Genomic DNA, 271173 nt, shown 5'->3' with positions numbered 1-271173 from the left:
CTGACTCCAGTCACTTGCGTGCCGCTGGGTGCCGCTGGGAGCTGGAAGCGCGACGCATCGAGATGAAGCGTGTCGCCGCCGCGGCTGAAATCATCGCAACGCCGGAGAAGCGAGAGTTCGTCGCATCTCCCTGGAAGCGTGTGTTCATCGAACCTGTCTGCTGTCGCACCGCCGGAGAAGCACGACGCATCGAGAGAGCTGTCATCGCATCGCCGGAGAAGCGCATCGCAGGGCCTGTCGAGGCTCCAAAGTACAGAGTCGTCGCAAGGCTGCCAGGGCGTCATCATATCGTCATCGCATCGCCGCATCAAGGGCACCATCTTCTTGCATCGCAACTGGATCATCCCATCGGCATCGCATCGCATCAAGGCGCCATCTTGCGCACCGCACAGGTCGAGAATCTACGCATCACCTCCGCACCGATAAGGCTCACGACGAGTCCCCTACTCTGCGCAAGCATTGAGGAAGAACGCAACCGTTCCTCGGGTCACGGAACCGACGCATCTCCCCTTCTGCGAGCCTTTTGTTTACTTTGCGTGCCGCATCCCAGAACTTTGTTGAGAACTTTGTCGCATTTACCAACAACTTGAACTAAGAGACTTTTATCATCCTTTAAGTAACCTTTAGTATAGTATTGTGGATTTTTGTCGTTTGTGGTCTTGTGTTTAAGTCTATATAAAGAATACCTATTTTTATAAAAACCTGTGTTGTGTCCATCTGTAGTGCTATCACTGTATTACTGTGTATATTCACAAATGCTTAACACACTGCCTCTGAGATAAGCCTGTCTGCTCATGCCAAGCTACCAAGGGGGTGAGCAGGGATTATTAAGGAGAGTAATCCCCTTGTCCTGACTTAGAAGTAAGGGTCCCTATTTGGACAAAGGTGATTACCATTGCCAACTAGAGACCCCAAGATCTAACAGTAACTCACACCTTCTTTTACTGTAACTTTTACAGGGTCAACATCTATCATTAAACCAATATCTTTTCCAGTGCAATCCCACACTCTTTCTTTCACTGTCTCTTTCAATTCAACAGGAATCTTTTCTTTGTGAAAAACAGGAAATAGCTTATCCTGCTCTCCTTCAATCATGGTAACTGCAAACACAACAATGATGGACAGAATGTGGATCAATGTCACACATTCACCCCAGTCAAAAGATCTGGGCCCAAATCCATCGTTTTTCCACTCCACACCACCCTGGGTTAGACAATGGCGATATGCAAATCAGCGCTGACCCTATTGCCCCATGGGAACAGTCCAGTCCGAACTACAAAAGCCATGTCCTTCCCAGAACGGAAACAAGGATCCGAGGACCGGCCCGGTTTCGAGGTAACACCTCTCATCAGCCCGGCTAGCTTGATTCCAGTGGTGTGGAGTGTCTGGGACTCACGTCTGAGCATCCCCAGTACACTTAGAGCGGTAACTGCAAACACAACAATGATGGACAGAATGTGGATCAATGTCACACATTCACCCCAGTCAAAAGATCTGGGCCCAAATCCATCGTTTTTCCACTCCACACCACCCTGGGTTAGACAATGGCGATATGCAAATCAGCGCTGACCCTATTGCCCCATGGGAACAGTCCAGTCCGAACTACAAAAGCCATGTCCTTCCCAGAACGGAAACAAGCATCCGAGGACCGGCCCGGTTTCGAGGTAACACCTCTCATCAGCCCGGCTAGCTTGATTCCAGTGGTGTGGAGTGTCTGGGACTCACGTCTGAGCATCCCCAGTACACTTAGAGCGGTAACTGCAAACACAACAATGATGGACAGAATGTGGATCAATGTCACACATTCACCCCAGTCAAAAGATCTGGGCCCAAATTGTTGTGTTTGCAGTTACCGCTCTAAGTGTACTGGGGATGCTCAGACGTGAGTCCCAGGCACTCCACACCACTGGAATCAAGCTAGCCGGGCTGAAGAGAGGTGTTACCTCGAAACCGGGCCGGTCCTCGGATGCTTGTTTCCGTTCTGGGAAGGACATGGCTTTTGTAGTTCGGACTGGACTGTTCCCATGGGGCACAGGGTCAGCGCTGATTTGCATATCGCCATTGTCTAACCCAGGGTGGTGTGGAGTGGAAAAACGATGGATTTGGGCCCAGATCTTTGGACTGGGGTGAATGTGTGACATTGATCCACATTCTGTCCATCATTGTTGTGTTTGCAGTTACCGCTCTAAGTGTACTGGGGATGCTCAGACGTGAGTCCCAGGCACTCCACACCACTGGAATCAAGCTAGCCGGGCTGAAGAGAGGTGTTACCTCGAAACCGGGCCGGTCCTCGGATGCTTGTTTCCGTTCTGGGAAGGACATGGCTTTTGTAGTTCGGACTGGACTGTTCCCATGGGGCACAGGGTCAGCGCTGATTTGCATATCGCCATTGTCTAACCCAGGGTGGTGTGGAGTGGAAAAACGATGGATATGGGCCCAGATCTTTGGACTGGGGTGAATGTGTGACATTGATCCACATTCTGTCCATCATTGTTGTGTTTGCAGTTACCGCTCTAAGTGTACTGGGGATGCTCAGACGTGAGTCCCAGGCACTCCACACCACTGGAATCAAGCTAGCCGGGCTGAAGAGAGGTGTTACCTCGAAACCGGGCCGGTCCTCGGATGCTTGTTTCCGTTCTGGGAAGGACATGGCTTTTGTAGTTCGGACTGGACTGTTCCCATGGGGCACAGGGTCAGCGCTGATTTGCATATCGCCATTGTCTAACCCAGGGTGGTGTGGAGTGGAAAAACGATGGATTTGGGCCCAGATCTTTGGACTGGGGTGAATGTGTGACATTGATCCACATTCTGTCCATCATTGTTGTGTTTGCAGTTACCGCTCTAAGTGTACTGGGGATGCTCAGACGTGAGTCCCAGGCACTCCACACCACTGGAATCAAGCTAGCCGGGCTGAAGAGAGGTGTTACCTCGAAACCGGGCCGGTCCTCGGATGCTTGTTTCCGTTCTGGGAAGGACATGGCTTTTGTAGTTCGGACTGGACTGTTCCCATGGGGCACAGGGTCAGCGCTGATTTGCATATCGCCATTGTCTAACCCAGGGTGGTGTGGAGTGGAAAAACGATGGATTTGGGCCCAGATCTTTGGACTGGGGTGAATGTGTGACATTGATCCACATTCTGTCCATCATTGTTGTGTTTGCAGTTACCGCTCTAAGTGTGCTGGGGATGCTCAGACGTGAGTCCCAGGCACTCCACACCACTGGAATCAAGCTAGCCGGGCTGAAGAGAGGTGTTACCTCGAAACCGGGCCGGTCCTCGGATGCTTGTTTCCGTTCTGGGAAGGACATGGCTTTTGTAGTTCGGACTGGACTGTTCCCATGGGGCACAGGGTCAGCGCTGATTTGCATATCGCCATTGTCTAACCCAGGGTGGTGTGGAGTGGAAAAACGATGGATTTGGGCCCAGATCTTTGGACTGGGGTGAATGTGTGACATTGATCCACATTCTGTCCATCATTGTTGTGTTTGCAGTTACCGCTCTAAGTGTACTGGGGATGCTCAGACGTGAGTCCCAGGCACTCCACACCACTGGAATCAAGCTAGCCGGGCTGAAGAGAGGTGTTACCTCGAAACCGGGCCGGTCCTCGGATGCTTGTTTCCGTTCTGGGAAGGACATGGCTTTTGTAGTTCGGACTGGACTGTTCCCATGGGGCACAGGGTCAGCGCTGATTTGCATATCGCCATTGTCTAACCCAGGGTGGTGTGGAGTGGAAAAACGATGGATTTGGGCCCAGATCTTTGGACTGGGGTGAATGTGTGACATTGATCCACATTCTGTCCATCATTGTTGTGTTTGCAGTTACCGCTCTAAGTGTACTGGGGATGCTCAGACGTGAGTCCCAGGCACTCCACACCACTGGAATCAAGCTAGCCGGGCTGAAGAGAGGTGTTACCTCGAAACCGGGCCGGTCCTCGGATGCTTGTTTCCGTTCTGGGAAGGACATGGCTTTTGTAGTTCGGACTGGACTGTTCCCATGGGGCACAGGGTCAGCGCTGATTTGCATATCGCCATTGTCTAACCCAGGGTGGTGTGGAGTGGAAAAACGATGGATTTGGGCCCAGATCTTTGGACTGGGGTGAATGTGTGACATTGATCCACATTCTGTCCATCATTGTTGTGTTTGCAGTTACCGCTCTAAGTGTACTGGGGATGCTCAGACGTGAGTCCCAGGCACTCCACACCACTGGAATCAAGCTAGCCGGGCTGAAGAGAGGTGTTACCTCGAAACCGGGCCGGTCCTCGGATGCTTGTTTCCGTTCTGGGAAGGACATGGCTTTTGTAGTTCGGACTGGACTGTTCCCATGGGGCATAGGGTCAGCGCTGATTTGCATATCGCCATTGTCTAACCCAGGGTGGTGTGGAGTGGAAAAACGATGGATTTGGGCCCAGATCTTTGGACTGGGGTGAATGTGTGACATTGATCCACATTCTGTCCATCATTGTTGTGTTTGCAGTTACCGCTCTAAGTGTACTGGGGATGCTCAGACCTGAGTCCCAGGCACTCCACACCACTGGAATCAAGCTAGCCGGGCTGAAGAGAGGTGTTACCTCGAAACCGGGCCGGTCCTCGGATGCTTGTTTCCGTTCTGGGAAGGACATGGCTTTTGTAGTTCGGACTGGACTGTTCCCATGGGGCACAGGGTCAGCGCTGATTTGCATATCGCCATTGTCTAACCCAGGGTGGTGTGGAGTGGAAAAACGATGGATTTGGGCCCAGATCTTTGGACTGGGGTGAATGTGTGACATTGATCCACATTCTGTCCATCATTGTTGTGTTTGCAGTTACCGCTCTAAGTGTACTGGGGATGCTCAGACGTGAGTCCCAGGCACTCCACACCACTGGAATCAAGCTAGCCGGGCTGAAGAGAGGTGTTACCTCGAAACCGGGCCGGTCCTCGGATGCTTGTTTCCGTTCTGGGAAGGACATGGCTTTTGTAGTTCGGACTGGACTGTTCCCATGGGGCACAGGGTCAGCGCTGATTTGCATATCGCCATTGTCTAACCCAGGGTGGTGTGGAGTGGAAAAACGATGGATTTGGGCCCAGATCTTTGGACTGGGGTGAATGTGTGACATTGATCCACATTCTGTCCATCATTGTTGTGTTTGCAGTTACCGCTCTAAGTGTACTGGGGATGCTCAGACGTGAGTCCCAGGCACTCCACACCACTGGAATCAAGCTAGCCGGGCTGAAGAGAGGTGTTACCTCGAAACCGGGCCGGTCCTCGGATGCTTGTTTCCGTTCTGGGAAGGACATGGCTTTTGTAGTTCGGACTGGACTGTTCCCATGGGGCACAGGGTCAGCGCTGATTTGCATATCGCCATTGTCTAACCCAGGGTGGTGTGGAGTGGAAAAACGATGGATTTGGGCCCAGATCTTTGGACTGGGGTGAATGTGTGACATTGATCCACATTCTGTCCATCATTGTTGTGTTTGCAGTTACCGCTCTAAGTGTACTGGGGATGCTCAGACGTGAGTCCCAGGCACTCCACACCACTGGAATCAAGCTAGCCGGGCTGAAGAGAGGTGTTACCTCGAAACCGGGCCGGTCCTCGGATGCTTGTTTCCGTTCTGGGAAGGACATGGCTTTTGTAGTTCGGACTGGACTGTTCCCATGGGGCACAGGGTCAGCGCTGATTTGCATATCGCCATTGTCTAACCCAGGGTGGTGTGGAGTGGAAAAACGATGGATTTGGGCCCAGATCTTTGGACTGGGGTGAATGTGTGACATTGATCCACATTCTGTCCATCATTGTTGTGTTTGCAGTTACCGCTCTAAGTGTACTGGGGATGCTCAGACGTGAGTCCCAGGCACTCCACACCACTGGAATCAAGCTAGCCGGGCTGAAGAGAGGTGTTACCTCGAAACCGGGCCGGTCCTCGGATGCTTGTTTCCGTTCTGGGAAGGACATGGCTTTTGTAGTTCGGACTGGACTGTTCCCATGGGGCACAGGGTCAGCGCTGATTTGCATATCGCCATTGTCTAACCCAGGGTGGTGTGGAGTGGAAAAACGATGGATTTGGGCCCAGATCTTTGGACTGGGGTGAATGTGTTACATTGATCCACATTCTGTCCATCATTGTTGTGTTTGCAGTTACCGCTCCTTCAATCATGAGCATTGTCATTTTATACAAACTATCTTCATCTGGAGTTTGCAATTCTATGCCATTCGGTGAACAGTATATGGCACAGTATATCCCTGCCTAACAGATTAACAGGACTGCTATCGCACACCACAAATCGATGCATATCTTTGAAAGTTCCAATTTCTATTTCAACTGGTTTTGTTAAGGGAGTTTATATCTGTCTATTAGCTACACCTACAACTTGAATGGTCTCTCCCGAGAGAGGAAGATTTTAAACTTCAACTGTTCTAACAGTAGAACGGGTAGCACCAGTGTCCACTAGGAAGGTTATTTCCACATCATTCACCTTTCTGCTCACAAATGGATCTGACTGATCTACCTCAAGAGTTGCTCCAAGTACACAATCTTCTTCCTCTCTCAGGCACAGTCATAAACTTTCATCCGGCTCACTGCCATCCTCCTCTTGTAACCAATACTGAGGACACGCATTCACTCTTTGCGGTCTTTTTACCTGTTCACCTCCGCTGAATCCTGTCTCTGCACTGTATCTCTGCTGGTTTACACTCTATGGCAGGGGTGGTTGTGGCAGCTGACTTTGCTGATTTGCTATATGCTGTTGTTGTGGTTGCTGTTGATTTACCTCACACTGCACCTGCGGATTCAATGACGTATTTTCTTCGTTAAGTCTAGGCGGACGTTTACACTCTCGCTTCCAATGCCCTAACTTGCTGCAATTGAAACATGGCAATTTCTTTTTCAATTCATCAATATTCCCTACCAATTTGGGTTTACCTTTAAAGCTACCTTGATTCCCGGTAATCTTATTCTCCATTTGCGCTACTTGTTGCCCCGCTACCTTCACTTGTGCCCACATGGCTTTCTCCTTCAGCTTTTTCTGTTTCGCATCAATTTCCTCACTGCAATATTTTGCTTGTCTCAATACTTTATCCACTGAACTTGACTGCCATCCTATCATACTGTGTCTAATCATGTCTGAAATTTCTGGTCTCAAACCATATACGAATCTGTATATAAAGTGGCTCATGTCCTTTTCATTCAGCTCCTCATAACCACTATACTGTTTAAAAACTAACAACAATCTTTCATAGAATGAATGTACAGTTTCTTTCGGCTCTTGTGTGGTCCTGTCTATTTTCACCCAATCAGTTTCCTTTGGTGGTATTTTATTTTTCAGCCACACTATCACTTGTTTGTACTTTCTCATTACATCTGGTGATGGAGCTCCTGTTACTTTGTCTCTGGGAATCTCTTCTCTTGGCCAATCTACAGATATTTTGCATTCCGTCCATAAGTATGCTGGCACCACTATGTCAAATAATCCGTCCAGATCAATCCATAAAACTTTTGACACTTTTACAAATCTGTCTACCTGTCTGTACCATTCCACTGGTTTCTCTCTCAACCTAGAAAAATCATTTGTGAATGACAGTATGTCTTGTCTGCTCCAAGGAACATGTACATATCCTCCTCCAGGTATCTCTCTCATGGGGAATTCAGTTGCCACTGTCTCTTTTTCCCTAATTGGAAAAGCTAATGTTGATTTATCACTGATCTCTTCTTTCTTCCTTGCCCACTTAACCCTCCATTTACTTACATCTCCCCATTCTCGCAGCAACACAATCAAATCTTTTATTTGTGCTAATCTCCCAGCAGTATTCATGTTCTCAATATCTCTTTCTGCAAAATCTACTCGATAGGTTTTCTGCAATGATTTTATTTTTGAAAATTCTATGCCATTTTCACTTGCTGCTTCTTCCAACTGATCATACATTGTTTTTGCTTTCCATGTTATGCTTTTACATAAAAACATGAGCTCATCATCCTGATACGTTTTAGTATGTCTGTCCCAATAGTTCCAATGATTAATTCTTCCATGTCTACTTTTAATTTTGCCACACCCAGCACTTTTGATTCCTGCTCTTTTATTTTTAAGGTTTTAATCCAATCACTCAATTCTTTATTTGAGGGTCCTACAGGTGTTTGTGTTAAATCTATTACACTTCTCTCTGGAGTTGCAGAGTCAGATTCTGCTCCTGTCGGGTATCTGCATGACAAACTTTGATTAAAAGTCAATTCTGGTGGATTTACATTTACATTCTGCCTTATTTCTGACAAATCAGGATAAAGATTCTCTTTTACTTTCTACAGACTCTGTTGTAATGGAATTGTTAAACTCGGCTCTTTTATTCTCTGATTTTCAAATACTGGTATCACAGGTCCTATTGTTACTGGGACAGTTACTGCTTCCATATTTTTAGTAAGGTTTTGAATCAATTCATGTGCAGAACGTTCATAATCAGAAATATCTGGCTGCACATCATTTCGCCGTTCAGCACTTAACACAGTTTTGTGCGAGTTATTACTTTGTACAGGAGTACCTGTAATTCTAACTTCTCCTATCGGTGTACTTGGGACATACCTTGTTTCAATTCTCTCAGGGAAATCTCTGAAATTTGATGGTTGTTTCGGAGTTTCACTAACTCTCTCATCTGCAATTGGAGCATTCGGGGTAGTTCATAAAGAACCTGGTTGATATGGTGGCGGTCTCCTATTTAATATTTCTTCTAACACAGCATCTTCTGATTCACTTTCACCATAACTTTGGTTCTCTATCTCCACATTCTTTTTCTTCTCTGTGCATTTCCGTCCCTCATATTCTTCCACCAATCTGACTGGATACATGCCATCACACATATTACCATTCCTCCATCTCCGTATTCTAGTCGCATGAGTTTCTCCCCATAAATCTTGACCTTTACCTCTTGGTCTAAGATACCTACTTAACCTCTCACTCTCCATTTGATGCATCTCATCTTCCCACTCAACCAGTGCTTTAAATTGAGTCGGTCTAGGTCTCGGGTTCAAATTTCACCATTTTGTCTCTCAAATTTCTCAAAATTGCCAAATCAAAAGATCCTCCTTCCGGAAAAGCTAATACACCATCATCCTTGGTAAACCATTCCCAATTCTCTAACCAAACACATGTATGGGTAACCATATTTTGACATCATATAGGAAGCAGGAGTTTTTGGAGAAGGAAGTAGTTTTCCCTCCCTCGTAACTACCTCTTTATCTTTTACAAACATGTTTTTCAATTTTTTACACCATGAAGGTTTCTTCTTGTCTTAGTCATAATAGTAGTATGACATTTTAAGTAAATTCTCCTGCTTTCAAAAGATCGCGTACTATTCTATTGCTGTTTCCGTAACACCAACCTATCACAGCGCGGTTCGCACTAATGTACCAATTAGAACACGATACGTCACTATAGTGCTTAACCAATAACTTTTGCTGCTTTTCGTGATGCACCAATCAGCATCTACTCCGTCTTGGTCACAAGAACCAATCCCAGTGCAACACTTTTGAAGTCACCAGCGCTCCGGCTTCTGCAGCGCTAACTGACCCCACCTTTACAGGGTTTTTTCAAGAAGCTGTATTTACAAGATATTTTACAAAACCAGTTAGTAACTTACACAAAACAATACCATTTGCCTGTTTCGCTAATAAAGTGATAGATTTCTCAATCTTACAAGTATTCTGTAACCGGAGTAGACGACGCTTACCTCCTCAGAATTTTTAAACTCGTTGATAAAGTAGCACTACCCTACCTTACCCTTCTATCGGGCAATAACAAACTCGTTTCTGTGGGAAAGCACATACAGAGATTTTTTTCACGTCCTTAGAGACAATCCCAGAGTTTCACCAGAACGCGTATTGCAATTTCATTTACACACGTTCATACAGCAATCCCTATTCATATATACACGAATTCTGTATCACCAGTAGGCAGCGCTTACCTCTAGCCCACCACAGAATTCCTCTATCGTTAGTAAAGTAGACGCCACTCCTTTACCCTTCTATCAAGCTTGGGTTAAGTTCTATTACTCTCTCAGCAGTAAGTTTTAATCTGGATACGCAATGATCCCTGTGCTTGAAGGCTGAGATTTTATAGACTGTCCTCAATATACATTTATCCTTTCACACCTAATGTCCCTAAACAGTGATATGCGACAATACCAACGCAGTATAAGACAATACTCCTTTTTGAAAACAGACCAATGCACTGTGCGACTTTACTTGCCACACTTCCTCTGCCTGCAGACAGAGGCACTAGCTTCACGCAACACTTGGAAGCCTTTTTCAGAACTACATATAACGTAATACAAACTCAACAGATGTTAGTCATAATTCTATACGTCAAATTCTGTATAGTACTTTATACATAACCCTAGCTAATTTCCTTAGCAACCACTACTCTGCTACCAAGATATAACTGCTACAGCGGAACTCCAAAAATCATTTTATTTACACTTACCATTTCCCTGAAACCTCTGAAACACACTCATTTGTCAGTGGGGCCCATAACACTGTACATTTACTCTGTTCACTAAACTCGGCTTCAAGGAATTTGGTGAAACACAAAGGAGTAATGCTGTAACATTTGGTGGAGTGTCTAAATCTATTTAATCAGTTATTTATTTACACCTACAGTTTTTATACACTTTACCATGATTTAATCAAACATTTATTTTATTCAGACGCACCACCATAGTGGCAATGGATCTGCTAGAAAGAAAATTAGGCGTAGGAAAATCACAAGATCAGCTTTAATATTCCATTTTCCCAATTTTATTAAAAGCAAAACTTTAATATGTCTGACATTTAGGCATTTGATTAATTCTTTATTAAGTAAAATCTTAAACTTTACTTAAAAATGATCATTTTATTTAGAGCTCAGAAAACAGTTGTTTATTTAGAAGTCAGTTAAACGTTTAGCAAGGAATAGATAGTTCCAAATTCATTCTCTCCTAACATCCCTAACTAACACCCTCATCTTATCCTTTTATCCTGAAAGGCAAACAAGGAAAAAGTTAAAGTCTCTTACCTCCAGGAATCGATCTGCAATCCGACAGCACTTCGAGAGGAAATCGAAAGAGCGACACCCTCTAAGCAAAATCAGGGGTTTTATACACTAATTTCCTAACTTAATCTATCTAAAAAGTATCTAACATCACCAATTCGGGTTCTGATTGGACAATTTTGGGTGGGTGAGCATCTCCTCACCATTACAACATCAAATTCACGGTGAATCAGCAGAATCATAATGGTTCTTTGTTTAAAACAGTCTCTGGCCTGGTCACTTCCTTGACTCGCAACGTGGGCCTGTTTTCTCACATTTAGAACACTCGAATGTCCATATTTTGGCAATCATCCTAGCTTCAGGGCAAAGCAGCCTTGAACTTCCCATCCGAGTACAAGCATCTCACTCTCGCTGGCAGGCTTTAGGCACGCATGCGCAGTCCAGCACTTGCTCACAGTTAGCCAGAGTAACCGGATTTTGTAGGCCTCAGAGGCCTCTTTTTGGAACTATCATAGAAACAAACACAAATTCATGTTAATTATGGTAATGAAACCCTTCTGTTTCCCTCCCACCATACTAATGTTTCCCTATTAGTTATTACCTAGCAGGTAAGCCACATAAATGCGTTTCATACTTACATATCCGACGACTTTTAGCACAATAACGTGTACCATAAGCACATTCACATTGCGTTTACTTATCTTTAAGCTGTGCATTAGTTCACAACACAATAACAATACAAATTAGTTAATTATTTTGCTTCATGCATGCAAAATTAGTATTCCCCAAACGTTCATGTATTGTGCATCTTATACTATGGTTGGTTATTTTACCACACCACACCATTAGTAAATATTAACGTTATGGAACATTGATTTCACAAGGGGTACACAAAATTTTGTTTTGCCTCTTTGCTCCATCAAATTAACGTCACTAAGTTCTAGCATCATATTGGTGAAAAATTGCGGGTTCGGATTGTTTGAAGCATAAACGCATACCAACTTTGTTGGTCAGCAATTTCTCCCTTATCCGCCTACCATTGTGGTCTGCTCTAGAACGTTTAAATCTCAGTGATTTATTAAAAATCCTAATACAAACCCCCTGTTGGCCTGAGAAGAATACAGAACTTACTAAATCATATATTTTAGGTGCAATATAGCCCCAACAGCATTTAGGTATAGAATGACTATCAGCCTCTTTTTTTAGAAAGATGAGTCTCTTGAAGAGCCAAAATATCAGGTTTCGTAGAGCAGGCCTCCGAAAATATCTTGGCTCTCTTCCTCCTACCTTTTAAACCAATGATATTCTAAGATATAATATTAACCATTCGGTTTTATTGACATTTTTATACTCCCAGTCTAATAGCCAACCAAAAAGTTGACATGTACTCTTTTTTGGCGTTAATTATAATCCATATGTTACCAACTATTAACTACACACCATTACAGCACGTCTGCACACTCTTTTCAAGGTTCAAAAGTACTTTATTCGGTTAGAAATCAGAGAATAACCATGAAAGTAGCATGTAAAATACTATTTACAATGGGTAGGATAACCATTATTTAAAATCACAGCAAAAAGACAGCAAAAAGACATATTAAAAGACATAAATACATCATAAGAATTAATTAATACAAAGGGTTTTACGACAGTTAAAAACCAATTTAAGAAATTCGGAGAGTGACGCTACCATAAAAACAGTTTCCATTTTTTGGAACTCTAAAAACGCAAGGCGGTATCTATATACATTTAAATCTTTAAGAATTGGGGTGATAAGTTTTCTACGATAATAAATATAAAATTTACAAAAAAATAAAATGTGAATGTCGGATTGCGGGGACACATCATCACATGGGCAGGGACACAGATCTTTCAGCCAACAATTCATCTCAGGGAAAGATAGTAACCTAAAAACAATGTTGAGTCTAAACCGGGTTAAAAGGAAATGTTCATGGTTGGACATGTATAGAGATAAATATGGCTGTAGTTTTTCTCCAATTATAATCGCCTGGTGGGCAAAGACAGTCTTTTTTTTCACCTCCTCTAACCGTCTTTTTTCCATGAGGTGGTGGATACACAAGTTTTTTAGTCCACTTCTTGAAATGTGTACCATAGATAATGGGTCCTCAAAATATTGAACACAGCCCAGTTCTTCAAGAAAATTTCTAACATAACATATCCATTTAAAAATATTAATGTTATCAAGTACTAGAACGTCCTTTAAGATAGCCCGGTTGACCACACATTCATCACTTGTCCAAACCCTGTGCCAAAGGAGAATCGGCTGGATCTTAATTATGTCAGTTATGTACACCAAACCCAATTCAGCATGGCATATAAAAGTTGCAATGCTTTCTGGAATGGACAAGATGTGCCGTAAAAACTTATTTTCCACGGTTTGAATTGTGCTGACATTAGAATAGCCCCATAATCCAGAACCGTATATAGCTACCGCTATACAAGTGGCATTGTAGATGGTTAAAATTTCCCTTATAGGTTTTTTCCCCAACTTTTTTATAAAACACTTTAGGGCCATAACAGTTTTAGAAAACAACAGGGTTCTTGCATTAATTGCACTGGTCCATGAGCCACTTTCATGAAACAAGATGCCCAGATACGGGAAAGTAGAGGTCTTCTCTAAGGGATTGGAATTTATAAAAATAGGCTTCAAATGCCTGCTTGTTCTTGTCCCACAGTACATAGAAAATGTCTTGGAGCAATTAATTTTCAGGTCCAAGCTAAGCATGAAACTATTAAAAGATGTAACCAAAGTTTGGAGTGCCATTGGGGTGCGTGCCATCAAGACTGCGTCGTCCGCATACAGTAGTGCAGGGACAGGTCTCCTTCCCACCATAGGCATATCCCTGCCCTCCTGCACGAGGCGAAGCTCCAGACCATTTATATATACTAAAAACAAAAAGGGCGCTAAAACGCACCCTTGGCGTACACCACGACCAATCCCAAAGTGTCTACTACATTCACCCTCCTTCCCGTACCGGACCGTTGCAGTGGCCCCAGAATATAAATCTCTCAGAAAGCATATAATAGCATTATCTACCCCCAGTTCAGCCATTATTTCCCACAACTTATTATGGGACACACAATCAAAGGCCGACAATAAGTCGACAAAGGTGAGGTATAGACGTTGTTTTTTAACCCTTATATACTTCTGTTGTAAAATAAATAAGTTTAACCCCTGCTCTACAGTCCCTAAACCCCTTTGAAATCTGTATTGGAAATCGCTTATCACCCCATTTTCTTCTGCCCAGCTTTGCAGCTTAACTAAAACCACTCTACCAAGAATTTTTATGGAGGAATCTAATAAAGATATTGGCCTGTAACATGTGCAATTCTGCCTATCTCCTTTCTGAAAAATCGGGACAATGATTGACGTAAACCAGGTAGGGATTAGGCCTTTTGCCAAAGCAACATTAAAAAGCTGGACCAGCATTGGCCCCCATAAATCAGTATTAGCCTTATAAAGGTCAGTTGGTATGCCATCGGGTCCAGCCGCCTTACCCCCCTTAGTTGCCTTCAGACTCGCAAGGACTTCGGAAAGGGTTACAACCAAATCTTTTGGTAGATCCATATTTACCAGCATGGAATCAGAACCTGTATCGGGCACTAGTTCAGCAGTCATATAGAGGGAGGAAAAATGCGCCACCCACTCATCTTCTGTAATGGCAATTTCCATGCGCGCTTTATTATCATAAAGAAGCGGAGTATTTATAACCCTCCAGAAAGCAGCCTGATCCCTCGATTGTGACGCCGAACAAAGTTCATCCCATGCCTCCTTTTTATCAGATCCTTCCTGTCTTTAAGTACTGTGTTGTAGTTCTTCCTTAATTCTCTGATTAGAGTTACATCCCGAGGTCTCTGATGAATTGCATGTTTAAGATTGGTTAAGGCTTTAGTACACTTCTTATCAAACCATTTCTTATTAGTCTTTAGGCAATGTTTACGTGTAACCCACAAAACCTCTTGAATTGTAGTAGCAATAATTTTAAAATGAGCTAAAATATCATTACTCTCTGCGTGTTCATCCAGGCAGATCAAAAAGCTATTCATACACTTATTCACCACTTTAGACAAAAAATCATCCGGGACCACTTTACTCCATTTAAGAGTATAACCATTTTGGGTACCTAACTTCACATCCTGCGCCATATACTTAGAGCTTGGTACATTTTGGGATGAGACAAATAGGTTCTCCATTTCTACTGCCTGTGGAAAGTGATCACTTAATGCTAAGTCCATTAAGCTAGAGCTAGTCAATCTTCCAGCAGAGCTATTTGTACAGAGACTAAAATCAATGATAGTCGAGGCCCCCCTACCCACAAAAGTTGGAGCAAATGACGTTGGGTGGTGGGCTATCTCATTCGTAAACCCCATCATCATAGTTAAAAATCATCTCGTTGACTAAATCTCCAAATAGGGTATGTTCGAAATGCGTTAAATTAATATCCTGTTCCAACATCAGGCCGCATATACCCTTTTGACCCTTTTTGCACAATGAGCAGTTAAAGTCACCCCCCCATAATATCATTACTTCACCCCTTTTTTTATCAATTTCAGATTGTATATCTTCAGTTAACATAGCTAGTACTTCCTTAATCATGCTACTTGGGAGGTTATTATAGAAATTTAAAAAGACAATCCTAAGACCCTTCTTTGTGTCTATCACTATCTTTTGATAATAACTGGATCCAGGGGAGAAAGAAATACTATCATATACTAACAAGTTAGATATATACGTTATCAATCCTCCCTTAGGTCTTCCATATGGACCCCCCACCGCAGGAGTAAAATAGGTTTTGTAGCCATTTAAATGTATCGGTGCAATGACCCAAGTTTCTTGTAGGGCTAAAATGGCTACACCAGTAATTACATCATCCCAGGATGGATTAAGGACTTTTTGTTTAATGCCTGCCACATTCCAAAAGACCACCTTACAAAAATCTTCTTTAGACAACACCTCTACTACATCCCCTGCTTGGCCACCCAGCCTCCCTTGTGTTATCATGGGCTCCACTCGAATTTCTCGTAACACATCATGCCCTGATGAGTTAATCTCCCCCCGGCTTACAGGAATAGGTGGCTTAGATACCTCTTCCGCCTCTGGGAGTCAATCCACCATTTCAAGACAATCAAAACGATTATGGCATGGGGTAAGTGGGGGAGGAAATTGCTGATGTCCAAACCATCCTGGGTCCTGCCTTTGCGGGAGGAAATGAGGAATCCTCTCCCTACGTTTCACCACGGTCCACCCATCTTCATTCACCCCTCCCCATTGTGGATTATAATGATTCCTATCTACACCATTTCCACCCCTTGGATAATGGCTGTCCCTAGTCCAGCTCCATCTGCTATCCGGATGTTCCCCTTGAGAGTAAAAATAGGGTAATGCCCTAGCCACGATGGACAAGTCATAGTTTCTAGGGGCCCTCGTTGTGATGTACTCCACAGTGCGGGGATTTTCAAAAGTTATCACCACACAGTCACCCTGTGCCCTTTTTCTGTTATACCCAATCCACGGTACCCTTTCTACCATCAAAATGTTGCTGCTAGTAGCTGGCGGGAGAGGGTAATTTTTGTTAAGCCAATGGAAAACCTTATTTAAGAGTGCCCCATTGGTTTCAGTGGTTTGTGCTCCCAGTTCCGGGACCCCAGTTAGAACCACAACATATGGTGATGCTCTTGGAGGTAGATTTATACTTCTACGCACATCAGTTTTAGCTGGTTGGCCTTTATCAGGTAATTGGACAGGTGTTTGTGGAGCTGGTACTTTCTTAGCAGGTGGGGCTGAGCTTTTAAGTAATGATTGAGTTTTTAATAGCTGGTTACTAGGGAGTTTACCTTTTTCAGGATTGGTTATACTTGATGAGATGCTAATTGGGGTGCCCTTTGCCAATGTAGGGCCAGAATTATTAGATGTTGTTGCTATGGCTTTGGCCTTGGGCGCACTCAAATCGGCTATCCGTTTGGCCAGGGTATCATACTGCATATGTGTGTCTCTCTTCAGTTCTTGGATTTGTTTCTCAATCTCCTGGAGAATTTCTGTCAGTGGGGTTAATAGAGTTTTCATTACAGTCTCTAGCATATATAACATTGTACTCTCTTGTCCCCTGCTAGTATTAACACTTCCCTCTGGGGAACTATTTCTAAGGCTATTGGAGATTAAATCAGCCATTGAGTCGTCCAATATGGTGTCATCTAAAATAGCTAAGGGCAGTATGTTGGGGGGCAGGCCATCTTCTCCGTGTATATCAGTATCAGTAGCAATAAGTGCATTACTTGTATCTTTGGATAAATCTTTACCACGGGGTTGAATAGGCATATTTTGGTTCACTTTCTTTTTAGGAATTGCCCCTTCCTTTACCCCCTGTAGCACGACATTTTTATCTTTAGGTGAGGCTGCCATATGTATCAAGACGCTAGTAGATGGCTGGGGGGATGGTAAGGTATGAACAAGGGGAGTCTGAGTAGAATTAGGGGTTTGAGAAACAGCTGTACTAATCACATCCATAAGTAATGTATCACTCTCTGGTCTGTTAGGGCTCCGTACATTAGCAAAATGGCCCATAGAGGACCGTTTTGCAGAAGCCAGGTCCTGTGATACTCTTCTTTCCATCAAAGAGATCCCCTCGTCTATCAGTGTATTTGTTCTTACAATGAAATTGTCTAGAGTGCCTGTTAATTTCTTCCTCCCCGCTACTGCCCTGCTTCTTGTCTCACGCATCTCCATGCTAATTATAAAGTATCACTTGAGGTAACCGTCTCAAATAGATGTAGCCACCTTTATAGGACAAAAAACCCTTGTCAATGAATACAATAAAGTAAGCAAGATCTATTCAAGCTGCCCACCCTTTTGCTGGCGTACAGATAGTTAAGTGGCAGATATATACAGCTCGAAAAATTTGATCAGGATTACTGGCCCAGTCCGGTCTCTTCTGGCCGATGAGGGCCGTAGAGGGCCCGCCCTTTGCCCGGGCGTCCCGCGACGCTGGGGGCTCTGCTTCTTATTCGCCCCTCCTGGCGCTCTGATCGCGTCAGGGGAACGCGCCGCCGCAAAGGCTGCCGGGATATGTTGTCCCGGGGCGGCGGCACGGTTGGTGGCGGTGTGGGCTGCTGCGCTCCTGCGCTCGTCTGTGTCTGGTGCCCAGGGTCGGGTAAGGCTGCTCAGGTCCCGCTCGGCTCACGCAAGCAGTAAGTAGTATTGTGATTTAGTCTCCCCCCGCTCCATCGAGGGCTCTGCTTCTTATTCGCCCCTCCTGGCGCTCTGATCGCGTCAGGGGAACGCGCCGCTGCAAAGGCTGCCGGGATATGTAGTCCCGGGGCGGCGGCGCGGTTGGTGGCGGTGTGGGCTGCTGCGCTCCTGCGCTCGTCTGTGTCTGGTGCCCAGGGTCGGGTAAGGCTGCTCAGGTCCCGCTCGGCTCATGCAAGCAGTAAGTAGTATTGTGATTTAGTCTCCCCCCGCTCCACCGAGGGCTCTGCTTCTTATTCGCCCCTCCTGGCGCTCTGATCGCATCAGGGGAACGCGCCGCCGCAAAGGCTGCCGGGATATGTAGTCCCGGGGCGGCGGCGCGGTTGGTGGCGGTGTGGGCTGCTGCGCTCCTGCGCTCGTCTGTGTCTGGTGCCCAGGGTCGGGTAAGGCTGCTCAGGTCCCGCTCGGCTCACGCAAGCAGTAAGTAGTATTGTGATTTAGTCTCATTACAGCACGTGTGCACACTCTTTTCACTTTGTCTCCCTTCCCCATTACTGCCCGCCCAGCCTTCTGCCCCCACCCACTTGGGCTTCCAACAAATCTCTAGCTCGGCACAGCTAGGGAGTGGAGCCTCCCCTCCCCCCCCCCCCCCCCCCGAAACCTTGTGATGTCACAAAAGACATCCAGGCAATATTAGAGTGTTAGCTCCCACCAACCACAAATTAACTCAATCCAGTGTTCCAATTTATTCCCCCTGCTAGCTATCTTTAAAATAATTCAGAACTATTAGCAAGGGCATCATACTGCCCCTCGATGTCCCAAAGTCATTCAACGTGGAATGCCATCAGAATACAAGAAATGTTTATTCTGCTCTGGTTCTGAAAATTTTAAGAATTAACTCTTCCAATTTATTTTAAGAGACGAACCCCCTACAAATTAAACTGGAATGGATGCAGATTTGAACTTAGGTATGAGGGACAGCATTTCCTGCATCCTTGTTGCTGTCTCCCAGGCCAAATCCTGAAAGATGTAAAAAGAATAGCCATCTGGAGGGGTGAATCTTCGAAGTTCTCCGGCAATTGACAAAATTCTCTTCTTAATCTTATAGACTTGAAAGAAAAGAATTATAGTGCGAGACCTGTTTACAGATGTAGGTGGCCCTGACCGAATCCTATGTGCACGTGCAATGGACAAAAGAGCAGCCTGGTATATTACCCACGCTGCCAGACAATGCGTAGGTAAGAAGAAAGTTGGTAGTCCATTTGACATCGGAGTGATCGGTATCCTTGGAAATCTCTAAGCCCTCTGGCACTTCCACTAAGCAAAGATTCATTATACGGGAGTGATTTTCTAGGTCCTCACATATGTGCTTAAGGAGTTTCCTTTGCTCTATCATCACTTCCTGCTTACCCTCCACCCAAGTTATCTGTATTGCCAGCCTCTGTAACTTTGTATCAATTGCTTTATGTGTGTCCCTAAGTCCGCTAAGTTGATGCTGAATAGATTATATTTTAAGTTCCAGATTATCAAATCTATCAGCTTGATTGTCTTTGACAGATCATATTTTTTAATAATCATTTTCAGTGTGGATATAGTAGCCATAGAGGCTGAAGAACAGGTGGAGGTTGCCTCCGATTCCTCTGTTTCGGAGATAACAGATGTTGGTGTGATATTCACTAGTTCAACCTTACTAAGCTCCACATTCCTGCCATCATTGTTAGCATAGATCTCTTTCATCCAGCTTCTCTTCTTATTTTGGGAAACCCTGTTTACATAGCATAAGAAGCATGACTTAGTGAGGCATTGATATTAGGTAGAGCCCATTGGGAAAGGCATAGCCGAATTGCTGTCTCTTGAGCCTTAGCTTTGGAAAGGATATAAAGTGCACTCTGTACAGATAGATTTTAGTTAGAGTTGACTGTTCTTTCTGGAGCCTCACTCAGATCGTTAGGAGGACTGTGCTTTGGTACGAGAGCTTGGCCAGTCCTTTATTGCCAGTATCCCGATGTGCATATAAAGCGTCAAATTCTGGTGAATTCAGATTAGCCACAAGAATTTGCTTCTCTGCTCTCCCAGCTAAGAACGCTAACGGCTGTTCAGCCCAGGAATTTACATGGAGGGATGTCGAGAGTGGCATTACATTCCCCTCCTCATTAAGAGTGCTTCCAGTATAGGGCTTAATTGCAACTATGTCCTCTCATGTCATTATAGCATTAGGTGTCATATTATCTTAATTAAGTTCATACTGGAGATGAGGCAGAGAGCATGCAGGCACTGCATTCTCAAATGTGATAGCCCTTCTGCTTTTAGATAGGATATCCGCGCCCCGCTACACCACAACAGCTAGACCATCTGCAGCATTTCGACTATTCATTACTTCTGAGAGGCCAGGCTGAGTATCATTTGTTAGGCTGTTATCCTACAGGTTGCCCCCAGGGGGGCCACTCATCATCATTCGTATCAGCCATAGTAATTGTGCTCTGTGTGCTATGTGCCTCCGTCACTCCGGGTGAGAGTAAGACAGCCCCCATGAGAGACTCTGAGCTTTTCGTGACGTCCCCCTGCCACCAGAGTTTGCTGGATTTACTAGATATATTATATTTACACAAGTCTGTTTTCGAAGTAACAGGATTTCTATATCTGCTAGTCCTAATTTTAATACTGCCCATTATCCAGCTTCAAAAGTGAGGACCTACAATAATACTACGCTGTGATCTCCAGCTCAGGGCACACAAAAAGGATGATGGTTTATAACAATTCTAACTCAAATTAGTCAAAATAATCAAGTTAGAATATAAGACAATCAGATTCCTACCATTCAGTCTCTATTTAATCTCATACAACCAGCAGGAAAGTTTATCAAAAGGTCTCTGCTATGGTGCCCTGGGAAGTCACCACAAAAAAGCTCTTAATGCTCACTATTCATGATGCCCCGAATCCTAGCTCCACTCAGTCCCCCCCCGTGCAAGGAATACACGAAAACGGAGTAGAATAGCAAATCTCCAAAGTATCTCTTGGCTTATTAAAATGTTTTCTTATCGTTTGGTGCCACCTAGTGGACTGCTGATCGGAATCGTACCAATTGGCATCCGGAATGTCTATGTGTGAGAATGCCAAGCAAAATGCAACCTGTGTAAGGGTGCCATGACAAATTGGACCTAACCACAACAAAACGAACACCCAGTGTCATTAATGGAGGAAATGTCACACAGAAATTGCTTTATATAGCGCATACTGCGCTATATAAAGCGCACGGGGTCTCGGGGGTCCGTTGTGCAGCCCCATGGCGGGCGATCTGCAGCAATCCTAGACGGCGAAATCGGCAACCAGTGGCACCCCCGGGCTGCGGAAGGGGAGAGGCATGTCCTGAGCCTCACTTGCTGTCCCGGGACCCTCTGGGCACAGAGTTTTCTTACGTGGACGGCCCCGGTGCGATTCAAAATGGCGGCCGATGCTCCCGACTCTCAGGAAGGTCTTCTGGGCTAACGCTGTGGAGAGCCAGGAGTGGACCATTGGTGATGTGGCGCCGTATCTGGCAGTAGGGGTGAGTCTGGCGATCTGCTCTGGGGGCCCCCCTGCAGCGCTGAATATCGTCGATTTCCCCTGCGTTCCTGCCTGACCCTAAGATGGCGGCTGCGCTGCTTTGATCGGAGCCTTCTCTAGACGCTCCTTGCAGAACCCTGGATGAACGCAGGGAGAGTGCGCGGAAATAGTGCAGCCCTCAAGCCATCCCCAGGCGCGCCTGCCCCCTGTGTGCTGCTTTGGCCCCCGTCGCCTCGACGTTGGAGGACTCCACAAGGCTGAGCGGCATCTCTGGGACCCACAACCTATTGGCACCTTAAATTGCGGAAGTGTGAGCGGAGAGCCCCTGTTGACTTCCGGATAAGCCCTACAAGTTTGGCAGCACTTGCACACGTGCTCCAAAATGGCGCCGCCCGACTCCGAGCACTGCACTGCTGTAACGGCCGGAAACTGCCTGCTTTAGCTCAAGCTTACTGTCCCAGCCTCAAACGGTCCCCATATTGGCTCAGTACGGCTGATTCACGACCAGCTCATGCCGCCTGACCTGAAAATGGCGGAATTGGAGACCTCGACGCCGCGCGCAGCGCGCACCTGCACGCCTAATTACCGAGCGGTATTAGGTGAGTCCACAGCCTGTCTTCCAGATGTTTCATCTTCACGGCAGTGCTTCCTGCAGAAAATCGGACAGCCCTGCGGGCGTCTGCGAGTAATGCATTTCTCCATCAAAATCGCCATCCGCTTAACTCTTTAATTGTGTGGTATTTATTTTAAACACTTTTACAGCTACGCAGCAAATAGTGCCAGCTGCACCGTTTAGGCCTTTTACAGCTGCACAGCAAGTAGTGCCAGCTGCACCGTTTAGGCCTTTTTACAGCTGCGCAGCAAGTAGTGCCAGCTGCATCGTTTAGGCCTTTTTACAGCCTGACGGCACATTAACCCGGATTATGCGCCCCCTTTTTGTCCTCTTATTTCTCCTCACTACTGCTCTCCCAGTAACACCCCTCTCATCTCTCCCCCACCCTCCTTCGCCCCATCTTCTCAACATGGCCACCTCTCGAGTTAAGACTGGAGCCAATTGCTACAAAATCATTTATCCTCCCAACCAGTCTAAAGCTACAATAAAACGACTGAAGCATAACACTATTGAACGTTTCCCGGACTCCCTTTTTGTGGATCAATTTTACAATGGTCGTCTTGGGAGGCTCAAAAACGATTTCATCTTCTTCACTCGCGACACCCCCTCTTGGTCCAACAGTTTTTACAAATCCCTTAATGTCACCTCCTCCTCCTCTATCCCTTATGGGAAACAACTAAAAATGTCCCCCTCTGGGTGCTTCAATGGCTACCTCACTATCTCACTCTATAACAACGGTACTGTCATGATCCAAGGCAAAGACTCCTGCCTCTCGCTCTTTGACCACCTCTTCCCCTCCTTACTCCCCTTCTCTGCAACCGGGTTTCCCCTTGACTCTCCTTCCAGCTCCACCCATTACTCCCTTTCTCCTCCGCCGACCCCACCTCACTCCAATTGGCTGCAATCTCGAGAAGCGCAGGTCGGCCCTCTTCCCTCCCCCCCCAACTTACCTCATCTCCTATTCCTCCCCCCCACAGTATGTACCCTCCCACATTACTTCAGCCTTACCACTAGCTAACACTCTCCTCGTCCCATCTGCACTATCACGATACTCCAATCTCCTCTCCTCCCCCATACTTCTTCCCATCACCCCCTTCTTCACCTCCCCCATACTTCTTCCCATCACCCCCCTCTTTAGTCCACCTCTCCTCCAACACTCTTCCCAAATTAACTTTCCCTATGCTCCCCTTAGCCCTCCTTCCATCCCTCCTCTCCAACCCTTAATCCCCTCGTCATTCACCCCGTTTTTGCCACATCCCCACTGCATCTCTCTCCTCCCTCCTACTCCTCCAGCACTGCCGCACTACCCCCTTTCCCCTCCTAGTAACCCCTTCCATCTCCCTCCCTCGGGCCCAGCAGAACCACTTCCCCTCCTCAACTTCCCTTTTTCTCAACCCCCCTCACTCTGCCAGATGACCGTTCCCTCACTGCTACCTCTCCTAACTGACAGGACCTCCGCAACCACTGCACCTCTTTTCCTCCCAAACCTCCTACATTCCCATGACGCCACACAGGCCTCCCCCCTCCTACTTCCCTACTGACGTGTTTCGCACCTTTCTCCCTCTAAATTTGTCCTTAATTCCTCTCCCTCTTGCAACACCAACAATGACAACTCTCCCTTAACCCCCAATTCACTTACTCCCGCTCCCAACCTCCACCTTTCCCCACCTGTGAACCCCACCCCCCGACTCACCTCCTGTCCCCCCACCTCTCCCTGCCTTTCACCACCAATTCCACCCCCCCTTATTTCAATCGAGCCACCCAACCTTCCGTGCTCTGCCTCTTTCTCAATGGAAAATACGCTAGGCTCTCTGATCACCTCCATCTCCCAGCTTACAGCTGCCATTTCACTTTTATGCTCTAAGATCTCCACCCCTCCATGCACCTCTACTCCCTCCCAACTTCCTCGGAGATGCACCTCGCCCCCTCACCCCAACACAGCCAAGCCCAACCTTTCATCTGCAAACGTCGTTAACTCACACAAGCCCTTGAACACCACCCTTCTTCAACAGGCATACCCTAGCAACCCCACTGTCTACTCTATTCCGACCATCACCTCTGTCAGAACAAAGCGTCCACCTAAACACTCCCGAGCACCCCCGCAAATGTACAATATCCCGATCACCCTTCAGAGCCCAAGTGCCCCCGTCACCAAAACAGTCTTGACAGAGCTGCGCTGTATGCTTCACAACTGCAGATCTGCAGTAAAACACAAACTTGAAATCTCCGACACCATCACCCTTCACAATCTTGACATGCTCTTCCTCACAGAGACCTGGTTCAAAGATACCTCTCACTCTATTTTTGATCTCCTATTACCCACAGGTTATTCCATATTTAGGAATGACAGAACTGAAAACACGGGGGGAGGTGTTGCAGTCATCTTCAGAAACGCCCTCCAACTTAAGGCGTCTCCTATCAGCTCCCCCCACACCTTTGAATGCCTTTCTCTTGAACTTCAATTGCAACACCGTTCACCGCTCAGATTCCATATCATTTACCGCCCGCCTCATAGTGGCTCTTCGTTTATAGAAGATCTCAAAGACTTCATCAGCGACCAATACTCTCAAAGTGACAATCAGACCATCGTGGGTGACTTCAATCTCCACTGGGGCGCACCGCAAGACTCCTCTGCGAACTCACTGGCCACCTTCCTCTCTGCAAATGATCTTATCCAACACTGCACTGAATCAACCCACTCCAAAGGCGCAATCCTGGACCTTGTTATTTCTAAAGCAGGCATGCTTTCTACTACTACCCCAATTCATGTAGACTGGTCTGACAACCACCTCATCCCATTCTCTCTTCAACTTTCACACTCTATAACTCTTGGCCAACCCAAGAGGGCCATCTCCTGGTTCCGTGATGCCAAAAACATTGATGTTGGTTCCCTCTGTGAATCAGCTCTGCTATCACTTCCAAGGCTAGACCCGAACATGGCTGTTGACGATCTCACCTCCCAATGCCTCACAGTTCTTGCAGCTGAAATTAATAACGTCACTCCACTTAAAAGCAAAAGGATAAGGCCCACTCCCTCAGCACCTTGGTTCAACAAATCCCTTTATGAGGAAAGGAAGCAGCTAAGATTCCTGGAGAAGCAATGGAGGCAATTGCCCTCCACCGACAATTTAGCCATGCTTCGCACAGCAAGATCCAAGTACCACAAGCACATCTTCCTTGAGAAAGCGACGCACTTCAAAACCCTCCTTGATTCCGCCAAAAATAGACCCAAAAAACTTTTCGATCTCATCAAGACTCCGAGCGGCTCTCCCCCAAACTCCAAGGTGGAGGATTCTTCAAAGAGAGCAGCGGATTTCGCTATTTTCTTCGATGGAAAAGTGAAATCACTTGTGGATCAGGTTGCTCATCCTACACCTCCAGAGGAGCGCAAATCCTTAGCCATTTGGCAGAGCTTTGACCCCATATCTGAAGATGCCCTTCTCAAGTGCTTACAGGAAACAAAGCCCTCCAACCATTCTCTTGACCCTATCCCCAGTGCCATTGCCTTTGACTTCTATACCCATTCCCTTTCCTATTGGACCACTCTGATCAACCTCTCCCTCTGGCAAGGCTCCCTTCCTGTCTCCTTCAAAACTGGGCAGGTCACCCCTCTGCTTAAAAAGCCCACTGCTGATGCGAATGACCGCAACAACTTCCGCCCCATCACTAACCTTCCCTTTCTTGCGAAGATCACAGAAAGATGTGTAGCAAAACAACTCTCTCGTCATATGAAGGACAATGATCTTCTTGACAATTGTCAGTCCGGCTTCATCCAAAACTGCAGCACTGAAACAGCCCTACTGCAAGTGGTTGATGATGCGCTGAGGATACTCGACTCAGGGGGGTCCTGTCTGCTAATTCTCCTTGACCTTTCCGCAGCCTTCGACACTGTCAATCACAACACCCTCCTCAATATTCTTCAACAGAGAATGGGCATGGAGGGCACTGTGCTTAAATGGTTTGCATCCTTCCTCTCTGACAAATCTCAAATGATCAAAATAGCGAACAGTCTTTCTTCTCTTGTGGCGGTGGGTCAAGGTGTTCCCCAAGGCTCTATACTTGCACCCACATTGTTCAATCTCTACTTAGAACCACTGGGAAACCTCCTAAGCAAATCTGGGATTCACTATCATCTCTATGCAGACGACACTCAACTCTACCTCAAGGTTGCCTCCACTCATGATCTCTCCATCCTAAGATCTACTCTTGACTCCATTCAAAACTGGATGTCAACTCATCAATTGATTCTGAATCCCTCCAAAACTGAATTCCTTCTCTTCTCCTCCTCACTCTCTCCTCCCCCGGTTCAAGCATGGATGGATCAGATGAATCTACTAAACAATAAACCCATCATTGTCGACAGTGCAAAATCCCTTGGTGTCATTCTAGACAAAAAACTCAATCTAATTTCCCACATCAATTCTATTGCAAAATCTGCTCGCTACCAACTGCGCCTTCTCTGGGGAATCCGTCACTTCTTCCCGGAGCAGGACCTTATAACCCTGGTGCAATCGCTGGTCCTCGCCAGACTAGACTACTGCAATTCTCTTCTTACTGGCCTCCCCAAATCTCACCTGTCCCCACTTAAGTCTGTCTTCCATTCAGCAGCTCGTTTCATTTATGGGGCCAAAAGAAGCGATCACATCACACCGATGTTATCTACCCTCCGCTGGCTTCCCTTCGAGGCTAGAGCTATCTACAAGACCGCTTGTATCACCCACAAAGCCTTGCACTCCTCCTCTACCCGCTACCTGGCGAATAAACTGAAACTCTCTGGAGGCTCTAGACCTTCACGCAATGCGGAGAATCTACTGCTTGAACCTCCCACTTTCAAGAAGGAAAGAACAATGGCCCAATCCTTTTCAGGCAACGCAGTGAGAATCTGGAACTCCTTTCCGCCCCAGCTCCGGACCACCGCCTCCTCCCAGGCCTTCAAAAGGGACCTCAAAGTTCTCCTCCTCCAGAGACACCTCCAAAAGTAATTCACGTCCTCTTGCTATTTGTGAGGAAGACTTCCCACTACTGATAATTTCTACTTTCCACGACCATGGAAGTGCCTTCCCAGTGTATTCCTGTGGTTGGAGTGTCTGCCTTTTTGCAGTATTTTCCATGTACTGGTGTTCGGTGCCCTTTTGTAACATGCACACACCACTCTGCCCTTGTAACACACGGTTGCTACCTCTCACATGTTTTTACCTTTGATACTTGCACAAGTGCCACCTTGCCTACGTAACGCTTGTTCTTGTGCCTGAGTGTCTAGCACTTATTGCAGTACTATACCTCTAATTATACTCTGTTTTCTCTTATAACTGTACACTTGTCACTTTTCCTCTTGTGCACTTTTGACTACCTCATGTATTTTTGGTTGCTCACAATTTTTACTACCTCAAGTATTTTGTTTGCTCACAATTGTCACTATTACCTTTACTACCTCATGTATTTTTGGTTGCTCACAATTTTTACTACCTCATGTATTTTGTTTGCTCACAATTGTCACTATTACCTTATGTAAGTAACGTATGTTTTTGCAATCTGTTCTTTTGTAATGTTTCTCATTATGTTTCATTTCTGTTCCTAATGTGAAGCGCTCTGACGCCTTCGGGTAAAGTCCGCTCTATATAAAAATGCATAAATAAATAAATAAATAAATAAATAAATAAATACTACCAACGAGGCGTTTACGCGACTTAGAGAATAGCCACCACATGTCCTTCGCCGAAGGGGCCCTGTATGGTTGTCACGTCTGATCTGCTTTCCTAGAAATGTGAGCAACAATCGAAAAGGTCTCCCATGCCCTCAGTCGTCGTTATTATATCCTGATAAGATGTAGCCATTGCTGAAGCCAATATACGGGAAATTGAACCGCGATGCCTCCGCAAACCTTTCCACCCGCCCACCTACCTACACCCACAGCCAATCAGCGCTTAGGAATTCTGTGTGTCGCACTACGATTGGCTACTTGACACCCAATGCTCTAATCCTATGTCATTTATACGTTAGCCGTGCCGTCCACTCCCAGACGACGCCCAGGATATGTTCAGGCAGCGGATTGGTTGGTGTTTGACCAGGAAATGCCTGAATTATGAACAGATGATATCTAGCAGCACAGGTCCAAGAACGTACGAAGGTATTAGGCTGAATTATTTACGGAGGGTGCGTGTAAGTTGTAGATAGTTGGTGCCTTCCCGGGCTGGAGTGCTTGCTAGTAAGGGCGTACATTCGTATATTATGAATACCCCCTTGTTCACGAAGAAAGGACATCCTCTGTTGGAAAGTGCGGACATTCAGTGCCTATGGGCGTTGCGCGTCTGCTGTATATGCATGCTTCACAAATGTGTGCGCCCCGGCGTCTCTAAAAGATAGAGTTTCCCTTAGTTTTCGGGCACAAGTTTCTCCAGTTGCTACTGTTGTGTACGTTTCTTTTCTTGTACCAGCCCGTCTCACGAGTTAAAATGGCCAGACGGAAGGAAGCACTTCACATTTTGTTATCTGTTGCATCTTCCTGGATTATGACTGCAGTTGCATGAATACTAGTGTCGCTAGTTTTGACTTCCCCGTCTACCTCCGGCATGCATAGCTGCCAAGTTTTCAGATTGCCATGTGTGACATTTTCATAATTTCATTGTAATCATGAGTGACATTTCAACAATTTTATGTGTGACATCAGATTGCCATGTGTGACATTTTCATAATTTCAGTGTAATTATGAGTAACATTTCAACAATTATGTGTGACATTTTCTCGCAAACAAATAAAGCAATGAAGATGAGGGAAACATTTAAATATAAGAAATTACATCCTTTTGAGGAACGAGAAACTCTAATATCTTAAAACTGTTGTAAAGCAACAGAAATGGAAGGGCACTAACCTAGTAAAAAGCAATAACTCACGGCTAATCCTCGTGAAAAAATACAGTTTTGGAAACATGCGTGGGTCATGTAAGGTGACAGCTACTGTAAAAGGTTGTAGTTTTACGGTCCTCTGACAAAGAAATGTGTCCCGGCGCTTTGAAAATCCAAGTTTTAGTTATAATACAACGCTTTTCCAGCTGAGAGCACTTGAATAAGGCCTGCAGACCTTTGCCCCAGACTCCTCTCAGGCGGGGTGAGGAGAGAGTGGGCCATTAGACTTAAGCTGGCACCCCGTCAGCAAGAAGGTGAGTGATGGCTTCTTCCACCTGGGTTTGTTTACAGTACAGGCTGCCCCAAAGTTGCCCTGAGAAGCCAACAGCCTTCCCTCTGTAAACTGAGCAATGCAGGCGAATATATCCCAGTTGGGCTGGCGAGCTGTCGTGAGACCCTGCTTGGCCTAAACTGCACTCCCTTCCTTTTTGGAGCCAGGCTGTATGTGCGGGGTTTCCGCTTTCGGAATACAGTGGGGCTCCCTTGCTTCACTGCCTTGTGGTACCGGGCCCTGTCCGTTGGGTCACGGCAGCACGGGCTGCCTCTTCCCTCTGCCGCCTCCAAATCATCACGTTCAAAAACACAAAACAGCAGCAAAACACATCAGTGCAGCATGGCCACAACAGCAATCTTCGCCTATAATTAACTGAATTGCAAGCAGATGCATGGTGTGCCTATAATGATCAGCTGTGAAACAGTCCGGTGCGTAATTATAGAGGAATGTATTGTGCCACACGGGCGCTGCGTGCTAGCACATTCGACCGTAAAACTTTAAAATCATGATACCTGGGCTATGCTGGGCACTTCCTGCGTCGAGGCCAGCGAGAGGCAGTGCTGGCCGGCCTCCAGCAACCCAACTCGGACCCCGCTCGCAGCATTGAGCAACGCCGGCCGCCGGGCATGAGGTCGCGGCTCAGCTACATAGCTGCTGCATAGTCAGGAACGTTTTCTGGGCACTGCAAACCACTGAGGTTCGTGTTTTAATCAGCAGCCTAAATGCTTGCCGCCAGCTGAGGATGAAAATTTCTAATTCAACTGCGGCGGGCAGGAAACTGCAGCAGGACCCACCGCCTATCACACTGGGCACTCGCCGACTCCTCCCACATGATCCGTGAAATGGTAATAATGGGGCCGCGCGGTGAACCCAATCCTAATGAGGTCTGGTTCATTGTAAATAGTGATGAAGAAAGGTGGGGGACCCAATCTACCCTTGCGGGCTTGGGCAGAAACTGGAAATTTAAGAAGGTGCCAGCAAGGGAATTTATTTGGGAAAATAAATTAACAGATGTCAGACTTAAAATGTATTTATATATGTTAGTCTGTTCCAACACAATTGGTATCTGATCTTGATTGAATTGTCTGTCTATCAATTGGACAAAGAAACCATTTGAATAAAATAGTCTAAAGAAATGAAGAAGCAGCACCGGGGATCTTTTTTATCAAAAAATATTTCTTTTGTATATATTTAGAGCATGAGTTCATGGGGTACATTTCAACAGATAAAACTGATTATAATGCTTTCAAATGAAAAAGAAAATTCCAAATTATTCCTATAGTTCATCTGAACAAAAAATCCAATCCAATAAATCAGAAAAGCAAATGACTCTTCTTTTCTTAAAGTAAAGGCCAATTGTCTAGTCAATAGTAGATGAAGAAATGAACTCGGTAGTCGACGTGTCGGTCTTTTGTTGTATGACTTATTAAGACCTTCCTTTTAATTTGAAAGCACTATAATCCGTTTTATCTGTGGAAATGTACCCCATGAACTCATGCTCTAAATATATATAAAAGAAATATTTTTTGATAAAAAAGATCCCCCGTGCTGCTTCTTCATTTCTTTAGACTATTTTATTCAAATGGTTACTTTGTCCAATTCAATCAAAATCAGATACCAATTGTGTTTGAACAGACTAACATATATAAATACATTTTAAGTCTGACATCTGTTAATTCACTGTAAATAGTAGCAGCTTTCCTCGAGCTCAGGCAGCCCCCAAACCTGTCAGGAACAGCATAGAGCGATGGCTGCCGCTCTGCACTTTGTTCAGAGTAAAAAGTAGTGGGTTAGCAGCCAGCGTTTTGGGCGCTTCACAGCCCAGGAGGCGCTACAAATGTGTGGCTTTGCACTTCAGTGCAGTGATGCGGATCACCACACTGAAATGTGGTAGTGTCACTCCTGATACGTGATACTTGGGAGGGCTGGGCATGGCCTCTAGAGTAATGTTTCACATCGTACAGCCTGGTCCACTTTCCCTCGCCTATGCCTCAGAGAATGACCAGCCCTGGGGCACACACATACCGCATCCTACTGTTGAGTGAGCCTGGCTCACATTAAGTATTGGATACTGCTTGGCCCCCTCTTCCCTTTCTAATACAGATTGGATTAGAGAAGACGTAATGTTCTGCTAATGAAATAACAGTTGCAGGGTATGCCCAGATGTGGGTCCCTTGCTCACTTTGCCACTGGATTCAAGCTAGCCTGGCTGATGATGGCTGATTAGCCAGATACCGGTCCCAGGATGCTTGTTTCCGGTCCACAGAAGACATGGCTTCTGAACTGGGGTGGCGGATTGAGCTAAAGTATGATGATGGATTAAACCCAGATCAGTTGACTGGGGATGAGTGCTTTCATTGTTCAACACTCCGTCCATCATCCCCTTTGGTTTTGCCTTGGCAGGTATGTTATGCCACGACTGACATCTAGTCCGAAATATGATTTTTCTTAAACCGCTTCCGTTTAAATTGGCTTTGATATGAAGAACAAGCTAGTGAAGGCACTTCCGCAGCATGGGGCTGCATTTTAAATGTGTCAGATTGAAGGCTTTTATATATCCTTAAAGGATGCTTTATGAGTTACCTGTACTTTTTTTGGTTAATTTATTTACCTGAATTTGGTTCACTTAAATAAAACGCTGGGCTTAAAATAAGGTTTTTTTTAAGTTGAGGCGGCCGTATAGAGTGCTCTGCCCTATTCTTAACTATGTATTGGGGACAACAACACTGATGCAGTTTTAGTATGTATAGTTAGCTGGATTGTTTTTTCAAGTTTCAATATTCATTCTGTTTTACCTTTCTGTATTTATAAATATTTCTTAGTTAGTGTCTGATTGATTTGTCATGCATTTTATATGTTGACTTTATTGAACAGTGTTCACTTGTTTTGTTCTTTTATGTGTGAAACTGGAGGAAGCAGGGAATATTGTACCGTGGCTTAAATGCAATCGGTGTGACTTGGAAATCTACGGTGCTCAAAACCATTTAGTTATGTTTTGACTAAATTATGTGATCCTAGACGAGTCACTTTGCTTCAGTGTGCCTCATTTTTAATGAATGCAAACTCTGAGAGAACCTGTTAGAAATTCCGTTCAGATTGTGAACTGTGCAAAAACATGATCCATGATCGTGTTTTCGAAAAATATCACAATTTCACACCTTTTATAACTATATGGGCCACAGAATTTCTATTTGGCTACTTATGTGGGTGTTATTTATTGAATTCTCCAGAGTTTATCTATAACCGTCCTTAATTGAATGTGTTGCTCACAGCAGAAATACAATGAACTGCAGTAATCTGAGAGACTTGCTGTTAAAGAAATTGACTATTTCATTATTTAAATGGCAACAATGGCTCACCTTATGTTTTTTTTCTCTTGGAGTCAAGCCAGTCACCAGTGTTGGCTTTTCCTACGAGTCCTCTGGATTTTCTACCTCTTGCTGTCAAGACTCTCCCTTAACCTAGTTCTAACCAGGCAACAGCCTGCAGGATTGCCCTTCACACCGGAGCACCATGCCACCTAGCACAGTGACTAAGTTGGGCCAGGAGGGAAATTATCTCTCACATCACATCTTGCTAGTGTCCCGCAACTCGGAGCCTCCATGCGGTTGCCAAACAATCTGCATCTAGCCGTAAATCCGCACAGCATATGGCTGTCCTGAGCATACCAGTAATGGAATAGGACCCAAGGAGTCTTGTATCCTGATTACCCAGAGGCCATGAGTTACAGGATCTACCATCACAGTGATCTGATTCTTTTAAGCAAGACCGCACATATCCCAAGCAAGTTGATCAGTCACCCGCACGGACACTGCACAGTACTCTTGACCAAGTGACCTGCATGTACCCTGATGAACACCCTTCAGTAAAATCCCACAGTTGGTGTTCCTCTCTTGCCTGATGCACAACACCCATACAGCACACTGTGGTTAGTGCAAGAAAACAGACCTGGGATGAAGCTTAGTCAACCTGCTCTATGCAACAGAATGTCAAGGAAAACCTGTTCCAACCGGCCTTCTTGCTTCATGCACCTCGTTATCCATTGACTCCAATTTCCAACCACTCTTGCAACATAGTAACATTTATACCATAAACAACTGCAGCTGGGTGGTCTTTTTGCAACGTAGGCAAAAGGAAACACAATTGTTTCAAATGTAACCAATGTGCATGTTTAAACATCACAGTAAAACTGGTATATGTGATGTTTTACCACATCACAATGGAAAAACCATCTGACATCTCCACCAAATAGCCTGTGGCAATTGTGTGGTAAAAATATCAAACAAATAAGCAATGTACTGCACTTTGTTTTTTGCCATAGAACTCAAAATCTGCTGGTAAAACCCAGTCATAAATGTAATATTGCTACGGGGCTTTATCCATAGATTGTACTATTTGCTGTAAACTTTGCCTTCTTGAAATAACTATTGAGCAAAGTATTGCTGATGATCAAAGATAAAGATCGAACACTTGCATTATGCATACCCTTAAACAGTGATCTAGAATGCTGTACATCCCTCTAAATTATTCTGTTTCAAATATCATCTGCATGTTTATAAAGACTGAAGAATTAAGGCGTGAAAAATGCAACGAAACAGCCTCCATGGAGACACAATAAAGAAACAATAAGAACATGACTGTGAGGCCTAAGAATGCATCCATTTTGAGGCCCGCAATGTTCGACACTCCTGACTAGCTGGCAAAGCCTAAGCGTGCCTGACGAGAAGAAAAGCCTACCTTTAAAACGGACAACTATGTTCCTTCTCTGATACTGGCCTCTTCTCAAAATTCACATGCACTCCATGGTAATCTACAGATAAATAGTGACGGATTCTGCACTGCAGAATACCCACATTACCAAATAACGTACGACAGCTATGCACACTTTAGAAAAAATGTTAACCATTGATTTAAAAAGTCCTGATTTGCACTGTTTTCATAGGTCATGGATTACATTCTGTTTAGTGCATCTGACGATTTAATTTTTGGGATATAAAAATGATAATTTGAAGCATAAGTTGATGATTGATTTCCATACGGTTGTTATGCTGCTTTTAATTTAGTGATTTTACTTTCTAGTTCCAACACAATCTTCTGTGGCCATGAAGGTTTCATTGTTAACCTGTTACTGGAGGCGCTTTGATGCCACACTGCACCTGCCTATTTGTATGACCTTGGGGATGACAGCCTGTGTTGCCCTGGAAGTGCTCTTCATTATCCTACAAGATCAAGGCCCTGTGCAAGAGTTTCGAGTTGTCCACCTATTCCTGTTCAGTGTCCTGATGCTGAACCTGTTGGCAAACATGGTGGCATTTATGAAGACAAATCCGAGCATTAGAGGGGTGTTCCTGACTGACAGCTCGTTGGGAAAAGGCTGGGAGTGAGTATGAACAAACACCAGGAATTGGAGGACAAAAAGCTTTGATGACTCTGTATGTGTTTTTGTTCATCATATTGGCACCACTGTTTGTGTGAAAATATATCTATATTGTCGAAGCACATCTCTGTATTGCCAAGGTCATGTGTAACTTGACTAACCCTGTTAGAAATGGGGTCTCTATTTGGCAGTCGGTAAGCACCCTGTCCAAGTAGGGACCCACACTCTAGGGTAAGTTACACAGCTTGTCCCCATTGGTAGCTTGTGTCTTGCTTCGCCCTCCCAAAATACCTTTTTTACACAATGGCTCAAACAGGACGAAGCAGGAGACATATAAAACAACAACACCTAGAAAGGGGTTTCACTTTATAAAATGAAGCACATCAAAGACTCTTTAGAATACAGCTTGTGGTTTTATTTATGCAATGCTCTCGAACAGAAAGGCTTTGCAAAATGTCAAATGATCCACATTCAAATGTATATAGAGATATATATGTATGTGCAAGCAATAACAGCACCCTTGGCAAATGCAACTGTTAAATGCATGAATAATAATAATGAATAAACAAGCAGCAAATAAAACTGGACGTACTGCAAGAAATCAGAAAGATATATACACTAAATACATCAAATGATTACTTTGGATGTGCACTCTGACTCACGCACGCTTCACAAAGAAAACACCTCAAATGACCATGGCCACTGGAAACTGAATATGCACGCACAAACACCCATGCATCACAATCGCTCTAGTCAGAAACAAATCTCCTCACCCCATCGTTCACTCAACGTCCTTGCCAATCCAAGCAGAAGGAGCCCGTTGACAGCCAGGCATGGACTCGCGATCCGGACTCCAATGCAGATTCTTCTTGTGACGGCACGTCTACCCCACAAGTGAGCTCCTAAGCTGCCTGCCAAGACCCTTCGCCTTTAATACCTTTTACTCAACCTAAGGCTAAGTTTCTAGAAACCTCACCGCCGTTCTTCTGTTACAAAAAACTGAGCTGACGTACTGGTCTGTGTCAAGATCAAGGCAGAAACTGGCCAGGCCTCTGTATTTTGACTCCCAAGACCGAGATGTATATTCTGCATATTTCTCTGGCAACAATAATCTCTGCTCTGAAAGGCACCAAGCACACTTCCCACACCTTATCCCAGTGAAGCTTACGAAAGCCTCCATCCAGCCGAAAACAAAACTACCTTGAGCGTGGATAATCAACTTGAGCAACCTGGGGACCTGTCTGTGCGCGCAGAGCAAGACAGAGTCAGGATTCAAGACAAGATGAGGCCATGTCAAAGCCAATAGTAAGAACTTTATAATACTTCCCAGTGTGCAGCACAGTGCACATTTGTGCACTACCGCCTATAGCATCACATACTTCATCTCTCAATGTACAACACCATGAATATTTGAGATCCACTGCTCATAACATTGCATTTTGAGACCAAAAAGTACATTTCGCACCTCTCTCTCTCTCTCTCTCTCTCTTTCTCTCTCTCTCTGTCCCTCTCTTGCTTTCAAATGCACATCCCACACGTTCTGTTCTTGCAAGCTGTTCTACTCTGTAACAGCTCCCACTTTAAGACTGCAAGATTAAACCTTCAAGTGAAAAAGGCATATGCAGGATGTCGTACATTCAGGCTAGGGTAAAGTAAAACACCGAAAGTCAATTAAAATGATGCTAGTCAAAGGTTATCACGTTGTGTCAAACCATAAGAGTGCCTCTAGTACTACAGCTTGGCACAGAGAAGCCAGGCTTATCCCAGAGGTGTGTATGTGTGGCACCTGAAACAGCGGTTCTAGATGCGGTACCCAGAGGTTGGTGAAGTCTTTGCAGTCCCTGAGACTTCAGACCATGAGGCAAGCTCTACTTTAAGCCCTTGGGGATACTAAGCAAAAGTAAAGAAAGTTCAGTCCAGCCCTTTCACTGCCCAAGGTAGAAGCAGCAGATGCAGGCCAACCCAACAAAGGAACAACACGGTAAAGGGGCAGTATTCCTCCTGGTAGCTCTTCCAGCTGTTCTTTTTGGCAGGTTCCTTGATTCTAGCGAGTTCTAAAGATCAGGGCCCCCATATTTATACTCAAAATTCCTTTGTTTTCTCAGGCAGAGAGTGTCTGTGCTTAGTCCAAACCAGTTCTGTCCTCTTTGGCCCAACTTCCTGGCAGGAGGGAGGTGGAGCCAGCATTGTTCAAGGCAGACCAGGCCCATTCAGGTGTAAGGAAATCTCCTCCCACTACTCTAAATGAAGCCTAGGTCTATTCAGCCCAGTCCTGATTCATCCAGGAAAGGAAGGAGACATCTCGACCTGCCCCCCTCCCCCCAGTGGCTGTCTGAAGAAAATGTTCACCCCCAGCCCCTGTCACTCCAAAGACAGACAGTCAATACAGAAACCTAGCAGAGGCACACAGGATGGCTAAGCAAGAATATACCTAATTTCTAAAAGTGGTATTTTCAAACGCAGAACAAAAAAATCATCTTTACCAAAAATGCATTTTTTACATTCTGAGTCCAGGCATACTAAACTCCATTTCCCTATCTTGTCCCAATGGGAAGTTATGCTTATAAGATGTTCTAAGTAAACTCCCTTTCTAACCTACGGGACCGATACCCTTTCAATAGCGAACAATGAAATACACTGTATTTCACTATCAGGACATGTCACTCACCTTAGTACATGTGCTACCGTTAATATAGTAAATAGGGGAGTGCAGGGACGTCCTGCACTGTATCCTTTGGCACTCCAGTGAGAGAAGATAACTTCTTCAGAAAAATGTTCTGTAGGTAATGACCAGGGTCAAAAATAGAATCTCGCTATCGCTTCAATGTTCATAAGTAATCTTTATTTTGAAAGTCACGTATTCCATCATAGTGACTGGGTTGAAGTAATTTTGTCATTGTGCATAATTCAAATTCAAAGAAATCCAATTGCATAATTGGTGTCCCTATGCATTTCGGGACTAAAACCCTTCGTCAGGGGACAAGTCGCAATCTAAAAGTAAATGGAAAGTACAGCGTATCAGGAAGAGGTGCGGCCTCCAAAAGATATGTCACTATGATGGAATACGTGACTTTCAAAATAAAGATTACTTATGAACATTGAAGCGATAGCGAGATTCTATTTTTGACCCTGTTCATTACCTACAGAACATTTTTCTGAAGAAGTTATCTTCTCTCACTGGAGTGCCAAAGGATACAGTGCAGGACGTCCCTGCACTCCCCTATTTACTCTACTGAACTTTTGAGTCTCTACTGGCCAGGAGGGACCCTTTCCTAGGCACCTGAAGATTCACACACCCTCGTGTTTAACTTGACCTAGTTGAATTTCTACAGAGGGAGTGCCGCCATTCCAATCCTATTTGTTTATTCTCATACTCTACCTTTAATATACACAGCACCCTGCCCACAAGGGTACCATGGGCCTACCTTAGGGGTGACTTATATGTAAGAAAAGGGAAGATTATTGCCTGGCAAATGGGTGCACTTGGCAGGTCGACATGGCAGTTACAAATTGTGCGCTGACCCTGCAATGGCAGATGTGAGGGCTACTGATGTGGGTGGCACAATCAGTGCTGCAGGCTCACTAGTAGCATTTGATTTACAGGCCCTCGCACACTCAGTGCACTTTACTAGAGGCTTACCAGTAGATCAAATATGCTCATCATGGACACACCAATCCATAATAACAATTTACAACAGGAGCACTTGCACTTTAACACTGAACAGCAGCGAGGAAATGTGCATAGACAGTAAACCAGCAAAAACAGAGTCTAAACCGGGAGGTCAGAAAGCAAAAAGACTGGGGAAACGCGCCAAAAGATGCCAGGTCTAACATATTAATATTCTATCTGTGTAAAACAAACCCAACATGACAACCATCAACATACACGAGTAAGGATATCACTCTTAAAATGTTTGATAAGTCTTAATAGCAATCCATGGATGCCGTGGTTTTAGCACTAAGTACCTGAGATGCATCAAAGATGATGCAGGCCACAGGGGAAGTGAGTCACCGGAAAACACAGTGATAAGTCGGTTCCTTACTACACAAAAGAGGTGATACGTCAATTCCTTACTGGCACAGGAGGTGATGGGTCGGTTACTTACTGCTAGGCAGGGGAGGTGATGCGTCGATTCCTTGCTGACAGGGGAGGTGATGGTTGATTTCTTGTTTGGTAGGGGAGATGATGCGACGGGGTCCGGACACACAGTCTTGGTTCCTTACTGCGGTGCTATGTCCATGAAGAATCGGTGCTCGGGGACGATGTGTGAAAATCCAGACATGTAGTGTCGATGCGGAAGCAGCAAAACAGGCGCTGCTGGGTTGGTGCCATAGACGGAAACAGGGGATGTGTCAGAGTCGGAGCGGGTGCCATGGACGTCAGATGCAAAAAGAACAATTGATGAACAGGATGCAGAACAATGTCATACATCCACCCCAGTACAGAGATCTGGGCCTAAATCCATCCTTCTTTTGTTCACCATGCCATTCCAGTTTGGACCCAGCCATATGCAAATCAGTCTTGACCCTGCGCCAAATGGGAACAGTCCAGCCCACACTGCCAAGCCAGGTCCTCCCTGGAATGGAAACAAGCATCCTAGGACAGGTTTTGGGCTTTTAGCCCTCATCAGCCAGGATCACCTGACTCCAGTGGCATGGAGAGCATGGGACCCATGTCTGGGCATACCCATCCCACTCGGGTGACAAATGCAAAAAGAACAATTGATGGACAGAATGCAGAACAATGTCATACATGCACCCCAGTACAGAGATCTGGGCCTAAATCTATTGTATTTTGACGTCAGAAGCACAAGGCTTAGAAGTCACTTTGTAGCGATTTTTCTGATGCACTGTGATGGCAAGCTGGGGCTTGCTGTGAAGCCATGGGTGATGCGGCGATCATGAACCACGCTTCCGGGCAGGCATAATTTATGCGCAGATCTTGGGCTGCGGTGCATTGATAAAATAGGCGCTGGGAGCCGATGCCTGAATTTTCTTCTTAGATTACCAGGTTCTATTTTCAAGGGCCCAGGAACTGGATTTGGCACCACGTGGCAAGTCAGGACTCTCAGCAGAAGAGCCCAGATACATGCAGGTGAAGTCTTTGATGGCCTTTAGACTTCTTAATGGGAGGCAAGATCAACGCAAGCCCTCGGAGAGCCTTCGAAAGCAGGATACCGAAAGCAAAGTCCAGTCCTTTCACTCCCAGGACAGAAGCAACAGGCCAACACAGCAAAGTGTTAGTCCCTCCTGACAGCTTCTCTAGCTCTTCTTCCTGGCAGAATGTCTTCAGTCCAGACGTGTTCTGAAGTTATGTTGTCACAGCTCTAGTACTTATAACAGTTTCTGCCATTGAAGTAGGCAAACCTCAAAGGAAAGTCTTTGTAGTACACTGGACCCAGCCTTTCCTTGTCCTGGCTCCAGACAAACTACAGGGAAGTAGAGAAAGCTTTGTGTGAGGACAGGCACAGCCCTATTCAGGTGTCAGTGACAACTCCTCCCTCCACTGTAGCTCAGGAAATCCCATTGGCCTGTGATGGGCCATCAGAATATACGAGGCAGACCTCCACTCCGTTAGCGTGACTGTCAAGAGTGAGTGCACAAGAACCCAACTGTAAATCAACCCAGATGTGGATTTCATAGACAGGCAGAGGCACAAAATGGTTGAGCAAGAAAATGCCTACTTTCTAAAAGTGCTATTTTCAAACACTCAATTTAAAAACCAACTCCACAAAAAGATGTATTTTTAAATCATGAGTTCAAAGACCCCAAACTCCATATCTCTATCTGCTCCCGGAGGGAAAATACACTTAAAAGATACTTTAAGGCAATCCCATGTTACCCTTTGGGAGAGATAGTGAAATACGAGTTTAGAAGTAATTTCATTGTTGGGACATGTAAAACACACCTGTACATATCCTGCCTTTTAACTACTCTGCACCCTGCCCAGGGACTGCCTTGGGGTGACTTCTATGTAAGAAAAGGAATTGTTTGGGCCTGGCAAGTGGTTGCACTTACGAGTTCGAAATGGCAGTTTAAAAGTTCACACACAGATATTCCAGTGGCAGGCCTGAGACTTGTTTACAGGGCTACTGATGTGGTTGTCACAATCAGTTCTTGTTAGAAATGGATTTTCTGGTTGGCTAGGGTTTGTACCTAAACCAGGCAGAATCCACCACTCTAGTCAGGATATGGGGATTACATGTCTAAAAAAACCCTGCTCACCGACTTGGTAGCTTGGCACGAGCACTCCGGTTTATCTCAGAGGCAAAGTGTAAAGCATTTGCACATAACACACAGTAATACAGTGAAAACACTAAAAATGGATACCACACCAGTTTTAGAAAAATATCCAATATATATGTGTAAAACAAGACCAAAACGATAAAGATCCAAAATACAGTAATCCGCAATACCAATGAAGCAAAAGTAGACTTTATATACTGTTCCTTGAAGTCAATAGCTCCGTCCAGGGCTATCGCAGCATCGTGAGCAAACACATCCCAACAGTTCTGGCTGACCGCTGCGTCGCCGGCCAGCTATGGTGTCCGGAAGACCTGCAAAACAGTACCTTTAAAAATGCGGGGCGCCGGCGACCTCTCGTTGAGCTCCAAAGAGCCAGGATTGGGAAGCGTTGGTTCGGGAGGTCAGTGCAGGAGCCGTTGGGCCCTTGAAGTCACATGTGTTGCAGGTCGAACGCTGTAAGTTTGACGTCAGGAGTGCCGGCGTCGAGCTGCAGTGTGACGTGCAGCGGTGCTGCGTGCGGTGCTCTCCGGTCGCGGTGCAGGCAGCGGCTCTGTGACGGTTGTCCATTGGTGTCGGTGAGACCGGGGCTGCGGTGCGTAGTGATAAGGTGTTCAATGCGATGGTGGCAGCGGTGCGAGCATCAGCAATGTTGTCGGTAGACCCAAGGCTGCGGTGCGAGACTGGGTAATGCGTTGTGCGGGGCCCACAGTTCATGGAGCATGCACCTGCTTCGGTTGATGATTGGAGTTGATGGCGCTGGCGTCTGGTCCATGGCTGCAGTGTGGGACGGGCGGTGCATCGAGTAAACTACGAGCAGGTGCCCTCAAACCATGGTGCAAGCAGCGGCGTCAATGTCTGCTTGGAGCAGTGTTGTTGGTGAGACCAGTGCTGCAGTGCAAAGGAGGTCGGTGCTCTGTTCTCCACGAGCGGTGTCCACAGGTCACGGTGCAGGCAGCAGCATCGGTGACGGCATTACGGTGTCATTGGGGCTACCAAGGAAGCAGTGTGAAGCGAGGCAGTGTGAAGTGCTACCCACAAGTCATGGTGCAAGCAGCAGATCAGTGGCGACGGCAGCGGCAGTGAGACAAAGGTTGCGGTGCGGCAGTGCGACAAGGGTTGCGGTGCGGCAGTGCCTCTGCTGTGCCTTCAGGTCACGTAGCCGGCAGCCGTATTTTTGACGATGTTGGGTTACCTTTTACCTCTGTGGCAGCTAAAACATCCAGTTCCAGAAGCTGATACCCACAAGATGTTGAAGTCTTTGATTTCCCTGAGACTTCCAACAGGATGCAATCTGTACATCAAGCCATTGGAGATACTTGGAATGCTCGAAAGAACAGTCCAGTCCTTTCCCCGCCCAAGACCGAAGCAGTAACTGCAGGCCAACCAAGCAAAGCACACAGCAAAAGGGAAGTACTCCTCCTGGCAGCTCTTCCAGCTCTTCTTCCTGGCAGGTTCCTTAGTCCAGAAGTAATCTAAAGTTCTGAGGCCAGGGTCCCAATATTTATACCACATTTGCATTTGTACTCTTGTGACAAAAGTCTCTCAGCTCAGTCCAAACCAGTTCTGTCCTCCCTGGGCCCAGATTTGTGGCAGGAGGTGGAGACCGCATTGTGCAAGGGAGACTGGGCCTATTCAGGTACAAGGGAAATCTCCTCCCACCACTTTAAATGCAGACCAGGCCTATTCAGCCCAACTCTGAGTCACCCAGGAAAGGCAGGACACACCTCAACCCTCCCAGTGGCTGTCTGCAGTGAATGCACATCCCCTGCACATGTCACTCTAAAACCAGACAGTCAATACACAAACTAACAGAAGCACATTGGATGGCTAAGCAAGAAAGTACCCACTTTCTAAAAGTGGTATTTTCAAACACAATATAAAAATCATCTTTACTAAAAGATGCATTTTTAAATCCTGAGTTCGGGCATAATAAACTCCACTTCCTTATCGTGTCCAAATGGGAAGTTATACTTGTAAGATGTTACACAGTATCTCCCATTCTATCCTATGAGACAGATGTCCTTTCAATTGTGAAAAACAAAATACACTGTATTTCACTGTTGGGAGACGTCGCACACACCAGTACATGTTGTACCTTTCCCATACACTGCATCCTGCCCATATGGGTACCTTGGGCCTACCTAAGCGGTGACTCACATGGAACAAAAGGGAAAGTTAGGACCTGGCATGTGGATGCACTTGACAGGTTGACATGGCAGTATAAACTGTGTGCAGACACTTTAGCGGCAGGTCTGAGAACCCTTTGAATGGATGCTTTTGTGGGTGGCACAATCAGTGCTGAAGACTCGCAAGCAGCATTTGATTTACAGGCTCTTGACACACACACCGCACTGTACTAGGGACTTTGTGGTAAATCAAATAAGCCAATCTTGGAAACACCAATCCATAAACCCAATTTACATGGAGAGCATATGCATTTTAGCACTGAATAGCAGTGGGAAGGTGCCCAGAGTCCTGAAACCAACAAAAGCAGGGTCAAAAACTAGGGACCAAAAAGCAAAAAGTCTGGGGATGAACCCACTGAAAAAGCCAGATCTAACAGTGCTACAGGCCTGCTAGTAGCATTTCATTTACAAGCCCTGGGCACGCATAGTGCACTTTACTAGTGACTTACAAGCAAGTTAAATTTGCCAATCATGGAAAAAGCAATTACTATTACCCCTTTTACATAGGGGGCACTTGCACTTTATCACTGGATAGCAGTGGTAAATTGCCCAGAGTCCAAAACCCAGCAAACATGCAAAAACAGGCTTCAGAAGCAAAAATACAGGGGAAAAAACACCAAAAGATGTCGGGTCTAACAAGCACTGTTCCTGCTATCAGTTTGATTTGCCCATTTATTTGCTACATTGTTGCTGCTTGAATAACAGTACTAGGGTACTGAGTCTAAACTGCATTTGTGTAGATAGCCTTGATCTGGTGGGATCATGCCATGATACATAATGATTTGTTTTAACTGTATAATTATGCACTTCTACTGTACGCACAATCCAGGAGTAGCCGTTACCGTTCCCATCATTCATTCATCTTTTCCATCAAATAACATTTCTACACCTAAGGTGGCAACAAGGAAAGAACAAGTCATAAAACTGCCCATATGCAGCCACTTGTATGAATTATTAATAAAGCATTGACATCTCATATTACTAGTGAAATGTGTCTTTCCATTACCACTGTCATATAAACGCTGACTATAGTAACTTTTTTCTTTCATTCATTTGTGAGGGCAATGTTGTAGCTAACACTTCTGAGTGTCAAGTAATTTTCCATCTGCACACTTATGTCAATGACCAGGTACTTTAGTCCTCCTAAGCATGGTGAGTGGGACAATACCTTTAAAGTAAGATTACTTTCAAGTGATTTTCTCTAAAATAACAGAACAATCGTCAGGCAACTGCCTGCTTCTGCTCGAACTCTACTCCCATTCTTCTCTGAGGCCGCGACCAACCATTTTATTGAGTATACCAATCACGCATCTCCTTTTAGAAAGGTAGGCTGTGTCCCCGCCCACTCGTGCAGGTTGAATAGGATATTTTCTTCTCCATTCAGCCCTGGAGAAAAGGGGTTTGTTTATCCTGGTTCACCTTTCCTGACCCCTTCAGCTGCTTATTACATCGGGCCGTGACCGAGTTCCAATGGAGCAGGTAAGAGAATGTGTGGCTATTCCATTTGTTAAATCTGTAAAGGCCGAGCAGGATGCATACTTTGTGTATTCTTCGAGAAAGTGTGGCTATTTGTTCATATTTTTAAAATCTGTGAGGGCCCAGCAAGACACATACTTTGTGTATGCCAAGTATATTTCCTTTAAATCGTTTGTATCGTTTTCATGACTGGCTCTGCCACAAATGCAAGACGACAGTAAAAATGTACAGATAGCTCTGGTGATTAATGATCCTGCTGGAGAGCAATCCTTTGTCTGTTGGCAGTTTTGAAATGCAGATAAACTGTAGTGTATGTGGATAGCTCAGTGGGTTACTGCCTTTGTTACAGAGATTCTTTTGTTATTTGCAGTTCCGAAGTTATAATCCTAACAGGACAGTGACCTATGAACTGTCATCAAAGAGCTGCAAACAAACCTGAATGGTATAATTAGAACTTCTTCTTTTTTTGTGTAGCTATATAGTTAGAATTTTCCCAGTCTTTCATTATTCCAATGTTGCTATAAAGAGTTTGTTTGGGCAGATATTTATTTTAATCAGTAAAGCCGACCTCCCCCAGCCCCCTCCCCCCCACCACTGGGGTATATTTTAAATCCTGTGTTTGTGCTTCTCCAGACCAAACCCACTTCATACTACCTACCAGTATGGATGACATGTGATTCCTACACCTGGTAATCTTCATTGGCTTATGTGACATTCCCTATAGACTGATTTACGTACTTGAATGATTCATTGTCTCTGCATAATGTGTGCATGTAAAGTACTGTGACACCCTACTCTATGAGTAGCGCTACACAACAAATGAAATGCATATGAGAGAGGGGCTACGGAGAGATGAAGGACACTGTTGAAGAGTGGCAATTAGGGAATCCAAGGAGGAGGTTAATAGGGTGAGAGGCTACGGAGAGATGAAGGGCACTGGTGGAGGGGAGTAGTGAAGGAATCCGAGGATGAGGTCATGGGGAGAGGGGGCTATGGAGCACTGAGGTGCCCTGGTGGAGGGTGGCAATTACGAAATCCAAGGAGGTAGTAATGGGGTGGAGGGGGGGGGGCTACGGAGAGATGAGGGGCACTGGTGGAGGGTGGTAGTGAAGGGGCCTGAGTAGGAGGTCATGAGTGGGAGGGGCCATGGAGAGATTAGGGGAACTGGTGGAGCATGGCAGTAAGGGCAGCTGAGGATGAGGTCATGAGGGGGAGGGGCTTTGGAGAGATGAGGGGCACTGGTGGAGGGTGGTAGTGAGGGAGTCTGAGGAGGAAGTTGTGAGGGGGAAAGGCTGCAGAGAGACGAGGTGCACTGTTGGAAGGTGGTAGTGAGGGAATCCGAGGAGGGGTCACGGGTGAGGGGCTATGGAGAGATGAGGGGCACTGGTGGAGGGTGGCAATGATGGAATCCGAGGAGGCGGTCATGGGGTGTAGGGGTGGCTACAGAGAGATGAGGGGCACTGGTAGAGGGTGGCAGTGAGAGCATCCGAGAAGGTCATGAAGGGGAGGGGATTTGGAGAGATATGGGGCACTGGTGGAGGCTGGTGGTGAGAGAGTCTGAGGAGGAGGTCGTGAGGGGAGAGGCTATGGAGAGATAAGGGACACTGGTGGAGGGTGGTAGTAAGGGTATCTATGAAGAAAGAGGTTAGTGGTGGGGCACCAATAAAGACATTTGCACCAGCGCTAAAGCCGGCCCTCTCGTGGCCTTACTGTTTTTGTTTATTTAATTAGCAGTCGGGTCACTATGGCCACTATGGAACACATTTTAAAGTGTGTGCTAATTATATGTACTGTTATATTCAATGTTTCAAGTTTAAGGGTGATTTTACTAATGTTTTTACCGGGAATAATGAAAATGGAGCCGGAAGGTGGCTGATATGGGGCTGGGGCCCAAGGTCAGCTGTGAGATAAGATGCACGGTAGAGGAGTGGTAGAAAATGGATACTCAGGCCTGAAAGGGAGTGTGCTGCTGAGTCCAGGGTCAAGTGGAGGTTGTTATGAAGAGAGATTCTCTCTGAAGGCTGGCAACGAGGGAGGCTAAGTAGTGTACTTGCCTGATGCTACCACCTCAGAAACCACCTCCTTCCCATCAAAGGGACCTTACATGGGATGCATCTCAAAACGAAAAATGAAACGTTTCTCTTTCATTTTTTAAGGGCAGGCTTTGGTCCGTGGGATGGCTGCCTGCTCCTAAAATATATTTTCGCTTCCATTCACAAAAAGGAAGGGGTCCTCTGGTGACCCCTTCTTCTTTCTGACTGGCTTACCACCTACATGAAGTAGGGCCCCCATGCCTCTGTGGCCTCCGGTTGGGGGCCTCTGTTCATCCCTGCACTGTGTGACAGGCACCCTGAGGTGCAGGAATGAACACCGACTCCCATTCCTCTATAGGAGCTTGTTTTATGGCTCGTTTACGGCCATAACACAAGCTGCCATAGAGTAACAGGTGTATGCAACCGAACAGTGTTCAGTCACATCGTGATTAGGCGGGAGGGACCGCCGACCTGAGATCGGTCGGTCCCGTTTCTGCATTGGTGTCTGGCGTACGTAACTCCGCCCAGCTTCATAACCATCCCCTACATGATGTAAAGGCTCTGTCATGAACATTTTAAATATTCTATCATGTGAAAGTTCATTCTGTTCTTCAAGTGCATTAAATAGATATCCCAGTACTGCAAACGATAATAGGCAGTCCACTGATCCAGAAGAACCAATATAAGATTATTATTATTATAGGAAAGCTCAATTTGCTGCCCTACTGGGTTGATTAGTGTTGTCCAGGTTCATGGAGTGTTTACTGTGCCAGGGAACTGTTTAGGGTTGCTGCTAGTTTCCCCATTGCCATTTCTGTTATTTACACATTTCCTCTTCTGTTGTTTCCACGTAACACCTGTGTATGAATCATACACATATACAGTATTGCTAGTAAATTCACTTCTTTTTTGTCCAAATCTCTCCAATGCTGATAAACATATTACCTACAGTATAGTAGTTACTCATTAAAAAGAAAGATTCTACGATCTAGTCACACCTACATTAGTGGAATTAGATATGCCCAGTGGACATAGCAAGGTCTTGCCATTCAGTCTCACATCTTCACCAACAGCCTTTTCCAAATGCACAGTGATCGCATTAGTATTTGTTTGGTCAAAGGTTAATTAAAACCATTGCAAACATGAAAATAATTGCAAATATAAAAAATAAAATCGAAATAATTGGCATTACTGAAAAATATCAGCCTATGACACCAGCCTACATAGCACATATTTGAAAGGAAAGGTGAACAGAACTTTCAGGAAACGGATATTGATACTTTCTTCTAACATGGCAGATAGTATCCGAAGTAATATATAGAGAAAAATCTAATTTGAATGTCGGACTATGTACATTTGTACCTGAAATTAAATAAGTGAACGTTTTTTAAAAACTGTTTCTAAAAATGTTGCTGTTTGACACATTCATGCAGTGCGTCAAAACACCTCTTCATATTGTGATACCATTTTGTAAACAAGCATTTGCAATGCAATCGGTCTCGCCTTGGGACCTTATATGTATTTAGCTATACAGCACATTAGCCTGGTTGCTGAAACATCTACTGTTCTTTAACATGGAGGGAAAGTAAGCAAAATATTGTGTGACGCACCAGGTATGGGAACACATGGAGAGAAATATTTCCTTTCAGCAGGAAATGGTATAGTCCAAAGCTCTGTCTTTAATTTAAAATCAGGGCCTTTGGTGGTCATATCACGAGAAATACAATATTTGGAAAAAAATATTGTCTACGGGTGCTCGTGATAGACCATGGCTATGGACTATAATCTAGAGAATGCTAAAGTGATTCTGGTAATTTACTGACCTCTGCTGGTCGTTTTCTATCAAGAAAGTTAAATTGAGATAGTTGCCAGAAAATTAAAAAAAAATAAGAAAGTCCCTCAGCAGAAAGCAATTCTGGTATTTTACTGACCTCTACAAGTCGTTTTCTATCAAGACAGTTAAATGGAGGCAGTTGAACAGAAAAAAAGTCCCTAAGCGGAAGCACACAAGTCCTAGGACTGATCTCCAGAGCCCACGAAGTACATACACATATAAGTATATACTAAAGTATACACAAGAGGTCTCGAATGTTCAACCTAAAAAGATCCGTTAAATAAAAAAAAAGTCTAGTTTTCACATCTGGGAAACAATAAAAAATATGCTGAATTTACTCCCTTCTATAATTACATAATCTGCAGTTTGGTGTACAATCGATTTATGATGCTAAGCAATCTGAAGTGGTCGAATTGCAAGTATTCAGCATAGTCTGCAGCACAATAGAAAGTGTCAACTGTGATTTTATCATAGCTTTTTAAAACCGATTTTCATTAAAGTGGTTGGCTAGAAATTTCCATCTACAATTCCCTGGTATGGATACCCGGCCCATGGATTAGTTCTTTGGGTACTTTTCTGAATGACTGGTTTTAGAATAGGTTTCTGTGAATCCTGCTGTGTGTTACTGCTATTGTAGCTATATTTAATAAATGTCTCCTTACAAGCTATGTCCTGTTTTTGTAGCCCAAATGCAGGCAAATCTAAGACTTGTGAGTGCTCGGAGGTAGATAAAAGATTTTTCTAAGAGCTTGCAGTGGCAGCCGCTACCTAATGGGGGTGGCGGGGCAGAGTAGGGGAGAGGGTGTGGGGAGTAAATGAGTTAAAAATAAAAATTGACCTGCAGGCTGCGTGCCTCTCAGGCCTCTTCAGCTCCTCAGTTGACCTCAGGAACCAGGAAGCACATAGGCTCCCAGACTCCCCTAGCCAATCACGAAGCTGCCTTACAGCAGCGTTCTGATTGGTCTGAGTTCTGTTGTTCGGCCCTCAGAGAAGGACTGCAAGACTGTGCATATTCTCCACCCAGGCTGTGCATTACAGCCCGTGGAGAGCCTTACAGCAGCGTTATGATTGGTCTGAGTGCTGTGGTTCGGCCCTCAGAAGGACTGCGAGGCTGTACATGTTCTCCACCCAGGCTGTGCAAGATGGCCGGCCAAAACTGTCATGCGCACTTTAGAATGTGCTTACTGCTCCTGCCCCTTGCCCCTGCTCTGGCCTGCCCAGCCCTGCACCTAAGCAGGAATGGAAAACTAAAATGTTAATAAGATTGATAATTATCATTTTAGTTTTCCTTTTTAAACTGCTTGCAGAGCAGTGGGGAGACGATTCTCCGCCTTAGTGGTCGAGCCGTTGCTAAAAGCTTGCATGGTAAAGAATCTAGAACAGGCTCATGCAGGTGTTGAAAGTTCAGAGTATCTTTCTCAGTAATCCTAGGGCGCAGAATCGTAGTGGGTGAAGAACTTTGTGGTAGAGGAGTACGTTTTCCACAGTCACATTGGCATAAGGAAAATCTTATACAAATATTACTTAGCGAGGGTCTGATCAGAAATCACAACTCTGCCCCAGTCATCATAAAGGAATGCATAATGATATCCCTGAAAGGAATTTCTCACGTATCCAAGTATATATTTATTTTCAGTAAAGTGGCTGAGGAATGACTCCTTAATGGAAGTCTTGCCGCCACTTGGGTGAAATAGGCAAACAGACTATAAAGAAGACTCTGGCGAAGATGCACTGGTTTAAACTATGCCTGACTGATGAAGAGCCAAACTAGTCTCATCCACCAACCATTCTAGCTCTGACAAAGACTGCTGAAGGCAGGATAAATTCACAATACTTCAAAGAGGCTACATTTATTTGTATCAAACTCCACTCTTAGGAGTGGTGTCCAAGAATTGGTAGGTATTTTCAAGCCTTCGAGAAACTTTTAGCAGTGACACTGACATGTAGTGAACAGTGTGCAGAGGAGAACACAATGATATAACTGAAAAATGTGCAAAATCAACTTATCAGTAGATTCTGCCTACTCACTACTTACTCCTTAGTGCTTTGTTTAAGTTCATACAACCTATCGTCTCTTCCAGTGGAGAACAAAATATTGAGTAAGGTTTAAACTTGGCCCCCATCATTTGTTCTTTTTGCAGGCAGAAAGTGTGCCAGGCTTAAAGAGAGATATTGCGTGCCATGCAGAATGTGGAGTGACAGGCTTATAGTGCGCCCGCCAGACATGATGTATAGCAGGCACAATTTAGTGCACCAGGCTTAAAGTGCACCAGACATAACGTGTGCCAGGCAGAAAGTGTGCCAAATTTAAGGTGTGCCTCCTCGAAGAGGGTGAGACCCTGGAAGTGGGCAGAGGTGTGGCGCACAATTTGTAGCAGTGCAAGATCTGCCAGATGACAAAGGAAAGCTGGAAGAAATTAGGGCATATTATGAATGTGAGGTGTGAGCCTGCCATCCGCTCACCATCCTGTAATTCAAAAAATAATATGTCCTTGTTTAATGTAACCAGCGCTCATGTAAGCGACCCAACATCTTCAGCTGAGTTTGCGCTATATAAAACTAAAAGAAAACAATCCTCTTTAAAGCTACATCCAAAGCAGTGAAAGTTGGTACAATTGCAGAGTTAAAGTCATTTTAATGAAGTAGGTCTATTTGCAACTCACTGGAAAGCGCAAGATGTGTCTAAGACACATTTGTACATGGGTGTTTGTGATTTTCCTAATTGCGAATCACAACATTTTGCAATTAGGAAATCGCAAACTGACTCTTTTGTAAATCTGGCCCCTAGTGTTTAAAACGGGGCGCAATTGAGAGCTCTGGAGTTGAGGCTGAAGGCAGTGCTAGTTTCGTACAGTGCAGTCAAAAAGTTATTCAAAATATATGGTTATCCAATCCTTGGCCTCAATACAGTGAAATGATCACCCACTACTCCTACAATTGTGATTTTGTGTAAATATGTGTGAATGTGGTACACAGTTGTCAAAATATTGACAAGACAAAAGTAAAGGAAAATGCAGTGCTTACAGGTGAGTATGTGCATTGTATATTTGGTGGTGTTGAAGTGAAAAAGTTGCGAAGAAGTGCATTCAGGGTAGATTGGAAAGAGGGAGCTGAAGAGGAAAGAGATGAGCTGTAAAATATTTAAAAGGGCTTGGGGCCACATGTACAAATGTTTGAAATTGCGAGTCCTAATTGTGATTCCATGCAAATTGCAATTGTGAAATCACAATTTCAAATATAAAGAGTTTCATTTGAGATTCCTAGTGAGTCGCAAATAGACCTACCTCATTAATATTAATGAGGTAGGTCGCAATTTCCGATCCATTGGGAATTGCTTAAGACGCAGAGATGGTGGCCTACAGGAGACAGCAGACCGCCGTGTTTGTATTTGCGTTTAAATAAAGCAACGTGTTTTTAAAAAACAGTTTGGCCCATTTTCCTTACAGGAAAACAGAATGTGTTACTAAATAAAAAATGAAACGTTTCAGTTTCATTTTTAAGAGTAGGCAATGGACTGTGGGACCCCACTGCCTGCTCCTTAAAAATGTTTTTGCATGCATTCACAAAAGGGGACCCCTTCCTGTTTGAGAATGGGTTACCACCAAATTGAATTTGGTGGTAAAAAGCAAATGTTTTGCAACCCTTTTCAGGTCGCAAAACATTCATACATACCCTTGTGATTTAGTATTAGCGAGGGACGCCCTTAACACTCCCCTTCTTAAAACTGAATCGCAAAACCCAAATTGCGATTGTTGCTGAATCACAATTTGGGCTTTGTACATCCCAAAATGCATTTTTCCTGGCGCAAACGGCCTGATTCGCATTTGCGACTGGAAAATTGCTTAGCACATGTAGCTCTAGATGCGGAGTGAAAAAGAATGTACATGCCCAACAAAGAGTGAACATAACTGGAGTGATTGAGACACTCTGAACACAGCTATGTCCTCAATAGGCATCCGTGTTTTCAATATGAATTATGTACAACAAAATCATTGGTTGTTATTCATTTATCATAAGCAGCCAACAAGCACAGACAAAGCCGATCGTCCTGGCTGGTTTTCGGTATGTCAGTTGTGTTATATATCTGAATGCAATAACAGAAAGCTGAGAGAGGCACCAAAATAACGGCCAGCTGCCACACCATAGGAATCACAGAAATTTAGTATGTGTTTAAGCCAGGCCATTAATTACATAGGCCACGCCCTTTTTAGAGACACCTCCACACACACGCTTTCCTTCATACTTCAAGTCCTGTTTCTCGCACTCCGTCTTCATCCATCGAACACTGTTTTTGACTGTGCTCCTTATAACTGAGCTTTGTGGCTGCCCGAATTGCTCCTAACCGACTGGTGTTGCTGTTTTAGGTACTGCTACTCGTGCCAGGCTCATGTGCCGCCGCGCTGCCAGCACTGCTACAACTGCAATGTCTGTGTCCTGCGACGAGATCACCACTGCGTGCTGCTGGGGCAGTGCGTGGGACATGCAAATTACCCTTACCTGCTCGGCCTCCTGATCTACGGCTGGACTGGACTGCTTTATGCCACCATACTTAATGCTGAGAATTTCATGAGCATTCTTCACGAAGGCCTCAGTGCCCACAGCCTCTTCCTGCTGCTGATGCCATGGATGATGCTGGTGACAGGTAAGGTACTTTTTAGGTCAACCCTAGAGACAGATTTGCCTCCTGTAATGAAAAAAAAAGTAATAATGAAAAAATACCTACATATATTTAATGAAATGCTTTGGGACGATGCTTTTCATTCTTTGGTCTCTTAGAATATAGTCAGGGGCACTGGAATTATGCGGCGGGGAGGGCAAAATTATGCAGCCGGGTTGAGTAAAATATGCAGCAAGAAAAGGCAAATTATGCGGCACATTTTGTGATAGTAGTACTGTATTATTTTGGCATTTTTATGCTTGTTAACGCTGTCTGGGCATTGGTTGCACCTCAGTTTAACACCCACATATAACAATAATCCACCACTGTGCAGCACCATGTGTTGCTGCGTTTTCAGTAACTTTTGAACCGTTTGAGCTAGAAACTATTTTTTTGTTGTTAAAATCTGCAGATTATGCAGCAGATGGTGAATTATGTGGCAAATGCGTCAAATCCATAATTATGCAAAAATCGCCACAGCTGCACAATCACATAATTCCAGTGGCCCTGAATATATTTCACATTTTTCTTCCGCTCATCGCAGCTTGCATAACATTTTTTTTCACTTAAGGGGCAGGGGCTGATGGGTCAATTCTATAATTGGCCAATGCTTTTTTGTTTCCTTTTGTTTTTTCGGCGTCCTTGTGTGTATACACTGTCTATCCAAGTTCCAGGAAATCAAAGCCAGTAGTACTTTTTCTTTGCACCAATTAGAATAATATTTTCCTGTATTGTGTATAAAACAAAGTTGCTAATCCCAAGTACAGCTACATGCTACCAAGCGCCCATACATTAATTTAAATGTTTTATTGCACGAAAGTGGTGCCGCCATGGTTTGTGCATGTTTTCTTTTTGTTTCAAATGCTATCCATAAAAACAAAACATTGTACCAGATTGCCAAAATAGGACCTATTGACTTGGTGCCTTTTTTTAGCTTTAGCGTTTCAGCATCAAAGTGGTCCTTATCCATTCACTTTCTTCTTCACTCTTTTGTGCAAGGTCTATGAGGCAGTGGTTGGATGTAGGGCCTCGTAGAGAAGGAAAGAGCGCAGAAGTTTAGGTCAATCAGCGCTTCTTTCAACTATGATCATGTTGTCTCTGATGAAACAAGAAACTGTGGTGATCTGCTTTGCCTACTAATTGTTGTGATTCCATTACTGAACTCTGTGATGTCACCTGTGGGGTTTCTATGCTCTGTGCATTCCACTCCTTGATTCCCTGCGTGGCAGTTGCAGCTGCTCTTGTCCCCTTCAAGCTGGACGGCTCTCTTTTCTACAATAAACCTTTGACCTCCAACTCCTGTCTGCGCCTCGTCCTTACAATGGCGACAGAGGATGGTCAGCTGTTTTTCAGCTGATTATCTAAACTTCTTCGACGAATATCATCGAGTAAAGCGCTGTGGAAGTAAGGACACTTAGCGCTGTGAAACTGATGACATTTCCTTCCTTCACGATCGAGTACGTGAGTACTTTTTTCAAATTATTGCCTTGCCTGCCGTACTTTTTGAGAGCCGTCACAACTGCAGGATTTTCCCTGCTATTTTTCTGCTTTTTCTAATTGATCTACGCTTGGTCTACACTCAGCCAAACTGCGAACGATCTTTCCTGTGCCAACGCGCATTATTTTTGCCAGCTTGTACCGCCGGAGTTCTTACCTCGCAATTTTAGACTCTTTTTGGCATTTATTTGACTTTTCCCGCATTGCAAGCATCTCCTTTACCTGCTCCTTCCCCTCCGAGCTGCGTTTTTTTCTGATGACGTTCTAACGAACATCAACCCAACGTCATCACGCCTCACGCTTACTGGTTGCCATAGACGTCCACGCTGCTTGTCATTCGGCCACGTCACAACCACGCTCTTGCGGCACGACGTTTCTCAAATATTAAACGTCACAAAGCCATCAACAAAAGCCTCGTTTACAACTTCCAAGCCTTCATTGTTTCTGTCGTCACAAAGGCTCCATCTGCTACTCTCAAGTCTTTATTGTTCCTTTTGTGCACAGCCAACCAGAAATTCTACATCTTCGCTGATGCACACAGCAATTCTCCATTCACACGTTGATGTACACAGCTGTACATATTGATGCATACATGTACAATTATTTCCTACTGAAAAGAGCCTTATCACGCTGATGTGCACAGCTTGCGCACACAGCAAATAATTTTGTTATTCCTGTTCTGATACGCTGATGTGCACAGCTATATATATATATATATATATATATATATATATATATATATATATATATATATACATTCAAATAAAAAAAAAATATATACAACTACATATTCATACTAATATATACAAGCTTTTACTTTTTAAAGTGACATCTACTTACTGTAATGCACACAGCCTTCACCTTTCTTAAGTGATACCCTCACGCTGGTGTGCACAGCTTTTCTACGCATTAAAACTTTTACAAATTTTTTTCTTGTTTCATTTAATAAGAGAAAATAGAAGATTTTACAATGCAAAATGTTACTGCTCCAGCTCCATTTCTCCAGACTCCTGGCGATCCTCCTCTTGAATGGAAACTCTGGTTGAGATCCTTCATGGCTTATTTAGGTGCTATTGATGGCCTTAGATATCGTGCAGAAAGAAAAAAAAATCTTATGTATTATCATCTTGGCGTAGAAGGCCAAAATGTTTTTGACCATTTACCCCCTTATACTCCACCTCCTGGTGAAACTCCAGATGAATTCGATATAGCTATAGCCAAACTAGACAAATATTTTATCAAAACCAAAAACATGGTTGTACATCGTTACAAATTTTTCACCAGGGCTCAAAAACCTGAAGAAAGCATCGACACCTTTGTTACTGCCTTGAAAATCCTCGCTTCCAAATGTGAATTTGATAATTTCACCTCACAACTTATTAGGGATCAACTAATTGCCCGTTGCTCTTGCAAACAAATTCAAGGGAAATTATTATCTTGCAAGGATCCTTCTCTGGATAAAGCTATTGACATAACTAAAAGTATAAGAGACATCTTTGGAGGATTCTAAACAATTAGAAGTTTCTCTTTCTAACACTTCTATTTCAGGTGCAGTCTCCACCAAAATGCCTGTTTCTATCAAGACACCCAACTTCATTCCTCGTGACTCACGTGGTTATTTTAGAAGAGTGGGTACCAGAAGACCTTTTATGCCTAATAGACAATTTAGTCAAAGTACTTTTTGTTTCAGATGTGGTTCCTCTTACCATGTTTCTAATTTCAAAAATTGTCCTGCTGTTAACCAACAATGCAGCCAATGTGGCAAAAATGGTCATTTCTCAAAGGTTTGCATGAGAGGTAGAAGAGGCAATGTGCAATGTGTCATAAATGAGAATGATTCTTTTTCCGATTTAAATTCTCAAATGCTTTCCAGTGAATATCCGGATTGTGATGTAACTACTCAAGAGTATGTTGTTGTGGTAAAAGATAGTGATGACTCCAGCTATACTCTTCATGTTCCTGATCCCGAAGTTGACACCATCATTGATAATTATCATGTTCAATTACTTGTAGACACTGGGGCTCGCATTACTATTATTTCTCATGACAAATACTCTCATTTTTGGCGAGACAAGTGTTTACTTCCTCCTGATGTTCTGACTGTAGCTTTTGAAGGGAGCAGAATTAATCTCTTAGGATACTTCTGGGCTGAAATCTCAATTTTTAATAAACATATTAAAGGGAAGGTTTATGTTGCCAAGCGAGGCATTAATGTCCTTGGTCTCCTACATCAGGCTGAATTCGGTGTTACCATCAAGCCTGGTTTACCTAATCCTGTATTTATTGAAGGGTGTAATTCTCCTTGTTCCATACCTTCACCTCCTGTTCCTGTGTGCAACATTTTAAATGGCAAATGGTGGGAAAGTAAATATGAGAAGATTTTTGAAGATCGCCTTGGTAAAATCACCAATTTTCAGCATTTCATTAAGGTCAAAGACAACATTACTCCAATCAAACACAAACTTAGAAATGTCCCACTTAGCATCAGAAATGATTTATCTAAACATCTCAAGTCACTATGTGAACAAGGAATCATTGAGAAAGTAGAATCCACGTTATGGCTTTCTCCCATTGTTTTGGCCAGGAAGAGGTCTGGTGACCTTAGGATGTGTGTAGATTTACGCAGTCTTAATGAGGCCATTTGGGTCGATGGTTTTCCCCTTCCCCGTATTGAAGATTTGATAACTAAAGTGGGCTCTTCTACTTGGTTTTCCAAACTTGATCTTAAAGCAGCTTACCACCAAATTGAATTGCATCCCCTCTCACGACATCTCACTGCTTTTGTAACACCTGATGGTGTTTTCCAATTTCGTCGCCTTCCTTTTGGCCTGGCTTCTGCCGCTGCTGTTTTTCAGCGAATTATGTCTGAAATGTTTGAAAAACTCTCTAATGTAGTCGTTTTCCAAGATGACATTCTCATTTTTACTCAAACTGAGACTGAACATGAGAAAGTCATAGACCAAGTTTTCAATATTTTAGAACAAAGAGGTGTAACTTTACAGAAAAGTAAATGTGTATTCAAAACCAGAGAGGTAGAATATCTTGGTCATATCATTTCCGAAAATGGCATTAAACCCAGACCAGGTTTAGTCAAAAGCATTATTGAAGCTCCCCCTCCCTCTAACAAAGAACAACTTTTATCCTTTCTTGGTCTTTGTGAGTTTTACTCAAAATTCATGAAAGACTATGCCAAAACTATTGAATGTTTTAGACTTCTACTTAAAAAAGGCGCTACCTTCAGCTGGTCTGATGAATGTGAGAAAGGTTTTCTGCTTATTAAAGAGCATATTACTAAAGCCCCTGCTCTTCAACCTTTCAATGGTGATAGAGAAACTGTAGTCACTGTTGACGCCTGTGAATATGGCTTAGGAGCTGTCCTTTCACAATTGGCTTATGGAAAGGAATTTACAGTGGGGTTTGCCTCCAGGACCCTTCGTCCTGTTGAAAGAAAATATTCAGTTATAGAAAAAGAGCTCCTAGCGTGCGCTTGGAGCGTTGAGAAATTCAAGTCTTACTTATGGGGCAGACCGTTTGTTCTTCAGACCGACCATCGACCCCTTGTCGATATCTTGTCAGGCAGAAATATCAAACGTACTACTGCACGATTGGCTAGACTTTCTACTAAATTATTAGAGTTCAATTTTAAAGTTATCTACATCCCAGGTGGAAAAAACAAACGGGCAGACTGTTTGTCCAGATTACCCATACAAGATTCTGATGAAAACGATTGGGAAACTGAGATCGAAGAATGTTTTGTGGCTAACATTTCCGAAGATTCCATTTCCTTTGCTGAAAGTGATTGGATCAAAGCAGTTGAAAATGATGTTGTACTTAAAGATGTATCTTCTTTCATTCAAAAGGGTTGGCCCAAAGAAAAATCTCTTTCTCCCGAACTTCAGATTTATTGGAAAATTAATTCAGAACTTTCTTTAGAAAATGGTAAAGTTGTTAGGGGCAATACATTTATTCCTCCTTCTGTTTATCGGGAGAAAATAATTGCTGATGCACATTCTGGACACCTAGGAGCCACCATTACCAAGAGAAATGTCAGATCAAACTTTTGGTGGCCTAAAATGGACAATCAGATTGTTGAAGCCATTAAAATTTGTACACGATGCAACACCAGTGATAAGGTCCTTGTTTTAGAAGGTGTTAGTGATTCTGTTGTTCCTCCTCCTATCAGAGCCTGGCAGAAAATTGGTCTGGATTTTCTAGGTCCATTTCATGTTCTTCCCAATACTTCCAAATATTTCTTGGTTCTTGTTGATCATCTTTCCAGATGGGTTGAAGTTGAACCTATTAATGTTCCCAACTCTAAAAGTGTCATTGATTGTTTGAGTAAAATATTTTTGAGGGAGGGTTGTCCGGAAGAAATTCTCACCGACAACGGTGTACAATTTATTTCCAAAGAAATGGGTATTTTCTTAAAAAATTGCTGTATTAAACACACTAGAACTCCCTTGTATCATCCCCAGAGCAACGGCAAGACCGAAAGATTCAATAGAGTCATTGTTGAATGTGTGCAAGCTGCTTTCAGGTCAGGCAATTGTATTTTTCAAGCTGTAAGAGATCTCATTTGGTCTTATCGCATTTCCCCTCATGTTGCCACTGGCTTTTCTCCCTTCGAACTCATGAGAGGAAGGAAAGCTTGCTCTCAAGCTTTCCCTTTTTGGATGGCTAAAAGTTTCCACCGGGGCTGTGATTTGGAAGAGGTTTGGCAATGTGCTAACAAAAAATCTTCGAGTTCTCTGCCCAATAATGAACAATTATGCAAAAAGTCCTTTCCCAGTATTCGTGCAGGTGATTGGGTTAGAATTAAGAATCCTGTCACTGTAAAAAAAGGTCTCTCTAAATTTCTTGACTCTCAACAGGTTGTGGAAGTTCGCAAAAATGCTGTCAAATTGTCTAATGGTAATTGGTGGAGCACTTCTCGTGTTGCTAAAGATTCTTCCCGTGCAACTGTTCTTTCTCCTAAAATTGTCAATGTTGGGAATGGTTTAAGGAAAAGTTCTAGAGCAACTGTTAGACCTAACAAGTTTCGTGATTACATTTAATCTGTTTTACTTATTGTTATTTTGCTCTCAGGATTGTTTTTTTTTTGGTTTTTTTCTTCAAAAAGGGGGGAGGTGTGTGGTGATCTGCTTTGCCTACTAATTGTTGTGATTCCATTACTGAACTCTGTGATGTCACCTGTGGGGTTTCTATGCTCTGTGCATTCCACTCCTTGATTCCCTGCGTGGCAGTTGCAGCTGCTCTTGTCCCCTTCAAGCTGGACGGCTCTCTTTTCTACAATAAACCTTTGACCTCCAACTCCTGTCTGCGCCTCGTCCTTACAGAAACCAAATAAGAATATTATTTTTTCTTCACCAGTCTAATAAATAAACTAAAATAAATGAGGGGACAGTGCAAGCTGTCCCAAGAAAAGACCGAAAATATTGGGTTCAAGAAACACCATTAAAAAAAAAAAGAAATTGTCCCCTGAAATCTTCCAGAAGAATCTGGAGATTAATGTACAACAGAACCAGATTGAATTAGGCATCACCGTTCTCTCTTTGCTCTGAACACAAAGTCCATGTTGAACGGCACTCCAATCAGCTATTCCCAGAAATGGAAATTTGTATATGCTACAGACCTCCAGTATGAGGATGGGTCTGAGAAATCATTAACGGAGATAAAAAAAACGGTCACTTTTAGACGCATATAGAGGTTCACAAACCGTGCACAGTACTGAGTCTGTGTGTTGACCACACCAGGTGCTTAGTTTGTAAAATAATGAGTGCGGTCCCCAAAGCGCTACTAAGAAGCCCGGTTGGCGTGATTAAATGTCAGCGTGCCGAGTACCAAGGTTGTGTAGTCTTGGATCCACCTCAGGCCTCTTTAATTTGCTACCACTCCCTGCCCCTTTATCTCACTCTTGCCGGTCCGTGCTTTCTCGGTGGCGGTTTAGCTGTCTTTTTCTTCCTCTTTTTTTTTTCCTTTTGTCTGTTTTTCACTCTCTGGCAATCTCTGGTGAGGAAACACAAGTGACGGTCCCCAAAAATAAGTGCTGGTGGCTCCTGCTGGCTCAAATTAAGCTCTGAGCACACCACTTTTGTGTACTTTAGACACATTTTGTGTGCAAAAAATGCCTTGTCAAGCCTGGACCGACTCTTGTGAATGTTAATATTGCACCGGAGCTAATAGCAATCTCCTTTTTTGATTATTAAATCCTGTAATATTAAATGTATGTGAAGTAGGAATTCAGTATGTAATGTATATTAATAACATGATGCCCTTGTTAGCATATGCCAGTACTAGTTTTGCTCCTGAATAATGAGGGATGTAAATCGCAATATACCCCAAAAAATAATTCTATTTCCCTGTGGAGTTCCAGTGCGTGTTAAGTTGTATTAAATCTGTAGGTCACCAGTTGAGGTGTTTCTGCTTGTGAAGGGGATGTTCTTTTGTATCCATTGGAGTGGTTAGTGTGGACATCTCTGCAGCATGTTGCATCAGCGTGGGCAATATGCTTTTATTTCCATTAGAATTAATATTTCACCCTCATACCCCTTTTGACCATGCTATTGCAGTATCTAGACTTAATGAAAAGGTGTACCAAGTACACACTTATGACTAGTATATATAAGTCTTGGGCACTGTTAGACTTTACTTTTTCAGCAGGTTTACCCGCAGACTTTTTACTTTTTGGCTTCCTGTTTTTGACTCTGTTTTTGTTGGTTTTAGAGCTCTGGGCACTTTACCACTGCTATTCAGTGCTAAAATGCATATGCTCTCCATCTAAATTGTGTTATGGATTGGTCTTTCCATTATTGGCTATTTGATTTACTGCTAAGTCCCTAATACAGTGCACTTTGTGTGCACAGGCCCTGTAAATAAAATGCTACTAGTGGGCCTGCAGCACCGGTTCTGCCACCCATAGAAGTAACCATGTAAGTGTACCTCAGAGATGCCATTGTAGTGTCTGAACGCTGTTTTTAACTGCCATGTCCACCTGGCAAGGGCACCCATTTCCCAGACCCTAACCTTCCATTTTCTAACATGTAAGGTACCCCTCAGGTAGGCCCATGGTACCCCATGGGCAGGGTGCAGTTATGTGAATGGTAGGACATGTACTGATGTGTGATAGTGAAATACAGAGTATTTAGTTTTTCACTATGGAAAAGCTGTCTGTCCCATAGGATAGAATGGGAGATACTTTGTAACATCTTACACATATAACTTTCCATTGGGATAAGATTGGAGAATTGAGTTTAGTATGCCTGAACTCAGAATTTATAAATATATCTTTTAGTAAAGATGTTTTTTAAATTATGTGTTTAAAAATGGCACTTATAGAAAGTATGCAGTAACAAACTACAGGAGGTTACCCTTACACCCGGTAGAGACCAGGGTAAATAATTTATAGCATACAACAGTGTCTCAAAGGGTATTGTTTAGCAGACAATTTACAGAGGGGCACAACAAATTGCCGTGAACAGGAGAAGGAGATCAGGGAGACAAGAGACTTTGAGACATATGATTGTAATCTGGTCCTGATGATGACCTAATACTGTATAACGGCCGGCACACTGTCGACTTCTACAGCGTAATTTACGGCTCCTCCTTCGTGATTGCCCTGAAGAATGAATCTGTTCTTAATGTATCAAATGAATGAGCATTATTAAGAGTACGCTTTATATATATCACTTGTTTTTGGCGCCCTTCTTCCCACTGTATATATCCCTTCAGGTGTCACCAGCACCGTTCACCTTCTCACAAGCACGTGTACACTGTATAGTACAGGTTACATGACATTTAATGTAACACAGTGCTTTTATGATTGTTTAATTTGACCGTATTCCTAAATATATGTGAAAAACATTTTCTCAATCATATGCCTCCTGGTCTCTTGTTTCCCTGCTCTTCTCTCCTTCCCCTGTTCAGGGCAATTTGTTGTGTTCCTCTGTAAATTGTCTACTAAACAATACCCTTTGAGACACTGTTGTACGCTATACTTTTAGAAAGTAGTCAGTGTCTTGCTTAACCATCCTGTGTGCCTCTGCTGAGCTGTGGATTGACTATCTGGCTTTGGAGAGACCAGGGCTGGAGATGTGCATTCACTGTAGACAGCCACGGGGGGTTGAGGTGTGTCCTGCCATTTTGGGTAATTCAGAGTTGGACTGAATAGGCCTGGTCTGCATTTAGAGTGGTGGGAGGAGATTTCCTTGATTACGAATAGGCCCGGTCTTCCTTACACAATGCAGTCTCCACCTCTACCAGGAAGCTGGTCCAGAAAGGACAGAACTGGTTTGGATAAAGCACAGAGACTCTCTGCCATAAGAGAACAAAGTGAAATGTGGTATAAATATTGGAGCCCAGACCCCAGAATTTTAAAACTCTTTTGGACTCAGAAATCAGTCAAGAAGAAGAGCTGAAGATGCTGTAAAGAGGAACTACCACTTTGCTGTGTGCTGGCTGTGTTGACCTACAGTGGCTGCTTCTGTCTTGGCAAAGAAAGGACTGGACTAAACTTTCTGCAACTTCTTTGTTTGAGTTTCTCCAGGGGCTTGAGGTAGAGCTTGACACTTGTTCAAGAAGTCTCAGGAACAGCTAAGACTTCAAGTTCATCTGCTACCAGCACTGGGAACTGTGTGTTTCATGCTGCAACAGAAGAAAAAGCGGTAACGGACTCCGTGTCCTGAAGGAACCGCATTGGGCACCGCCGCACTTTGCACCGCAACCCTGGTCTCACCGACGCATTTCAAGGCCCCACCAAACCGCTGTTTGACCTTTGGGCACCATACTCTGCCTCGCTTCACGCGCCGCCTTGGTATCTCCAACAACAGCGCTTCACGCCGACATCAATGCCACTACTTGCACCATGGTTTGAGGGCACAGTTCGTGAGTTACGAGCCCCCTAACTCCCCAACCTCATCCCGCACCACAGCCTTGGCCTTCCGACGCTGGCGCCATCGACTCCGGTATCTCAGCCGACGACATAACTCCCGCAACAACAACGCCGCTGCTTGCACCGTGACCAGCCAGCAACGCACCGAGCCCCACATCACTTCGCACCGCAGTCCTGGTCTCACCAAAGCCGCTGGACCACCTTCACCGAGCCGCTGATTGCACTGCGACCTGAGAGCACTGTGCACTGTACCGCTGCACTTCGCACCATGGCCTGATGCCTGCCGGCGCTCCCTACTTTAGCTGCGAGGAGTTCGATCTGGAACCAATGTCTGCCGATACAAGCTCTTTGGAGATCAAGGAGAGGTCGCTGACGCCCTGCATATCAAAAAAGTACTGTTTTCTGGGTCTACCTGACACCGTAGAGTGCCTGCGATGCCGCGGTCAGCCAGAACTGGTGGATTTGTTGTTCACAATGCCATGATGATCCCAGACGGAGCTATCGACTTCAAGGAAATGTATCTTAAGTCTATTTTTGATTATTGAGATTTCTGAGAACTATATGTTGGATTTTTACCTTTTTTAGTCGTGTTTGCATAGATAATTTATTGAATACTTTTCTAAAACTGTTGTGATGTCCTTTTGTTGTGCTTTCTCTTTATTACTGTTGGTTATGTGCAAGTGCTATACACACTGCCTCTGAGATAAGCCTGACTGCTCGTGCCAAGCTAATAAGTGGGTGAGCAGGGGTTATTTCCGTAGTGTATCCCCCTTATCCTGACTTGGAAGAAGGGTCCCTAATGGGACAGGGTAACAACCGGCCGTCTACAGACTCTCATTTCTAACAGGCACAGTCCACAAATGTTAAGGGAAGTATTCCTCCAATGTTAGAGCAAAGTCTGGGCAAACATTGGAGAAAATATCTGGACCAGTGCGCCAAATGACTAGGAGCCCTCGATTTATCAAAAGTTTGATCTGTAACACAAAGGAAGTTTACCTACCTTTTATTTATTTGCTCCTCAGCGTAGTCCGTACAGAGATTAGATGGCAATATTTGACTAATAATTAATCCAAGATCCCTATACTCTTGGAGAAGATCTATCCACTTTGAAGCAGAAGAAATCTGTTGCCCAGCCACCCCCTTGATGACTTGCCCTGAGTGGGTGAAAACTCTATTTACTTTTTCCAGCGAAGGACAAACAATCATAGCAACTCAGCCAATTTTTCCTCTAAAGCATGCCCTCCCACAGATGCTGGTAATGAAGATCCACAAACCGGTTTATGGTCCCAGGTGCCACACTGTTCGCAGCAATATGCCCATGGCCCAACCCTGAGTTTTAACCCCAATGACACAGATGCAGAAACTCTGAAGAGTTGCCTCCGAATATGCTTTTGGTTTTTGATTTTTAGTGTTGATGTTGGTCTGATTGTCATCGTTCTTTAAATTCTAAAACGTGTAGTCGTTCCTTCCAATTTCCCTTGAGTCTCCGAGTCTCCACTCTGAAGATATCCACTTTCTTTGAATGGCACCTCGCAGATTGAAAGGAAACTACGTATACATACTTCTTCCAGATTACAGAAGTGCAGATACTAAGGAGTAGTGTTGGCTAAAGACAGCTTAGGGATTTTTGCATGAAATCCCAGATAAAGTTATCCTCCCAGCTTTCATCCTCTTTAAGTTAACTGCTCCTACGCAAGTATGGGCCTTGTCTAGTTCTTCTGGTTTGGGGTATGTTTTTGTGCAAAGGCATAGTATTTGGGCATAAGAACTCCACAGACGCCTGTATAGATGCCCTCACATGGCCAGGTCCTTTATTGACTGTATTGTTGTTCCCTGCCAACATTTCCTAAATGGAAAACAAAAGAGCCCCCGATAGGGATTCTTTGTGCAGTATGTAGGCTTGGGAGTCATTGAGTTTGGCCGGATGGGAGAACCACTGTAAATCTGTAGTTTCCTTTCCCTGTTAAACTTGTGATTCCCCTGTTTCAATTGTAGGTGGGGATCAGCTGATTGACTGCAGTGGTAGCCCCCCCCCCCCGTGCTGCCACCATCAATGCATCAGACCTTCTGTCCTATTTAGGGCAGTCCTTCTGGCGAATACTTTACCTGCCCAGGTCCACCATGGATGGTTGGGCAAGGAAAACCAACAATGCTCCCCGCAAGGAGGTTGAAAACTTTTTTCCTGGCGAAGTCACAGATTTGTTTGGGGGGAGCAACCGAAACATTTGCTTTATGGGGTTTCATTTGAAGGAATGAAAAAAAAGCCAATTGGGTAGTAAGATATGTCACCCCACTCAGCATTATCTTATACAAAAATGCATTGATGCCTCTGAGGGATGCACTTTCTGAAGGCACTACATACGAGTGTTTGCTGATCGCAGCCGCAGTATTGTGCTCATGGAGAAGTAGCCTGGCTAAAGACAAAGGAACAACTTGAATTTTATTTTTAGTCAAGATGCCTTGGAACAGAGGCCTGCAACACTTTCACTCTGGCAAACAGTACCCTCCACTCTCATCTCCAGTGTGAAACAATTGGAATAGCCATAGTCTTTAGGACGGCGATTCTCGGTCACCACAGCAAAACTGTGGAACGCCCTTCCTTTTAAACTCAGGAGCGAACCTTGTCACCTCCGATTTCGGAAACTCCTGAAAACCCACCTCTTTCCTTGACCCCTCTGCAGTCTCCCTGTCTCCCCCCCCCCCCCCCCCCCACCCCCTGGTACTGCTGTTTTGGTTTCTTAGCGCTGGGATGCTTCCGGGTTACTACGCGCTCTACAAACCCACATTCAATTCAATTCAATTCAATTCCATTCTTCGGTGGAGGTTAGCAAACTAACTGACCCGTGGTACATTTTTATTGGATATAAAGGTTAACGTGCTAAGCTTGACACTGAAGTCCTTTAAATCAGCAGTTGGGAAGTCCTGTGCTTTTAGAGGCTGCACAGGCTGCCATTTCCTACGAGCAGATATTCTGCTTGAATCCCAAGGCCACAGCCTATAATATGATCAAAGGATTAGCCAATGCAGACCCTCATGCAGGCAGTATCTTTCAAATTGGAGTGATGTGGCCTGATTTCCTCATGCCTTTAACAAAGAAAGCAGCTGCATGAAGTATATGTTTAAACAGCTCTACAGTTCATTGGGGCAGGCCAAATAATCTAGCATTACCAGCAGTTAAATGAGAAAGGGCCATTGCTTGTGTGCGGAAATCCACTCACTGCTTTACCTTGTCTGGATGCGGTTGCTTCCTTCCACTTCAATTTCGGTACCCAGTGCCGCCGCAAGACTGCGCCAAATTACCTCTCTGCCTGAAAGGCTACTAACATGTCAAACTGGTTGGAGATCAACAACACAGAGTACAATGAAGGAAATAACAGATTCTTAGCCCATTTTATATACTGGCATACCTCTGCATTCATTTATAACAATTCATTTCTCCTTCAGTAGTCTCTGCTACACAAATTCTGGGGCATATTACTAGCGTTCAAAAGAGAGAAAATAAAGCCACTGCAGTAAGGTAATAACAAGAAAAAAGAAGAATCGGGTAGATTATGTGATCTAGTCTAACAGTGGTCCAGTGTTAACCGTGAAGAGTTCTAATCCAAGATTCTCCGCTTTTAACTTTACTGCTTTCAGCTGCAAGGGAAATGGGGTGCTGACCTAAAACTGCAAGAAAACAAACAAGGTGCCTACACCACCCTTCTTTATACACAGTCTTACTTATGACGGCCAAAAAATAGTTTCTTTAGTTTGACCAGGTATTTTTATTCATACCGTTCATTTATATTTTCTTTTTTAAAACTTTTTGTTAGATCGTTATTGCAAAGATAAGACAACTGTACATTCATATATTTACATAACTATACAATGCAATTTACAGACATAAATACAACAATACATATAGACGCTAAATCAAACAGTTTTTTAACATCATACATCCCAACGAAAAAGACCTTTTTAGACAAAACAGAACATTATGTATTCATGTATATTTGATTCCAAAAAGTAAAGGACAAAGTCCAAGAAAAAGGAGTGTAATCAATCAATCAAACAATCTTTGAGCCAGCTATTGCTTAGTAGTTATGTGGTACACAAACAATGATGCGTAGTCCAATTGTAGTAGTAGATCCCTCTTTATTGACATGTAGATAGGTGGCAAGTTACAGGATAGTAAGATACAAGTAGGAAACCCCACCAGGAGAGAGCTTCCAGCTCCTCAGCCTGAGATGACCAACTGACTCTCTAGTTAGAGTCAGGCACTTAACATTCCATGATGTCACAGGACATTCTGATGCAGTGGTAGAGAGGGAAAATACATAGAACTATTTACCACACATCCTCTTCCGTTAACAAACAACAGCAAGAAAGAAGTCAAGACGGAGTAGAAGGATTCAGAGAAGACTGTAGACTTCTGATCTAGTAAAAGGGACAATTTGAAAAGCAGGAAAGTCAAGCATGAAAGCATAAACAAAGAACAATAAAAAGAGGCATGTAGAAAGATAAACATAAGATGCACAGATGAATTAAATGCAAATTACATAACATGCCCATCCACCCTCCTTAAAAAACAAGGTAGCGATCCTGGCAAATCAAGCAGGGTGTAACAACTGTATGACAAAATGAGTGCAGATGGAAATAAGCACAAAAAATTACACTGGTAACCTACACAAAAAAAGAAAAACCTTGCGAAAGGCAATCTTTTAAACTGTGGAACAAAACAACTCCCCAGGAAAGGGTACACCAGAGGAAACTAACGCCTCTGGAACAAAGCACACAGTAGCCGCACACTGGCAATAGTGGAGCAACTACACTAAGAGGTAGTGCTGACAACGCACCTCAACTACCCACACAGAGTGATGCAACTTAAACTAACACATATACCTCCCCTAACAAAAGGGTACACCATTGAACAATGTAGAAATTGTTCAAGAAAACATCACTAAATGGCGGTTTTGACAATGCACACTACTTTCCCCTAAAATGGGTACACAAAGATACTAATCTTTGAAACTTTCTAAGAAACTAGTTACATGCAGACTACCTCCCCTAATAAAAGGGTACACCACGTGAAAGTGCGCAACGTAACTTCTCCAATAAATTGACAATAAGACCCTAGGAAACAAAATTGTAGTCACTGACTGTCACTATAACCCCACAACTTCCCCTAAGTAAGGGTACTCCATAAGTACCAACCCTAAGTACATGGATGGGGTATTAATTAGACTCAAACACCCTAGCTGCACAAGCAGGGTGAAACACAGGATACACTTCCTGTGTGACTAAAACCACAACGTCCCCTATATGTACATATAGGGTACCCCATAAGGTACAACATCACCCTAGTCTCAAAATAAGGTATTGACTAGCCCTACCCCCTCCCCTAAACAAGGGTACACCGTAGGGTTAAGACGTTGCCTTAGGAAATTTAAAGCTCAAAACATTCACTCACCCACAACATACACAGAGATATTAAAATTTCTCCACAATGACATACTACAACCCCTCAAAAGTAAAGATAATAATCCATTATGTTCAACTCACACACCAAGCCACTACACACGCTGAAAATTAAATAAGTTGAAGTATAAGCATAATAATAAACAATAGAATACAGCTCCGGTGAGCGATATCTCACCCGAGGTCTTCTTGGCTGAAATTGTTCATTAACTTCGAAGCGTGACTTGACACTGGGTGACGTGCAGGCAAGTCTAGAAAAGTAGTCCACAAGATCCTCCACTCAAGGAACTGATTCATCCAACCTAGGGAAGACAGATTGTTGAAGAAGAACATCCAATGTTGAGATATCGACTGTCCATGTGCCAGTATTTGCGAAGAGTAGAAACTGAGTGATGTGTGAGGACTGCACAGTGACTCCGACAGTCCAGAAGAGGAGTTCGTCAAAAGTTTAAAATATCCACATACTCTGCACAGACTCTGTAAAGGACAGTTGAACCACATAGAAGGCAGAGCGGTAAACGTCCACATGGGAAAACGACCACGTAGCTTGAAGGTTGCAGCTTCATAGAACCAAAACTGCTGTCGCCTGTGTGAGAAGCTGCCGCAGGCTGACATGTAAATCCACGAAGGCGGTATGACAGCATGACGCTCCGCTTGACGCTCACCGAGTGGCTTAAGGCACGCTGCTGCACCAAAACTCGTCAAGGCAGCATAAGCAGTACACACGAAGACATACGTCATAGAGTCAAGACGGTTGCCGTTCTGGAGAGGTAAGAAGTGCGCAGCTCGTGCATATTTCGAAAATTTAAACATGTCAGCTCAAAAGTGATGCGAGCGCTCCGTGCGCATTTCTAAATTTAAAGATGCCGGCACAACAGTGACGGAGAGACGTCACACACAGTCTCAAAATTGTACGTGTGCCCTGTGCACTTTTCCCAAAGATGTCGGCAAAACAGAAATGGAGGGGTCACTGATATTTTTAACTGTGAGAACGGCCAAAGCCCCACGACATTCTGAATAGGTGAAGTAACACTCAGGTCAAAGTAAAACACTGTCCATATAGATGTAAAAAAAAAACGATACTTCACAGACTTCACAGGTTGCTGTGCTTGAGAGAGTGTACTGCCAGCGCCAGGGTAGCACCATAAGATCAAACACAAATAGTGCTGAAAATAAATGTTCACACTGTGTAAAAATACACAAAACACAGTGGTTGTAATAAAGGTGAATTGTCAATGTAAACAAGAACGCCGAAAGGTACAACAGGGTGATCAGGCCTGCTGAAACAGTGGCTCTTGTAGCTGGAAACAGTTAGTGTTCAGATGATAAAGAAATGGCAGTTAGTTCTCTCACAACACAGACGCCCAGGGTGCAGGCTGTCCTGAGTTGAAAGGACACTGGTGGGGTTTACTGGGCGTTACTCTGAGCTCCAGGAAATCGACTTACTTGAATGTAGAACAGTCCTTGGTTTCTTTATAGGTGAATTTCTATCTTCTTTCTTTGTAGCGCAGGTTAGTCCAAGAAACGTCGCCAAACTGTGGTACACAAACAATGATGCGTAGTCCAATTGTAGTAGTAGATCCCTCTTTATTGACATGTAGATAGGTGGCAAGTTACAGGATAGTAAGATACAAGTAGGAAACCCCACCAGGAGAGAGCTTCCAGCTCCTCAGCCTGAGATGACCAACTGACTCTCTAGTTAGAGTCAGGCACTTAACATTCCATGATGTCACAGGACATTCTGATGCAGTGGTAGAGAGGGAAAATACATATAACTATTTACCACAAGTTACTCCTTTAAATTTGCCGACGTGTTTCAATGCCAGGAAAACAGTTCCTGGTATCTCCTCAGGGCTTTGTCATTTATCAGGTTGCTGTTAGAAATGGGGGACTGTAGATAATCTTTTCTTTGTATCAAAATAGTGGTAGTTCATACATTTGAACCATCTAAAACTGCAGCACTGGCATACATGATGGTTGGCTTTAAGAGGAAAGGGAAGGAGGGAAAAAGAATCTGGATTAGACATTAAGGTTCAGGAACACACGTTTAAAATATTTTATGGAAGGATAGCAAGTAAGAGTTGAGTCTTAGATGATCCAGAAGACTGTTCACGAGTCTTGGTGCTTTTCAAGAGAAAGACTGCTTCGCTGTTTTAAGTTTTTTTCATTTTTTGCATTTTGGTGCCATTCACTCCTAGTGCCTCTTCGTCCTGCTACGGGGTGCAGTTTGCCCTAGTTTTGGGAATATGAAGGACTTTGTGAATGGCACATGCTATTTTAAAGTGGATTCTAACTTCCAATGGTTGTCAATGGAGGTGTTTCAAATGAATATGACATGGTATTTCGCATGCCATTACTTCGCATGCCATTACTACGCAGTTATTGCTTAGCAATAACCGTTACTACGCAAGTTTTTACTTAGCGTACCATTACTTTGAAAGTGTTAATGTATGCGAAGTAAAAACTTGCCTAGTAATAAAAATAGCATGCGGAATAACATGTCATAGAAAATACACTACCCTACACATCTAAAACACTACACTACCCTACACTACACTACTGAAACATCACTACACTACCCTTAACCCTAAATCTCTACCCCCTACATTAACATACAAATTCCCCTACTCCGCTCCCTACACTCATTCACTACCCATCACAACCCCCCGACACTACACTAAACAGTAGACTACACTACACTAACACTACAACACTACCCTAAACCCTAAAACACTACCCCCAGCACCACCCTGCACCTAGCACCAGTCCTGTCCCTAGCCATAAACATTACCCAGCACAAACCCCGACACTACCCTAAACCCTACACTAACCCCACAACACTACCCTAAACCCTAAAACCCTACACTACATTAACCCCACAACACTACCCTAAACCCTAAAACCCTACACTAACCCCACAACACTACCCTAAACCCTAAAAGACTACACTAACCCCACAACACTACCCTAAACCCTAAAACACTACCCCATCACGATCCTGCCCCTAGCCCCAGTCCTGTCCCTACTCCCAAACACTACCATGCACAACCCCCGACACTACTCACACTACACTAATACAAGTACACAACCCACAACTCTACACTACACTAACACAATACACAACCCTGCACGACCCTACACAGCCCCTGCACGACCCTACACAGCCCCACTTACCTCTTACCACGCGATGTTCAAATCTTCTCCCCTTCTGGCTTCCTCCGTTGTGGGCAGGCAGGAGGGCAGGCGCAGAGAGTGGCACCCAGAAAAGCAGCAGCAGACCCCTCACTGGATGAAATGGCCGCCGTGACGAGCTCAAAGTGCGGCGCCCGCCCCCTACGCATGCGGCGTTACTGCGCAGGCGATGTAACAGCAGCGTACTAAAAGCAATGCGTTGTTACATCGCATGTGTAGAAACGCTTGCCAAGTAACGGCATGCGTAGAAACAGCCGCGCACTAATGGCTGTTCACCGTTTCAAATGGGTGAGATGTAGTCTCATATATCAGCGCCATTAACAAGGCAGTCACTTGTATAAAATATGGTCTTGAGAGGAGCGACAGTTGATTTGGGCCGGCCAGATTATATAGGCCATGCATACTCACAAACATTTCTCCAGGGGCCACTAAGTACGGTCTATGAAGTGACTAAAGGCCGCACTTATGCCAGCAAGGAGTAGGTCGGGTGAGGAAGGTGTGTAAGGTGGGTGTAGGAAGCAAAGCATATACATCTAGTGGCTGAATTGCACAATGTAATTCAGAAAAACGGGGATCAATCCCGCCTTCCCCACTTGGCCAATTTGTGTGATTGTTGGCCATTATATTTTTCTGTTTACCTCCTTTTTCTTCATTATCACAAAAAAGAGAACCTCAAAATACATGATTCAAGACGTGTGCAGTACAAAACCTTGTCTTGACTTTGTTTTATTACATTAAAATGCTGTCCATGTTTAATAACACCCCAGGCCACCCCCAGGAGGCACATGACAACCGACTTGCCTCTTGGCTCACATTTGGCATTGCTGTCTGGGTAGGTGAAAGCCAAACTGGGTCTAAATACGTTTAAATGCGATCATTTAAAAAAAACAAAGAAAACTCCAAATGCAGCAATTTGATCTGATTTACTAAGGTGAAATGCTTTTAGATGGTAATGAAATACACCTTTTTAAATTTTGAAGAGATTTCATGTTTTTTTTACATGCTTTATCTAAGATGTCTTTAAAAATTAAGGAATTACTAAAGCTAAGCGGTTCCGGACACCTTATTTACTCTACCTTCTTTAATTTAACTTCAGGTACATGTAAATAAATGCTTGCCAGTTTATTTAACATCGTTCAGAATGTTAGTTTTAATTAAAGTACTCACCAGCCCAGCGCTGCTTTTGACCAGGGGGGGGGGGGCGTATGTAAAGGTGAGGATGGCCGCAAGTGGCCCCGGGACGAACTTTGAGTATCAATGATATAGGCCTTACAGCCCTACAAATGTACTATTTCTTTTGTACCGCTGTTCACGTCTGTGAGAGTAATTGATAATGTCAGCTTTCTCAGAAGAACAGCTTGTTGCAGATTAATTTTTTTATTTTGGACCTATTATGATCAATGATAAAGCCAAGTGATTTTAAGAATGGGACGAAGGAGGGTTAAATTCTTGTTTGTTTTCATTCTTAAACAATAGCTGAAGATTCTTTGGAGTGTGGGGTCTGTATTTCTTTTTTTGTTAGGTTTAGTTTCAAGGAGGGCATTTAATGTGTGATTCCACTGCCCGATTATCCATGGGTATAATGTGTGATTCTACTGCACGATTATCCATGTGTTGATCCTCGTATCGGGACCGGCTTGATGGATTCTGCTAATTTAAGTTCCGTTTATCATTTGTCCCCGAGTTCCCTACTGTCTCCCTCCACCCCCCTTGCTGGGGTAAGCGTACGCTTAGGCAATGACAAAGGTCATATTGAAAACGTCTTTCTGAAAATCCTAATTTGGAATATAGCGGGTATAGCCTCTAAGATCGGTCTGGAGGGATGCGGTCTTTTATTATGACCTATGATATAGTTTTTATGCAAGAAACGTGGGAGTGTAAGGATATTGTATTAGATGAATTTATGTGTTTTAGCCTGCCCGCTATTCCTTCTATATCAAGCAGAGCGAAGGGGGGGCTTGTCTGCCTGCTTTAAAGTGGAAATTGCTGGTATTATTGTTCAGTTATCGCAGGGGGAGGCGCAGGCTTTCTGTCTTTCCTGGAAAGAAACTTTTAAGCTGTACCTGGTAATTTTTTATTATAATAATTTTACATCTAAAGGTAATTTCCACGGGCTTTTTGGGCTGATTGATATGCTCGCAGAGATTGAGGCCCGAGCGGATCGTCCTTTTTAAGTTGTTGGTGACGGGGGACTTTAATGCCAAACTGGGGCTCTCATCACCTCTCTCCCCGACCACCTTTGAGCCAGTCACCTCCGAGCCGGACCATAATGTTATGGACGCGAGGAGACTGGTTCTATTTACCCTTTTATTAGAAAGAGGTATGGTAAATAAGGCACCCAAATTGACTGACCACTATATTCTTACTTTTACTGGACGTGGCACAGGAAGCACTATAGACTACGTATTTGTCTCCTGGAGTATGTTTTCTCTGATTAAGGGCTGCGAGGTACTTATTCTGCCATATAGTGATCACAATCCTATCTCTGCCAAGAAAGTGTTACTTTATAGGAAACAGAAACCTAAGCCTGTATCCACCCTGACACTATCCACTAAAGAGGCGGGCGTCGGGTAGTTTGGCGCACAGCAAACATGAATAGTATTATGTCATAGATAATCCTGATTAGTACGGCACTGGTGTTTAGTTGCAATTGTTTCCCATGCGAGCTTTCTCGCATTTTACAAGGGTTTGCAACCCTGCTACATAAAGTTAACCATCTACTTTCTAAACCTATTTCCCAGTCCTGTAATCGGGTTTACTCCTAGTTTGACAAGGCTTGTAGAGAGGCTAATAATACCTTACACAAGGGCTCTAAAACCAAACCCCAGAGACCAGACTATGATCAGGGAAAGCAGGAAGATGTATAAGCTTCCCACACAAGAAAGAAAGCTAGCATTGAAGGAGGAGAGGTGGCACTTAGTGGTTGGCTCTTGTCTCTCAAAAGATCCTCCGGCCTTTTGGAAGATCTATCTCCCACCCTACCAGCCAACAAAGTAACTGTCCACATACCTCCTGAGTCTTGGGTGACTCATTACGCCGGCCTTTACTCCGTTGACTTTGCTGTAAAGGATGCCCCATCATTGTTGAAATGAACGTCTCAAAATCTTGTTTTTTATGAAGGGGAAGTCTGGAAAGCAATTGTCAACAGTAAAGGAAAGAAGGCACCGGGCCCAGATGGAATTCCTCTGGATTTGTTTAAGGAAGACCCAGCATTCTGGTCCCCAGTACCTACCGCTGTATTTAATTCAGTTTGCAGCGAGGGTGTTCCAAAATCCTGGCGTACATCTGTGATAGTGCCTGTTTTCAAAAAAGGGGATGTGCACGACCCCATGCGTTATCAACCAATATCTCTTCTGGACTCCTCGGCCAAAGTAATTGGGAGAGTTGTGCTAGACCGCCTCCTGGACTGGATAAATGCTAACCATATCTTAGCTCCAACCCAGTACGGGTTTAGGAAGGGCCTAGGTATGATCGAACAGTGCCTTAATCTGCACCTCATCCTGGCTAAATGTAAATCTGCAAAGGACACCTCTACTCATCCAGCATTTATGGATTTGACCAGTGCTTTCGATTATGTCTCACGCTCTAAGCTGTGGGACATTTTAGTAAACATGGGAGTCGATGCGAATCTGGTCTCCTTTCTGAGGCTTCTCCATCACAATCTTTCTGCCTCAGTGAGGTATGGTAATGGTGGCGAATGCTCAGAACAGTTTAGCCTTAAGCGCGGGGTGCGCCAAGGAATTGTTCTCGCCCCAATCTTATTTTTCTTTTATACTAACGATTTGAAGAAAACTCTAGTTATGGTTGGGGCCGACGTGCCACAAGTTGAGAAAAAAGCGGTGCCAGCACTTCTTTATGCGGATGACGCAGTCCTTATGGCAAGGACTGCGATCGGCCTAAAAATACTCATTTCCTGCTATGCCAACTTTATGAAGGACTTGGGGCTGGAGCCAAACTATAAGAAAACTTTTGTCATGATTTGTGGCCCCAAAAATACTAAGTTCTGTAGCCTGAATATAGAGGGTAAAAAGCTAGAAAGGATTAGTTCCTTCCCGTACTTAGGCCTGGATGTTGATGAAGGCTGTACATGGCATACCTGCATAAATAAAGGAATAATAAGATTTACAAGCGCATTTGGCACTACTTATTCACTTGCTATGTCATAGGTAAAAACCCCATAGCCCCAATTTTAGAGATTTATAAGCGCAAAGGTGTTCCGATTTCAACATATGGTATCGTACGTTTTTGCTATGCAGCTGGAGGAAAATAGATTTTGCCGTCGAGTTTTAGGAGTGCCCCCTTCCTCGCCACATTTTCCCTTCCATTTGGAGCTAGGTCTCGAGTATGTTCAAGATACCATAAATGCTGCACCTCAGGCTACCTGGTGTTCTATCTGGACTAATGAAGAGGCTGATTTTAATCGGACAATTATCAGAGACTGTTTAAGCTGTACTCGTGGTCTTTGTATCCCCTGCTCCAATACATTAAAACTGACCTTACGGAACTTGGTTACTCCTCTTTGTTTGAGCACCCAAATCTAATTGGCAAAGGAGATCAACAGAGGGTTTTGGTGGGCTTTCGGAAACATATTGAATCGTCTAGGGAATTGTCTGAAGTAGCCAAACCCACTGTCAGGGATTATTGCCTTATACAAGTACCTCCCTATATTGCCCCGTATTTACTATATGTAAATAATGTGCGCAAAAGGAATTTGTTGACTAGATTCAGGATGGGGTCGTTTCAGTGGTTGGTATGCTTTCCCTTGGGTCAGTATTCTTCGGAATCTATTACTATCTACCTTTGTGATGACCATTCGAGTGAAACCATTTTACATTTTGTCTTTTTTGTCAGTTTTACCTTCCATTTACCAGGACATTGTTAATACCTCTTTTGCGCAGACACAAATTTTCCAAGTGCAAGCGGCTTTGTATTTTCTGCAGCAGCTCAATAACCATGATGTTTGCTTTGCTGTTGGGAGCTTTTTGAAGTGTATTTTAGCAAAGAGAAGAAACACGCTGTTTTAATTCCAATGCACATTACCATTTTGCTGTTTGGATTGTATCTGTATTGCTGCTAAAATGTCCACCCCTGCCGCTAACCCCTTTATAGGATTGATTTTTAATATTCATGTATTATTGGTTATTTATTTACTGCTATTTATGGCTGCTGTTGTATTTTGCACTATTCGAAAATATCTGCTGCTACTTATGAACCCAATCGCTTTGCATTGTCACTTTAGTTCCGAGAAAAAAACGACAGTACTTGCTTGCTGTTGTACTCTCTTTTTAAATGTAAAATGAATTTTGTATTGTTGAGACGTGTATGATTTTATAGGATGTTTTTAATACGGTGTATCTTCTATGACCTGTCTTCGGAAGGACAAAAAAAGAAAAAATTGAATTCTGTGATTTGTTCCAAGAAGACTTTTTTTTTTACCTTCATTTGTATTTTAGGTTTTTAGGCATGGTTGTGTATTATCTTCATATATATATGCATGATATTTGTCTTGTAGCCTGAATCCTAGAGGTCTACTTAAGAGGTTCCATATTGAATAATCTGTGAGATCCCAGCCATATCACTTCATCTCTTAGAATTACTTTATCTACCAAGTAAGGAGAGGAGTATTAGAGGGAGGCTAATTTTCATTATTAAAAGTGTGTGTGTAATGATTATATGAAAAGACAGTTTCTATGCTATATTAATATTTTCATCTATTGCTGAACTGCTTTCCTTGCAATGTTAGTTTCCACTGAAGCAATAAATCTACTCATGTTGTATCTTGCCCCAGGTCAAGTCAGCGCTTCAGCCTTCGTCTTTGCCTTTGTAGCAGACACCTGTGTGGTGGGTCTTCTCTTCTGCTCTGCATTCCTGATCCTCAACATGGCATTACTCTTCAAAGGGGCCACCTGCAAAGAGTGGTACAGTGGGAAATATCTGTATGACATGGGGTGGAAACGCAATGTAACAGAGTTTCTTGGAATGAGGTGGTTCTTGGTTTTGCTGTTTCCATGGATCCACTCCCCTCTGCCAGGTGATGGAATCCATTTTGAGACAAGGACACTTCCAGTCCAGCAGCCACTGAAGTCATCTGACCTCTGAAGGTGAGCAGGATTTATTAAGGGGTGGTACTATGGTAGGAATGTACATTTTACAATTTAAAAACATGTTGAATATTTCTACTAGAAACGCATTGGTAGATAATATGTATTTTGTTTGGCACATCGGTAACCATATCAAAACGTGTAGACAGTACTTCTACTGACTAGTGGGGGCTGACTTGGGCACCAGGAGCATCATGGGTTCTTCAGGATGCCCTCTGACCCTATTGTTTCTGGCATCGAGGAGCTCCGCACAGCCGGGACAACAGCACAGTGGGATCTCCAGGGACACTAGTACTATCACCCAGGTGAGAGCCAGAATGCACTTCACACAGGCGACTGCACCGGTTCACCATGGCAGCGGCAAGGGTACAGAAAGCTCGCTTGTTGAAAGCGAAGCTGGCGGCCCCTGGGAACTACCCTGGCGGGGGATACATAGCAACCTCAACAAGCCCAACATCTTTTGGATGAGGGAGTAGAAGTCCCACTAACAAGGTAATACAAGGAAACGCTACTCACCTCCCTTCACAACGATATTCACTCAGTGAAGCGTGAGCTCTCACTGGATCTTAAGGATGTCAAAAGTGACTTGGTGGAGGTGGTGGACAAGGTGTCTGCACTTGAGGATGGAGAAACTGTGTGCAGAGAGGATGTTGAGCATCTCAGGCAGGAGGTACTGCACCTGCAGGAGCAACAAGCTGTCCTTTCAGGCCTCCTCAGAGGACCTGGATAACCGCTCCCATGGAAATAACATTGGCATATGTGGGGTGCCACTAGTAGTAGAGGGGCTGGGTGTTGCTGGTTATGTACAGGCCCTCTTTTGCCATATTATGGACCCCAACGCGGAGGACCCTATATGGTTTGACAGAACCTACAGTGTGGGGCACCTGGGGCCTGGGATAGGTATCCCCCCTGGATATCCTAACATGTGTCCATGACTTCTGAATTAAGGAGGATATTCTCTTCAGAGTGCCAGTGCAGTTCCGTTGCCACAGACCCATGCTTTACCTGGATCTCTCAGCCCTGATCCTTTAAAAGCGCAGATCCTTCAGCCCCATCACAGACCTCTTCAGAATAAGGAAATCTCTTAGAATTAGGCCATCCATTCCATCTCCTCTTTAGTTGGGAGGACACTGTGTATCTACTAAAATTGATAGCAGAGGCCCGGCGGATCTTGACCATGCCAGACACTGCTGAATGGGGTGCGCCTCTGTGGGTGGATCTTGGGGGAGGCTGATCACATGGCGACTTTCATACCTTGAATTCTCTCACGGGCCATGGGCCGGATCCTATGACAATGGCCTTGGTGAGACGAGCCGTACTCGTCCGCTTGACAGGCGATGCTGCTCGCCAGGACAGTGTTTGTGGGTAAGCCTCTGGGAGACAGTGGCTCAAAGGGCTGCAAACTTTGAGGAAGCCCGGGCCGGCATTGCTTACAATGGTGGGCAGGGGCTCTACACCCGGATGTGGAATGCCACAACCCTCAAACTTCTTGCTGTGCAGTGCCGCAACTCTCACAATTTCGTCAGAAGGAAGGCCTCTGGATCGGTTGCAGAGCCACTGCAAGTGCTCGTTGTTGCAGTTAAGGTCATTGAGTAAGTTCCACAATTGCAAGAAGTCACAGAGGTCTTCGACTTTGCCACATCCGTCAAAGTCATCTAATGAGACAGGGAGCGTTGGCACTCGATGCCTAGCTCTGTTATGTGTTTTGGAGCCTGTGCCTTGACCGTCTCTGCCTCCCAGAGTTACTGGGATCCAGAGCGACCTCCATCAGTAATGTGTTTTTTAGGCCATGCACCTCCTATTTAGGCTGCCTGTTCCAACTGGAGCACCTACGGGCCCCACGGGCTAGGTAGGGATCCATACTGGCCTTTCACCGGTGAGATCACCCCCAACGTCTGTCGGGTCCTTTGGATCCATGAGTGGATCCGGGCCAGTGTTGGTCGAGCCACCTTGACTGTCTCCGGCTCCAGTGCCAACACCCTTGGCACCACCGAAATCCCATGGCGGCACCATCCCTATTGTCATCCCCAACTCGGATAAAGAGCCGGAAGGGCATTGTATGATGCCGGTGCCAACCAGGTGCAGACTCTCCATGACAGAACCAGTGCCTTATTCCTATCATGGGCTTGGATTGGGAGACATATGATAAGGGTCTGCTGACCCTTATGGATACTGGTTAGAGGACCCCGAGGACAGGATCTGGTGGATGCCAGTGGTCACCTCCTCAGACTCTAGCCTGGTCTCTCCCCTACCGTGGCTATGGAGGAAGATGCCTCATTTACTCTGGTGGTGAGGGTGGCTGAGGTCATAGATTTTACACTACCCTCGGTGGCAGTCAAGATGAACGTTTTGACAGAGGTGCTATAGCCAGGTCTTGCCCCTTCCGAACCATTACTTCCACTCAATGAAGCCCTTACTGATGTCCATCTCTGAGCCTGGTCCAAGCCCTGCACAGGGGCTCCTGTGCATAGGACAATTTCCCACTGCCATCGCCTGTCCCAGGAAACCACAGCTTCCTCACCCAGCACCCCACCCCGGAGAGCTTGGTGGTCTGGGCCGCCACTTTCAAAGTTCAACTGCATTCCCTTCCACTCCACCGGACCGGGAATACAAAAAGGCTGGATACCTTTGTGAAGAGGATGTTTTCTTCCACCAGCCTGACACTGTGGTCAGTGAATACCGTTCTCCTCCTGGTCCGATACTTCCACACCTTTTGGGACTTGGTTGGCGCAAGTGCTGCCCAAGGTCTTGGAGGAGTTTGCCATCCGATGGGAACTGGATATGACCGACTGGTTGGGCAGTGCGTTTCTTCGTCGGTGGCCCTTAGACGCCAGGCCTGGCTGAGAACCACTGTTTTTTCAAGGGATGCCCAAGCCTCAACCATGAATATGCCCTTTGATAGGTCCTGGGTGTTTGGAGGGAAGGCGGAGTCTGCATTCAAGTGCTTTAAGTAAAGCAGAGCTACGGCCTTTCCATGGCCCCACTCCAACCCCAGTCCATCTTCCGCCCCTTTCGTGGCCACTGTCGTAAATAAATTATTTACACTATCATAATTTCTATAAATAAATAAATATCAAAAGGGTCAAGCATAAATGAGGAGCAGAGTCTGTGGTATTAGAGTCAATGGGCTTTATTGCATTAACTCGAGTTAAGGGAGAGCTCCAGCGCCAAGCGGGCACAGGAGAGTTCTGAGCTTTATTCACAGAGTACAATATTTATACATTCTTTGCATACATAGGGAGGAGCCCTCCAAGCAGAAGGAAAGAAAAAGATATGAGCATGTAGGCGTTCACTGTAATGAGTCATAGGTGGGTGGGTGCATAGAGGGGGCAGCAAGGTCAGCTAAAACTCGCAATGCCTGTTTGCGTAACTTTATCAGACTTCTCCATGAGGGCTGTTTCCTTTCTGTTGGCCAGGGAGGGCCCTGGGTGTCAGAGTGACTAGCATGTCTGGTCTTATCTCTAGCTCGAGGCAGCATGCAGATTGCTCTCATCTGTAGAAGTGTTGCTGCTTCATACTAGCAGTTGGTTTGGCCCTTCCTGTCCACCCCTTGTGTAACTGTCTTGGAGGTTTCCCTTGACATGGGCCCCACTTATCTTTGAGAGCCGACAGCAAAACTGGGCCTTATCTCTGCAGAGGGGCTTCTGCTCGCCTCCTGCTCGGGCCGGAATGCAGCTTTATCAGGTCGACCCTTGTTTGACACTGTTAAGACACCCCGGGCTGGGCCTCTTCTCCGTGACTGCTCAAAAAAAAATCTAATGTGCTGCAGAGAAATGTAACGTGTGCCTTTTTCAGGGTCTGGCATGGAGGGGCCTGGTGACAGAGAAATAAGGCCTCTGAATGTGAAGTAATGCAGGGGTTTTTCTTCAACATGGCAGATGGTGAGAGGGTAGCGCGTGGGGGCACGAATACATATAAATATGTAATTTTCTTCATTCCCTCCTTGTCCCCAAGCGCACCCCTTTAATACACCTCTATTTTCATCAGGCCGTTAATGTGTTCTTGCAACATGATCTTTTCATTTTTTCTGCTCTGCACATGTGGACGGGGAATGCAGGCAGTGGCGCACAGACCGCAGATGGCCGGGCCGCATTGGATGCAGAGGCAACAACTGAAGATGATAAACAGTATTGATCCTACTACAGTCAACACTTTCCATCCCCATGTTGATACTAATCCCCACAACCAGCTGCTTAAGGACCATTCTCCTTTATCCATGTCTAGCTGACTTGACATCTTGTGTAGCTTGGCAATGGCTTGGTATACCGTAGGTGCGTTATTTGGAATAAACACACAACAACTCGTGGAGATCAATCTGCATACACCACCACGGTCAGCCAGAACGATGTCTAAAACAATGCGATTTTGCAGGGTCATGAGTCTATCCGCGACCACCTCGGCTGTGAGATTAGAGAGGGCACCTGCTGTTGCATCTATCGTGTTTTGCACCACTCGTGTGAGGTGGCGGATGTTCCTGCTGTTTACCATGGGACCCCAAAATGGAATGACTCCGGCAAAGAAGTCTCCCGCCTCCTGCCCTGCTGTAGCTTCTGTATCTATGACCCCCCTTCGCCGTCTGTTATAGACAGTCAGAGGCTCAATTTCATGATAGTCCGCAGGGGCAGTGTAGGTGGGGGGAAGGAGAAAAGCAATGTAACAAGTGCCGGACCAGCCCTGTGGGAGCCATGTATAACCTTTATCCCCACATATGAAGTAGGTGCCCTGTGCGGCTATAAGCCGTGTATTGTTTGTTCCATTCAAATTGACTGTGTGATTGCAGATGCTATCACCCATACATATCTTTCCTTTACTTTGGACACAAAAAGGGGCTTTCGTTGATGCCACAAAAACAGGTGAAACGGATATTTTTCTCCTGTCCATATACTGATAATATACCTTATTAGATCTGTTACCGTGGTCAGCATAGGCTTCCTGCTCTAGTGGGGTACCACATGCCCTGTTCTTTTCACCTTGCCAACATAAAATGTATAGGTGATATCTGAGCTGAGACTGCTCTTTTGTATCCGTATTGGCCATATAGGAAGCTTTGTTTGTTTCCCACCAACCGGTACAAGAGCCTTCATAAGAAAAAGGGAGAGTGATGAAAGGCATGCCTTTGGCAACTGTATGGGGAAGAAGACCGCACACCCCAGCAGTTGGATGTGTTTATGGCCAGTTGATGCTGTTGTAAAAGGGTGGCGAAAGTATTGTTCTTAAATTCATTTCTTCTGTTCTCTAAGTGTACTGGGAGCTCAACATGTGAGTGTACTATGGTGGCGTTCTGTGAGACAGCAGGTGGATAGAGAACATGTAAGAGCCAGCCAATACTTATTACCACAATGCTCATAAAAAGTACAATAATCAGAGACACTATACATCTGCTGTGTAATAGCTTGCAGTATTTCTTTCTCATATTAGTCCTTTTTTCTTTACTGTTCACTAGTTTATTCAAGTCAGACATCATGTTCAACCGCTTCACCACCGGGTGGACTTAGACAATCAAACGTCGACTGACCTTCTAGATCTCAGTTTGGAAGTGTACTCTTGCTGGGGAGTCTTTTCCAGAAAGGGGGGCTCAAAGTCTGTACTGTCTTTGTTTTTAGCAAATGTTCCGGTAGTCCCAAAGTATTTTTTACAGTGACTGGCATGCAGCCACCCCTTTCTTCCCTCGACTTTGATGGCCGTCCTCGTCGTCAGCAGGACTAATTTTGGTGCCTTCCACCTGGGGTCCAGAGGGCTCGTCCGGTCGAAATTCCTTATCAGCACCCAGTCCCCTGGGGCTATGGCATGGTCCTCGACCTGGGTGTTGTCAGGGAAGGCAGCGGCAACCTGCGAACGGCAAGAGAGTAGTGCAGACATCAAGGAAGCCAGGTAATCTGTCAGCATAGTACTGTCAACATCAGTTATTCTTTTAGGTATTGGTGTACCCCACATATTCGGTGGTCTTCCAAAGACCACCTCATATGGGGATAGGCCGGTTCTAGAATGAGCTACCATGCGCATGTAAAAGAGGGCAACCGGTAAGGCTACCATCCAATCCACGCCCTTTTCTGCACAGACTTTAGCTAATTTTGTTTTGAGGGTCTGGTTATGTCTCTCTACTAGACCTGCTGCTTGGGGATGCCTTACACAATGGAACTTCCAGGTATATCCCAACAGAAGGGACACCTGTTTCATGAGCTCAGAGGAGAAGGGCTGGCCATTGTCTGAGTAAATGACACGTGGCAACCCGTATCTAGGGAAGAACTCCCTCACTAACTGTTTGGCTGTTGTAACTGCAGTATAATCTGGGACTGGGTAAGCTTCTGTCCATCTGGTTAGGGCACACACCACTACCAGGACGTACTTGTGACCTCTACATCTGTCCATTTGAATATAATCCATTTGGAGAACCTCAAAAGGGTGATCAGGGGGATGAAATCCACCCTGTTCCACTGAGATGCCTTTTCCAGGGTTGAATTGGCAACAAATCATGCAAGTCTTCACTTTCAGCTTTGCTGCCGCTCGCAAGTGTTTGTTAAACCAGATATTCTGCAGGCCATCCAACATTCCCTTCTCTCCCAAGTGTGCCGGGCTATGTGCTGTCTCTATTATCACCTGTACCATAGAGTCTGGGAGGATCCATGTCTTTTTGTTTTTAGTCATCCAACCCTGGTCAGTCTGGACCCCTCCTTGTTCAATCCATTTCTTTATTTCATCTGGAGTGGCATGGGTCTGTATATCTTGTACATCTTTGGAGGGATCCCTGACTGTCATAGTCCTTGTCAGTGGTAATACCTGTGAGTTTGTTATGTCAATTGGAGTCTGAGCTGTCTGTTTAGCAGTTTGGTCTGCCAGGTCATTACCTTGGGAAATTACATCTGTGGCCTTGGTGTGTGCTTTGCATTTCAGGATCGCTATGGCTGTAGGTAGGTGTATTGCTTCTAACAAGGCCTGTATGAGAGGGCCATGCTGTATCTTGGCCCCGTGTGAGGTCAGAAAACCTCTCTCCCTCCATAGTACCCCAAAGTCATGAACTACCCCAAACGCATATTGTGAATCAGTGTAGATGTTAACCCTTAACTGTTTTGCTCGTTTACAGGCTTGCGTCAAAGCAATGAGCTCTGCTGCTTGTGCTGACAGGATATCTATTCTTTGTGTCTCTATGATCTCATGGTCCGTAGTTACGGCGTATGCTGCCACTAATTCTCCTGCCCCTGTTCTCATGCATGATCCATCTACATAAAACGTTATGTCAGGGTCTGGGAGTGCAACATCTGTCAAGTCTTGTCTTGGCTTCGTCACTACATTTATTACTTCCACACAGTCATGGGGTGTGGTGTCATCTGTGCTTGAGGGTAAACGAGTGGCAGGGTTGAGTATGTTACATCTTCTAATCTCTATGTGGGGTTGAAATAGTGTCAGCTCGTATCCTGTCAATCTTGCTACAGTCAGGTGTTGTGTCTGTGTCCTATTCAGGAGAACTTCCACTGCGTGTGGTACTTGTACTGTCAGGGAGTGTCCCAGCACTATCGAGTCACTTTGTCTTATGGCCAAAGCTGTGGCCGCAACAGATTTCAAGCATGCTGGCAGAGCCTGTGCTACAGGGTCCAGTGTACTAGAAAAATAAGCACATGGCTTGTGTTTCCCTGCTTGGTCTTGTGTGAGGACAGATAGTGCTGTTCCATCCCGCTCTGTCACGAACAGGGTGAAGTGTTTCTTGTAATCAGGAGTGGCTAAAACTGGCGCTTTACATAATGCCCGTTTTAGTTCCTCAAATGCTAAGGTGTGCTCTGATGTCCAAGGGAGGACGTTAGAGGTGGCTGCCTCCAATGTAGTCAATTGTATGAGTGGCTTGACTATGTGGGCATACTGGGGAATCCATTGTCTGCAATAGGAAGTAAGGCCAATGAATGCACGTACTTCTTTCTGTGTTTTGGGTTGTGAAATTTTGGAAATCAATTTAATTTGTTCTTGTGTCAGCTGCCTACCCTCCTTGGACAGCAAGTGCCCTAAGTAAGCCACTTGCTGTTCACAGAACTGTAACTTCGAAGGGGACACCTTGTGCCCCTTGTCTGCCAGAAAATGAAGGACCGTGAGGGAAGCCTCTTCACAGTCAGTTTCTGATCTTGCTGTGATGAGAATGTCATCCACGTACTGTATTAATGCTGTGTTAGTAGGCATACAAATACTGTCAAGTTGTCTCTTTAATGCCTGACTGTAAACACTTGGGCTTTCTGTAAAGCCTTGGGGAGCTCTTGTAAATTTAAAGCTGCGTCCTTTTAAACTGAATCCAAAAAGATATTGACTGTCAGGATGTATTGGAATGCTGAAGAATGCATTCTTCAGGTCAATGACCGTGAAAAATGTTGCCTCAGAATCAATGGCAGTAAATAATGAGGAAATGTCTGGGACCACTGGGTATTGTGGGACCACACATTTGTTCAGTTCTCGAAGGTCAACTACTAGTCTGTAAACTGGGGGTGCTTGAGGGTCTGTGCGTTTAAGAACAGGGAGGACGGGGGAGTTACACACATTCGAGTCTGTCTCCACCACCACCCCCTGTTCAATGAGTTCTTGAATTATTTTTAATAAGGCTGTTTCAGCCTCAGGTGGAATCCTGTACTGTCGTATTCGGGGTAGGACTACTCCTTCCTAAAGAGTGACCTCGTGTGGTGTTATATCCATGTAACCTACGTCAGTCGAACCTTGTGCCCATAGATACTGTGGGACATCCTGAAGTCTGGGATCAAAATCTCTAACCGTGAAATGCCCTTTGAAATCACGCAAAAACAGTCTTACTCCTTCTGGTGAGCAACAGATAACTGCTCCCAGTTCTTTTAGGGTCTTTATACCTAGTACATTTTCTGGACATGTCTTAGTGAGTAGTAGGTCTGTGGTGCGTGTCAGTGGACCCACCCCTAAAGAGACTTGTTCTGATACTTTGTTGACAATTGGCTTTCCAGAAAATCCCAGAGATATATTCTGTGAGCCCGAGAGAGGTGCCCCTGGGACCTCGTCATGACTGATGGTAGTCCTGCTTGCCCCTGTGTCAATCAGAAACTTTCTATCTTGCCCCAGCAAACGAGCATGTACATAAGGACCCTCTTGGTCCACAGGAACTGGGATAAGGGGCAAGCAATCTTCCCTCTCGAGGCTGTTTCATGAAAAAGATTGGTATTCTGGGTAGTCTGACTGCGTGTACTGATACATTTGAGGTGCAGCGGCAGCGGGCGTCTGGACCTGCGGCGGGGTGGGGACTTGTGTCTGTTGAGTGTTGTACTGTCTGGGTGTATAGGGCCGTTCCTTTGTTTTACCTGTGGCTATATTGTGCTTTAGGACGGGGCATTCCCTTACAAAGTGACCCTGTTGTTTACAATAATTGCAGGTCCCTTTAGTGGGTGCGGTACCATTCTTGTTCGTGTTTGCAGGTACTGTTTGGGCAACTAGCACCTTCATTTTTGTATCCTTCATGCGCTTCTTTTCTTGTTCTTGCTCTTCCCTTATTCTATTTTGGTGGTATTGCAACATCTGTAACATTTGTGAGGGGCTATTTGCTTGCCAAGTGCTCTCAACCTTCAGCACTCTTTTCCTAATCTGAGGAAGGGCGTTATCTACCAGTTTGGTGTCAAAAAGGTGGGGATAGGCCTCACTACTGTGTTTTAAACCACTGTTGACAGCGAAGCATTTTTCCAACCTAGTGTAGTAATCGCTCGTGTCTTCCTCTGGTTTCTGTTTACAGGCTGAAATTGCATCCCAGTCTTCCTTTTTAGTCGTCAATAGTCTTGGTAAAATTTGTATAAGGAGTTCGGGGAGCCCCTTAATTTTTTGACCAAGGCCATCCCCCGGGGCCCTACCTGCATCTTCAGCTTGCAACTCTGCCCACTTCAACATTTTATCTCTCACATCCCAGTCTTTCTCTTTAAGTTTCTCGTAAATGCCTGCTGGTAACAAGACCTTTAGTAACCTTAGGATATCAGGGTAAGTATAGTCTCCTATGCGGAGTATATCTTTTATTTCTCTGTGAAACCCCCCCCCCCCCCGGTCTTTATCATGGGAAGGTAACAACCTCTTCATTTCCAGTATTTCTAGCTTGGTGAGAGGGGTATAGACATATACCCGCTGGACAGTGCCATCTATTTTTCTTATGGGGTGGACCTCTCGCAGAGGGTACTCTCCTCTGGGGCGAGGGTCTGGTGTCATTGAGGCGGACAGGAATTGCTCATATTGGAGACGCAAGTCTAAAATGGTGTTAATCAGTTCTGGGCCCTGTTCCATCCATCTGTCTAGTATTACCTTTTCCAGTATTTTATATAATTTGCCAGGGTGGTGATATTGGCTCTCATACAACGTGATCAAGTGTTGGACCATATAGATGCTGGCCAGGCGTTGTTCGAGTGGTGGGAGGCTCAGGAACATCTGGGCCACTATGTCGGGATTATATACATGATGTTGGGACACCCACTGGGTGGCCGACCGAGCCAACTCCCTCTCATGTGGCGTGAGGGGTGGCTCGTCGTCCATCCAATGGTCTAGGGCTTTTTCAGTTGTTTGGAACAAATCCTCAGGAGAGATGTTTGTTTCCTTGTTAACCCTTGTTTTCTGAGGTCGATGGTGTTTGGCGCCATTACAGTGCCGTGCTATGCCCAGAAAATTTATTTTGTCTGGAGTCTCGTTATTATCCCCTTCCTCTGACACACTATCCCTGCCTTCCTTCTCGACGTTACGTATTGCTAGTATTTTCTTTTTAATCTTATTCGTCATTGCTTCTGTCTGCGCTACCTTATCATGTTTACCGTCATTGATGCTGTCGCTCCACTCTATTAAACTAACCTCCACGTCCCCATCACACTCATCACGTTCCCTGATCAGACAGTTGACAATAAAACGGAGGATGTTGTTCTTAGCTTTTACTTTTCTATTTTCCATAGCTTGAGCTACGCATTCATGGTTCCGTCCTGTTCTGATGAACTCATACAAGGCATCTAAATGTGTATTCATATCAGGCAGTCCATCTAGCTCTGCGATGGCTTGCCTTACTCGTATTGATATGGCGCGCATTGGACCAGTAATACCTGGCTGTAAATCATATATACATCTAGGGAGTTCAACGTCATCCTTTATTTCCTTATCCCCCCCCCCCTTCCGCACCCCCAGAAACCTGTTGTTGGTCCTGGACTGGCTGGGGCGCGGCCTCTGGTGGGGGCGGGGGAAATGGTGAGTCTATGTAGGCTGGGGGTGGCTCTGCTAGGTAGGCGGAAAGGAACGCCTCTGGTGCCGTCGGTTTAATTTTAAGGGGTACATTTTGGGGAACTTCCTCTGCAATCTCCTCTGAGAGTACAGGGTAGATACCAGCAACAAGAGCATTTCTTTCCCTATCCATTTGTTCCACTCGAACCTGTTCACCCTCTTCTAGTAACTCTTTTTCTTTTGCCTGTTCTGACATTTGCCTGCTTTTCTCGGCTTTGTTAAGTTCTTTCAGGGCCCTCCTATTAGCCTCTTTGCGCCATAATTCAATGGCCTCTTTCTGCGAGGGCCTCGACTTCCTTTTCCATAGTTGTTCCTCTACTCTCATAATACATTCTGAATCCCATGTGCCGGTCGCAGGCCATCTATGCACCGTCTCTAGATCCTTTGTGTAATCTACCCAGAGGTCTAAATAGAGAATAGCGCTGATGCCATGTTTGTTATACATAAAATGGCCGGGAGTATCTCTTGGCGGGACATTAACTGCCTCTTCTAATATTCCCTTTTTAGTGCCTATTTTATGCAATTTTGAAAACAACGGCATGCTGGAACCTAACTAAAACAATTTCAAACTCAAAACATATACAACATATACTTATGTACTGGAATACAGTACAACCATACCGGTCTCGTGAAGGAGACACGTCTTTACCGTGTTCATTAAATGAACCCGTCTTTATGCGTTCTCAGTGGTACTCACCGGGAAGCAGAACTTGAAGACCTGGTCATCGGACGCTTGACGCTTGCGCAGGAATGGCGGACCTCTGAAGACCTCGGACTCGGCTCTCTCACGGGTTGGGCTCTGGGTCAGAATGCTCCGCAATCTTCCTCACCGCCTCGTGTGGATGTCTGGTCGCAGTCCGCCTCCTCCGTGGGCCTGAGGGAGTTGGCGGGAAGTCCCGCTGGCGTGTACACTTGAAGTCCGTCTAGGCTGTAGAAGGGGGCAGGGGCCGGACCTACATCGCCGGCGCGTGGGGAAGGGGATGCGTCCCTATTCGGGCGCCAGATTATGTCGTAAATAAATTATTTACACTATCATAATTTCTATAAATAAATATCAAAAGGGTCAAGCATAAATGAGGAGCAGAGTCCGTGGTATTAGAGTCAATGGGCTTTATTGCATTAACTCGAGTTAAGGGAGAGCTCCAGCGCCAAGCGGGCACAGGAGAGTTCTGAGCTTTATTCACAGAGTACAATATTTATACATTCTTTGCATACATAGGGAGGAGCCCTCCAAGCAGAAGGAAAGAAAAAGATATGAGCATGTAGGCGTTCACTGTAATGAGTCATAGGTGGGTGGGTGCATAGAGGGGGCAGCAAGGTCAGCTAAAACTCGCAATGCCTGTTTGCGTAACTTTATCAGACTTCTCCATGAGGGCTGTTTCCTTTCTGTTGGCCAGGGAGGGCCCTGGGTGTCAGAGTGACTAGCATGTCTGGTCTTATCTCTAGCTCGGGGCAGCATGCAGATTGCTCTCATCTGTAGAAGTGTTGCTGCTTCATACTAGCAGTTGGTTTGGCCCTTCCTGTCCACCCCTTGTGTAACTGTCTTGGAGGTTTCCCTTGACATGGGCCCCACTTATCTCTGAGAGCCGACTGCAAAACTGGGCCTTATCTCTGCAGAGGGGCTTCTGCTCGCCTCCTGCTCGGGCGGGAATGCAGCTTTATCAGGTCGACCCTTGTTTGACACTGTTAAGACACCCCGGGCTGGGCCTCTTCTCCGTGACTGCTCAAAAAAATATCTAATGTGCTGCAGAGAAATGTAACGTGTGCCTTTTTCAGGGTCTGGCATGTAGGGGCCTGGTGACAGAGAAATAAGGCCTCTGAATGTGAAGTAATGCAGGGGTTTTTATTCAACATGGCAGATGGTGAGAGGGTAGCGCGTGGGGGCACGAATACATATAAATATGTAATTTTCTTCACCACTGAAGGGGCTTCTTTTTTTTTTTTTTTTTTGCAGAATTTTATATAGCGCGAACTAGAACCGAACCGAATCCGTTATCAAAGCGCTTTACATAGCACCAGTTACGTTACATGAGGACACACTTTCATTTTTAGGCACGGGGAGATTAAGTGATTTGCCCAGAATCACAGGGGGGTTTTGGCGTCGTTACCGAGACTCGAACCAAGTTTCCGAGGTCGAGCGCCTTAGCCATTAGGCCAACCCCTCTCCTTCTAACCTTTACATGCCCAGCCAGCAATCCTGTTTTTTTTGTGGCCGAGGACACAGGTCTCACAGACCACGTGGTAGAGGATGCGAGTCCAACAGACCACATAACCCAGTTCAATACCCCATCAGCAGTCTGCAAACCCCTTTAGTATGCCCTCCGATCATCATGGGCATCCAGTAGGTGGCAGGATACACCATCACCTGCACCACTTGAAGGCCATAATATCCGACTGTTGGGTTTTGCAGCTCATCCCTTCCCTTTGTGACCACCCTCCCACCCATGCTACCTACTTACGACAATATTTACAACAAGGGGTGGTGATGGACAGAGTCTCTGAATTAACCCCTTCAGTGCTAATGACAAGGGTAACTCGTCATGGAGTTTCCATTGATTTCAATGGAAAGTCAATGGGAATCAACAAATAGGCTTAGCATCCAAGTGGTTAAGCAGAGTACTCTCACCCAGTCAAGAGATCCGGGCTAGATCCAGCACCGTTTTTTAGCTCATTGCACCATCCCGGTTTCAGAACCTGGCTGTATGCAAATTAGTCTGTCCCTGGCCCAGTGCATCATGGGAACAGGGCAGACCAGACTACAAAAGCCAATTCTTACACTGGGAAGGAAACAAGCTTCCGGGGACCGGTTTCTGGCATTACAGCCGTCTTCGGCCCGGCTTGCTTGAATCCTGATGGTGCAATGAGCAAGGGACTCACATCTGAGTATACCCTTCCACGCTTAGGGTGGACAAAATTATTTACAACAAGGGGTGGTGATGGACAGAGTCTCTGAATTAAGCAGAGTACTCTCACTCAGTCAAGAGATCAGGGCTAGATCCAGCACCGTTTTTTAGCTCATTGCACCATCCCAGTTTCAGAACCTGGCTGTATGCAAATTAGTCTGTCCCTGGCCCAGTGCATCATGGGAACAGGGCAGACCAGACTAAAAAAGCCAATTCTTACACTGGGAAGGAAACAAGCTTCCGGGGACCGGTTTCTGGCATTACAGCCGTCTTCGGCCCGGCTTGCTTGAATCCTGATGGTGCAATGAGCAAGGGACTCACATCTGAGTACTTACGACAAGCTGACAGAGGACAACCTCTTCTTGCTTCATCAGGAAGTGTTAGCTCTCTTGGCGAAGGGAGCTATAGTGAAGGTGCTGGCATCAGAAGAAGGTAGTGATTGCCACTCCACTAGCTTCTGGTGCCGAAGAAGATCGTAGGACTTTGTCCTAATATAGACCTGTGCCTTCTCAATCTCTGTCTGCCATCGACTCAGGAGACTGGATGGTATCGCTGTACTTACAGGTTGCTTATTTTCACATCCCCATCATGCCTGCTGACAGGCCCTGCAGTTCATCGTAGCTCAAGAATACTTTGTTTGTCATGCTCCCCTTCTGCCTTACCATCACTCCTTTACAGATGTCAGGGACTCCATTTTTTTCCTACTTTGATGATTGGCTGTTGAAGACGGGCTCACCCCCAGGCAGTCCTCTCCCCCTTCAGACTACGGTGAACCGTCTGCACTCGCTAGGGTTTACTATCAACATGCCAAAGTCACACCTAACTCCCTCTCAGATGCTCCCTTTCATCTGAGCTGTTCTGGACACAGTGCAGTTTTGGGCCTATCCTCCTGAGCAGGGAGTTCGGGAAATTCAGGCTATCATGCCGATGTTTCAGCCTCTATCCTGGATTTTGGTGAGACTGATTCTGAGGCTTTTGGGCCTCATGGCCTCCTGCTTCCTTCTTGTGACACATGCCCGTTGGCATATGAGGTCCCTGAAGTTCTAGTGGGTACAGCATCTGGGGAATCTCGCTGACATGGTCCAGATCTTGGAGAGAATCGCAAATACCTGCCGTGTTGGCTATTAGGCAGCGATTGGGTCAGTGACAAATCCCTCTTCCTTTCCCACTCAGAGCTGGTGGTGACAGATGCATCACCTCTGGGCTGGGGCTACCATCTATGAGCGGTGAAGATCAGGGGAATCTGGACCCCACATGAATCTGTCGGAGGTCTGAGTGTTTCGACTGGCATTGAAGGCCTTTTTTTCCTTCAGTCATGGGAAAGTTGGTTCAGGTGTTTACAGACAACACCACCGCCACGTGGTATTGCAACAAACCGTGCAGGTGGGGTTGTGGACCCTTTGAAAGAGGCTCTGCGTCTCCGTTATGACTGGAACGTCTGGGCATATCCCTCATGGTTAAACACCTTGTGGGCTCTCTAAGCACCAGGGCAGACAAACTCATCCGTAGATGCCTAGCAGATCACAAATAGTGTCTCTTTCCTGAGGTGGAGCAAGGTCTCATCAAGAATGGGAAGAGCCTTGGTTGAATGCGCTTTCTCGAAGGTGAACAGAATGTCAGTAGTTTTGCACGCTGAAGATTACTAGGTGGCTCTCTCTCTGAGACACTTTAAGTCTTGTGTGGAGCTCAGGCCTCCTATATGCCTTTCCACTAATACCATTCCTGCCCAGGGTTCTCAAGAAGATCAGGAATGACCATGCCCAAGTCACCCTGGTGCTCTGGATTGGACACAGAGTCTGATATCCTGAACTGTTGAGCATGAGCATGGATCCTCCGACCAGGCTGCCTCTTCGGGATGATCTACCATCGCAGCAATAGGGCAGTGTTCTGTCCTGAACCTGACAACGATTCCCCATCATGCATGGAGATTGAGCGGCAACATTTGACCGCTTTCGGCCTTCCGATCGAAGTCTACAATGCTATATTGTCAACCAGGAGTCCCTTACCAAGATGGTATAAACCTGCCGTTGGAGCAAGTTTGTGCCATGATGTACAGATAAACAAGATGACCCCTAACCACACCCCTTTCTCAGATTCTTGTGTTTATTCTTACTCTAGCCCATCAGGGCTCTGGTTTGGGCATGTTAAAAGGTAATCTTTCAGCCATCTCTGCATTTCTGCGGTTGCTAAATCAGACACTCCTGTTCAAGCCCCCTATTATACATAGGTTTTTGAAAGGTCTCCTAACACATGTTCCCATCTTCATCCTTAATTATGCCTCTGTTGGACCTCAATTTAGTCCTTTACTGCTAATGTGCGCTTCTTATGAGCTGTTACACAACTGCTCTGTCAGGCTCCTTACTATCAAAATGTCCTTTCTAGTGGCAGTAACCTCTGCCCGGAGAGTCAGTGAGTTACAGGCTTAGTCATTTTAGCCTCCCTACCTTAACATCTACCCAAAGAAGCTGGTTCTTCCGACTGAAGCAGCCTACCTACGGAAGGTGGTCACTTCCTTTCATGTAGCCCAGTCTCAAAAAAAGCATTGTCGTTCTAACTTGACCTCACAAAAGAATTCCGGGTGGACGATCAACTCTTTGTGTGGTACGTCAGAGCTAAAAATGGAAAGGCGATGCAGAAACTGTTCATCTGACGACGGATAGTGGCCTGCATCAAAATCTCCTTCGCATTGACCAAAAAGCAACCTCCTGAAAGTTTGCAAGCTCATTCTACTAGAGCCAAGGCTGCGACCACTGCATTAGCTTGCCGAGTACCCGTCCTGGATATCTGTCGGGCAGCCACGTGGGCTTCCCTACACTTGTTTACAAAGCACTACTGCCTTTCTGTCAGGTCCATCGAGATGGGCATTTTGCCCGTTTGGTGCTGCAGGTCTTTCTTGAAAAATTCATGTCGCAGCCCCACCTCCTGGATTTATTGCTTGAGTATCCATTCTAAGGTTAGGAATCTGTGGCTAAAAGTCTCCATCACATTAACAAGTTACTTACCTTTGGTAACACCTTATCTGGTAAAGACTCTGTCTAGCTGCCGATTCCACGGACCCTTCTTTCCTGCTCTGTGAACAGATTCAGAGTGAAGGGCTGTTCCCCTTTCAAGGGCCTTAGTTTGATGCACCGCTAGTTGATATTCTACATGGCTCCATATTTCTGGCGTGGAAAGTCACAAAGAGAAACTGACGTCATCACAATGGGGTGGCGTTTGGATAGGTACCACACAATTCACTTTCGGCACGGATGATGGCACACGGAGCCAAACCATGCCTCCTACTGACATGCACTGCTCACGAAATGTTTTCAGATCCAGTCTGATGCCTCAGGAATATTCTAAAGTAAGGAATCTGCGGCTAGATAGGCTCTACCAGATAAGGCATTACCGAAGGGAATTAACTTGTTGTTCTAATCCAATGTGCACAAGACAACACACTGATCTACGTCTTCCTAGTTTCTGAGTCCCTTCAGTCACACATCTGATCAGCTACCATTGGTACCCAGACTTTGTCTGATGACGCCTGGTGTTCCTAATGCTCAACACAGGCACTCTTCTCCAACATTTGGTCCCTACATGATACATCAACGAAATCCCTTTTTAGGGATCTAGCCCTGAGGGACTTGATACAGGAAGCTCTTGGAATCATTTTAAAGATAATGACACTGGTGATGTATCTTGTGCAACTCTGTGGGACGTGGCCAAGGGGGTATTGCAGGGGAAACTAATACAGCACACGTCCACCTTCACTAAATTGGCCAAAGCCAAAAAGGTGGACTTGAAAGCTCACCTCTCCCAGCTTGATGCCCAGTATATGGGGCTCACCTAAAGTCTATTAAAAGTTGCGCGGTGTCCTTGGGGAATTGGAGCAGCTATAAATTATAGATGCAGCATCGGAAACTGATATACAGCGACCACAAATATTATGTTAAGGGAGACAAAGCCAATACTCTGCTGGATTACAAGTTGCAAAAGACATACAATTGATGGATTGCAACAGAAACAGATGAGAAATCACATTTCCTCCCCTAAAGATATCAGCGCTAACAACCATGCGGACATGTCGAAAATCCTTGAGCTTTTCATGTCTTAGTATTCTACACTGTACCAGCCCCAACCCACATCTACCTACACCCACAACTGCTATCTTTGGGACTTTACCTTCCCTCACATAGACCCCACACTCCTTCGGGAACTGGAATACTCAGTCACACCAGGTGAAGTGAGGGCAGTCATTATACAACTGAAAACAAATCAAGCTCCTGACCCCAAGGGGTTCTCTGTGTTATTTTATAAAGCCCATTGTGAATTATCAGTGGAACCACTATCCAGAGATTACAACTCCCTCCTACAATTCAAAATGGTGACACCATCTGTTAGAAACTGGGTCTCTATTTTGCAGAGGTTTGAACCCTGTCCAAGTAGGGGCCACATTCCTAGTCAGGGTTAATCAGATACAAAACCTAAATTACCCTGTGCTTGCCCTTTGGTAGCTTGGCACAGGCAATGTGTAAAGTTTTGTGCAACACTTTAATTACAGTAACACAGTGAAAAAAACACAAAAAGACTCCCCACACCAGTTTAGAAAACTAAAGAATATTTTATGAGTAAAACAAGACAAAAATCCAATTAGTAGAACTTGAGATACAATTTTTTTTTAACGATTCACTTGCAATATAGTGCTTAAAAGCATGACGCACCAAGTGGGGACATCTGGTCCTGCTTGACCGGGGTAAATCCAAATGTTAAGGCCGAACACGATGGAGCACATGTCGAATACAAAAGTCACTTAGGTCTGCTGAAAACAGTACCTCTCCGGAGGATGCATCAATGGTGATAACTCCATGCATCAGTTCCGCATGCAGTCGGGTAGATGAGGTGTTGTTGGGCCCTGCACATGGGTCCTGTGTCGTCGTCAAGCCTCTTATGATAAAGGTGACATGTCCTCGTCGAGTCTCACATTCAGGTACCGCGTCGTCGTCAAGCTGCGCAGGGATGTCCTTGAAGCAGCGCTATGTCGAAGGAGATGTGTAAGCTCCAATCAGCGCAAAGTCGACGATGCATGGATTTTGAAGAGAAACTTTGTACACTTTAAATTTGGTTATATTTTTCAGTTATAAATATGGCAGAGTGTCTAGCAGCCACTGGGAGCAAGATGCCTGTTGTGTGTAAATGTGACACTTTGAAATGAGAGAAAATTCAACTGAAGAGTTAGCTTTATGTTTATATGCATTACATAAAACTCATCATTGTAATTTTCTCCCATGTCAGTGTCTTATTAAACAGCAGGCTTATTATTCCCAGAGGCCTGTAGACATGGTGCCATGTTTATAACAGGAAAATAGTTATTTATTTAAATGTGAGGAATTTGAAGTGAAGAAACATGCTTCATGAAACATAAAAGGACGTAATTGGCTTAAATTAAAGTAGAGAAAAACGTTAGGACAATGTTACATGGGAACTTATTTCTTCACTTTAAATTTCTCCCATTTAAATAAAATGAATGTATTTTTCAGTTATAAATATGGCACTGTGTCTACCAGCCACTGGGAACAAGATGCCTCCTGTTTGAAAATGTGACCGCTTGAAAAAGGAGAAAAATAAAATAAAGAGTAACTTAATCATTAAGTTAACTCTTCATTTTAATGTTCTCTCATTTAAAAGCATTCAGAAATGTAATTTTGTTGTCATGCTCCAATACTGAATTTGTAACCGCTTTTATTTAAGAGGTAAATACCTCAGTGCTTCTTTTCTAAACCTCTGTGACCCACATGGGTTATAAATCTGAGTGGAGCACTGCTCATTCTCAGGCTCTGCTATCTGCTGTCTGATAGTAATGTAAAATAAGCATAGTCTTTCCCTAACTTTAAAGGGAAAATGCAACACTTATGTATTGCAGTTCGTAGTTAACTTCAGGCTGGGAGCTACTCTTTAGGTTTCTATGAGCTACTGATAGCTGGTGATGGACTGGTTGGAGACACCTGGTAAATGCCTGACAGGGCACATTCCAAATTAATACTGATAAGATGTAAATTCCACTTAAAGTCTTGGTTTCAGGATTAGCATGGATTAAACCCCTCTGGCACCCCACCATTTTCTCTCTAGGAAGTAATGGGATATTCCTTACTTTGGAGTGAGGATCAAAGAGTAACTCTTTTCTTTATATTTAATTACCATACATGCATGTGTTTTGTGAAATGCCTTTTGAGTTTGAGTGAAATCAGATCTCAAAGGGCAATCCTCAGTGGGCCCCCATCCCAAGTTATCTGCCTAGTCATAGTCTCAGCGTCTCTAAAAAATTTGTCCGGAACCTGAACGGTGTGTTCTGCAGTACGTACAAGAGCTTAGGGAGGAACATCATTTTATACACGACCGCTCGGCCTAGCTCTGAGATCCGAGACTTCTCCAATGTGACACTGCACCTTTATAATCATGCAAGATGCGCTTGATTTTCTCTGAAAATAACATCTGGCCATGTGATAACATCGTGAATTCCCTCAGCTCCCATCTCAAAAGATAACCTCACCCCTTAAGAGGGATTCCTTCCATCATGGGTAACTCTACTGATTTGTTCCAATTAATGCAGATCTCAGTGTGTATATACCAATTCCCTCCAGGATATTCAGAATACTGAGGATGGAGCATTCCATGTCGGCTACATACAATTTGATATTGTCTATGAAGAGCAATATCATGTCTTCCAAGTGTGGGTCCCATTTTTGGCCCCAGAGTTGAGCCGTGCACCCAGAGCCAAGTTGCTAGAGACTCTATTGCGAGTGCGAACAGGGGCGGTGAAAGGGGACACCCCTGTCTAGTGCCCCTGCCAAGCCTGAATTCACTAGACCATGCCCCATTAACGTGGTCCTGGGCCAGTGGATCTCGGTATACTAGCCCGACCCAGTTCAGAAACTTAGGTCCGAAGCCCATTATCTGCAAAACTGTCATCAGATATGGCCAGTCCACAGAATCAAATGCCTCTTCTGCATCTAGTGGCAACAGTATCGCAGGCTCACCAATCCGGTCCCTCCAGGCAAGAAAACCAAACAAGCCTTTAAGATTATGCCTGATTGCTATGTACCACACAAACAAATGGGGGATGGAATGCTGAATGAATCATACATTCGCCCCCCAGTCAAGAGATCTGGATTAAATCCATTGTTTTTTTTGTTTACCGTGCCACTCCAGTTTAGACCCAGCCATATGCAAATCAGTCTTGACCATGTGCCTCATGGGAACATTCCAGACCGAACTGCCAAGCCACGTCTTCCCTGGACTGGAACATAGCATCCTGGGACCGGTTTCTGGGTATTACCCTTCATCAGCCAGGCTAGCTTGAATCCAGTGGCACAGTGAGCAAGGGACCCATGCCTGGGCATACCCATCCCACTTAGGTTGAAAAGTGTTACACAAACAAATGATGGACGGAATGCTCAATAAATCATACATTCACCACCAGTCAAGAGATCTGGGTTAATTTCATTGTTCTTTTGCTCACCGTGCCACCCCAGTTTAGACCCAGCCATATGCAAATCAGTCTTGACCCTGTGCCTCATGGGAACAATCCAGACTGAACTGCCCAGCCAGGTCTTCCCGGAGGTATGATTCCACCGCTCTGAAGCGAGCTTCGTGGGGTCACTGGTCTTTCCATTGCCAGCCTTCTCGACCCAAGCAATACAAAATGGTTGCTGACGACCAGAGACACATTTCTGCCCTCCTGCTGCTCAGCCAAGCTCGAGCAGGGGAAGGCAGGACAATAGGCATCCTGTTACAGGGACAGGATTTAATGTATTGGGGCTGGGTGGGTGCACTTCCAAAGTGCCTGAAAGTCTGCATCTGGGGCACACTTGGTGTTCCTGTGCATAGTCCATCTCAAACCAGTTCTGGGAGCCGTTGGCTCCTGCTCTGGCGCGAAACTGGACAAAGGACATGGGAGTAAGCTCCCCTCTGTCCTGACCCTCCCCTAGGGAGGGTCCCCTGAATCTGTCCAACCCTCTCCTGTGGGTACATACGGGCTTACCTGGCTGTAAGACTTCTTTGGATTTGACGTGGACAAGATTCTGCAACAAGAAACCACTGACCTTCGACTGTCTAGGCACTCTGTACTTCGACTGCGCCCGACTTCGTCTCCCTCTCAGTCCAAAGCATGGTCTGTGCCCTTGCACCATACAGGCTCTGTGCAGGACCTGTGGAGCATTAAGGACATCTGAAGAATCTCCCTTGGGGTGAAGGAGTCACTCCCCTGCATTCGCAGGCACCGTAACACAACTGACCAGTCTGCTGATCCTAAGCTCCAAAGGCTCCAGCAACACAGGAGGTGGCTTCCGAAGTTCCTTGAGGTCGAGCTACCCTCTCACCGAGTTTGAGGCCAGTATCCCTCGTGGGGGACCGCATAACTCGAACCCCTGTGCACTGCATACTTTTGCAAGTGCATATGCTTGTTGGCGATTCCTGACCTCAGGCAGTATTTCCACCTAAGCACTCCGGCCTCCTCGCACCGAGTGCTCCATGGGCTGGTACTTTGTGATCTTGCTCGAGGTCCCCTCACGACTCCATGTCATTCGGCCTGTGGGTCCTCCTGAGGGTCATTTTTAATTCTGTTGGGCTTTCCTGGTTGGGCTTTCCTGGTTGCTCCAGACGTGCCCTGACTCCCCATCGCTTGGTGAGTTCAATGGACCTTGCTGGTCCACACGTTAACCTTGCTTGACCTTCCTGCGTGGGTTGCTGTTGCCAAGGCTTGTTGGTGCTCCAGCCGGACACCGAGCCCTCAGCACTTCACATCCTTTGTGGGACAGCTCACATCTGGCTCCTGGTCGTCGTCTACTTCTCCTGGTCCTCGTGGCTGCAGAGACCAGCATCCCTTCTTCGCACCTGAAGCACCCGCCATCCGTTGGCATTCGTTCACTGAGCCCCTGGTCACCCTGAAGTGACCCAGACTCTGTCCCCTCTGCTTTCAGGTTCCTTCCATCACTAATCCACCCTTGGATTCCAACGTACACTTTCTTCCTTCCCGGCAGCAGCTCTTCTTTTCAACCCTCCTTTGAAAACAACAATGGTTGCTGACACTACTCCAGACCTATGCGCCCAGCTCTCCTGGGATAGGTAACTCCGGTACTCCGGTATTCACGGGTGGGGTGGCTCTCCAACCTCCTAAGTTCCAAAGGGTTTCCTCGAAGTCCACCGAGAAGGGTCCCTAAACTTTAAAACTGTAACCGCAACTTCCCCATAGAATTGTACAGAGCCTGCGGTCGTGTTGGCACCCGTTCTCTGTGGGGTCCCTTGTTACTCACTTTGGGTGGTTCCTTGGCGTCCCAGCGATTCTACGTGTTCTAGACACTGCCTCAACTCCTGTCATGGTTCTTATACCACTATTTTAGTATATGGTCTGGTCTCCCCCTGGAGCCCACTGTGTATTGTGCTACATACAACTATATCTTTGCTAATGCATTGTGTGCTTTGTGTTATATCCTCGTGTAGAGGATACTAGAGCGTGTTATATAAATAAATACATATTTTTATAACTACTGTGTGGTTCTCCTTTCAATTAGGTAATAGTAAATGTGATATTCTGGTAAAACAAGCTGCTTTACATTTCTACAAGATTAAGCCTGAAGGCTGCTCCACAGCTACCACTAGGATAGCTTTCTAAAGGTTATCTTTGACCTCATACATCATAGGTCGCTTAAAGTGGCCACCTTGCACCAGTCCAATTAGTGGACAGCATATACCAGGCCAACCTCTCACAAGTTCCTCACTCTCCTGCTCCTAAAGGGGGGGGGGAACTAGAAGGTCTCTAAAGAAACGCCCCATGTCAGATAGGTTCTCTTCCAATTTTGAGCTGTAAACCCCACTCAAGTGCTCCACCAGTGCCCATGCTGTTGTGTCTGGAGTCCCCACTGGGGTGGACACCCAATGTGCCCATCTTTGGCCTTCCTCCTTCCTGGCCAGCCAAGAAAGCAGCTTCCCCGCTTTGTTCGGTATTTCATACTGCTGACCCTGTTTGTTTCCGAAGATTTGCCTCACCTCCTGTTGGGCTAAACTCTGATATTCCTCCTGCAGTACCTCCTGTCCCTGTACCTGCTCTGTCACATACCAGCTCCTCTTCTATCTCTCAGCATGCCCCTCCTGATTTCTATCCGTGACATGGGCTATAAGGTATCCCCACAGATCCATTTTATACTCTTCCCAAACTATCGCACTGAATCTCACCATCCCCCATATTATCCTTAAAGTAATATTCAGGGGCTTGCCTAATCATGTCCTGCATGCTCTTATCTGTCAGTTCCCAGGGGTCTAATCTCTATCCCCTCTCTGGTCCTGACAATCTGTTCTGGAGTAACGTCACTACAGTGGCGTGGTCTAATATTCCCCATGCCAGGTATTCCGTTTTCCCAAAGGCTCCTACCAGATGGTGCTGCACCAACCGGTAGTCCAGTCTGGACATCAACCACATAGAATTTAAGGCATAGGAGTACTGTTGTCTTTGGGGATTATGAGCCTGCCACAAGTCAGCCATTCTGGTCACATCTAAGAAGGCTCCCAGAGCTAGTCAATCGATTTAAGTCTCCTCTTGGGGTCAGATTAAAGTCTCCCACACCAGTAGCATGGCCTCAGGAGCATTTGTGATACGTTCTCCAAGCTTCACCGACCCTTCCTCTTGCACACCCAGCGGTAGATGCAATGAGGCCACTACCAATCCAATCCATTCTAACTGCTGAGGACATGCATGGGTTATCTGTAGGGGCATCGATTTTTACTCAAGTACACCCACTTCTTTTGAACCCCTAGAGAAACCAGCGTGGGCTAGGAGCCAATATTGCCCCCTGTTCAGGAAGCCACAATTATTACCCACTAAATGTGTCTCTTGCAGCAGGATCACTTCTGGATCGGGTCTAGCCAGGTACTTGGTCACTATGCCTCATTATTTCAACTTGCTCCCTAGCCATTACCATTACCATTACCATTCCAAGACAGTATTTTCAGGGAGATCCTTTCTCTGTTTATATGCATCTTAGGCTCACCCATTATCTCTCTTCGGGAATGTCCCTGGCCCTTTCTGCTGGTGTTTTGCTGTCCCCCAGTCCTCCTTCTACTTCCATAGAGATACTGAGGTGTCTGTCACCACAACCATATTAGCATTTAATGCAAATAACTCACTCAACTATGACAGGAGGCAATTTGTGGCTTGACCTCCGGTCCTGCATTGGAGCCACCATGTGCCCCCCCCCACTGGCCATCCTCGCCCCCACAAATTCAAGCTCATTGTCCCTTTTTCCAGCCTACACTTCAGTTTTCCCCTCAAATTATCTCATCTGCTGTCATCGGTGTCACACTGGGGAGCAATGGCCCACCCTCCGAGCCAGTCCGGGATGGTGATCCAGTCTCCGATTCTTCCGAGTCCACCCCCAGAGCCTTCCATCGGTTGACCTCCTACAGGGCCTGAATCTGCTGCAAAGTTGCCACCACCCTGGCCCTTTCATTTTCTGCCTGGACCTTTGAGGGGGCCAAAGAAGGGTGTCCACATGCTATACGATGCTACGGGGTTTTCCACTATAATGAAAAAGTGTGAGGCTCCCTGGTCGACAATTGTGAGCCTCACTGGAAAGAAGAGGGCATACTGAATGTTCAGAAGGCGGAGGTACTTTTTGACTCCCAGAAAGGATTACCACTGCCCCCCTATTCCAGCAACTATGGCCCATGTAACCTGTAGGATATTGTCCCGGTCTCAGAAATTTAGCAGCCGGGTTACAATCAGCCTCGGCCAGGGACCCTATGCGTCCTCTCCACTATAAACCACTTGAATTCTTTTCCCTCTAGCACCACCGAGGACAGCCAGTCCTCAAGGAACAGCTCCATGAAGGGGCCCTCTGCTTTCTCCAGGACTCCAACCATTCGCATTTTGTTGCGGCAAGATAGCCCCTCTACATCATCCAGTTTGTTTTCTAGGGCTGCCACTGACTTTTTCAGAGTCTCAATACGTACTTTCTCCGCTGACACTGTGGAATTCAAGTTGGTGACTGCGAACTCTGTCTCCGACACCCTGTCTGACAATTTGCAGTGATCTACCCTCAGCAGTCCCACATCCTGAGCCACTGCATTCATTTTGTAGCTCCAGGGCAGTCTTTTGTCTCTTGTAGTGCCACCAGTATTGTTGCTGTGTGCCCCCCCTCAAGGCCAGCTCCATATTATTGCCATTGGGGCCTTTGTCTTCCCCCTCACTCCGCTTTAGTTTCCCTGGGTGTTGCTGTGTTGTCGCCTTTGGCCTTACCATCTTGAGACCTCCCTACTCTGAAGCCACTGCCATGTATTTTTCTGCCTGTATTCTCACTGGCCCAGTTATGTCTGTCGAGGGATCTATGGGGGTGCTACCCCTGGGTGCAGCAGCCTTGCCATGCCCGCACTGTTCAGGCTCCTAGTGCCTGCACCCTGTGGCACGAGCAGCCCATTTCTCGCAGAACACACTGATCTGTTTCCAAGCTGCCCGCAGTGCAAACCCAGAGAAGGCTGGGGTCCACTGTCAACCCGAGTTCTTCGTCTTCAAATGTCCCCCGGTCCCAGCCACTCTCAAGGGGGCCCATGCCACGCACCAAGCTCCCAGTGTTGCTCCTAGGTCATCGGACCTGTAAAAGGCCTTTTTTGGATGTGGGGACCTTGGCCTTCACGTTCTCGCCTCACCTCCTCCGGGCATCGCTACCCCTTACATAGCCTTAATTCATGGCATTTAAAGCTTGAAGAGAGATAGTCGGTCCCCTTGCAAACTATTACAGAATTTTGTTGTGTATGTTGTACGTTGAGAGGATTGTAAGAGGAAGTTCAGATTAACAGTAAAAGAGTGGTTTAGGTGCAAAAGGATACATTTCAGAGTTTCTGAATTGGAGTTCAGGTTAGTGGGGATGAAACAGTTTACTCTCTTTGAAAAATTAATTAGGACTTTCAGATGAACCGATAATTTGATATCTTTCCCTACAGATTAATCAGTAGAACATAAAAAAAGGAAAAAAGGACACAGCGAAGCAGGAGTTAAAGTGGTGACGGACTTGTATCTTACCCAGGATAAAATCACAAGGGTTTCCTAAGGATGTCATATCTTTGCTTGAACAGGAGTGGAGACTGGGTTTTTTCGGTGAGGGGAAGAATTTTCTCGGTGAGGGGAAGATGGTGGATTGACTCTGTCAAGGAGAGCACCTGCGCATCTCCGTTCTTCTCGACTTTGCCCCCCCCCCCCCCCCCCCAGCCCTTGATTCTTCGGGCAGACTTTCTTATGACATAAACATGCATTAAGAGCTGGATAACAAACTGAAAAACTGCGCTAAAAAACAAAGCTGATCCTGTTTTGAAAATCTAAGGGCATCTCCTGCCTGTAACTGGTCTATGGATGCTTGCAGTATCCCGCTCCGGTTTGCAGCTGTCCTCAATTGATCAAAGAAGCGAAGTGGTTTGCCTCGGTGTTCCGCTCCGTGGCTGGTCCCGGCATTGGTGGAGCCTTGGCAGATCCCGGCATGGCTCCTCAGCGTCCTGCTGTTCAGAGGGGGCACGGTCGAGCTGTTGATGGTGGGGCTCCCAGTCAGGGGATATCGGCTGCCGTTGGTGCCTCTGGACTCATGAGTGAGTCAACATCTCTCCCTTGGCCTGGCCAGGTGTCTGAGGCTGCCCCAGCCTCGCTGCTTGGCAAACCTATTTTACGGATGCTACAGTCTGGGAGGGCCGGCGGCCTGCTTCAAGCCTGTGACTCCGAGAGCTCTACTCCTGCATCAGAAACGGCAGATACTCTGCTTGCTGTGGTGCCGGAAGGCTTGGAGTCTAGTTCTCCATCTAGGTCCCAGCACCTCACTGCAGTTGGAAGAAAGGACCTTTCTCCTGTTTTGCAGGCATGCAGCTAGGGTGTTGGTCTTAATATTGGGGATCCTGTCCATCACGACCTGGGCCACCTGGGCTGTCCTGAAGCCAAGGCATGCTCTGACCCGTTAATGGCCAGGTCTGGGGTTTTCTCTCCCTCAGATCATCAAGCGGGCAGCTTCCGTAGGGGCAAGGATGTACATGAGTAGTTGGAGGCTGAACCTCAAGCTAATTCTTCAGGTATCTCTGAGTTATCTAGTTTTGGAACAGCAGAAATATTACCTGCCATGGAGACTGTTTCAACATCAGCGTGCCCTACAGACACTCGCTTTTTGCCCTGAAACGAGTGTCTTGGATGGTGATAAATTGGGGCCAACAGAAAAGAGTACGAAATCAACCAAGTGTAATACCCCACGGGAGGCCAAGTCATTTAGGGCAAAAGGAGACAAAGGGACCAGAGGTGTTAAAGGAGGAAAAGGACAGGGAATTGAGACCCTCTTCAGCTGATGTAAAGGACCAATTTAATAACTCTATTGGTACTCGCCCAAAAGCAGTATTTGATGCTAGTCCACTCTGCAGATGGGTGACAGCTAAGAGGGATGTTAAAGCTATACTTTCTCGTCTCTCAAATCCTGGCAGACTAGCCCCCCTGGAGGATCACCTTGTGGGAGAGGCTTCTGATAATCTGAACCATGTTATCCAGGACATTCTAGTTCAAGTGAATAACCCGGATGGGAGCCTGGATCTACCTGGCCATTCATCAGCACCAATGGGCCAATCGGTCTCCCTTGAAGGGTCAGTTACTGGCAGTCCGAAAATACTAGACCTTAAGGAACCTTCTCTATCCATAATACTTCAGACTCTGCTTACTCAAAGAACAGAGGCCCAAGAATGCTACTTACAAGCTAAAGCTGATATTAGGGAGATTAAGCAGGTACTAAAAGGTGTTACTGCCAAGGTTGCCTTACTGTCTTCGGATGTCTTGAAATTGCAATAATGGGTTACAGTATCAGACGACGTTAACACCTCAGTTGTAAGATCTATCAAAACACAAGAGACTCAGATGGCGCTTTTACAGATGAAAGTTGAGGACCATGAGAACCGACAGTGCCCAAACAATTTGATGGTCTTTGGCATACCTGAGGGGAGGGAGGCTCGGACCCCATGGTGTACATGATCAGCGTGTTCCAACAGGCATTTCCAGAGCTGGCCAACTGGGATATATACTCACAGGTGCAGCGAGCACACCGCCTACAATCTCTCTCACCACAGGATGCTCAAGCCAAGTTATCACACCCTCGTCCAATGTTTCTGTTCATCTGTAACTTCTTGCTTTAACAGGCAATTTATGTTAAGGCTCGCCCTACCACCCCAGTTAAAATCGATTTGATTTCGTAATTTGTAAGACCAGATATGTGCAAGACCGCAATGGATAGAAGGTGGAAGCTTCATCAGCTGATTGACCCTCTCAAGGCAGTGTGCTCGCAAGTCTTTCTGCAGGAACCGGCCTGGCTGAAGATATTGAAAGATAGATGTTCGCTATTTTTCTATACAGAGACCGAGGCTAAACAAGCTCTCTCTAGGTGCCAATCTGACCCAGTTTAAGAGGGGGGTGTCGACGAGTTTTGATGGGGGCTCTTTGCTTTTCTGTCCCTCGCTTTCACTGATCACTGATTTATTTTTCTATACTGATAGGGCGGGGTGGTGTCCGGATGAGGTTGAGGGCGGTCTGACTGGAGGTTGCTCCCTGTTGGTTGTCAACCAGCAACAGCAGGGTAGGAATATGATTCCCTCTCTTAGGCACAAGGGTGGGTGGGGTTGGGTTGGGTTGCGGGTCAGTGTTTTTTTTAGATCAGTTCTCTGTTACTCTATTGGTTCTTCTGTGTGGGGTGTTAGGTTGGGATTTTATTTTATTTATAAAGTTTTATATAGCTCGAACATGATCCCGAAGGATATCTGAGCACTTCACAATTAAGGATGGTCAGGCAGGCATCAAATACAAATCAAAGGAAACAGTTACAAAGCAGTACAGTAGTTGAAGAAACAAAACAAAGCAAAAAAGATATATATTCACTGAAAAAAACATAGGTTTTAGGGGCGTTATAGTTAGTTGGACATTTCACTCATACAAAACCATAGAAATTCCCCCGTTCTAGTTAGTTCAGCTAACTATAACTCACGCGCCCGCCATGCACTGCTGATGATGTCACATCACTCATGACATTGTCCGAGATATCACTCATGACATCACTGATGACATCGCAAATGACATCACTGATGACTTCATCCAGTGAATGTGTGTTTTTCTGAAAATTAAATATGTTTTATATATGTATATCTCATCTCAAGGTCGATGGAAAAATAAATGGGTATATAAGTGTCTAAATGGATGATTTGTTTTGTAAAATTGATTGTATAACTGACTGATTAAGTGTATCTTAGTGTATACATGGGTTAGCAAGTAATGTTTAAATATGTACATATCTGTATCAGTCTCTCACTTTGTGTATACGTGGCTACATGGGTTGGTGAGTAGCTACATGAGTGTCTATATGGGTTATTAGTTGTTTTTTTAAGTATCCGTATGAGTGTCTGTATGGTTTGGTGGGGGGTATTACTTAGCGCATAGATGCATAAATGAGTGACTCACTGTGTTGAAGACAGCATGTGTGCAGGACTGTATGGGTGGATGTGTGTGTATGGGTGTGTTAGTGAGTGAATTACTGTCTCAATAGTGTCTTTATGAGTAACTACATATGTTTTAAACTAGTATATGGGAGTTTTGGTGTATATAAGTGAGTAAATGTGAGAGTGATAGATTGGAAGAGTTTCTGTATAAATAAATATGTGTTTCTATAAGTGATTGTTTAAGAGAGTATGTGTAAGTTTCTGTAGAAGTAAGTGTGGTGGTGTGTGTATAACTGTATATGCAAGTAAATGGATGTTTGATACTTTATTTGCATGTGTGACTATGTGTGTGAGTAACTATGAATGAGTGGCGGTGTGTAACAGGATGTATAGGTTTATGAGTACATATGATGAGTGAGTACATGTATGAGTGACTGTATAGGACTATTGCTGAATGAGTGGATGTGTGTGTAGATCTTGGAATTACTGAATAGGTGTGTTGTAACTGGTATTGGTGTGTCCATCGTTTTGAAAATGTTAGTTTCTATTTTTGAGTGTTTGTATCAAAGGTTATATTAGGGTGAGAGGAGACCTGCCACTCTATCACAAGGGTGATGTCATCAGTGATGTCATTTGAGATCTCATCAGTGATGTCACGAGTGATGTCACTGACCATGTCATGAGTGATGTAATATGTGACATCATCAGCAGTGCATTGCGGGCACGCGAGTTATAGTTAGCTGAACTAACTAAAACGGGGGAATTTCTATGGTTTTGTACGAGTGAAATGTCCAACTAACTATCTCGCCCCTGAAACCTATGGTTTTTTTTCAGTGAATTTCTAAGGTTTTTTAAATGCTAATTTCTAACTATAACGTGCCTGAAACCTATGTTTTTTTCACTGAATTTCAATGTTTTTTTTAAAGGCTAATCCCTAACTATAATGTGCATGAAACCAATGGTTTTTTAAGTGAATTGCTAAGGTTTTTTAAATGCTAGTTTCTAACTATGCCTACAGAGGTAGAACATGTGAAGAAAGAAGAAAAAACACACAGAAAGAAGCAAAAGAAATGCAGAAAAAAGCAACAGAAGTACTCAAAGACGAAGAGAAGTGCAGGAAGAAGCAAGACATGTGTAGAAAGAACCAACAGAGGAGCAGAAAGCGGCCTTGTTACAAAATCATCCTGTGCCCACAACTTTTTCAGACGGGTACTGGTGTTAACTGACTCTGACTAACCAGGCCTAGAGCCAGTGGCATGCTAAAAGACACTTAAAATACAGTGACAACTCCTACATACACTAGGGAACACTATGCTTTGGGGTACTCCTGTGATTAGCATGACCTCCTCTGTAAGCCCCTATTACATAAGAGGGCTGGGGGATCAAAACTACCTCTTAAAACGCGCCACGGGGGTGCGTTTGCACACTGGTGAAGGGAGGGGGGAGCCTGATGTGACGTGTGTGCAAACACGCCCTGTGAACGTTTTAAGTTGGAGGATAAAGTCCCCTTGAATCCTGAGGGTCCCTAAAAAGGGGCACGGCCTAAACCACCTCTCTGCAACGCAGCGCAGTGGCGCTTACTGGAAGCATCTGGTGGGCTTGTTGGATCCCAGGAGCCCTCAGTATTGAAGGGGAATTAATTCCCCAACTGACAACTCACCAGGGGGTGTGTGGCATTTAGCACATTTATGAAATAGAGAGGAATTGTAATGAAAAGAACTAAGATTAACGAAATGTAATGAAATGAACAGTGATTGAGGACAACAATAAAAGTAATTTATTTGGATACGTAGTGTAATGATTGAGAGAGATTATCTCACCATATGAAACGATGACTGCCCATTCAGGGCTCAATATTTTGAGTTACAATTGGTCCAATGTAAAATGCTGATTAAATTGTAAATATTGGAATCATGTGAAACAGAACGCGACAACACTATGATTGTATATATAAGAAATCACGGTCTTATGAATTAAGCACTGAAGTATTTACTTGAAATGGCAACAATGTATTGCAACGACACCATTTGCACATTCCAATATGGCGCTTAGGAATTCTATATACAGTCCTTCGTTTATTATCATGGCTTTTGTAAATATTAACTTCGCCTCGAAGACGCTAGCCAACACGGACAAAAGCTGTGGCTGAAACGGGTCTGTTTTGATTCGTGCACAATAAATCCTTATCGGGATTAAACTAAGGTGAGTGCTGGTCCTTTCTGTCTCACGGCAGCGGAGCTTTATATATATATATACGGCGTTTGTCGAGCACAACGATTTGGATATATATATATATATATATATATATATATATATATATATATATATATATAATGTCCACACACCTCCTTCTTGCAAAAGAGCAGAGGCCACACGAGGGGAAAACCTTTAGGAGCACTTTATTCGTTTTTCTGGCGAATGCATTTCGGCACATTCCATGACTTCACCAGCGCCCAAGTGTCCAGGAATAGTAACAGCAAGCTGATGAATACTGCCTCCTGCTTGTTAGAGTAGCTCAACCGCTCCGCCCCCTGTTAAATGCTGGCTCACCTGTGTAGATTCACGATAGTAGAGGTGAACTACACGGCCCAGAATGCACTATTATGGCTCCAGGTGGGTGGTGCAGGGGGGTGAAGTACATACCAAGTGGTGATGCGGGAGTACAGGAGACGACGCTGGCCGTTGAAACCAATGTTCCTGCTTGTGAATCCCAAACAAAGTAGCTCCTCAGGTCCCCTCACCGCTCCAGCCCCAGAGACCAGGAATCCTTTTAGCGGGGGCTAACGTGACAATGCACACTGCCCAATATGAGGTTAATAACCTCACAGCCGCCGTATCTCCTCCCGGTGTGCGGGGCGGGATACAGACTTTCCAACACCTTGGAAAAGAGAACTGCCAGAACAGCAGCAGAGCCAGTTTCAGTCCGTGCCCAAAACAAAGCGGGGGCCTCCAAAACGCGTCGCTATATATATATATATATATATATATATATATATATATATATATATATATATATATATATATATATATATATAGGGATGGGGGGCGGTGCACTTGGGCTTTACATGTTCTAAGATTTGTCAGCGTGGAGCAGCTCACTGCAGCAAACACAAGGCACTACAGGTTCCACTAGGCTCAGCGCGAGCCGACGCCCACTGGGGCGGGTGGTTTAAGAGATAATTGGACTGCCATTGCTTGCACGCTGATGTAAGACTTTGCCTCTGATGAAATTCCTTGCGGCATGAAACGCGTCAGGCGATGAATTTATGCGAGCATTCACTCTACTTTGCTGTAGCTCCTGTGGAATAAATACGTAAGATTCACCTACCTGCATGTGGCTATCCTTTATGGGAAACTGTAAGATGTGGATTTAAAACGGCTGGTCCCGGTCGTTGGAGAAGCCCTGCCGCGGTGTGTAGCGGACCGAGTTGGAGTCAAACGGCTGCTGACTTTATGGGCAGGAGGTCGTTTTTCACAGGCATCCTAATGTGCAGCATTGTCAGAGGAGGACGCTTTGCTGACCCACTTGGACTTTACATGTTTTAAGATTTGTCAGCGTGGAGCAGCTCACTGCGGCAAACACAAGGCACTACAGGTTCCACAAGGCTCAGCGCGAGCCGACGCTCACTGGGACGGGTGGTTTAAGAGATCATTGGACTGCCACATATATTTGGCCTAACTGAGACCCATCTGGCCTATAAGGACAGAACTACGTGGAATTACCTAGGATTCGATGTGTTAATATGTACCTGTTAGACAGTCTCAATTCGAGGGGTTGCCATATTGAAAGCTAAGAATGCAGCCATTACTGTCTCACACACGCTAGCTGACCCTAAAGGGAGATGGGCGATAGTTCAATTGCTGATCCTGGGACAAAAAAGTATGATTTATGTGGTGTATGGTCCTAACGATGATTGTTCTGATATGTTGTACTATCTAAATGCGGAATTATTGGGTTGGACTGGAGATCTGCTAGTCGTGGGGGACTTCAATTGTATTTTGGATCATAAGATTGGTACCACAAGTAGAAAAACACAGGCGAGAATGGGTAGGACCTGGGCAGCCATTCTTGGAGTTATGCAAATCCATCAGTTGGATGACGTCTAGATGATTCTATTCCCAAGGGTACAAGTTGTATTCTTCCACACATAAGCAGTACTCACTCATCGATATGATCTTTATTAAGTGTGCTCTCTTGGAAAATCCCTTCATAGATGTATGTCCTAAAATCATCTCTGATCACAACCCCGCATGCTAACCGTACAGCTGTCGGCAGGGGTCAGAGATTCCCACCGGGCCTTCTCATTTCCCTGCCACCTATTTGATAATCCGGAGTATTTTGGGCACCGCCTATTATTACTAAAGGTCTATTTTGCAAATAACAAGGGCACTGTCCCCATGCCTGTTGTATGGAACTGTATAAAGGCATTTGTCAGGGGGGCTACCCTTCAGTTCATTTTGGGCCAGAATAGGTGGTTACATCAAGATGCGGATCAGTATTGTGTGGGCTATCTGGAACGTCAACATGTGCAGGCCATCATAGCTAGGGATCCTGCTGAGCATTCAATCTACCTGAGGCTTTTAGAAATATGGTCTACATTGAATAGAAGGCTAACAGAGAAAGTAGCTGCTAGCTATCAGAAGCATAAAAAGTAGCATTATTAGTACAGCAAGAAAGTTGGATGGCTGCGCTCTATCAAGATCTCTGATAACAAGGCAAGATTCTATATTAAGGGTGAGGGTGGTTTGCTTCTTATACAGCCTCAAAATATTGTGGAGAAGTTTGAATTATTCTATTCAGGAATATACAGTGCGGTAGTACCCCCTACTAATTTTAGCTTCGAGCAATACTTGCAAGAGAGCCACCTACCGCGTCTCAATGCTTTTGAAATGGCATTGTTTCAAGGAGATGTTCGTGTAGCCGAGTTGGAGGAAGTAATTAAGGCCCTGCCCTCTGGCAAAGCAGCTGGCGAGAACAATATTCCTCTGGAGTTTTATAAGATTTTTGGGGATATTTTGGCATCAGAGTTTACTGAATTGATCGCATATATCACAGAAAGAGAGGAAGCCCCTTTTTCTTAGAGTACAACCAATATTGCTGTATTCTCCAAAAAAGGTAAACCAGTGAAAGAGAGAAGTTCATATCGTCCAATCTCATTGATCAACTCGGATGCTAAAATCTTCTCAAATTCTGTCAAATCGCCTGGCCCCTCTCATACACCGATTAATTTCAGATCAACAACACAGGTTTGTCCCCGGTAGGGACACATCGGCTTATGTTAAAACCGCTATCTCAGCCTTCGATATATCCGGCAAATTAAAAGAACATATTTACGTGATAATGGTGGATGCGGAGAAGGCTTTTCATAGAGTAGCCTGGGAAGGGCTGTGGTCTACTATGACAGCATTCAGACTTAGAAGCTGCTTCATTACACTGGTTCAGATATTAAACAGGAACCCAGTAGCTAAAACTAAGCTAAACTGCGTCTCTTCAGCCAACTTTCCAGTCCGGCAAGGTACACAGCAGGGGTGTCCACTTTCCCTGCTCCTATTCGCTCTGTATATAGATCCTTTTATCAGACCTCTTTTGCGGAATCAGGCGATCCTCTCAGTATGCTTAAATGGAATAAAACTTAAGCTTACTGCGTATGCGTACGATATTGCCATTTCAGTCTATTGGACGCTATAGCTTGTATTTCAGAAGAGGCTGAGCTTTTTGTCTTCTTCTCTGGGTACAAGCCAAACCTGGCTAAGACGTAAACAATCCTGAATTATCAACCAGATACCCTGCTAACATCTCTAGAGGTTACAGGTCCTGCTACATATTTAGGTACCTGTCTCAGTAGTCAAGTAGAGGATATAATCGCATTGAACTATGAGTCACTTCTTAAATTGATTAAAGGTAAATTACGATCTCTACATCGACTCCCGCTCAGTGTCCTCGGAAGGTGCAATGTTAGTAAAATGAATTTACTTCCTACGTTATTATACCTATTCCGCTCGATTCCTTTACGGGTTCTCCAGGCTCTTTCTTCAGGTGGCTAGAAAGCTTTATCACTAGTTTTATCTGGGGGTACAGGCGGGCCAGAAGCGCTTTAAGATTCAAGAAATTGCCTTATAAACAGGGGGCCTTTAAGCGCCTAGACTTTAATCTAGATTATTGGGCGGCCTTTACCTTTGGGAGGATCCAGAGCCTGTTTAATGGGCTGGACACTGGGCTGTCTTCATTTGCCTACCAGTGCGGATCATCGATCGGGTTTACTCTCTACAAGACCTCTGATCCAAATTATCATAAAAGGGTCAGATTCAAGGTAGACCCAGGCCGTTGTCAGGCCGGGAGGAGATGCTGCCCCCATTAAGATTCTACTTCTCAAGACTCTTCAGCCTGAACTATTTTGTTCTTCTTGTGGGGCCAGTACTTTGACTGTCCATTGGCTCCTGCCCCCAGAGCCACGTTTGCCTGACTATATCCCATTGAGGGTATAGTGTTAAACTTCTGGAGGGACCGAGCTATTTTTCCTCCCACCCTCATCTCCTCCGTTCTGTGAACCTGATATGAGAAGTGGGTGTGACATGAACCTTGCGTTTGTGGCATAGCGCTTTCCTATTTTATTTTACTGGATATCCATTTCACAACTAGTGTTTGTGAAGATTGTGAGCCCCTTTCCTAGTGCACAGGTCTCTATGATCCTAATTAGTATGGATGGCCCCCTGCCACAGAAGTTATTTGTAGAGACAGCAAGCACCCTGATGAAGGTTGATACCATCAACGGCTAACTTCCGAAATGCGCGTCAGTTTTTTTTCTGTCCGTTAGATCCAACACTCACAATAGTATTAATATTTACATATTGAGTAACAATTTTTATTTATTGTGACTTTTTTCATTGTTTGTAATATGATTATTGTTCTGTTTAGTGTTTTGTATCGTTTTTTGGGATAATTGTTGTCCCTGTTATTATTGTACTGTGATTGTGGTTTTTCTGTTGGCTGGTGCAGGATTATACTTTAAATATGGACTGATTGTTCATACGTGTGGGTGCTCACAACTACATTATTGTATGTACTATTTTCCTTTTTTTTATAAAAAATTATTTAAATAAAAAAAATTGTACTATAAATTACTTTTGTACTACATAAATAAATTACAAAAAATATTGGTCTGATTCATGGCTTTGTGTACATAGGAGACGTATTGCATGTGATATATAAAGTGCTTTAGAGAAGTTGTTCTTGTTTGCAATAGTCAGGGTTATAACCAGGATATGGCATGAAATCTCCGAGGCATACTCTTTTCCTCTGCTTCATTATTTTACTGTTCCCTGGGGCAACCCAATACTTCCAGGAATATTTCAGGACAATGTCGGGAAAGCTTGGCAAGGCATGGGGGTAACTAGTCTGGGTCAGTTGTATTGCGTTCAAGGGTTTAGCTCTTTTCTCTCATTGAAAGAGGAGTTTGGGCTCCCTCAGCACGTTTTTTTAAATACTTGCAAGTAAGGGACTACCTCCCACATGCTCAGAAATTGCATGATACGCCATTCACCTCTGAAATATTATCTGGTATCTATGGGAAGTCTGTTAAAACCTCAATTAGCTCGTTTTATCAAAGTCTTATTTTGGCAGTACAGGTCGACAGTATGCAGATCTCTGTCAAATTAAGTTGACTTCTGGTTTCTGAAATTACTGTACAAGATATACAGGTGGCCTTAGATATGTTAGATCAATCTGTAGCCTCTGTCAGCCTGAAGCTGCAGCCGCATAGGAGAGTCTCTATGATGTTCTACACTCCAGAGCTTATCTCTATCTGGACAACTTCCCGAGTATCTGATAAGGCATACTGACCGAAATGCGAGATCTAGCAAGCAGCTCTAAAGCATGTGTTTGTTGACTGTCCCATGCTGAAAGTATTCTGGGAAGATATATACTCTCTGCTTACTGGGCGCTTGGGTCGGACGTTTCAGCTGACGACAAGGAAATTATTCCTGGGTTTAAGCATGAGGCTACTCGTTATGAGGAGTCACTGGCTTCCATTATTATATACACCCGTCTCTGCATTGTCCTGTTTTCCGGATTTTGCTTTCCTTCTCATTTCTTCACGATTTATACCTAAGTTATGTTCTAATTATGTGTATCACCCAGCGTGTTTGTCCTAAGCGTTGTCTCCTCCACCTGTTGTATTAATTGTTTTTTTTCTTTGGCTAATCAAAAATAACCCCCCCCCCCAAAAAAAAGCGAGTGGCGGCTGGAAACATTAAACATATATGGTGGGGCTGTCTAAAATGTTTAACAGACAGGGGGTTAATCCGGTACATCACTCATCCTCCCACACGCATAATACTAAAACCAAATGTGTGACGTTCTGAGAAATCACCCTCCTACATTGAGGAATTCTGTAGCATTTTTTTGTATCTTGTTTCACTTGTGCTGGGGGTACTTATTTATCAGGGTGTAAGAGCCCTCACCCACCTAGGTGCATGCTTCATCATTGGGCTGTGCTCCACGCCTGCGGCCGGTGCAGTGCCCTGTGGGGCTCTGTTGGGAGGGTACTTTGGTGGAGGTATTTTATGTGCCCAGTGTGAGCGCAAAGAAGGAGATAGTGGGTGTCATGGAAATGTGTTAACATTTCCTGCAAAAACACAAAGCATATTATTTTATAGTGATCTACGACAATATTAAAAACAAAGAGACAAATTGAACATTAGTTGTTCTTTAAAATAATACAATAAATATTGACATGCAATATTTATTGTATTATTTTAACATCATTTTAACAAAATATTTTTATATTAAAATGTTTTTAAATAAATCTTTGTGATAATTTCTGTTTCGGATTATACATTTTGTGTGTCCATAATATGGGCATTGTAAATATTTCTATCCTAGTTTGCGTTTGAATGGTGAATCGTGAGTGGAGCTGTCTTCCAATTAAGTGTGTAGTAACCAAGGCATAACCCCCCTTTTAGGTCTCCCCTACGCAGCGCGCAAGCGCTGCTTAGAGGGACCTCTTGGAATCGCTGCAGGCTTTAGTTGAAACTCGTGCATGTTTTGCACTGTTTCCTATTAGTACTCGTGCATGTATGGCGTTTACCTTGCGGGAGGGAGCAGCTAGCGCGCCATCTCTTAGCAATTATCACGCCTGTTGCTGCTCGCTCCCGCAAGGTAAACGCCATTTATGGACTTCCGGCTGCGAACCACTGAAACCCTTTTGAGTGGTGCCCTCAGTGTCGCTTTAAGTTTCACAGCCACGGGCTGCGCTTGTCTCTCAAACATTCTCTTGTTCTTTTCTAACTTTGAACATGCCGGCTTCCTTGAACTTTGGCTCCGTCGCACTGTGATGTTTTTTCTGGAGACACTCTCCGGTCTTCATTTTAGAAGAGCAGAAAGACGAGGCTTGGCCCCTCATGAAATATGTGTTAAGAAAGGACATTTTGAGCAGCATGTACGAACTAGCTGTCTGTTTTTCACTTGCAGTTTAATGAGTCTGTGATCTGCTCAGCCAGAAAGGATTTTAATGCGCATGTGGATATCGGACATTCTTTCCAAAGTTTAAATACGCTTGATATTTACATCGTGCTTGGCATCGTAGTGTTTGTTTCTAAGCACCATAAAACGGTCATGTGCTTGGCACCAGGCAGATGAAAGGTTAGTTGCTCCTGTCAGGACGCGACTGATTGATCCGTAGGTCACAGCAGATGTCCGCAGCGAGCCATCAACTCGTTCGAGCCCGCGAAAGTGACTTTTATTTCAGAAGTTTTATGTCAAGCATGGGCATTATCGTTTCTAGTGACAACGAAACGAGACCGGCCATCTCCTCCAAGCAGCTGTCTTACACATCTATTTTCAGTGTTAACATTTCAATAACGCTTGTACCTTACCGTATGCAATGTACATTCTGGTTGGCAATACTTTTCGGCGCCTGTAAGTGGCATGTGAGCACTATAAAAACAACTTCTTCAATGCATGAATGAACCAGAGAATTTACCATTTAGGTATTGCTGGTGGACCAACATCCTTGACGAATGTGTGACTTCAGGAGTCCGCCCCTCCGGGATTGTTAAAAGCTACCCACTCATTGTAACTCTTGTACTTACCAAGATGGTGGAAACCGTAAGTACTGTCATTTCACTGCACATCAGCACACCTTCGAGTGTGTGCTTGTACTCGCACCAAGCACCTATTCTGGTCCTGAAGAAAGTCTCAGCACCCTTGTCGAGGCTGAAACATATTGACCGTTTGAGAGAGGATAAGGTAGACCAAATATATCTCCCTTTTATCCCTACTGTATCTTTAACCGTACCCTAGAAACTCGCGAATAAAGGCAGTTATTGAGTATTCTAGAGGCACTTTTAACTTCACTTCCAGCACTTTTTCCTTACACACACGAAAAAAACCTGCTCCGCTGTAATTCAGGCTTTGCAGCACAGATGGGTTGCACTCGGCAGCCCAGCTGGGAACCCAGTGATGAAGCATTCCACCAAATAGGTTGGTGGGTGATGGTTCTTTTAAAAACCTAACAGTTTTTCTTGATCATTCCTGTGTATGACAATCTGTAATTTTCACTTTTGGATCCCCGAACGAGAACGTCCACATTGTTGCTTATTAAGCATGTTGCACACAACACAAGTTTTTTGTTACTGCAGAAAAAGTTTCCAACAGGGCAAAGATTCTACATACTTGCCCATTTTGGAGTGAGGCACGGGGGTGGTTCCCCCCGTGCTAGGTGAACTGCTTAACAGCTCCTTAGCCTCGGGTCAGGTGCCTCACCAATAGAAGTGGATCACTGACCTAATATCGCCGAAAGGAATATCAAGGTAAACAAATATCGTGTACAGAATATCGATGTCAAGAATATCGACATCCTATCTCTACAAAGGTAAGTACAAAGATATCGATACCAAAATATCTGTGTTTAAAATATCGTTGTTAAAAATCTTTTTTTTAAAGGTCTTAAAATAATATAAAATAAATTAGATAGTAAATATAATTAATAAAAACAGTTAGAATTATAAAAAAAAATGTAATATAAAAAACAATTAAACATACATGTATATATAACAATTATTGCTATGCTTGTCTGCATATGGGGCTGTGGGAGAAGCAGGTACTCGGGGACCAATATTCTGAGGTTATGCGTAATCATGTGATTTGCATCTATAGATATATAGATGATTTATTTTTGATTTGGAGAGGAGAAAGAAGTGAAGCGCAGATATTTGTTGACAATCTCAACATTAATGCCCTTAATCTCCATTTCACATCAGACATTAGTGATACCACAGTCAATTTCCTAGATGTGGAAGTGTTTATTAGTCAACAAACCATTCAGACTAAACTACACCGAAAGGCCACTGCTGGCAATACACTTCTGCATGCATCAAGCCATCATCCTCGTCATCTCATAAATAGCATCCCCTATGGGGAAATGTTACGTATTAAATGAATTTGCAGCAGACAGGAAGATGTAACAAATGAACAAGCAGCATGCCGTCTTCGGTTTCTGGCAAGAGGTTATGATGATAAAGTCATTAGAGCTGCCATGAAACGTACAGAAACACTCCCCAGAGATGAAGCACTAATAACAAAAGCGATGAGACAAAATACTCAACCAGTACCCAGTGACAACCCAATCCGCCTAATAGCGACATATAATAAGCAACATCACGCTATTAGGAACATTTTGACCAAACACTGGCCACTAATTCAAAATGACCTAGTGTTGGAAATGGGAAATACAACCTCACCCACCATCACCTACCGATAGGCGGGTTCAATGGAAAATAGTTTGGTGACAAGCAGCCCAGAGGTCGTAATTAAATCAGACTGGTTGAACAGTAGAAAGGGTTTTTATAAGTGCCTCACTTGTAAAGCCTGTAAACATGGCACTAACAAAAAATCATATGTTCTCCTTTCTCTGACAAACCAATTCTCATCAATAAATATTTAACTTGCAAGACTGAATTTGCAATATATGCTTTGGAATGTCCCTGCGGGTTAAGGTACATAGGTAGTACTAAACTTCCAGTCCATCAAAGAGTACTACAACACATGAGGGCTATCACTAATTGTGATGAGGCGTACCCAGTCGCTAGGCATTTCAACGATTGCCATAAAAGAGACCTTAATCTTTTACAATACTACGTAATAGATGAAGTAATGCCTTTACGTAGGGGTGGAGACAGGGAAGGAATCCTGAGAAGATTAGAAACGCATTACATCTTAAACCTCGATAGCAAGCATCCTAGAGGTTTAAATGCTTGGGAAGATATGCATACGTGTTTGTAGTCATTGAGGTTAATGTAAATTCCCCTGTCACCAGATATACATAATTCATATCGGTCTTCGCAATATTCAACTGCTGTTAAAGTTTGATGAGATAGTCTTAATTCAGTTTTTTCAATTTTGTATAATGTTTTTTTTTATATGTAAAAATCATTTTAACTACAGTAATTAGTTTATATCACACATATTTTAAATATGCAATTTTTTACTATTGAAAGGTTTTTTTAATAGTGATACAGCATATTTTTGCACATGTATTTTTTGCACAGGTTTTCATGCACTTTGTTATTATGCACAATTTTGCACATTACCATAGACCTTATATATAATCTTTAATATCCAGGTTTTTATAAAAGCGTCATCTATCATTGTGATTTTAATTACAACAGTGCTGCTAGATAATCAATTGTTTAAGAAGCAAATTAATGAAAAATGTCGCTTTACTGTCTTCTAAAAGTAATTTTAATTGTTTTTTACATTTATTTCTTGCCATTTGAAAATCTACTAATCAAATTGTGATAGGCTATTTTAGCTGTATTGATTTTATGGTCTTAAATCACTGATTTTATGAATGATTTTATATATATCGTTTATAATTTGATTATCAAGTGTTTTTAGGTTATACAGTATTTTACTGATAAACTTGCGTTTATAACCTTGGACCAACACTGTTTTAACATAGTATTACTTCTATGTTTATGATGACGTTGTCATTGGTAATTTGCACTTGCACTTTAAATTTGTTTACTGCACACCGAAGCGCGTCATGTGATCAAGGGCCAGGGTGGCCCGAAACGCGTCATGGCTAGGTGCGGGGGTTTTCAGCACAAATAAACGAAATGCACCTCTACTTTGTGTCCGCAGTCGTCTTTTGAAAGAGTTTGCCAAGTTCGACTTTCTTCCCATATAACAATTATTATACATATATTTACTTAATATTGATAAATAATTATTTTAATAAATTATAAAATGTTGGAAACAATACAAATTATAAATACACATATATATATATTTCAATGTTAATCCAGCATTGAAAATAATTGCGTTCCTATTAGTATGTTTTCTGTTTCCATGCTAATGATACACAGCACTGTTGCTTTAAAAGGGTGGCACTCCTCATGCGCGTCATGTGAGCAAGGGCACTGAGTTGCCCGAAACGCGTCATGGCGGTGGTGCAGGGCGAAATGAAATAAATAATATTCTGCACCTTAATCTGGGTCTGCGTCCGTCCTTTGCATGGAAGAATTGCGAGCGGAACATTAAGCATATATATATATATATATATATATATATATATATATATATATATATATATATATATATTACCTACTGGCGGTCGCCAGTAGGTATATATAGTTAGGATTTTTTCTCTATGGGTTTTTTGAAAATTCTATGTCTAATAACTTTGGCGTTTGTGGACGGAATTGGCTGAAATTTTCAGGAAAATGGCACATTTTGTTTCTGAGCAGCCCTTGAAAATTTGGGGGGGGTTCGTCAAGGGGGGGCCGAGAAAAAAGGGGGGTCCCAAAACGTGTTTTTAACATTGAGTTTTCCATAGGGCGGTTGGCCTCACTTTTAGCCCGAACGGCTGAATGGATTTGCACGAAACTTGGCAAAATTGTAGGGACTGGTAGCCCGATGTGCCTTTTGTAGGTCTCAATATATGTGCTCCAGTGGATTTTGAGAAATTAACGTTTAAAAAAAGATATATATCTGTAACAGCGGACCGGTTAGCGCTCTGGTTCGCGGACTTTTCGCGCAACGGAGCTTTGTGAAGCGAAGCTGATTGGTTCTCCGGCGTCTGTCAACATTCCAAACAGTCCGTAGCGGCCGCCATCTTGTCTCTCGGTAGGATCGAGAGACAAGAGGAGGTCAAAACAAAGGGGGAAATAACTATAAGGGGGCATAGTAGATCCTCGCTGACCCCCTAGGTTTGATGTGGAGGTTTTAAAAGGGCCCCGCGGGGCAAAAAAAAATAATAAAAATAATAATTGAACGGCTGAATGGATTTGCACGAAACTTGGCAAAATATTAGGGACTGGTAGCCCGATGTGCCTTTGCTAGGTCTCAATATATGTGCTCCAGTGGATTTTGAGAAATTAACGTTCAAAAAAAGATATATATCTGTAACAGCGCTCCGCTTCGCGTAACGGAGGTTTGCGAAGCTGATTGGTCATTCTGTCACTGGGCTATAGTTGGGCTACATCTGGCTGATATTTGGGCTACATTTGTTTTTTTGTGTGTCTGGCGGCCATCTTTGGGCTACATTGGGCTACATTGGGCTTCATTGGGCTACATTCGGCTAATTAGCAAATAGCTCATCGCAAACTAGGAATGGTAAAGAATCGCTATTTATTCCTTAAAGTTCGCTATTTAGGAAATGCAAATAACTTTGATGATACATATGGCGGTTCATCTCTAACAAGATAAGAAGCATAGGGATAGATTTATGATGACTGGCGCATCACCAGGGATGTGTTAGTCATTCTATGCCGCTGTTCCGTCACCTATGGTGTGCTGCATTTACAATGCGGCGCATCACGGGGCAAAAACAGCACAGATGCGTGATGTATCTGTGCCGTAAAGGTGGCGCATTGCTGGAGTTGTATCGCAAGTGTGATGAAGCTCCAGCAAGGGTCGGGGGTGCCCCTGTCGCAGGGTTTCTGTTCTCACACAGAACTGTGGACAGAGGATTGGAACCTCGGCGAATTAGGGTGTCCCAAAACTCACGTTAGTAATCAAAAACTATTTAGCAAGCTAGGTACAGTGTCACATTGGATATAACAAACTCTCAATGTTTAGACAATCCAGAATATGAACTTATAGTACCTCAGGATACGTGGAACTCATGAACAGTCGGTCGTTATATATTTCTTAGAAACCAGAACATGGAGTTAAGAAGAACACATGTGTATTTGAAATGTTTATTTACTAATGCCGTCTTCTCAGGCGTAGTACCTTAGATAATAAAAGTACACATATTATCAGTAGCAAAATTACCAGCATAGTTACTAGTACATAAAAAGTGAATGGTGATAGTATGTTAACATGCTGTAAATGAATAAGAGTTAGCAACACTTATAAGCAGCCGCGGGCCGTGGAGGGAGTTACGGTGAGGCATGGAGGCGGGGAGGGGGAGAAGCAGGGTGGAGAATACAAGTACACATATTATCAGTAGCAAAATTACCAGCATAGTTACTAGTACATAAAAAGCGAATGGTGACAGTATGTTAACATGCTGTAAATGAATAAGAGTTAGCAACACTTATAAGCAGCCGCGGGCCGTGGAGGGAGTTACGGTGGGGCAGGGAGGCGGGGAGGGGGAGGGGCAAGGTAGAGAGGGCTCCACCCTGCTTCTCCCCCTCCCCGCCTCCCTGCCTCACCGTAACTCCCTCCACGGCCCGCGGCTGCTTATATCTCACCCTCCCTAATACACATATTATATTATTTGCTAAGAAGGTCTCTTTGTGTTGGTTTAGGGCGTGCCCATACTTTAGTGTCTTAGATTTGAAGGAATCACATCAGCATACACCAGCTCTCTCTTCATGTGAACCGCATCAACTGTTGTGTATGTGTGTTCGGCAAAGCAATATAAAACCCGCCTCATGCCCAGAATTGGCAGAAGTTGCACTTATGTTATGAGTATGAAGTCGTGGAGATCAGACCTCATAACAATTCTGTACCGTGTTGTTCTTGAAACTTTAGCACTCGCTGTACAGATATAGTTTAACAAGTAAAGCAGATAGTAGACCAATAACATATTATTCTCATGTAAACCACGATGAACTACTAGGTGGAAAGCTAAAGCAACAACTAAATGTCGTGTGCAGAAGTTGCAAAAAAGGAAAAATGGCGTTTAAACCGGTAATGAGCCCATGCTAACTTAACACGGTGTAAAGATATCCAGGACCTAGATGACACCTCCTCATGATCCGGAAACGAACTGAATAAGATAATAGAAGTGCCATCTCATGAGAGCAGATTGCAAGTTTATATGTGGACGGTCCGCAAGGTAAAGCATTAAAAACTAGGAAAATTCAATGCTAAAGAAAAATAAAACAGCCAAGTACTTTATCGAGTCTTAAGCCAATAGGCAAGGTAAATAATAAAAACTTGACAATTAAGTCAATGAATTGTCAATGAAATGCTAGTACTCAGCATATGAAACATGAAAAAGGTCTATGACATAACTGTGTATGCAAAATAAGCTGCAACAGCCTCCAACAGGAAGTCACCGTCTTCATCCGAAAACAGTTCAGCCATCCAATTTAAAAGCGGAAAAGAACATACGTGCTCTCCCAGCACCGGATCCTCTATCACCATCAGAGGACAGCTCGGTGGGTTTTCAAGAAAGCTGTGTTCCAAGAAAGACTGTGCTGCCGCCAGTAAATTCCAGGGACCAAGTAGTCCATGCATCAATGCCACAGCCATAATCCTTTCGCCAGGACAAATCAACTCGTGAGTAATGATAGGAGTCATCAGCTGATTAAAGTCGACGTCAGGAGAAACCGGTCCGCAGAGACACAAATCAATGGCCCAATCGAAATCACAGGTCAGGCAGTGAAATACAGGCTGGACACAGGTGAAGTAGGAGAACCGAAAAGATAATCCATATGCCGTGCTTAATATCGCCAACGGCATTGTGCCATAATATTCTAGCATGCGATTGCGGAACAGTGTCAGCAGCTGCAGGGTCGGAGGTTGCATAGGAGGGACATCCATATTTAAAAATGTAAAAAAGTACAAGAGCGTCCGCTGGTAATGCAAGTAAAAATGCAATCCACGAACCAGAGTGGAGAAAATGGAATGAAAGGGAGCAGGGATGACTCCAAAGATTTTCTCAAATGAAGTCACGAGACCACTGGTAACAACTTTAAAAAAGTGTGCCAGGGATTTTGTGGAGGATGCGTTAAAGATAGTCGGAAACATGTTGCTGAAATTGAAAGGCAAACCTGTGTACGGGTGTTCGCTATGTGAAGTACGAAAGTTTCACGGGCCGAACTCAAGGCCACCTCTCTCTGAGACAAAAGAGCTCTTATTCTTGTCATGCTGTTGAAACGTGTCCCAAGGTTGGTATTTGTGGCCAGATTGAAAACTCCCTATGTTCATGTGTGGGAGGAAATAGAACATTTCTGCAGCAAATAACCCGTTCACTTACTGTTACGATAAAAGGAATACTTTTAATTAACTCAGAACAATCTTCATTATTGAGCATCAAATAACTACCATTTTCCAACAACTTGAACGTGGGGATGATAGCAGGAACTGGCGTGCCTTGCATCACGCAAGCCATATTTGGTCGCTGTTTGTTGCATGAATCGTGTAACTGTATGTGCCTACACATTAGTGAATGATCTGGCGTCTCAGTGCATTCCTCTCCATTCAGATAAACTTCTTGATCATCTTTGAAACATCTGTATGTGTATGGAAGCGACCAGACCTCATGAACAAAAGCACTACCTAAAGGTTCATAAAGACCTATTGGTATATATTTCATACAATTTGAAAACTTATATAAAGCAAAAGGCAGCGTTATTAAACCGTCGATAAGGCATGTTGCCAAAAAACCCGCAATCCTCTGCTGATGATGTCACTGAGCATGTCATGAATGATGTAATATGTGACATCATCAGTAGTGGATTATGGGTAATAGTATCTCTAGTTTACTCCCCTATAGCTGTCTTTCTTTTAACATAAGTGTGTGTTTCCTTCCCTTATACTTACTGTTTTTGGTTCGCTTCCAGTTCGCGTACCAGCGAGCGAACTAGGAAGCGAACTAAGAGAAATAGAGGTTGGCACAGTTCCAAATATTGTACCAATTTTTTAATAACGGGGAGGTAGTTCTGAAAAGAACTTTTTTTTTTATTTTTCTGAACATTTTTTTACTGTAAGGTTCCCGATTCGCGAAGCGGGAACGAAGAAAAAAAAATATTTAAAAAAATAATTATTCATAAACATATAAAATATATTTTTGGATTTAAAGAAGAATAAATTTTACAGCTACAGATATTAGCTGTTAAAAAACCAATGAAATTCACTGAAAAAACCATAGGTTATAGACCATATATAGTTAGGAATTAGCATTTACAAAACCTTGAAAATTCACTGAAAAAACCATAGGTTATAGACCATATATAGTTAGGAATTAGCATTTACTAAACCTTATTTTACTCACACAAAACCATTGAAATTCCATATATAGTTAGTTGCACTAACTATATATCGCGCACCCGCAATCCACTGCTGATGATGTCACATATTACATCATTCATGACATGGTCAGTGACATCACTGATGACATCACTGATGACATCATCCAGTGACTGTGTGTTTCTGTAAAGTTTAAATATGTTAGATATATTGAAGAATGAGTGGATGTATAAGTGTCTCGATGAAGGATTTAGTAGGTGCGTGACTGACTGTATGAGTGAATGAATAAATGTGTCGTACTAAATGCATGGGTTAGTGACTAAACTGTCTGAATGTTTGCTTCAGTATGTCTGTTGTGATGTAAACTGCTGCATGTGTGGATCATTAGCTATACGAGAGGCTACATATGTTATTGATTGGTTGCCCAAGTATTTGTATGGGAGATTGAGTTTGTGTGGGGGTGGCTGGGAGGTGTGTGACTCTGTGCATAGATGTGTGAGCAGTTGATTCACTAGGTGTATGAGTTCAAGAGTGCATGTGGAAACAGCTACATGGGCGGTTGACTGTGTGCATGAGTGTATTGATGAGTGAATGGATATGTCAATGCTACATGTCATAGTAAGTACATATGTAAAACACAGTACATGTCAGAGTTGGCATATATAAATAACTGTGCATGAGAGCCACTGAATGTGTGAGTGACTGTATGGATCATTGTGAACTTGTATCAGGGATTGTATAAGAGAGTAAATATGTGTTAGTATATGTTTGAATAAGTAAGGTGTGTATAACTGTATAGTTGAGGAAATAGAGGTGTGATTGATTCTTTGCATGACTGACTAGGTGTGTGAGTAACTCCATGGATGAGTAACAGTGTGTGAGTGTCTGTATACACTGAGTGTATCTAAGGTTTTATTAGAGTCTGAAGAGGTTTATCGTATTAGCACAAGAATGATGTCAAATGAGATGTCATCAGTGATGTCATCAGTGATGTCATTTGAGATGTCATCAGTGATGTCATCAGTGATGTCACTGACCATGTCATGAATGATGTAATATGTGACATCATCAGCAGTGGATTGCGGGTGCGCGATATATAGTTAGTGCAACTAACTATATATGGAATTTCAATGGTTTTGTGTGAGTAAAATAAGGTTTAGTAAATGCTAATTCCTAACTATATATGGTCTATAACCTATGGTTTTTTCAGTGAATATATATATATATATGATTAAACCTCGGACTCAAGCAACTGGTGACCACCCCCACCCACTACGCCGGCCACACGCTTGACCCCGTCTTCTCCTCCAGCAAGGACATCTCCTTCAGCCACGCCACCGGACTCCACTGGACAGACCACAGCTGCGTCCACTTCAGCTTCAGAAGGACCACGCTCCACCACCACCCGCAACAGGTTCCCCGCAGAAGCTGGAACAAAATCACAGCCGACCAGCTCGCCACATCCCGGATCCAGAACCCTCCCACCAGCTCAGCGAACCCCAACCAAGCCGCCAACAACCTCACAAGATGGATCAGCAACTGCGCAGACGATCTCGCTCCACTGAAGACCCCCTCCGTCAGACCCGGCAACAAGAAAGCATCCTGGTTCACCGACGAACTTAAGAACTCTAAGAAGAACTGCCGAGCCCTAGAGAAAGCCTGGCGCAGAGACCCGACACCAGACAACATGACCACCCTCAAGCTCGCCACTCGAAAACTCCACCAGCTGATGCACACCACCAAGAAAACCACATTCAAGGAACGACTAGACAACAACGCCCACAACAGCAAGGAACTCTTCAACATCGTCAAAGAGCTCTCGAACCCGCGCCGGAAACAACGACATCACCCCATCGCAAGACCTCTGCAACTCGCTCGCCTCGTTCTTCCACAGCAAGATTGCAGATATACACAACAGTTTCAGCACACAGCCGACGCACCCTACGACCACACCAACGCCCCCCACCACCACCCTCCGCGCCTGGACCCCGATCAACACCGAAGACACCATCCGCACAATGAACTCCATCCACTCCGGATCACCAACCGACCCCTGCCCTCACGACGTCTTCAACAAGGCCGACTCCATCATCGCACCCCTTCTCCGGGACATCATCAACACCTCCTTCGACACCGCCACCTTCCCAGAGAGCTGGAAGCACGCCGAACTCAGTGCCCTACTGAAGAAACCATCAGCGGACCCCACCGACCTCAAAAACTACCGCCCCATCTCGCTCCTTCCTTTTCCGGTCAAAGTCATCGAGAAGACCGTCAACGGACAGCTGCCCGCCTTCCTCGAGACGAATGGATCCCTCGACCACTCGCAGTCCGGTTTCAGAGCCAACCACAGCACCGAGACCGCCCTCATCGCAGCCACAGACGACATCCGAGCCCTGCTCGACAACTGGTAAACAGCGGCACTCATCCTCCTGGACCTCTCCGCGGCATTCGACACGGTCTGCCACCGCACCCTAGTGCAGCGCCTCAGCAACATCGGAATCCAGGAGAAGGCACTGGAGTGGATCATCTCCTTACTCGCCGGAAGACCTCAGAGAGTCCGCCTCCCCCCGTTCAGATCAGAGGCCACCGAAGTCATCTGCGGCGTACCACAAGGATCATCGCTCAGCCCCACGCTGTTTAACATCTACATGAGCCCCCTCGCGGCCATCGCACGCCAACACAACCTCAACATCATCTTCTATGCCGACGACACCCAGCTGATCCTCTCCCTCACCAACGACCCAGCAACCACCAGAACCAACCTACACGAAGGGATGAAAGACGTAGCCAAGTGGATGATGAACAGCCGCCTGAAACTGAACTCAGATAAGACGGAAGTCCTCATCCTGGGATCATCACCCTCCGCCTGGGACGACTCCTGGTGGCCCCCTGCCCTGGGCAGCTCACCCAAACCAACGGACCACGCACGCAACCTGGGCTTCATCCTAGACTCCTCCCTCTCGATGACCAGACAAGTCAACGTTGTCTCCTCGTCATGCTTCAACATCCTACGCATGCTACGAAAGATCTTCCGGTGGATCCCCACCGAAACCAGGAAGACAGTCACCCAGGCGCTCGTCACCAGCCGACTGGACTACGGGAACTCCCTCTACGCCGGAACCACAGCCAAACTTCAGAAAAGACTCCAGCGCATTCAGAACGCCTCAGCACGACTCATCCTGGACATCCCCCGACACAGCCACATCTCCGGACACCTGAGAGACCTGCACTGGCTCCCCGTCAGCAAGAGAATCACGTTCCGACTCCTCACCCACGCACACAAATCTCTCCACAACCAAGGCCCCAGATACCTCAACGACCGCCTGACCTTCTACACTCCAACCCGCCAGCTACGATCGACCAGCCACGCCCTGGCCGCCGTTCCCCGCACCCGAAGAGCCACAATGGGAGGAAGATCCTTCTCCTACCTGGCGGCCAAGACGTGGAACTCCTTCCCCATCCACCTCCGCCTGACCCAAGACCACCTCTCCTTCAGGAAGCAACTCAAGACCTGGCTGTTCAAGCAGTAGCGGACCCCCCCCCCCCCACCAAGCGCCTTGAGACCCTCCGGGTGAGTAGCGCGCTATACAAATGCCTTGATTGATTGATTGATTGATTGATTGATTTAGTTTCAAAACAACATTTTACACTACATTAACTAAAACAGTAGGGAAAATGTTGGATAGCGTAGAGGATAAAATTACTATTCCCACTCCAGGGAATGTAAAAGTAGGGAAAGCGTTGGCTAGTGGAGGGGATAAAATTACTATTCCCACACCAGCGAGTGCCACAGTAGGGAAAGTGTTGGATAGCGGAGGGGATAAAACTGTTTCTCGCTTGACAGACCACTCAAACGAGGGGGAGGGCTTGCAGTGATACACCATAACTCCATTGCCTCATCTTTCCAACCAATAAAAAATGAAGAATGCGAAGCACTAGACTTCTGTATCTACCTCTCTCACCATGATTCTTTTAGAGGTGCCCTGGTCTACAGACCCCCCGGGCAAAGGGCGCGGTTCTTTGAACAGCTGGCACCATATTAGAGATGGGAATTAACTCCTCTGATTATACCATCTTAGGTGCTTTTAATTGCCACCTTGAATCAACCTTGGACACAGATACTGTCAGCTTAATAGACCTCATGGCATCTGGGAATTTAAAACAGCTAGTCACTGGACCCACGCACCAAGCAGGGCATACCCTTGATGGCATCTTCTCTAACCATCCCCGCATATCTTTCATTGGCCTTCACCCCCTCTCTTGGTCCGACCACTCAGTGGTACTTTTCGAACTCACCTCTTCTAGCCTGGCAAACCACAGACCCCACAAAAGGTACCTCGAAACAAGGACATGGAAAAACATTGAGGCCGAAGATCTAAACAAAGTCCTTGCTGATAACAACTTTCCACTTCCTCCTAACCTTGACCAGGCAACCAACTGCTACACGAATTGGTTAACTACTGCAGGAAACAAATTAGCCCCCATGAAAAAGGTTTGCATCCATAGACAGCGCCCCTCAGTGCCCTGGTACACCCGCGAACTCAAGGACCAAAAGCTGGCATGTAAGCATCAGGAAAGGAAGGACTATAGTGAAGAATTGAAAAAGGTCTATAAACAGGGGCTGGCCCAATATAAACAGCTACTTCACAGCACTAAATTAAATTATTTCACAACAAATATTCAAGGGGTGAAAAACCAGCTTAAAACCTTGTTCAAAATTGTTAAATCCTTAGCGCATCTTATTACTGCACCCACCCACACTAGTCAAGATCTCTTCAACAACATAGCCAAGTTCTTTTTTGATAAAGTTAAGGCCATTTTTCAGCTTTTTCAAATTCGCCACATTGTAACCCATCTCTCACAGGTTCTAATCTTACAAAAAAATCTATAAACAGCACCTTTTTTAACGCTTTCAACCCCCCTTACAAATGAAGACCCCTTTAAAATCCGTATCCTTATCCAGGCAAAGTCAGGCTCCCCTTTCGATCCATGCCCTATTGAAACTGTGAAACTCGCGGCTATGACAGTGGCAAGTAAACTCACATCTATTTTCAATATTATGTACAACAAAGGATGTTTCCCAAAAGAATGGAAACAGGCTTCCATCCTCCCCCTGTTGAAAAAACCCAACCTAGACGCCGGAGATGCAAACAATTTTAGACCCATATACAGACTGCCCCTTCCAGCGAAAATTGTTGAAAGTAACATGAATGCCCAGCTTAACCAATTCCTCATCCAATCTTAGACACTAGATCCCACCCAATACGGGTTTAGAGAAGGGCATAGTACGGAAACCGCACTCATTAAATCCACGGAAGAGATTAGGGCTATTCTCGATCAGGGAGGTAGTGCCGCCCTGATCTCTCGGCGGCTTTCGACAAGGTACACCACACTCTGTTGATGGACCGCCTGGAAGAAATAGGGTTCAAACATAAGGCTCAAGCGCTCCTCAAATCCTTTCTTGCTAACAGAACTCAGATGGTGAAATTAGATAAATTTGAGGCGGAAGCTTTCACCCTACCTTGCGGAGTTCCCCAGGGATCCTCCCTGAGTCCCACACTTTTTAATATTTACGTTTCTTCACTTGCCCCGCTCATTGAAACTTTTGGGTTTAATCTTACGTCATACGCGGACGATACCCAAATTGTGGTCAATATTTGACCCAACAAATACTGTGACACCGCTTCGAGGCTGCAGAACTGTATGCACACGGTGAGTGAATGGATGACACAGGACTGTTTAAAGCTCAACTCTAGTAAAACAGAGGTGGTACTATTCGGCAACAACCCCTCCTTCTGGTCCCCAAACTGCTGGCCTTCTGCTCTTGGCCCTTTACCACCCCCCACCAAAAAGGTGAAGAATTTGGGCATCTGGATTGATGACACTTTAAGCCTTAAAGACCAGATCAACGCAGTGACCTCAACCACCTCACTCATTCTCAGAACCTGTAGGAAAATAACTCCTCTACTTCCAAAAGCAGCACAACAAATAGTAGTTTCAGCCCTGGTCTTATCCAGGCTGGACTATTGCAATGGACTATACCTTAAGTTACAAGAAGGCTCCATGCACAAACTGCAAATGGTGCAGAATGCTGCTGCAAGACTCCTTACAGGGATCCCCAAGTACGCCTCTATTTCTCCAGCTATAAAGAAACTCCATTGGTTTCCAGTTAAAAAACGCACACAATTTAAGGCACTTTGCCTGGTGTTCAAGGCCCTGCAAGGATCTGGCTGTGACTTTTTAAAGCAACAATTCCGCTGGTACATTCCTAGAAGAACACTCCGTTCTTCCGAGGCTAAGCTGGTAACGACGCACATAAAAAAAGCAAAATGGGGGGGGGGCAGAAGCTTCATTACCAATGCAGCAAGGGCCTGGAACATGCTTCCCCTATATCTCAGAAACATGACCAACCTGCTGGCTTTTAGGAAGTCCCTAAAAACGTGTCTCTTTAACAACTGATATATCTCTCCCATGCTTATATTCCACAGGTAGGATTTCTCCATAGCGCCAGGACACCTCAGGGTATCAGCTGCGCTCTACAAATCTAGTTAACATTAACATAACCTTAACATAAAACCACTATTCCCACTCCAGCAAGTGCAACAGTAGGAAAGTGCTGAATAGCGGAATGGAATAATTTACTATTCCCACTCCAAAAAAATGCAACAATAGGGAAAGTGTTAGAAAGCGGAGGGGACACATTTACTATTCCCACTCCAGAAAATGTAACAGTAGGGAAAAACAATCAGTAATACATTAATTCGCACTAATAAAACTATAAAATAGCAATAACTAAATATTATATAAAAGATATTTTAAAATATATTAAATTGTAATTACTTCCCACACTACTCCCCTATAAATCCACAACACGCTCTTAAATAAATGACACAATTTACATATTTGCCAATTAATTATTGATAATAACCAATTCATAATTCATTAATAATAAATTATTTAACATAACACTATAAAATATTAAATAGACAAATATGAATTAAGGCAAATTTTAATTAGTTATAATTAAATTACTTCAATCAATCAGTACATTTGTAGAGTGCACTACTTACCCGTGAGCATCTCAAGGCGCTGGGGGCGGGGGGAGCGCTGTTACTTCTCCAACAGCCAGGTCTTGAGGAGTCTCATGTAGGCCAGCAGGTCCTGGGTCTGTCGTAGGTGGATGGGGAGGGTGTTCCTGGTTTTTGCAGCGAGGTGAGAGAACGATCTGCTGCCGGCGGTCGTTCGGATGCGAGGGATGGTGGCGAGGGCGAGGTCAGTTGAGCGAAACTGCTGGTTCGGGGGGTAGAAGGTGAGTCGTTCGTTGAGGTAAGCTGGTCCTGTGTTGTGGAGAGCCTATTAAACCCACAACCCGCTCGTAAAAAAATAAAGCAATTAACATATTTACTAATTAATAATTCATATCCAATTAATAAGAAATTGTTTTACACAACAAAATAAAATAGTAAATACATAAATATAAATTAATAAAATTAATTAACTATAATTAAATTGCTTCCCACCCTACTCCCAAGTAAACATACAACCCGCTCCTAAAAAAACCACAATGAACATATGTATCAATTAATAATTAATAACCAACTAATAACTAGTTAAGAAATTAACACAATTAACAATACACATTATTAAATACAAAAATATTAATTAATTAAAATGATTAATTATAATAAAATTACTTCCCACCCTATTCCCCTATAAACCCACAACCCGCTACGGAACTAAAATACGCAAAAATTAATTATCATAAAATAAAATATTTCAAACATACAATACAAAAATAAGCTATACTTATACAAAATATTTAAATCACATACTTTTAACACATATACTAAAATACATTTTGATTTTATTAACAACAATATTTTTACTAACGATATTACTAACTTCGATATTACATAAAACAATATTTCTTACCTGCATGTCGATATTCTGCTCGACGATATTCTTGCCTGTCGATATTGTGCCACATCGATATTTAAACATCGATATTCTTCTATATCGATATTTAAACATCAATATTATCTCTGCATGCCAATAGAAGCATGCTGCTGTGGTCCCACTCCTCAAAAAATGTCTGCAGGATCCCACCAAGTTTGAAAACTATTGTCTGGTCTCGCTGCTTGCACCCTTATCTAAGATCATAGAGAAGCAGATTAATAAGCCACTCTCAAGCTTTATTGTGTCCCACAATGTGCTTCAATTGACTCAGTTGCGTTTTTGCCCCTCATACAGTACTGGGTCAATTAGTCAAATTCTGGATGCTGGCGATTCTGCAGCATTGTTATTGTTGGATCTCAGTGCCTCATTCAACACTGTGTCCCATAAAATCCTGATTGAAAGACTCCGGAGCTGTGGCATGGGCAATAAAGCTCCAAATTGGGTCGCCTGTTTGCTGCAGATCTGCACCTTTCAGGTGTCTCAAAAACCCTTCCAGTCAAAAGTGTCTCCTTTGCAGCAAGGAGTACAGCATAGGTCGCTAAGTTGATAGACTTGAATTTGTCTCAAGCTAATACAATGTTGTATACAGATTGAACATCGTGCAGCAGAGGTTATCCTTTTATCTTTGGTTGTTGGTCAACCTCAACTCGGCTACCCATGAAGTGTATGGTATAGGGTCAATGTTGCACATCACAGAAGCTTGTTTCACCTATGAAGAGTGTAAGTATGTTAGCATTAATGAAGTGTTATATTATTCTGAGCTATTAATTTCATAGCTTTAATGCCATACCTGTTTATGGAGCAATGTGCAAAACAAGCTTGCCTGATGTCCTCAGTGAAACAAACAATTATGTCATTTAAGTTGTCATCAGTGATGTCATAAATGGTGTCATTGAACATGTCATGAGTAATGGAATATGTGAGCTCATAAGGAGTGATTGGCGGTAGCGCAAGTTACATAACTGGTGAATTTCTGTGTTTTTTTTAGTTTAACACAATAATATTGTCACTCACATTCCCCTAACTATAATCTCACAACAAGGTCTTAAATGGAGGAAGTATTACCATCCACGGTACCACCCCACACTATAATACTAACAAAAAGTAACCAAGTGGTGTGCCAATCCGTCGCAGACCGTTCGTCTACTTCCACCTTTAGAAGGTCCTGTATGCGTGAGTCACGAGAATCAACTTTCCCGGCTCCTTCAGCTAGCACATACAGGCCGAAAGGGTCTGAGACTGATTACAGACCAGACTGCAGCTGGTTCAATGACTCTCCATATGAAATAAGTATGGTAATTTTACTTTATTCTCATTGACAGCTGAGTGGCATGATGTTGGTCCTGAAGAATGCCACAAACCTCTGGTCATCAAGGCAGAAACATGTTGACCTAATCTTATAGGGAATATCCATATCCCTATTCCTCACACTGTCCTTTAGTTCTGTCTGCTGGGGACTACCATTAAAATTAATTTGTCCTCTGAGGAGATAGTTTTAACTCACTTTTTGATTTATCATTTTTGCACTCTGCCCCTCACTCATTTCAACATTGAATGATAAAAACACCTCGCGCTCCTCTCCTGTGGGAGAGTTGTAGCCCACACTGTGTACCTTGCAGTCGCATTGGGTAAGAGGGACCCAATGATGAAGCATGTCACCTCTGGGTGAGTGAGGGTTCTCGTCATTACAAAAGTAATTTGTTCTCATTTTTTCAACCATGTTTTCAACCTACACTTAGGTATAGTTGGCACACCATCCGGTTAATGTTTGTGAGTATTATTCCCCTAACTATAACATCACTTTGACCTTTGTTTTTTTCAGTAAATGTCCACTTTAAAAAAAAAAAAAGAATAATGGTTCTTTTTATCACAACTCTAATGTTACTTAAACCTTTGTTTTTTATATATATATATATATATATATATATATATATATATATATATATATATATATATATATATATATATATATATATTTTTTAACACTGACGAAGCCTGTAAAGGCGAAACGCGTCTGTTTGGGGTGAGGGGGGTCTGGTGTAAATAAATTTTGAAACCGGATACCAGTGTGCCAGCCGTATTCTTTCCAAACCAACGGATGAAAGGAGGAACGTGTAGTAATATATATATATATATATATATATATATATATATATATATATATATATATAATATCTTACTGGCGGTCGCCAGTAGGTAGTTATAGTTAGGACCTATTATGCATAGGAAATCCACAACATTCTATTGCCAATAACTTTGGCGCCGATTGATTAATCTTCTCGAAATTTTCCAAACTTTTGGCCAGCTCAGTTCTGCTCCTTCCCTGGGTGATTGGTAAAGTGGGGGCCGAGGAAAAAAAGGGGTCCCAAAACATGTTTTCCCCATGCAATTTCCCATAGGACCTTTAGCCACGGCTACAGCCCAAACTGCTGAACGGAATTACACCAAATTTGGCAAAGAGGTAGTCCTCAGTTAAGACTTGTGCCTTTTGCTTAAATGGTGTTAATCTGTTCAGTAGTTCCTGAGAAAATTATGGTTAAAGTCATTTATATATCTATAGGCGCGGTGGATCCACGGATTGTGCGAGGATTGTCATCGTACCATAAGCGCACCATCCCGATCACGCCATCAATGCTAATTGGCTGTCAAGCGGTTGTAAACATTCGAAACCAGGAACTGTTTGCAGCCATTTTGTGAGGAATTCAGTGGAATATGTGTGCAAAACGTAGAAAGGGGGCAGGGTAGAAATCTTTTTACCCTCTAGACCTGCTTAAAAACCGGCAGGTGCGTGTAGGGTGCGCGGACTCTGCCGTAAAATAAATAAAATAAAACAGAGCTTTTTTTTATAATTAGCCCCCTGGGGGAGGGGGGTAAGTATCAGGGGCAAAATTATTATATTTTATGGGGGGGCCCATATAATTAGACCTCGGGGGGGGGGGGGGGGGGGGGACTAAATACCGGGAGCAAAATTATTACATTTTATGGGAGGCCCAGAAGGGGACCCCAGCCCCGGGTATCGTCACCCCCTGGGGCTAAAAAGTAAAAAAACGGTGGGGGGAGGGGTCCAAGCTCTCCAAAGCCGCGGGGACCACCACACCCGGGGCTTTATGTATTGTGGGAGGGGGACTGCGTGGCCCCCTTCCGGGAGCACTCAAGGGCCCCGTTACCCCCGGGGCTACAAAAAAAATGGTTGGGGGGGACTGTAAGGTCTCCATAGCCCCGGGGACCACCACTCCCCGGGGTATATGTATTGTGGGAGGGGGATTGCGTCGCTCCGTTCCTGGAGCACTCAAGCGCCCCGTTACCCCCGGGGCTACAAAAAAAATGGTTGGGGGGGGACTGTAAGGTCTCCATAGCCCCGGGGACCACCACTCCCCGGGGTTTATGTATTGTGGGAGGGGGACCGCGTCGCTCCGTTCCTGGAGCACTCTAGGGCCCGTTACCCCTGGGGCTCCAAAAAAAATGATTGACGGGGGACTGTAAGGTGTCCAAAGCCCCGCGGACCACCACTCCCTGGGGCATTATGTATTGTGGGAGGGCCAGCTCCTGCAGTGTCCCGGGGTGTCCATCCCGCCCTCCCATAGCAAGGAAATCTGTTCTCTCTTTCAAAATCTACATGAAATTGATTTTCTACATGGAGAGCTGCATGTTAGTAGCTTCCCATGTGGAAAAAAAATGCTGGCTCCCAAACGCGTAGAAGTTGTGCAGCAAAGGCCCTGGATTTGTGCACCCTACAGATTATGAGTCGTGCATGCAGCGCGTGCACACCAGGGGACCGCACTGAGCAATGGCGGCTCCCAAATGCGAAGAAGTTGTGCACCAAAGGCACTGGATTCGTGCACCCTCCAGATTATGAGTCGTGCATGCAGAGCGTGCACACCAGGGGGCCACACTGAGCACTGCACTGGGTGCGCGACTTAATTTTACCGTTAAAAAATAGACCCTATCAGTAGTTTCTAATATCCTCGTGGACCCCATCCCACGGCTTGTAAAAAAATGTAGGGGACCGTGGGGGGAGCTACAATGCCCCCACGGTCCCGCCGGCTCTCCGTGTCCTTCGGGAGCCGGCATTGCTTTTCTACATGGGGAGATGCTAAGTTGTATATGGAAAAGCAATCTGGTTTGGATTTGGAAAGTGAGAATAGATTTCACTGCTCTGTCTTTAAAAATCCAAACTAAGGGCCCCAATAGGATGTCGGGCAGATCGCCACCGCCATGCTGGCGTTGGCAATCCGCCCGACATCCTTGCCCGCCCGCCCGCCACCCATTTCCCCCCGCCATATTACTATGGAAGACTGTCTGCCGCTTTTCCGCCCGGTCAAGGAGTCCATCCTCATGGGCCCCTAAGTTTGCTATGAGAGGGTGGAAGGCGCGAGACTCAAGCCCTCTCATAGTAAACAGCAGTGTCCCGGGGGTAGACACCCCGGGACACTCCAGGAGCCGGCCCTCGGGCGGGGCAGTCTCCAGGGCCTTCGAGGGCTGTAGGCGTAGGGCCACGCAGTCTGCCTCCCACAATACACTAAACCCCGGGGGTGGTGGTTCCCGGGGATTGAGGGAGGTCGTTGAGGTCCCAACACTTTTAATTTTGATGGGGGGGGCGTTGGAGCCCCCCACACTCATTTATTTTATTGCCCCGGGGGGTGGCTCCCAGTCTTGTATAGGAAACAGCAATGTTGAGAAAATGTTCCGTAAGATAACAAAGGATTTTGAAGTCCATTTTCAGTGGGTTTTTTGTACTTTGCAGGCGTTAAAGCAACGACAATTTAAACTGTTTTTGTAAATATGCCACTAAGTTTTGTAATGTCGACAATCTCATCTTCCATTTAAATAGGCACAAAGTATTTATTGAAGTTCATTGTGAATCATGAAACAACACTGTCTAATTGTGATCGATAAAGAAGTGAATGAGATGTGTACTTGTTTTGCTCGTAATGTGCATAGGGGTAGATTTATAAGTTCATTGCGTTACTATTGCATCACATTTAAGATGGGAAAAGTGATGCGAAAGTGGTGCAAGGGTGTTGTAAATCTGGTTTGGATTTTGAAAGAGAGAGTAGAGTGCATCTGTAGAGTAAGTGCAGGTTAGTGTAGGGGTAACAATTACTATTCTATGTCAAGTGGGGTGCATCTGTAGGGTAAGTTCATGTTAGTGTAGGGGTAACAATTAGTATTCTAACTCCAGGGGGGTGCATCTGTACGGAATGTGCTGGATAGTGTATCAGTAAAAAAAAATATTGCATATTGCATCACATTTAAGATGGGAAAAGTGATGCGAAAGTGGTGCAAGGGTGTTGTAAATCTGGTTTGGATTTTGAAAGAGAGAGTGGAGTGCATCTGTAGAGTAAGTGCAGGTTAGTGTAGGGGTAACAATTACTATTCTATGTCAAGTGGGGTGCATCTGTAGGGGAAGTTCATGTTAGTGTAGGGGTAACAATTAGTATTCTAACTCCAGGGGGGTGCATCTGTACGGAATGTGCTGGATAGTGTATCAGTAAAAAAAAAATATTCCAACCCCAAGGGGATGCATCTGTAGGGTATATGCTGGATAGTGTATGAGTAACAATTACTATGAAAAAGAAAGGAGTTAAAGGAGAAGGAGACACGCACTTGAACGTGGAAGAAGAGAAAGTGATGAGAGATCTTTTGTGACGTGTTTAGGCTTGAGAGCCTGGTTAATCATTAAATGGGCTTTGGCAGTGAAGTGCGTACTTATTCTGGAAGAAGCCTTTCGGGGTCTTGCGAAAGCAAGTCCTCTTCAATTACTGCGTCTACTTGCAAAGTCATCTGATTTGCTCGTATGTTAAAAACATAATCTTTCTACACCTCTTTTTGATTGGTTGTGAAGCATTGTAAGAAGACGTAATACCGACCAATCCCTTTCCTTGCGCAGATTTTGAAAAACATTTGATTGGCTGTTGTGTGGTTAACTCTACCTTCCTGATCCTAATGTTGATTGGCTTGTTTTTTTCTATGTGAGGTTACGATACCCTCACCATGTGCGTAGCCCATTTTGTGACGCACTTTATTTTATAATGTGTTTCAAGAACTAGTTTTGTAGGGTGTTTTTAACTTAAACTGTACTCTGCTGTTCAGTTTGTTGACTGTAACGGTATTTAAAAATATTATTCTATTTTTTATTCCATCATAATTGTGCTGACTTTTCTCCTTTAGCGTGGAGTACTTTGTCCTTTCATTAAATGTATAATTCTTCAAACCATCCTTAAAAGTAAAATGCACAATTTTTGAAAATATTTTTATTGAATCTTTTATATTCATCACACGGTTGAAATGCAAAATCTTTTTTTCATTCTTTGGTATCGCGCGTTGCACCACATTTTTTTTATTTTATCATAAGCACTCATTCCTTATGTTTACGTTATATAAGTGTTGCCCCATCATCTTTATTTAAATGGTCGGGCTTTTTTAACTTTCAGATAATGTAGAATAGAAGTGCTACGACAAACACTCCCTCACTACTTCATCTTTCTTTTTTTTATGTACACTTCATGTCATTATTACATTTAACAATCATTTTTAAAAATGGAAAGAATTATTAACATTTGAAGACACAATTATATTTTTTTTAAAACAAGTGCTTGCGAAGATAATCCTCTTGTTCTTCACGAGTGAAAATTGGGAAAAGCACTACTCAATATAAATACTTTTAGCCCATTTTCACTCTAGAAGATATAGTTTATTTTCCTTTATTTCAAAGTATTTCGTTGATAGTTTATTTATACTAAATTTTTCAATCATTAAGAAATACTTGCATACTAAAAAAAATATTATTTATTAATGTATGACATTCTAGGTTGAAAGTCATCCAACTCCAGTTGAAGGATCATAAAGTTATATATATATATTAAAATGTACATTAACAATATGATCCCTCTGTGGAAATTAAAGATACATTGAAGTTGATGGCATCGCTGCTAATCATTACTTTGCACGTAGTAATTCCTTAATTAACCTGTATTTCTTGTAATGGTTCTTTCGTCAACTCGTTATTATATTCTATTTAAACTTAATCATACCACATTCTATAATCATTTAAATATTTTTGCTTTGTTTTTTAAAAATATCAAACATATACCCATTCAGATAATTTATCTCTCTTCGATATTCTTTCCTTCTTTCATCGAAATTCATCCAACTCCTCTAGAAGGAAGATACTGTTTAATGTATTTTTAAATATACATTAACAATATGTTCCCTCTAAGGAAATGAAAGATATTCTGAAGATGCTTCCGCAGCCCTGAATCATTACCTTGCTCGTAGTTTTTTTGCCCGTATTGATTCTCTGAAACGAAACTAATTATCCCACGGGGCTTGGTTTATATACTTTTTGGTTACTTAACACTCTATGGGATCAATTTATTGCTCCTGCCACTTTTAAGTCACGTTTTTCAGTTGAGAGGTGTTCTCATTTCCACTGTTTTAGTGCGTCACGTGTTTATGTAAACGTGCCTCTTTTCATACTTTTTAACGTTCGTATAATTTCAAAAATGCTTTATTTAAACTCGTTTTTCTTTTTAAAGCATTTCTATAGGTTGTTTTTTTTTAATATGAGTATTAACATTCATTCCCCTTTTTTTTCAGACTTATTATTCTATTAACGTCCCTTTTTTTGTAAAACTATTTTTAATATTCTTCATTGCCCTAAACCCCTATTTTCCCTGCATCCTGTACAAGAGGTAATCTCTATTAAACTTTGAGTATTCTAATTTATATGCGAGTATTGATGTATTTAATTCCATTACTCCGAGTTTTAATACATTTATTTATCTAATATTTTTAATCTTTCTTTATACATTGCGAGGGATACTGTTATTTGTCTAGAATCACACTATGAATCAGTGTCCATTTGGTAAAATTGAGAGAGAATGAATTGGTTGGTTGATGTTTGCAGTTACATAAGTACGTACACTCCTGCAGTAAGCCAGGCTTTAGGGTATGCACTGCTTCAAACTACTATGCATTCTGCATGTAGTTGTGTAACCACCTTCACACGTGTGCTTTAGGCCTACAATTCCCCTGTCACTATCTATATACTCCAGCAAACAGTGTGACTGCCGTTGCAATTTCAAAATGAGTTTTTCAGTACCATGTAGTAATTCATTCACTAAAGTAAAAATCAACCAATTAAGAATTCACCCAGTGTCTCTACGTATATTAATGTAATCATTCATTCAGTAAGCATGTACTCATGCAGTGAGCCAGGCTTTAGGGAATGTAGTGATTCAAAGTGCTATATATTATGCATGTAGTGGTGTAATAACCTTCACATGTGTGCTTCAGGACTACAATTCCCCCCTCTCTATACATACCAGGGGTCTCCAACTAGTAGCTCGGGAGCTACTGGTAGCTCACCATTACCCTGAAAGTAGCTCTCAGAGGTGAAGCCAAACCAAACCAATCTCAGAGAATCTGTGTATATTAAAGAAGGTAGCACTGCTAATTCACTACCCTTAAGAGCTACAGACAGCCAAAGCAATGGCAGGTCCTGTTCATAACACTTAAACACAAACTGTGGTGGCATATCAATGAATCAATTGGGATGTATAGTGCTCACTACTCACCTGTGAAGGTTTCCAGGGACTGTGGGTGTATGCGGAGGGGATTTGTGCAGCTTTGGTCATTCGAAAAGGCTGGTGTAATGGTCTTCCTGAATCCTTTCAGTGTGGGGGTTCATCTGATGCTGAGGGGGAGTTCATTCCAGGTCTTGGCCATGATGTACGAGAAGGGTGTGCCTCCTGTCTGGTTATGTGAATACAGAGGATTTCGGGCAAGGCCTGGTCCGCGGAGTGGAGGTTTCTTTTGTGGGTGTAGATGGAGATTGAGGTATTGGAGTCCGGTGTTGTGGAGGGCTTTATAGGTATGTGTGACCAGCTTGAAAGTCACTGTTTTTTCGACCGGGACCAAGTGGAGTGCTAGTTTATGCTGGGTAATGTGATCTTGTTGTGGGATGCTGAGCATGAGTCTGGCTGCGGTGGTCTGGGCAGTCTGAAATCTGTGGAGTAGAGATTTGTTGATTCCGGCATAGAGGGCGTTCCCGTAGTCTAGCCTGCTGGTGATGAGTGTGGGTGAGGGTGATGGTCTTCCTTGATTCGTGGGATGGGTCTATTTGAAGGTCTTGCTGAGTATGTGGAGGGTGTTGAAGCATGTGGAAGCTGAAGCGTTGGCCTATGGGTCTGTCACATGAAATATGTTTATGCACTTTAAATCTAAGTTGGGGAGACTTACTGGTGTGGTAAAACCATTTGTGGCACACTGCATGTGATGATTTTAATTTTACTTGATTAGAAGCATTTAATATTGATAAAGTTGTTCTAGCATTCTGCTGATAACTTCATCTGCAATTTTTTGGGGGTTACTACTGACAATTGTGCTTAGGATGGTGATAGTATAATGTTAATACATACCCCCAGCACAACCACTACACTTCACAAACACCACTACACTACTGTAAACCCTAAACACTATCCCCAGCATGAACCTCTACAGTACATAGACACCACTGTACTACTCTAAACCCTATCCCCTACAGTAGACGAACACCACTGGACTATCCTAAACCCTAAAACACTACCTTCAGCACGACCCCCCACACTACACAAACACCAGTGTACTATGCTAAATGTACCATCAACACGACCCCCTACTCTAGACAAAGACCTATGCACTACCTTAAACCCTAAATCTATCCCCAGCACAACCCGTTCAGTACACAAACACCACTACACTACCCTAAACCCTAAAACACTACCCCTAACACTTATTCAAACAGCACTTAATTTATTTATATAGATAGTAACTCATAGTTAGTGTTATAAAATCACTAATACAAGTATACAATTATCCATACAGTTACTGATGCAATCGCTAAGTCGTATGTATACTTCTTTATATACAAGAAATGTCACATACGTTGCCTTTTATTTTTGTACTTCATTGCACATGTACTTTTGAGAGATATATTTGCTCATCTCCACACCCATAAAGATGGTAACTCACCCAAATAATTGTTATAACATGTAGTCATATACCTACTGAATCAACTATTCACACATCTTTGGGCAGCCACACATCCCCAACCGAACCACACACACATTCATTCTCCCAAACATATACTTAGTTAAGTAATCAATAAGTAATATAGACTTTCACTTAGCTAGTAACCAACTGGTTCAGCAGTTTACAGAATAACTGACAAAGTAATAGAAATATTCACACAGTTTAGTCACTATTCAATATATTTAATGAGACAGTATAAATTAGTCAAGTAAACAGTCACACTGCTACTAAACCCTTTATCCAGATTTTATCTCATTCTTTAATGCAGATTGTTCTATATATAATACATATTTAAATAACCAACCAAACCACATTCACTGGATGCTGTCATCAGTGATGTCATAAGGATGTCATATGAGATGTAATCAGTGATGTCACTAACCATGTTATGAATGATGTAATATATATACGTAAAGAGCTGCGTATGAAGGGGCTGTATTTAGAAAAAAAGGAAAAGTCACGCAGGGTAACTTTTTTTCTCCTTGTAAATTTGAAGGAGCCACCTGCGCAACCAGTACATCACAAAAAGTGATGTACTGGTGGTGCAGAGAGCTTGTTAATCTGCCGCAGAATTGTTTTCATTTCTCCTCATTTTTTTCATTCAAATATACGCTACAATGCGCAGCATACATTGTAGGAGAAAAATGCCTTTACTGATTTTTTTTGTGCAGGAAAGTGTGTCTTCCTGCACAAAAAGAAACTCCACACGAGAGCGATATTCTTGCACCATGGTGCAAGGATGCCTGTATCACCCACCACATGCGTGCAGTTTAAGCAGCAGTGGAGAGGGAACGACAGACTTCCAACATATTATGTACATATGTTGCATCTGTGTCCTTCGGAAGTAGCCGAGCACGCTGTAGCTAAAGAGCTTACAGTGTCATGGTGCAACACTTCCTTATAGTTCTGCAGTTATCCAGTATTATGGGTGTCTTTCATAGATTCACATGCCTGAATCATTCCCCGTCGTCGAGATGGGAGTCCCCGGTACATAGAAAAGTAATGTCCTATAGACATACATAGAGAGAAGTAGGCCTAAGGGCCTTGCCTTAGTAGCCTATCTATGTCCTATCTATGTCCTTTTGTAAAAAGGACCAAAATTCTGAAGGTAGCCAATCAGCTACCACCTCCCTCTAGAACCTTCCTGCCAGGAGCCTCAGTCTCTCAGATTTTCTACCGCACGTTGTGCTAGGGAGTCTCCACCTGAGTTCTCCTCAGGTGTCTTGGATTTATCTCTTTTCTTCAAAAAGCTTGGATATTTTCTTCAACAAACAACAATGGCTGATCAGCAGAAGAAGGGTCTGTTCAGAGCCTGTTCATCCTGTGGTAAGAAGAGACTGCACGTCGATGATAAGCATGGAACTTGCCTCTGTCTGTATCCCGACCATTCTCCTAAAGAATGTAGGATTTGTAGAACATTCTCTTCTAAGACTCTTAAAGACAGAGAAGGGAGACTGCTCCTCTGGTTGAACAGACTAAAAACCAGAGATGATGTCATGTCCTCAGATGGCAGTGAAATGGCTTCAGTTTCTTTGAAACTGTCCTTGAAGAGGCCAAGGGTTGCTTCCCCTAGCCCTACAGACGTTCCTCCTAAAAAGACTGCCACAAAGTCTTCTGAGGTAAAATCTGTTACGTCTGTGAAGGATGTTCCCACCTTCAGAAAGCCAACGCAGTCATCGTCGACGACTTCGTCGACGTTTTCCTCAGGACAAACCACCTATGTCTCCACATCGACGACGACGGTGTCGACTACAATGGCATCGTCAGCCTCTTCAACGACGACCACTCAATCGTCGACGGCGGGTAAGCCACTATCATCGATTGTACTGATAAAAAAGCAATCGACGTTGATCAAGGTTCTGTCGACGTCATCGACGTCGACACCAAAACCGTCGACACCTACATCGTCGACGAAGACGCCATCGACATCTGGCGCACCGTCGACGAAGACATCGACGACGAGTACGCCGTCGACGACGAAGGCACCGTCGACGAGCACGCCGTCGACGACGATGACACCGTCGACGAGCACGCCGTTGACGGCGAAAGCACCGTCGACGATAACCTCGCCGACGACCGCGATGTCGACGAAGGGACCGTCGACGGCCTCATCGTCGACGATTGCTACACAATCGACGACAGCACCGTCGACGACACCGCGTCGATGCCATGGAAAAAATCAGAATTAATACAGCCAAAAAAGATTACAAAAAGCCCTATTACACCAGATTTAACATCTCCAAGTAGGGTACAAAGATTACCCCCATCTTGTCTGCTACAAGATGATGAATCCGACGATGACCAGTTCAATCAAGCTACTAGCCCATCGGATCTCATTGTGAAATGCCAGAGCACTGATGACGATGGAGATGAGGTCATCTTTACGGAAGAGACTGTTCAGGCACAAGTCCAGACACAAGTCACTCCTATGATCTGCCTTCCAGCAGCTATAGTCACCGATCTACTATTCTTGATCCAAGACTATAAAGAACGGCCCCTTCTACGGAGAAATCTCCAGTATCATCCAGACCGCAACCATCTCCAAAAACAAGACCACCTCCTTTGGATATTCCTCCACAGAGGGACACAATACATCACGTTCAATCTTCTGATGAAGATGGGGATGAACCAGAAGAAGGTGAGGTTCAAGACGACCTGTCCAATAACAGAGACGATGAAGATTATATCGCTCATTCTCCAGCCACGCCTGAACCCAACACTTCGGAATCTCCGCCAGTGGATATTGGCGGATTCCATAATTTGGTAGAAAGAGCAGCCACTAGATTCCACATGACTATGGAATCGCATGAAACTGACTGTTTCCTATACGATTTTAAGGATCCAATCAAAAAGACGGCTAGATCAATTCCCATAATAGATCACATTTGGGAACAAGGTCAACAACTAATGCAAATACCTGCATCTGTTTCAATAGTGGTACCTAGACTAGATAAGAAGTATAAGGCACCAACAACAGCACCTACCTGCCTTAATGCACATCCCAAGCCGGATTCTGTAGTCACCCAAGCCGCACAAAAGAACTCTAGAAATCCGTCCTCTCCACTGTCAGCACCACCAGACAAGGAGGGTAGGAAATTGGACGGCATAGGCAAATGTTTTTCGACAACGTCAGCCATGACTGTCAAGATAGCCAACGCCATTGCGCTGCTAGGCAGATACAACAGACAATTGTGGTAAGACATTGTCCCGTACCTAGCAGATACACCTGAAGACTTAAAGGATGAGGTTCAATCGCTCCTTAAGGAGGGACAATTGTCAGCATCAGAGATCATCGATTCAGCTGTAGATGTCGCAATGACGAGCTTTAGACAGCTAGCAGGTGCAGCAGTTTTGCGCAGACAAGGATGGCTCAAGGCAACATCCTTCCGCCAGGAGGTTCAAACCAAAGTATTGGACATGCCCTATGACGGACAACACCTATTTGGAGAAAAAATAGATGAAGCCTTACAGACAATCAAAAAAGACACGGACACAGCACGAGCTCTCGGCACATTACAATTCAGAAATCAGTCCTTTCGAGGGCAAAGGGGCAGGGGTCAACCCTCTTACAGAGGATCATATCAAGGTAAATCCTCCTATTTATACAATCAAAGCCGTTCACAATATCAGCAGCGGCAACAGCAACAAGGTCGCCAGACCTCCTACGGGAGATCAAACTTCAGGGGGAAAAACCAGAGGAAACCAGCCGGCGGACGCCAATGACTATTTTCAACAGCCAGTCCCTCCACCATCTCGTTCTTTCAAAATTGGAGGAAAATTGACACACTTCCTCAACAATTGAAGATTAATAACGACGGATCGGTGGGTACTCCAATTAATCCAACACGGACACTCATTGGAATTCAGTTCAATCCCCCCGTTAACTCCTCCTCGCAAGATTCAACACAGGCACCTAAGATTACTCCTTCAAGAAATCTCTTCCATGTTAAAAAAAAAAGGAGCTTTAGAGCGAGTTCCATCAGCTCAAAAAGGGAAGGGATTTTTTTCCCGCTTCTTTCTCATACAACAGAAAAAGAAGAAATGGAGGCCCATATTAGATCTCAGGGCACTCTATACATTCTTGAAGAGCCAATCGTTTCGGATGGTAACCATCCAGGAAATCTTGGGATCTCTGGAGGAAGGAGACTTTATGACGTCTTTAGACCTGCAAGACGCATATTACCACATCCCAATACACAGGCGCCACAAAAAATTCCTAAGATTCGCAGTAGCAGGTCAACACTACCAATTCTGTGTCCTCCCATTCGGCCTCAAATCAGCGCCTCGCATTTTCACAAAATGCCTCGCTCCTGTGGCAGCTTTCCTACGTCAGCAGGGACACCAGGTCTTCCCCTACCTGGACGACTGGCTGGTGAAGGCACCATCTATGACAGACGCACTACTGTCTTCCAACGCCTGTCTCAATATTTTCAAACGTCTGGGTCTAACACTCAACTACGAGAAGTCAACTTTACAGCCCTCCAAGGTTATAACATTCCTGGGGGCAACTCTAAATACGACCTCTTCCAAGGCATTCCCATCTCAGGAAAGGAAACACAAACTAATCACTCTGGCCACCACAGTGTCTTCGAAGAACACCATCAAAGTCCGTACTTTCAAGTCCCTCCTAGGGATGATGTCCTCTTGCATACTACTCATTCCACACTGTCGGCTCAGAATGCGCCCCCTCCAAGAGACCTTGACCAAACAGTGGACACAATGTACAGGTTCTTTCGAGGATCACATCATCATTACTCGACAAATAACCAAGGCCTTACTCTGGTGGAGGACAGCCAAGAACCTATCGAAAGGTCTGACGTTCCTGATGCCTGCAACTCCACGTCATAACTACAGATGCTTCTCTAGAAGGATGGGGGGCAGTCCTTCAAGAATTACAAATCAGTGGCAAGTGGACAGAACAAGAAAGGACACTACATAGCAACCTCCTAGAACTGAGGGCAGTTCTTCTATCTCACCAAGCCTTCCTCCCTCGCATCAAAAACTCAGCAGTGCTTGTAAGAACGGACAACACGACAACAATGCACTACTTGAACAAGCAGGGAGGGACACGTTCGCTGACACTATCTCGCGAATCGCAAAAACTCTGGAACTGGCTAGTACACAACAACATCAAACTGACAGCAGAGTATGTCCCAGGCAAGGACAACGTCATAGCGGACGCTCTGAGCAGACAGAGGTCTCTGCCCCACGAATGGGAACTCAACCAAAAAGTGCTGGACGACATTTTCTCGGAATGGGGGAGACCGCAAATAGACCTCTTTGCCACCAAGGGGAACGCCAAATGCCACAACTTCGCAAGCTGGCATCCCCAACCACGGTCACTAGGAAATGCATTTTCCATCGCATGGCGCAACGTGTTTGCGTACGCATTTCCGCCATTTCCCCTGATAACAAGAGTCATTCGGAAAATGAAAACGGACCACTGCACCTTGATCCTCATTGCCCCATGCTGGCCGAGGCAGCATTGGTTCACGGACCTCAGTCGCCTCTCAGTCCAACCAACAATCCATCTGGGACAACATCCCTCTCTACTCTCGATGTCCAACGGCCAAGTACTCCACCCGAATCTGAAATCTCTCAGATTATCGGCATGGCTCCTGAGTCCCGAGAGTTCTACCACCTAAACATCCCGCAGGAATGCAAGGAAGTCCTAGCTAAGGCAAGAGTCGTCAGCACAAACAAAACTTATTCCTTGAAATGGAAACGCTTTTGTGTTTGGTGTAGGGCCAACGATCTCCATCCCTTACGGATCACTCCAGAGCAGTTACTACCATATTTATTACATTTGGCGCAATCGGGACTTGCCCATGCCTCTATCAGAGTTCATCTGGCAGCAATCTCCCGCTTTACAAGAACTTCAAAATGACCCTCTCTATGGTCCCGCAGATTAATAAAGCAATTCCTTAAAGGGCTTTATAGATCATTTCCACGGCCAAGAAGAGTTCCACCTACATGGCACCTTAATGTGGTACTCAACCAATTGATGAAACACCCGTTTGAGCCCATCCATAGGGCTGATCTCAAATACATTTCATGGAAAACAGCACTGCTTTTGGCTTTGACCTCAGCGAGACGGGTCAGTTAGTTACAGGCCCTTTCCATACAAGCTCCTTTCATGCAAATCAAAGAAGACAGAGTGATTTTAAGAACTAATCCTCGCTTCATTCCTAAAGTCCCCTCGGACTTCCATTAAAATGAACCACTCGTACTCAGATCATTCTTCCCAAATCCCAGTACTCCAGCTGAAAGATCCCTTCACTCTTTGGATCTAAAAAGATGTCTTAAATTTTACCTAGACAAAACAAAACATCTCAGAAAAACAAATCAGCTTTTCATCGCTTTCAGCAGACCAAGAAAAGGCATGCCACTCTCCAAACAAAGCATTTCACGATGGATATCATCTGCAATTGCCTTTTGCCATGACAAAGCCGGACGTCCATTACACTCCAAAGTCCGAGCTCATTCCACAAGAGCTGTGTCCACATCGGCGGCACTATTCGCTGGAGTGCCGATTCTGGACATTTGCAGGGCAGCGACCTGGAAATCGCCGTACACATTTACCAGGCACTACTGCCTGGATACGGAACTGATGCAGGATGCAGCTGTGGGCCAGGCTGTACTTTGCCATCTATTCCAGTAAGATGAGCCTTCCTTCTTCCCACCATCCTGTATTGGTATGCACATTTATTTACTTTATTCTTTGTACTTGTTGATGGTTACTAGTCCCATGATATGTATTATCTCCGACTGCTCATTATGTTCCATCACAAATGTGCATAATGTATTGCTTGCTACTCTGATTCAGGCATGTGAATCTATGAAAGACACCCATAATACTGGATAAGAAATGCGTTACTTACCTGTAACTGCAGTTGTCCAGTATTGGTGTCTTTCATAGATTCACATCCAACCCTCCCGCCTCCCCAGGAAGGTCTCATCTCTCCCTCTATACCATATATTACGTCTACCTAGCTTTGTGCGTACGAAAATCTGAGAGACTGAGGCTCCTGGCAGGAAGGTTCTAGAGGGAGGTGGTAGCTGATTGGCTACCTTCAGAATGTTGGTCCTTTTTACAAAAGGACATAGATAGGCTACTAAGGCAAGGCCCTTAGGCCTACTTCTCTCTATGTATGTCTATAGGACATTACTTTTCTATGTACCGGGGACTCCCATCTCGACGACGGGGAATGATTCAGGCATGTGAATCTATGAAAGACACCAATACTGGATAACTGCAGTTACAGGTAAGTAACGCATTTCGAATACATTCATCATATATGACAAATGCGTTCTTTAGTCAATTATGCAGTACGTATACATTTATGAAAACTTTCACACACTAGCATATACATTTAGTTCTTTCTTTAACCAAAGTAGTTAGTTCTGAATACAACTTATTTTTTTTGTTTTTTGTACTTTTATATTTTTTTTTTGATTTTTAGAAAGTTTTTTGTTTTATTTTAAATAGAAAAAAGTGAACAGGACAAACAAAACCATGAACTTTGAGGGAATTAAAAAAAACTAGCATTGATGGTTCTCAATTGCTCTGCAAACTAGGTCTACTGATTGCTCCCCGTAACAAATTAAACGAAAGCACTTCACACAGTGCATTCTAACTTTCACAAATTGGGGACTTATGTCTGGTGGCGATGTTGATGGTGATGCCGCAGAGGTACTTGGTATTGCCGGTGGTGGAGGTGCATTTTGGCGCAGTCTTCTACATTCTTCGTGAGCATAGTTCACAAGATGCTGGTATTGGAGGTGCTTGTGCATACTAGCAGTGCCACAGGAGTATTTCTTCTTTGGATCTCCTCTGGACAGCTCTCCCTTGCAAATCTTGCATGTTACTTTGGTGGCATTACATTTCTTTTGTCCCTCCGGAAAAGTAAAAAAATGTCCATTCGATGGATGTGTATCTTTTGGGAGGGTGAGGTTCTGGTAGAAATTGTTCAGTAACAAAATCATCAGAATCAGATGATTCTTGCAGTGGTGTAGCCATTTTTGAATCCAAAAAAGAAGTTCAGGTTTCCAATGACGAAAAAGTGAGGTTTTTCTCAGAACAGGTCTTCTCTTAAGGAAGGTCTAAGAATAGTGATTATAATGGGTGGGGTTCTTCAATAGTTAGAACAGTAAGAGTTATAAACCAATGAAATCTCTTTTTTTTGGTCACAAGGGATCCGCGTTGGGTGCGTACACTCAGCACGCATCTAGCGCGACTTATCTAAATTGCATTTAAAAGTAATATAAGTTTATTAAAACTAAAAGAATATTATTTTTTTCTCCTTAATATTTATATTAAATGCATATATACATCTATCTTTCTTTTTTATACCGAATAATTTCGCGGAAGTCATGCCCCCACCGCGTTGAACAGGTACATGACGTTATGCGGAAAGGTGCGCGCGGGCGGTGTGGCATGATACGTATATGTTGCGTATGCGCTTGAAGTCACGTACCGGTGGCATAGCAATCGCGCATGAAAATACGCACATATCGCTCACCCTATGCGCATCCTACAGAACAATTGTAAAATGATGGCTACGTTCTGCGCAGCAATCGAAAGTGGTGCGCTATGGGTGCGTGACTGCTCAAAAAATTGTAAATAAAAAAAAGAAAATATAAAAATATTTTAATAAATATAAAAAATATGTTACATTTAAAAAATATATATATATTAAAAATGTGTAATGTAATCTAAAAAAAATATCTCTAAATATATTTGAAAAAATTTGTAAATTAGTATCAAATATAACAATTAATAGATTTAAAAATTGTTATTGAATAAATCTTTCAAAATCACTGAAAAAAACCTTGGGTTTCAAGCAGGTTATACTTTGGAATTATCATTTAAAAAACCTTTGAAATTCACTGAAAAAGCCATAGGTTTCAAGCAGGTTATAGTTAGGAATTAGTGTTTAAAAAACCTTTGAAATTCACTGAAAAAACCATAGGTTTCAAGCAGGTAATAGTTAGGAATTAGCATTCAAAAAACCCTTGAAATTCACTGAAAAAACCATAGGTTTAATGGAGTGTTATAGTTAGCTGGACATTTCACTTGTACAAACCATTGAAATTCCTCTGTTATAGTTAGTTGTACTAACTGTAACTCTTGCGCCCGCAATCCACTGGTGATGATGTCACATATTACATCATTCATGACATGGTCAGTGACATCACTGATGACATCACTGATGACATCATCCAGTGAATGTGGTTTGGTTTGTTATTTAAATATGTATTAAATAGACGCCAATCTGCAATGCAGAATCAGTGGATATATAAATATCTGGATAGAGGAGTGTCTGTGTCAGGACAGAGAAAAAGACACACCCAGGAATAAAGACTAAGACAATTAGTTGAGTGAAAAATAAACCTGCAGACCGGCGACAGCTGGAAAACAGACAAACTCAAAAGACAGAGCCCTGAAGAGAACATGAGAACTGATATCATCGGGTTTGAAATGCGTCGGCACATAAAGGGAATAGACATCTATTGTTGAATAGACCAAGGAATTGATTTATGGTCTATTAAAAACTTTTCTTATATTTAGTTGTTGTTTATTTAAACCTTTAGTCCAAACGTGACTTTGTCTTGAAGGGAGTGTGGTTAGTAAACACACTGTACAAATACGAATTGTTTGTGTATATAACGTTAAACTTTTATACATTGTCAAAATGTCTAGTGTTCTCTTCATACATGAAATACTGAAAAAGATGTAAACAATAGAATAAAAGGGTACAAATTAAATATACCCAACAAACCTAGGAGTATCACTGGTTTGTTCTCCTTAAATTTGAGGATTTAGAGGTGTGTAGTTGGTAATTTTCATTTTGTAATAGTTACCCACGGTCCAACCGACTACATGTCCCAGGACCTGACTCCTTGTTTTTTCAAATTCAGTCCATGTTGGCACGCTTTACATTTAAAACATTTTTTTAAACCTGCCTTTGGTTGCAGCCAATCAGTAGCCCCCCTCTTCCTATCCTGAAACGTACTACTTACAATAAGATCTTTTAAAGATTTTGATTTTCTGTAAGTAATGTTTGACTGTCTATTCAATTTTGAGCCTATAGAGGGGTCTCCCCGAACCAGATACCAATGTTTTTTTAAAATGGCTCTGATTTCTTTACGATTGGTATAAAATGAAATGTCATAATAAATCTCAGATTCTCTACATTTATACTGGTCTTCTTTTTTCTGAGTTTGTGATGGTTCAAAGAGTGCCTTTTGTCTATCAAGATTCCTAGCTTTCTTGGCTGTGCCTTTTATTACTTGTGGGGAGTATCCTCTTTCCCTGAGACTATTTGTCATTTCTTGTTCAATTTTCAAATACTGATTCTGGCTAGTACATGCCCTTCTAGCCCTGTAGAACTCCCCAAAGTGAATACTCTGCATCGATGGCGCTGGTTGGGCACTATCTGCGTGGAGGATAGTATTCCCCGCAGTAGCTTTTCTGATATCCAGGAAATCTATGGTGGTCTTACTACACTGTCCCACAAATTTCAAATTCAATAAGTTCTGGTTCAGATCCATGAGAAATTTTTCTATATCCGTTTCGGTGCCCTTCCACAGCACGAAATCGTCGTTTATGAATCTTACCCAGAGTAAAATGTTATTCGACCACTGCTCCAGGGATGGACCCCGAGCAGCTGCTCCTCCCACCAGCCCAGATGTAAATTAGCATAACTGGGGGCGAAGCAGGTGCCCATCGCCGTTCCCTGCTCTTGTAAGAAGAGTTCCTCATCAAACAAAAAAATATTTCTCGTTAGGCACAGCTCCATTAATTCAAAAGCATTTGATTTATGTTTCATGAATCTTAACGGTCTCCTGTTCAAAAAGTACTCTGCTGCTCTTAGACATGACGTATGCTTGTATATAATGTAGAAATATCTAGGGTTATTGAAAACATAGTAGTAGCATCCCAACGAATATCATAAATACATTTAAGAAAATCCTTTGAGTCTTTGATATGTGAGGTAAATGTTCTTACAATAGGATTAAGAAAATAATATACCTAGATGCATTCTCAAACAAGCTGCCACATGAAGAAATCATAGGTCTTCCCGGAGGTGTGGTAATACTTTTATGCACCTTCGGAAGCATATAGAATACAGGTATTACTGGTTTCTCTTTTTTGATGAATTTGAATTAATCCCAGCTTAATAAATCCTCTTGTTTCCATACCTCAAGTTTTTCAAAGAAAAAGTCCTTTATATCTTCATATTCTTTCATACTAATCCTTCAATAACATTCCGGATTATTTAATTGACTTAGTGCTTCTTTTTTGTATAGTTCATGTTCCCACAAAACAACATTCCCCCCTTGTCAGAGGGTTTTATCAAAATCCCATCTTCTTTTTGTAGTTTGACCACAGTCTTATTTAATAAAGCTTTTCTAGAATTGACACATTTTTTCTTCTGATTTTAATTCATAATACAATAATTTCAGATCTTTAGTTACATTGTCACTAAAAATATCCAAATTGTGTCTTGGCATTTGGAGTACAAATCTCGACGGTATTCTAAAGGGGGTGTGATCCCCGCTTTGCATACTCAATGTCAGCAATTCAGCTTGTTCATTGCATCTTGGTATTACATCAATATTATTGATATTAAGATTTTCAGTATTTTCGACATTCTCCATATTTAAATTCTCATCTCCAGCTAACATCATAAGGTCTGTCAGAATGGGTATATCATCAACAGTCAAGTTGTCTAATTTATGTTGAGGTGTCAAAGTTAATTCTTGTTCTAGGGTGCCCTTGGGATTATGATTACAATGCAGTTTTGTCAATTTAAGTTTACGGATGAAGCGATACAGATCCATTCTGCAGCTTGGGTAATTAGACCGTTCTTCCACCTTTAGAAGATCCTATACGCGTGAGTCACGAAAATCAACTTTCCCGGCTTCTTCAGCTAGCGCGTACAGGCTGAAAGGATCTGAGACTGATTACAGACCAGACTGCAGCTGGTTCTATGACTCTCCATATGAAATAATTATGGTAATTTTACTTTATCACATTGACAGCAGTTACATGATATCGGTCCTGAAGAATGCCACAAACCTCTGGTCATCAAGACAAAAACATGTTGACCTAATCTTATAGGGAATATCCGTATCCCTATTCCGCACACTGTCCTTTAGTTCTATCTGCTGGGGACAACCATTAAAATTAATTTGTCCTCTGAGGAGATGGTTTTAACTTACTTTTTGATATATCATTTTTGCACTCTGCCCCTCACTCATTTCAACATTGGATGATAAAAACACCTCATGCTCCTCTCCTGTGGGAGAGTTGTAGCCCACACTGTGTACCTTGCGGTCGCAGTGGGTAAGAGGGAACCCAATGATGAAGCATGTCACCTCTGGGTGAGTGAGGGTTCTCGTCTTTACAAAAATGTTTTTTCCCATTTTTTTAACCATGTTTTCAACCTACACTTGGGTATAGTTGGCTCACCATCCGGTTACTTTTTGTGAGTATTATTCCCCTAACTATAACATCACTTTAACCTTTGTTTTTTTCAGTAAATTTCCACTTTTTAAAAAAAACAATAATAGTTCTTTTTATCACAACTCTAATGCATGTTATTTATTTATTTATTTTTATTTTAAAGGTTTTATATAGCGCTGGCTAGACCAGGAGGTATCAGAGCGCTTAACAGGAGTATTCAGACCATAATTTCAGGTTACATTGTTACAAAGGCTACATAGTTATAAGAGCCTGGCAACATAGTGACAAGTAAGGTCGAGACAAACAAAAAGGACATGTACGTAAGGGAAAAAGCAGGCAAGGGGAGAGATTCAGGGGAGGAGGGGGTAAGAGCAGGGGAAGAAGACAGAGGATGGAGGAGGGAAGAGGAAGGGAGGGTGACAGACACGGCATGAAAAAAGGAGGGGGGGTGACGGGGACACAAACCGGTAGACGAGTCAGAGCTGCGTCCAATGTCCAGTAAGCTGTGATTCCAGGTGAAGTGGTATCATGTTTCTTAAACCTTTGGTTTTTTCAGTGAATATATATATATTTCATTTTTCATAACTTGTCACGAGACCCCTATGGCCCACTATATTTTTCCCTTATGTTAGCCTAACTACATATATAAGAGGCCACTTTTGCTTTGCACTTTATGAAAAACACTACTATTTTTGTGCCACACTGTTATTTTTGAAATAAGATACACATATTTTGTTATTTAGCTTTTCTGCTGGGAATCTGTCTGCACAACACGTGCAAGGCCAAACAACATGGTGCCTTGGTTTTCTCTGTTGTCAATCAGTAACACCTAGATGTAATAGAGGGATCCAGCAGCTGTGTTTAAATAGAACAAGTCTTATCATATAAGCTGAGATTTGCCGTTCTAAAAACAGAGAGGAACGAGGCTTGCAGAGAAAAGGTCCCGAGACGAAACAGCTGCACGCCCGAGCTTAGACCAACTGAGTATGATTATTAAGTATAGGGCCCGGCACTAATCCCAGAGAACTTTAATATAACACTGGGCTTTTATATTAAGGGTAGACTTAGGCTCATTTGTCATTCGCTAGGACAGGGCTTTTCATTGTGTACTGTTTATAAATTGTGCCAATCACATAATGACGTGCATATGTCTCTTAATTGCAGCACAGTTATTCATGATAGAGCACTTAGTTTCAATAAATAGTGTAAGCTTTCTTCTTGTTTTTTCCCTTTTATTGTGGACACGTGTGACTGGGAGAACGAAAGGTGATGACCTGTTACTGCGATTCCTGAGAGAGTTACGAGAATTGTGTTCTGGGGTGCCAATTTACCTGTCTCTATGGAAGGTTAGGAGGGCAGGTAAAGCACTATGAGTTAGTCTGGATTTTGGCCCATAGTTACTGATGTAGTATTGTGACTGAGTTCCCTACATGCTTGCATCCCGTGATCCCAGGCATAGCTCTGTTTCTAAGCCGAATCCCTGCAACAATGTCATAAGCCAGTTAACTGTCAAGAATAAAGCATGCTTGTAACAAAAATGCCCTGATATTCCGCAACTTCTGAATACCTTTTACATACCTCTACTTTTGAACAATATTTCTGAAACCGAATACATTGCCAGGATAAGCTGTGAGGTTAAAGGAATGCTGTTCATATTGAAACACTACAAACTTATGAAGAGTAACAGACGACGACTTCCAAGTACAGCTTTTGCTTTCAACATATGGCTCCTCAAATATGCCCCATCCTAAAATAATCCGTTTTCAAACAGAAGCAAATATAACCGAAAAATAACCAGGAGGAGGACTTTAGTTTGAGTGAATTTGGTTGAGGAGGAATTCAGCAAACATCGGCAGAACCAAAGCTTCCCTTGACAAAAGACAGTACAAAGTAAAAGATCGCCCAAGGATTATCTCTTTGTCAAATATGTGTTGAAGGATACCAGTGATGAACTTCTTTCATCAAAGAGGCCTGCAGTAATTTATTGTCTCCAACCATCCACTGGCGGGCCTGCCATTGTTTTATGACACATTTTGAATGCCTTTCATTTCCATCATAGTGTAGGAAACCTTTGGCTTTTTAGGGGAAAGGATGGATGATGGGTGAAGAGGTTAGCTTCGACAATTTTTGGTCTAGGTTTTGGAATCAAATTAGCATTTTCAAGGATTTTCAAATGTTGTTATATTTCGAGTGCTTGAAGGGAAATCTCACAGGGCTTGAGTAAGGTTCTTGAAACCATTAAGGAGTAGGCCAATTATCGCCCCCAAAATGATAGATGTAGTGTAAATCTGTAATTCCAGGTAGCAATTACTTAAGATTATGAAACAATGGAAAATAACGTGGAAACTAGTATTCATTTCTCCTTCTTTAAGTTCAAAGCATTAATTTGGCACTGACATTCACCTAATTATAACATCACTTTAATCTTTGTTTTTTTCAGTGAATTTCTAAGGGATTTTTTTTTTTAAACAAAAACAGATTTTTTAAATCCTTACTATAATGTTATATTTGTTTTTTAAGTGAATTTCTAGTTTTTTTCAATGTAAAATAATTTTTTATCATTCATAAAGCCAACTCCCTGCCGCGCACGGCCTTTGGCCGTGCACAGCAGGGGTTTGGCTTCAGGGCCTGGCCTGTGGCTAGCCCACCTGGAGGCAGCCGGCCTTGGGTCGTACTTGCCATGTGGTTAGCCGCAAGGCCTGCCTTGCAGCCAGGCCCTGCTTCCAACTCCCCGCAGGCAGCCAACCCCATGCTGTGCAATGCCTTGGCCGTACCCAGCGGGGGATTGGCCACAACTTGGCCTGCCACCAGGGCCTGTGGTTAAACTCTCAGCAGGCTGCCAGCTCTACACCACGCCTTTCAGGTGTGCAGCATATGGTTGGCCTTCGGGCCCAGTGAACCTATCCCCTGGGCCAAAACATGTATATTAAGGGATGGGAGCAAGCAGCCCCCCTGCTCAACCCTTAATTGGCTTGAGGACCCCATCCCCCTTAGTCAAATACAATTAAACAGGGAAAGAGGACATACAGCCTCCCTCCCCAAGCCTTAATAGGACCCAGGGGACCACATCCCCTAGTGCCAAATATACTTTAAAAAGTTGTGACAAGCCATGCAGCCCCCTCTCCGAGGCTTCTTTAACCCTGGGGAGCCCCATCCCCTAGGGCTAAAATCTAAGAGGATGGGTACATGCAGCCCCACCCCCCCCAAGTCATAATAAGTCCCAGGGACCCTATCCACTGGGTCCAAATACGATAAAATAAGGAGGGGCCACCAGCTCTCTGCTTGAGCCTTCTCAGGCTCCAGGGACCCCATCTTCCGGGGCTGTGTTTTTTTTGTAAAAGGGAGGGGAACTCCTGAGCCAATTTTGGCCTAGGAGGCCCCATCCCCCTGGCCCGCATTATTTAAAGGTAGGTGCCCCGCTGCCCACTGGGGAACCCACCCAGCACAACGCTCAGGTACCCTGCGGCCTCAGCTGGCTCCTCGTATGATGAGGGAGCCGGCTTTGCTCCTGCCTGGGGAGAGCAGCTATTTATGCTGTTCCCTCCAGGCAGGAGCAATATGTTATTCTGTTTCCTTGCCTGCATCGGTGCGGGTAGGCCAACAGATCACAAGTCTGCTCCCAGCCGGCAGGAGCATTTTTAAAGCTCATGTCGGCTTCAAGCAGATTTTGTGTTTGCTCCAGTTTGGCTTTAGATTTGAATATGCTCCTGCCAGACGCGAGCAAACATGTTTCCTTGCCAGTACCAGTGTGGGCAGGAAAACTACTGTGTCTCAGGGGTGGGCTCCTGAGACACATTAAGTGAGCCTGCCCCGGGGAATGAGGTCTCCAGGGGCCATTAAAGGGTGAGGGGCCTTCGTTCCTTTAGAATAAAGTGATGACCCTTGGGATGTGATCTGGAGGCCTTTTTAAGGCTTAGAGAGAGGCCCCATCCCCTCATTAAATACTTTGTGCCACAGGTGATGGGGCCCCTAAAAACAGCTTGTGGAGGGGGCCGCAAACCCCCATCCCCTTAAATATACCAGGCTCCAAGGAATGGTGTTTCCAGGGCCCTAAAAGAGCTGGTGAGGGGGCCCCCCTTTGCCATTTTTGTTACATTTTTTGTTTTTGCCACAATCTTGCAGGATTGCGGCAAAAGCTCCTCGGTTTTGGGGGGTTTCAAATTTTTGGCTCCAGGACTGTCCTCCTGGGTCCCCCTTACAGGGTCTAGGGGGCAGTTAATTCCTACTCTGCCCCCTGATATTATTTTTTTCTATACTTCAGGACTTGGGACTAAGTCCCCTACTCCTGTAATGGCTGCAAGCAACTTTTTCTCATGTTTATGGCAGCCATTCCAGGATCCTAACTCCTACAGGAGTGAATTGGCCCAAGCGAAAAAAGGTCCTGAGCTAATCAGAATGCTCTATTTTTAAATTGGTGCTCCCGCAAGCCTCTCGCCAGTCCCTCACGGACCAGATATATAAATATTTTTAAACCTTTATTTTTCAAAACCTACTGAATGAATTTACACCACATCACAAAAAGCACAATCTGAGGACCAAGCTCTAGCTTCCTACAAAATGTGGTTTCATTTCGTTTAGCAGTTTGGCCCCCAATTGTCAGATCACCCAGAAACTTTCCAGGAAAGAGTTAAAGTGAAATTGTTTGGGGAAAGTTTCGTGAAGATTCATCGAACACTGCCAAAGGTACCAGCAAACCAAAAAAATGCCTTCCTATGGAAAAGCAAATCCTAACTATAACTACCTAGTAGTTATAGCCACAGGTGTGTGTGTGTATGTATATATATATATATATATATATATATATATATATATATATATATATATATATATATATATATATATATATATTTCACTGAAAAAACCATAGGTTATAGACCATATATAGTTAGGAATTAGCATTTAAAAAACCTTATTTTACTCACACAAAACCATTGAAATTCCATATATAGTTAGTTGCACTAACTATATATCGCGCACCCGCAATCCACTGCTGATGATGTCACATATTACATCATTCATGACATGGTCAGTGACATCACTGATATCACTGATGACATCTCAAATGACATCACTGATGACATCATCCAGTGACTGTGTGTTTCTGTAAAGTTTAAATATGATTTACATATTGAAGAATGAGTGGATGTATAAGTGTCTGAAGGAAGGTTTTAGTAGGTGCGTGATTGACTGTATGAGTGAGTGATTGAATGCGTCTTACTGAATGCACGGGTTAGTGACTAAACTGTCTGAAAGTGTGCATCAGTATGTCTGTTGTTGTGCAAGCTGCTGCATGTGTTGATCAGTAGCTATATAAGTAGCTATATGGGTTATTGATTGGTTGCACAAGTATTTGTATGGGAGACTGAGTGTGTGTATGGCTGGCTGGGAGGTGTGTGACTCTGTGCAGATCAATGTGTACTTGTATCAGTGATTCTATAAGAGAGTAACTATGTGTTAGTATATGTTTCAAAAATGTAAGGTGTTCTGTGTTTAACTGTATAGATGAGAAAATGGAAGTGTGATTGATTCTTTTCAGGACTGACTAGGTGTGTGAGTAACTCCATGGATGAGTGGCAGAGTGTGAGTGTCTGTATATGTGTATGAGTGCATATGATAGTGTTGTAAAGATGAGTGATTGTATGTATGAATGATTGTATGAGTGAATGTGTGTGTAGACATAGGAATCAGTGAGTGCGTATGTAGTAACTAGTATTGGTGTGTCAATGGTTTCAAAAATGATACTCTCTATTTAACACTGGGTGTAACGGAGGTTATATTAGAGTGTGAGGAGATGCATTGTATTATCACATGAATGATATCATCAGTGATGTGATCATTGATGTCAAGTGAGATGTCATCAGTGATGTCATTTGAGATGTCATCAGTGATGTCATCAGTGATGTCACTGACCATGTCATGAATGATGTAATATGTGACATCATCAGCAGTGGATTGCGGGTGCGCGATATATAGTTAGTGAAACTAACTATATATGGAATTTCAATGGTTTTGTGTGAGTAAAATAAGGTTTTTTAAATGCTAATTCCTAACTATATATGGTCTATAACCTATGGTTTTTTCAGTGAATTTTCAAGGTTTTGTAAATGCTAATTCCTAACTATATATGGTCTATAACCTATGGTTTTTTCAGTGAATTTTCAAGGTTTTGTAAATGCTAATTCCTAACTATATATGGTCTATAACCTATGGTTTTTTCAGTGAATTTCATTGGTTTTTTAACAGCTAATATCTGTAGCTGTAAAATGTATTCTTCTTTAAATCCAAAAATATATTTTATATGTTTATTAATAATTTTTTTTTTTTATATTTTTTTTTTCTTCGTTCCCGCTTCGCGAATCGGGAAGCTTCCCGTTAGCTGACCTTGATGCCGCGAAATAGACCGCGAGCCGGTAAACGTTCCTTTACCGCAACTGCCGCGTTAGAAAACAACATCGTGACGCCTCCCGTCCGCATGACGTTTCGCGTTGTCGCGTGATACGTCATATGACGTGCTACGTTAGCGAACTGGTACGCTTACCGAGGCGCAAAGCGCAGGTTTCTGGAAGCAAACCGGGAGGCGGTGCAAAGCGCGTAACGTAAACACAGCAGGTCATGTGACTTGGTAATAACACTTTTCATTGGTTCATTTCACTTTTGGTTTCCTAATGATGTAAGACTAGGTCATATAATCTAAAATGAACACTTTTCATTGGTTGAGAACTATTGTTTTTCCCAAATGGTGAAAAACCCTCCTTCTTTCCTCACTCTGACTTTCATCATTGTGAGAGAAAGACCCTTTGTTACCAGTGAGCAATGGCTTCTTTAGTAGCTTCAGCTGGTGCTTCCCCACCACCTCCACCACATCCAAGGAAGAGAGGACCACCTGCTGAAGTTATAATTCAGCAAGAAGAGGAAGAAGAGGAAGAGGAGGAAGAGCACGAAGAGAGGCACTTTTTGCCTGAGGAGCCCAGGACGTCTCACCGGAAAGAAAACTTCATTTGGCAATTTTTTTACATTCCCAAAGGTCAGAAAAAAGTAAATGCAAGATACGTAACTTGCCTTATATGTCAAGATAGACTGTCCAGAGGGACCGACAAAAAATACAGTTTCGGAAACTACACAATGCATCGCCATATGACTAGGTGGCATCCTAACAACTACAGTGCTGCACAGTTTCGTAACGACCTAGATAATCTCCCTATTATGGCCAGAAGATCTGTTGTACCGGAAGTAACGGGACCAGAGGGCAGGGAGATGGTGCCAAATATACAAATGAGATTTGGTGAAGTAAAACAAGTCTGCGTACATTGCGGTGGATTCATTTGCTACAGAGAAAGTAGCATCACTCTGATCAACAGAGCTATTGACTATCATATGCAAGTTTGTACGAAACGCCCCAAATAATAAATTCTTTTTTTTTTTTTGTTGCTCCTGTTGAGCCCTTTACAATGAATCGTTTTCGTTGCCCCCTCCGAAAAAAAACCAAAAAAAATATAAAACTGTTCAGAAAAATTCAAAAAAAGTAAAAAAATGTTCAGAAAAATAATAAAAAAAAATAAAACAACAAAAACAATAAAAAAAAAGTTCTTTTCAGAACTACCTCCCCGTTATTAAAAAATTGGTACAATATTTGGAACTGTGCCAACCTCTATTTCTCTTAGTTCGCTTCCCAGTTCGCTCGCCGGTACGCGAACCGGAAGCGAACCCAAAATTTTTTTTTTTTAAAAAGAACAGTAAGTATAAGGGAAGGAAACAGACAGTTATGTTAAAAGAAAGACAGCTATAGGGGAGTAAACTAGAGATACTATTACCCGTAATCCACTGCTGATAATGTCACATATTACATCATTCATGACATGCTCAGTGACATCATCAGCAGAGGATTGCGGGTAACAGTATCCCTAGTTTATTCCCTATAGCTGTCTTTCTTTTAACATAACTGTCTGTTTCCTTCCCTTATACTTACTGTTCTTTTTAAAAAAAAATTTTTAGATCAGTCAGAAACAGTGAAAGTAATGAAATATAAAAGACTACGTAGAATATGAGCACTGTATGCAACAACTTTGACACTTACAGAAGCCTCACCTTCTCCATGCCTCCTACACAGTTCTACATGTACATCATAAATGCAAACAGAACAGAATTAATTATACATGTTAAATGGTTTATTTTTGCTGTTCTCAGAATGTATCAAATTTCACTAAAACAGTGACTTGAAGGTATTCATCATATAACAGCGGGGGAAAAAAAACACAATCAAAATGATTGTGTTTAAAAAAAACCATACAACATAACAAATCAGAATTCAGAACTCCTTAAAGTTAACTTACTTTCCATGACGGCCAAGGATGTCCTATAAACAGCTTACACTCTGTTGTGCTGTTATTACTTTCAACCCGCCACTTTCTGAAAGAAAACCTCCATCGTTTTCAAAAACATGTTACATACAATAAATGACTTCTCGCTCTCTACCACACGTTTCCACAAGGCCAAATCGTGTCTGAGCCATTTATAACTTTTAGAATTCTTTTAAGCCAATCCCGTCATGTTCTATTTCCGCAACTTTCACAATTAAAATGTTGAAGATCATTTTCACAATCCTGGACTAGTAATATCTTCCCCTTCTTGCTCAATCATGTTCTACATTTCCTATCACACTGATACTGCTTACTATGAAGCAGACTTACACTACCTTTATGACTAGTACAATTATTTAATTCTCTACATCACTTTTAATCACAAAGCAATGTAAAACAGTAGACAGCATTGCAGACTTACATTCCCTCTACTCCATGTTTTGATTGGCTGCTTCAATTAGCTTATAAAAAGAAACAGTTTTTCTGAACTCATTCAAAGTGCACGTATTTCTCCATGACGTCCAGTGTTATGGTAAGAAGTTATGTCTCTGTACTACACTTATCCTCAAGGCCAAATCGTGTAGGAGCCATTAGAACTACTTGAAATTCCTCAGAGCACATCCCGAGATTCTTTCCCTAAAATTTTGGTTTTAAAAACACCAGGTAAGAGTTTTTAAGGTCATACGGCAATTTTTTTTTGAAAATTAAAACAGAATCATTGCAGAATGACCAGCCATTTCTACACTTTAAATAAGCTGTGTAATGTCCTGATGTTATTGAAGGACCATCATGATATATAATTGCTACAGTTACAAAAGTCCTTCCTGATATTGACAACTGTGAAGCCACAAAATTTTTAATTAAAGTTGTCAATTTTGTTCCATCAGGCCTACATCGTTGGAACATTAAAATGACATACTGGCCATATGTTCGTATAAATAATGTGGACATCATTTCAGATTTACATTGGCTACACTCCATGTTGTGATCAGCTGCTTTTACTAGCTTATTAAAAGAGACTGATTTACTGTCTGGCAAAGTTAAATATATAAATCTTTCTGAGTCTACACTAGTAGTACTTGATAACCTACAGTTCTCGCAGTCATGCTGCCATTGATAAGAAAGCCCAAACAGGTGATCTACATCTACACCTTCATCATGCAATACATCAAGCATATACATTAAAAACTCCTGACAATCTTGCTGACTATTTTGAGAGAATTGTGTTTGGCCTGAACATCTGTCTAACAGATTTCGAATTTCAGACACACTTTCTATGTTTGTTCTATCAGTGCTACATTTCTCTAACACAGAATTTAACAAACTGCAAAATCTTTGATCAGAATTGACCACAATCTCTTCTTTTACATTTTCTAGAGAAAACAAAACATTAACCACTACATTAGCATAGCAGTTGACACCAGAACTGTTTTCAAATTGAAAACCAACAACATCTTCAACAGAATCCTTTTTGTTTCTGCTTATAATTTCAGGTTCATCGACTTTTCGTCTTTTTGCTACAACCTCCCCAGTATTGGTCACATTTCTTCGTTTCCGGCCTACCACACGTTTCTCAAACAAAGGATACTGAGGCAAATGTGGCGCATACTCTCTTCTTAACCTATTGTATTCCTTAACACAATCTAGATCCGCACAAATGTTTGTGACATCACACTCAATCAAGTACAATCCCGATAAAGTTCTAACTCGTGACAATGCCACATATGCCATACCCTCCTTGAACACAGAAGTGCCAATATTCACCAATGCACAGTCTACACTTAAACCTTGCGATTTATGGATTGTCACCGCATATGCCAAGCAAACAGGAAACTGCTTACGACGAACATATAAGTCTTTTACAAGCAAAAATCTAGCAGAACAACGACCAATTAGCTGTACTTCCTCAATGCCATCAAATTTAATTTTTAAAAATTCAATTCCATCTCTATTTCTGTATTTCACAAAATCAACAACAATACCCATTGATCCATTTACCAGACCTCTTTCAACATGTAAATTCCTTCTTAAAATTATACGGCAGTTCAAGCACACATTCAGAGTCTTTTCAAAACCTGCAGTTTTAGATATACTCTTCTCTAATGAATCCAATTTTGTTTTCAGATTCTCAGACAAAATAATTGTTGATCCCATATGCTCTACTCTGTCAATAGCTTCCAGTTTCACAATCTCTTGCTTTTCTAAATGCAACATTTTGTTGTTGAATTTGGCACATTCTGCAAGAGTTGGCATCAAACATATTCCAGATTTTTTCTCAGTAATTTTCAGAAAAATATTCTCAGGCACAACATCTTCGTCTGGATATAAATTTGTCAGTAATCGTGCATGTAAAGCTTCTTTCCCATGCTCGGTCACTTTTCCAATTCTAACATCTTGTAGAATAGTCTTGTAAACTTCATCCTTTGCCTGACGCATATTTTCATGCAGTTCAGCATAATTGAAGTTTAACCATATATTGACGTTGCCAATGCTCCCTAAGCACTTCCTGGTATCTTCATGCGTGAGCATTTTGAACACAGGTTGCCCTTTCACTGGTGTCAGCTGCAGAAGATCTCCGAAAACAATGATGTGTTTGCCACCAAATAACACATCATACTCTGTTTTGAGAACTTCTTGCATTCTCAAATGCACAAAGGCAAGCATGACATTGGAAACCATGCTTACTTCGTCAATGATAAGAAGTTTCATTTTCCTCAAGACTCTTGAAACTTCAAAACAAGCATCTCCAGATAGCTTGTGATATTCTAATTTGTTGTCATGCTCCACTGGCAGCATCAGTAAACGATGTAAAGTAATCCCTTTAATGTTATGTGCTGCCAGTCCAGTTGGAGCGGTGACAACACAAGACAGCGATGACTCTGTCCTTTCCTGCAAATAACACGAAATTGCTTTAATAAGGAAACTTTTTCCAGTTCCCGCTTCTCCACTCACGTACAGTCGGACAGGCTTCAACGACGTACATGAGCACTCTTTCTTGTCATGACTTAATCCATGATCAATTTGCATGGTAAGTTCGTCATATATTTTCCTCTGCTCAACGTTGAGTTGTCTTTCCAACTCTTCTAAGTTAACCGCATCCTCCTGAGCATGTGCCATGGCTCTTTCCACTTCATTCATAGCAGTGGCAGCTTCATTTTCGATAAGAGGTCCTCCTAGTGGATCCTGACTCAATGAAGCAGAACTCTGACTGTCCTGAGAACTGTCTCTGGCAATCTCGGCTGCAATCGTTGCTTCCTGCTCAATTTCCACATTCAACATTTCTACATATTTGGGAAAAGCAGGACATTCTATGGTCTCCTTGGCAGTATTGAAAGAGTCTTCGTAACAAAGGAAATCTCCAAGCAGTTCCTCTTCTGCACGCCAAGGCTTAAAAAGTTGCAAAAGTGCTAAATAGAAAAACTCCTTTTTTTCAGGAGATTCGCCACTCAATTTTCGATGGTTTATCAAGTGGCATTTTCTTTGCTTGACCAGACATCCCTCACTTCCTATTACAGCATACACTCCTTTCTCAGTATCTTCTTTGATGGTCCTCTTGAATATGTAATTTTGCAGAACCTCATACAGACAAACATTCTCGAGGTGACTGCTTCGATTTGGATAATATGTATCCAACATGTTGGTCTTCAAAATGTCGGTACTGTTTGGCTCCTTTTCCGCCAAATACTCAATTTCCCGCACAGGTTTGAGAACTCGATTACGCGTTGCAGCAAGACCAACACTCGCCCAAACAATACTCCTGGACTTGGCATAGAGACTTGCTGAAGACAACCGGTCAGAACATTCGTAAGCTCCGATTTCTCGATGCGACAACATCTTCAGACTGAAACTGTACAACTTCTTGCTGAGGCTCTTTTCATGGGAAATGTCCTCCCACATATCCTTCAATTCTGTCTTCTCTTTTTTGGTGATGTAAGATGTCACATACCGAGCCACAGCCATACAGTTATCAGCCACAAACTGTATATCCATGTTAGCATTCCACATGGACAAAATCACCGGGTTGTAGTCGTTGATGTACTTAGACTCTTCGTTCCTCTTCAAATTGTATGTGTTTTTAGGTGATTTCTTCATCACATTATGTCGCAGCGAAGACATCAAACTGTTCACTCTTCCTTTAGAAATCACCGGTCGTGGAAAGCCGAAACGACATTTGGTGTAGAACTTGTCTTTGTTCCGGAATTTACGACGACAGTACTTTCCACATCGATGGCTTTGGAAACGTAGAACTTTTTCTCTTAGGCTTTTTTTCTCCTTTGCGTTTGGAACAGCACACGTAGAATACTGTTCTATGAAACTCATCACTGAGTCTTCTGCATCCGTTCCAAATTTAGGTGCATCCTTGATCCACAGCAACATATGTATATGAGGAGCACCTCTTGCTTGGTACTCCTTCCTCCAGAAGAAATTCAACACCTCTCCAAGAGGTGGATTCTTCTTATTCATGATGAAAGACATCATAGCTTCAAATCTATGATTGAAGTACCTACATACATTGACTGGATCCAAAGAGCACAGTTCTCCGGGTGTCTTGAATTCGATGTTTTCTACGTTAGCATTTGCCTCTCGTAGAAATTCAAGTAAGTCTTCCCAGCCATACTCAGCACAGCTCAAAGTGAGGAACCATGTGGGAGTTCCTAAGTTTCTCAGCATACATTTTAAATCACCATGACGACGGTACCAGTACTCATTAGTACCACGCTGACACGCCATGAGATTAATCAGGTGAGAATCCAAAATACTGTCTTGGACATTGACTTTATCCATAAAGTCACTTGCCGAGATGTTTTGCATGTGTATACCACTTTTCAAGATGTGGTTCACTGCATATGACAGTCCAGACAGATCGCTTTCAAACAGGACATGAAACAAATAAGGAATGCATTGTCGAAACCTAGGATCTCCTGCATACAATCGCAAAGTCCGGTATTCAGAAGCAGGAATTTGATGAGGTCGCTCATCATATCTTCCTCCCTGACCTGTTGGAAAAAGCTGTGGGAAACACCGAGCTTCCAAACTTTCCTCCCAAACACTAATGGGACTCCCTTTCGCTTGTTTCATTTGAAACAACTCAATAGCATTCCCCATGACTTCCTTGGAATGCAAAGGATGAACACTATAATGTTCATATATTTCTTCACTAGTACAGGGTTCTACTTTCTCAATTTGACCAGCACACAAATCGCTATCCTCTTCCTCACTTACTTCCTCTTCTGCAACATATACATTTTTATAGTATTTATTATATTTTTTCAAATACAATGTTGCCCTTTTGACTTTCCTAACATCTACTAAATCTTGCCATATTTTCTTATTCTTTGTCGGAACCCCATTAACTAAGATAACAAGAGGTTCCTCTTCCACTTTTTCTACTCCAATTGTGTTAATGTTTTTCTTCAAATCTAGAGGCAAATAAACAACTCTTCCCTTTAATCCTCTCTGTAAATCTGATGGAGGCAATTTCCCTGTCTTTGGCTCCATTCTTACAATAGCCTGAAAGGGATGGATACTTTGAATCAAAATAGATTCATAAGTATTTAAATCCTTCAATTCAGAAGGAATCTCAACCAATTCCAGATTATTATGAACTGCTCTAGCAGGCATCTGGTTTTGATTTAATTTGTTACAACAATAAGTACACACACGTTGATCCAATCCCAAATCAAAACAATTTTCTACCATCAAGTATGTTGTAAAATCCTTCCATTCACTATTATTTTCCCTTTCACTTTTTCCATATAAATCCACTAACTTAGTCTGATTCTTATAATAAGTGCGTCGACAACACACACAAGTGAAATTTGGCCTCTCACTTGATTTCACCTCAAACGTCGCAATTTCCCTCTGGAAATTATCTGTACTGGAAACCTGTACACTATCTTCCACATTACTCTCTTCTTCTTGGTCAATTTCAACATTCTCCTCTTTACTTCCAAAGTAACAAAACTCAATTTCTTCACATATATTCTTCACATCTATTTCAGAACCATGCAAAAGAGCAGCGCATAATTATTTAAGCATAATTGCTGGACTCTTAGCATAATACAACATTCTAACTAATTTCCTCACTTTATTATGATGCACTGCTAGCATCCTGAAATGATGAAAAACACTCTGGCATACTCTCCTGGAAAGACAAGCCAGTGAATGACCATGCAAACCTATCACTTCTCTCACTCTGCAAGGATCTAATTCTTGCAACAACTTCATTTTCTGCTTCAAACTTTTCTTATTAAATGACCGTATAAAATCACAAAGCAAATTGATGGAATCCTGTCGTACACTGCAAATACTACTACACTTCCAGGTGTACACAGGACCCTTAGGACGTCTCCCTAAAACCTCATTACCTAACACCTCTTCTATCTCTGTTGTCACAAGTTTTTCTTTTTCAACTGGACAACCATCTTTCACTTCATAAGCTCGACCACTGGTGTCAACTGCATGCACCAAATCATTATCCTGGAAATAACTCTCCTCATTAAAAAATGCCTCAGAGCTTGAACTATGCATCCAATCTCCAGAAAAAACTTCACAAAAATTACTACGATTAACTATTCTCTTCCATCTACTATTTCTTTTGAAATCATAAATTGCCTTGTTTAGCTTCCTAATTCTATTGATTGTCAAAATAAATAACTTACGTTTAATTTCAAATGCCTGATCAATAACTTTCTCAACTATTTTTTTTTCTCTTATAAAAAACCACTTTCTGTTGACCTTTCTTAATATTTTTTAACAAATTGCCAATTATCCTGTTGCGGAACATTCGTTTACGAATGTCCCTAAACTGTTGTTTCCTTCTACTTTCATGCATAGAGTTATCTCTTAATCTAGCAGTAACATTTTTCATTGGCCTTTCCTTACCGTTTGAATTGCTTCTCCTTTTCTGGACTGAAACATTTTCTGTAGTAATATTTTTTTTACTACAGATATTTCTTATGAATGTTTTTGTACTCTTACCCGGTGCTTTCTTGGTGACTTGACAAATCTTTTTGTTAGAGGACTGCTGCTTTTTTTCATTCACCTGCTGTCTTTGACGTTTTGCAGCCTTTCTCACTCTTTCTTTGGTTGGCATGCTGAAATCTTGAAATGATCTGCAGTTGAATCTGTGGTAAAATATAATAAAAAATGTTATTAACCACTATTACCCAACAGTAAATTAATAACAGTCATCAAAAACTTAACATTACTTAACATTTTTACATAGAACATTTTTTTGTACATGGCAAATTTAGAATACAGAAATAGCAGAAAAGAAATGGAATTTATATTCATTTTACCTGTGCTGTTTTATATATGAATCTGATCTAATTTTATGACCATATTTTAATATTTTATTGAAGACACTACACATAACCTGTTTTTGAAGGTGTCTTTATTTTTAAATTAAACGGTTTAAATATTTACTTTTTAATTATTATAAATTTATAAAATAAATGTTTATAGTTCCATAGGCTCAAGCACGTCAGCTTCCCATCCTATGTCATACAATTCTGACAAATCTGCATCCTCATCACGTTCTTCTTCATCCTCAGGATTGAAATCATCCAAGGGATCAACATCCACTGATGTTTCAATTACGAGTTCAATGATGAGGTCGAAATCAACTGATTGCTGATTGTCGCTCATGTTGATGTTGTCTTTATTTTTAAAGAAAGATAACAATGAGATGTTGCAGAGTAAGAAACAAATCTCAGAGATTATAATAGTAAAATTGTTTAACAAGAGTAACATTTTGCAGCTATTATTTAACCATGTCCAACGATGCTGAGGAGGCAGCCGCGGGCCGTGGAGGGAGTTACGGTGGAGCAGGGAGGCGGGTAGGGGGAGGGGCAGGGTGGAGGGACCTAAAAACTGGCATATGAATAATTGCAGGTAAGTACACAATTTAATTATTCAAACGAATTTCGTAGCGCGCACAGCATCGCAAAATGCGATGCTGTGCGCGCTACGAATTTCGTTTAAATAATTAAATTATGTACTTACCTGCAATTATCCATATGCCAGTTTTTAGGTCCCTCCACCCTGCCCCTCCCCCTCCCCGCCTCCCTGCCCCACCGTAACTCCCTCCACGGCCCGCGGCTGTGAGGAGGTGAAGCCTATCTCCAATTTTTCACTGAACAGGACTCATCTCTTCTTAACCTTGGATAAACCTCACCGACTCTGTGTCCCCTGCACATAATTAAATGTAAAGGGGCAGATTTATATTAACTAGCACATCCCCAGGGATGCACCAGTTAACGTGCACCGCTGCTCTGCCACCCACGGTGTGCCGCATTTACAATCAGATAGGACAAAGCTGCATCAAAACCCTGCGCCTGCTTGAAGCAGGCATAGATCTTGACGCAGGTAGGCTGAAAGCTAAAGCAACAACTAAGTGTCGTGTGCAGAAGTTGCAAAAAAGGAAAAATGGCGTTTAAACCAGTAATGAGCCCATGCTAACTTAACACAGTGTAAAGATATCCAGGATCTACATCAGTTTGGGGTTCACGAACCTGGCAGGTACAAGGCACTGAGTCTTTGCACCGTGCATGTCTCATCCCAAATCATATGTTGTTTGTGAATGAAACAATTTCCCAGACCAAATGCTTTGGATTGGCTACTTCTAAAAAATTAAACACCCCTACTATCCCGGAGTTAGAGGAATATGATGGTTGGAGTAATTTTACTCGGTTGTCCATTGAAGATTTACAGGCCCTACTCCATAATTCTTCCTTTAACATTTCCAGTATAAATCCAAAAGGTTGGCTGCTTTGGCAACGTGCCTTATCCACGGTTTAATAACGCTGCCTTTTGCTTTATATAAGTTTTCAAATTGTATGAAATATATACCAATAGGTCGTTATGAACCTTTAGGTAGTGGTTTTCTTCATGAGGTCTGGTCGCTTCCATACACATACAGATGTTTCAAAGATGATCAAGAAGTTTATCTGAATGGAGAGGAATGCACTGAGACGCCAGATCATTCACTAATGTGTAGGCACATACAGTTACACGGTTCATGCAACAAACACCGACCAAATATGGCTTGCGTGTTGCAAGGCACGCCAGTTCCTGCTATCATCCCCACGTTCAAGTTGTTGGAAAATGGTAGTTATTTGATGCTCAATAATGAAGATTGTTCTGGGTTAATTAAAAGTATTCCTTTTATCGTAACAGTAAGTGAACGGGTTATTTGCTGCAGAAATGTTCTATTTCCTCCCACACATGAACATAGGGAGTTTTCAATCTGGCCACAAATACCAACCTTGGGAGCAGATTTCAACGGCATGGCAAGAATAAGAGCTCTTTTGTCTCAGAGAGAGGTGGCCTTGAGTTCGGCCCGTGAAACTTTCGTGCTTCACATAGCGAACACCCGTACAGAGGTGCAGACCCTTTTAAATACTGATTCGCCTTTGCATTTCAGCGACATGGTTCGGACTATCTTTAACGCGTCCTCCACAAAGGGCCTGGCGCACTTTTTTAAAGTTGTTACCAGTGGTCTCGTGACTTCATTTGAGAAAATCTTTGGAGTCATCCCTGCTTTCTTTCATTCTATTTTTTCCACTGTGCTTGGTGGATTCCCATTTTTAGTTGCATTAGCAGCGGACGCTCTTGTGCTTTTTTACATTTTTAAATATGGATGTCCCTCCTGTGCAAGCTCCCGCCCTGCAGCTGCTGACGCTGTTCCGCAATCGCATGCTTGAATATTATGGCACAATGCCGTTGGCGATATTAAGCACGGCATATGGATTATCTTTTCGGTTCTCCTACTTCACCTGTGTCCAGCCTGTATTTCACTGCCTGACCTGTGATTTCGATTGGGCCATTGATTTGTGTCTCTGCGGACCGGTTTCTCCTGACGTCGACTTTAATCAGCTGATGAGTCCTATCATTACTCACGAGTTGGTTTGTCCTGGCGAAAGGATTATGGCTGTGGCATTGATGCATGGACTAATTGGTCCCTGGAATTTACTGGCGGCAACACAGTCTTTCTTGGAACAGAGCTTTCTTGAAAACCCACCGAGCTGTCCTCTGATGGTGATAGAGGATCCGGTGCTGGGAGAGCACGTATGTTCTTTTCCGCTTTTAAATTGGATGGCTGAACTCTTTTCGGATGAAGACGGTGACTTCCTATTGGAGGCTGTTGCAGCTTATTTTGCATACACAGTTATGTCATAGACCTTTTTCATGTTTGATATGCTGAGTACTAGCATTTCATTGACAATTCATTGACTTATTTGTCAAGTTTTTATTATTTAGCTTGCCTATTGGCTTAAGCCTCGATAAAGTAGTTGGCTGTTTTATTTTTCTTTAGCATTAAATTTTCCTAGTTTTTAATGTTTTACCTTGCGGACCGTCCACATATAAAGTTGCAATCTGCTCTCATGAGATGGCACTTCTATTATCTTATTCATTTTGTTTCCGGATCATGGGGAGGTGTCATCTAGATCCTGGATATCTTTACACCGTGTTAAGTTAGCATGGGCTCATTACCGGTTTAAACGCCATTTTTCCTTTTTTGCAACTTCTGCACACGACACTTAGTTGTTGCTTTAGCTTTCAACCTAGTAGTTCATCGTGGTTTACATGAGAATAATATGTTATTGCTCTACTATCTGCTTTGCTTGTTAAACTATATCTGTACAGCGAGTGCTGAAGTTTCAAGAACAACACGATACAGAATTGTTATGAGGTCTGATCTCCACGACTTCATACTCATAACATAAGTGCAGCTTCTGCCAATTCTGGGCATGAGGCGGGTTTTATATTGCTTTGCCGAACACACATACACAACACTTGATGCGGTTCACATGAAGAGAGAGCTGGTGTATGCTGATGTGATTCCTTCAAATCTAAGACACTAAAGTATGGGCACGCCCTAAAGCAACACAAAGAGACCTTCTTAGCAAATAATATAATATGTGTATTAGGGAGGGTGAGATATAAGCAGCCGCCGGCCGTGGAGGGAGTTACGGTGGGGCAGGGAGGCGGGGAGGGGGAGGGGCAGGGTGGAGCCCTCTCCACCCTGCCCCTCCCCCTCCCCGCCTCCCTGCCCCACCGTAACTCCCTCCACGGCCGGCGCCTGCTTATAAGTGTTGCTAACTCTTATTCATTTACAGCATGTTAACATACTGTCACCATTCGCTTTTTATGTACTAGTAACTATGCTGGTAATTTTGCTACTGATAATATGTGTACTTGTATTATCTAAGATACTACGCCTGAGAAGACGGCATTAGTAAATAAACATTTCAAATACACATGTGTTCTTCTTAACTCCATGTTCTGGTTTCTAAGAAATATATAACGACCGAGTGTTCATGAGTTCCACGTATCCTGAGGTACTATAAGTTCATATTCTGGATTGTCTAAACATTGAGAGTTTGTTATATCCAATGTGACACTGTACCTAGCTTGCTAAGGGGTTTTTGATTACTAAGGTGAGTTTTGGAACACCCTAATTCGCCGAGGTTCCAATCCTCTGTGCACAGTTCTGTGTGAGAACAGAAACCCTGCGACAGGGGCACCCCTGAGCCTTGCTGGAGCTTCATCACACTTGCGATACAACTCCAGCAATGCGCCACCTTTACGGCACAGATACGTCACGCATCTGTGCTGTTTTTGCCCCATGATGCGCCGCATTGTAAATGCAGCACACCATGGGTGTCGGAACAGCAGCGCAGGATGACTGGCACATCCCTGGTGATGCGCCAGTCATCATAAATCTATCCCTATGCTTCTTATCTTCTTAGAGATGAACCGCCATATGTATCATCAAAGTTTTTTGCATTTCCTAAATAGCGAACTTTAAGGAATAAATAGCGATTCTTTACCATTCCTAGTTTGCGATGAGCTATTTGCTAATTACAAATTACCCATTCATTTCCATGGACCAGGAGGCCCATACGAATGAAGGTGCAATTTGCGATTAGCAATTACCTCATCGCAAATTACGAATTTTTCCGAGGGTGCAGGGGTGTCTCAAGAACACCCTGCTGCACCCCTGAAAAAGAAATTTGGGGGCATATGGCGCACATACATTTTGAAAACATTCCTTTACCTCAAAAACGATTTTCAACTCATAATTTGAAAACACTCCACATGGGGAAATGACTTAAAATGTCCTTAAGACACATGAAAGCGTTTTTTGATTGCCTTTGCAGCATGTTTCGGTCACCTTTAACATGCCTATGTAACGCAAACATTCAAAATCTAAATTTGCCATGCACAGGTGGGAGCATATTTACAAGCAATTTGCTCCACAGGGAAACGTCTTACATTAAAATGGGAAAAATAACATCAGAGACACTCAATTGCCTTATAAAGAAGCATACACCATTATGTCCTTGTCATAAGTATTAAAACCATTCCTTTTCCTCAAAAACGATTTACAAATCATAATTTGAAAACACTCCACAGCTCCTATGCACATAAAAACCCTGTCAGTACTAATACTTCACATTTTCTCCAATTACAATTTCTCAAAGAAACAAAATCTATTTGTAAAACACTTGAGACAAAGCAACATTTGAAAAACACAACTTTCTTCATAATTTTCTCCTTAAAGCACACTATTTTCTATCTAAATTAAAGAAATCTTTTCTCACCTTAGCAAATACTTTGAGTTTCAAAACAGTCTCAGAAACACACCAATTTGACTTCAGCAGAGCAAAAGGTATGCACTCCAGAGTCTGCAGCTATCAAAAGCACAGAAATGCTGTAATTCTTCACACATATCTCTCATGTCACCCAATCAAAACTCTTCCCTCACTTTTTTTCAAATCAAAACCCTTCCCCCCTCTGCCCTCTCTGCTTTTTTGCATAGCAACCACCTCTTGCAAGACCTCTGGTGTTTGCAAGTTCACACAACAATGTTGCAATTGAACTCTGAACTCTCAGTGCACCTGCATATCCAGTGCATTCTTCCATTTAATGATTTTTTCTTCGCCACTCAAAATACATCTTTCAACGAACTCATCCATGCACCCTAACTTTCTGTTTTCAGCAATCAAAATCCACCAATCACTGTTACTGCTTCATTAACACAGAAACTCCACAGTTTTTTTCACTTTAAACTCTTATTTTTTCAACTGCCATTTCATTGCCACACTTCATCTGACTGCAGCAGAACCTTCTCTCGCCATGTTTTCTGTCTGGATTGTTGGACATAGTTACATCTATTGGGCTCAGAGGTACGCTGAAAACAGGAATTTACCTAACCTCAATTTACAAGATGTGGAAATTAAGTGGTTTGGCCACAGAGGATTAAAATGTCACCAATTGATACCATTGGTGAAAACCTTTATGCATTTGCCAAAACCTGACCTGTTAATTGTGCACTGTGGAGGTAATGACTTGGGCACTTTGACTGGGGTAGGTCTGGAAATGCTTTTAAAGGACACCTTTGAGCAATTGATGGCACTTTTTCCTCAGACTGCCTTGGTATATTCAAATATATGCCAAAGACAGAAATGGAGGTGGTCGAACCAATTTTGTCCACAAATTGAGAAGTCGAGGAAGCATGTAAACAAATCTGTTTCAGCTTACATGAGAGACCATGGAATGGGCTCCTTGTACAACAATAACTTGCGTTACTACATGCAAGATATCTACAGAGGAGATGGAGTTCACTTCTCAGATGAGGGCAACAGAATTTTCATTCTGAATTTAAGACTGTGCATTGGTACCTACTTATAAGTACCTAAATGTACCATAAACCCAAAAGCTCTTCTCAGAGCTACCCTACATCTGATCACTCACAATTATTATTTTACTCTAACTTTTTTCACTAATTTTCAAGAAAGTACGCTCCCCAGAACGCTTCCCGGTTCGCGAACCGGGCGCTCCCCACGCAAAAGAACTAAAAAAACGATATTTTTTTTTTTGCCCTGCGAGGCCCTTTTAAAGCCTCCACATCAAACCTAGGGGGTCAGGGAGGATCTACTATGCCCCCTTATGGTCATTTGCCCCTTCGCTTTGGCCTCCTCTGGTCTCTCGATCCTACCGAGAGACAAGATGGCGGCCGCTACGGACTGTTTGGAATGTTTACAGACGCCGGAGAACCAATCAGCTTCGCTTCACAAAGCTCCGTAACGCGAAAAGTCCGCGAACCGGAGCGCTGCCCGGTCCGCTGTTACAGATATATATCTTTTTTTGAACGTTAATTTCTCAAAATCCACTGGAGCACATATATTAAGACCTAGCAAAGGCACATCGGGCTACCAGTACCTACAATTTCCCCAAGTTTCGTGCAAATCCATTCAGCCGTTCGATTATTATTATTTTTATTTTTTTTTGCCCCGCGGGGCCCTTTTAAAACCTCCACATCAAACCTAGGGGGTCAGGGAGGATCTACTATGCCCCCTTATGGTCATTTGCCCCTTCGCTTTGGCCTCCTCTTGTCTCTCGATCCTACCGAGAGACAAGATGGCGGCCGCTACGGACTGTTTGGAATGTTTACAGACGCCGGAGAACCAATCAGCTTCGCTTCACAAAGCTCCGTAACGCGAAAAGTCCGCGAACCGGAGCGCTGCCCGGTCCGCTGTTACAGATATATATCTTTTTTTGAACGTTAATTTCTCAAAATCCACTGGAGCACATATATTGAGACCTACAAAAGGCACATCGGGCTACCAGTCCCTACAATTTTGCCAAGTTTCGTGCAAATCCATTCAGCCGTTCGGGCTAAGAGTGAGGCCAACCGCCCTATGGAAAACTCAATGTTAAAAACACGTTTGGGACCCCCCTTTTTTCTCGGCCCCCCCTTGACGAACCCCCCCCCAAATTTTCAAGGGCTGCTCAGAAACAAAATGTGCCATTTTCCTGAAAATTTCAGCCAATTCCGTCCACAAACGCCAAAGTTATTAGACATAGAATTTTTAAAAATCCCATAGAGAAAAAATCCTAACTATATATACCTACTGGCGACCGCCAGTAGGTAATATATAATATGTGCATATATATATATATATATGTATATATATATATATATATATGTATATGTATATGTATATTGGAAAAAAACAAAGGTTACAGGGACATTATAGTTGCGCTCAAATTTCAATTGTACAAAACCATAGAAATTCAGCAGTTATAGTTACTTGGGCAAACTACTATTACTTGTGCCCCCGCAATGCACTGCTTTGGACCTCACGTTTTACATCACTCTTGCCATGGTGAGTGAGATCACTGATGATGACTACACATGCCCTAAGGTTTCTAGTATAAAGCAAGTGTGCAGGGTCTATCTTGAGAATGAAGGGGATCTCCTTTTATCACAGTGGTAAATTTGACTGAACCGGTTTAGCATAGTTCAGTCCAGATCAGAGGCTCTAATCCAGAGATCCTGTAGACCTATGTCAGGGGAGAAGTTTCTCACTTAGCTAGTGGCCACCCCATACTAAATGAGACAGTCAAAATCTTGACTTTGAGGCCATGCTGATACAGAGCCCAGGAGCACTGCTTACCAAAATGTCTCAAACAGCATCTATGACATTGATTGGTGTATTAAAATAAACATCTGTGTTTGCTTTGTAAGGCATATTTACTATATCCAGAGTAATGGAACTGCATGTTCTGTTAAATGTACTGCATAATACAGTTTGGAGTTCTGTGACTTATAAGTATATCAAGCCTGCATCCTCATGCCTCTAAATGGTCCCAGACCTCAAAGGTAACTTGCAAGGTCCCCTCATAATGTACAGAATGTGTACTGTAGTTCATATATTATAGGCATGTCCTGAGCCATTGGCATGCAGTCGTAGGCCAGTAGCCTAACACTATGATGAAAAGTAAATGATGTGTACACAGTCCTCCAGTCAGTCACTTAAAGTGCCAAGACCTTCACATGCCATTAATCTATTATTGCACTGTAATGCAGAAACTTACCATGGTCTTTTGGTTGGGACACAAGTACTGATGTTGTAACGTGATTGGCCTTTTTTAATTCTGTAGTTCACTATTGCAATCAAAATAAACGCAATGTATTACTGTTGTATCGGACATGTTGCAAATAAGTAAAATATGTTTTAAATATGTTGCCTTTCCTTGTTTTGATTACAGCATGAATATGAAACGTTGTGTGAAAAAACACTTCCCCCTTGCTTCAGATTTGAATGGCTGCCCCAGGCCTAACCATCCGCTTGCAAAAGGACCGGTGGACAATCCAGCGAGGGAGGGATAGAAGTCTTGGTTTTGACAGTGTTCCTTGACTTATCTCTTGAAGGGTTGCACTGAGAGCAGACATGTACATTTCTTTTAGCAGTTGGACCTGTGATTTGTCGTTTTCACTTCAGGATGGAGCCTTGGAGATGTTGATAAACACAAGCAGATGTTTGTTTTTATTTTTTATATTTTACATGTGCATTGTTTTATTTTCTCAAATATATATTGTAACAACATTGGCATCATGTCTTTTTATTGAGTATTCTGTAAAACGGCTTAAAAAAATGATCTTAAGGATCTCTGCTGTATACATGGATGTAGACCTTCGGCAAATACACTTCTTTCCAAGTGCTATAGGTTTACTTTTAAGTCTTTCGTTGCCATGCCTTTTCACCCCCTGTGCTAAGTCTTTTTTTGGCTATTTGGGGTAGTTTGCGATTAGGCCCCTGTAACTGTTTGTCCACATAAGGTATCCATGCCAAATTTGCATTCTTTTCTTCCAACATTTGTGGGACACCCCCGCGCCGCACGGCCACCAGCTGCTGCGTGTGCCCCCAGTGCCTGCCTCTGCCTCAGCGCCGGCCTCGCTGCCGCCCTGAGCGCTCTCCTTGGTTTTTCCCCCGTATTTTTACCTGAATTTGTGCTTGTTTTTCTTCCCCAGATCGTGTGTCACTGTCTTTTTCCCCCGTATTTTTACCTGAATTTGTGCTTGTTTTTCTTCCCCAGATCGTGTGTCACTGTCTTTTTCCCCTGTTTTGACTTAAAATTGTGCTTGTTTTTTGCCGTTTCTCGTCGTGCTTTGGCCACCTCGCCGCCCCCCGCTCCCGCTTCCCGCCACCGCCTTTAGCCCCGCCCCTTTTTCTCTTCTGTTTCCCTCCCCGCTCCCGCCTCCCAGCTGCTCCGCCCACCCGCGCACTTGGCCTTAAATGGCGACCGTGCGACGCAGGTGAGTGTGACCCACTTGTGGGACACCCCCGCGCCGCACGGCCACCAGCTGCTGCGTGTGCCCCCAGTGCCTGCCTCTGCCTCAGCGCCGGCCTCGCTGCCGCCCTGAGCGCTCTCCTTGGTTTTTCCCCCGTATTTTTACCTGAATTTGTGCTTGTTTTTCTTCCCCAGATCGTGTGTCACTGTCTTTTTCCCCCGTATTTTTACCTGAATTTGTGCTTGTTTTTCTTCCCCAGATCGTGTGTCACTGTCTTTTTCCCCTGTTTTGACTTAAAATTGTGCTTGTTTTTTGCCGTTTCTCGTCGTGCTTTGGCCACCTCGCCGCCCCCCGCTCCCGCTTCCCGCCACCGCCTTTAGCCCCGCCCCTTTTTCTCTTCTGTTTCCCTCCCCGCTCCCGCCTCCCAGCTGCTCCGCCCACCCGCGCACTTGGCCTTAAATGGCGACCGTGCGACGCAGGTGAGTGTGACCCACTTGTGGGACACCCCCGCGCCGCACGGCCACCAGCTGCTGCGTGTGCCCCCAGTGCCTGCCTCTGCCTCAGCGCCGGCCTCGCTGCCGCCCTGAGCGCTCTCCTTGGTTTTTCCCCCGTATTTTTACCTGAATTTGTGCTTGTTTTTCTTCCCCAGATCGTGTGTCACTGTCTTTTTCCCCCGTATTTTTACCTGAATTTGTGCTTGTTTTTCTTCCCCAGATCGTGTGTCACTGTCTTTTTCCCCTGTTTTGACTTAAAATTGTGCTTGTTTTTTGCCGTTTCTCGTCGTGCTTTGGCCACCTCGCCGCCCCCCGCTCCCGCTTCCCGCCACCGCCTTTAGCCCCGCCCCTTTTTCTCTTCTGTTTCCCTCCCCGCTCCCGCCTCCCAGCTGCTCCGCCCACCCGCGCACTTCGCCTTAAATGGCGACCGTGCGAACGCGCAGCGTTGACGCGCAGCGGGTGCGCCGATTGTGCGCCGAAGGCGCGCCAAAGGTAAGCCCGTCTGCGCCCGTCCGCGCCTGGACCGCGCCCAGGGCCAGGACCCCTGGCCCCCACCGACGGAAGCCGACCCGACGAACCTACAGCGCCGCCGACCTCATCGCACTCAACACCGGCCGCTTCCCAGGATGTCACCGAGCCGCCCCGAAGCACACCCACGGACCCTTCAGCTGCCACGCCTGCAAGTTCACCTGCATCCGGGCCTTCCCTGCACCCGCCAAGCCGAACTCCAGCAGCACCCACCTCAAGTGTATCCTGCTCAACACCCGCTCCGTCCACAGACACGCCGTAGAACTCTGGAACCTGCTCGACACCACCGTCCCCGACGTTGCCTTCATCACCGAGACCTGGATGAACGCCTCCTCAGCCCCAGACATCGCCATCGCCATCCCAGAGGGCTACAAGATCACCCGGAGGGACCGCGACAACCAGACCGGAGGAGGCATCGCCATCATCCACAAAGACACCATCCGCATCACTACCAACACCGATGACACCCTCACCACCGCTGAACACCTGCACTTCCAGATCCACACCAACCCGACCACCACCCTCAGAGGCACCCTGATCTACCGACCCCCGGGACCACGCACACGATTCAGCGAGGACATCGCCGACTTCGTCAGCCCGCACGCTCTCCCCTCCGCCGACTACATCCTCCTGGGGGACCTCAACTTCCACCTGGAGAACAACAACGACCGCAACACCATCAGCCTGCTCGACAACCTCGACAACCTCGGACTCAAGCAACTGGTGACCACCCCCACCCACCTCGCCGGACACACACTCGACGCCGTCTTCTCATCCAGCAAAGACGTCTCCTTCAGCCACGCAACAGGACTCCACTGGACGGACCACAGCTGCGTCCACTTCACCTTCAGAAGAACGACGATCCACCACCACCAGCAACAGGTTGCTCGAAGAAGCTGGAACAAGATCACAGCCGACCAGCTCACCGCTTCCCTGAGCCAGCACCCTCCCGCCAACTCAGCGAACCCCAGCCAGGCCGCCGACAACCTCACGAAATGGATCAACGACTGCGCGGACGAACTCGCCCCTCTGAGAACCCCACCCAGCAGATCCTGCAGCAGAAAAACACCATGGTTCACCGACGAACTCAAGAGCTCCAAGAAGAACTGTCGAGCCCTCGAGAAAGCCTGGAGAAGGGAACCAACGACGGACAACATGACCACCCTCAAGCTCGCCACCCGGAAGCACCACCAACTGATCCGCGCCACCAAGAAAAATGCATACAAGGACCGGCTGGACAACAACGCACACAACTGCAAGGAACTCTTCAACATCGTGAAAGAGCTATCCAACCCCAACGCCGGAAACAATGACATCACCCCGTCGCAAGAACTCTGCAACTCCCTCGCGTCCTACTTCCACAACAAGATCGCGGACATACACAACAGCTTCAACAACCAACCAACGCAAGCCACAACCGCAACGACGCCACCCACCACCACCCTCCGCACCTGGACCCCGATCAGCACCGAAGACACCATCCGCACCATGAACTCCATCCATTCCGGATCTCCGACTGACCCCTGCCCTCACCACGTCTTCAACAAAGCCGACGCTGTCCTCGCACCCCACCTACGGGACATCATCAACACCTCCTTCGACTCCGCCACCTTCCCTGAGAGCTGGAAGCACGCCGAACTCAGCGCTCTCCTCAAGAAACCCACAGCAGACCCCACCGACCTCAAGAACTACCGTCCCATCTCGCTCCTCCCGTTCCCGGCCAAAGTCATCGAGAAGACCGTCAACAAACAGCTGGCCGCCTTCCTCGAGACGAATGGATCCCTCGACCCCTCACAGTCCGGCTTCCGAGCGAACCACAGCACCGAGACCGCCCTCATCGCCGCCACCGACGACCTTCGAACTCTGATGGACAACGGAGAAACAGCGGCCCTCATCCTCCTGGACCTCTCCGCGGCTTTCGACACTGTCTGCCACCGCACCCTAGTACAGCGCCTCAGCAACATCGGAATCCAGGAGAAGGCACTGGAATGGATCACCTCCTTCCTCGACGGAAGAACACAAAGAGTCCGCCTACCACCGTACAAGTCAGAGGCCACCAAAGTCATCTGCGGCGTCCCTCAAGGATCCTCACTGAGCCCCACCCTCTTCAACGTCTACATGAGCCCCCTCGCGGCCATCGCACGCCAACACAACCTCAACATAATCTCCTACGCTGACGACACCCAGCTGATCCTCTCCCTGACCAACGACCCCGCCACCGCCAGAGCCAACCTGCACGAAGGGATGAGAGACGTAGCCGAATGGATGACGACCAGCCGCCTGAAACTGAACTCAGACAAGACGGAGGTCCTCATCCTGGGCTCCACGCCCTCCGCCTGGGACGACTCCTGGTGGCCCCCCGCCCTGGGCACCGCGCCCAAACCGACGGACCACGCACGCAACCTGGGCTTCATCCTGGACTCCTCCCTCTCCATGACCAGACAAGTCAACGCCGTCTCCTCGTCATGCTTCAACATCCTGCGCATGCTACGTAAGATCTTCCGGTGGATCCCCACCGAGACGAGGAAGACGGTCACCCAAGCCCTCGTCACCAGCCGACTGGACTACGGCAACGCCCTCTACGCCGGAACCACTGCCAAACTCCAGAAGAGACTCCAGCGGATCCAGAACGCCTCGGCGAGACTCATCCTCGACATCCCCCGACGCAGCCACATCTCCGGACACCTGAGAGATCTGCACTGGCTCCCGGTCAACAAGAGAATCACCTTCCGTCTCCTCACCCACGCACACAAAGCCCTACACGACCAAGGCCCGAGCTACCTCAACAACCGGATCAACTTCTACACTCCCAAGCGCCTCCTCAGATCTACCAACCACGCCCTCGCCGCCGTCCCCCGCATCCGAAGAGCGACAACAGGAGGAAGATCCTTCTCCTACCTGGCCGCCAAGACCTGGAACTCACTTCCCACCGATCTGCGCCTGACCCAAGACCACCTCTCCTTCAGGAAGAAGCTCAAGACCTGGCTGTTCGAGCAGTAGCGGCACCCCCCCCCCTCCCAGCGCCTTGAGACCCTACGGGTGAGTAGTGCGCTCTACAAATGACCTGATTGATTGATTGATTGAACATCAGGTGGATTTTAAAGGTACCCAGGGTGTGTATTCCCCTGTAGGGGACACAGGAATTACCCAAAATACACCTAATATTTTTATTTATTTATTTTTAATGGGGGAAAAAGTGTTGCAGTAGGAAGCGTCTGGTATTTTCCCTGCAAATTATATCACAAAAGGGTTTGTGGTGCTGAAATCACCAGCTTTAATGGACAGGCAGACTTTTGTCAGAAAACCAATATTTTCTACACAGTTTTGACATTTTACTGAACATAGCATATTTTTGCTACTTTTTGTGCTTTAAACCTCCTTCCAGTTAGTGGTAGAACTGGGTGTAAAGCAATAATGAATCCCGGAAAGCTAGACATTTCTGAAAAGTAGACAAAATTCCGTATTCAGCAAGGGGTCATTTGTGTTGATCCTTCAAGATTTTTTTTTATAGAAACTAACAGTTGAAAGTAAGAAATACTTAAAATGTTTTTTTTTTTTTTTAAAACAGCCATTTGTGCCAACGTTTTCACCTGTCACTTCTAAGTATGACAGATTTTATGAAGCAATATACCATTACATCCGCTGGACCCTTCAGATTGTGGGTATATATAGGACTAGTAGGTTCACCAAGAACCCGAGGAACCCAGAGCCAATAACTGATCTGCGTCTTTCGATGGTTTTTCATTGTGTACCAAATATATAGCAATTCATTTGGTAAAATATAAACAGTGAAAAATAGGTATCGAAGACACCTATGTATTTCCGAAATCGGAACAAAATATATAGTTTAGAAGGAGTAGGTATTTGCACATCTCCGAAATTGTGTGTACCCATACTAGCATGTGAATAATAGGACATTTTTCAAAGTGACTCATTTTTTACACATCGTCTTACAATTGGAACGCAGAAATGCTTAGAAAATAAGTAATAACAGTTGCTCTACTATTCTGTGTTCCCCTAAGTGTCCCGATAAAAACCATAGCGCATCCGGCACCAAGGGAAACCTAGCAAACCTATACATTTTTAAAAACTAGACACCCTGGAAATCCCGGACTGGGTGACTTGTGTTACCCAGAATCCCTTGCAATCCTCAAACTTTATCAATTAGAAAAGACATTTTCCTCCCATTTCTGTGATGGAAAGAACGGGAATCTGCGTGGATCCACAAAATTGCACCCACCCTGCATTCTCCAAAGTCTCCCGATAACAATGATACCTCACTTGTGTGGGTAGGCCCAGCATCCGTAACAGAAAATGGGCCAAATCACAACGTGGACACACCAAATTTTTACAGTAAAAACTGACCCTTTTTTTGCAAAGTGCCTAGCTGTGGAATTTGAACCCTAGCTCTGCCGGCACCTAGGGAAACCTAGCAAATGTATACATTTTTGGACAACTAGACACCCAGGGGAATCCAGGGCGGGGTGACGTGTGTGGCTGTCACGAGGTTCTGTTACCCAGAATCCCTTGCAAACCTCAAACATTGTAAAAAAATATATATCTTTTCCCTCACATTTTTTAGATGGAAAGTTCTGGAATCTGCATGAATCCACAAACCTCCACCTACCCTGCATTCTCAAAAGTCTCCTGATAAAAATAGTGCCTCTCTTATGTGGATGGATCAAGTGCTCGCCGCAGGTAAGGGCCCAAAACGTATTGTGGAGACATCAAAATACCTATCACAAAACAACCTGGTTTTACAAGGGGGGCACCTTGGTTTTTGGCCCCGGGCTCGCTGGCCATCTATGGAAACCTAGCAAACCCACACATTTCTGAAACTAGATACCCTAGGGAGTCCAGGGAGTTATGGCATGCATGGATCCCCCCAATGTTTTCCTACGGAGAATCCCTTGCAAACATCACATTTCGCAGAAAAACCCAACTTTTTCTCAAATATCTGTGTGGGAAAGTTGTGGGATCACCTAGCTGACACAAATTTTCTACCACCTTGCTTTTCCGCAGGTCTCCTGATAAAAATGGTACCTCACTCTTGTGGGTAGGCCAAGTACCCACGACTGGCAAGGGCCCAAAACATATTCTGAAAACATCAAAGTTACCCATCACAAAACAACATGGTTTTGCAGGGGGGAGGGTCACTTGGGTTTTTGGCCCCAGGCTCGGCGGCCATCTAGGGAAACCTACAAAACCCCACACGTTTCAGAATGCTAGACATCCTGGGGAGTCCAGCAGCCAAACTGGGGCAGACTGGGAACAGCAACCAGGCCTGGCAGATTGCTGCGCGACCTGCCCTAGGAGGGATGGGGGCGCGCTAGTAAAAAGGCACTGCTCCTGCTTTTGTTACTGGGGCCCAATATTGGCCCCTGTGATAAAAACGACCCCCACGGCCAGGAAACCACCCCCACCCCTGCGGCTCACTGGGGAAACACCTGCTGCACGCTATGGCCAGTGTGGCCCTGCAGCCAAGCACCATTTATGCACACAGCCAGCCAGGCACCAGTCCACGTACACTGCCAGCCAAGCGCCACTCCACGCACACCACCAGGCGAGCGCCATTCTATACACACCATCATCAAACACAAGTCCACCCACACCGTTAGCCAAGTCCAGTCACAGGAAGAACTACTGCCATTAGCAGAATTGGAAAATATCTATTAGAACAAGAAAAATATTAATGTGCTGGTGGTTCCTCATTTTGACAATAAAAACAGGAAACAATTTGCAAGAAAAAGAAGAGAGAGAAGAGATAAGAGCAAAAAAACCACTGCAAAGAATATACTGCAGGCATCCCATTTCACTGAAAATGACTCTTGCAATGAACCAGAAATTCCAGTAGAAGTAACAACAGAAAGACGCAGAGACTTAATCGAAAACGTGCACCAAAAATCAAAAACTTTGATGAACTGAATGATAGAATCGCAGAAGTCGAGAAGTACACCAAAAACGTAAAGCATCACAATGCTGTTATGGATCTGATGGGTGAGATAGTGACTTATATCTCAGAAAACACCAGTAATAGAAGTCCTGCACCAGCAAATCGTACTGAACCAATGAGCATACTCAATAATGAGACTATGAACTTTGCTCAAGATGAGCACCATAATGCCTCCGTAGAAAACAAGATATCAAAAGAAAGATAAGAAAAATGGAAGGCTCAATCGAACATACAAGAAAAATTATGCGAAAGCAAAGGGCAGCTGTAAAGAATACCAGGCAATGTTTAAAAGAGACAAAAAGAAAATTGCCAGGGTAATCACTGATTGGGCAGAAGATGTCACTTGCCAAATCAATGCTGATAAAATCTTACAATATTCTGAAGACATTATTGAAAAAGAAAACAAGAACAACCCCAAATTCATCCCAATTGAACGGATACCGGATGAATGGGAAATTGGAAGACTGTGTAAAGAAATGACACTTCCCAAAATAACTAATGCCTTCGATTACGCAAATTTAAAGAAAGCAGTAGGACCTGACAAGATTGACCTGGATGACTTGAACAACGTGCATAACAAGCAACCAAGGCTGCTGCCCAGAATCTTATCTTCCTGGTTATTGATGAGAAGAGTACCAGAAAGTATTAAAAAGAACCGGTCGATATTGATACCTAAGAATGTACCAATTAGTGAACTTTAAAACATCAGTAATTGCGAACAATTACCATTGGTACTGCATTCATGAAGTTATTCACAAAATACTAACTGAAAGACTCAAATCTTTCATTGATTTGGATGCAAGACAAAAAGGCTTCATGAAGGTGAGAGGTTGTCTCGAAAATATGACTCTTCTGCAAAATATCATAAAATGCACACAAAAGAAGAGAAACTCATTAGCAGTGGTGTTCCTAGACATCTCAAAAGCCTTTGACTCAGTAAACCGTGGTCACATTTTACAGAGTCTTGAAAGGCACAGAGTTCCCTCATACATCAGAGACATAATAAAAGGCTTATACAGTGACTCAACAATGTTTTTCAAGGGAAATAACAACAAAGCAAATGAAATCTGGGGTTAAGCAATGTGACTCTTTATCCCCACTGTTTAACATTGTCATGGATCCTTTGATCTGTGATCTTCAGAAAGATGGCAAGGGCTTCACATTCGGCTCTGATGGTCTCATTGAACAAATCACTGCTCTAGCCTTTGCTGATGACCTCGCAGTACTCCGCAACACCTGGGAAGGAATGAGTAAAATCTGAGAATCATTGAAAAATTCAGTAAAACAGGTTTAAAACTTAATGTGAAAAAAACATGTGGATTTTATATGTCACCATAAAGGTAAAATCCTGGTTAAGAACTGTAAACTATGGCGATTTGAAAAACAAAATATTGAAAGCATTCATCCAGGAGAAAGTGAGAGATACCTCGGATCGAACTTTGATCTACACACCGGCCATACAAGCAACAACAAAATTAATGAGGTCCTTGTTAATGGGGCTTAAAAACTTGACAATCTACCACTTAAGCCCACACAGAAAATAGAAGTATTGTGTCAGTACTTGATCCCCATTTGAACTGTAAATGATGGGAACAGAAGCTAAAACTTTAATCATTCTGGATCAAGCAATAAAAAAAGTATGTCAAACATTTCCTACACCTACCTGCATACACATGTAAGGGTCTCCTGCAATCGAAAAGATCCTTTAGGGGCCTCAGTGTACCAAAACTATGTACAACAATTGGTCTAAACAAGGTCAATAGTGTAATGTATTTCAGGGAAGCTCCAGATCTGTACATAGCTTATTCATTCATGTATGCAGGAGAAGTAATCAATGACAAAATCAATATTTTAGACAGTAGATTTCTGAGTTATGATATGAATTTGTTAGCAACATTTGATTGGAGAAAAGAAGAATTTGACAAATTGGCAAATTTCCCTGTCCAGGTGATAGTGGTAAATACTTAGCAAGTAATCCAACCTTAAATTTCTGGGTCAGCAAGCATAATAAAATGAAAGAAAACCAATACATAGCTGTGCTGATGTTGAGAGCAAATGTTTTGTATACTAGAGAAGCCATCACTAGGGGAAGAAATTGTACCTTTGCTATATGTAGGTACTGCAAAGATGTTTGCAAAACAACTTCACATATTTCAGGAGCATGTCCGAAAACCAAGGACATAAGGATTAAAAGGCATAACAAAATTCTGGAATTGCTCATTGATAGCGCAGAAAGTTGTGGGTGGATGACAAATAGGGAACCTCATGTTAAAAATAGTCAAGGTGAACTACGAAAAAACAAATGTAGTGTTTACCAAAGATGGTACTGCTGTAGTGATTGATATTTCAATTTGTTATGAAAACTCACAGAATTCTCTTGAATTAGCATTTGAGAGTAAAGCTAAATACTATCAGGATCTATCACAGCAAATCAAAGATCTTACCAACTGTAACACTGTAAAATGTCATGGCTTTATTGTTGGATGTTGGGGCATTTGGCCTCAATGTAATGATGTTGCTCTGGCTGATTTAGGTCTGCAAATCTCATTCCCATTCAAGAAGAATATTTGCCTGACTACTTTAATATACACTCTTAAAATGTGCCAAGTATTCATGGACAATTGAATATCATGCTAAATGCTGAGATGTACACTATCCTGCAGCACAAATGTCACTCTTATAAAACCTATTGTTTTAAAATGTTGATTCATTAATATTTAAATGTGGTTAACCAGTTACATAATAGTTTATAGTTGACACAAGAATTAGTAAAGATGTGGATTTTATAGATGTGCATTTTCAAGAATCCATAAAGATGTGTATTTTCTAGTTAGATGTGCAATGTATAGATGTGTATTTTTATAGATGTGTGTTTATAACAATTTAGATACTAATGTTTACATCATGATTGCTGAAATGTCTTGAATGAAGAATAGGTCTCAAATAATTACATACACATAATCACTATATACCATGCATTGATTATTAATGTCCTGCTAATCATACTTTAATTTCTCTGGACTGTTTGTAGACAATTTTATATTGTTGGAATAGTACTGGAGGCTGTACTATCTAAGGCCTATATCTGATCCCAGTTCCAGTGAGGGCAACTTTCAGTGTGTCTGTACTCCCGAGCGAACAAATGTGGTATTGTTGAAGCAAATCAGATTTGACGCTGATGGGTAGCATAATAACCCAGAATGAGTCACCACGTGGCGGTACAGAAATAGCTAAATGCCTCGTCATCTAATTAGCTCCCCGGGCAGGCCCGCGGGTAGCGGAGGTGGCCTGGGCTTAACCATCCTTGGTTCCTGCCTCCCGGGCTCCAGGAAGGTGGAAGGCACCCACCCGAATCAGCACCCTGAGCCCAGGGTATGGGGGTGACAGTCACTAGCCAGGACAGGGCGGCTGCATACCGGGGAGGACTCCCTAGCTCCCCACTGGCTCTGGGGCAAGGAGCCAGTCCTGCATGAAGGCCCAGCCACCGGGGTGCCGAGCTGGAGCAGAAGCCCAGGAGAGCTTGGAGAAGCCCTAAGTAGACGATGCCTGGGCCCGGTCTGGAATGGCAGAGACCGTGGATGTCCCGTGCTGCCCAGAAGGTGCAGTCGGCAGGCCCAGGTCAGGGCTACCCCTTCTCCTAAGTGTGAGCGGGGCCTGGCAAAGGGGAAGCAGCAGGCCCAGGAATCAGCGCTCTTCACTCGCTGGGATGGAGGTTGTGTTGGTGCCCTTCGGTCACAGCTCAGACAGCGCCTGGGCTCCACACGGGCAGGAGAAATGGGCTCGGCGGTCATGGGCAGGGCAGCCTAGGGATGGTCCAGACCTTACTCTGGTCATTCATGCCTATGTGGAGTGGAGAGGGCAGAGCTGGGCAAGGTCAGGGAGTCAGCAGGCCCAGGTCTGCCAGCCCACCAGGAGAGGGAATGCTGCCCCTGCACGCCGGGACCTGAGCCTGAGCTCCGGTGAGCCCTGGGGTGCATCCATCTGGCCCAGGGAGCCTCCCCCCTGCTTGGCTGGGGGCAGAAGCAGGAACCGGGCCTGGAATCCGGCAGGCCTTTGGGTGCATTGGGCCCCCGTCCTTCTGGCAACCGAGGTTCCGGGTGCCCGGGACAAGGTCTGTCAAGCCCTGGGAGGCTTCCCTCTCTGCCTGGTTGGGTTCAGAAGCAGGAACCAGGCCCGGGGCTTGAGCTCCAGCAGGCTCTGGCGTGCGGGAGCCCCTGTCTTGCGGCCAGCCGAGGTTCCTGGTGCCCGGGACGGGGGAGGCTCTCCCCTCCCCCAGGCATGGCTGGGTTCAGGAGCTCTGACCAGAGCCCCTGGGGACCCTGTGGTCGGTGGGAGGAGAGCCCCCTCCCTGCCGCGTAGGGAGCATCCGGGACGGGGTCCCGCTGGCCTGTGGTGGCTTTCCTTGGGCGGCTTCCCTTAGGCATCCTGGCCTGGTAGCTCCAGCTGCGTCCAGGTGCCCCGGGCGGTCGCACTGCCCCCCAGCCTGCCGCTCTGCCGTGGGCCCAAAACTTGGGGTCCAGCGGGCCCGCGCAGGCCTCCCCACACACCTAGAGAGCAATGCAGGTACAAAGCAGCGCCACAAGACCTGCTGCACATTTGGGGCCATGTTACTCCAGTTTTCATGGTGGTTTACATAGATCTTAAAAGATCCACTAACCAAGGTGTCACAGAAGGCCGATCACAAGATAAAAACTCCTCAACACTGTGGCTGTGGGCATGGATACTTCACAGTGCTTTGTCACCTCAGAAGCATTGCTTAGTGACACAATCTCTACCAAAGGGAAGAAATTGGAGAATTGAAGAAGACATTAATGCAGAAGAAAAATTGATTTCAAATGCTGGAATTTAGTGTGCAAGGTGCTTCTGATAAGTCATGCTGTTAAATTAAGACCGGTATCATGCTGTCACTTTTTTTATACACATTTCCGTGTTCTGTTCAGAGTTAGAACATCTTTTAGAGCTACCATTTGATGGCATTTATCATTTTGGTCCTCATTTAGATGAGATCCTAGAATAAGTCAGAACAGACACAGATACTGCAAAGTCAGTGGGTCCGCTGGAGCATCTGTCACTACCAGTCACTTTGTGTTCTTCCCCTCAACTACACACTTGTCAAGGAAAGGCTGAGTGAATACCCTCAAGAGTCTAGCAATATAACAGCAAATAAGTAGGTGAAATAAATGATGCTGAACAGATACTCTATCAAGTTCATTCATCCACCCCCAAATATACTCATTCAAGAAAAACGCCAAAACAAGATCATTAAACATCATATGGCTCTGTTAATAGAAGAGATTCATGATTGAGTAAAAGCTTATGATAAGTAAGGGCAGGGAGTCTATACCATGTGCTTTCTTATACCAAAGAAGAACGCCATGCTGCTTCCTATCTTGTATCAGCCAGTCTTAAGCACCTTACCCAAACAATACATAATGACTTTACACAAGGTGATACCACTCCTACAAGAAGTTTACTTCCTGGTGGCACATGAACTGAAGGACACCTTTTACCCTATCCTGATGCAAAGAAGTCATTGCACATGCTGTTCATTTATAGTAGATACAAAGCTTAATAAATTCACAGTTTTATATTTCCGAATAAAATCTGCAGCAAGAGTGTTTATCAAATTACATGCTGTGATGGCGACCTACCATTGCCTCCAGGGAATTTGTGTTTACCCTTATCAAGACAATTGTTGGTAAAAGCGAAGACAGCTCTACAATACCTGTTTCCCACACAATAGTAAACACTGTCCCAACTCCATGACAAATGGATGGCCATTAATACCGAAAAGGCTAATCTGCAGATGCAAAATTATATGTGGGCAACCCTAAACACTTAGTTACTTTGGGCTTTCCCAGTAGTGGCGAGAGTACTCCCATATCAAAGGCCTATTCCAGTTTTCTAGGCATTACCACATGTGACAGAATGGCAATGATGCTGTCGGACATGATGGCTTTGTGCTTCGAGCTTGTTCCCAATGCGCGTCTGTTTTCAATTCCTTCATGAAAGGGTTAAGAAGGGTTATCCTGGCAACAATTTGGGTGCCCAATTGGGATCTAAAAATTGTCTTAACAAGATTAATGGGTCTGCCATTTGAGTCACTACATTCATGTTCACTTCAAGCGTTAACTTGAAAAGTGTTTATTTGGTCACCGTCGCTTCCTTAGGCAGGGTTGGCAAATTACAAGCACTATCTGTTGATGAACCTTTCATTCAGTCTCACAAAAGCAATGTAGTTTTACATACACATCTGCGCTTTCTCCAAAAAGTAGTATCACTTTTTCACCTTAATCAAACAAATGAACTTTTAATCAAAATCCTGCAACTGGGACAGAAAAGGCACTACACTTTATCGATGTCAAATATGCACTCATTTACAATATCGAAAAAACAAGGTTGTTTCCCTTCCACCCCTCAATTGGTTAAGCCTATTTAAAAAAAGGACATTGTCAAATGGGATTGTGTAATTCATTTAAGTTTGCTGTGCATGCTCAGACGGGTAGCTCGTGGGAAACACTTATGCTCAAACCCCATGAAAAAAGATGCCACTGTAGTTTTCTGAGGAAACTTACCACTAGTGTATATTTGTCAAAAAGCAACATAGTCCTCTGCATTTACATTCATCAAACATCACAGTGTGACATATATGCAAGCAAAAAAACGCTAGTGGTCCTAACTGTTAAAGCAGTATTCTCTTCAGCTAACTCAAGTTCACTTCATCCTTAAGGAATGGGGCACTGCTATTTAGATACTTCAACACATGTGATCTATAACATCATGAGGCAAATGGAAAACATTACTTACCTGTAAGCAGTTGTTTGTAGCGTGCCATGTTGTAGATTCTATGTCGGGACCGGAGCGAGGATTATGCTTTACTCTCTTAGCTTTATTAACATAGACGCCTTTTTAAAAAAAATAACTTCTTTTAACTTTCTTCTTGAAAGTGAAGAGCTAACAGTCCCATGAGTCTCTGGGAATGTAGCACAAAAAACTGCCAATCATAGTGAAACAGTAGTCCATAATGGTAACCAATCAGGCTCCATTTGTGCCTGTAACAGTCGTCTCTCTGCTCTGATCCCCCTCTTTCTTCTCTGCTGCACAGCTTACAGTTGTCATTTTTCTCCTCTCATTACATTGGGTGTAAGAGCATGTGTTTATTCTAGCAAGCCCTGCTAATTGACTGTGTGTGTTTTCAGCGCACAGCTGTTGTGATTGACCAATTCCCGGGAGGGTTTTGTCTGCTCCTCCACGACCAATACCTATGGTACTCGGCTGCAGTGCAGTCCTTTGCCCGCCAGGTAGCGCTTCAACTCTGGCGTCAGTTTCAACCCTGACAGGATTGGACTCGGGAGAAAAGACTGCCAACAACCTTGGCCTGGAGAGACGCCTGGTTTGCGGGGTCTTTATTGCCCAACTTGCCTTAACTCTACATAAAGGCAGGCGCCCTTTTTTCAGGGTTGTTATTGCTTGCTGTGAATGACGCCCATCGGGTCTGTGCCGTGATGGTGACCACCCAGGTCACTCAAGGGAACGTGCTCCGGAGCCCCTTGACCCCTTCAAAACTGTTAGCAAAGGGGGGGGGGGTGTTCCTGTGTCTTAGACCCATTTCTGTGAGGCTCTACCTGCGTGTAAAGTATTGACTGTATCCTCAGCTCCCTATTTGCAGCCATCAGTCTGCCCATATTCCCCTTCGGTGGGGTGTGCTGTGTTAGTAGCATCTATAAAGATATATATATATATATATATATATATATATATATATATATATATATAAAATTAAATACAGCTCCTGTATTGTGTATTGTTTTATCTTCATTCTACGCCACCTACCCAGCTCGCCGCTACAGTGCCTGATGGGAGTTGAAGTTCCCTCATTCACCACGAACTTCTACAGGTGTGCCGAGTGCATCAAGGGGAGGGGCACACTGCGTGTGAGCCATTATTTCACAGAGAGGAGCACAATCTTGCAGAACTCACTACAGCGCAGGGCGCTGAGGAAGGCAGACAAAGCCGAAATGCATTCGCCGCGCTGTACATTTGGTGAATAAAACGTGCTGCATTTCCTGAAACCCCCTCTGGCCTCCGATTTCTTTTTCTTGGAAGAAATGTTTTGCTGATATTATCTGCGCCGGCCAGAGACGCAGTACGGATGGCCCCACAGCACAAAGAGTCACGGAACAATAATGGCACCTGGCTGCTTGCAGCTGTCTCTGGATCGAGGAATCGATTATCCGATGGACAACCAGGAAGCACAGGACGACGAGAGCTGACTGAGTTATTTCAACTCTACAGGGCGAAGTTTCTCACATTGGCAGCCCCCGCTCAAAGGCGTGATTGTGTGAACTGGTCGCTGTGGCCCGAGGGGACTCAGGGATGCGGCGGTGGACTTCACTTGAATCTGAGGCAATCTACCCCGCCCTCTGGAGAGCGCACACGGACCTACTGTCCATTGTCACCCCCCTACGCCACCTACCCAGCTCGCCGCTACAGTGCCTGATGGGAGTTGAAGTTCCCTCATTCACCACGAACTTCTACAGGTGTGCCGAGTGCATCAAGGGGAGGGGCACACTGCGTGTGAGCCAGTATTTCACAGAGAGGAGCACAATCTTGCAGAACTCACTACAGCGCAGGGCGCTGAGGAAGGCAGACAAAGCCGAAATGCATTCGCCGCGCTGTACATTTGGTGAATAAAACGTGCTGCATTTCCTGAAACCCCCTCTGGCCTCCGATTTCTTTTTCTTGGAAGAAATGTTTTGCTGATATATATATATATATATATATATATATATATATATATATATATATATATATATATATAATTAAATACACCTCCTGTATTGTGTATTGTTTTATCTTCATTTAGGAGCAACTATACACAAGGCTCGATCCTCTCTCCTTCCCTCTTCAGTCTCTTCATGGAGCCCCTCACAATCATCCTAAAGAAAGCGGGAGTGAATTACCACCTATACGCATATGACACCCAAATATATTACAAAATCAATTCACCCAGCGACATCCGACACCTAAATGTCACTCTAACGGAGATCGAAACTTGGTTCAACGCTAACCGCTTAAAGCTCAACCTGGATACAACGGAATTAAAACTATTCTCTCCAAAAAGTAACCACCGACCATTCCAAGAGTGGCTCACGAATCTGGGTGCCCTAAACTACCCCCTAGTCCTATCCAACTCAGTTAAGTCACTAGGCATTACCCCTGACAAGAACTTATCAATGGAGGCCCACATCAAAAACTCTGCAAAAGGTGCACTTTTCTCACTAAAACACCAAGAAATTGAAACCTTTCCTTCCACAAGATGATCTCATGACAATAGTTCAAGCCCTAGTTCGCCCTAAAATTGACTACGGGAAGGCCATCCTAACAGGGACTCCAAAAGCTCACCTAGCCTCGCTAAGGGCAGTGCTGAACATGGCAGCTTGACTCATATCTGAGGTAAAAAGATTTGAACACATCACACCTACCCTCAAATGGCTTCCCATGGAAGTGAGATGTATTTATAAGCTGGCCTGCATCACACATAAAACCCTTCACGCTCCATCCCCCAACTACCTAAACAACAAACTGGTAAAAGCAGGGAAATCCAGAACTCTGAGAAGCTCAAACTCACTCCTTCTTATCCCTCCGAAACTGAAAAAGAAAACCACTCAGTGCCGATCCTTTTCTGGCAACGCTCCCAGGATGTGGAAAGCTCTCCCTAGAGACCTCAGATGCAACACCTCCTTCTCCTGTTTCAAAAGGGACCTGAACCTAGACTTCAACTTCTGAGTTGACTCCTCCCTCACCTGACATTCAAGGATTAATTGTGACCTGACCGGATTATGTTAGCCACATTTGTTTTCTTTTTTCTCTCCCTCTCCTGCACTGTTTAGCTAATTTTTTTATTGTACTCATATCTGTTTGCTTCCTTACCGCCTGCCTACTATGTAATGCAATTTTTCTTCTGTCCCTACGGTGTGTATGTAAAGTGCTCTGATACCCACGGGTCAAGCAAGCGCTATATAAAACTTTTAAAATAAATAAGTACCCAGGGAGACCTCAGAGGAGGTGTATGTCGTCCCTTTAGATTACCTTCCTTGGGATGATGATTTGTATAATGCGGTGGATGCCTCTATCTACAGAGCGATAGACAAGGCTATGGGCCCAATGGAAGAGCGTCTTGCTCAACTCATTGCATGCAAGTTTCCCAAGAGACCCCATACTCTCCCAGCCCCTCTGGATACTGATTAGATACCGGCAGAGCAACGTAAAGAAGAAGGTGTTAACCTAGACGCTTTTGAGCGATTAAAACACGCCTTTATGTTGAATAATCTCCTACATTATCCCTCTCCCACCCCAGAGCCCCATCAGGAAATCCCAGCATGCTATCTTCCAATTTGCAGGACTATGAGCCTTCTGAGGAGGCGGCAGGGTCATCCAAATCATGGCGGCCCTCCCCTCACGAGGTGCCAGCGGGGACGCTACAGTCGGACATTTTGGACCCGATCAGATTCTTCAGCAACAGTCAGAAGAATGGGTCCCATGCGACAAGATGGGGCAATATGTAGCCAATCACCTACGCAGACAGATAAAGAGAAAGAGGCGCGTAGTTTAGAGGGTATAATAGCCCAAACCCCCGACATAGACCCCAAGATGGCCCTGTTCTTGGCTAAGTTTATTGAAGATCCTAAAAAGGGGATAGACCAATCCTGGCAAGCTTGCCAGGGCAAGTTAATGGACGCTATATATGCCCATTAATCTAAATTCTTGGACATGGCTGAGGACGCCAAGGTTTCGGGTGACATGATCTCCCCAGAGGCTCTTTCAGGATGGACACAGAGGGCTGTTATCTTTTTTGGTAACGCCAACTGTGCCCTGTCTACAGAGCGCAGACATTCATTAGTGATCAAAGTGGAACCGAATCTTGGGGATCTCGCTGTCTCAGAGGTGGGAGCTGTGGCCCAGGGTGGACTCTTTGGAGAGCATTTTAATCAAAGAACTCGGGAAGTTCGTGAACATGTTCATTTCCTTAGATAAGGCAAAAACCTCAATAAAGAAAGTGTTTCCCTCCTGGGGTTTCCAAGGAGCTACAGGGGGGCAATGCTCCAGGCAAGGCTATGGTTACCAGGAAAAATTCTGCTTTGCAAACTTCTATCCCACCAGGGGTCAACGGTTCCAAGGAGTAGGTTCCAAAGGAAAAGCCAACAACACGACTCCAATTCCGGTGAGTGTTCACATTTTCTTGGTGGTTCAGGTAGGAGAAAGATTGTCATGTTTCTCCCGTGCGTGGTGGGAGTTGACTGCGGACGCCTAGGTCCTACAAATAATTCAGGGCTTCCAAATAGAGTTCTATGGTACCCCCTATCAAGTATCCAGACCGCGTCCAATCCAATTCTCAACAGCAGGCGCAGCCTTGATAGATGCAGAGGCACAAGCTTTGTCAGCCATCCGAGCAATTCAGCAGATGGCCATTCACCCCACTGTTTTGTCAGCACCATTTTTCTAGTGGCCAAAGCTGATTGGGGTCAATGTCCCGTAATAAACTTACAGAAGTGCTACGAATGGAAGGTGTCCAAAATAGAGGGTATTCAACTCCTGCGAGATTTCCTTTGGTCATCAGATTGGATGGTACGCCTTGACCTCAAGGCCGCATATCTGGTGATCCCCATATTTCCCCCACACCAGCGTTTTCTTCAGTCCGGTGGTGCCAACAGGCGTTGGAATTTTTAAGCCTTCCCTTAGGACTGTCCTTCACTCCTTGGTACTTCACCAAAGCTCTCAAACACGTGGTGGAGCACCTCAGAGCCCAAAGCTTCCGTCTCATCCTTTATCTGAATGAAATGCTCCTCATAGCCCAGTACCCTCACTAGCTGTCGCTCCACTTGCAGACTAGGGGAAATCCCTCCTGGTTCTATCTCAGACAGTGACATTTTTGGGGTATACAATCAATTCTAGGACCTCTACTCTCAGCTTACCAGCCCGAAAGATTACGAAAATAAGGCACGCAGTACGACGCACATTGGCCAAATCACACACTTCCTTTCATCATATTGCCCTCCTAGTGGGACTCCTGTCCTCCTCAATCCAAGCCATCTTTCCGGGCCCCTTGAATTATCAGGCTTAGGAACGGCTTAAGGCAGCATACCTTCGCAAGGTCCTTACTTACTCCCAGATGGTCAATTCACAGACGAGGTTCATGGTGGCTCTTGCACATGGAGGCATGGAATGGAAGAGCGATCTTCAGGTTGACCCTGACCTAGTCATAGAGTCAGGCACCAGCAGGTCCGGATGGGGTGCTCGTTGCGAGTTCTCAACAGCAGTGTCATAGTCTCTTCAAGACTAATCGTTACGCATTTAACTGTTTTGAGCTTTTGGCCGGCTGCTTCGCAGTTTGATGTTGGACGAAGGACAGGGCTCAGTCTTGCCTGCTGTTCAAGATGGACAATGTGTCAGCCGTCAGATACATCAACCATCTTGGAGGCACCCATTCCAAGGTCCTCTTGGACCTGGCGACCAGCTTTTGGCAGTATTGCCTGGATCATCATTTCTCAGTGACCGCGGAATACCTACTGGGCCAGGAAAATAAGGTGGCATACTGACACTCCCACTTCTTGCGGGACTCCAGCCTATGGAAATGTGACCCAGATGTTTTTGCACAGTTGCAGAAGAGATGGGGTCCATTCTCAGTGGACCTGGTTGCATCTCGGCTGGACCATCAGTTACCCCGGTTTTTCAGTTGGAGGCCGGATCATCTGGCAGCTGCAACGGATGCATTTCTGCAGGATTGGGTCCCAGAAAAGGGGTATACCTTTCCCCCTTCACCATCCTCACTCAAGCCTTCGCCCAAATCAGATGACTGGGTGGAAGTGGTTGTTGTCACAACGATCTGGAGGTCTCAAGTCTGGTTTCCAGTTCCACTGGAACTTTCTTGGGATTCTCAAATCCAACTCTCCCAATTTCCTCATCTCCATCTCAATCCAGACCGAATTCCCACCAGTTGGTACTGGGGGGGGGACCTCTAACCCTGATGTCTCAGCAGATTACAGGAGACAATGGTCGGTTCCTGGCCTTTTGCAACAGGCTGAAGAACTCCTGTCCAAACCCTGGGAAAGCAGTACTGTCAAGAGGTACAGGTCAGCTTGGGCCAGATGGATACATTGGTGTCTGCGATGGGATTTGGATCCTCTGGTTACTGATGTAGGACAGGTATTGAATTTTTTTGCGGAATTAGCCACAGAAGGTTTGGCATATCGTTCCATCAACACCTCCCGCTCTGCAATCTCTGCCAGCCACATCCCAGTGGATACATACTTCTGCGTGGAATTAGACTGTATCTTCTGCCATCTCCAAGATACTCCATGCTTTTGGACATCAATCAGTTTCTCAACCTATTTTTCTCCAGGCAACAAACTGGTTCCTGTCTTGCAAAGAGGTTTCCGCCAAATTGATGATGTTGGTATGCCTAGTCTCCTGCAGAAGGGTAGCCGATGTCCGAGTCCTTCATTTAACAGCAGGGTTTTTCCCCCCCTTGGATCTCATTCACAGTTTCTAGATGAACCACATCCAAAACCAGAACTATTCAGTACCCAGCCTTTCCAGACTCCCTAAAGCTGTGTGCGGCTCAGTGCCTAATGACGTACTGACAAATGTCTGAGGAGTTTTGACCCCCAGGTGAGGGAAAACTCCTGATTGCATTGAAGAAGCTGCATGCAGTGTTCTCCTATCCCACTATTGTATGGTGGGTGCGATGGGTCATACAGGAAGCGGGCGTTGATACGGGGCTCACTCCACTACAGGAGCCAGGGCTTCTAAGGCTTTCTCCCCTGGGGCAAGATTATAGGACATTATGAATGCCGCAGATTGAACCTCAGATTACATTTTTTAAAGATTTTACTGGTGCTGAATATGGCTCATTTGTTGGTGAACAAGCTCTGAACCAGCATAATCCTCGCCTCTGGTCCTGACATAGAATGAAAATTGTTCCTAACTCTCATGTAGGCAAATTCCATTTCTATTACGGACACGGAGTCAAGGATTATCCCACCTGGCGAGATGGTTTTCTCTTACTGGAACCCACCCTAGGGAGTAAGTACTACGTTAATGTGATATACCCATGTAATGTTTATTCTTAATTGATTTGTTGACATTGTTCTACATGCGATTAATTTCTGTGGTTAATCACGTTGTGACGATCCAGCCTGATTGGGCTCTTTTATTCCTAGGATCGGATGGTACTAAACTGGACCAGTGAGGAAGTGGCTAAGGCTTAACTTGTGTGAAGGAAGAGGAAGATCTGAGCAGAGAGAGGACCGTTACAAGCACAAGTGGAGCATGATTGGTTACCGTTATGGACTACTGTTTCACAATGATTGGCTGTTTTTGTGCTACATTCCCAGAGACTCATGGGACTGTTAGTTCTTCGCTTTCAAGAAGAAAGTTAAAAGAAGTGTTTTTTTGGAAAAGGCTTCTATGTTAATGAAGCAAAGAGAGTAAAGCATAATCCTCCCCTCCATGTCTTTAATAGAATTGAAACTTTCATATGCGAGATTTAGGAACAGTTTTCATTCACGTGCACCAATGACCAAATCATTGGCTGCAAAGTGCAGGAGTTGCTTAAAAAAGCAGTTTAACTCTTATACCACACATACCGAACCACCTCTGGTGAGGGAGAAAAGGATAATAGTCCAAGGTTTAATTTGATTGTAGATGCACTATGGGTCTGCCTTCGTAATAACGGATCACTCTCAAAACCGAAACTCAGACTTTGAAGTAAACAAGCTGTAATATTCCAAACCCAACACTAGAAGGCAATATAGTTGAAAGCATGTGATCTACAACATGACAAGCTCCAAAAAGATGGTTACGAGTAAGAGCTTTTTTACTTCTCTCGCAAATTCTTTAAAGCTGCCCAATTGTCAATTCTCATTTTTACTCTATAATACATGCTTTGTGAGGTTGTCTAAGATTTCTTTATGTAAGACTCCCTTTCATCTCCTCTAGTGTCCTTATCTCATGCTTCAGCCTGTCACTCATGCAAAGGCTGCTTCTGACATTTTTTCAGATTTGTATTTTAAATATGTTTTTTGTATTTTGTTTTAATGTATGTGTTTATTTTATTTATAAGGAGCAGCCAGAGCCAGAACTATCCTTAGCTTCTAGGTGCCTACAAACAAATCAATATATACATTTTAAATATGTAACAAAATTAGTCAACAAAAGAAAGTAAGCTAAAAGATTGTTAACATCCATAATCAGCAGGGTCCGCTAAAGCAGTTTAAGTCCTCTGTATGAATAGTACCTAGTACAGCACAAATCTACCCGCAAGCAGTGGCACTCCAAACAGTGGATGGGATCCCCATCGTTGACTCAGAGGTGTTTACAATGAGGTAGGTTACAAGTTGTGTTGGAGGGTTGTGCTTCTTGAAAAGAGGTGCTTTAAGTATCTTTAGGAATTGCAGGAGAGACGGTTGATGGGGGTTAGGCTCCAGATCGTGGGTATATAAATGGAGGAGAGACGGTTGATGGGGGTTGGGCTCCAGATCGTGGGTATATAAATGGAGATCACTTGACTTCTGGCTTTTACCCATCTGGCATTTTGTCTTCAGGCTGATGATGTCCAGGAGCACTAGTATGGCACTCCCTGGCTTAGGTGGTTAGTTTCTTGGCCAAATATGAAGGGGTATCATTTCTCATGACCTTGTAGGTGATGCAGACGTAGAGGGAGCCAATTGTAGTTTCTTCACCTCTGGGTGATGTGGTTGACTTCTTATACCCCTTCATGAAAGTATTCAGCACATTGTAGGAAGCCTATCAATGGGTCAAAGTGGTGTTAGGGACTCTGTTAAGCTAAGTGAGTGTAATACAAGATGCTAGAAGGATGAAATAAAATTAAGAATAAAACTTTTGATGAGAAATCAACAAAGATTTATGTGAATATTATTTGGATATCAATAAGAAGAGAAACATTACGTTTCAATATAAAGGTTCACACATCTAAGGGAAAGGAGCTCCTGACCCAGACAGTTTTGGAATTTCAAGGGCACTGCCAGACACAGTGCAACAGACGTCATAGCACACCATGAATAAATCGAAAAGATTAAATAACCAAAAATACCCGAGTGCACTGAGAAAACTCTGTCCTAATTATATAGAACCGGGGCTTGCGCCATTTTTAGAAATTAGCTTTCGAAAGGAAGAATTTCACTGTTAATCAGGAAGGAGCTAGCTGATCCTATGCTGTCTTGGTTGAATCCAAGTGATTACAGATTGCCAACTGGGAAGTTAACTTGTTTTGTTTCATGTCTAATAGCAGGCTTCAGTCTATGGGTTGTAGCTGTTGGTGAGCAAGAGGAATTCAACTCCTCTCTGCTTTAGTTAGGTGCTTGATATTTAAGTCTGGATGAGCTCAAGGCAGGTTTTGAGCCGTCAAATGTTATTTAGGGACATTATGAGATATAGTTGTGTGGGGCCATGGCTTGAGCGCCGATGGGAGTGGCGGCGTGAGCTGGGAGCTCCGTGCCCAATCCCTCAAAACATCCTGCTAAAACCGAACCAGGCTGAAATAATTACCGCTTCCAGTATTGGAGAGGTGGGGGGAGAGAACACGACCGACCTCGGAGCACCCGGAGCCCCCTGCGGACCCAGGCGCGAGCTGCGGGACTAGAGCGGCTCCGTGAGAAGTGACAAGATGGCGGCGGAGAGGCGCGAGTAAAACATACCGCGACTCAGAAACCTCCTGTACATCCAGCGCTGGGGTATAATAAATGCGCAAGGCCCTGGGGAACCCACCCTGCCGCAAACGTGGAGGAGAAGGCAGGTAAATCGAGCTGAGCGCCTTCACACCCAGAGTGCCTTACGGCCTGAAAGAGAAAGCTAAGATGGCGGCCGGAGGGCTGTCCGCCACCTGGGACGCGAGCTGGTGAAGACACGGACTAGGGACCATGCCATCAGCGGATTGTGCAGGAACACGACCACAGCGGAGCTGACTCTACGAGTGCTGGCAAGGAGGTGGAGAAACGATAAACGGAGGAGCACCTAGAGGTCGGCCAGCACAGTTCTGAGATCGCAGACCTGGAAAGGGGACAACCAAGTGGACTAGGATCCCTAAGTGTTTGACGGCGGAAGAAAGACGAGCGGAGCCCAACAAGCTGACAGGGGAGACGAACCGCCAGCGGCAGTGCCCGATAGCAGAGCCCGGTAAGTGTGGTGCAGTGTGCCTAGATCCTGTACTGCGGAGGTGGGAGCGGGTGACCGGTACACGACACTGCATGGGCGAGGGCTGGGTGTGCGGACGACCGCGACAGGCTGAGGGAGCGGATTCGGGAAAAACACGAGGAAGGGACACTGAGGGGACTAAGAACAGATCCTGGATACAATTCGACTGAGGGAGATAGGTGGACACTCCAGGGCCTGTGAGACACGTGCAGGGCAAGTTACAGCGCCTAACGGAGGACAGAGACTCTGGAGGCATAAAGAAAGGGCCCGGGGGCATGATATGAAGAGCGAGCGCGGAGTAGGGCCGAACAGGGAGTGCTACCATCTGGGTTGAGAGAAGGCCTGAGGGGAGGACACTGAGAAAACCGAGTCCTGAGCTGCACACAGACGCACGGCTAGGCGGATGAAGCAATAGAGCCTGTGATACTGGGAGAAAGAAGAAACAGGAGATAACGAGTGGCAGGGGCCTTGCGGGCATTGACTTTAGGACCTCCATGCGGCGGTGGTGAGATACCTGGGGGATAAAGCAACAAGGATTGGAAGCTGTGTGACACCCACGGATGGAACTTTAAGAGATCTTGCACACTCGACCAGGGTGATTAATATTAACCAGGTGGTCAGGCTGGGCGGCGGGAATCAGTGGCCCCTTGCACAACGCAGCATAGCTTTACAGAATAGAGTGACAACCGATTGTGGGATATGAAACTGAAAAACAGAAAAGAAGAGGCCACGGGGCAGGACGACACTCGTGGAGCAGAGCGAGGGTCCGAGGAAGCGATGTCGGACACTGGGCTCCGTCAACATCTCGATAAGATCCTGGAAGCCATAGCGGCAACGAAAGAAGCCCTACAACAGGACATTGCGCAGGTTGCAACTGGACTGGGGCTCCTGCGGGCAGACCACTCGAAGCTGGTGGATAGAGTGAAAGCGGACGAAATGGCCCTTCAAGACCTGACACCGGCCCAGGCGGCTATGGAACTCAAACTAGGGAATGCTCTGGAACGTATAGCGACATTGGAAAAGAGGGCAGAAGATTCCGAAAGTAGAAATCGACGCAACAACATACGCGTAGTGGGCCTACCCGAAAAAACAGAAGGAGCCAATATGATTGCTTACTTGGCGAAGTGGCTCAAATCGGAGGTTGCCCCGGAGGGACTGTCTTCCTACTTTACGCTTGAGAGAGCGCATAGGGTCCCAGCTTGGCCGCCGCTGCCTGGCCGTCAACCTAGACCGGTGGTGGCCAAGTTACTCCACTACAAAGATAGAGATATGCTGATTCAAAGAGCACGTACAGCAGGGACCTTCACAGTCGGAAACAGTAAAGTCACAATATTTCCAGATTAAACACAAGAGATTCAGAGACGCAGGGCTTCTTATCTGGCAGTTAAGAAGGAACTCAGAGAGGAAGTGATCCAGTATTCATTGATCTTCCCGGCAAAGTTAAGAGTTATTGTGGATGGCACGAAGCAGTTCCTTTTTACACCTGAGGAAGCATGGACATGGCTTGAAACGTATAGAGCGGGCACAGATCGTAAATGCCGACAACAATCCGAACCACCTACAACGTCCCAGATGCGTAAATCCCAACGGATACGGAAAAGAAACAAGAACCTGTGGAAACAGCAGTTAACTCAAATAGCTGCGGACAGACAGGGGGCATTGACGGCGACAGCAGAAATAACTGCATCGCAGAGACCTGAATTGGCGGTGGGAACGGAGTCGGAAGAAGATAAGTTGAGATCGGACACTGAATTCTCAGAAACGGATAGCAACAAGGGTCCAACAGTTACGCCCAGAACAGCGGAAGGCATGCTGGATGAATGACCTACCCGAGCGAACGCTGGCAGCTGACAAGCCAACTTGGACTGGTTAAACATGTAGTTGTGCCTGGGGGTGGCAGGGGCTAGGGCAAATGCGGCGAACTGCCATATTTGATCAAGGGCGGCGGGGCCTGAGGCGAGTGCCGCTGCCTGTCGGAACCAGGTTACCCCTCAATTGCCCTTAAGGCAACCTGTAGTGGCTACTACAGGACATAATTGTGAGAATTGTTGTAAAGTTTGGATGGGGCTGATAGCTTGATATTAGGTCTGTTTTGTTAGGGAGGGATGAGGGAGTTGAATGGGGTGTTCATGCATGGGGAAGGAATGGTGGTGTGGGCGAACATAACACGAGAGGTATGAAGCTGGGAGGTAACCACAATAGGAGCATTACCTGAACTGCGATGTGTCACATGGAACGTAAGGGGTTTGAACACAATGACAAGGCGCCACAAAGTTCATGCGTATCTAGTGAGGAGGGGGATCCATATAGCCCTACTACAAGAGACACATCTCACCAGAGCAGAGGGTCAGGCGCTGCAGCGTAGGTGGAGGGGACAAGTTTTTAGCACAGCATATTCGGCATTCGCTAGGGGATTGCTAATCTGGGTGAGGGCGGGTGTCCCTTTCCAAGCCACAAGCCACGTCTTAGATCCAGAGGGCAGATATATAGCGGTGGAGGGAAGGCTCTACGGTAGAGACATCGTACTATGTAGTGTATATGCCCCGAATGTCGACCAGGTACGCTTTTTGGACCAACTATCGGGCGCATTGGCGCACTATTTGGCTGGTCCTGCAATAGTGGGAGGCGATTTTAATGCAATAACGGACATAGAACTGGACAGGTCACATCCACCACTAGCCAACTCCCCAGTTAGGAGATTAGCCAAAAGCAGATTAGACTGGCAGGACAGATGGGGGTTAATAGAAACATGGCGCAAACAACATCCCCGAGACAGAGATTATTCATTCTTTTCGTCAATACCTGAGCTTCATGTCAGGATAGACACAATTCTGTGCTCTCACTTGATTGCTCATGTGGCTGCACATTCTGAATACCTCACAAGAACTGAATCTGATCACAACCCCCAGTTGCTGTCGATTAATTGGCAGCGTGCGTGGCCAATGATCCCTACAGGCAGCTCCGCCCCGAAACACTGGAAGACCAAGTCTTTCGTACAGAAATACAAGAGGGCATCGAACATTACTTTGAAGAAAACCAGGGAACGGCTTCTACCAGAGCAGTCGAATGGGACGCCTTTAAAGTCGTCATAAGGGGGCTGTGCATCAGTAAATATTCAGGAACCAGGAAAGTGGTGCTTACTGATGTGACGAAAGCAGAGGATAAACTGAGGGAAATAGAAAGGCGACGGCCGGAACAGCCGACGCTGCAAGACCAGCTACTAGATGCTAAAGAAAAGGTAGCGGTTGAAGTTGAGTGGTTGAGAAGCTTTGACCATAAAGGTTATATGGCGAGAGTACATGCAGAAGGGGATAAAGTGGGGACGCTGTTGGCACGCCTAGCGAACCCAGTGCCGAAGGGTGGCCCGATCATGAGAATAGAAACTGACACCGGGGTTATGGTTTATTCACAAGCAGAGATGCTTTCTCGGTTTTCGAGTTACTATGAATCTCTGTATGAGAGTACGCAGAGGCAGAGGACATGGACATAGAGGATTATCTGGCAGAGACCCCGCTCCCACAGTTAGAAGAAGAGCAGGCAAAACTACTAGGACAGGACATAACACTAGCTGAAATCCGCTGTGCAATTACACACATGGCCCGGAATAAAACTCCGGGAGTAGATGGTCTACCCGTAGAATTCTACGCACAATATATAGATATTTTTGCACCCCGCTTATCGGAGGTCTACACAGAGGCCGGGGAGCTAGGCTACCTACCACTGTCAATGCGAGAGGCGCTGATTATCCCTCTACTAAAATCAGGGCGGGCAGATGCGGATGTGACCTCTTACAGGCCATTGTCCATGCTGACAGTAGACTATAAGATTCTAAGTCGGATATTGGCGACCCGACTCCTGCCATACATGACTACGCTGGTGCACGCAGACCAGGCGGGGTTCATCCCAACTAGGAACACTGCTACGAACAAAAGAAGATTATTACGGGTTATCGGTGAGGGCCAACATGACTCGCACTCACCAGCGGTCCTCTCTGTAGACATAGAGAAAGCGTTTGACAGCCTGGAGTGGGCATTCCTACACAAGACGCTGGAACGGTTCGGACTGGGCGAAAGATTTGGAAACTGGACGAGAGTGTTGTATTCCTCGGCGACGGCCAGGGTACGACTAGGGGAGGTAATATCCACCCAATATCCTGTTCTGAGGGGAACGAGGCAGGGATGCTCATTATCTCCACTGCTATTTGCGCTGGCGATAGAGCCCCTTGCGGTCCGAGCACGATCAGGACCAAGTTACCAGGGGTTGAGGTTCGATGGCATACCGCAGTATATCTCTTTATACGCGGATGACTTGCTCCTCTTCTTGGAGAACACTGAGGAGGCATTGCGAGGAGCACCATCTTTGCTCTCGCGATATGGGGAGCTATCGGGCCTTAAGGTAAATTGGCGTAAGACATGCCTCTTCCCGATCCGGCCTTGTTTGAATCCGCCGGGGTTAGTAGGAGGGATCACATGGGAACCGACGTGCCTTACCTATCTAGGGGTTCGGATCTATCATGACAACGTAGACCTGCTGGAGGGGAATGTAGGGCGCTGTATAAAGGCTCTGCAGGGGTGTATGGCGTTCTGGTCAACACTCCCTCTGTCGGCAGGGGGACGAGTGGCTTTGCTAAAAATGGTGGCTTTGCCCAGATTGCTTTACTATTTCCGTACCTTACCTATTTGGATACCACCACGCATATTTAAAGAACTAAGGTCTCTGACCATAAGCTTTCTGTGGGATAACGGGAGAAGGCGGGTAGCACTGACTAATTTGATGAGACCTAAGCCAGAGGGCGGAATGGCAGTTCCCGATTTTGAGCTCTACTATTTGGCAGCGCAGCTGCAGGTTCTAACACAAGGTATTGCAATGGAATTCAGGGGCCCTGACAGTGGACGAGGAAGGGGGATACAACGTCATGTGCTCTCTTATATAGTCCTACAACGGAAACTTGACCTGAGGGACCTAACGATGGAAGAGAAGACGCTGAGATTATGCTGGAATAGGAGCCAACGTAAAGCCGGGGTAGTGCATCCATATGCACCAGAGATTCCGCTGGGAATGCTGACGGCACTCCAACATGGAGGGGATTGGACTCCCCTATTGGAATGGGAAAAATTGGGAATCCAAATGGTGGGGGACTTGTACACAGACAGGGAGCTGATGCCCTTTCAGGTGCTACAAGAAATGTATGGTCTCCTCGAAGGGGGCTTCCTGATTCACGCAGCAGTGACAGCGGCGATTCAGAAGCACTGGAGGGGTGGGCAGGCGGAACCAGAGACTACAATGGCCTGCCAGTATGTCGTAATGGCAGCAGGAACCATTAAAGCGGTCACATGCCTCCAATCTAGGATGTTGCATGAAGGATTACGACCGCTAATAGATCTGAAATCAAAGTGGGAAGCGAGTATAGGCCGCCCAATACCCGATGCGACATGGGGCCACATTCTTAAAAGGGCATGGATGGGGAGTAGGAATGCGCGGTTCCAGCAGGTACAATTCTTTATCCTACATCGAGCTTACTTGACCCCGGGAAAGATTAGGAAATATTTCCAAGTCCAGGACGTGGCATGCCCTAGATGCTTAGAGAGACATGTGGAACTGGAGCACATTCTTTGGCACTGCCCTAATATGGGGAGTTATTGGGCGGATGTAGGGGAACTTTTGAACGCAGTCACAGATAGACAACTAGACTACAATATGGCAACTTGCTTGCTGCACTGGTTCCCGCATACAGCTAAAGCTAAAATAACTAGCAAGTTTAATGACCTAGGACTATTGTTAGCCAAGCGAGAAATAATGTGGCATTGGAAATCGAGGGAAGAACCATCAAGAAAGCGCTGGCGCACAGAGTTCTGTAAGTGGGCGAATAACGAGAGTGTCGTCAGGTTCCAACAAGCTAAACGAGTGGAAAATGATAAAGCATTGGAGATGGCAAGAGCTTGGCCAGCACTGGTCCAGGTTCTGCTGGAACCACAATCTGAAGAGGGAGATGATTAAGTAATAATCGTGCATGTGATCATCAAAGAATGAACAATGATGTGAATAACTTTCTATATAGCTGGCACCGTGATGAGAAATGGGAATCTGTACGTGCGCACACCATCGACCGTAAGGGGGGAGGGACTTAAGGGGTGAGTTGGGAGTTAAACAGGGGACATATATGGAAGGATGTGGATGATGTAATAAATGTTTTACACTGTATGATGGAATAAAAATCCAACAAAATATGTTTAAAAGAAAAAAAGAGATATAGTTGTGTGTGCCTATATGTGTATCGTGAAGTAGTTGATTATAACTCGCTGGTGTTTGATGTAAAGGTTGAAGATTTGGGAGAGGATGGATCCTATGAGTACTCAGCAGGATGTGTACTCCGCATTCTAGGAACTTGCAGTTTTAATCTGTATAGGCTGTTGGTAGTTAAATGAATACTAGTCTTATAAAGCGTGGACTTTGCCCAAAGGCGTCAAGGTGCTGCAGAAATGGCCAGAAGTCGTGGTACATGAAGGATCACAAGAATTAGGTGGTAAAGAGCCAGGTCTCTAAGGCCTTACGGATGAGAGAGTGAAACTCTTGTCCGGAGATAGACAGAGGGAGAGTATTCCAGACCTTAGCGTCAGCAACTGAGAAAGCTCCACTCCCCCCATCTAGCTCTCCTAAACCTAGGAACTACCAGACAATTTTTACAGGCAGATCTTAACTGCTTGATGGGAACATAGAGTTGAAAAAGCCTTTTTATGCACCAGAGCCTAGGTTATAAAATGCCATATGAGCGAGGCAAAGCGCTTTAAATAAGATTCTCCAGCCTCAAGGAAGCCAATACAGCTTGCGAATGGACGGCGAGACTGGGTGGAATTTAGGAAGACTCATCACCAGCCTGCCCGCTTCGTCCTGCACAAGCTGCAGTCTGTGGATGGATCCTTTATTGATGTCCAAATGTTGGGCAGTACAGTAATTCAATCTGGACAACACCAGGGTGACAACTGCCTGCTTTCAGGAGGAAAAGGAAAGAAATTGAGAGATCCTCCTGAGGACCCTAATGATTCCAAAAAAGGTGGAAAGAGAGTAGGTGAACCACTGTTTAACTGTGTCAGACAAGCCCTTGCGAGTGTCCAATGTGTCGATTATCACTTTATGGTAGTGTGTGTCATAACACCAATTGGTTTTGGAAATACTTATCTAGTATTACTATATTTAATATTCATAAAGTTCACTTTACACTCCAAGAAGCATCTTAGAGCTCGCAACCAAATGTATGTACATGTGAACCCCTCAAAATGAACCCACAGAGAGATTAACAGCAAAGATAATAGTTCAAAGATTATATGAATGATTGATGACTTTCAGTGCTGCACCACTGGAGTGGATGATGAAAGCGCTACCTACCATGTCGTTTTAAAGTGAGCCGCTGATGTATATGTTGTCCATTTATAAGAAAAAGACGTTAACTATTTCTAAACCAGGGATGCTTCTTACAAAGTAAGAGCAAGCTAATTTGTGCCAGTGCTGCCTGGCATTATTCAAAAGGGTAAGGAAACATTTAAAGTACCTGCCACTGACAAGGTTGTGTGACACTAAAGGTGGAAATAAAATTTAAGGCATGGCCGTGTGACCCAGAGTACATCAGGCCACATAGGATATCAGAAACATTAATAGTGATTATAGCAATGAAGCACTCATTAAACACTGCATTGACTGTGGTTCTGAAAATCTGGATTCATATAATAGTTCTGGACTCGAGAATTAAAACTTCGTCGAAACATGACGAATTTGGTATCAAAAGACCGAGAATGACGAGTACATCATGTACATGTATTTTCAGCCTATTCGAGTGACGATTTCACCTCGAAATCGTCACTTACATTCTGAACCCTTGGCTTTCATTTATGTGTTGCCCTTTACATAGGCCTTAATCCAGCTGAATTTGATTCCACAAGGACACATACTCCTTAATCGACGTTTCCATGACCTGTACAAGTTGGAACCATTGCCCCAGGCCGAACTCGTTAGGTCAGTTCCCCTCCCAGTGGCCGAGCAAGATAGCATCTAGGCTCAACAAACCATAAAACCATTTCAGCGCGCACACCTGCCATATCTCGCTCACATCTATCTCCACTCTTTTGCTTCACTTACTTTATGGTGGGGAGGTGCCCGTTTTTATTAGGGGTCCAGTGATATCTGATGAAATGTTGGGCCTTGCCAAATGATTTGTTGTAGGCAGCACGAAGTGAAATATGGACATGTCATCATGACTCTGCTTTTTCTTTGTACTAAAAATATGTTAACGATTTACTTTACAACCAAGAATGTTTTGCCTAAAGCCTAAAATTGTGTATAAGAAGAGAAGCCTGACTTTGTCAAGGCGTGCAGTCTCCTGAGAATATACCCGTATTGTACTTCTAGGACACTTGTTACCTTGGTTGCAGCCAATAAACTAATCTTTGACTTCACCTAGAAGACTCTGAGTTTCGGTGGTCTGTATCAGGAAGAACCCGAGGTCTCTGGGTGTTGATTCCCTGGCACCGCTGGGTTACCGGTTCTGTGCCGGTTCTTAAAACCCAGTACCTCAGTTGGCGCCCAACGTGGGGCGATTCCAGTGGTACCAGTCAGCCTGAAGATCGTGAGGAGCTTCGTGTGAAAATTCCGGAGGACGGCCAACCACCTCATTGACCCCTGCATGTCGACGTGGTCCGAAGGTCTTTGCTGCGAGGTTCCCCGCTTCCCGACGGCTACAAGGACTGCTGCCCTGGCTATTGCCCTGATTTGGACCCTTGAAGTTTGGTAGAGCGAAACACTAAGACGAGTCTTCTGGTGACGTCATCGATATTTCAGTTAAGTATAAGTGGAGCGTCTCCCAGTCCTTAGTTGGACTTAGTTTTGGGTATCTTTGGGATACAAAGTTTTGTATTGGTACTTGCAAGCACCAAAACTGAAGGACTCGTGTATTCACGAGAAATATCGTAATCGATAATCCTTTGAAGTTTGGAACTAGACTAGAGAGCGAAGATGCCTAGTCTCAGACTTGGGAATTTGTTTTGTCTTGGTGGTGATAATAGGGACTCCCGATTGGAGGACTCATGTCCGGTTCCTCCAGTTGGAACTCCGACTTATGAGCTATATGTAAAACATGGGGTAGGCCCCATCACCTACAACGAAGTATGGATTAAATACACCAGGAAAGATGGTGTTCTAAAATGGCCCCAATATGGTAGCTTTGATTCTGAAATCTTAGACAACCTCGAAGTTAAACTCTTTAAAAAGAAAGCCCGGCCGGCGATGTTTGACTCTTTCCGCTTATGGCGTAAAGAAGCCAAACAAAAAGAAATTAAATTAGCTAAGAAAAATAAGAGAGAAGGGGGACTTTCAGTAATGCAAGCTGCTGTGCAGTTTAAAGATAATGAAGAAGAGCAGATGAATGAGCAGTTGCATAGGCAACGTAAAATGGCAATAGATAAGTGTTATCCAGTTTTGCTGTCTCTTCAGAAAGAGGCAGCAAAAGAGCATGAAAAAGACCCATTAATGTCGCATTTACTAAATTCACCACCCCCCTATGTGCAGAATGCCACAGCACCCCCGCAACCTTTAGTTGCGCAAACTATGCCTCCTGCTCCTCCACGGCACCCACCAGCTGTTCTTCAGCTGGCTCCTACTTCTTCGGTGCAGCCTCCTCCAGGCCCACCGACCACCTCTGTTTCACCTGTGTTTTCTACGATTTTGCCTACTGTACTTTTCACGTCTCCTAATGCCCCCTCTACGATTTTGCCTAGTGCCCCCTCTATTTCCCCTGATACCTCTTCTGCTATCTCTACCCCTGCCTTATCTCACCCCGTTTTTCCATCTGTTTGTCCTTCAGTTTCACCTTCCATTCGGCAGAAAATGGCCAGCACTGTTACTAACCTTCTTTTACCTCTTTTCGGGTCGCCTACTACGACCCCTAACATGGGAAGAAGACAGTTGCGAAGTCAACTACCCGATTATCAAGAGAGAGATTCACTGAATAGTTTAGCACGGAAATGGGTCATGGACACCGTAAAATATGATGTACAGTCTGTCATGGAAGTCTTCCATCAATGGGAAGCAGCGACACAGAGATATGTTTTCGAACAGATGTGTGTTTTCCTTTGCGAGGATTTAGAAGACAATGATCAGGAATGCATCCCACGAGAAATGTGTCGTGTACGGTTTAGGTTCGGAGAGGGTATGATTGTAGGTCCAGATGTGGAGAAAGCAGTTGAAATGTTATCAGATCGGAGTAAGGGAAGCAGTTCTGGGTCACCATCTGACTCTAATACATCCAGTAGGAAAAAGGCGCGACAATACCCTATGAGAGAAGTTCCCCCACAATGGAGAGAGGGTGACACGACTGCTGTCCCACCTATTCTGCCACACTTTCAGCGTGTATGGGTACATGTCCCATGGAAGCGAGCTGAAGTTTTAGCACTCAAACAAACATTACCAGATCCGCGTAAAAATCCTGCAGGGTACTATAAAGAGTTGTCGCAAACTGCTGGGTCATGTATAATGAATTTAGCAGATATCGATATGTTATTTGGGAATGTTGTTCCACAGCCTTTATGGGGTAAAATTCGTCATATAGATCATGACCAGGAATTAGGTGACACATGGGCTAATATTACTGCTGCAGATGCCCGCCAAGTTGGTGGTGCCAAGCCTGAGCCTTTGATAGCAGAACTCCCCGGTAAAATAGTAGATTACATGAAAACGATAATGCCTGCAATACGCGTAAATTGGGATAAGTTGTCTGCATGCAAGCAAAAGAAAGAAGAAACTGTTTCAGATTTCTTCACCAGATTTGAAGAAACATTTGTCGACCACAGCGGTCAAGATATGACCACTGAAGGTGGTCAGAGATTATTTGTCGATAAATTCGTGCACAATCTGCTTCCAGAAATTGTGTAAAAAATAAAAAAATTCAGAAAGTTCTTGGGCAGTCTCATCTTCAGCCCAGATATTGGCTACTGCACAATATTATGAGAATAGGGACAAAGATGAGAAAGATAAAGTGGAAAAGAAAACTAGAGAACTGAAAACGAAGGTTTTGCTACAGCAAACCTATCCGCCACGTGGTGGTGGTAATCAAAATAATAATGGTCAAAATCACTACCAAAATACTTTTCAGCAGCCTCAACAGTATCAGAGAAACTCGCAAAGATTCGAGTATACTCAACCCCGTGTACCTGTAGGCCCCAACCAGTGTTTATATTGCAAACAAGAAGGTCATTACAAGTATAATTGTCCTATTCTATTACAACGTGCAAATGGAGTTTCTGGTGTTAGAGGTCGTGGCAGTCAGCAAGCACCTAGAGGTAGAGGGCGTGGAAACGCCCCTCAGGACACACGTCCCCTTCCACCGCAAAACTCTATCAACAGGTTTGATCAGCAAAATAACGTATCTGACAGGACAGCTCAATACTACGTTGATGATTATTACACAGAAGATGAGCATTGGGAAGGTAATGATTGCTAGGACAGCCATAGACAAAGAGAGGGAGTTGTTTCAGTTCCAGTAGATCAGAATGGACCTTACGTTGAGGTGATTACATCAGGTGTGTCAGAACCTTTTCTGTTGGATACTGGTGCTACAAAGAGTTCTATTAAGCACTCCAAACTCCCTGGCGCACCTTTGTCTGGCGAAATGACCGTTTCTGTAGGTTTTTCCGGCGCCCCAGTTAGAAATCCGATTTCTGACCCTTTATCTCTTTCTGTTGGTCCTTGTGAATTCGAAGCACCCCTTATTCTGACGACAGGTTGTGGTGAAAATTTGCTAGGATTAGATTTGCTAAAAAGATTGTATGCGACTTTGTACTGTTCTCCTTCAGGAGTACAACTTACTTTAGGTAAGAAAGTGGTTTCTCCCATGTATTTGTCGAGAGATGCACTTCCAGCAGAATTGTCACTTCTCCCAGATATTCTTTGGGCCACTGGTCCTAATGATGTCGGTCTTTTAGAAATTCCACCATATGTTGTAACATTGAAGTCCAATGTCAAAATGCCACGAATTCCCCAATACAAAATATCTAATGAGGGTGAAAAAGCTTTGCTAGCGATTGTTTACGAATTGATTGAAAAGGATGTGATTGAGGAAACACGAGGCAACGTTTGCAATAGTCCTGTTCTGCCTGTTTTAAAACGAACTGACCCTTCTCAGCCACCTGTGTACAGATTTGTGATTGATCTTCGAGAAGTAAATAAGATAGTTGTGCCACAATTCCCAGTTGTCCCCGACATTACCACATTATTGACTATGATTCCAGCTTCTGCTTCATGGTTTTCGGTGATTGACCTAAAGAATGCTTTCTTCAGCATCCCAATTGCTGAGGAGAGCAGGGATATTTTTTCCTTCAGTTTAGGAGGTCGAAGCTTCCGCTTTAAACGCGCTCCTCAAGGCTAATGTGAAAGCCCCTCAATATACAGTCAAGCTGTAGTGTAGTTCCTATTATCCCAATAGGCTCTGCGCATTGGAATAATACCTTCAATAGTAAAGGCCTAGACCAGACGTTAACTAGGTCTACTACTGTCGATATTAGACTTAAAGTTTTGGGTTTGCCAGCTAGCTCAGAGTTCACTAGAAACTTTCTCGAATGTTCAGGAAGGAATTAACTTCCCTGATTAGACAAGAAGGGATTTAGTTTCTGACAACCATAGAACATGACAACTTTGCTCTCCCCTAATCAAGAGTGTATCTCGAGAGTCGTGTGAACAAAAGGCAATTTATTTTACTCAGTCAGTACGTGCATTCTTAGTCTCATCAGAATGTAGAGAAAAGGAAGAGACGGGTGTGTTCAATAAAAAGGTGTTATTTATTGATCAGTCTCTTTTCTCATACAAGAGAAATGGATCGATATTATTGCAATACTTATAGTTAAGTAAAGTGCATACATTAAAAGCAATAGTATGAAATAATACTGTAAAAACATTGATATGGTTTCTAAGCCATAAGATGTTTTAAAATGAATAAAATATATTACATACACATATACATGTGACTAAACGTACTCAACTGGTGTTTCTAAATACGCCTCCCCGTGTACCTGACCTAAGCCTAATACGTGGGCGGGAATAGAAAGTTACAGTTTAAGTTAAGTTTGTTTTTGCCAAGTGAATAACTAAAGAATTCTCTGCGAGGGGTTGTTCAGTTCTGTACCTGGAAGTTAGGATGAATGAGGGATGGTATCTCTCTCTCTGGTCTCGATATTCCAGGCTGCCCGCGAGGGCTACCCGGAAGCGCTGGTGCTGGATTTCTCGGCAGGAGAAATGGGCAGCTGCTCGATTTCAGCGCGTCAGGAAGGCGGGGCTGCGCCAGCGGGGTCTGCTCTGCTCTGGGCTTCGGCAAGTATGGCTGCTCCGTCTCGTCACCACCGCGTGTGTTTGCATAGGGCAATATCGGTAATATTTATACCTTTAAGGTGCCGAGATTGACGTAAGGATGGACATAGATACGTCAATAAGGATGTCATACGACTTGCTCGTTAGCACATTCTTTTGCTGAAGTTCTCGGTGAAATCAAAACAATGGCCGCAGGGTTTTGCCCAGGTTGTCATAGGTTTGATTTGTTATGAGAACTCCGTATGCCTTATCAGGGGCTGGAGGAATATCGCTTGTCTAATTAGATCGCAAGCGTTATGACCTAATCAGATAACACGTTCCTGTGCCGTAGTGTGACTGCGTCAGATAACGGTATCTGCATCATGGGGATTTTCTGCCTCATGGGCTGACTGCTAGTTAACTTGTTGGTTTGTTTAACCAGAATAGGGTCAGGAATAGGGGGATCGATTCAGAACCTATAGGAATACATCACACCCACTCCACGCTAACTATGGACATATTTACTAATCTATGCATAGTAAAACATACTATAGAGTAGAGTGTATACCCTACCACCCCAAAATACATAAATGCATTTTGAAATTTTTCAAATATACGGAAGAATTGCAATCATATGTATTGTATGCACTCAAGCTGTAGAATAATGCCAAAGTAATCACGCATTTGTATACATTATTGCTATTTGGTATATGATAATTTACACATGAAATGGCTCTTAATACAGAAAAAGTTCGAGACCATTCCATCACAGAATAAAATATTTATGAACATACCAGCGGGCAGCTAATGTCTATAAGCTATCTAAAATTTAGAAACCTTAGTTCTCTAAGAATAGTTCTTACTTTAAGCAGAAGATAGTGTCCCGAAAAATATGCAAAAATATTTTGGGGCTGCTGAAAATTGCTGTCCGTGAACTGGAGGTGAAATTGTTCATGTGACTTCATTTTTAAAGTTGAAGGCCGAATTCAGGGAACGCCGTGTGCGAGCTTGCTCAAAAGTCTCTATTTCTGCTCTGGTGAGAACATCATATCATTTAGGCTTTCGAAAAAGCTGTCAACAGCTTCCTGGGAAAGTTCCACTAACTCGGAAAAAGGTGTAACCATGCATTCGTGCGCATGATTGTCTCCATTGACATTCTGATTCGCATTGCTGACAGAAGGTCGTACCTGTTCGATGCTGCTTTCATCTTGAACTTCACTACCCCTTAATCGTAGTGGTGAAGCTTCCACGAATGCCGTCATCAGGATTGGTAGCCTTTGAGGGCAGCACAAAGCGTGAACCTTGATCGGGCTCAACAATGTTTCTGCATCCATTGGCGCATCCGATTGTAGCGTCAGACAGGTGTCTAACACGCATTCTTCTCCGCATAGCAGACACCTTAATACAGGTAAAACACACCTTTGCCACATTGGTCGAAATGATAGAAACCAAGTCATGTTCAGGTCTCTAAGCCGGGAGAGTCCCAGGATTTTTGATATCCGGTCCCGGTATCCAATGGCTAGGATTGTTTCTTCCCTTGTCGCAAGAGTTTTGTCTGTGACATGGGTTGCCATAACGAAAAATAAGGACTAAGAATAGGATTCCTGCAATTAGTCCCAAGATCAGGGGAAGTCTGCCAAAAATCGAATGGACGAAATCTGGAAAAATACCCAGTATGGCTTTGAATGGTGTTAATGCCATCGAAAATACTGTCTTAAATACCTTTGAGACCCCATTGGTATCAGAAATATTTAAGATTTCATTCAGGATTTCTGCGAAATGTATGGGGGAATTAGTTGATAACAATGAATGTATCTCTGCAGTCGTCCTTGCGACTTGTAGATCATACGTTTCTTTTGATGACGTGAGCCTTGTAGGCGTCTGTAGAAGCACTGTTTTCATTCTGCTTAAAGTATCTATTCGAATAGAAGTAATTTTCAAATTGGGCCATGCCCTTGCCTCCCTGTCTGGAAAGGAGCTGGGGAACAATGAGCGTCCACAGCACTTGACCTTCGCAGTCGTAGTTACGAGATAAGGAGTCCCGGGCATAAGACTACAACATCTGCGATCTACAATTAGAATGTAACTCCCATTGTAGAGTCTTTGAAAGAATGGTTCTATCTCTGTTGCAGGTGCGCCTTGCTGGTGACATGAAAGGTTGTATGAATTCCCTTCACAGGCTCCATGCAAACTAATTCTGTTACACAGAAGCGTGCCGCTTAGTGACATCGCACAATTATTGCCACTAAGAAACACTTTCTGTCCTTTATTACTGACACATGCATGTGAATAGGGCAGGTTCCATGTTGTTTTAATGTATCCCTTTCCCAATTTCTCGTACATGCCAGCCTGTATATATTTTTGGCAGTATTGAAACCTGAAGGTTGAGATTGGAATATTTATTATCCCATGTATTATCCATTCACTGACAGGTCGTTCTGACATTGTCACTGGTAATCTTTCGAGTTTTTCAATGCTCAAGATTGTATAATCAGCACCCTTTTGTGCCATACTGACTTGTCTATCAGTAAGGTTAAAGATTTGGAATAGTGACGTTGTGTTGATTAAACGCCAAGGCACATAGCCTGAACGCAGATTTTGTAACGTCCAGCCAAGCTGTACAATAGAACGCAATTGAGACTGACCGTGTTGTAATAACAGTAAGTCTTGCGATAATATGTCGATTGCTGAAGACACAATGCTGTCCAAAGAAAAAATTCTGGAGGACAGAGTCATTAACCCATTGTCCACTACAGAAAGTGATTTTTCCAAAATAATACGGTCAATTTCCCGTATTCTCTCTGCTGTTTCAATTTGAGTAACCTTCCAGGCCTCATTGTATGCTGCATATACAGAGGCTGCTATGAAACGTTTTTGACGCTGTTTGCGCGGTCCCATAATGAAATCACGCAAGTCAGCACCATCAGTAAGTAAAGTTAGGTGTTGCTTAATTTCTGTCAGTGTGGAAGTTTGTAGCCATTGAAGGCATAATTTGCCCACACTGTAGGTGGTTATTATCCCTGGGTGATGTCTTTGAGGATATCTAGGGTCTGGCCTGGTCATTTTGAACCCCTGTGTTTTGTTCAGGAATCTGTCTTGACAGTTATTAGTATCTGTGGGCCAGATCAACCACTGTTTCCAATCAGGATGTGTTCTGTTTTGGTTTAATACATAATTTACGTCTATCTCCTCATCTGTAGAGGTATTGCTGTACATTGTTGGTTTTGGAATAGACGGTTTATTTAAGTCTTTGATTTTGGCTAGGCCAAGACAGGTAGTTTGTTGAACAGTGTCGGTTAAAAATATCATTTGTTCTGGGATCATGCAGGCTCTTAACAAAGATTCTATACCCTGTACTTGCCATTCTTTTGTGCCCCAAACACTTTTCACTTCAACATTTTTGTCCCAATAATCAAAACCAAAAGTATTCATTTGTTCAAAGAATGAGTCTGAATATATCAATTTTGTGTTTGTTATCATAGTCTTAGTTCCTGTCTTGTTTGACAATTTGAAATAAAATGCTTCAGCATTACTTGTGTTAAAACCTGAAAAGTATGAATATTTGTCATAGAAGGTTCTTGAGCTTCCTTTTGGAGGGGTTGCACAATGTTCCCATTGATTATAATTTAAAACATTTCTAGGTTGTGCCGATCTATGTAAAAAATGGTTACCATAGTGGTTATAACAGTACATACTATCATAATTTGTAGAACCCTGCAAATAATCATGTTTGGTCAATTTAGCAGACAATACTAAGTCAGACATCATATTATTAATGCTTTCGAAGTCCCAACCATCAGCAAATGAGCTTGGTTTTGCAAAGTCACTCAATGAGATCTTAATTTGGTGTGGATATTTCAGGATTTCGACCGGACCATAAATTTCATAGTCAGTGTTGTCCCAGGCTACCCCACCCGGTATCGGATTGGCTGTGAAGTTGACTGAAGAAAGTTCTCTTTTCTCGACGTGTGAAGATGTGTGTGGTTTGAGGATCAAGTTGATTTTCTGACTTGCTGTGTCCATTTTAGCATATTTTCCCTCAATGAAGCGTCCCAAAGTAAGTACCATGATGAGCCAAAGTATGAGGATAAATGCACCAAAACCCACCCAAAATTCGATCCATGGAGAAATCAGATATGTTTCTTTTAGTTGTTTCAAAAGTTCTTTTGCTTTATCTTTAAAGGTTTTTGATGATGGCTGTGTCTTTGATTCACTGAAGCCTTCAGAGGAATCATCGAAGTTTATGAAGTAGCCAGATGCAGTTCTGTCAATTGTTCCAATTGGTTCAGGATCACTGTTTCTTGCATTTGCACTTGGTACTTCATTATAGATTGGTGTGTCTCTGCTAAATGTTTTTATTTGGGTTTTCAGAGGTCTGAGTTCTATTGCATTGTTGCATAGTCCTTGTTGTTCTTCTGTAGGCGTTTCGAATGTGATGAGCCTCTTCGTTAGGACCTCTGTACTGGTAGCAAACCTTGGTGTTCGGCTACTTATTGGGAGTCCACTTGGCCTACTGTTTGTTATCGGCCACATGATTGTGGTTTTACCAGGTCGATGGATACAACTCGGTTCTCCTTTTTACCAGCAAGTGGCGGTAGTACAACTGTCCCGTTGATAGACAAGACAGGAACTGCTTTTCTGTAAGAAGGCCCAAATTCCTTCTTTACCGCGATCTTTTCCCTGACTAGATCCCCGACTTTTGGAATCCAGACAGGTCTTGCTGGGACAGGTGGTGGTTCTTCAGTGGTTGTTGGCTGTTGTTTCAACTTTATGTTGCTCAGGTCTTTTCTTGTTTTGTTTAAGTCCTGCAAAATAGCCAAACGGTCTTTGATATCAAAGCTTTTTTCTTTCACCACTGAAGTCTGACTATCAATGTCAGAGATTAACATCCTAGTTCCAAATAATAATTCGTACGCACTGAATCCCTTCAGAGAATTTCTTGGCAAGTTATTTAGACTACGTTGGACACTTATTAGATGTTTGACCCACCCAGCTCCCGAACCTAATATCCTTTCCGTTATAGATTGCTTTATGCCTTGGTTTTTTCTTTACACCATCCCGTATCCCTCAGGAAGGAAGTGAGAAGATTCCCGCTGTGCTATGCTCATTTGGCCATGTTTCCCATCAGGCTGGAGGGCTAGAGTGAAAACAATGGTCAAACGTAGCATGCTCTTAGCGTATATGCCATTTAGACTCGCAAATCTTTGTATAACAGTCCAGACGTCAGCCGAGTGCTGGTGGTCTACATTATAAGTGGAAACTAGCCTGTATATGTTAATCGCAAGCCTTCCTTTTTACTCTTGATTTTTTCTGGAGTAAAACGACGAGGTATTAAACTGTTTCTCTCCCCACTGCGATCTCTGTTGCAGTTTGGGCAGTTTTTTGCAAACATGGTGTGACGCAGGCTCATGCCTGGCCACCAGTACCGTGATTGTAATTCTTCCAGAGAATCTTTTAGTTTGAGGTGTCTGAGACCCTCGCCCATATGTGCGTCTGCGATTAACAAGTTTCTCCTGTCCATGTTTGGAATCACTCTATCCCCCACTCCAGGGATTCGAGCAAAAGGGACAGAGTTTGCATCGATTATGTATGTATAATTGAGTGGATAGTTGATCGGTAGCGCTGAGCAGTCGCCTTTTGATGACGTTTTCACCGCCAGCACTGTTTCACCGTCAATGTATTTTAATGTACGCTTTTTTCGAACTACGGGAGCCGATTTAGTGGCTGCCGCTGTGGCTGTCTCAGCCAATGAATTCCCTGCAACGTGAACGCCATCACGCTGATGACTCAGTGAGTGTGTCACGTGAGTCTTTGGTAGTTCTTTTTGTAAAAGAGCTATTTGTTCCCAGAGCAGTTTCTGCTTTATTGGTGCATCTGTGTCATCTTTGTAACCGTTTTGAATCCATGTCTGCAAATCCTTGTTATATGATTTGACGCAGTAATATGAATCTGACACTATAAGTGTCGGGAATTCGCGATCCGCATTATCTAGCGCCATTTTCAATGCTAGTATTTCAGTTTGTTGTTCTGAATTAGTTTCTACTGAGTGTGTTTTTGTTAATAGAGGTTTTAGTTTACCTCCGCGCCACACTTCTTTTGTAATCCCACATGTGGGGTTGTATGCCTGTTCTCCCCAAACGGGGGGTTGAGCATGTCCGTCTGTATAAATTACACAGGCGTAATGTCGTAAAGGCAGAATGTCGATTGGCAGAGGGTATGTTTCTTCATATTCTAGATTTTTTAATTCTTCTAGTTCTCGATCAAAGTAGTAGTATACTTTGTCCGTTGTAATTGAGTTCACCCATTGTATCCATTCCGGATTCAGTGTTGTTGTTGGTAAATTACACGGTGTTGTTAGTGCCTCAAAGGCTGATTCTGCTGTTCTGACTGTGACATGTCTACCGTCAGCTTGATCTTTTTCTCTAGCTATTGCGGTTTGAACAGCATGAACAATTTTTTCTTTAATGCTGAACTTCTTTTCAGCTTCTGTGTACAAGTGTGATTTGAATGCAATTGGTACCTTTTCTCCCTCATTAGAGGTCAGGTATGTGAATCCGCATCTCCCTGGGATGACTCGAATCACAAGATTGCGTGTGTTATCACGTGTTTCTAATTTTGTTTTAATTAGCATGTCTGTTTGTAAGGATCTCAAAATTTCTGTGTGTATTTGAGTCCAATTGGATCTTTTAAAATCTGGTTTTATCAGATCATATAGGGGTTTGACCCTTTCTGCGTAATTTGCAATGTATGTTCTTCCGAAATTTAGGAAACCTAGAATCGACTGTAGGTTTTTTAGTGTTCTAGGTGCTTGGATTACGGCACATTTCTCTAGGAAATTGTCGGCCAGGCTTTTGCCTTCACTTGATAATTCATATCCTAAGAACAGGACTGTCAGATGGGCAATTCTGGATTTTTTAAAGTTGAATTTGTAACCCTCTGCTGCGAACCCAAGTATTATGGTGTTCACTCTCTTCAAGTGAGTCTCCAAGTCATCATCTGTTAAGTAAATGTCGTCGACATAAGATAATGCTTCATCATCATATATTTGTAGTAATTCTGTTACTCTCGCTGAGAATACTCCCGGGCTGTTCTTGTACCCCTGGGCTAACCGACAGAATTGTTTTTGAGTGCCATTTATTGAGAACGCAGACAAATATCTGCTCTCTGGTGCTATGTTTTGACAAAAGAATCCATTAGAGATGTCTAATGTTGTTTTGTATTTTTTGCGCTCTATGTTATTCATTAGTGCAGCACTATGCGAATTTTGTACTGCAAAAGTTTTGCAACATGTGTTAAGGTGTCGGTAATCCAAAACTAGACGATATGAATTGTTTGGTTTGGAGACCGGAAACAAAGGGTTGTTCATTTGTGAGGTGCAAGTTTCAATCACCCCCTGGTATTCTAGCTGATCTAGTATTTCTTTTACCTGTTTTTTAGCTTCTTGCTTAATTGGATGCTGCCTTTGTGCAGTAGGTTGTGATTTTAACTGGATTTTGTGAGGAGGAGAGTCCTCATCCCATCCCACGTGATTTTTATATAAAGCAGGAGCTAGAGCCACTGCCCACTTTCTAGCAAGTGTGTATTTTTTATGAATTGGGATATGATTTGAGAAGGCAGGCATAATTACTTCTTCGCCATGAGGGCAATCCCTGACAAACTCTGGTGGCCAGTCTTTTTCAGCTAGAAGGATATCATAGCCCGTGGAGAGATTATCCCAAAATAGTCCCCTTATTTTTCTAGTCTTATCCCCCTCTATACGCAATGTTATTTCGTATATTTTGTGAGGTTTGCTAACTCTGGTGTCTGCAGTTTCCACTTGAAGATATTCATTCGTGTCCACTGTCTCCAGATGATTCATAAGGACTTTGCGAGCTATGCTCACTTCTGCTGCGCTGTCTAGCATTGTCTGAGCCCATTCCCCGTTTTTCAGTTGTGTCCTCAGAATTCTCGGCATTGTTAACTATTTTAATGCTGGCTACCTTCTTCTTTGGAAATTGTAATTTCTTTTTTAGCTGAGCAGGTTCCTTGTCTTTGGACTTGGCGTGCTCTTCTCTTTGTTCTGATCGTCCTCTTCTTTCCGATTTCGGCGAGGAAGTCTGAAAAGATTGAGAGGGACGTGTATCAATGTCTTGATATCTATCAGGCTTTTTTATATTATCCCTGTTTCTAAGGTTATATCTTTTCCCAGAGGGGTCACTCTGGGGTGACCTGTGTCTTTGGTTCGGAGATTTCTCTCTTCGCCTAGGAGACCTTCCTCTGGACTGGAATTTCTTTTCTTTAGGATTGGATTGTTTGTTTCCATCCCAGCTCTTTTTCTGTGATGTTGAATTATTATTAAAAAATATTTTTTCAGGACTTTCAATCAGTTGTGGTTTTACTGGTATTCCACCTAAACTATCTCTACCTAGTTCCTCATAGGATTTTTCTATGATTCTGGCAATTTCAGCTGGTTGGTCTGCTATATCTGTCTCCTTTAACCTCTGGCGGATCGCCACGTTCGCTGCTTCTCCCTTTATGTTGGCTAACAATATAGCCGAGACCTGCTTGAAGTCTTTTAGTAATTTCATACCAAGAGTTAAAGCGGGTTCTGGACCATATTCATCTTGAATTTGTTTTAGCACATCTGGTATTACCGAAATGGATGGAACACCGTGCGTTTTTGTGTAGATGGAAGCAAAGACTGTACCCCAAGTGTCACAGTCCTCAATGTGTGGTGCGATTCCCATTGGAAGACAGATAGTCAGAATCCTGTGCTTTTCTAGCGGGGTGGTGTCTGGAAACACCGCCTCTATTTGGGTGAATTTCTGCGCTAGCCAGAATGGTATTTGTTCCCGTTTAGCCCGTACTTTACCTAGGCAGGATTGTATGTTCTGTGGTGTAATTTTATTTGTGTTCCCCTGGTGAGGGGTCAGCTGTGGAATTTTAATTGCTGGCTGAATTGTAGAAGTCCGCATCACATACTGGACTAATTGTCTATGTATTTTTATTAATTGTTTTAGCTGCAGACATCCCGTCGATGGTGTGTATCCGGCTAGGACCGGCCACGTTGCTCCTGGTCTACCTAAAGGACCGAGCCTGGTGATGTGATTATTATGTTTTAGGGCGCCATCAAATAAGAGCAAATGCTCTTGAAATTTGAGTGGTACTTCCACCTCCTCTAAGGAGTGTACGTTTCAGGAGGTTCCTCTATTTTGTAATAGTGGAAGTACTTTGTTACAGGATTTGCTGCTGGAAAGTTTATCCATGAATAGTATACCTCTGTCTGCCGATATTCGTGTGCCTCAATTACGAATATGACTGTACCACCTCTAGGTGTCAGTCCATTTTCTATACGTTTTATGGTTATAGATTTCCTTTTAATGACCGGGATGAGTATTATATCCGGGTCAGCTTCCTGCATGGTAGCATCAGCTGCTGCGAGTTCAGTTGCTAATCTTACTGCCTCTCTTTCATCATCACTGTCTACCATTTTACCGACAGGATGGTTATTTTTTTGTTTGCAGATCAGGTTTCTTATGGAAACAAAGATTAGATGCACAATATTTTGGAACAGTGTATCCTTCAACGTTGACTATACCAAGAACCATACATAGGAGTTCCCTCCTGCGAGGTCTGGCGGATATAACCTTTTACCCACTCCAGACGTCTTTGGAGTATAATGGGAAAAAAGGGGTCTGAGTGAGAAAGCACGACTGAGTTACTTTAAATGTCTTACGTTAGTTTTATCGCCCTTTCCAAACGCGTTGGGCGCCATGTAGTGTAGTTCCTATTATCCCAATAGGCTCTGCGCATTGGAATAATACCTTCAATAGTAAAGGCCTAGACCAGACGTTAACTAGGTCTACTACTGTCGATATTAGACTTAAAGTTTTGGGTTTGCCAGCTAGCTCAGAGTTCACTAGAAACTTTCTCGAATGTTCAGGAAGGAATTAACTTCCCTGATTAGACAAGAAGGGATTTAGTTTCTGACAACCATAGACCATGACAACTTTGCTCTCCCCTAATCAAGAGTGTATCTCGAGAGTCGTGTGAACAAAAGGCAATTTATTTTACTCAGTCAGTACGTGCATTCTTAGTCTCATCAGAATGTAGAGAAAAGGAAGAGACAGGCGTGTTCAATAAAAAGGTGTTATTTATTGATCAGTCTCTTTTCTCATACAAGAGAAATGGATCGATATTATTGCAATACTTATAGTTAAGTAAAGTGCATACATTAAAAGCAATAGTATGAAATAATACTGTAAAAACATTGATATGGTTTCTAAGCCATAAGATGTTTTAAAATGAATAAAATATATTACATACACATATACATTTGACTAAACGTACTCAACTGGTGTTTCTAAATACGCCTACCCCGTGTACCTGACCTAAGCCTAATACGTGGGCGGGAATAGAAAGTTACAGTTTAAGTTAAGTTTGTTTTTGCCAAGTGAATAACTAAAGAATTCTCTGCGAGGGGTTGTTCAGTTCTGTACCTGGAAGTTAGGATGAATGAGGGATGGTATCTCTCTCTCTGCTCTCGATATTCCAGGCTGCCCGCGAGGGCTACCCGGAAGCGCTGGTGCTGGATTTCTCGGCAGGAGAAATGGGCAGATGCTCGATTTCAGCGTGTCAGGAAGGCGGGGCTGCGCCAGCGGGGTCTGCTCTGCTCTGGGCTTCGGCAAGTATGGCTGCTCCGTCTCGTCACCATCGCGTGTGTTTGCATAGGGCAATATTGGTAATATTTATACCTTTAAGGTGCCGAGATTGACGTAAGGATGGACATAGATACGTCAATAAGGATGTCATACGACTTGCTCGTTAGCACATTCTTTTGCTGAAGTTCTCGGTGAAATCAAAACAATGGCCGCAGGGTTTTGCCCAGGTTGTCATAGGTTTGATTTGTTATGAGAACTCCGTATGCCTTATCAGGGGCTGGAGGAATATCGCTTGTCTAATTAGATCGCAAGCGTTATGACCTAATCAGATAACACGTTCCTGTGCCGTAGTGTGACTGCGTCAGATAACGGTATCTGCATCATGGGGATTTTCTGCCTCATGGGCTGACTGCTAGTTAACTTGTTGGTTTGTTTAACCAGAATAGGGTCAGGAATAGGGGGATCGATTCAGAACCTATAGGAATACATCACAAAGCTTTGAAAACACAGCTTGACACGATTTTTTGCCTAAAGGTGCCACTCTTGTACAGTATGTGGACGATTTGCTCATTGCTGCAGACACTGAGAAAATTTGTAAAAAGGCCACGTTGACTTTATTGCATCATTTGTGTGATCTGCATCACAAGGTGTCACTTTCCAAGCTTCAATATTGCCGACAAGAAGTGACCTACTTAGGTCACCTCTTATCGAAGGAGGGAAGGAAACTGACCCCAGAAAGAATTCAGGCAATAGCGAAATTGAATGTGCCAAGAACACAGAGACAAGTGCGTGCTTTCTTGGGCATTACATCGTACTGTAGACAGTGGATTCCAAATTTTTCGTTATTGGCCAAACCCTTGGTGGCATTAACGTGTAAAAATACACCCAATCCCATTCCTTGGTCTGAAGAGTGTCAGAAAAGTTTTCTCGAATTACGCACAGCATTATGTTCGGCTCCTGTGTTAGGTACCCCCAACTACAGTAAGCCTTTCACATTGTATGTCCACGAGAAGGAAGGCTGTGCATTGTCTGTGTTGACCCAGTTATTTGGAGGTAGACAGCGGCCTTGCGCCTATTTTTCGTCAACTTTGGATCCGGTAGCTAAAGCATTGCCAAGTTGTTTAAGAGCCACAGCAGCAGCAGCTGTTTCTATTCGACAGTCTGCTGGTCTGGTAATGAATAATACACTAATTGTGATGGTCCTGCATGCAGTAGACACATTGTTAAATAGGACCAAGACACAGCACTTAACTAGTGCTCGACTGTCTAGTTACGAATTGGCGCTGCTAGCGAGCCATGTGCACATAAAAAGGTGCAGTACCTTGAATCTAGCCACGTTGTTACCAATTGCAGAGGAATCAGATGCTTTAGAACAGCACGATTGTTTCCTCACAACAAAGGAAGAGACAAAAGGGAGAGTGGATTTATTGGACACTCCTCTTGCTGAATGTGATGGTACATTATGGGTGGATGGTTCATGCTTTAAGCTCCCAAATGGGAACGTGACTGCAGCATATGCTGTCACGACTTTGCACACAGTTGTTGAAACTGCACGAATACCACATGGTTCAGCCCAAGCCGCAGAATTAGTTGCACTAACGAGAGCATGTGTATTGTCTAAAGGAATGAGAGTGACTATCTACACTGATAGTCAGTATGCTTTTGGCGTGGCTCACAGTTTTGGACGATTGTGGAGAGAACGTGGGTTCCTGACTTCGCATGGAGCTAAGATTCAGCATGGTCAGTTGGTGAATGAGCTTCTTGAATCACTGACCTTACCTCTGCAAATGGCGATTGTGAAAAGTAGTGCTCACAAGAAGGTGACTGATGATGTTGGTCGTGGAAACGCATTTGCTGATGAGATCGCTAAAGAAACGGCAAAGAATGTGATGAGCCGAATGTATGTTGCAGGCCCTGAAAGATGGAATGGTGATGTTGGAATATGTGAGGACACGATAGAGAGCGTGAAATCCATCCAAGCTGAGGCCACAGAGAAAGAGTTGAGCACGTGGAGAGAAAGTACAGGTAGAATGGATGCAAATGGTTGTTGGATTGAATTGACAGAGCATCAGAGATGGTTGTTACCCGATGCATATGTGCTTGCAGTGGTTACAATGGCTCACGGAATGGCTCATATCAGCGTGAAAGGGATTTGCGAGTTGTTGGCCCCAGTATGGAAGAATTCAGGGATTCCCAAGTGTGCAGAGAATGTTGTCAAGAATTGCATGGTATGTCTGAAGCACAATCCTGGTAGGGGAACCCCAACTCCAGCTGGTCATTTTGCACCTCCTACGTATCCGTTCGAGGTTTTGCAGCTAGATTTCATACACATGGAGAGGTGCAACAACTTAAAATACGTGCTCGTTGTTGTTTGTGCCTTCTCAAGATGGGTAGAAGCCTATCCCCTAAAAGACAATACTGCCTTGTCCACAGCAAAAGCCCTTGTAAAAGAGTACTTCCCCAGGTTTGGAATGCCTAGAATGGTCTGGTCTGACAACGGAAGTGAATTTGTAGGTCGTGTGATGAAAAAAAAGAGTGTGTGAAGGGCTAGGCATTAGGCAGAAGTTCCACGCTGCAAATCACCCCCAATCAGCTGGATTAGTAGAATTTTACAATGGCACTTTAAAACTTAAATTGTCCAAAATCCAAGCGAGCACAGGTCTTAAATGGCCTGACGCTCTACCCTTAGCACTCCTATCCACCAGAATGACTGTGCATTCGCGAGTGAAACTCAGCCCTTACAAAATTGTCTTTGGCCGGCCAGCCAACATATGGGGAGTGCCTAGACCCACGAAGTTCAGCGAGCTAGAACACCCTATTTTGCTTGATTACTTGTATGAATTGACGGCTAAATTGCGTGTTTTGTATCAACAGGTCCACAACACCCTGCCTCCGGTCTCTGAGACTCCAGGTCACTCCATTGTCCCTGGGTCCTGGATTCTCGTGAAAAACTTTCAGAGGACAAAGAACGACCAGCCCAGGTGGACCGGGCCGCATCTCGTCCTTCTTTCCACGAGGTCAGCCGTTCGAGTGGAGGGGAAGGCCAACTGGATCCACGGGGTCCACTGCAAGAGAATCCCTTCACCTCCGCCACATGACCAGTGGGTCCAGAAGGGTGTCACTGACTCAGAGCCTACAACTGTGCCACGTATCATACCTTTCAGCAATGACCGTGTAAAAGAAACTGACCCTGAATGTGAAAGCGAGAACATTTTTCAAGAGACTGTGCCACCATCAGAACAATTGGACTTTTTGGAGCCTGAACTCCTGTTTCAGGACCAGACAGTACCAGGGAAAAGACGCTACAATCTGAGACCGAGAAAAACGAACTAACAAAAGTGATTCCTTTTTATGATTTGAGACCAAGACCTATGGACAAATACCCTTTTTGAAAGTGCAGCTCTCCCATTTAGGAAACTTGCTTATTTTTGTTTTTCGAACCGCCATCCGGGTTCCGCTGCTAGGGCCGCGGTTGATTAAAGTCTTTTGGGTGCAGCTGACGACGTTAGGTCGGTAGTTCTGGTTGGTCCGAGGGAGTTGCCCTAGACTGACGGAAGCATCCTTTAGCAGAAGCAACCTCCCACCGCGGGCAGCACTTTAGAGAGGATGGAGTTTCCTGATGTGGAGAGACCCGCCAAACAAATGAACTTTAAGCAGAGACTGTGTAACACAATGACAAAGAAAAGTTTTATAATATTGTGTATTTTTATGCTATCCAGCGTAATGATCTTTTTGATAAGTTATGTTTTATTCTCTTTCCATGTAACCTTTGCGCCCACTGCATCACCCATACCTCCTCCTACTATTTCCTCTCATTCTTTCCACCCTCTGCCTGACCACGAATCAAATAGGAGATTAGAGTTAGTTAATAACTCCTTTGTTCAGTTATTACACCAACGCCAACTTGTAATGAACACAACTAACTGTTGGGTGTGCGGTCTCATGCCTCACACAACGGATAAAGATATCCCATATTTGGTCCTGCCATTTAGTCACAATGGTTCAGTATGGGCATATAGGACAATGTTCATATATGCACAAGAAGTCCAACCCCTACGTTCTGTAAAAGACAACCTCAAGACTAGCGCCTTAGTCAAAGGTATAGTTGACATGATCAAGGAAGTAACTTCCTATGAAGATACTCCGGATGATGAGATACTTGCATATGTAGGTTGGAACGTGACCGGATATGGCACTACTTTAAGTGAGAAACAGCAAGCCAAAAGATCGTCCCCTATCTGGATCGTACCCCATCAAGGTCACCTGTGTCTGCAAGGTGTTGGTAAGAATCCCAGAGCTCAGCTAGGGAAGAGTATCTGTACAGAAACGTATGTTTTTGGATCCCAGACTTCCCCTGCATTTTTAGCCGCTAAGGGTACTTATTTCATCTGCCATGATAGAGCCTACACATGGTTGCCCCCTGACTTCTCGGGCTCATGTTTTGTTTCATTCCTGTTGCCTCCCACCTACACAGCAGCGGCAGATTACCACCGGACAAGGGTAGTTAGAGGTGTTTTGAGTAAAGAAGACACTGCAGGTCAAGAATTTGGAGACTTTGCAAAGGGTTTTCTGCCGTTCTGGGGATCCATGGCTAACAGTAGAAACATAAGGCAATTAACAAGGGTAGTTGAGTCCACCGTGACCGAAACTGCTGGTGCCCTTAGTAACTTGACTGCTGAGCTCCAGTCGGATCGACTTATGACCCTTCAGAACCGGGTCGCTTTGGATGTTATACTTGCAGACCGAGGTGGAGTATGCAAATTGATCCAGTCTAGTTGTTGCATTTTCATCCCAGATAATGCTCCAACAGTGTACAGGGCTATCTCCAAACTGCATAAGATTTCCGAATCTATTCATGTGGATAAAGGAGATTGGTTGTTAATGGGATGGTTCTGGGAACTGATATCTGCCTGGGGATGGAAAATTCTGATGGTCATTGGGATGGTCTTAGCCATTCTTTTCCTGTTCTGTCTGTGCATACAGTGTGCTCCTGCAATATGTGGCCTCTGTGTTACATCATGTGTAAGGAAGCCTGTGTCAAGAGATGAACTAAGTACTAGAATGATGTTACAGCAACATCTCAATGACTTTAGGAATATAGATCTGGACTCAGACTAACATGAGGATAGATTAATTGCCTATGTAAGGGCAAAAGGAGGGTTTGTGGTTCTGAAAATCTGGATTCATATAATAGTTCTGGACTCGAGAATTAAAACTTCGTCGAAACATGACGAATTTGGTATCAAAAGACCGAGAATGACGAGTACATCATGTACATGTATTTTCAGCCTATTCGAGTGACGATTTCACCTCGAAATCGTCACTTACATTCTGAACCCTTGGCTTTCATTTATGTGTTGCCCTTTACATAGGCCTTAATCCAGCTGAATTCGATTCCACAAGGACACATACTCCTTAATCGACTTTTCCATGACCTGTACAAGTTGGAACCATTGCCCCAGGCTGAACTCGTTAGGTCAGTTCCCCTCCCAGTGGCCGAGCAAGATAGCATCTAGGCTCAACAAACCATAAAACCATTTCAGCGCGCACACCTGCCATATCTCGCTCACATCTATCTCCACTCTTTTGCTTCACTTACTTTATGGTGGGGAGGTGCCCGTTTTTATTAGGGGTCCAGTGATATCTGATGAAATGTTGGGCCTTGCCAAATGATTTGTTGTAGGCAGCACGAAGTGAAATATGGACATGTCATCATGACTCTGCTTTTTCTTTGTACTAAAAATATGTTACCGATTTACTTTACAACCAAGAATGTTTTGCCTGAAGCCTACAATTGTGTATAAGAAGAGAAGCCTGACTTTGTCAAGGCGTGCAGTCTCCTGAGAATATACCCGTATTGTACTTCTAGGACACTTGTTACCTTGGTTGCAGCCAATAAACTAATCTTTGACTTCACCTAGAAGACTCTGAGTTTCGGTGGTCTGGATCAGGAAGAACCCGAGGTCTCTGGGTGTTGATTCCCTGGCACCGCTGGGTTACCGGTTCTGTGCCGGTTCTTAAAACCCAGTACCTCATGACAAATGGGCACCCACTGGATCAGAAAGCAATAGACTGAAGCATCTGCGTTTACCAGATGTTGCAATCTTAATGGCAGCTTTGTGTGTACCACTAGTACTGATAGAGCGCGCAGGTCACCCGACTCACAATTTTACCATATATGCATTGGGCCCATAAATTCAATTTTCCATATTTATTAATCGGGTAACCTTACGCTCTACTACCAGTATCCCTGTTCCTTCCTATCGTATTTCCAATGTACCCGACTTACCACTCCACTGTTACGGGTACCTATGATCACAATGGAACAGGGAGCTAGCTGTGAAGATAAGTGAGCAAAACAAAAATACCATATACAGTTGAATAATGTTTTTGTACTCTTAAATAACCACAAACTCAGGAAGTTTTCAAGACCTTTATCTAATCATTATTATCTTCTAGTGTCATGAGCCAAAGGTTTACCCCAATCAAACTATCTATCACGAGAATCATAACAATTGTATAACTATGTATGAGAGTAAGAAACATTTAGAATCATGAAAAATACAGGAAGGGAAAATAAGGAACACGCTATTTTAGATAAACAGAACTTCACAACTTCACTAAAGGCGGGTAAAGAAAGGGAACATACTAATCAAAGTAGACTTTCGAAACTCACTACCGATTCAGAGGAAATGAACCTCAGACTATTTGATTTATCCAGATATGCTTATTCTCTATAGGAAGGGGAAGAATGGAACAACTATATATGCAAACAGTTTTAGCATTTACTAAAGGTAGGTAAAAAGTGGAACACGCTAATAAACAATAACACATGAAAATCTCATTTAAGGAGAGAAGGTTAAATGACATATGTAAATGTATACTTTGTTCAAGACAATAAGAAAGAGTTTAGAATGACGGACACCCACATGGATTATATTTACCTAGGACAGATTGAAGAACTAACCCTGGCCACGGGTCAGTTGGGAAAGGCGGGGATAGGACCCTCAAGGACTTAGGTTGCCGGTAGGCGAACAGGTACGGCTCATGGACAGTCAGGACAGGATAACCCCAGGATTTGGATCAGGACCGGATTCGTCTAAGGGTACGACCAACACCTGCAGCTTCGGATGCAACGCCGGCGCTACTCCCTCTCTGCAAGGAATCTGCCAATAACCCTGATTGGGTTCTCGAATCTCCCAGCAAAGTGCTCCACCAGCACTTAAGGTTTCCAAACCCCGATTGAGTTTGTGGAAATTACGGACAGAGTGCTCCGCAGCTCTCTGTATCAATCACCTATAGAGTTCGTTGGGTCAGTGACAGGTCAGCTATTCGGACAAGTCGGATAATTTCTCTAGCTAAACCTAGGCTAGTTATACTGTTTTCGGGTCAGTGTACCACCCACTAATGTTGCAAGTGAAAGGGTCCCCTAGTTCTGATTGGACAAAGGAGAGGATGAGGTCACCATTTACCTAAGATTTTGACTTTCCCAGACTTAATATTCAGTTCTCGTACCCACCCCTTAAGTTCTAGCTTCCCATGACACTAGATTTACAGAATACAATAGAGTATACAGTAGTGAAATCCAATTGTAACAGTTTTAGGTACAAGTCGGCTTCTGCAGCCTGGTCACAGTTCACGTTCCCAGGAGCATCTTGGCTTTGGCTGCCAGCTGGCTGGGCTCCACTGCATCATGAGGTTCTTTCCCTCATCACGTGATGAGCCCAAGAAAGGCTTTTCAAGATGGAGTCACAAGTGTTCCTCAGGCCCCAAAGAATGCAGTACATGAAAAGTAAGCGAAAACAATTTAGAAATACAGAAAAAATGAATACACTGTATACCATGAATCAATCAATCAATCAATCATGCCATTTGTATAGCGCACTACTCACCCGGGATGGTCTCAAGGCGCTTGGGGGGAGGGGTATGCTACTGCTCGAACAGCCAGGTCTTGAGTTGTTTCCTGAAGGCGAGATGGTCCTGGGTCAGCCGAAGGTGGATGGGGAGGGAGTTCCAAGTCTTGGCAGCCAGGTAAGAGAAGGATCTTCCTCCGGCGGTGGCTCTTCGGATGCGTGGTACGGCTGCGAGGGCGAGGCTGGTGGACCGTAGCTGGCGGGTGGGCGTGTAGAAGGTCAGGCGGTCGTTGAGGTACTTGGGGCCCAGGTCGTGGAGAGACTTGTGTGCGTGGGTGAGGAGCCGGAACGTGTTCCTCTTGTCGACGGGGAGCCAGTGCAGGTTCCTCAGGTGGCTGGAGATGTGGCTGCGTCGGGGGACATCCAGGATGAGTCGGGCGGAGGCGTTCTGGATGCGCTGGAGTCTTTTCTGTAGCTTGGCTGTGGTTCCGGCGTAGAGGGCGTTTCCGTAGTCCAGTCGGCTGGTGACGAGTGCCTGGGTGACAGTCTTCCTGGTCTCGGTCGGGATCCAGCGGAAGATCTTGCTAAGCATACGCAGGGTGTTGAAGCACGATGAGGAGACGGCGTTGACTTGTCTGGTCATCGAGAGGGAGGGGTCCAGGATGAAGCCCAGGTTGCGTGCGTGGTCGGTTGGCTTGGGTGCGGTGCCCAGGGCTGGGGGCCACCAGGAGTCGTCCCAGGCGGAGGGCGAAGATCCCAGGATGAGGACTTCCGTCTTGTCCAAGTTCAGTTTCAGGCGGCTGTCCTTCATCCACTCGGCGACGTCTTTCATCCCTTCGTGTAGGCAGGTTCTGGCGGTGTCGGGGTCTCTGGTGAGGTAGAGGATCAGCTGGGTGTCGTCGGCGTAAGAGATGATGTTGAGGTTGTGCTGGCGTGCGATGGCTGCGAGAGGTTTCATGTAGATGTTGAAGAGGGTGGGGCTGAGTGAAGATCCTTGCGGGACGCCGCAGATGACTTCGGTGGCCTCGGAGCGAAACGGGGGGAGGCGGACTCTTTGTGTTCTTCCGGCGAGGAACGAGATGATCCACTCCAGTGCCTTCTCTTGGATACCGATGTTGCTGAGGCGCTGGACTAGGGTGCGGTGGCAGACCATGTCGAACGCAGCGGAGAGGTCCAGGAGGATGAGGGCCACTGTTTCCCCCTTGTCGAGCAGGGTCCGGATGTCGTCGGTGGCTGCGATGAGGGCGGTCTCGATGCTGTGGTTGGCTCTGAAGCCGGACTGCGAGGGGTCGAGGGATCCGTTCATCTCGAGGAAGGCGGTCAGCTGTCTGTTGACGATCTTCTCGATGACTTTAGCAGGAAAAGGGAGGAGCGAGATGGCGGCGGAAGTTTTTGAGATCGGTGGGGTCAGCTGTAGGTTTCTTCAGGAGGGCGCTGATCTCGGCGTGCTTCCAGCTCTCCGGGAGGGTGGCGGTGTTGAAGGAGGCGTTGATGATGTTCCGGAGTTGGGGTGCGATGTTGGAGTCGGCCTTGTTGAAGACGTGGTGTGGGCAGGGGTCGGTCGGTGATCCGGAGTGGATGGTGTTCATCGTGCGGGCTGTGTCTTCGGTGGTCACCGTGGTCCAGGTGCGAAGGGTGGTGGTGGTGGGCGTTGGTTCGACGGTTGGGTGCGTGGGTGGGGCGCCAAAGCTGTTGTGGATGTCGGCGATCTTGCGGTGGAAGAACGAGGCCAGGGAGTCGCAGAGGTCTTGTGACGGAGTGATGTCGTTGGTGCCGGTGCTGGGGTTGGAGTACTCCTTGACGATAGTGAAGAGCTCTTTGCTGTCGTGGGCATTGTTGTCCAGTCGTTCCTTCAGGGATTTCTTCTTGGTGGTGCGGATGAGCTGGTGGTGCTTGCGGGTAGCGTGTTTGAGGGCGGTCATGTTGTCGGTGGTCCGGTCGAGGAGCCAGGCTTTCTCGAGGGTGCGGCAGGTCTTCTTGGAGTCCTTGAGGTCGTCGGTGAACCAGGATGCCTTCTTGCTTCTGGGTCTGCTGGGAGGGTTCTTTAGTGGCGCGAGGTCATTGGCGCAGACGGTCAGCCACTATGTGAAGTTGCGGGCTGCTTCGTTGGGGTCCGTTGTGTTGGCGGGTGGGCTCTGGGTGAGGGAGGTGGTGAGCTGGTCTGCGGTGATCTTGCTCCAATTCCTGTGAGGTACCTGTTGCGGGTGGTGGTGGGTCGTGGATCTTTTGAAGCTGAAGTGGACGCAGCTGTGGTCGGTCCAGTGGAGTCCGGTGGCGTGGCTGAAGGTGATGTACTTGCTGGAAGAGAGGACGGGATCAAGCGTGTGGCCGGCGTAGTGGTTGGGGTGTTGACCAGTTGCTTGAGTCCGAGGTCGGCGAGGTTTTCCAGCAGGGCGGTGGTGTTGCAGTCCTTGTTGTTCTCCAGGTGGAAGTTGAGGTCCCCGAGGAGGATGTAGTCGGTGGAGGGGAGGGCGTGCGGGCTGATGAAGTCTGTGATGTCTTCGCTGAATTGTGTGCATGGTCCCGGGGGTCTGTAGACGAGGGTGCCTCTGAGGGTCGTCTTAGGGTCGGTGTGAATCTGGAAGTGGAGATGTTCGGCTGCGGCGAAGGAGTCGTTGGCGTCGGTCGTGATGCGGATGGTGTTCCTGTGGACGATGGCGATGCCACCTCCGGTCTGGTTGATGCGGTCCCTCCTGATGATCTTGTACCCGTCCGGGATGGCGATGGCGATGTCGGGTGCAGAGGAGGCGTTCATCCAGGTTTTCGTGAGGAAGGCGACGTCCGGTGATGTAGCATCGAGGAGGTTCCAGAGTACCACGGCGTGTCTGTGGACGGAGCGGGTGTTGATCAGGATGCACTTGAGGTGGTTGCTGCTGGTGTTTGTCTTGGCGGGTGCGGGGCAGGTTCGGAGGCAGGTGAACTTGCAGGTGCAGCAGGTGAAGGGTCCGTGGGTGTGTCTCGGGGTGGCTCGGCAGCAGGCGTGGGTCCGGCTGGGATTGAGTGCGTTGAGAGTGGCGGCGGCGTAGGTCAGTGGGGTCGTCTTGCCTCGGCGGGGAGGGCCAGGGGTCCTAGCACTGGGCGCGGGCCAGGCGCGGACGGGCGCAGACGGGCTTATCTTTGGCGCACCTTCGGCGCTCAATCGGCGCTCCCGCTGCGCGCGTCCGCTGCGCGGTCGCTCTGGGGGCGTCATAAGTAAGGAGCCGGGAGGGAGGAGCAGCTGGGTGGCGGGAGCGGGGCGGCAAATGGAATCACAGGGGGGCGGGGCCGCAGGGAGGCAGCGGCGGGAAATTCCAAGAAGCAGCGGGCAGCGGGAAATTCCCAGGAGCAGCGGGAAATTCCCAGGAGCAGCGGGAAATTCCCAGGAGCAGCGGGCAGCGAGCGAAGGAATCTGCAGGCAGGAGGCGGCAAAGGCAGGCAGGGGCGGCAGCAGTGAGTGGGGCGACCAAGCCCTGTGGAGGGCTGAGCGGTCACACTCTGTGGTCCCCTACGGTCCCCTTAAGTAAGGAGCCGGGAGGGAGGAGCAGCTGGGTGGCGGGAGCGGGGCGGCGAATGGAATCACAGGGGGGCGGGGCCGCAGGGAGGCAGCGGCGGGGAATTCCAAGAAGCAGCGGGCAGCGGGAAATTCCCAGGAGCAGCGGGAAATTCCCAGGAGCAGCGGGAAATTCCCAGGAGCAGCGGGCAGCGAGCGAAGGAATCTGCAGGCAGGAGGCAGCAAAGGCAGGCAGGAGCGGCAGCAGTGAGTGGGGCGACCCCTTACTTTATAATACCTATAGCATTAGGATAAATGCGGAACGAACATCTTTGCGAAAGCAGCTTTGCAAGCACGGAGCATATGAGAAAACAAAGCGGCCATTTTAGCAGTATTGCGCATGAGCAAACGTTTTCCCACCAGAACTGCGAGTGCGTCACGTCACATGGGTATGACCGATGCATGCGCAGACTGAATTCCCGCGAAGCAGCTCCCATTTTAGCAGCAAGCGTATTATGTTTTAGTAAACACATAGGCAAGCGTCTCTGGGACACCCCGTGTAGTGTAAAATGTGCAATATTAGTAAGACAAACATATTGATTAGACTATTAACATTATTCAAGGTTCATGAGTACAAGCAAGTCGCGTAACGTTCGAATCCTTGCTCCATCAATCCCCTATTTGATGATATTTACTATCATCACTATTAATGGAACCATATGCCTACTTCTCACATCTTTCCCAATTCGATTTCTTCAAACATTCGATTCAACTTTTCTTTTACTTCTTTGTTAGGGTGAGAATTCTTCACCCTTTTGTAAATTTGATTATTCAGTTCCTCTAATTCTAGTTCATCCACATTCCGTTTCATTCCTCTTTTATTCATAGCATATTTCTTTTTGTGTTTTCGACATTTGCAGCAGATTACGACAATTAGTACAATTAAACCTATACCTGCTATTGGCATCAGTATTTTACTCACAAGACTTCTACCTATGTTAGAAAACCAATGACCTACAGAGAAGAGACCATCAGTTAGTCTCTTCCAGGCACTGTCAACCTCCAGTGGTTTGAGCTCTTTTTCCAAATTTGTAATGTTCCTCACATACCTTTTGATTTCAACACTTTTGTCAGGTATGTAAGTGCAACAATGTTGTGCTTTCAACATTCTACAGACTCCGCCCTCTTTTGCTAATAAGGTGCCAAGAGCAAATCTGTTCTGTAAAACCATAGATCTGATCGCAACCATTTCGGTATTGACCATCAGGAAACCTGCAGCAGTGTCAGTAGGTAACCGATCCACTACTGTCGACCATATGCAAATTCTGTGTGTGTTCAGAGTCACTCCCACTGCTGGTATCAATGCACTAAAGATATCACCTAGTATTTCTCCTACGCTTTCTCTTTTACTACGCACTAATTCATTAGTGTTTTCAATGCTTCCAGCAATTTCATTCACATGGTATATTTTTGGGAAGACAATTCCAAAATATCAGCTTCCATACCAGTGATCCGGCAATTTGAAATAAGCCTTGTTTCCACATATGTAATAAATTCCGGGAAACACAGGTTCTGACCCATTTTTGAAACCCCAACCTCCAATTACCTTGTAATTGTGTTCACATTGACTGGAACCAATGAAAATGTTATTATAATAACTAGTCTTTTCTCTGTGAAGACAGAGTTTCCCCTTTCTTTCGAAATCCAGCAACAAAGCAGGATTAGCTCCACCATTTGAGGTGCTTCCCATGTTTTCAGCCCATTTAGGAGTTTTCTGTCTTTTATCATTCGCCTTACTTTGGAAACTTTCTCTTCTTTTCTCTGCCATGTTTAGAAACATTTTCTCTTGTTCATGTAATGAACAGGTCAAGTTATCTCTATGTGCTTCACCTAAATCTATGGTACCTATTGTCAGAAAATATTCTCCCATATAACGTGTTACATCACTTTTTGTAGGTACAGGGTTCAGATTTCCACGTATAGGAAGTTCAGAAAATATCACGTCTGAGTTAGAGTAATAGTACTGTAGCGGTCCTCTTTTATAGAATAAGCTAGCTAAAATACTACAGGAAATTCCATATGTTAGTGGCAAGTGATGGTAGGTCACTTCCTCAGCTACAGAAGTAGGTAGCTTCATGCAAACATAGCAGTCTTCTATTTCCATGGCTTCTACATAATGTACTAAAAGGTTTGTGAATACATTTAAATGAGTCCTGTTCTTGATTCTGTGATAATGTAGTCCTTCCTCGTCTGGTGCTTCTAAGTCTATTTTAGTTTGTCTAATGCTAAGTGCTTTCTCATGTCCTTCTACACTTTGTGGTGTATTTTTCGTTTGCAGCTCTTCTGTGTCCTTTGTCTCAGTCTTTGTAGGGTCAAAATTAGTATCTTTACTCATCATATAAGGAATAGTAATTGTTAGTCCTATCCATAATATTAGTACTAAAGCTACACTACATACACATACTTTGCAGCATGTTTTACAACAATTGCGTCTAGGTCTTCCATTCACATTGGAATCAGACATTTTCGCTCAAAAGAAGCTTTCCAACCCCTCTTTGTAACTTTGCACAGGTTGCTTACACAGGGCAACTTCAGGTTGGTTCTTCTTCTTCGGTAGACTGGTCAGCAGTCAATTCTTCATCACTTTCGTCACTTATATCAAGATCCTCGAATTCCTCTAACACCAGGTAAGTCCATTCAGGATCCTGATACTTATTGTTCAGTCTCTTTATTCGGGCACTTCTTCGCTTAGAGTTTTCTTCAGTTTGCTCTGTTTTACTGGAACCTTGTTTCCTTTTCTCAAGCTTCTCCTCTACTGTTTTCAGTCTTAGTCTGAGTCTTTTGATGTACCTTGGTTCTCTATTCTTTTTCTTGAATCTTTTAACTGGCACTGTTGTTTGGCTTTCTTCTAATGCTCTTTTATTTTCGTTCAGTTGTGGCACTTCTGCTTCAACGTCTTCTCCTTCCCTTTCTGTCTGACTAGTTCCAGGTCTTATTTCAGTTTCTTCTGCCTGGTTGCTAAGCTGGCCTTGTTCAGGTGTATGCTGGATTTGACTTTTGGACGTTTCAATTTCTGTGTCCTGAACACATTCGTCTATTTCTATCTGATCCTGTTCAAGCACTTCGAACCTTTGATTTTCTTCCGCTTGAACTTTCGCCCTGTTTTCTATCTGTCCCTTTTCAGTCTCAGGAGTTCTTGGAGGTGTGTCAATAACCTGTTCTGTCCCTATTTGACCTTCCTCCTCATCAGATTTGACATGGATTTCGATGATCTGATTATCTCCTTCTATTCCTGTCTCCTCCTCACTAACCCACTCTCTATCTAAGTAGGTTTGGCTTCTGGTTCTTATTGGATCGAATGTCAGGTCAATTACTGGGATCCAACCATCTTGACTGGTGCTCGGTTGTTCGTCATCAGCTACTTCAGGACCAACATCTGGAGACCCCTCAGCTGGACAACCTTCAGCGTCAGTTTCTTTGTCTTCGGTTACCTTTTTCGTATGGCTGGCATGGATCCACTTTGGTATTCCTGCACACTTCACCGCTGTTGTGGTTACCAGAATTACTTGTCTTGGTTTTCCCCACTTCGGTGCAAGGCAACTTGATCGGGTGTGTTTCTTTAGTACCACCCAATCACCCGGATTCAGATTATGGACTGGAGTTGCTGGCCTGGCGACGGCGTCTTCTCCAATCTGGTGAGAGATAGAACGCACTTGGTCACCCAGTTGCTTGCAGTACTCTAGTACCAAATCATCAGAAATGCTTATCAGTTTGTGTCCTGGTACCCATGCTTGTCGCATTACTCTTCCCATCAGGATCTCATGGGGACTCAGGCCTGTCTTTCGGTCTGGAATACTTCTGATTCCCATTAGGACAAGTGGTAAAGCGTCTATCCAGTTCATGCCAGTAGATTCACAAATCTTTCCTAGTCTCGACTTGATAGTGCCATTCAGTTGTTCCACCACTCCAGAAGCCTCTGGGCGATATGCACAGTGCAGTTTTTGAATAATTTTGAATGCTTCACAGATTTGACTTAATATTTCATTCTGAAAATGCCCACCTCCGTCTGATTCAATTGTGACTGGAAAACCGTACCTAAGTATTAGTTCTCGCAATAACAATTTGGCTACAGTGATGGCATCATTTTTCTTTGCAGGATAAGCCTCTACCCATTTTAAAAATAGGCAAACAATGAGAAGGACGTACCTCATTCCTTTACAAGGGGGTAACTGGATAAAGTCAATTTGTAACCTTATAAAAGGACCTTCTGCTTTCCCAATTTTACCCGGTAGAACTACTGTTTTCTTCCTGGGATTGTATTGCTGACATGTCAAGCACCTCTGGCAAAGTGCCTCTGCTACTTTCCTGAATTTTGAATTGAACCATGTCTGTCTGAAGACACGGACCATGGCATCCCTACCAATGTGCGCATCTCCATGTATTAGCCGGGCCATAGGAGCAAGCAAGCTATCAGGCAATACAGGCATACCATCAGAGCAAACAATGACACCATCCTCGTTCCTCTGTTGACAACCAAACTTTCTCCATCTTCTCTTTTCCTTTGGTCCTGCTGCATTCTGTAAATCTCTCAGTTCCTCCCATGTTTGTACATTCTCAAACACCATAAGTTGGCAGCTGTTTCCGCTTCCCCCCAATTTGATATTGACTGACATTCTATGTCTTGCACAATGTTGGGCCAGTTGGTCAGCATATCGATTACCTGCTGTCACATTGTCATCGCCAGATTTGTGAGCAGCACACTTGACCACTGCCAATTCTTTTGGTAACTGGATTGCTTCCAGTAATTCCTGTACCACTTTTCCATTTCTGATAGAAGTACCTGAAGAAGTCAGGAACTCTCTTTGCAGCCATAATTGGCCAAAGTCATGCACAACCCCATAACCATACTGGCTATCAGTATATATGGTTATTCTTTTATTTTTCCCAAATTTACAGGCTCTTGCCAATGCAATCAATTCGGCTACTTGTGCAGACTTTACTCCAAATAGATAGGATGCTTCTACTGCACGTGATATTGTAACTACAGCATAGGCAGCACTTAGGCCTCCATCCTCATGTCTCAGACATGAGCCATCTACAAACAGCTCGAAATCTTCTACAGGCAGGGGCATTTCCTTGATATCTGGGCGTGGTTTGGTACTAAACTCAGTCAGGTCAATGCAGTCATGCTCGACCTCTCCCTTTGCTTCTGCAATCAGTGAATTTGGTAATAGGGTAGCTGGAGTCAGTATGTTACATTGAGTAATGGTTACATTTGCTGCACCCACAAGGATTCTCTCATACTTGGTCAGCCGACTAGGTGTGAGGTACTGGGTTTTAGTTCTGGTCAGTAAGATTACAACTGCATGTGGAACATACACAGTTACAGGATGTCCCATAATGATGGATTCACTCTGTTCAAGACTCATGCAAGTTGCAGCTACTGCTTTCAGACATCCAGGTAATCCAGCAGCCACTGGATCCAAAGTAGCAGAGAAATATGCTACTGGACGTCTAGTCAAACCATGCTCTTAAGTTAGGACTGACAGTGCACAATTGTCTCGTGTGTCACAAAACAGTGCAAATTCTTTCAAGTAATCAGGCATTCCTAATGCGGGAGCTGTACACAGACATTCTCGTAATTTTGTAAAAGCTGTCATGCTTTCCTCATCCCATTCCACTGGGTCTTTTGCTCCTTTCTTTGTCATTTTTATCAAAGGTTTTGCTAGGACTGCAAATCCCACAAACCACTGTCTGCAGTATCCTACAACTCCAAGGAACATTCTGATCTCTTTCTGAGTATTGGGTAAATGCATGTTTCGAATTATCCTAATTCTTTCTGAAGTAACTTTCCTGATACCCTTTTCTATCTGGTGCCCCAGATATTTTACTGAAGAGGTACAGAACTGTAGTTTGTCAGGGGATACTTTATGTCCTCCTTCACCTAAGTGGTTCAGTAGGGCAATGGTGTCAACAACACAGTCTTTCTGACTTTTAGACGCCACCAAGAGGTCGTCTATATATTGCACCAAAACTGATTCTCCAGGTAAAACCAAGGATTCAATGCACTTTTTCAGAATCTGATTAAAGATTGAGGAGCTTTCTGTGTACCCCTGAGGGACCCGATTCCAGACGTACACGTGACTGTCGAATTCAAATGGGAAAAGAAATTTGCTCTCTGGATGCAATGGGATTGAAAAGAATGCGTGACATAAGTCAATAACGGTGAACCATTCAGCATTCCATGGAATTTGATACAAAATCACTGCAGGGTTCAGAACAATAGGACAGCAAGGAATAACGATTTTATTTACCTTGCGCAGGTCCTGCACTACCCTGTACTTACCACTAGGTTTCTTGATGGCAATTATCGGTGAGTTGCAAGGACTACTCAACACTTCTTGTATGATGTTTGCTTCTAGCAATCTTTTTATTTCAATGGCAACTCCTGCTTTCACTTCTGCACTCATTTTGTATGGTTTAGTATTTGGGTAAACTGCATCTTCTTTTATGGCTATTTTAATAGGGTCAACATTTGCCATTAATCCTACATCTTTTCCAGTAAAATCCCATACTTCTGGTTTCACTGTCTTTTGGAGGTCTTCAGGTAAGTCTTGTATTGTCAGTCTTTTAATTTCTGAGTCAGGTCGTATTAGCATTAATTTGTATATTCCATCTTTGTCTGGGGTTTCAATTTCGACGCCTTTTGGTGTGCAAAAGATGGTACAGTTCATTTTACACAGCAAATCACGTCCCAATAGGTTTACAGGACTGGAATCACAGACAACAAATCTATGCATTTCCTTGAAATTCCCTATTGTAATCTCCATGGGCTCGGTATCTGGGGTACTAATTAATTGATTAGATACGCCCACTACTTGGATCGCTTCTCCCGAGAGGGGTAGGTTTGGAACGTCTGCTGTTCTCACAGTAGAACGGGTAGCACCAGTGTCCAACAGAAAGGTGACATCATTTCCTTCAACCTTTCCTTCAATGTATGGCCCTGACTGGTCCACCGGCAAGGAGGCGCCAAGCAGGCACTCCTCGTCCTCCCCCCTCAGGCACCGTCAGTAAGGTTCATCACAGAGGAAGGTATCATTCAACAAAAATTGTGAAGTTGCTGTATTTCTATCCTCCTTTCCTTCCCAAACCTCTGCTTCCTCACCCTGCTGTGCTTTTCTCCTAAAATTCTGTCTAGGTGCACGGGGCAACTGATTCTGTTTTACCTGTTGCTGGGTCTTTCTTGGTTTCTCATTCTGCGTCTGTGGATTTAAATCATTAATTTGGACGTTACCATTCTGTACATGTGGACACTCGTCTCTCCAGTGCCCTATCTGTCCGCAACCGTGACAGGGGAACTTCTTTTTGGCCTCCTCTCAGCTCATTTTTACTCTGGGCTTACCTCCACCCCCAGAACCTTGATTTTGGGTATTACTACTCATTTTACTTAACTGCTTTTCTTGTTGTTCTGCTAATCTTGTGCCCACATGACCTTTTCCTTCAATGCTTTTCCTTTGTCAGCCATCTCATCCTCACAGTATTTGGCGTATTTTAAAACCTCATCAATTTTCTTAGACTGCCACCAGATTTTATTGTCTTTGATCCATTGTGAAATTTCAGGTCTTAAGCCTGATACAAACCTATAAATGAAATGGGTCATGTCCTTCATCTCAATGTTATCTAGACCACTGTACGTTTTGAACACCTGTAACAGTCGTTCATAATAGGAATGCACAGTTTCATCTCTATCCTGGGTGGTTCTATCTATTCGGGTCCAATCAGTTTCTTTTGCAGGCACTTTTCCCTTCAGATGCAACATTACCTGATTGTACTTTTTCATTACATCAGCAGAAGGAGCCCCTGTGTTAGGGTCCCTCGGGAATTCCTCACTAGGCCAATCAATAGCAATTTCACATTCTGTCCACAAATCTACAGGAACTACAATGACGAAGAAACCATCCAAATCTTTCCAAAGGCATTTTTGTACCTTCACAAACCTTTCTACCTGTCGGTACCAGTCTACAGGTTTCTCTCATAATTTCGGGAAGTCATTGGTAAAGGACACAATATCCTGTCGGGACCATGGAACATGCACATATTTTCCACCTGGCACTTCTCGCATAGGATATAATTTTTCTGCCTTGTCTGTTTCTTTTAGGACATACTCAGAAGCCATCTGTTTTGATCTAATTTCCTCCTTTTTCTTTGCCCACCTGGCTTTCCATTTTTCTAATTCTCCCCATTTTTGCAACAGGTTCAATAATTCTCTGATCTGTACCTTTTTCCCTGACACATTCATGTTTTCTAAATCTTTGTCTGAGAACTCTGCTCTGTAGGGTTTTTGCAACGCTTTAGTTTTCCCAATATCTATTCCCATACTAGCCGCGGTGTCCATTAATTTTTCATGGAACACTCTAGTATTATGGGTGATACTCTTACAGATAAACAGCAATTCTTCATTGGAAAAAGTATTTAGTCTGTCTAACCCCACATTTCCAGCCATCAATTCTTCCAATTCTATTCTTAATTTGTAAATATCTAATGGTTTCGACTGATGATTTGGTTTCTCTAATTCTCAACTCCATCTGTCGATTTCTTCAGGAGTCACTACAGTGGCACTTCCAGTACCAGAAGCTGACTCAATCTGTACTTCTCCTGAATTGAAAGGAGCGTTCTTCTTTCTTGAACCCCTTTCTGGTTCCCTTATCGGTAAATCCATCAAGGAAATCACAGACTCACATTCACTTTCTTGGTCATCCACAATTAAGGGCTCTTTTCTCGGCTGCACTATAGCTGGGGTAATAATTGGAGTCTTTGGACCCCCCTGCTTATCCCCGTACAGAGGAACAACTGGTCCAATAGTCACTGGGATTGTCAAGGCTTCAGGACTTGTATTAAGTTGGGAGACTTTCTGAATTAATTCTGTTCTCTGTTTCGCTATAGCCTCTCGCTCTCTTTCCTGCAGTACTCTTTCCAGGCTTGTTTCATGTACTATTTGCAGAGTCAGGGTTGGGGCATAAGTCGGGGCAGTTGGATGCGTCATACTGGGTCCTTCACCATAATTAGGTTTCAGGAATGGATTCCCTGTGGTTAAAGGTCTTTTTTTTTTTTTGTAATTTTTTTAGTCCTCATACACCATCAAATATATTTTCGGTATTAATTATACTGAGAATCTTTAAGGAAGCTCTTTTTGCAGACACCCAATATGAATCTTACGGTACCACCATGTCTATAGTCAGCTCAGTCTTGCACTTTACCAGACCCTTGGACTGATCTTAGGGTGTTTCGTTCCGCAAAAAGGCATAATCATTGGACACAGTTGATTTATAGTTCGACAAGCCAATTGATACAAGGAGTCCAAAAATGCTTACTTCTCTTACATACCACTTTATCTAAGCTAAGAGTGTGCCTGATTGCCCTAACCCAATCTAAATATATTGGTGCCTTGATATTCAACCACAATTTACAAATTTCTCTACGTGCTAAAATAATTAAATATAAGAATAACTTATTGCTATCTTGAGATACTTCCTCGTAATTGGAGGGAATTCCAAAAAATACTTGTTGTGTACTAACCTGTATTTCATACCCAAAGAGGGCTTTCATACCTTCTTGTACTTCAAAACCAAAATTGCGATAATTCAGGGCAAGTCATGAACATATGGAGATCATCTGCTTTTTCCAGATGGCACTTTGGGCAGCAGGGAGTAGGCCCCTTTGAAATTTTAGCAATCCTGGCCGGAGACCAATATACCCTATGGAGAGAAAACAAGTGGTTCCGCTTTAAATTGACAGGAGAGACCGTAAGGTGTAGCAAGTCAAAAGATACTTGCCATAAGGTCTGCAAGTCAGCATCCAGGACTTGGTCTCTCCATAGATGTTCTGGAAGGCTGAACTCTCCATCCTCTCCTTCAAGTATTGTCCAGTATAGAGTCGATGTTTTGAGCAAAGTTGTTTTCTTCATTAGCAGTTCATCTAGAATAGATTTAGAACCTTTGCCCTCTGTGACAGCCTGATCCCAGCTTTTTATTTGTAAATACTTGAATTTGGATAGATTTTTATCTGTGAGGGCAGAAATGTCTTCCCAGCTCAAAAGATTACCTTCAGGCATTAGCTGGCCCCATAATCTGATATTTGCGTTCTGGAGAGCTAGGGATAATAGATCTTTAGTCCATTCTGGGGTACCCGGAGAGTCCCAAATTGGTGCTAAATTGGCATAATATTGAATGTTCAGCTTTTTCCTTACTCTAGCCCATACATATGCCATGTCTCTAAGAACCTTTAGACGCACTTTTTTTAAAAATCGCATATCTCCAAACTTAAAAATAAATGCATGAGACCCTCCCTGAGTCTCAGAAAGCATATTTTGAAACATAATGTCTGTTTCTGTAGCCCCTAAAGTATCAAATAAACTAAATCCAGCTTTCAATAATAGGGTCCAGGCATACACTCTCAGATCAGGTGCGCACAGCCCACCTTTGCCTCTTTTCCTTTGTAGTTTTTTCCAAGAAATTCTTATACCTTTTGAGGCCCAGATGAACGAGTTCCATTTAGCTTGTATTTTAGTCAGTTTAGCTTCTTTGAAAGCAAGTGGAATGTTCTGAAATATATATATAATTTTGGGTAACAACATCATCTTTACTATATTTATCCTACCAATTAAAGTCAGAGGCAGGAGTGACCAGTTTTTTAAAGAAATTGCCATTTCTTTATCGATCTTTTCAAGATTTTTTTCTGCAAGTTTATTTATGTCCTGTGTAATTTGAATTCCCAAGTATCTAATTTGGTTCTTCAGAATTGGAATGTGATTAATCTGAGGAATATTCCAACACATACACTCTGATTTAGCTTGATTACTCAGGTATCCAGAGACTTGACCAAATTGGTCTGCCGCTTTATAAATTAGTGGAATTGATTTGATAGGGTCAGTGGTATATAACATCAAATCATCCGCATACAGGGCAACTTTCTTCACCCAGTTCTTATATTTAAAAGGTAGAATATATTGGTCTTGTCTGATCTTTTCTGCGAATGATTCCATGTATAAGTCAAATAGTAAAGGTGAAAGCGGACACCCTTGTCTTGTCCCCCTTTGAATTTTTATAGGAGAAGATAGGCTACCATTTATCAATGATATGGCCGTCGGAGCTTGGTAAAATGCTGCTATTGTGCCACAAAAGTTTTTCCCCAAGTTAACCTTTGCTAATACTTTAGTAAGGAATTCCCAGTTGACACGGTCAAAAGCCTTTGCGGCATCCAGGGTAATAACCGCTAATGGGATTTTGTATTGTGAAGCAACATCTATCGCTCCCACCAATGATTGTGTGAGCTCTTGTATGGAACGGCCCCATATAAAGCCCTTCTGGTCTAAATGTAGAAGTTTGGCTGCCGATGCGTTTAATCTTTTTGCTAGTATATTTGCCATAAGCTTATAGTCAGTGTTAAGAAGGGAGATAGGCCTATATGAGTCTCAGTGGTATGCTCTCTTCATTGGTTTTAAAATGAGAACCACTATGGCCTCGTTCCAAGATGCAGGGATAATATCCCCTTCCTCAAATATACTGGAAAATAGCTTTTTCAAAATGGGTATAATTACTGGAGCTAATAGTTTGTAAATTTCTGATGGTAACCCGTCAGGGCCAGGAGCCTTACTATTCTTGGGGAAGTCTATCGCCGCAGCTATTTCCGTGGAGCTGATCTCTCTATTAGATTATAGGAGGACTGGTCATCTAAAACTTGATCCTGGTATTGGTCAAGCCATGAATATGTTAATTGTTGATGAGGGCGTAAATCTTCTCTATAAACTTCGTCAAAGTGATGGAAAAAGGCGTGTTCAATATCTAGCCTGTTCTCAGAAATCACATCCGTGTCTGTGATCTGCACTTCCTTTATGGAGTTTTTTTCATTGTCTTTTTTAGCTTTCCAGGCTAAGAGTTTTCCGCTGGCCTCTCCATATTCGAAATGTGCTAGTGCACTAGCCTGCCAGCGCTTCCTCAGCCTTCCATCTAATACCTGCTCTAGTTCTAATTTACAGGTTAGCAGATCTTTTTTATTGTTGTTCTCCTCGTCTGGAGAGCTGGGGACTAGGACAGATTGTTCTAAGGCCCTTATTCTATCTTCGATCTGTGTAATTTGTGCTCTGTATGCTTTATGATTTGCAATCTGATATGCTAGTAAGCGCCCTCTCAAAAAAGCTTTGTACGTGTCCCAGACTATTGGGAGTGTGGCTGTATCTAGGTTAAACGAAAAAAACTCATTTGATTCTTCAATCAATTTATTTGTTACTTCTTCATCTAAAAGGATGCTTCTATCTATAGTCCATCTCTTGACCAGCTGGGGACCTGACAGCTTTAAGGTTAAAGTAACCCCTGAATGATCGGAGATATGGGCAGGAAGATGTTTTATCTCCTCCACTTATTGGACTAAATGTTCTGTGATTAGAAAAAAATCTAGTCTTGATTTGTGACGGAGTTTCTTATTATGGAATGTGAATTCTCTTTTTATACAATTTTTTTGTCTCCGGATATCTTTCCAACCAAACTGAGCTATTGCATTAGATAATATTGCCCTGGTTTTAGGATTATGAGAGAACCTGGCCGCAGATGTTTTATCCAGCATTGGATCGATTACTAGATTAAAGTCCCCTGCAAAGATGATTGGATCTTCAAAATCTAAAAGTTCAACTAGAAGTTCTTTTAAGGGTAAGGGGTCGTCTGTATTTGGACCATAATATCCTACAATCGTATATTTATGTGAGTGTTGCTTTATCTTTGCTATAGCCCATCTTCCCCTTTTATCAGACCTAGACTGTAGCAAATTTATCCCTGAATTAGATTTAATCAATATAGCAACCCCTTTAGTAGAGGACTGTTGTGAAGAAGTTATGATCTGTTGGATCCATTTTTTTTTCTCAAAGATGTCTCTGAGTTCTTTTTCAGTAGAATGGGTCTCTTGTAAGATAAATATATTTTCTGGTGCATCCTTTAAATACTGAAGGATTCTCTCTCTTCTATTTTTAACTCGTAACCCATTCACATTCCATGATAGAATCTTGATATATGATGCTGTTGTTACCCTACCTTGCGCTATCTGTCCTGACAAAGGTATAACCAAAAGAAATTAGAATCTGGCGATTTGGACATTTTTTTATTTATTTTTCCCCATGCACCCCACCCAGTGTCCCTATCTCCCCCCCTCACTCCCCTGAACCCCCCGTGCTCCCCTGGAGAACCCCCCTCCTTTTCTTGGCCTAACTTGGCCATCGAGACTCTTCCGTCCGGGCGTATCGTATAATTAAATTGTGAGTGGTAGAAAAGAAATTCAGCTAACTATAGAAGAAGAATTCTAAAAATATCATGATTATAATAGAGGATACCCCATCTAGAATCTTTTAGTAAATTTTAGTAATTCTTAGCTTATTCTCTCTGATGGTCATCTGTGAGTAGTTGGAGGTATTCCTCTGCTTCGTCTACCCGTTTTAGAACTTTCATTTTGTTTTTATACATCACTTTCAGTGATGCAGGAAATTTGAGCTGGGCAGTAGCGCCTAGTTGTTTAAAGGGTTCTAGCAGTTTACCGAGCTCCCACTGCCTAGACGCTGTAATGGAGGAGACATCAGACCTGATCTGGTAGGAAAATCCTTCTGACGAAAGTTCACTAGTTCTTAACGCTCTATTAAGGATCTCCTCTTTTAAAGTGCAAGTCTGAAAATACATGAGGATCTTTCTAGGTCTGCTTTTATTCGGTTTCAACCTGAATGGATCCCTGTGGACTCGCTGGATATCTTTTACTATTTTTGCTTCTGAAACCTCCAGCTCAATAGTTTGCTTGATCAATCTAGCAACAAACTCCTTAATGTTGCCCGCCTCTGCCCCTTCTGGAATCTTCAGGAGGCGCAGATTATTGCGTCTTTGCGCATTTTCTAGGGACTCCATCTTTTCCTGGAGCCCTTGCTCCCTTTGTTTGAGATCCTCAAGCTTCTTATTATGCTGGTTAGCAAGCTTTTTTAAATCTACAACTGACGACTCCAATTCAGAAGTTCTGGTGGCTAATGCGTCAAATTTCTCTTTTAACTCCTGCTGATTGGTTAGTGTGGCTTCAAAGCCACTTTTTACCTCAAAACTCAGCGCTTTTAGCATTGATATAACTGACTGATCCATATTTTCTGCGTTCGGTGGGACCTTGAATATATCATCCTCAGTGCTAGTGTTCGTTGTCTGAACTACTTGAACTGGTACTCCTCCCTCTAAATAAGGATCAGGTCCAAATTCAGGCTCCTTACAAGACAATACGTTTGCAGTTGTTTGGGGAGTTCTGCTGGGCCTGTGGCTGTCCCTATAGCTTGTTCCGGTGCCGGTTCCATCTCTAAACCTTCTAGGGGTTGATATCTGTTAGAGGTAGGGAGACCTTTTATAGACGCCTCTACTGAGACCTCATCAGACGGTTTAAGTTCCAGAACTGTAGGGACAGTTTTAAAATATGCCTTCAAAGACGGAGGTGGCTTTACCCTTTCGGCTGTCTTCTGTGCTTTTAAGTTCTTTTTACCAGTCCTCTTTAAGGATTTTACCTTAGTTTTGGATAGCGGCAGGGATTCTGTTGGCAGATTTAATGTATGTTGTTTCCCTCCTCTACTCCTAAGGGAATACCCCAGGCCCTGGGAATCTGCTGACTGGTTTTCTGACATATATAAATCAGAATTTAAGGGCACAGGGGAAGCTGGAAAAGCTGTTTTAGTAAAAAAAATTTGTAGCCCATTGCATTGTGGAATTAGCAGTTTTAACTTAGAATGTTCAATGCTATCAATATGCGGTGTCTATACCCGGCTTTCCTCCCCTTCTTCAACTCAAGTGCCGCATAGACCCACCGTGTTAAGCCTTGTTTTGCAAGCATGAGAGGTTCCTACCTTTTTTTAAGATGAATGTTGAAAACTATGTTTTAACTGCTCCTCTCAGGGTTACCACAAACGCCAAGCATTAAGCAGGGAGAATGACAGACTGCTTCTATTATACCGCTATACGCAGGAAGAGCTTTGTGTGTGGTGATTTTCTGTAGTTTTCTGTAATTTCTGCCACAGCTGTCAGAGCCTCTGCAGTGCTCGATTTTTCAGCGATCTACCTGTTTCTGGGCTCCGGCGTCCTGATGTAAATGCCGGCGTGTGCTTGCTTGTTGCAGGAGCCTCAGCATCCCGTTAAATGGTCCGTAGTTATCCGTAATTGCGAGCTGCATGTAGTAGAATGCCGGTGCCGGTGAGGAGCTGCTGACATTCACGGCGTTCGCGTTGACGTTCGCGGCATTCGCGGGTACCGCTACTGCTTAGACATGGCTAAAAAAACAGCTGATTCAGCTTCTCTACCCCGCCTCCACTCTCGCCACTCGCGCAGTACCGAGTGCCCGGAACTCCTGAGCCTCGCGACTAGCCACGCCTGCTAGCCACCATGTTCTCCCATGTGGTTAAAGGTCTTGGCTCCTCCGAATAAGGAGGGATTAGACAGCCGTCTCTTACACTTACTGGTCTTGATCCCTCCTGGTAAGGGGGTCTTAGGCAAGCATCCCCTACACTTGAGGATCTGGGTCCTTCATTATAAGGAGGTGGATTCTTCATTAACAAGTCCTCCAAATAGTCATCATCTGAATCCCCCCCGGTCATCAAATGTTTTGTCTTCTCTGTCCTTTTCTCTCCCATTGGTTCTCCTAGTGCCATCATAGGGTACAGTCCTTCTACTATCATATTCTGTCTCCATTGTTTCATTCTTTTCTCTCGGGTTTCTTGGTTTACTTTAGGATACCATTTGGTTAACCCTTTGTCCATTCTAGGTTTGTCTCGCTCAAAAGCCTCTTTCTCCCATTCTTCTAAGGCTTCGTACTGTGTCAATCTGGGTCTGGGATGCAAATCATTCATTCGGGTTCTCAAATTGAATAGAATCCTGCTATTAAATGTACCATCTAACGGAAATGCCAAAATTCCATCATTCTTCGTGTATTCCACCCAATTTTCCAACCATACACAAGAGTGGTACCCTTTATCAAACATCATGAAAGATGCGGGAGTATTAGGTGGTGGGATGACAACTCCTTCTCTAGTTTTGATAGACTTGTCTCTTTTGAAATAATTTTTCACTCTGCTTACTAAGGTCATTTTCCTCTTTTCTCCGTACATAACGCTTTTACGACCTTTCCACTGATCTTTTCCAAACCCTAGATATCTTGGATCAGGTCTAGTCTCCGGAGTATACGAATGCCACATATACTTTTCCACTAGCGACCTTGTTTACAAAATCACTCCCAATCCAAATGCGTCTTTTATTCTTCAGCAACCAATCAACACGGTGGTTGCAAAATATTTCTGACCAATGGGTGCGCGGCCTTTTCATGAGACAAGTTCTCACGCTTCTGCGCTCACCCCTCCTTTACAATACCAGCTCCGTTACACACCCGCTGTCTCTACCAATACCAGCGCGCCACAGAGTGACGTCAGAGCAGCTCCGCAACTGACCCCCTCCTTCACAAGGTAACAGAAACTTGATTTCTTTCTTAAAGTGCAAGTGCTTTATTTAATTTACAACGTAAAACATTCGCCACTGTACTCGAGTGTCTAGAAAGGAAAGTTTTGTTTTACTGCAAGTAAACCTCTTCTGTCTACTTTTCATACACTACGGATAGATCTCTTCTGCCTACCCTTCACTCAAGCATTAGAGAACCTGTTACTTCTTCGACTCATCCACTCTTTTCGGGATATATACTAAGTCTAAAGTTTCACTAGTGAACTCTTTTGCTATCACTCAAGCTCCAATGAACCTACTACTCCTTTCTCGTGTGACCCTTACTAGGTTATATCACAACTGAAGTTTCATTAGCGAACTCGTTGCTATCATTTATTCACCTATTCATACAGAAACCCTAATTAGCGCTTCCAGTTCTGCCTAACCATGCACTAATTTTCCTCAAGCCACTGACCTCATTGCGAAGTGGATTCTCCTCACCACTCGCTATTTTGCCCCGGGGATTCCAGACAACATATAACAATTACTAACGAGTTGTTAATTACATATAAAATATAGCAGTATTTCAGAGAAAATTTTCAAACATTTCAAAGCAATTTCAAAGCAGTACGATTGAATTTCAAAGCAATTTCAAAGCAGTACGATTGATCAATCTTTTAGCAGCAAATAAAATTTAGCAGCATATAACCTATCTACCTATCTTAACTAGTCCTTACCTATCTTTAACTAGTCCCTAACCATTTCCTCTGCTACCAGAAAAATACTGATAGAGCGCTCAGGTCACCCGACTCACAATTTTACCATATACGCATTGGGCCCATAAATTCAATTTTCCATATTTATTAATCGGGTAACCTTACGCTCTACTACCAGTATCCCTGTTCCTTCCTATTGTATTTCCAATGTACCCGACTTACCACTCCACTGTTACGGGTACCTATGATCACAATGGAACAGGGAGATAGCTGTGAAGATAAGTAAGCAAAACAAAAATACCATATACAGTTGAATAATGTTTTTGTACTCTTAAATAACCACAAACTCTGGAAGTTTTCAAGACCTTTATCTAATCATTATTATCTTCTAGTGTCATGAGCCAAAGGTTTACCCCAATCAAACTATCTATCACGAGAATCATAATAATTGTATAACTATGTATGAGAGTAAGAAACATTTAGAATCATGAAAAATACAGGAAGGGAAAATAAGGAACACGCTATTTTAGATAAACAGAACTTCACAACATCACTAAAGGCGGGTAAAGAAAGGGAACATACTAATCAAAGAAGACTTTCGAAACTCACTACCGATTCAGAGGAAATGAACCTCAGACTATTTGATTTATCCAGATATGCTTATTCTCTATAGGAAGGGTAAGAATGGAACAACCATATATGCAAACAGTTTTATCATTTACTAAAGGTAGGTAAAAAGTGGAACACGCTAATAAACAATAAAACATGAAAATCTCATTTAAGGAGAGAAGGTTAAATGACATATGTAAATGTATACTTTGTTCAAGACAATAAGAAAGAGTTTAGAATGACGGACACCCACATGGATTATATTTACCTAGGACAGATTGAAGAACTAACCCTGGCCACGGGTCAGTTGGGAAAGGCGGGGATAGGACCCTCAAGGACTTAGGTTGCCGGTAGGCGAACAGGTACGGCTCATGGACAGTCAGGACAGGATAACCCCAGGATTTGGATCAGGACCGGATTCGTCTAAGGGTACGACCAACACCTGCAGCTTCGGATGCAACGCCTGCGCTACTCCCTCTCTGCAAGGAATCTGCCAATAACCCCGATTGGGTTCTCGAATCTCCCAGCAAAGTGCTCCGCCAGCACTTAAGGTTTCCAAACCCCGATTGAGTTTGTGGAAATTACGGACAGAGTGCTCCGCAGCTCTCTGTATCAATCACCTATAGAGTTCGTTGGGTCAGTGACAGGTCAGCTATTCGGACAAGTCGGACAATTTCTCTAGCTAAACCTAGGCTAGTTATACTGTTTTCGGGACAGTATACCACCCACTAATGTTGCAAGTGAAAGGGTCCCCAAGTTCTGATTGGACAAAGGAGAGGATTAGGTCACCATTTACCTAAAATTTTGACTTTCCCAGACTTAATATTCATTTCACGTACCCACCCCTTAAGTTCTAGCTTCCCATGACACTAGATTTACAGAATACAATAGAGTATACAGTAGTGAAATACAATTGTAACAGTTTTAGGTACAAGTCGGCTTCTGCAGCCTGGTCACAGTTCACGTTCCCAGGAGCATCTTGGCTTTGGCTGCCAGCTGGCTGGGCTCCACTGCATCATGAGGTTCTTTCCCTCATCACGTGACGAGTACCAGAAAGGCTTTTCAAGATGGAGTCACGAGTGTTCCTCAGGCCCCACAGAATGCAGTACATGAAAAGTAAGCGAAAACAATTTAGAAATACAGAATAAATGAATACACTGTATACCATGAATAGCTACACTACACCCCTTACTTTATAATACCTATAGCATTAGGATAAGTGCGGAACGAACATCTTTGCGAAAGCAGCTTTGCAAGCACGGAGCATATGAGAAAACAAAGCGGCCATTTTAGCAGTATTGCGCATGAGCAAACGTTTTCCCACCAGAACTGCGAGTGCGTCACGTCACATGGGTATGACCGACGCATGCGCAGACTGAATTCCCGCGAAGCCGCGGCCATTTTAGCAGCAAGCGTATTATGTTTTAGTAAACACATAGGCAAGCGTCTCTGGGACACCCCGTGTAGTGTAAAATGTGCAATATTAGTAAGACAAACATATTGTTTAGACTATTAACATTATTAGAGGTTCATGAGTACAAGCAAGTCGCGTAACGTGCGAATCCTTGCTCCATCAGTACCACATGCCTGCCTACACATAAGGTTGATACAGAAATGGCTGTCGTGCATTGGTATGTGCAAATTTGAAAAAGAAAATATTTAAAGCAAAGTCAAATAATGTACATTATTGCTAAAAGCTAGTAACCTTAAATGAAGTTATTGAGTATATTCCTAAAGTACAACCCACCATTTAAACTTCTGATGATGATCCCTTATCTCTGAAAGGATCGGAACGTTGTCGACTGTGGTGCGGACCCTTTAAATGTTTCTGTATTATATATGAAAGGGCCGCACTGTTCTCTATTTGACATGCACTACAATAAATTTTCATCACATGTGTATCACGTTTATGAGAGCACCAAGCACGTTTTGTTCAGTGGCACCGACTGTGTTACCTTACATTCACTGTTTTGCATTTTATGATAAAATTCCATATGAATGTGTTATCAATTGTTCTTTATTGGTGTATTATGGGCCACTGTTTTGTACCAGCTATAATGCCCCTTGTCACTAATGATTTACCAGTTTACACTTGTGTTATTAGAACTACCTACGTGAAATTACAGGATTGCAAGGGTTCTGTGTTTCCGAGATTGGGTCCAGTTTCACTTTCCTCTTTTTCCTGCCAGACCTAGTTGTTATATCAGATTTCACACCAACTTACTTAGAGGACTCTATCCAGAATATTGTTAAGGAGCCATCTTTGTTCACATTTAGTACAAACGATGCTGCTACTCCTTTGACCAACCTGTCTGAACCATCAGAAAAATGCAAGAAAAAAAGATACCTGTGTGCCTTTAATGATTCAGCCATGGTGGGCATAGCCAGCCGCCATGCTCCAAGGGAGCAGTTGACTGAGCTCCTTGCCGCTTACGGCTTCCCCGGCCTTGTCCAGCTGCCATCGCATCCCTGATCACACGGGCGAGGCTCATTGAATACCCGGGACCTCAGCAGCACTACTGGGAGGTGCTAGCGAGGCTGATTCAAGCCCGGGAACCTCCATGCTCTTCTGCTCCAATATCAATGCTGCAGCTTTTATTTTCCCAATTGGACAACAATTATACAAGTAGTGCAGGGGGACACGGACAGTGTCATTCCTTTTAGTCCTGCACTATGCTTGCTGGGCCTTCATTAAAGTTTGGCAGCCAAGGAGGTTTCTGATAGGTTTCTGGATCTGGCCTTGATTCTTACCCGCAGGCAATTGACTATGACCTGGAAGTCTTCTTGCGGCCCCAATGTTTACTAATGGGGGCTGGAATTGATGAAGTGGGCTGACTGTCAAAGGGAAGCGATCTGCCGAGAGGAGGTTAGGGAGATTAGAAGGGTGCAGATACTGCCAGCTTCGGATGCCAATTTGTTAGCCTGTTCAAGTGTGAAATGAGGGGGCCAGGTAATTCTGACTGAAGCCACTTATGGTGGCTCCATATCAGGCTAAGAAGATAGTGTGCCCACCCCAACTCTAGCTGGCTGCAGGTAGTGGTGCTTATCTCTCCTTATTTATTTATTTAAAGAGTTTTATATAGCGCTGGCTAGACCCGGACATATCAGAGCGCTTTACATGAGGATCAGCGGGTTACAGGTTATGAAAATTACATCAGTTACAGTTGCAGTTACAAGTATGGGCTTAGGAGAAAAACATAAGATAACACAATAATATAAGTTATTAGTGTGTAGAATAGCCAAGACATGCATCTAATGGGGAATGGAAGGTAAGGGGGAAAGGTAAACAGGGGAGAGGAATACAGATAGAGTGAGGTAGACCGGAAGGGGGAAAGTACTTCAGAGGGATCAAAGCAGTCAAACAGAAAGACAGATAAAACCGTGAAGAACCGTGGGAAACAATGTCCGATGTCCGGCTGGGTAGGTGACGACCGGGGGGGGTGAACCAGAGCCAGACTCCTCTGTAGCTGCATAGGACAGCTCCACCGGGCAGCAGCCAAAGGTACTCGTGCTCCGCGGTAAGTACAAACAGTTTTAGTTTCCACCCATGGGGCATCGTCATAGTTCCATAGAAGGCAACGGTCCCGGTGTTACTGAGAATTGCCATCCACCTCATCCTCCAGCTCGCCCCATGAGAGGAGAGGTGGAAGAGACAGCTCTGAAGACTACAGATCTTCCCCATTCCCCAAAGCAGTAGTGAGTGTTGGGCAATAGTCCAGGAACACAGTGGTCAGGGGATAACAACAGCCAATCTCCTCTATAGCTACCTATGTAGCTTCACCATGCATCGGCCATGTTGCTAGGGCTCCGTTGTCGGATTCGTAGTATAACATCAATAAACATTGAATAACATCAGTTACATAGGGAAGAGATATCTCCTTGGTCCCTTTCCTCTACCTCCTCACCCCTGCTGAAGTGCAGTAATCTGACATATTTTCAGGGGCTCTACATTGTGATTGCATGGGAGCACTTGTCTAATCTATGTTTTACAGAGCTGCTCCAGCACTTGACTGATAGTAAGCTGACTGACCCCAGAAAGTTGCTATGGAGGAGGATCACTGGGTGATTACCAGGGTCCACAAGAAGGTGTATGGGGCAGACTCCACCAAAGGTGGGCAGAGTCCCCAGCAGAAAAGTGGGGGGCACAAGGGTAAAGCACAGGAGTTTTCTAAAGGGACCCAAATGAATACCCAGGGTAAAGGTTCCCATCCCACAGGAGTGAAGAAACAAGAGATCTCTTTAGGGAAGCCTGCAGAGACCGGCCCTCGCAAGTGCTATGCCTGTGAGCAGGTGGGTCATTTGAAGGGGGATCCCAAGTGTCCCAGGAGGGCAAAGCCACCTACTGATGGGCAGTTCAAGGTGTTGGCTAGTGTAGTGCTTGGGGAGGAGGAGTACTCACAGGAGGGTGAGGATCCAGCAGAAATGACCCTTGTTTCATTAGGGGACAGTGAGATGGTCCCAGGAAACCAGATACCTGCTAACACTAAGAAATACAGCGCCTCGGTGACCATCAAAGGGAAAAGTGTAGAGGCTCTCAGAGATACTGGAGCCAGTGTGACCTCAGTCCAGTGTCATCTAGTCTCTGAGGAGCAAGTAGTCCCCGGGGCATTCCACCTAGTAGTTGCTGTGGACAACTCAGAGCGCCAGTGTATGGTGGTGCAGGTTCCCATTGAAAGGGGGGGTCTCAAGTACCTTGAGGGTGGTTTTGAGCCCTACCATGTGTGTAGGTTGTCTGCTAAGTAACAACCTGGAATAGGTGGAGCTGCAGTGTCTGCCAGATTCAGTCGGCTCCTGATCACTGTAACCCGATCTACCTAGACGTCTTGCAATGCGTTCATAACCAACGGGATACATCTCACAGGATGCCTGCCAAATTTTGCTAGATCGTTAGCCAGACAAGGTTATTGACGTGTTCTCCTCGGTGGTCTGCCCCACTCCCGTGTCCTGAAGAAGACCCCACCGCAAGGATTCAATAGGACCTGCAATGTAGAGAGGGTCGAAACGTCGACATCTGTCTATCATGTCAACTCCATGGCCCAATTGTTCATAAACTGTACTGGATGGAGTATGATGGATCTTGATTTGAAATCCAATTTTTTCTTTTGGTTTTTTATGTACATGTGTGTAACTATCAAAACTATTGTGGTTTAAAGTTTTGATTATTCTGTCACCTTTACCTGTCCTTATCACAATATCCTCACATCATCACGCACTCCCCTTTCCCTTGGGGTACAGCTCCACCTATTCCATGTTCAAAGCATGATTAATGTTGCTATTTGTTATCTTCATCCCCATTGTGATTAAAACATGGTGGTTTGATTTAATGTCTACGTAATTTTTGTTTTGTACTATGTTATAATTGATGTGTCACATCCCTACGGACCCCTTCCTCGTAATACATAGATAACCCAGGTCCCAGGGACTTTCATTGGGTCAACCCCCTCTGTATATACTCAAGTAACAACCTGGAGCAGTCCTTGTGGAAGGATGTTGGGCTCAGTTTATGATAGCCAGTAAAGATGATCAGAAGGACCTGGAGCCTGAAGCAGTGGCCCAGTTTCCTGCCAAGAGACAGGGCAGGGGGCATGGGAAACTCACCCCTGAGATTGCCATGGTCCAGGAGGAGGCTGACCTTGAGGGGAATGTCCTTGTGCCTACAGGGGAGCAGATAGCTGAACTGGGGGACTTATCTGAGCTTACCCATTGGAAGCATGAGGGTAGTCCCACCACGGAAGAATTCTGCAGGGAGCAGAAATAATGCCCTTCTCTGGAGGGTTTGCGGTGGCAGGCTGCAAACCAGGCAGCTGGTGATCAGTCTGCATCACAATGGATCTACTAGGAGAATGTTCTCCTATACAGCTAGCCTAAGGGCGCTGAACCTGGGTTAGCCTGTGTGCTGGTGCTACCCTAGTGCTTCAGGACCTTCCTACTGGGTCTGGCTCATGACATGCCTTTGGACGGACATTTGGGGCAGGACAAGACCTTTAATAGGATTGTTACCCACTTCTTTTGGCCCAAAATGCGAAGGCAGTCAGATACAGGTCTTGCCAAACTTGCCAGGCAAGTGATAAGAGTGGGAGGAAGTGTAAGGCTCCTCCCCAAACTTTTACAGTTATTGACACCACTTTTGAAAGAGTTGGGATGGACATTGTGGGGCCACCATACCTCAAGACAGCCATAGGCAACAGGTACATCCTGGGCTTGGTGGTCTTTGCCACCCGGTACCCGGAAGCTATTCCTCTCAGGACAATGATGGCCCCAGTGGTGGGCCAGGCATTAATGGGGATAATTTCCTGTGTTTGCTTCCCCCAAGAGGTGGTATCTGACCGTGGAACCAATTTCATATCCAAGTATAGACATCCCTGTGGGAGGAGTGCGGTGTAACCTACAAGCTTACCACTCCTTTTCACCCACAAGGTTATGGTTTGGTAGAGAGAGTCAACCGAACCTTATAGGGCATAATTAAGGGTCTAACAGAACCCATGAGGTCAAAGTGGGACATCTTCTTACCATGCCGTCTCTTTGCATACAGGGAAGTACCACATAAGTCATTAGGGTTCAGTCACTTTGAGCTTCTTTAGGGGTACCCTGTGAGAGGATCTCACTCGGAGAGGTCTGAAGGGAGCATGCTGTTGGCTACAGATAATGGGGTAGAAGAGGAGAGTGTACCTCTCCCTGACCTCCTGTCGACCAAGGAGCACGATGGGTCAGTGGAAGGTGTGATCCTTTCCCCTGCACTGACCCCAGAGCAGCGGAGTGACTATCACTAATTGTTGGGGCAGTTTGCCACTCTGTTCTCCCTGACCCCAGGTGTTACTCACTGGTGTACCCATGACGTGGACACTGGTGACAGCCCTCCTGTGAAACACAAGATTTACAGGTTGACAGACTGAGTCAGAGCCAGCATCAAAGAGGAGATCTTTAAGAAGTTGGGGTTATGGGTGATTAAGCTCTCCAACAGACCTTGGGCAAGCCCAGTGGTCTTGGTCCCAAAGGCTGCTGCACCCGGTGTCACTCCTGAACTGCAGTTCTGCGTGGACTACCGTAGGCTCAACCAGGAGTGATGATCTGCCAAGTTCCTCAGCACATTTGAATTGACGTCTGGGTACTAGCCGATTGCCTTAACTGAGGGGGCTAATGAGAGGTCAGCTTTTTCAACCCCAGTGCAGCACTACCAGTTTTGGGTAATGTCCTTTGGGTTGAAGAATGCCCCTGCCACCTTTCAGAGGTTGGTCAACCAGGTGTTGGCTGGACTGGAGGATTTCAGTGCCACCTACCTGGGTGACATTGCGGGGGTCAGTTCCAGCTGGGAAGAACAGTTGCAGCACATCTGGGAAGTGTTGAAGGCTCTGCAGAAACCAGGCCTCGTGATGAATACCAGTAAGTGCCAGATGTGGCAGGGATCTGTAGTATACTCAGGGGACCAGGTAGAAAGCAGCCAGGTGGTACCCCTACAGCCTAAGATTGGCATCATTCTAGCTTGGGAGGCCCCCAAGACCCAAACAGAAGTGAGGGCCATTTTGGGTCTCACCGGCTACTATGGGAGGTTTGTCAAGGGCTATGGCACCATTGTTGCCCCCTTGACAGAGCTGACTTTCAGGAAGCATCCCAGGAAGGTGGCCTGGGCTGATGCTTGCCAGAAAGCTTTTGATGCCATGAAGGCAGCCATGTGCATAGTGCCCGAGCTCAAGGCAATGGACTTTCCTGTGGACCACCGCCCTTCCACAGAACACGCCAACGTTGATGGTCTGTCCATGTTCTTCCGCCTTAGAAAAGAGAACTCCAAGAAGGTTGGGTAGTTCTCCCTACTTTCAGCTGGAGGGGACATGTGTTAGACCTGGCATCTTTTGGTGTGTTTCCCCTCTCTTTTTGCTTTCTGGCCTCCGGGTTTTGATTCTGTTTTTGCTGACTTAGTGTCTCTGCACACTTTCTCACTTCTGTTCAGTGTGAAAGTGCAAGTGCTCCTATTGTAAATTGGAGTATGGATTGGTGGTTCCATGATTGGCATATATGATTTACTGGTAAGTCCCTAGTGAAGTGCACTGAGAGTGCCAGGGCCTGTAAATCAAATGCTGCTAGTGGGCCTGCAGCACTGATTGTGCAAGCCACACAAACTGCCTTTCAAAGGGTTCTCAGACCTGCAACAGCAGTGTGTGCACATAGTTTTTACTGCCTTGTGGACTTGGCAAGTGCACCTACTTGCCAAGACCTAACCTTCCCTTTTATTACATGTGTCACCCCTAAGGTAGGCCCAAGGTACCCCTATGGGCAGGGTACAGTGTATTTGAAAAGTAGGACATGTACTGCTGTGTGTGACATGTCCTGATAGTGAAATACAGTATATTTCGTTTGTCACTATTGAAAGCCTATCTGTCCCATAGGATAGAATGGGACGTACTGGGTAACATTTTACAAGTATATCTTCCCATTGGGACAAGATAGAGAAATTGAGTTTAGTATGCCTGAACTCAGAATGTAGAAATGCATCTTTCATCCAAAATTATGTTTATGCTCTGTGTTTGGAAATACCACTTTTAGAAAGTAGGTATTTTCTTGCTTAGCCATCCTGTGGGCCTCTGCTGGGTTGTGGATTGACTGCCTGGCTTTGGAGTGACAGGGGCTGGGGATGTGCATTCTCTTCAGATAGTAACTGGGGGGTTGAGGTGTGCCCTGCTTTTTATGGATGAGTTAGGGCTGGGATGAATAGACCTGGGCCACAATTTGAATAACGGGAGGAGATTTCCTTGCATCTGAATGGGCCTAGTCTGCCTTGGACAATGCTGTCTCCACCTCCTTCTGCCAGGAAGCTGCACCAGATAGGACAGAACTGGTTTGGGCTGAGCACAGACACTCTCTGTCCCAGAAGAACAAAGAGAAACTGAGAATAAATATTGGGGCCCAGACCTTTAGTACTCGCTTGGATCAAGGAACCTGCCAAGAAGAAGAGCTGGAAGAACTGCCAGGAAGAGAACTTCCCTTTGCTGTGTTATTGATTTCCTGTGTTGGCCTGCAGATTTTGCTTCTGCCTTGGGCAGTGAAAGGACTGGACTGAACTTTCTTCACTTGTTGCTGAGTATCTCCAAGGGCTTAAAATAGAGCTTCCATCCTGTTCACAAAGTCTCGGAGATAGCAAAGTCTTTACTTACCTCCGGGTACCACCTCTGCAACCGTGGGTTTCAGTTGCCACAGGGGGGGAAAGCAGCCAACAACGACACCGCTGCTGGCTCCGTGTCCTGAAGACCCCACAGAAGGCACTGCTGCACTTCGCACTGCAATGCTGGTCTCACCGATGACGATGAGAGCAGCCACCATGGAGCCTCTGCTTGCACCGCGACCGTACAGCCTCGCTTCACTCTTCCCCCCTACTCTCACCGACAACGTCGCTGCAAGCTGACTTTGACACCTGTGACTGCACTGTGGGTTGAAGGGCACGGCTCGTAAGTCGCACTACGCGCTGCCCCATCCCACACCACCGTCTGGGACGACTGACGCCAGCTCCCATAAACCGGCATTGTCACTTGCACTGTGACAGCACTGCCTCACTCTGCAGCGCAGCCCTGGTCTCACCAATGCCGCTGGACAACCCTCACGAGCCGTTGTCTGCACTGCGATTTAAGAGCACCGCAGGCTGCACTGCTACGCTTCACATCGCAACCACGATGGTTGCCACGACTGGTCCGCACTGACGTGCTCAGCAAGAACCACTGGCCCTGTTTATGAGTCTGCTTACACTAGCACCAGTCCGCATCAACGTGGTCGGCCAGAACTGTTGGATTCTGTTGTTTTCAGCACTGCGGTAGCCATGGACGGGGATACCAGCTTTAAGGAATTGCATTTTAAAGTCATTCTTCCAAAGTGCATATCTTTGATTACTATATGTTGGTCATTTATCATTTTGGTCTTGTTTGCACAAATACATATTGGTTATTTTTCTAAAACTGGTGTGGTGTCCTTTTGGTATTACTGTATCTTATGTTCAAATGGTCGACACACTGCCTTTGAGATAAGCCTGGCTGCTCGTGCAAAGCTACTAAGGGAGTGAGCAGGGCTTATTTCAATAGTGTATCTGTGATGATGCTGGCAGAGTCTTGTGTATGATGTCTCCTGGAATGTTGACAAGTGCTTCTTGCCACAAGTGTTCCTTCAGTGGCAGTTGCTGCTTGTGCCTGGGATGCTGCCAGCCTGGACGTCTCTCTGTACCTACTAATAGAAATGTCAGATATATTCATCTTGCAACAGTGCCATTCGTCTTCCCTTCAGGAGCAACAGAAGACGGGATGTTGTTTTGACCAGCGAGCAGTGTCAGAAGACCCGACTGAACCGGCTTCATGAGGTGCTGGAATGAACCTATTAGAAAGCGCTTCTAAGGCAAACTGTGAGTCCATTTAGTTAATTTCTTCTCCTGAGGCACATGTTTTAAGGGGTACAAAGAGTGTCCAAATTCTTTTTGTTGCTATATGCT

General features: G+C 44.3%; 1 protein-coding gene across 2 annotated transcripts; it reads left to right on the top strand.

Annotated features, from left to right (window-relative positions):
* Positions 1–28359: 28359 nt before the first annotated feature.
* On the top strand, positions 28360–182754 carry LOC144781810 (putative palmitoyltransferase ZDHHC24). Of its 2 annotated transcripts, none has more exons than XM_078660823.1 (5): positions 28360–28474; positions 34603–34903; positions 53040–53317; positions 78154–78466; positions 182411–182754. In XM_078660823.1, exons 1-4 carry the CDS (start codon positions 28381–28383, stop codon positions 78462–78464), a joined length of 984 nt encoding a protein of 327 aa, XP_078516949.1. In that variant the 5' UTR covers positions 28360–28380; the 3' UTR covers positions 78465–78466; positions 182411–182754. The 2 variants fall into 2 exon arrangements, with proteins under 2 accessions (XP_078516949.1, XP_078516950.1); XM_078660824.1 differs by having other exon boundaries at positions 28384–28500.
* The last annotated feature ends 88419 nt before the right edge of the window (positions 182755–271173 follow it).

This window comes from Lissotriton helveticus, chromosome 9 (genome assembly GCF_964261635.1).
Source record: "Lissotriton helveticus chromosome 9, aLisHel1.1, whole genome shotgun sequence".
NCBI lineage: Eukaryota > Metazoa > Chordata > Amphibia > Caudata > Salamandridae > Lissotriton > Lissotriton helveticus.
The sequence above is the reverse complement of the archived record's forward strand: the minus strand, read 5'-3'. Positions and strand labels throughout refer to the sequence as shown.

Coding starts and splice junctions, on each gene's coding strand:
- LOC144781810 (XM_078660823.1), top strand. CDS start 28,381: ATGTTCAGGCAGCGGATTGGTTGGTGTTTGACCAGGAAATGCCTGAAT. Junction 34,904..53,039: donor TCGTTGGGAAAAGGCTGGGA/GTGAGTATGAAC, acceptor TTGCTGTTTTAG/GTACTGCTACTCGTGCCAGG. Junction 53,318..78,153: donor ATGGATGATGCTGGTGACAG/GTAAGGTACTTT, acceptor ATCTTGCCCCAG/GTCAAGTCAGCGCTTCAGCC.